Source organism: Pleurodeles waltl, chromosome 9 (assembly GCF_031143425.1).
Source record: "Pleurodeles waltl isolate 20211129_DDA chromosome 9, aPleWal1.hap1.20221129, whole genome shotgun sequence".
Taxonomy (NCBI): Eukaryota; Metazoa; Chordata; class Amphibia; order Caudata; family Salamandridae; genus Pleurodeles; species Pleurodeles waltl.
Genome location: NC_090448.1, coordinates 1154552605 through 1154796397, shown reverse-complemented (window position 1 = coordinate 1154796397; position 243793 = coordinate 1154552605). Strand labels below are relative to the sequence as shown.

The 243793-nt window shown below is 46.3% G+C and overlaps 1 protein-coding gene across 4 annotated transcripts; it reads right to left on the bottom strand.

The window, feature by feature from the left end:
- Positions 1-1712: 1712 nt before the first annotated feature.
- On the bottom strand, positions 1713-218883 carry RASGRP1 (RAS guanyl releasing protein 1). Of its 4 annotated transcripts, XM_069209005.1 has the most exons (18): positions 218437-218542; positions 172476-172606; positions 121338-121519; positions 58819-58924; positions 50362-50424; positions 42828-42959; positions 34820-34973; positions 30544-30717; positions 26735-26851; positions 22822-23097; positions 18123-18203; positions 15909-16013; positions 14234-14343; positions 12351-12495; positions 11487-11523; positions 9604-9756; positions 6226-6536; positions 5079-5356 (listed from the first exon to the last, which is right to left on the bottom strand). In XM_069209005.1, the coding sequence occupies exons 2-18, from the start codon at positions 172517-172519 to the stop codon at positions 5222-5224; spliced, it is 2325 nt and encodes a 774-aa protein (XP_069065106.1). In that variant the 5' UTR covers positions 172520-172606; positions 218437-218542; the 3' UTR covers positions 5079-5221. The 4 variants fall into 4 exon arrangements, with proteins under 4 accessions (XP_069065108.1, XP_069065106.1, XP_069065105.1 ...); XM_069209007.1 differs by lacking the exon at positions 172476-172606 and having other exon boundaries at positions 1713-5356; positions 218437-218883; XM_069209004.1 differs by lacking the exons at positions 172476-172606; positions 218437-218542 and having other exon boundaries at positions 121338-121720.
- Between the last annotated feature and the right edge of the window lie 24910 nt (positions 218884-243793).

Below are 243793 nucleotides of genomic sequence, written 5' to 3'. Positions count from 1 at the left end.
CATATATCCTCCACTGCACCAGCACTCCTCCCACTTATACCCTCCACTGCACCAGCACTGCTCCAATGTACCCTGCACCAGCACTGCTCCAATGTACCCTGCACCAGCACTGCTCTAATGTACCCTCCACTGCACCAGCACTGCTCCAACATACCCTCCACTGCACCAGCACTGCTCCAACGTATCCTCCACTGCACCAGCACTGCTCTAACGTACCCTCTGCTGCACCAGCACTGCTCTAATGTACCCTCCACTGCACCAGCACTGCTCCAATGTATCCTCCACTGCACCAGCACTCCTCCAACATATATCCTCCACTGCACCAGCACTGCTACAACATATACCCTCCACTGCACCAGCACTGCTCCAACATACCCTCCACTGCACCAGCACTGCTCTAACGTACCCTCCACTGCACCAGCACTGCCCCAACATACCCTCCACTGCACCAGCACTGCTCCAACATACCCTCCACTGCACCAGCACTGCTCCAACATACCCTCCACTGCACCAGCACTCCTCCAACTTATACCCTCCACTACACCAGCACTCCTCCCACTTATACCCTCCACTGCACCAGCACTGCTCCAATGTACCCTGCACCAGCACTGCTCTAATGTACCCTCCACTGCACCAGCACTGCTCCAACATACCCTCCACTGCACCAGCACTGCTCCAACGTATCCTCCACTGCACCAGCACTGCTCTAACGTACCCTCTGCTGCACCAGCACTGCTCTAATGTACCCTCCACTGCACCAGCACTGCTCCAATGTATCCCCCACTGCACCAGCACTGCTCCAACATATCCTAAGAAAAACCACTGCAAATGAAACCCCTTCGAAACTACCCGTTTACCAGCACTGTCCCCACGCAACTCAAATTGTACCAGCAGTGCTCCTACGTAACTTGCATTGCACCAGTACTGCCTCTTATTAACTTGCAATGCACCAGTAAGATTCCTTGATAAGACACATTGCACCAGCACTGTCCCTTCATAACTCGCATTGCACCAGCACAGTTCCTCAAGAAAACACATTCCACCAGTGCTGTCAATAACACACATTGTACCAGCACTTTCCCTTCATAACTCGTATTGCACCAGTACGGTTCCGTGATAAGACACAGTGCACCAGCTCTGTCCCTTCATAACTCGCATTGCACCAGCACTGTCCCTTCAACACACACACACTGCAGAAGCACTATTCCTTCTTAACTTGTATTGCACCAGTAAGGTTCCTTAATAAGACAGTGCACCAGCACTGTCCCTTTGTAACTCACATTGCACCAGTACGGTTCCTTGATAAGACACATTGAACCAGCACTGTCCCTTCATAACTTGCATTGCACCAGTACGGTTCCTTGATAAGACACATTGCACCAGCACTGTCCCTTTGTAACTCACATTGCACCAGTACGGTTCCTTGATAAGACACATTGCACCACCAATGTCCCTTCGTAACTCGCATTGCACCAGTACGATTCCTTGATAAGAAAACTTTGCACCAGCACTGTCCCTTCATAACCCAGATTGCACCAGCATGGTTCCCTAATAAGACGCATTGCACCAGCACGTCCATTCATAACTTGCATTGCACCAGTAAGGTTCCTTAATAAGACACATTGCACCAGCATTGTCCCTTCATAAAAGACTTTGCACCAGCACAGTTCCTTAACAAGATGTATTACACCAGTGCTGTCCATTCATAATTTGCATTGAACCTGTACATTTCCTTGATAAGACACAGTGCACCAGCTCTGTCCCTTCATAACTCATCTTGCACCAGTAGGGTTGCTTGATAAGACACATTGCACCAGCACTGTCCCTTCAAAACTTGCATCACACCAGTACGGTTCCTTGATAAGACACCTTGCACCAGCACTGTCCCTTCGTAACTCACATTGCACCAGTACGATTGCTTGATAAGACACATTGCACCAGCACTGTCCCTTCATAACTCGCATTGCACCAGCCCTGTCCCTTCAAACACACACTGCAGAAGCACTATTCCTTCTTAACTCGTATTGCACCAGTAAGGTTCCTTAATATGACAGTGCACCAGCACTGTCCCTTCAAACAAACACTGCAGAAGCACTATTCCTTCTTAACTCGTATTGCACCAGTAAGGTTCCTTGATAAGACACATTGAACCAGCACTGTCCCTTCGTAACTCACATTGACCAGCACAGTTCCTCGATAACATGCATTCCACCAGTGCGGTCTGTTCATAACACACATTGCACCAGCACGGTCCCTTCATAACTCGTATTGCACAATTACAGTTTTTTGATCAAATAATATGCACCAGGACTTTCTGTTCATAACTCGCATTGCACCTGCACGGTTCCTTAATAAGACTCATTGCACCAGTGATGTCTGTTCATAACACGCATTGCACCAGCGCTGTCTGTTCATAACATACATTGCACCAGCGCTGTCTGTTCATAACATACATTGCACCATCTCTGTCTGTTCGTAACTCGCATTGCACCAGCACTGTTCCTCAATAAGACTCATTACACCAGTGATGTCTGTTCATAACATGCATTGCACCAGCGCTGTCTGTTCATAACATACATTGCACCAGCGCTGTCTGTTCATAGCTCACATTGCACCAGCACTGTTCCTCAATAAGACTCATTACACCAGTGATGTCTGTTCATAAAATGCATTGCACCAGCGCTGTCTGTTCATAACATACATTGCACCAGCGCTGTCTGTTCATAGCTCACATTGCACCAGCACTGTTCCTCAATAAGACTCATTACACCAGTGATGTCTGTTCATAAAATGCATTGCACCAGCGCTGTCTGTTCATAACATACATTGCACCAGCGCTGTCTGTTCATAACATACATTGCACCAGCGCTGTCTGTTCATAGCTCGCATTGCACCAGCACTGTTCCTCAATAAGACTCATTACACCAGTGATGTCTGTTCATAACATGCATTGCACCAGCGCTGTCTGTTCATAACATACATTGCACCAGCGCTGTCTGTTCATAACATGCATTGCACCAGCGCTGTCTGTTCATAACTCGCATTGCACCAGCGCTGTCTGTTCATAACATACATTGCACCAGCGCTGTCTGTTCATAACATGCATTGCACCAGCGCTGTCTGTTCATAACATACATTGCACCAGCGCTGTCTGTTCATAACATGCATTGCACCAGCGCTGTCTGTTCATAACTCGCATTGCACCAGCGCTGTCTGTTCATAACTCGCATTGCACCAGCGCCGTCTGTTCATAACTCGCATTGCACCAGCACTGTTCCTCAATAAGACTCATTACACCAGCGGTGTCTGTTTATAACTTGCATTGCACCAGCGCTGTCTGTTCGTAACTCACATTGCACCAGCGCGGTTGCTTAATAAGTCTCATTGCACCAGCGCTGTCTGTTCATAACTCGCATTGCACCAGCGCCGTCTGTTCATAACTCGCATTGCACCAGCGCCGTCTGTTCATAACTCGCATTGCACCAGCGCTGTCTGTTCATAACTCGCATTGCACCAGCGCCGTCTGTTCATAACTCGCATTGCACCAGCACTGTTCCTCAATAAGACTCATTACACCAGCGGTGTCTGTTTATAACTTGCATTGCACCAGCGCTGTCTGTTCGTAACTCACATTGCACCAGCGCGGTTGCTTAATAAGTCTCATTGCACCAGCGCTATCTGTTCGTGACTCGCATTGCACAAGTATAGTTACTTGATAACATGCATTACACCAGCGCTGTCTGATCATAAAACACATTCTAATTGTTTTGCCCGTTCATAACACTCATTGCATCGGTTCCAACCCCATGGAACTTCTAATTGTATCAACACTGCCCTTTCTTAACCGTTACCCCATTGCTGCCTCTTCACAGAACCAACGACCAGCACTGCTTCTGCAGAACAGCGTCACACTAGCGCTGCTTCGTAGCACGCGTTGAACGAGGACTGCCTCTATAACACGCACTGTAGCAGCAGTACTCCTTGGTAACACCCACTTCATAGGCAGTGCATCTTAATACTTACTGCAGGAGTACTGCTTGTTGCACCAGTACTGCAGCTTCACAGACCCACAACACTAACACCGCACCATCCTAACCTTCGTTGCACCAGGACTGTCCCTTCAGTAGACCATGGACCCAACGCAGCCCCTTCACGACACAAACGCTTGCTACTCCTACCGGCAGCAGTTTGTAGCAGCACTGCCTCTCCCGAACACTACTGCACCATCACTTTCCCCTCATAGTATTCAGGGCACCAAGGGTACCCCTTGGCACTATTTATTTAAAACACCCTTCCTGAAGATTTGTTGCATTCGAACACCCACTGCACCGCACTGCCCCTTTACACGCCTATTGCACCCACGCTACTACTTTCACATCACCCCTTGTATAAGCAGCATTAGTAGCAATGGTTGCACCCAGGCTATTTTACGCATACAAGCAACACTAATAAAACACGTTGCACAAGTGTTGTTCCACTGACCATCCCTGTTGCACATCTGCTCTGTTGTCTCCTGACCTTCCCCTTCACAATATCTATTGCACTAGCATTACCCTTTCACAACATTCACTGCACCAGAACTGTCTGATGCACCCACTGCATCAGAGCTGTAACAACATCATGCACTGCAGTGACTCCACTGCTGTCACTGGTTGCACCAGGCTGGCACGAGTCACTGCATGGGTGCTCTTCTACAGATAACACTGATTGCACCTTATACACCAGAGACGTTTCTCACTGCTACAACCAGTGGCATCTGTGATTCCGTGAGTGTCATCCATTGCGCGTGAACTGCACCACAGTTGTGGCGTGGACCATTCATTGCACAATCGTTTCACCTTCATAGAAAATTCCGCCACAGTTTATTGCCCAGGCGCTGCCCCTGGCCGATGGATAGTCTGGTGTAAATTATTGCCTCTTGACTTGGCTGTATATTCCGCAGTCCCCACACTGTCCACTGCAATTTCCCACCTTTTCAGGAATTTACAGGTTTTCAATGTCTGTTTTATTGTACCTTCCCTGCAGATGGGTGAGCCACTAGATATTGATATTTTGGCAATCCACAGGCTGATGGATACTGAAAGTGCCTGGAGGACAGAAAACCATAAATGCACGCAGTAGCCAAGAGCCGCGTGTCCATTAGGATAGCTTAGATACAGCAGCGTGTGCTCTGGTGAATGTGAATGGCTTTGGACACCCATTGTTCTCTCCAGCTCTCAGGCTACGCGTCACCGGTGTGGTCCACCTTCTCCAGTGCCTGGCTTTTTCGCTCTGACTCTAGGACCTCAATTCTCCTCTGTGCCTCCAGCAGCTGGAGCTTCAAGACTTCATTCTGCGCCCTGAGAGTCTCTTGTTCCTAGGGATAAGGACATCACACTTTGGATTAGCTTTCATTTAATATGTCATAGGAGTTTTTAAGCTGCATATGGAATGGTGAAGATTATATGCTGGTGTGTGGGTGTGGATTTGGATCTGGACCAGCACCATGAACCAATCTCTGTGATGGTGGGTAAGGTTGCTATAGGGAGCAAGTGCATGGATGAGCTCATTAGGGGATGCTGCACACCCCCGACGAAAAACAGACTACGCTCAATTTAGCAGGATTGTGGGTGGTTTTGGCTCAGATATGGCCTTTCTGAGTTTTGATGTCTAGAGTGAGTAAGGCTCAGTTTAAAATACTTTTAAATAGGCTTACATATGAGAGCAGTTCAGGGGTCTGCCAGGGGTGATCCTACTATGTGCTAGATGCTAGAGCAAGTCTGCTGATTTGGCCAATGTTCAGGTTTACGATTGATGCGGTCTGCCAGCTCTATACAGAGTTATAATGATAATGATGGCCTGTGGGCCTAGCTGTCATTCCCCATGGTCTCTGAAAGGCTGGTAAGGAGAAGAAGAGTTGATCATGTCATGCACTCCCTGAAGTGATGGGTTCTCCTGAGCCCTACCAGACTTTCAGAGTTGCTGACCTCTCAGGAATTCTCTCTATTTTGCTAAATGTTTGCCAGAATGCATCCTTATGCATATTTATAATGTTTGCTTCCATCTCATGGACTTTTTTTTTTTAATCTACTCCAGGAAGTTTTGTGCTCAACCCCATGGCCAGGATGGCTCCCTTGAGTTCACAGAGACTTTGGCTACCCGTAGACAGATGAAACCATGTAATGCCCATTCCCATGCAAGCACACATTCCCCAAGTGGTGGCCAAAAAGCTTTAGTTTATGGTACCTGGTCCTCTTCCTGATGCGCTGGTGATGAGGCACCATCTTGGTTCCTTGCATTGCGAGTGGAGTTCTTGTTGTCCCATTTGGCATACGCTCGTCTGTGGTGAAGTACGTAGTGCCTGACTGGAGCATTGCAGCCGGCTACGCCATGCTCAGTCTGTGTACTTTTGTCCAGGGCTGCGAGGTTTATCGTCAGGGTGATCTTTGCTGCAGAGCTGCCCACCAGCATGATTGTATTGTCTTTGCATTCTTCTGTGGGTTCGGTGGAACTTGCTCTGTCCCCACCAGGGAATGTGAAGGATCCGTCCTCCGGTCCTGTGTGGTGCAGACAAAGAAAGGCTTGACAAGCAGCTCACAGAGGTTAAAGTCATGTCTATCTATTTTCTAGTAAACAACCTGAGCTGAGATACCTTGAGCTATATGTGCTACTTCAGTGTGCAACTTTAGAGCTCGACAGCTGGAGAGCTTCCAGTCACTCTGCAACAAAGACACTTAGCAGGAGTTCATGATGCGTTCATCGCATCCTTGTTCAATCGATACCCACAAGGGTACTAGTAACATTATTTCTGATTGGTTAAGGTAGGCCCTATTCCAATTAGCTACAGTAACATACATTCAGATTGGTTAAAACTAAAAAAAAAATTATATTCAGAAAAATTTCAGCTGTTTTCCCCTCCCAGTGGGAATTGCTGGTTCCATTTGTCTAGTGGGAAAAACTAAGGGGCTCATTTACAAGCCCTTGCGGCTTTGCAGCGTCATTGTTTTGATGCTACAGTGGCACAAAGAGTCCCTCGGGCAGCGCCGCTTTTACAAACGGGTGCAATGGGACCACTGTGCCAGTTTGTAAACCCTTGCACCACATTATAGCTGCACCAAGTATAATGTATGCAAGGCAGACGTTCACCCGCAAAAAGGCACGCAGAAATGGTGCTGTGATTCGGCACTATTCTGCGCCTTCACTGTATCATTTTCTTAACGCCTGCTCAAAGCAGGCATAAAAGTGACATTCTGCTGTTTACAACGGGGCCCCCATAGCATTACTGGACTAGCAGTCCAGCAATGCTAAGGTTTAGCGCCACAGCTCCATCAGAGTTTCTGACGCAGCTGTGGACACTGTGCCCCATGGAGCACTGTATTCTAAATACAGCACTACCATGGTGTCGTGCGGCACAAGAAAACCGACGCATAGGTCACTGTGCGCCAGTTTCTTGTAAATGAGGCCCTAGGAGTCTGTAAAATGTGGAGGTGGGACCGGTCACTGATGTAGGCAACAGTACATGCAACATCATTCCAGAAATCCATGCGTGACATTCTGTTGTACCTTCCCAACAGGTTCTACTGGACTGCAGCAGTGCCCTGCCCCTCCTGCCTAGAGTGCTCTAGCCCACAGTAGCTACCCTTCTGAAGGCTGGTGGGTCTGTGAGGCAACACACCTCAGAAACTGGGTAAAGAAGCAACAAGATGGACTTGGGACATTGGAAAAGATAGGATACAGAAATTGGGGGAGCAACACAGGCTGGCGAGTGACGTTTGGAGTGAGTTCTAGGGGTTATCATTCCCATGAACTCAGAGTTGCACAGCAGGAAATATGTAACGTCCCTTTGCACTCCTGGGTGGCAGAGGCTTGTGATGGCTTCCACACGTCTTTTGTTTAAAAGTGCAGAATGGGTCTCTCCCACAATGTAAATAATGCACATGCTAATCTGCCTGATAGGCTAGAGACACTAACCCAGACATTGTTCTAAGCTTGCACACAGAGCCAGACCGCGGGAGACACTTGGGTCTCATTAACAGACAGTGCGTAGACCTCCGAACACATAGGCGTGCAGCAGGAGATGCCTGCATCGCATTGGTAGACAATGTGTAGACCTCCAGGCACCTGGACATGCAGCAGGAGATGCCTGCATCGCACTGGTAGACAACGTGTAGACATCCAGGCACCTGGACATGCAGCAGGAGATGCCTGCATCGCACTGGTAGACAACGTGTAGACCTCCAGGCACCTGGACATACAGCAGGAGATTCCTGGGTTATATTCACAGATCGTGTTCTCACACCCAGACACAAGGACATACAGCAGGAGAGGCTTGGGTTATGTTGAGAGACTGCGTGAAGACAACCCGACACGTACTTGCAGCAAGAGATGCTTTGGTTTCACCTTGAGACACATGGACAGCATGAGATGCTTGGTTTGTATTGACGGCGTATAGACCTTCAGGCACATGGAGCTACAGAAGGGGATGCTTGTGTCACATTGCTAGACAATGGGCAGACCTCCGGACACATAGACATACAGCAGGAGATATTTGGGTTAAACTGACAGTGTGTAGACATCCGAACACATGGACATACAGCAGGAGATGCTAATGTCACATTGTTAGACAATGTGTTGGCCTCTGGACACAAACATACAGCAGGAGATGCTTGGGTTAAACTGACTGTGTAGACTTCCGAACACATAGACATACAGCAGGAGCTGGTGGGTGCTGCCACAATTCTTTGGAAGCCTTCTGTGTATTTATTTTGTGTGCATACAGCGGGATATGCGTTGAAACATAGCGTGAAGCCATTTAGGGCAGGGGCACGTGGCCAGACCTTTTTATAACCTTCAGGCCAATGGACAGTTACTTTGAGAAGCTTGAAGTAGGTGGACAGAAGGCATGATTAGCTGAACCACCATGGCTAAAGGGTGTAAGAAGCTGAGGGCATGGACTGACTGTCCGAGGAGCTTGAGAAACATGTATATACAAGAGGGGTTGGTGGTACTGGGACGGTTTTGAGGAGCTTGAGAAGATTATAGATACACAGGGTGCAAGTGGCACATTGATGGAGAGTTAAGGGATCTTGAGAAGCTCATTCATACAACTGGAGCCTTAGGATAGATGGAGTAAGGAGGTGGGAACAAATGAACATGCGGATTCTGGGACTTGAGACTTTCAGGCAGGCTGCGGAGCTGTGGGCACCTGGGCAGAGAGCAGAATCAGCCTGGGACATGGAAAGGTTGAGTAGCTCTAGATATGGACAGATCTCATTACGTGTGGCATGGCCTGGGGCACTTGGCACAGACCGCCTGGAGCTGATTCTGGCATGGAGTACTTTAGGCTCCTGCTCCATTATCCACCGGCTTTCCAAGCTCAAGTGCTTAGGGGCATGGAATGAAAAATACATTGCTAATTTTCTTAAAAACTTTCATGCTTGACACCTTGTCTACAACACTTCTTTTTAACAATAGTAAAATTCATCAAAGTAAATGAAATACACTAAATAAAACATGCTTGTCTTAAAAACTTTTGATGTTGCTTTTAATTTGCTGCGTATCACCAAATCCAAGATGGCAATGCAATGTTGTTCATCCCTCTTGTGCACTCTGTCTGACACTCACCGTTCATGAGCCCTTTCATGCCTGCCGGGCAGAGGACCGCTGCCGTGATGCCTGAATTGGGGCTGTTCTCCGGCGTTGCCGAGCCGTTGCACTGCTTCTTGCACTCGAACACCACCAGCTCCTTGCACTGCTTGTGACAGTTCATGCCGCAGTCTGCAGATAGGTAAATATGAGGGGGCACTGTCAGTATGGTGCGGAAATGTCCTGCAGTAGCAGCTGTCACTTGCCTTTTGTACCAGTGGACTGAGGCTCTAATCTGACTGATCTTTTTTTGTTTACTTCAGTTTGATGGGTGTGCCCGGACATGGGTCCTGTGCTCACTTTGCCACTGGAACTAAGCTGCAGTCTACTGAAGAGACACAATTTGAGTGAAACCGGTCTCGGGATGCTTGTGTTCCAGTTCAGAGAGAACCTGGCTTGGCAGGATCGAGGCTGATTTAAATATGGTGGGGTCTAATCTGAGGTGGCATTGTGGATAAAAAAAAATAACGGAGTGAGATGTGGCCACAAGTAAATACAAGAGTCTGTTGCATCTTCTATGATCTGAAGATGTGAAATAAGGTCCTTGGGTAGTCTAGCCGGGATGAGATTGAGTCTCAAAAGACTAGTTTAATTTCCTCTGGATGTAGAAAGAGACCAATCTTTCCCTGAATTTTGAAGATAAGAAAGCAGGGTAGTGCCTTTCTCTTAATACAAGGGGCAAAAGAGACCCTTCATTTCTTGATGATATTTACTAGTGTGGATGTCTCTCCAAAAGAAAATGGCCAAGAGATATCACCCCACACAGTGAGCAGAATGCCAGGAACTTCTATCTTGTTGGACTTTAGCTCAAGGCTACTTATTGACATTCAGGCAAATAGGGTAATCTCTCAGGCATGACATTTGGAAATATTGTCTTAGAAGCTTGGTGTAGCCGAATGATTAATTGGCTATCATAGGCTTAACTATAGCAAACAAATCAAAAAGATTGAGTGAGGGCAGTTGTGGCCGCCACATGTGCAAGTTTTGGAGACAAAGCAACTAAAGAAAAAAAAAGTTTCAGTGAAAAAGCTAAAGAATGAGTACGGTTAGAAAGAAGGACTAATCCATTCGAAGCTTCTGACCTTACTCCCATCCTGTGGAACCTTGAGCTGACTGTATGATGGTTGACAGTATCAAAGGCAGCGGGTAGATCTACGTGGATTAGTGTCATGACACCACCCATGCCCAGAACCGTACAAACATCTAGGGCTACCACAAGGACAGTTTCAGTTGCATGGTCGGGGAGGAAGCCCAAATGAGATACTTGCTCACGCTAATGTAAGACTTCTGCGATTAGAGCAATAAACTAGAGGGGCCTAGAGCTTAGTCTTGTGATCCTAGGTAAAACACCAGATGAGCCTGCTGCTCCTAGGCAGATGCACTTCGACTGGTCACTGCAGCTAGAAGAATGCACCAGGTTAAGATGTTGTTTAGCCTTTGGACCCTTGAAGGATACACTACTTTGGACTACAGCCTGAAGGTGAATGTAGTCTGGCTTTATGCTGCCCTTGTGGCATAAACAACTTACACAATGTCTCTTACTCAAAGGGATTCACAAGAGCAGCTTGGTGTTCCTGGAGAGGACATTACATTAGCATGGAACTCCTAGGTGGATGATGAAGAGTATCCTGGAATTCCTGGGGGACGTACTCAATTTGCAGAATGCTCTGAGCAGGATGTGCTAGATCAGCCTTGCACTCCTAGGGGATACTCTCAGTTCACTGGGCGGTCCTGGAGGAGATATGCTAGACTGACATCCTTCTACTAGGGTTCTTACACTAGACTGATATAGGGTCTGTCTTTTACCATTGCTTTCCAAATCTTGAATGTTGCTAGCTACAAATGTTACTGCATGAACGTACCTCTGCACCGGTATCCTTGTTTAATAACACCCCAGAGCTGAAAAACATAAACACATACATTTGTGTTAGGAAATAATTCATACTAGTGGTTATTGGCATCATCAGTATTTACAAGAGCTTAGAAGCAGTTCTTATGCAGGAGGAGCTCTACAGGTTCCATTTATTGTTGTTGTTTGAGGTAAATTTACAAAACTGCTTTTAGTATTGAATGCTGATAGTGAGAGGGAAAGCTCTTGTAATTAATGTCAGGTATAAGGTGAAATGCTGCCAAGTATCCAGAAAACTAGTATGGACAGGGGAAGCCTTGTTCCACTTCATATAAATGGGTTTCAGCGGCATACTGCGGTTTGATAGCTGGTGTCATACTTGTTTTGAGCCTTTGATTACAGGCTTGCTATCCTTTCTGAATGGCATGATTACAGGCACTGTACTGCTCATGAGGCAAAGATTACAGGAATAGCACCAGTGTGGGGGCATCGCTGCAGACCAAACGCACGTAACAGTGCAAGTATTGAAGGCGCGGGACCTGTGAGGGAACAATGATTACCAGTGGAGTAACTTTGATGGGAGGGGCATAAATAATGGTACACTATCTACTATAAATCCTTACAGACACACACTTCCACTGTGGGGCAATGATTACAGGAACAATAAATGATAAATTGCTCCTCCCTTGGAGACTTGAATACTGGCATACAACGTCAACTGTTGGCTTAGCCGGCACACAAAAAACAGTGAATGCTTGCTGCATGAACGGAAGAGACGGCGCAGGTTTGCATGATGGTGTTTAGCAATTTCTCCCAACCCCACTTACCGCATGGCTCAACCACCCCATTCCCATGGGAAACATCTGCTGGGACTTACAAATCCAGCACAGTTGTCACAAAATGTGGGCCGAAGGTAGGTGGTCTCCTGGAAGTTGTGCGGAAAGCCGAGACCCAGTTTGGAATAGATGGAGCTGGCCCTCATGAAGTAGGCAGTGATCTCATCCCGGCTGATCAGCCCTTCCCTGCAAAGAAGGAAAAACAGAGGAGCTTAATCCAATGAGGATGCAACAGCACAGAAGAGCAACAGGTGCTGAAGAACCTGAGAGAAGGAGATGGAACCAGGGAGGTGGCCATGGAACCTTAAGGAAGGTGGAACCCCGGAAGAGGGGACGGAAACAGGACGAGGACTATAGAGATGATGGAACTCGGAGAAGGAGAAGGGGCTTAGATGAGACAGAACTAGATGAAAAGATGGAAACAGAAAGCAGGAGACTGAAGCTCAGAGGAGGACATGAACTCCAGAGCTGTAGATGGAACCTGATTTTGAGAAGGAAGAACCACAGAGAAGGAGACTGAAGCAGAGAGAAAGAAATGGAACCAGAGGAGGTGATGACAGCAAAACAACTGGAGAGGTGATGGAAACAGGAAGTGAACTTCAGAGCAAAAGATGGAATTTCTGTAGAGGAGAGGAATTGCAGAGAGAGAGAGAAATGGAACCAGAGGCAATGGCAACGAAGGAATCTCAGAGGAGCTGGAAACAGTAAGCAGGAGATAGCACCGCTAAAGAGGAGTTGCAATTTTAAATAAGGAGGTGGAACCTCAGCAGAGGGGAGGGTCATCGAAGGAGGAGTTGGAAAAAGAAAGCAGGAGATAGAATCACAGAGGAGGTGGTGAACCTCACGGCAGGAGATCAAACCTTAGCTAAGAACAAGGAACCTCAGTAGGGCAGATGAAAGCAGAGAGCAGAAGATGGAAACAGAAGAGGCGATTGCAGTGAAGGAACCTCAGAAGACGAGATGGAAGTAGACAGCAGGAAACAGAAACTGAGTTAAGAGGTTGAAACTCAGGAGAGGGAAGCAACCACAGAGGAGGAAATGAAAACAGGGAATAGCCGACGGAGGTGATGGGACCTCATAAACAGAGAGTAAAGCAAAGAGCAGAAGATGGAAACAGAAGAGTTGATTGCAGTGGAGCAGATACAAGAGCAGAAGATGGAGGCTCAGGGGATGAGATGGTAACCAACAGGAGGGATGCAGATGAAGGAAACTCAAAGGAGAGAATGGAACCTCAGAAAGTGACATAAAACTTTTGGTGACGTAGCACTCCAGGGGAGGAGACGAATTGAAGAACAGGTGATGGATGCACAGACAGAAGGTGGAACCTGAGGGGGAGCATGTGGAAACAGGCTGTGAGAACTTGGAGGGAGTGGTGGAAAAGGAGAGAAAGTGGTGGTATCATTGGGGGAGCTGGAACCTCAGTAGAGCAGGTAGAACTGCAGAGGAGGCAGTGGAAACAGAGGAGGTGATGGAGCTTGTGTTTGGGGGTGGTACCACAGAGGTGGAGATGGATAGGTCCATCTGGTGGTGTTACTGGCTACTTGTCTCTGGCTCAAACAAAGTTGAATAAGACAAGGAGGGAATGTACTTGCTGCATTTTATTTTGCAGTATTGTGCACAAATCAATTCCCTTCAAAATGTCAAGGAATGTTCCTAAATCTCTTGTTTGGACCAGCTATATATAACATCCTGATTCAGACAGGTGTCTAGAGGCAGGGGAAGTGGAACATTTACTAAAATATGGAGGACTGCAAAGAAAAACTCAGAGATACAGGGGTGGATTAAGTCACAGGTCTGGCATGTGAGTGCCTCTGGGCCTGTGCCTTCCTCCTGCCCCAACCAGCCTTCAGGAAGGAATGACTTGTAGAGAGGATGGATCTTTCAAAAGACTAGTCTGTTCAGGAAGCATGCATCTTGGGCTTACCGGTCCTTGTCCATGACACAAAAGGAGAAAGGGAAACTGGCTGCGATCTTTTCAAATTCGTCCTGCGAAATATAACCATCCTGGTCATGGTCATAGTTCTTGAAGACAGACTGGGTGGAAATAATGAAACATAATGGCCTTTAGCAGACGGTTTCAAGAGCAGGTCTTATTTGCCAATAACAATTTATAATATATGCTTAATGGACTTAATTAGTTTGCTTTTCTCTGTCCACTGTATGTATGCTATTCACCCACCCTCAAGTATCTACGTGTCCTTTGAATGTGCTCATTCGTACTGTTAAAGGCCCCACGTACCATGTTTACAAGTCTACATAGCTACTCTAGTACTAAGGCTTCTGTTTTACTATTGCTGTGGGCACAGCACAAGCACTTCAGATACATTCTTTTTTTTTTTTTTTTTTACTTTCTTGAGATCTTCAACTCCATCTTGTTTCCTTGATAAGGTTATCTCTATTCGACGCCAGCTTTAATTGGTTACGCAGTGTCGGTCACCTTCTGACAGTAGATTTCACTGAAGTCCTTGTGTAATTTTATGCTTGGCCACAACAGTCTGAATTGTATTTATTTATGCTTCTGGTATCCAATAAAGTTCTTTTAGGGCACAGTCTGGCTCCTTGGTTTTTGTACTAACTAGTTACACCATAGCTCGAATTACTCGAGTGTAGTCGTTAGAAGGTATCAATGTCTGGTTAGTTCAACACAATGTTTAAACTTAAACAAATACATCTCGGTTGTTCCAAGCTAACTATATCACAAGGTCGACAAATGACCTGCACCTTAAGATATTTTAACCTCTATTAGGGCAATTGAGTACCTCTCATGTTCTAATCTTGGTATTTTTAGCACTGTTCAAAGGTGCTGTTCTCTCTGAGAATTTGTACTATTTGATTGTAAATCTAAAATTCCCAGAGGAATCCGCTACCATATAAACAGTTTAGAAATATTGAAACAAGAGGAAGATTTGACTTTTAGGGCCAGTATTTACATCTGTGGGTGCAAGGTTGTGTACACTTGTCTAATGTATGCAATCTGTTATTTTGTGAAAAGAAAGTTTATAAGGCAGCCCCTCAGAATGACTTACTGTGACTCTGAATACGTGGGCCTATTTGCTAAGACTCCAGCATCCCCCATGGACACGTCCTGTTTGCGTTGCTGAAGTGCATCGTTTCGCTTTGACTCTCCTGTACACTACAGTGACCTGTGCCACAACACTTTGCGACTAATATCACTCTCTCTGCTGTTGCACTAACTTCCTTTTGTTCAGATGGACTAACACGAGGAACTTGAGCATTTACTGCACAAATTAAGGTGACTAATCTTGCTAATAGTTTTGTGCAAGGAGAGATATCTGCAGCACTTTTGTAACTAGCTGAAACAAGTTTCCCTAATTAAGATACCTTGCTGCAGAAGTTTCAAAGCTTCAATACCAGGAAGTACAGATCATATGAAAACAAACTTTCTATAACATCAAAGTGCTAGAAACAAATATAGATAATGAAAAATGTAAATTCAAGGCTTACTTTAGATTAAGTTTGACCTGCCTACCAGATTTAGAAGGTGAGCTTGAGGATTTGTGGTCGACCTGGGAGATGACTATCGCTTTACAAAATCACTTATACATAATCCTGTGTTTCCGGATCGTCTTCATACTCACATCCACCATTCGCTGCACGTGCTTGCTGATGGTCTTGGGGTCCGGTTTCGGTGCGACTCCCGAAGCCCAATCTGCAACCACTGGTGGCTTGGAAGGCGTCAAGGGCTGAGTGTAGATAGACAGGAGACAATTATCAGAGATTACCTGGTTTGAAACACACCTTGCTCATCCTTTAGATTCCTGATGTCATTGCTAACCTGTAGAGGAACTTCTCTAGTGAATTGATTTTAAAGGGTTGAAGGTCAGGCCCCGGCACAAACTGGTTCTCATTCTTCCTTCCCGACAGCTCTGTAGCCTTTATCACCTTTTCAACACACACAATCATATCATTCAGTGCAAGTAAATGCTAGCTCTTTTCTTTAGCACTTAACCTAGCTATTTTATTTATTTACCTTTTCATTTTTAGGTCTGGTGTGACAGTGCAACTATCATACAGACCTATTGCTAACACTATACATAGAGGCATATGTAAGAGCCCTTAGCACCACTGAAGCGTCACTTTTCGTGATGGTCCTGTGGTGCTAACCACTGCTCCATATTTACAAGGAGGTGTAAAGCCACTTTTTGTGGTGTTACATCTTCTTGGCTGCTTGGCTGCTTAGAGCAGCATCAGGATTGGCTGGGAGAACTTAGCCAGGGCGCTCCCAGGGAAACTGGGAGCTTGTGCAGGCTCTCTCCAGCTTGGCAACAGCCTACTGTGCATGTGTGTTTGGCCGGCCCAAGACAGCTGGCCAAACACACGTGCTCTGAGGGGGAGTGCTGAGCACTTTTGGGAAAAGGTTTGCAGCAGCCACTGCTAAGGGGGTGCAATGCTCTTCCGCCCCTATGGAGGAGCCGCCCCTGCCTAAGTGTGAGATGAGGGATCAACATTGTGATGTCAATGGCTGTCAGAGGGTTTGTGATGTCATTTTCACATCCCCTGGTTTTTGGTGACCCAACGTGGATGTGGCTGGCGGGGCATGACTTTTGCAGGTCTGTGAGGCAACATGCACCCAAGTGACGCCTCATCCCACTTTGCAGGGCCATAACTTGTGATTTATAAATTGGTGCTAGGAAAACGTGTTTATTCAGAAGGATTAAAGTGGACAACAATCTCAACACACTGAATTACAGGACTAACGACAGGACCCAAGACATTTAAGTGCATGTGTGCTAGCCCATGTCAAAAAGGATTCGGATTACAAAATGTACGGCCCTCTACTGCATGATCACGGCTTAGACATACTTGTTGTACATGTGTGATGGCTCTTTGTCGTAAAGGACGCCAGCTACCCAACTGACAGGCCTTAGACGCATGGAGGGGGCACGGGGCAGCTGGGGTACAAGTGTGACGGTCTCTGCCATAGAAGGGCAATTACAAAATATCCACCACTGTTCATGAGCAGGGGGGGAAGCTACCTGGAGGGCATGTGTGTGAAAGCACTCTGCCATAAAGGATGCTGATTACAGATTATACAGCTGTGTGCATCAGGGCTGAGAGGTAACAGCTGACAGTGCGTGGCCAATGAGGGCAGTGATTACAACACATACAATACTGTACTGCATGAGGAGTACCCGGGGTATATGTATAGGGGGCACAGTCATAGAGGCCTTTCATTAAACAAAATGTATTCATGAACGAGTCAGGAGGTACCTACAGCTTCACGTATGATGGCGCTCTCTCGAAATGGACACTGATTAAACACTATAGGTGCTTTAGGGGCATGCATGGGGTCAGGAGGTACTTACAACTTTGCGTGTGATTCAGCTGGAATATGATAAAACAATATACATCCTTTTTGTGTATGGATGGGACTGGGAGGTACCTGCAGCCTCCTGTGTGATAGCGTTCAGTCATAAAGGACGCAGTTAAAAACTATACTCGCCTATGGTGCATGGATGGGGCGAGGAGATGCCTACAGCGTCATGTGTGACAAAGCTGTGTCACAAAGCACGCTGGTGAAACAACGCACATCACTTGGGTGCATGGACGAGAGGTGCTTACAGCGTCATGTGTGATAGGCTGTTTCATAAAGGACTCTGATTAAAGAGTGTACTGCCCTGAGACCCAAGCGCCAGCCAAGAGCGGCACAGGCTACATGTATGATACTCTACTGTCATAAGGGTAACCGATTACACAATGTACAACTCTACTGTGCCTGAGTGGCCAGAAGACCACTTGTTGGAAGATCAGTCATTAAAAACACATCAAACACTGAAGGAAATGATGCTCACCGGCACTCTGTGGTTCCGCGGTTCCCGGGCGTAAGAAAGCTCGTAGATCTCATCCTCGGTGTAGTACAGATCTAGCGAGAGCTGGAAGAGATACAGGAGTTGAACTCTGAGGATTCAGGATTCTGTTTGCAAGTGATACACTCAAATAGTCTATCGACTTGTTGATGTAAAATAAGTTGTAAATCTTCTAGAAAATCAGTATTAACATCCTTCAGTTATCAGACCGAGAAGTGAACCTCCACCACATGGTCTGTCGCCAATCCCACTTTAACCTTGAATAATATCATCTTCCTGCATTTCTTTCTTGTACAGCACCCTAATTACCACAAACTAATCTACAGAAGCAAAGAAAAGAAGACTGGCTGAGTCACAGCTCCAAAGCCTGCGATCTGGCTCTCGGCCACGCAATTCAACAGGAAATATTTCTGAAAACCCACAAAATTGCAAGTCCAAATGACAATAACTTTTCAGAATTAAAAGAAACAATTGAAAAACGACTCATTTTTGGAAACAATGTCCAGGTTATGTTAGTTTTACATCAAAATATATATATATATATATATATATATATATATATATATATATATATATATATACATACATACACACACACACATACATACACACACACACACACGCACACGCGCCTCCCTCAACCTGCGTGGTCAAAATCCAGATCCGCAGTTTGTGTAGGTGTAAATACCGACTGCGTAAAGGTCACAGCATGCTTGCTTTTCACCTGCAGCCATAGGTGACACCTGTAGATGGTGGCGAGATGGGCTCCAAAGGGGCTAAAAGCCGGGGTGGCCTTGCAAACAAGACATGGACACCCCAACTAAAGTCAAATCCTGATTCACAGATCGTGGTTTCGAAGACTTTCCATACCCTAGACCCTAATGCGACAGCCTACAATCTACCAGCACTGTGGATTTTCCCTGTTGTAACTGTAGGGTTAGTGGTGATCTCCTTGGTCCTTCCTGGGGAGGGGCCGAGGACTGCCATTTAGAACACAACAATATGAAACGTAGTAGGCATTCATGTATACCACCACCCTTACCACTCAACTGACCGATCCATGATGAGGAGGTCACAACATGACCACGGGTAGAGTCCCACGTTCCGGCGAGCGCGCTGCAGAACTCTAGGCAGCCAATTTCCACAACCTACCAAACTAGTCCAGCTCCCAATAGTCTATGGCGAGCCTGACGCGCGGACAACATTAACAAGGGCACCAGTCGCCATGGTAATGCTGCACCGCCATCTCTTTCTGATGGCAGCCTTCAGACAGAAGGCACGCACTGCTGGAAACTAGACCGCCTTTTAGCTTGTCTGGTTCTTAAATTACACCTGGGTACTTATTTCACAAATTTGTCTGAGATCATTTTCAGTGCATGATTATAAAAGTTTTTGTATATTTTGAACACAGTTCTCTTGGCTACAGGGAGTCGGTGCACCTGTTATTGATGGGTAGAGATGTGTTTGTTTAATCACAGCAAGCTCCTGGCTGCTATGCTGTGGCATCAACTGAAGCCATCGAGTGAAATTGATGGAGGGACCAAGATAAAGTGCGGAAATCAATGGGGGAATGAACAAATCCATCTGTAATATGAGGGAGAGGACAGGAAACGGCAGCCGGAAGAGGAAGGTGCAGGCCGTGGAAACAGGATTTGGTCACTCAGTCAGGGTTGGGATCAAGCAAGGTTTCTAAAGGAGGACCAGAAAACAAAGTTGTGGGAAAGAGATTTTTGGAAAAACAGTATATTTGTCTTTGAGGGACTCAGTTTTAAGAACTGTGGGTCAGATTTAGGAAACACTTGTTGCAAACTGACTGGTATTTTTGTGACCAGAGTGAAATTTAGCAAACCGACTCACATAACAATAGGTTGGTTCACAAACTTCTGAATCATAGTGGGTCACAAATTCTAACCTTTCTCATCAATATTCATGTGGCAGGTCGCAAAGTGGGACTCACTGCCATAGGTGGCCACCACAGGATGGCCTGATAGGGTCAGCAGGGCACCATTTCTATGATCACGTTTTAAGTACACTTTCTTTTTTTTTTTTTTATGCAGCCACTTTTCCTTAAAGGAAACGGGCCTGCTTGAAAAAAAAAAAAAAAAAGGTTTCATACTTTTTAAAAGTATATTTCATAGTAGATATTCTTCAACAAACTTTGTTTATATACACAAATGGGAAAGGGTCCTATGGAGACAGCTTCCCACTTACGGATGGCTTACCACCCCATGTTGGGAGTCTGTAAAATTAAAAAACATTGATGCATATCATATCAAATTGCTATTTAGAAGGGATGCCCTAAATACACCTCTTCTTAACAGTGTTTTTTTAAGGATTTCTCAACGCGTTTTGTGATTTGTTAACCTGAATTGCAAAATGGGTTCAGTACATTGTAAAAAGCATTTTTGAAGTTGCAAACTCCAAACCGGACCAAACCCATGAGGTAGCTGGTCCGGAGAGAGAACACACAGATAAGTGAGGAAGCATTTAGCTGGTCTGGTTCTCAGTTGAGGAGCCTTGAAGAGACCTTGCATTATCGATGGCACAGCCGCCACCGTTATGTTGCCCATCCCACTCTGCATCGTACAGTTCGTTTCGAAGCAGTCCGCGTGGAGTCTCGCGTGGGACAGCATTAGCACAGGTACAAACATAGTGCTAACACTTTTCCGCTGCGTGCTTCTGCAGATCCACCCCCCTCCTTACCCAGGGCACCCAGTGCAGAACACCCAACTATTTGTTTGTCTACTTCACAGTGTTTGTGGTCAGGGGCACCAGGGGAGTTTGTGTAATCTTTCCCTGCAAGGCCTCCACCATGCATGCCCTACTCAAATTAAAGCATTTTTAAAATCAATGAGGAAAACAGGGCATTTATGGATGATTCATATTGTGATATAAGGTGAAAACAAAATGCTGGAGCATCTGGATAGATGGGAGTGGAACCGTGGTATCAGTGAGCTACTGTGTGAGGTCTTGCGATGACTGATTTCTTTCTACTGCAAGAATTCACAAGCCTTTTTTAATCATAATTCACTCAGAATAGCTCAGTTGTGAGAGACTGCTTTTGAATAAACAACAGCCCAGAGGAAGGAGAACAGTCCAAAATGCATTAGGGATAACACGAAACTGAGTTCATGATGACATCAAAATGCCTATGAAAGTTGTGACGAGCAAACAGAATGTGTAGCATGTTGTGACTAACATGTTGAAGCAATAACAAATGAGGTTGCTTAATGATGCCAACATTGAATATTTGGGGCAGAGTGTCTGTGGGACTACGGGCCAGATTTAAGAAAAGTGGCGCTGCCACAATGCAGCGCCACTTTTCTTGTGCCCCTTAGCCCCCCCCTATTGCCACCATGTGTGCATGTATCTAAAATGCAGCGCACCATGGCAGTAATTAGGCATCTAGCGTCAAAATCTTTGACACTAGTTTGGAACTTTGCAGGATTAGCATCAAAAATGTTGACGCAAATCCTGCAAAGCCCATTAAGGCCCATTGTAACCAACGGTGTGCCTCCTTTTAACGCCTTCTGTAAGCAGGCATTAAAAGTGGCAAAAAAATGACGCTAAGAGATCTATTAGATTTCTTTGCACTATGTTTTTGGCTCCCCTAATTGGGGAACACTCCCTTTGCATACATTATGCATGGCGCATGCATGATGTAGTGCAGAGGGTTACAAAGTGGCGCAATGCATGCATTGCACCACGTTCTAAATCTGGCGCAGCACTTTTGGCCATCCAACGCCACATTAGTGTAAAAAAAATGACACTAGTGTGTCGTTAGATGGCACAAGGGACTCTTAAACCTGCTCCTACTTATGACAGCATGGACATCTGATAGTATAGAGGTCACATCGCAAAATTACAAGGAGGTCGTAAAAAGTTGTGAACAAATTACACCAACCATATGCCCCCTTCTCTCAGTACATGTGTCCCTTGCTTTGTAAAGTAGCATTCTTTATAATCTGCCTTGCTTTCTCTGTTTTCACAAATGTAGACACCACACACTTTTCAATTAAAAAACACAAAAAACATTTCTTGGTAAGTTACTGTGTGTAGATGACAATATGTTACCACATCATTGTTCAGTAGTATATTTATTAAAATTGAGTGTTTAAAGAAACTGAGAAACACTACTGCCCTGATTGCAATGTTGTTAGTAAACTAAAAGAAGTCCTAGGTTATGTGGGCTAGACCTCATGGGTACGTGGGCTAGATTCTTGTGATGCTTGCAGCAAACTTTAGTCTACCTAATCAAACAAAAGAGGTTTTTTTGTACTGCAGAAATGCTGAGCTCACATATTTGAAGGTGCAATCATATGCGAAAATTAAGGAAAAGGCAACTCTGTAAACTATTTGCCCAGGATCACACAATTTGAGACCCATTTACGGGTCAAGTACATTACAGTTAGGTTGAATAGATTATTTAAGTTACTCGACCTGCAGGTCTAGTAACATTTGTATGATTTTTCGAGGCCTGGATAGTTATGTGAGTTCTTTAATACTCTTCCTATGCTTTCTAGGATATGTCAAGGCGCAATTCACTCTGTTGGTTTTGGTTGTTTAAGAAAGGCTTTCAATAAAATATTTTAGTCCTAAAAAACATGCAATTGGTGTAGACTCGGCGTGAAGGGCCCAGAAGGCCTCGGAGACCTGTCCCTGTGGTCCCGCCCTGCCGACTCACCGTGAGTAGGTGCACCAGGTCCTTGTTGGCCTCCAGCGGCGGCGCCACCTGCTGCAGCTGCACCAGCTCGTTGATGTGGTTGTAGAGCGAGTGCAGCTTGGGCACGTTGATCTTGTGGTCCTCCAGGTAGTCCGGCATACCCTCGTGCAGCGAGATCAGGTCTTTCAGGTGCACGCCCAGAATGGGGATTTTGAACCCCGTGCACTCGCCATACGCCCGCCGGTAGTTGTCATAGTTGCGGCAGGAGGACAGGAGTTCTGTCATCTCATTCAGCACCTAGGAGGTTGAACGTTATGAGGAAAGCAACATGTGAGAAAACGGACCCTGTTGTGCACTAGAAAAAGAGGCATTTGATAGCCCCAAAGGCCTCTAGCTTGGGACCCCATTATGAGTGGCCAGGAATTCCGCCTGGTGGTGGTCACAGAATTATCTGCCAGAGAAAACTCCAGGGGAAAATGAGGAATTATTGGGGAAACTGGACCTGGAAATATTGATTTCCCAATAAATCTTCATTGCTTAGGGAATTCTCAGGGTTCCACCTGTAATCCCCATTTGGCAAACAGGGCCCCCTGATATTGTTAACTATGGGAATTAACATTAAAGTCAACAGAGTGGAACATATAATGAGACCCAGAGAGTTTTAGCCCCAAAAGAAAGCACACACACAAGACTCGAGCATGCAGAAAGTAACCCATTTTGTTTCAATTTGTTTAAAATAAGTACTGAAGCAATAATGTGTATACCCTACATTTTCTGGTGTGCTTGGACTCTTGAATGAAAATGTAAGGTAAAGCATTATTGGGAGCATAATAGGTGAATAAACAAATGATAACTTTATACATAAAAGCAAGGAAGAAGCAAATACAGAGGACTGTTGTTAGCGGACACAATATAATGTCAGCAGGACAATCTGAAACCCCTAAAATCCTTTTATTCGCAATACAGGTGTACATGTGGAAGGGGAAACAGTCTTCAAATGAGGAACGCAGAGGGCTCTGCAGGTGCATGTAAGGCACCAGCTTAAGAGCAGAGGCCTCTAAGGCAGAAGTGCCCCTTCATGAAACAATGGGGTTTGCACTTTGAGATTTACGATAGCAATTTAAGTAATTATATATTCTTCAGCCTCTTTAGGAGCAGTTTATGCACATGAGATAGAAACAGGTACAAAAACACAGAGTGCAATCAACATTAGTTATGGGTATTAAATGGGTTTTTGCAACCAATGTTGCAGGGGTAAATGATGGATAATTGAGTATACAGTTTATGCACCAAGGTTTCCCTTATTTTTACCCATTGCACACTGTCTGGTTCCCACAGGCAATAACCACCAGTGAAGAGGTGAAGGTAAGCAGCAAGCTGGGTGTGACAAACAGAGGCAACTGCAGTCTGTACTAAGCTCCCAATGGGCGGAAGTGCTAAAGCAAGAGCCAAAGCTATAGATTTGCTTGGGTTTCAAGCGCAAGGAGTGGGAGGAAGGGCTCCGAGGATGCAGTGCTAATAGCTCTCCATCAGCCGGCTTAGGAACACTTCTGTTGGCCCACATCCGGAAGTGGAAGTGCAGACACACACGGGTCACAGACCTATTTCACATTTAGGCTTCCAATTTCAGGTATTTCCGCTTTTTCTGGACCAGGGTCTCCAACTTTTTGAGTTGTAAGAGCAACTTATGTTCAGTGAAAGTCACTGTGAGTTACTAATATTAGTTTTGTGGTAGTAGCCACATCAAGCAAGATTACATCAGTGCCACCATATGCAAGATTACTAGCAGTGGTGTGATCACCTCAGTGCATCAGACAGGGGTGTCAGCAGTAAGGGAAAAAAGGCTTTGCCAAATTTAAATACTTCTACATGGGTAATTCAGAACAACTACAGCTGCAATGGCCCTTGCACAAATGTAATATTAGTAAGTCCACATGATAATCACTCAAAAACTGCTTTGAATATATCTTGGAAATGCAAGTCATTTTTCTACAAACATCAGCATATGAGTTCTGAAAATTGACACATTTTTGTCTTGAATACAGTTTTGGCATACATGCAATAATTTACCTAATCAAAAGTTTCTAATTTAATATGCTGGGATGCACGCAGGGGAGCTACTTACAACAGGCGGGACAGTTACCAGTAGCTCATGAGCTACTCGTTGGAGAAGCCTGTTCTAGACCCTTTAAGCCTAATCGGTTTTCCTGAAGCACTTTCTGTGGGACAAGCATTTCCTTTAAACCCTAAAATGAAAACCTTCATTCCACTATCCCGGGGTCTGTCTCAGCAAATGAACCACTGCAGCTTCCAAGGAGTCTTTCCATTATCTAAGCTTATTGTGGGGGTTCCAGGAATAAACTGGTTTTGGACTCAAGAGCTGTGAGTTTAAACCTGGCTCTCACACTGACATGTGTGTGATCTTGAGGACGCGGGCGGATCCCAGAGTGCTGCTTTCTGCTATGACGCCTGGAACAATGTACTTTTCTGATAAGTAAGTTCCTTCTGCTATCGTGTTTGACTTCCCACTTTTACCTGCTGATAGCACAGTGAAAATCACAGTTCCCTTTACACAATGCAAGTATCCTTTTCATGGTCATATAACTTGGTGGACTTTAGTCATATCTTTTGCTGTCACTGGAGAGTCAGTCAAAGCCTGGAGAATCCATGTGAACCCGTTCGGCGGAGTTAGGATAGGACTCCATGGTAATAGAATGAAACTTTTCAAACCTGATCCGTCCTTTCCCATATACCTGCTTTTGGGTGTGCAGCTCCAATAGGTTTACTTGTGAAAAAGCAAAACTACAAGTCCCAGAATGCACCGGTGTGGTAAGTGGAAACATAGGGTTGGAAAGATGGTTTCCTTGTGAAAGCTGAGCTGGGCTCAGTTGAAGAATTAAAGTGCTAGTGTGTGAACCACCTTCAGGGGGCTCTCAGACTGTCTGGTACTCTGGGTGAAAAAAGGACAGCTCATATAAAATGATCATGGCAGGGAGGCATCATCTTTCCAAGCCAGGTAGGGTGCGTTTGCGCCAAAAACAGGTAGGCTCCCGTAGAGATGTATGGATACTACAGTGTTATCTACGCCCAAACACACAAGCACACGCCATCCATTGCCCGGACACGGATACACTTCTCTCCCAGGCATAGCGATACTGGACTTCACAGAGTCAGAAGACTCAGGAAAGTGAATAGTCAAGGTTTGGTATTTAAGGAGAAAACATGAAACGTACATTTAAATGCCAACTGGGTTAGGAAATATGGCAAGGCTAGCTTCGCAGAGTACCTTGTGGCGCTTTAACTACCATTTGGTGGCATTGCCACCTTAGTGGCATTCATTTAACTCCCTCTAGTAAAATGAAAGATGGAGTCAGCCCAGCAGGATTATCATCTGTCACCGGCACACTGGACATAATCCACTTGGTTTATGTATTAACCAACAGGATATTCTGTGGACCCTTGCATTATTATTGTTAGCGTCTTATGTTGGTGTCTCAAGCATCAGGTGTCTTCCTTTGACCCTGAACCTTCATAATTGTGTTTCAATATACAGGTTCACGCTGGGTGTCAGTGGCATTCCTAGAGATTAATTTTACTGGGCCACAAATAAAATGGTGGGGTATATATCTTTGTATGTATATGTAGCTATATACACAACATAAATACAATGCCAGATTTAAACCTTTTAAGTAAACACTTCTTTGCAATGAAAGGTGGTTGGACAAATTAATGTGTGTGGCAGGGTGCCACATCCTGACACATTCAACATCTGTGGTGGCGGGGTCAGGTCAAATAGGGCTGTGGCACAGGCCCCACATGTCCCCTTTCCCTAGAGCTGCCAGTGCTAGGCGTGCATGCTCACAATTCATTGTGCCTCAGAAAGCTCAAACAAAGCATGAGGTGGACAGGAAAGAGGAAAGCTGGTGGCACTGACCTTGCTGACTTCATGAGGGACGTGGCAGTTAGTCTCCTTGAGCCTGGAGATGGCGCTGTGACAGAGCCCGCCAATCACGGCCATCAGGGTATTGAAGTTCTGCAGCTGGTGGAGCTTCTGCAGGAGAGAAGATTGAAGGATAAGTGTGAGTGAGAAGTGTCTGGAACAGGATAGAAAGGTGGCCAATTGTCCTGCTTTGGCCACTAAAGTTCACAAAACCTACCACCAGGAGAATAAATGAGGTGTTATTAATAAGGCAAAAATCTGGGCAGCTTCTCTTCCGACCATAAACAAATTCTAATGTTTGCCAGTCTTCCTAACAGAAGCATTAATGAGGTGTCAGTAACGAGACAAGAATGTAGCCAACTTCTCAAGAACTTCAGCACCAAAGTAGTCCTTCCAACACAAGAATGAATGATGCATCATAACTAAAATAGATATGTGGCTTACTGGTCCTTCTTCGGACCATAAATGGATACCATTTTGACCAATCCTACTGATGCAAGACCTAATGACGTGTAATCCATGAGACAGAAATGTGGCCAGCTTTTCATCTGACTATTGAGAATAAAATTTGCCAATACTACTAACATGATGGTCATTAACTAGATATTTATTTATAAGCAGTTTTAGTATCTAGCGCAGACACAACCGAGTGGGATACTTTACACAGATTCAGATGACAGGTTACAACCATAAGCACAGCATAAGGAATGTCACAAGGCACAAGAGGGCACACTTGAGAGGCATGTCCTGTATAATCAGTGAGATCACTATGTTGAATAATGCTTTGTTAAAGATAGGGGAACAGATTTGCATCACATATAAACATGTGTAAAATCACCAGTGTTATGCATAAAAATGTAGGTGATTGAATGTATCAGAGTAATGTGGATCAACCTAATGGACTAGGTTGCTTGTAATATCTTACAAACGGATATCGAGGGCTCAATAAAACTATACATTTATGTGAATAATTTAAAATGGGAAGTGCTAGCAGAATAACAGACACTCAAATGTATCAATATTGCCAGTGTGAGGATAGACATATGACATATCATCACATCAGGGTATCATCAATCTCACCTACTAAGGGTTCCAGACATGCCATGAATGTGACGTTAATGTGCCAAGTTATCCTTCTCCGAACATAAAAATACATTACAACTCGATGTGTCTCACCTACACGATTATCGGGAACATTTTCAATTAATTTTGCTTACTTGATCTGAGCATCGGTAAGGGCTAATTCACCCCACCTACTTAAGGGTTTCAGCTCTAGCATTATTGCGTGGTTATTCTGTGTTAATCTACCTTGCTGGCCACAATAGCTCAACAATCCAAGACAGTGGTTCCCAACCTTTTGACTCCTGAGGACCCCCACTGAATCACTACTGGAAGCCGGGGACCCCCAAGCAATTTGTAGGATTTAATTTCGAACAATAAAACAGTAATTCGCAAAAAATACACAAACAAGAACGCCCTATATAAATACTCAAACTACTAAAGATATAATTTCTTTATATTGAAAAAATATGCAAAAGTAAAAAAAATGTAATGGGAAGGTTGATGCTGCATCTCGCCGACTAACTTTTCAATGTTTGGTTTCATTTAGGAAAGCTGAATCCTCAGGTCAGATTCTACATTTCCGAAGTGATTTCTGTTTTTATTTTTTAGGTACATAAGGTCTGAGAAAGCTTTTTCACATGAATATGTGGTGGAAAAAGGAAGTAAATCCATAAGGGCCTCATCTTATTTATAATCTGATTATGTGTATATATCTAGATATGTGTATTTCTTTAAGAAATATGTATAGTTACTATTTTATAATAATAGAATATATACCTACTCTTGAAGTCTGTTCAACAAATGTTTATTTACTTACAGTAAATGTATATATGTGTGTGTGTGTATATATGTGTGCATTTATGTATATACAAGTATGTATACTGTGTGTGTATACATACATATGTGTATATTATTCTATGCTTAACAAATTCATAGGTCATTACATAGTCTATAAGTCGATACTTATGAATCTCTGTTCTCATTTTATCTATCACAATGAGCAAATTTTATCATAACTATTTATCTGCAAGCATTTCACTATTGAAATATTGAGGAAAGATCAAATAATGTGTGAAAAGTACACAAATAAACTAACCGCAAATATTGCAAATCTTAAGTTTGCATTTATGCAACAACTTTAAATCTCAAAATATTATATCCATTATTATATTCCTTACACATATATTCCCTTACTATGTATTTACATATCTATTTATTACTTTAGTCCGACTGTACAAGAGGGGAAAAAAAAGTACTATCTCGTAAGCTTTACTCAGTCGCCCCCATCACCCTATACCTCTATCAATCTGTCATTCATCCCCACTTGGAATCATCCCAAACCCATTCTCCTAGTATGATCTCCAAAATAACCCCTCCTAAGCTCTTACTGGATCGCTCGAACCTCCGTTTACTACTATGTGATCTCCCAAACAACCCTACTAAATTCTCCATCACTTATCTCACCTTTAACTTATTCAAAACCCCTTCTACTACTATGATCTCCTTAACCCCTTTCCACAGGCTCTTCCCTCCTCCATCTCTCCTTTACTCATCCCAAGCCGCATCCTATTACTTTAAACTCTCAATTAACACTTCTGGGTTCTTCCCTCCTCTATCCCTCCATTATTCTATTCTAACCTACTAACAATCTCACATATCCTCTGCTCAAATCAACTAATACTAATTATGTACTCATATTTCCCTATACTAGTTCAACACTAATCCTCTTGGGTTCCGGAGTAACGTGCTACTCGCCGAAAAGCACTTTGACGCCTCGTCAGGGGTAGTAAGCGCTATATAAATACTCTCCATAGCCTCTCTGTCACATGTGATGTATTTGTTCTATAGCACCTCTCATTACCAGTGTAGGGGGTCGGAGCACTTTACAAGGGACCACAAGGTGTAGGATTCACATGTCATCCACACTGGTAGGAATTTTCTAAGAGCGCTTGGTCTGGAGATGCACAGACTCAGGATTTAGAACATAACACAGTGATCAGAGCTGACTTTAATAATAACAATATATTTCAATTCAAGCAAATCTTTTTTAGTAGCATAAGGATAATTAAAAACTGGAAAAAACATAACTTTCTAATTTGTGCCATGTAGTTTGCATGCAGCTCTTTAATGGCAGTTCATTGCTCACTGTGCTAGATTACGATTGTAATTTATGAACTGCACAGTAACAAAAGAATCTCTGTGACAAAAGCAGTAACCCACTGTGCTATGCACATAAAACACTGTTCTTTGCATGATACACATTCTTTGCAGAAGGCATATTAACAATTTGCGCTACCCTAGATGAGTCAAAACTGCCACTAGACAAAACTCCCATCTCTTTCCAGTGGGTATATTAAGCACCCGAGTTATCTTGATGCTTTTATTTTTGCCTGAAAGCTGCTGGATGTATAAAGAACTTTGCAGTGCTTTTAAAACTGCTGCAGCAAGGAAGTAATACATATAAAAACATGCACATGTTTCTGTCAGAGGCACGAGCTGGAGAAGTGCCTTCCTGACGGCTCAGGCCTGCGGAGCCCCTGGGAATGTGTCATGAACCCCTGGTGGGCCTCGGACCACTGGTTGGGGACCACTGATCCAAGCTACATGGAGGGCACACGTGGCTCACTCCAAGATACCCATGTCTGGGGTAATCTCCAGATTTCCCTATAGATGACTCAATCTGTAGATGTGAGAAGACTGCGGAGAATTCACATTAATGCAGTAAAGCGTGTACATCCCACCTGGGCCACATGAATGAACTTGATGAGGACTTCAGCCCGGAGCTGCGGGGTGGGCCTACTGAGCACCATCAGCTGCACCCACTGGGAGATGCCGTTGCACAGCGCGACCGACCGCTCCATGGTGGGGCTCTCCTTCACACAGCTGTGCACAATGTAATTCTGGTAATCGGAGAACTAGAGGGGGCAAAAGAAACAAGGGAGAGCATTAGACCTGGAAACTATTCACAAAGGCATTTTGCAGTAAGTAAAGTACTACTCCTCAAAGGTATATAAATAAAATATAAATGGGAATATTTGGGGAATATTCATACACAACTACAACATGGAATGAGTTCTTTACTATATTCAGTTGTTAGTTGCATCTTATATGGCTTCTCATTTAAAAATGGTGAAATGGCAATAGATCCTCTTCAATACATTTCCAAATTAACAGCATATCATCGATAAGGTGGACTCGAAGGACCACACTTTGAAATTCACCATGGAGGACCTCATTCATGGTACGCTCCCTCGTGTACCAGCCAATGCAAATGTTGACGTCACAGGGAGCAAAGCCGCACTGGGAAGCACGCGTTGACTGTTTTTTGTCATATATGTTGTCAGGTTGAAAATGTGAGGTTAATGGATGCTTGGCATTTATAATTGTATTATAATCATATTAAGTTGATGTGTATTGTTCAAAGTGGATGTTTTGTTGAGACGGATGTAAATTTGAGTGCGCTTCACCAATAGAAATCAGTACTAATGTAAATATGAGATAGTCGGTTATCACGATTGAATGGCAGTTTGTGTGAACACATTCTGCGCACAACACAGAGGCAACTGTGTTTTCTTATACAGTTAGTATAAATAGAAGGGACTCTGGCCTCTTTGCACATTTGTCCATAGAGGGCTGGACGATCTGATGCTGATTCACGAAGGCGTGTAGGCATAGGTAAGAGAGCGCTACAAGAGTACCACTTTACACAATCCAAATGTCTGTGAACTGGCCCCATTTGTACACTTGGGCTCAGACTTGATGAGCACTGTGTTTGAGACACGCTGCATCCTGCGGCCTGTGTATACTGTACATTGGGTTGAGGCATGCTATGCGCTGGGAGTCAGGCATACTGTCCAATGGGTCTCGGCCACACTGTACATCAGGAGCGATGTCAGTCCTGGGCTTCCATTTTACAAACCCCTGTTTTCATGTGTGGTATTCCAATAGGTTCTGTTGAACTGGACCAAGACTACAAATCCCAGAATACAGTAAGTTGGAAAACAAAGTAGGACTGGGAGTTATCTTTAAGACCAGTTGAGGCATCTTTTGCAGAGATTGTAGAAGCTAGCTGGTTCCCATGGCTAAACCCAGGTCACATTGTTAATGTCAGAAAATTACTCCTTGTCACCAGGGTCACCATGTTCAAGTCCTGCTCTTAAATTTGAAACCATATGCATTGTGGGATTGTAGCCCTAATGGTTATACCACTGGTACACTGTGAATAAGGTTAAGGTATTATATTTGTAGGCAGAATAACTGTACCAAAAATATAGGGTCCCCAGTGGTATGCTAAGCATCTGATATGGTCATTGGTTGGGCATCCCCGCATTAACATGCCACAGGGCTACTATGTGTGGACCAGGATAGCAATCCGGGCATACTATGTGTGGACCAGGATAGCAATCTGGGCATAAGGTAGCAAAGGTGACCGACCACCTGCTCTCATAGTCAGGACACCACGGGGCAAATTTATGAAAAGTGGTGTATCAAATCACAATGTGCCACTTTTCTTGCGTTTCATTGCGCCCCCCCATAACACCACCATGTGTGTGCCATATTTATGATACAGAACACTATGGCGCATGTTAGAGAACTAGCATCAAAAACGTTGACACTAGTTTGTCGCTTTGCAGGATTAGTACCGAAAATATTGACGCTAATTCTGCAAAGTGAAAGGAGCCCCATTGAAAACAATAGGAGCATCATTTTAACACCAGTTTTAGGCAGGTATTAAAAATGACACTAGAAATGGCACAGTGGAATCTCTTGGATTCCACTGCGCCATTTTTCTGGGCCTCCTAACGCCAGAACACCCCCCTTGCATACATTATGCCTGGTGCAGGCATAATGTGGCACAAGGGTTCACAAAGTGGCGCAATGCGTACATTGCGCCACTTTGTATATATAGCGCAGCGTTTTTGCCGACCTAACGCCACAATAGCGTCAGAAAAATTATACTAAGGTGGCGCAAGGGGCTTCTTAAATCTGACACCATGTTTCTGGTTCTTGGTCATTCTATGGCATATAAGTTTCCCTGGCCCATGCTTTTCTTCTGTGCTTTGTAGTTTTGTCACCCTCCCTTCTTTTCTTTCTTACCTCCTTCTCTTTACTTTCTCTTTCTCTAGGTAATTTTCTTGCCCCTCTCTTTTCTCCCTTTCTTATATATTAGGATTTTTTGTTATTGGTACACGTATCGCAATCAACATTTGTATCCAGTGCTTAATTTGTAAATAAAAACATGCCGGGCCCAAATTCCTGCTCTGAAACTCGCGGCCGCTGCATTTAATGTGTGATCACGGAATACTGAGGCAGCGTAATCCTGAAGCCATCTCGGGCCTCTTCAATTCATTTACAGCCACTCCCTGCCCAGTCAACTCATTCTTGCAGCTTTCTGCTTTCTACCTTTGTGACACTTTTTCGTTTTTCTCTTCCTCCATCTTTCCCAAATGTGTCTTTTGCACGCAGCAAATGCTTGAGGTAGAAGAATAAGCGCTGGCCCTCAAAAATACGTGCCGGTGCTCAGCACCGGAAACAACAAGCACAAATTAAGCACTGTTTGTATCTCAATATGGGTTCATGTTGGATTTGCATGTCACTATATTTGCTGTTATTTTTAGTACTTAATTTATGTCAATAAAATAATTGCTGCACAAAAAAAATGTTTAGGACTAAAACCCGCAGAACACATTTAGTTGTTAAATAAAGCATAGTCCTTGATCTGATGTGTTCCCAATGGTCCAGCCACAGGGATTTGGCCCTGGGTTACCACCCAGGAGTAAAGCTGCATTAGGGGCGTCAGACATCCAGTGCCACCTCAAGCTATAATACCTGGCCTGGGCTGCCACCCAGGAGTAAGGCTGCCGTAGGGGCCTTGGACCTCCAGAGTTACCTCAAACTATAGGAACCAGCCCTGGACTGCCACCTAGGAGTAAAGCTGCCATAGGGGCCTTGGACTTCCAGTGCCTCTCCAGAAGAACCTGCCAGGTTGGTTAAACAAATCTCAAGCTATAAGACCAGGCCCTGGTCTGCCACCCAGGAGTAAAGTTGCCATAGGGGCCTTAGAATTCCAGTTCCACCTCAAGCTATACGACCTGGCCCTGGGCTTCCATCCAGGAGTAATGCTGCCATAGGGGCCTTGGACTTCCAGTGTCACCTCAAGCTATACGTCCTGGCCATGGGCTGCCACCTAGATGTAAAGCTGCCAGGGGGCCTTGCACTTCCAGTGCCACTTCAAGTCACAAGACTGGTCCCTGGGCTACTGCCCAGGAGTAAAGCTGCCATAAGGGCCTTTGATTTCCAGTGCCACCTCAAGCCAATACTCCTGGTCCTGGGCCACTGCGCAGGAGTAAAGCTGCCATAGGGGCCTTGGATTTCTAGTGCAACCTCAAGCCAATACTCCTGGCCCTGGGCTACAGCCCAGGAGTAAAGCTGCCATAAGGGCCTTTGATTTCCAGTGCCACCTCAAGCCATAACCCCTTGGCCTGGGCTACTGCGCAGGAGTAAAGCTGCCAAAGGGGCCTTGGATTTCCAGTGCAACCTCAAGCCAATACACCTGGCCCTGGGCTACTGCCCAGGAGTAAAGCTGCCATAAGGGCCTTTGATTTCCAGTGCCACCTCAAGCCATAACACCTGGCCCTGGGCTACTGCCCAGGAGTAAAGCTGGCATAGGGGCCTTGGATTTCCAGTGCCACCTCAAGCCATAACACCTGGCCCTGGGCTACTGCCCAGGAGTAAAGCTGCCATAAGGGCCTTTGATTTCCAGTGCCACCCCAAGCCAATACTCCTGGTCCTGGGCTACTGCCCAGGAGTAAAGCTGCTATAGGGGCCTCGGATTTCCAGAACTACCTCAAACTATAACCACTGGCTCTGTGCCACCACCAAGTAAAGCTGCCACAAGCCTTGGACTTCCAGTGTCTCTCGAGAAGAACCTGCTCGCCTAGTTCAAACCTCAAACCACAAGAACTGTCCCCGGGCTGCTGCCCAGGCACGAGGCCACCAAGGCGGCCATTCACTCACGGCAATCCTCCGGAAGGACTTGAACTCCAGGTAGGTGAGGTGCTCGGCCAGCTCCTCCGGCTCCAGGTGGTCGAAGAGCAGGGACACTTTGCGCTTCTTGCTGGTGTTCGACTTCACGCGCTGCGTCAGCTTCCACGGCCAATCCCGGGACGTGCTGCAAGAAAAGGGGCAGAACGGAGACATTGAGAAGGTTCCCATGGCAATAACCTGGAACATGGTCAGCAACATTCGTGAGTAGCACCTAGAGGCTCACTGCGGGTCTTAGTGCGCTATAGCGTCCTGTGAGGCACGAGTTATGGTCCAAGCACCAAACCTATCAGTAAAACGTTCAGGGCCGGATAAGTGAGTTTCTCATTATTAACAAAACAAAAAAAGTGATGAATGGAATGGATGAATGAACCCCAGTTACTGAGAATTACTTTGGCACACCTTCAAATCCATCTTTTTTTTTGCTCGCTGTGGCATGACTGACAGGAGCCAAACATATGTAAATCAGTTCTGGTCCCTTCCCATAGGAACAGTTCATCTCAAACCTACAGGCCCACGACCCCTCTCTACAGGGGACAGACGCACCTCAAGACATGTCTTGGCCTAGACGAGACCTCAGTGAGGTGCAGTTTGAGTCTTACGGCAGAGCTAAAGTACTCACACATGTGCACACCCAGGGCTCCTCATTGAGAAAAAAAAGAGATGAAAGAATGCTAAATTAATCTAATTCTGGGGGTCACTGAGTACCAATTGCGTCACTTGATTCGTTGCTCACTCTGGCACAGGCAGGGACGATGTTATGGCATGGCGCTATATGAATAGACAATTGTCGTTTTTAAATATGGTCGGTCCTAAAATGGCCATTGTGGTTGTGCACCAGATTGCAATTGTAGGGCGCAGAGTCACACTCTGGCTAGCCACTAGGTGTCACTGTTGCACCAGTGTTTTCTGCTGCCTCCGCTCGCGCTGTGAGGAGGATTTCAAGGCTCCACCGGGACGCCAGCCACTGCACTACATACCCCACTGCGGTGGTGCCGTAGGTATCTACCCGTGTCTTACAGAGTCTGACCGGTAGGACCAGGCGAGACCAATGCTGCCCAGCCCTCCATCCGCCATGGGGACTAGAGCCAGACAGCAGGGTACGGGGTACAACGTCATACCGGCAGTACTTATTACGGTGGTTTCCGGGGGAGGGCAGTTGTGTTCACCGGCACCTATTTTTGAGGCCGGCACTTATTTTCAGTATCAGGGACTTATTGCAAGCTAAAGCCACATATGGGAAAGACGGAGAAACAGAAAAAGCATCACAAAGGAGAAAGGAGAAAGCTGCAAAAATGAGCTGAAGGGGCAGGGAGCGGCTGTAAATGGATTAAAAGTCCCGAGGTGGCTGTAGAATTACGCAACCTCTCAACGTTTTGTGTTCGCACATTTAATTGCAGCAATCGCGTTTTTCAGAGGAGAGTTTGGAGCACCGGCACGTTTTTATTTACAAATAAGCACTGCATACTGGGTTTGGTCACCAGCTGGTTCATGTGCAACGGTGTGTGCACGCTCACTCGCAGGAAGCTGCGCACACCGTGCACTCTGTGCCCTGTGGCCCCAGCCCACCCTGCTGCAGCTGAGACTGTACGTTGTGACACTTAACATCCCTTCGCGGAGCGTTCACCGCAACCTCGGGCCTTTTCAAGAAACGCTTTCGAGAAGAAAGTTTGTTTAATTGACTTTTAGTTTACATAAGTTGGTTTAGCTGTCCAGATACCTAAGGCATACATATTTATATGAAGTCAACTAGTGTATTTCAATGTAGGGCATACATTGTGATGTCCTTTTAGTTTAGATATGTTCTGTTTCATATATTTCCTACATATATACACATGCACTGCAACATGCACAAACCTTGTTTTAAAAAGGTTGGGGCATTTTTTATCATTTCTACAAATTTGTGGGTTTTTTTCAACTGTGAAAAGTGACTAGCGTGTCCCTAGGCGTTTACCGTGTTCAATGCCACATGAACTAATATATACACTACATTTTGTTCAATTATATTTTAATAACGAAGACAGCATTAATTAGTTTCAATCTTTATAATGTCTTAGTGAGGTTTTTAGTAAGAATAAAGCCATTACAATATCCATTCCCCTTGATGTTTCTGTTGCTATACAAGATATTTTTGGGATATCTGTGTTTTGGCCAATTTGCTCAGTTTTGCAGGCCATCACCAGGACACTGAGGGTTGGGTTACTTCTAAGATTTTCATTTCATTTTAGGTGGAGCCAACCAGACAACGGGGCCCTATAATTATATTGCTTTACTAAAATGAATAGTATTTGGTTTTACAGCAACACATATGTAATGCGCTGAAAAATACGTATGAAAAATACGTATTTAAACCAACAGGAAGAAATATGCTTATTTGTATATTATTATCTATAATATATATGTTATATATAATATATTTATATATTATGCATTTTATATAATATATATCTATAAATATATATTATATAAAATATGCAGATTTTTATATTAGTTGTATTCTCACTTTTATTCTTACATGCCCGAGCTGTATTTTACTCTTGCACGTTAGTGCCTGTATTCAGCCTAATATGTAGCGCTTCTAGTGTGACAAAATGGATGACGGCACATGTGACTGCAGCGAGTTGCTAGAGCTGATATATCTTATGGTCCACTAGGGAGGTCGGGTCAAGAAATGAGGTCTCCTTAGACCCGTCTCCCTACATCCCCAGCGGTTCATTTTGTACACTGGAGGCCGATTTCGTCACCGACGAGCCCCGCCTCAAAGCACTATAGTATCAGATTAGATAGCGCTTGTGCTAAGATGTTACCCAAGAACACCTGGGGGCAGGCGAGGAAAATCGAAACAGGGTAAGGTTGACGAGCAATCTCCAGAGATGCTGGGAAAAACAAAGATATACACTATAAAGTTGACGGAAAAGGGCTTGTTTGCGCTTAACAGTCGGCTGTTATTTTGAGTGCTCCTCAGAGCTCGTTGGGCGCATAGAAACAGAGCGGAATGTGTAATGTCTCGTGGTTGGATGACACAGAGATCTCTCTTCTGCTTTCGCATTAAGAGCAAACTTAATTTTGAACATAACTTATAAAACCTAGAGATCTCCTGCAGCCTCCTGCCGACCTCAGGGCCTGGCAGGTCTCCTGCAGCCTCTTGCCGGCCGCCCTCGGGTCTCCAGCAGCCTCTTGCCGACCTCAGGCCCGGACAGGTCCCCTGCAGCCTCCTGCTGACCTCAGGCCCTGACAAGTCTCCTGCAGCCTCCTGGCGACCTCAGGCCCTGAGAGGTCTCCATCAGCTTCTTGCCGACCTCAGGCCCTGACAGGTCTCCAGCTGCCTCTTGCCGACCTCAGACCCCGACAGGTCTCCTGCAGCCTCTTGCCGACCTCAGGCCCGGACAGGTCTCCTGCAGCCTCTTGCCGACCTCAGGCCCGGACAGGTCTCTTGCAGCCTCTTGCCGACCTCAGACCCCGACAGGTCTCCTGCAGCCTCTTGCCGACCTCAGGCCTGGACAGGTCTCCTGCAGCCTCTTGCCGACCTCAGGCCCCGACAGGTCTCCTGCAGCCTCTTGCCGACCTCAGGCCCTGACTGGTCTCCTGCGCCCTTAGGCCCTGACAGGTCTCCAGCCTTACCCCAGTGTTCCTGTATTAGGCACCCGACTGTTTAGTATTTCTGTTTAACTCTTCTTGTTCTGGGGGAAGCCCCTTCCCTGCCTCTTGGGCAGTTCATTTTCCATCTCCAACCTTGTTGCGGTTCTCCCACCCTCACCCTCTCTTCTTCCTATCCCCGAACTCTCAGGTCTCTCTCTCCGTCTCCCTCTTTCCCCTCCCACTTATACGGGCTTCCTTTGTCTCCCTCTTTCTTTCTATTTAAATGATGTCCCTTCTTCCTGTGATTCCTGTTCCCTGCACAGGCTGTCTTCTCTCTTCATTAGGCCCTTTCTCCTTTCTTCTCTCCCCCATCTCCTCCTCTTGCCTGCACTTGCTTCCTGTCTCTCTCGCTTCTCCTATTCGCTTCTTCCGCCTCTCTCTTTCCCTGTCCCTCTTACTGGTTTCCCATCTCTTTTTCTCTCTCCTTCATTTCACCTCTGAAACAACTTCCCATGTCTCTTCTATTCCAATCTCCCTTCATAGGCGCCCCCTCTCTTCCCCAGACATGCAAGCACTCTCTCTCTTTCCATATCTTCCTATCTTGGGCTCCTCCCTGTCTCTCCCCCTCTCTCACTCCCATTCCCTCCTACACCAGTGAGCCCTCTTTCAAAGCCCTTACAATATTTATATTTCCTCATCTTCCATATCCTCACCTAGGATGGTTGACCCTCATCTCTCCTCTTCCTACCCCTCTGTGCACATGAAACAGAAATACCTACTTAGGCATCTAACTTTTTAGGTCTCACCTGCCAGAAAGCTTTAAGCTGTCCATAGGCAAAAGCTTATTGTGGGCTATGCCAAGAACCTACTTTGAGCTTAGTGCCCGCCCACTGCTTCCATTGGTTGGCTTTAACCTAATTTCAGCTTAGCGCCCGCCCACTGCTTCCATTGGTTGGCTTTACAGTCCACTCTGATTTGCTTGCTTCTCATCTAATGGCTTTCCTTCCTCTCGTGTTTGCCCTACCCCTGGAGCTCAGCCTTCTTACCATCTTTTAGATTGAGTGACTGGTTTCCTTCCACTTCTCATGCAGTTTTTTTTTTAATCACTCCCCGAGCTCTCCGGCTCTTTTAATGTTTTACACTTATTTACCGCGCCAAGTATGTTGATATCTTGGATTGGTAAATAAAATATTAAATAAAATAGCTTATGCGTATTTCAGTAGGTACACGCATGCATTGTGAAGAATGTGCATACACGTCGAGGTGATGCGTGTACCTACTGAGTGATGCGTCAAGGCATATTTTTGTCCTTTATTTCTTTTTTTGGTCAATGCTGCACAGCACCGGCTAAACACATTTTACTTTTTACTGATGCTGTACAGCATTGCCAAAAGTATTGTCCCAGCCTATTGGCTTTGTCAAAACTTATTTCTCTTGCTTTCCTTATGAAAAGGACTAGTTTAAAGGATGGCTGGGACCTGAATGATGTCAATGCCCTTGTGTTGCCTGTATACTCTGCTGCTGTGTGCAAGGCGTTGGTATGTCATATTGCATGGATGAGGTTGTATGTGGTATGTGATATTCAGGATCATATCACCCGGTCATTGCACTAGTGCATCGGTATCTGTGGGATCTCCCAGTCGAGTCATTAGACAAGTGACAAAGAGCACACACTTCATCGGTGGCCTGGTCTACAGATTAGGAGGCTCCTCAGACACATCACTCCAGCTTACAAATCGATCCATTGGGCGATTGATCGGGTCAACTTAGAGACCCTGTGCCTGGTGCACCAATCATTGCCTAGCTCCAGGAGACCTCTCGGACTCATTCCCTCCTCATTGTCCTCCCAGAAGCATACGCTTGGCCTAAATTAACAGTCTCGCACTGCTCCTGCCGAGGATCAAACTGTTTGAGGGAGTAACTCTGCAGGAAGAAGGCTCATCTCTGCAATGTACCCAATGTGGCTTCTGCTGAGCTGCACATCCACAGCACTGGAATAGGCTGTAGATTATTTGTGCAGTGCTTCACAGCACTAGGAGGTTGTCTCAGAGGAAAATTTATCTCTCACCTCACCCTATTGACTATTTTTGTAAATCGCTCGACCTCCTTTGAAGTGCTTGCACTTCAATGCAATAGGGGCTCTTAAGTGCTCTCCATCAAAAAGCATTGTTACTTTTTAGGTCATAGATAAATTGTATACAAAAAACTGTTTTTATTTTTTATTTTTACTGCAGAAGGCTGTTTTAATGTTCCAGCCAAGGCTCACAATGCAAAGCAAACATATTGCCTTGTGTCTGTGTGTGCTGTGTGTCATAAAAATCATTCTGAATAGACAGTGAACCAGAATTCCTGGTTCCTAGTGGTGGACCAACACATTACTAACTGTGCCTGCCTCTACTCTATGAAAGTTAGACCATCCCAAAGCAAGCTGGGTGGGCACAACACTGAGGTTGATCCCCCACAAACGGGTCCCTGTTAATGTATGTGAAATGCTTAAACAACCGCCAAAAGGCTTTCTGACCAAACACACAGCAAATAATTTGCAAAACAAAAAGAATCCCCCCCACACGTGAACATGCTTAACAAGCCCACCCCTCCTAAAACCCAACACCATCAGACCCCAAAAAACTGCTTAATCTCAACACCTTCAAACTTTGTCTTACTCCCAACAGAACCATCCCACTCCAGTATGACCATATAGAACACAGACTGGACACTAAAAGTTATGTTAATATATAATATGGTGGCTCTTTTATTATGTTGTAAGACCCATCTCTGCTGCTCCACCATGAGAACCAGGGTGGGCGCACCCAGAAGACAAGGTAGGCTTAGTGTCCAGCAGACACAGGATACTGCTAAAGTACACGAGAAAGACCAGAAGACGGTATTTCTATTCACATGCGGGGAGGTCCCCAGCAGCAAAGTTGTATTTTGCCTGGAGAGTCAAATGTTATTTTCAGAGGCGTAACAAAACTTGAGGGTGCCCGTGCAAAGTATATGGAGAGGCCCCCTCCGGATTCACTGAGGGGGTTTTCAGGCCAGGGCACTATGCTGAGGGAGCCCCCTGGAGCTCGAGGCTCCCCCCTCCCACCCAAAATGTGGGCTGCGGGGACCTTTGTTATGCTACTGATTCTTTTTTCATTCGAATTGAGAAAGAGTCCAATATAAAAGGATCACGTGATCTAATCTACTCAATGGTCTTTGCTTTTCTGTAGGCATTCTGCCCTTAACAACCACCCACCTATGCTATGTATACACCAGTACTATTCATGAACAGAAACACAAATTAGCAGCAAATTTCCAGTGAGCTTTTCTTTTCTTTGCAGTTTTATGTATTGCAAACTCGACCCGAAAGTACTGAAGCGCTTTACATGCGCACCAGTTCCATTACACAAGGACACATTAGGTTTTTTTTTTTTTTTTAATATCGCGGGAATGGAGTCATAACAATAAGAATCTCTCCAGCTCCACAGCAGTATGGGGTGCATTATTCATGAACTGAAGCCTGCAATTCTCACAAACTGTAGCTCCTCCCAGAATGTACAACATTTCGGCGGGCAGAGGCCTCCATGAACAAGACTCCTCCCTCTGGAAGTCCCGCCTCCTTCATTTCTCCTGGAAACACAACAACTTCCGGATGTTCACTGGAGGACCAGAAACTTTCCTGTTCTACTTGTTGTTCTCTGACTGGTCATCACACTCTGTGTGATGCAATGCATCGGGACCTAAAAGGCCAGATGGGGATTATTTGATTCTTGCACTAGGATTTTCAGAACCTCTTGAAAAAGGACATTTTATCTTACAGGGACTACTCTTATCCAAGCAAATAAACCATTTTATAGGCCAGTTGCTGCAGTCTGGCACTGCGACCCCTACTGGCGGTACTATAAGGCAGCTGCTTACAATGGCCTTAGAGGAGCCACCTAATGAATGTCGTCATATTTAGTCTCAAAACCAAAGCAGACATCATTGGACAAAGGAACTTTCTAGAAAACCTATTGTTGTTGCTAGTTAACAAGGCAGGGTTGGGTAAAGAACTGTTTATTTTCCGTCTACATTTGAGGGCCTCTTCAACGCAGAACCGGCCTTGTTCTGCCAGTTTCACCAACGCAAGCTACCTCCAATGATGGATAAATCATGCATGGCTATTCTTTCCCTCACAAGTGTGGCTCTCTATCATTAATTCCTACCATGCCCTCCCCCAGAAAGCACCTGGAAACTTTCTTAAAGAAATAAAATCATGATATAAAAAGAATAAATAAAAGAAAATAGTTCTGCATTTCCCTCCTGAAATCTCCCCTATGGGTCCCAGGAGTCAGATGTGAACCGAAGGCTGAATAAACTGCAACAGTAGCAGCGGGTGTGCTCGCCGCTTATATAAGGACCAATAAAATGAACTTACATTTGGGAGGTGTCGAGAAGGTGTTGGCTCATCTTCTCATCACGGGTCTTCACCAGGTCCCTGAATTTCTCCATCGTTTCTCTCAGAGCGGCGTCCATTTTGAACATGAGCCAAAACTCAGTCATCCAGTACCTGTTGGGAGATCACACCTTTTCATTAAACTAGTCATTCAAAAGACCAAGTAGAACACACAGCATTGGTCTCTTCTTTCAATTGCCCTGACTGCTGGCCTTGGCTAGAGATGCCCGACTACCCCAGTGACCCCACCTGGTGGGCATGACTAAACTATCACATGCTTAGATCCCTGACACCTCCACAAGAATCCAGTTTTACTATCAATGGTTCGTTTTTAGGTTTGACTTGTATGGTGCTTGCGGCATTCCAGTGCTTAATTTGTAAATACAAACGTGCTGGTGCCCGAAGCTCTCCTTTGAACCACGCTGTGCGAGCACGGAATACTGAAGCAGCTTAATCCTGAAGCCATCTCGGGCCTCTTCAATCCATTTACAGCCACTCCCTGCCCCTTCCGATCACTCTTGCAGCTTTCTGCTTTTCCCCTTTGTGACACTTTTTAGTTTTTTCTCTTCCTCTCTCTTTTCCATGTGTGTCTTTTACTCACAGTAAATGCTTGAGGCAGAAAAATAAGTACCGCCCCTCAAAAATAAGTGTTGGTGTCCCACCCCAGAAACCACGGGCTCAAATTAAGCACTGTGCCACTCATAGAAAACATATTTTATTCTATACTTACTTTAAGGGGCTTTGGGCAAGGCCTCTTTTCTTCTTGCCTTCTTTTGCTCTGGAGCCTACAGCTATTGGCTTGGAGCATTGTCAATCACATCCTAGATTAGTACGCTATAATATTTTAGCTTGATCGTTTTTCTATTGGCTGTGTGGTGTGTCCTTCCACCTCTGCTGGAATGCATGAGGGACTTTTGTCCAGCTGAAACAAGTCAGAAAGGTGTACGGTAGCACTCGGGAGCAAGCAGTCACAAAAGCATCTTCAATTGGATCCTCCAGCAAATAGATGCAACTATTTGTTCTGTGGCATCTATCTTTCAGATGACTCTGCGATTTGGCATGCAGCTTTGAAGTGTGTATGCAATTGTAACCTGAGCCTGATGGCATATAAAATTCAACTTTATGGATTTTGTCTGGGTTTGTTTTTTTGTTCTTTGCCATAAAATATTCTTGAGGCATCGATTTCACCAAAATTGCGACCATTTCCAATTCCAAATGAAAGGAAATGTACCCAGGAAGATGCTGACCCCCTTGTGCTTGCAGAGGAATGAGGGCTATGTTACCACCTTCACGAGGTAAGGGCCTGTCTTCTGATGGAGGATTGGACGAGGGGAACCAGAAACCTGTAAAGTAAAAGGACAGGTAAGAGGGGGGTGCCCAGAAAGGGTACCAGGGGATTCCCCACACCAGGAAGGATTGAGTCATCCCCAATGTGACCTTCAACAGCAGCCAAAACATCTGCATCACAGGAGGCGACTCAGTCCACTGCTTCTCTTCACAACAGGTAGAAAAAGAGGAAGGTGCCCGTCTAGTGGGAACCATAAGAAGAAGTGAAAGAAGCAACCACTGTCTGCCTAAGCTGAAGCCTGTGTAAGCTCAGCAAAGATCCCGTGTGTGCACCAGTGAGGACTTGGTTGTGTGGAAAGAAAATACAACGCTGAAGCCAAAGGCACGAGTTAGGCTTGTGATCGTCTGTGGGAGTCGATACTATGGTCGCACATACTGTTCACAATCAATCACTCAGTCCAGAGCCCACTGGCGCCTCCCTCCCTGGATAAACAAGCATTGGCAAAGCCAATAGGTGTCTTCTTTGAGACGTATTGGCTCCCTCAGTTCCTTCTGATGATGGTGCACATAACTGACTAAAATGGTTATGCTATTCATCATAAATAAAAGGGAAAATGTTCAACAGTGGCATTCTGCAGGCACCCGTGTGTGCCTTGATACATGTATGTGACACGTGTGCCGTTTTTCTTCCTTTAATGGCCAGAGATGGACAAGTAACTAAAAAAAAATAGATGAAAGTGAAATAGAGTGAAAGTGCCTTTCTTTTTAAAGGAGAAAGGTAGCATCAATTTGATCTTAGACCTATTTAAGTTCTGGGAAGCTGACAATAGATCTTTTGCAACCAGGCAGCTTGCATTGTCTGGCAGACATGACCTAAAAACGTTTACAGATAGACTGTGTGATGCAGCGTTGCCACATTCTTGGCTTAGCTAGGTCGTTAGGAGAGGCTTCAAAGGGAGAAGATAGGAAAGTTGACGTGGCACCTTCCAGAGCCACATCGGGAAAGGGAAGAGATATTTATGCAAGGATGCACAGCCATTGTGAAGGCATGCAACAGCTGTGCATTCAATGCAGTGAAAACGTTTAGTCGTCCACTAAACACCATCCTGATGCACCACCATCTGTGGCTTAGAGCCTCAGATCTCTCCCTGAAGTACAAATGCATGCTTCTCTTAAAGTTTCTCAAAGAAGACTTCTCTTTGGTCCAAAGGCTGGTGTGAATCAAGAGGAAAGCCTGGCAGCATCAATGGAGGGCTTGCAACAACACTGCCCGTATAACTGTGGGCCATGATGGAAATATCCAGCCACAGGGCAAAGACCACCGAGTGACAACAAGCACAGAAGTATCAAATGTGTGCCTCTTGAGTCAGTACTCAATGCCGAGTCAGAGGATCTCCAAGCTGAGGTTTCACCAGCACCAAGCAATCATTCCGTTACCCTTCCCCTTGATCACACAAGACCGGCCCTGGGAACTCTGAGGTTTTTCCCACATAAATGGGATGAAATAACCTCAGATAAGTGAGTGCTAACTACCATCAAGACGACAACAGGTTTAAGTTTGAGCAGAAAATGTGTAACCACCAACCATGGAAATTTAACACCAACCGCAATCACTTACCACGGCTCTTAGAGGAAGCCTCCTCGTTATCCTTCAATGCCACCGCTAAACAAGCGCAGAGACTAAATTTGCTCATTAAAAAGAAGATGGAACATTATTCAGATCTCAGGGTGCTCAGTAGACATGTTCAGATTGTATATAAAAAATAAAGGATGACATTCTAGGAGGCCATACCGCTACTGTAAGTGGAAGTCTTCATGCAACCCTTGACCTGCTAACGCATGCAGGGCATCAGCAGGAGCCCCCAGTTTGTGGTATGTGGCAACCATCATCAAATCACTCGGCTATCTATCGGGATCAAGTCAGTTCTCAGGGTGTTGGAACAATGTCTCTTCTTGGTGGCAGATCTCTTGCGTCTTCAAGCCTGAAGTGTGTATTCACTGGTGGACAACTCTCTAATAAAGGCAAAGACTTTTTTTTATCAATGTAAGACTCAGACCAAGTGAACCAAACCTTTGCCCTGAGGTCTAAACTAAAGATGCACCTGCAACAATAACAGGTATAAGGTAGTTTAGGAGAACCTGACTGTGGAAAGGGACACACCAGACCTGGCAGTCACTGACAGTGAGGAAGGTTATTTAACTCTTCGCGGTGATAGCCGTCTGCATGCCACTAGCGGTCCACGAGACCGCTTCAGGAGCGGCTCTCACTGCAATGGTTAGAAATGACTCAGGCTTGGTGGATCTAGAACTGGTATCGGGAAGAGTTCAGAACACACTGAATGAAAGAAACAATCACATGGCAAGCGGAAACTTTGCAGGCCCTTGTTCGCAGGTGACCATTGCAATACATGAATCTCACTTACAGTGGAGACGCTCACACGAATGTCCTCACTCCTAGACTCCACAGATGTTCTTCTAAGAAAGGTACGCACCAAGGATAGAGCTGTCACAAACACCACAAAATGCCCAAACTTCACCGCCAGGTACCCACAGCCTAGTCTGAGGGAATCTTCTATGGCAAATGGCCGCCAACATTGTGCGTTTGTCTCATTACTCCTTTCACACCTGGACTGGAACAATACGAGGCATGCCAATGTGAGTGATTTTCGATAGTTTTCTCATTTCATGGAAATGTCAGCGCATTATCACAGGAAATTAACCCTGTGCTTTAATTTGCAGAGCCAACAGGTGGGTGTTACAACCCAATTCTCACTCGCTCAATTTAGTGCTATGCCTGAAGTCATGGAGTTAGGACACCTAAACCTGATTCCAGAGTACATGACAATACTGAAATGTGATTATACTGGGCTGTTGCAAGCTAACAAACTGACACACTTCTACAGGACAAGGGAAATCCTGCAATCCACGGGGGCCAGGCATACCCATTTATTTCAAAGTAGCAGTGCTCCCTACGATCACAGTAATAATTAATATCAAAATGATATGATCACAATGATTGCAGAGCAAATGCCAGTGTCCAGCGGGGTGCGATGGCGTGCAGGTTGTTAACTTTCAAGTGTTTGGGAGGTGCCACCAAGTCACAGCAACGCAAGGATGCCAGCCCATGTCGGCTAAGTGGGAACCACCCGCTCCTGTAAGGCCTGTGGCATCAGGAGACCATGCCCTAGAAGATCTCTTGCGAATGTCAGGAGTTCAGGGAGCACTGTGTAGTCCATAGATACTCACAAACATTTTCCATGGGGCCACAAATTACGGTCTGTGGTGGCCCCGAGGGCCGCATTGTTGCCAGCAGGATGAGAGTGGGGCTTTGTGGGTGGTTAAATGGTGTAGGATACTTTTTTTGCTTTTTTTCCCCTTTACTCCAGTTAGCTTGTAAATAAAAGCTTCCCCATTTATTGAACATCTTTGTAAATGTTAGTGCTGTCGGAGGGGGCCGCATGTGAAGGTTAGGAGGGCCGCAGGTGGCCCCCGGGCCGTACCTTGAGTATCACTGGTGTAGTCGCTCTCTGCCCGCACGCCAGTTGAGAATTTGTTTGGCAGTATTAAACAGATGATCCGCATCAGTTACTTTAACAAAAACACTAAGCCTTACAGCCTGGCTTTGTCTGTGCATGTTTTAGGTCTTTTGATCCAAGAGGAAATTTGTTGATCCCAAAATTAGTAAAGCTGTGAGCTTTGGCGCGTGATGCTCTTGTACTGAAGATCTTCGGATTATGAATTCAGTGACTTGACACTGTACAGAATAGCATTTTTTCTTCACGCTCTTACTTGCCACACGCAGGTGCTATGTCAGCACAGCAGTTTAAAGAGCAAAATACTTGATTGACTTTTTATATGTTCCTCCCAAAGTCTAAATGTAAAATGCACTTATGCAGTTGCAGAAAACAATGTATTACATCATTTTAAATGTATTAAACAACACCTTGCACGCAGGGTGAGCAGGGTCCAAGGGTCTGCAATATTTCAGAAGGCCAAAGCTTAAAGATTGTGTGTTGCATTAAAAGCCGTCCGCCAGGTACAAGTGGTCAGTTACAATAAAGAGGGTCTGTCATATTACAGATGGTCTGTCGGTGGGGTAAAGTCTGCAGTTACAGATTGGTCTGCTTATTGCAGAGATCAGTATTGTTTGAGAAGAGCTGAGATGCCACAGAGGTCTGTGGAGTTCAAGGAGATTCCCCTGTTACAAAAGATCTGTGAAGGCACTCTGGTGCCACAGAGGAGGTGTGACGTCAGAGGGAATGTGGTGTCACAGAAGGCTTGTGGATTTAGGCTAAGATGCCACAGGGGGTCTAGGATGTTCTGCCTCTGGAGTTACAGATGGTGTGTGATATCATAAGGTGCGGTCTGTGACATTAGAGAAGGCATGTGGTGTCACAGACTGTGTGTGATGTCATACAAAGTCTGATGTTACAGAGGAACTGAGGTATCAAAGAGGGGGGTCTGCAAAGCTGAAAATGGACTGCAGAGTAGCAGATAGCCTGTGGTGTCTTACAGGGTCTGTGGTATTCCACACAGTATGTGTTACCACGAAAGATGTGCAATGGCCCTTTGGGGAATGTGATCTAACACATGGCCCGTGGGATTACATATGGCTGATGTCCTACAGCAGCTCAAGGCACATACGTGTCATGTTCACCATAATAAAAAGTGTTCAAACACATATATAATGGAGAAATATCCAGAGATACAGACATATAAAGAGAAATATCAAGAGATGCATACACATAAAGAGAGTAATATCAAAAGATCCACACAAAGAAATATCAAGTGATACACATGCATAACAAAGGGAAATATCAAGAGATACTCGCACAAGGAGAAATATCAATAGATACACACACATAACAAGAGCAATATCAAGAGATAATGCACACACATGACAAAGAGAAATATCAAGAGATACCCACACATAAAGAAATATCAAGAGATACACACACAAAGTGAAATATCAAGAGATAATGCACACACAAGGACAAATATCAAGAGATACCCACACATAAAACAAAGAGATATATTATGAAATACACACACAAAGATAAATATCAAGAGATCCCACACATAACAAGAGCAATATCAAGAGATACTCACACAACGAGAAATATCAATACACACACATAAGAGCAATATCAAGAGATAATGCACACACAAAGATAAATACCAAGAGATATCCAGACATTAAACAAAGAGCTATATCATGAAATACACTCACACAACGAGAAATATCAACAGATGCACAAGCATAACAAGAGTAATATCAAGAGAGAATACCCACACATAACAAGAGAAATATCAAGAGATACCCACACAAAACAAAGTAATATCAAGAGATAATATACACACATAAAGAGAAATATCAAGAGATACACACACAAAGACAAATCTGAAGAGATACGCACATAAAGAGAACTGTCAAGAGATACACACAAAGAAATGTTGGGAAATACACACACATAAAGAGAAATATCAAGAGATAATACACACATAACAAAAGCAACATCAAGAGATAATACACACCCAAACAAAGAGAAATATCAAGAGATGCACACATATAACAAAGAGAAATTTCAGGACATATACACACATAAATGGAAATATCAAGAGACACACACACAGAAAACTATTCAAGAGGTACACACATAGACTAAAGAGAAATATCAAGAGACACACAGAGAAATGTTCAAGAGGTACACACATAGACTAAAGAGAAATATCAAGAGATACACAAAGAGAAATATCAAGATAATCACACAGCTAAAGAGAAATTTCTAGAGATACACACAAAAATTTCAAGATACACATACATAAAGGGAAATATCAAGAGATACACAGAGATATCAAGACATCTACACACATAAGAGAAATATCACGAGATGATGCACCCATAACAAGAGAAATGTCAAAAGATATACACATACAGAAAGGAAAAATACTAGGGGATACACACACATAAGAGAAATATCAAGAGATACACACACATAAGAGAAATATCAAGAGATATACACACATAAGAGAAATATCAAGAGAAATACACACATAACTAGAGAAATATCAAGAGATAAGCACATAACTAGAGAGATATCAAGAGATACGCACATAACTAGAGAAATATAAAGATATTCACACACAAAGAAATGTAAAGAGGTATAGGCACATAAAAAGAGAATATCAAGAGTGATACACACAAAACAAAGAACAATAAAGGACATACCTAACGAAGTAGCATATCTTCAGGCAGCGGGAGGACAGCTTCTTCTCCGATGCCTCCTCGTATGTGCGGTGTCTGTTAAGGAAAGGGACAGCGAAGCCATGGCACACAGTGATGATGTCAGCTGTCCGGCCACACTGGGTATGGGCAGCTCCCGTTGCTGCCAGTATCCCCTCCGCTGATGAAGCTGGTTGGACTGCATGTGGTACCTAGAAACAAATCCCCTTGACTATCGAAGGGTCTCCTTTTCTGGGGCACCTACTTGTTGGTTTGTACTCTGCATCCTGTTGAAACACTTCATTTACAGTAAGAAAGAGATAGGTAGGAGGGTGTAAAAGAATGGATAAGGGGGTGCATCTAGTGTGGTTCCACATTTAAAAGTCCAAGCAGTGGACGCAGGTCTCAAAAACTGACTGTTCAGGAATACAGCTTCAATGACTTAAGAAGATGTGCCTATTTAAAAATTTAAGTATATGATTATATCCTTATCTTTCTACCTTACTAAAGCTAGGACAAAGCCTATAAATAAGCTGCCTATAGAAGAGAAGTGTAACAATATGTTTTTGACACAAACAAGAAACTAGCATTGACAAAGCCAATAGGTCCAACCTAGGCAAGCTGGTGTAATGGTTGCTTTTTATAGAAAATATAGCAAGCATGGGCCATAAAAAGGACAACAACAAAAATGTAGCACAACTTGACTGGATGACCTCTGTGTGATCCTTCGTGACAGTGGCTTCTGCTGTTTCACTGATCCTAAGTAAAGATGCATTGCAGTTGAATAAATACATATGATTTTTATACTATACGGTAAAGTAAGCAGTTTACCATTTATTTTATAATTTCTTTTCGGCAGTACAACTAATGCAAATAATGGAATGCACTATTAATTTGTTTGGAGGATCGGATATGATATTTACCAATCCACTTACGAAGTAACTGTACAGACTACTCCTTCAGGAGTCAATCTGTGTTTGTACACATTTGTAGCCAGTCTCCTGAGGGATCACTGGGTTGCCCTATGGTGTTGGACTGGAAGGGTAGAGTACATCATCACTGACAGGTGTCACTGCACCCTGTAGAAGGAAAGCTTCAGAAGTGCTGATGTAGCATCCGTGGTGCTGCTTCTCTGGAGGGACCTGAGGAGAGATGCCTGTTGCAGATATTTTAAAACACTGGCTCAGGTTTACTAAAGGTTTGCACTGGTGTTTGTGCTTCACGAATCTGAACTAAGCGGTGCAAACAGCAGCAGCATCAGCGACGGATCAACTTGCATACGGTAAAGCTATTTTTGTTAAACGCTAACCCTCGTGTTACTCCCAAACCGCTCTACGGCGGTTAATGTATGCAAGAGGCATGTCTAAGGCAGGCCAGCACAGAAACCTGAGGGTTTGATACAGAGCTAGATCTGTTAAATTAGCATGATCTAGCTTTGCACCAGATCCTAACATCAGGTGGGTGTAGGTGCAAGCAAGGAGTCCACGCCACATCGCCTGGTGCACCTGCTTGTGATGTGTGCTTTATGCTCACACACATATCTTACATGTCGGACCCTGTGCTGGTGTGTATGTGTAGGAATGTGTACTACATGGTGTACCTAGAGTAGGTATCCTAGGATAGACACTGCTGGCTTGGCTTTGCACAATGTATCGCCAACAGCTCTTGCTAAATCTAGGATGCGCTCTTTTCAGTTTTTTGCGTAACGCAGAGCTGCAAACTTTCATGCAGGGCTCCGTTTCATGAAGTCCATAAATCTGGGCCTTTACCCTCCTTATGCAGTGGCTTCTACTTCCTTTTGTGAGCTAAATCCAGAGTAGAAACATCATTCTGTGCTCCAGCTCCTGGGTTAGTTGAATACATTAAACAGAGAACAGCACTGAATGCTTTGACTCCCTGCCTGCCCTGTGATGTAAAACCCCACCCCAGTTAGTAGAAATTGCTAATGGATGAAGTTGGGATGAGTTAAATGCTAGCATGCATCTTTTCTGTGGGCTCAGATTTTGACTGGTGGCTTTTCTTTGACTGTGCTCTGGGGGGGGGGGGCTTGGGTTTGTTCTGTACAGCCCCAAAGCTAACCTTTGAGTAAATGTACACCTTTGAGTGCAGAAAGGGGACTCTAGCACAGATCTCATTCTATTGGAAGGCTACCTCGGGTGTTAATTTTGGGAGCCGCAGGAGTGCCATGATTTAATCCCTAATATAGTACTCTGCTCAATGCAAAACACCCACATAGCGTGTCTTGTTCAAATCATTTCCGATTTGTAAATGTGGGCCACTTTTTTAGCTCTTTTTAGCTAATTGGGGTCTGGGAGTCACTTTTATTTTGATGCCTGGGCCTGTTTTCTGTCTCAGTCCAACCCTGACCACTATACACAAAGGCTGTGTCAGAAGAACTATGTAGAAGGGACACTTGAAAGGAAAACTACCATAAACTGCTTCTACAGTTTCAGAAAGTGATCCACGTCTACGGTCTGCCTGTGGAGTGTAAAAGTGGGGCCCCAGTACCTTACTTGCTGTTCCAGTTTCAAGTCCTCTATGAGAGAAAGTTGCACAGGGCCAAAGGGCTGCTGTGCAGCTAGGGTTGGTGTCTGCCTAATATTCCATAGGTAAGAGAACAACCCCTGAAGCTTGCACCTCTTGCTCGAATAGCTATATACCTGTCCTGAAGCGCCTAGAAGCTTGTATGCCTCCTAAGACAGGGACCAGATTCTGCTTCCAACTTAAATGTTCAAAGGATATGAATAGAAGCAAGATGGAGAAAGCACAGGGAGTCTAGTCCTGGGACCGGAAGATGTTCATTAAATTTCCAGGAAGACCCGTCTGAAGCACAGGCAGGCGGCCAAACAACAATTTGATTGTAGTCATTATAAATACTTACTGCCAGCGGAAAATGTTCCGATGAATACAACATGTACCGTCTAGATTGCATTACCATTGTCTTCGTGTTCAAAGAAGTGCAGGGAAAGAATGTAGGGGGATGACGCAAGGGGGACTCTGGTCTCCAGCCATGCTTCTGAGAACCTCGGCATCGTGCCGTCAGGTGTATCGTCTCCTCAAGCCTGCTACGTCTCACCCAAGACTCTCTGGCCAGCTACACTGCATTGGATCACTCAACAAACCACAAAAGGAAGAAATACAGAGGAGTCAAAAGAAATACAGAGCAGGCAGGTCCATAGAAGGTCAAGACCTGAATTTGTGGACTATTCTGAACCCAAACTAGAGGGTAGAACTCCAATACTTGTACTTCAGAAGAATCCTAGAAACCTAACCAATCTGAATAGCCTTTGTCTAGACCATAGCATTGATGGTACAGAGCGTGGACTTTCTGATAAGAACCAAGATCTATAGATGATTTGATCTTTATTGGACAAGATTGTGCTTTTAATTCAACATGGCAAGACTCTGACATATCAGTGAAGAGATGCACAGTGCTAAATAAAACTCACAAATAAATAAAAGGTAAATGTACGTAGGTAAAAAAGATACTAATATGTATGTGTCAAAGTGAACAGCAGAAGACCAAAGCCAGGTAGGTCCAGATAGGTGTCGTTATAGGTGACATCTCTGTGCATAGCTTTAAACACCATCTGGTTGCTTGGTAACAAACACGTTTGTGCAGGCAGCACATCAACTATGTAGAAGAAGAGAAGTAAAACGCTGGCTTTAAGCCACAAAGAATACAGTTCTTCAATGAACCAATAAACAATAGGAAATCAAAAATACATCGTTTGGGCACAAGCAGCCAAAAAATTCAAGTAACTTCTTCCTGAGATTGAAAATGGGGGACTGATTCGAGAAAGCATTTATAAGCACAGCAAGTCGTACCACAGCAGGACTATTTTACATACTCTCACGTCTTTATGAATCAGCCCTGAAATGTCCTATTGCCTATTTGTATAACAGCAAAGAGGGGCATCATATTTTGTATTTGTACTAACTGTACATGGATATTCTGTGAATATTCCCATTTTGCTCCCATTTTAGATGTTTTGGGGTTTATTCACAAAGGCATGTATAGGGTATGTAAAAGACTACTACAGAAGTACTACTTTATGTACCCCAAAATAATTTTGTGACTAGGCCCCGATCATCCCAAAGTTACCATGGGTGGAGAGGATCAAAAGATGAAGAAAGACTTCATGGCAAATTAGACAGAGACCTAAGCACGACAAACTATGGGCATTAAAGACAAAGATCTGATGCTGCTTGTGTTTGCCTACTAAACATTGTGTCTTTGGAGAACATCTTCAAGATAAAGTGCATAATGTGGGATATGGGAATCTCAAACCTGTGGTGCTTCCAGTGGCCATCTTTAACATGCTGTGCTTGTGTTCCCCCTTCAAGATGATTTGCATCACAGGAGCATTAAAAAGCCGTGTGGGTTCATGCATCTTCAAGAGGTGCTGCTTCTGGTGTGCATAATCAAGCTAGAGTGCATTAGATGAGAATCCACATGATCTGGTGGTACAGATGAGCATCCTCAAGATGTGATGTTCTGGTGGCCATCTACAAGATGCACTCCATCAGTCAGAATGAAGATGGGGTGATTTGGGTGAGTATCACCAGAAGTACTTATGGGGACCATCTTCAAGATGTATTTTGTTAGATGTGTGTCTACACAAGGTGGTGGTGTTGGCAGGCCTCCTGAAGATGTGATATTTCTAGCCGACATCCTAGTGTGCGATGCACCAGTTTTTTGAAGATCTAGTTTTGTGGGTGGGCACCTTCAAGGTGTGGTGCTTTTGGGTGGGCATCTTTGAAGACACACAGCAGCAGAAGGGCAATATGAGGATGCAGAGCTTCAGTTGGGCATCCTTAAGATCTGATACTTCTGGTGTGCATTTTCATGAAGCAGCGCATCATACGGGCATCTAGAAGATGAGGTGCTTCAGGTGGCAATCTTCAAGAGGTGGTACCTCTCAAGGGCACATTTAACATGCATTCTATTAGAAGGGCATCTACACAAGATGGTGCACTGGGAGGCCAACCCAAGATGTGCTGCTTCTGGAGGGCACTGTCATCATAGTGTGCATCAGATAGACATTTCCAAGATACAGTCCATCTTCAAGATGTGGTGGTCCATCAAGAGGATATACCTGAGATGCTGAGTGGTCCTAACACATCACACAGAAGCATTCCTGAACACCCAAGGCCATATTTACAAGCAACTTGTGCTGCGGTGGGTCACTTTTTGTGTTGCAGTGCAGGCTGCAGACCCATTTCTACAAGGCCACGCAAAGCCACTTTGCGTGGCTTTTCATGGCCTTGTAGATATAGAGAAAGGCAACGTAGGGCAAGTTGCTGCATTGCCTTACTCTGTGTCAAAGAGACGTTCCATGGGTATTCCACACAACACCCACGGATTTTGATGCATTCCCTGACTTACAAGGATCAAAAGCCTACACCTGCCCGGGGGCGGTGTAACGAGGCAAATTAACTTTATTTCTCCCGGTTTTTCCTCTTTCTATGTGGGTTGCTATATATATATATATATATATATATATATATATATATATATATATATATATACACACACCACACACTCAAAGATAAACACTTGTTTTTTCTCTCTTCAAAACACAAACATGTTGTAGGCATGTTCCAACATTCACTTAAGTACTTTATAAATATATACGTACATTTATTTATATGTACATTCACACAGGTTTGCAGCGGTTTCCATGGCTCAATTCTATATAAAGCCTGTTTTTGCTCCCAGACTGTCAATAATACCTTGCAGCACTTGTTTACCGCAGAGAGGCGCGTGGCTCTGTTGGACGCACGTTGCGCGCTCTCACGCACTGTGACGCTCTTGTTCCGAAGAGGAGGACCCTTGAGCAGCACCGCCGCTCCTTTCAACTCGCTCCCCCGAGAGTTGTTTTGTTACCCATTTGCTGCAGTTATAAATGGTAGCACACCACTCGTCACGTGACGTCCTTCAATGGCAGATGCAGCCGCTTTCATGGTGCTGAAAAACTCCAGATGTGGCAGATTGTCACTCCTCCCCGGGCAGAGGTGATAATGCCCCCACAGTAGCGGGTGGGCAGTGTGCCCCTGAAATCCTCAGTCACAATTAGCAATGTTTTTAAAGAGGTATTTTAACAGCGACCGCTGTGAAAGCTCCTGGGCCCGAGGGAAAGGGAGGAAATGCACCCCAGCTGTTGTTTCAATTGTAAAGTACAGCAATAATCAGGGTTGGATGGGCCCCGGTGCCACTGCACCTGCTGCATCAGTGGAACCTCCACCCCGGATTAGGACCCCGAAAAGTGTGCAACCTTACTCAACACTTGTTCCATGCTACGATCGGGAGGATTTAATGAATATCCCAGATTTGAATTAACTGTTCCAAATATTTTAAAAACATTTCTGTCGAGTTCAAAGTTGTTTACTTCTTGTTTGTTCATTGTTGTCGTATTGTCATTTCATTAAACACTTAGGACCTGATTTAAGAAAAGGTAAGCTACATCCAGTGCAGCGCCACTTTTCTTGCGTCCCTTAGTGCCCCCTAACGCCACCATGTGTGCGCCGTATTTGAGATATGGTGCACCATAGCGGTATTTAGGGAACTAGTGTCAACATTTTTGACGCTACTTCTGAGCTTTGCAGGGAACGCCCCCTTTGCATACATTATGGCTGGCGCAGGCATAATGTAGTGCAAAGGGCTATAAAGTGGGGCAATGCATGCATTGCCCCACTTTGCAAATTTGGTGCCGTGATTTTGGCCTCGATGGGCCACATTGGTGTAAAAAAAAAAACAAAAAAAAACAATGATGCTTTGTGGCGCAAGGAGGCATTCGGGGTTCTTAAATCTGCCCCTCAGGGGCATATTTACAAGCCCCTAGTGCCGACAGAGCGTCACTTTTTCTGGTGCTCCGGTAGCGCTGTGCAGAGTGCCACATTTAGAAGGCGGTGCTAAGCCACTTTTTGTGCTGCCTTCTAAATATTGCCTCCCTCCTGCCCCCCTCCGGATGCAAGGGTGGTGTTAGCATGGTGCAACAAGGAGAAATACTTTAATTTCGCCTTGTTTTTGCTTTTGCTATGTGTGCTGCTTTGTGCAGCACACAGAACAAAAGGCCATTATTGATTGTCTATGTGCAGGAAGGTGTCCCTTCCTGCACTTAGACAATTATCACTGTAGTGCGTTGGCACTAGGCAGCTAAATTTAGCACCAGCGCTATGGGAAACACAGGGGTGCACTGTATTTTTGTAAATACGGTACATCCCTGAATTGACACAGCGCTGCTAATTTTGCACAGCGCCACGCGACTTCCTTGTAAATATGCCTCTCAGTACTAAAAAAAAAAAAAAACACCCAAAACAACTCTGACTTGATCCTTGCTCACTGCTCTTAAGAAAAGGGCTAAAACTTTGCTCTTCAGTCAGTAATATCTGCATTGTATTCTTTTTGGTGTGTGTACCTACTGTAGCACCAAGAAGCTTCAGCGTTAAAGCGCTATATATATCTGAAACGTAAAACAGTCTGCGTGTGCTCTGTACAAGTCCGTATTTACAGATCCACGCTGACAAGGTCAGCCGTATTTACGATCCACTATCCTAAAAGAGGGAGTTATCAGAGCAAGAGAACCTCGCAAAACTTCCAATAAATCTGTTTATTTGTATGTAAAACCTCTCCTAAGAGGAGAGACAACTAGATCTCCCTGCCTCCAGAAGCACTGTGTTAAAGCCCCAGGCCTTCGTCAAGGCACTACGGCAGTGAAACGCAATATAGCGACTGATTGTGTAAAATGTACCTTAAGTGGATATGCAAAGAGTCTGGAGTACACCCGGCTCTTATGATCCCATGCTAGATGGCCTTGCCTCAAGGATACCCAGACAGAGAAGATGGGTGGAGAATGCACGGAAGAGAGAGGAGCAGAGCATGTAGTGATAGCCTCGTAAGCAGCCTGAGGTAATAGTGAACCCCTCCGACCTGCAGAGATGGGGCAGTGGACGGGATTTTGGTAAATGTGGGTTTTCTGCCAGGGACATCTTAATGATTTTGGAGGCCCTGGACCAAACTTATTTTGGGGATCCCTGCCCCAAACGGATTTGAATTTATGATTCGATTTCAGCTCTTTCATGCCCTCTCTGGACAGGTCACTGACCGTGCACAGACACACTTCTCCCAATTCTACATGTGTTTACATCTAATATTCAGAGATAGTGACGTGTGTTTTCAATATTGTAGCACAGCTCTCAAATGTTACTACAAATAATCTCAGTAACAACCTCCCATTTCTCATCTAAGAGGTCCTACTGTGATCTAAAAGAAACTTTTTTTTATGGATGTTGCAGAAAACAAACACAACATTTATTTTTAGGAATTATACAAGGTCATCAGGGCAAGAATTTCTGCAGAACTCAGCTGGCTCTATCAGGGGCCCCATGAAAGGCTGGGGCCCAGGGCCAGAGCCCACATTGCCCATGCCTTAAAACATCTCTGGTTTCTGCAAAGGATATAGGGTGCTGACTCGAAGCATCAGGTCTGTGGATGGGACGAGGAAGCGGTGCATGGTTACGATAATCTGCAGCAGCGGCCCGCTCCGGCACAGGTTCCCCTCCGAGTCTGAAAGAGAAGACAGACAGTTACTTCATCGAAATGACTCCATCTTTGACCTCTGCTGTCGGATCTTCTCACGGCAATAGTAACAACAACCAATTATAACAAACACTGAAAACTGAAATACCACTTGACTCATAATCAAAGCATGCCATTACCTCACAGCTGTGGGTCCTCCGCTATGTCCGAGGAGAGCCACCCCTTCCCACCAGCAGCTGCAAAACTTGAAAAATAAAACAATAATAAACAATTGTTATTATTGTTTTATTTTTCAAGGGGGCAGGGCCATGGGGGATGACAGGCAGGGAGGAGGAGTGGTGGCACTGCTGTCAGTGCGCATGTGCGTTTGGCCAGCTGTCCCAGGACGGCCAAACCGACATGCGCACTGAGCTGTCTCCATCCCGAGCTGTGTTGCCGGGTTGGAGACAGCAGGCACAGGTTCCCAGTCTGCCTGGGAGTGCAAATTGAGGGTGCTCAGGCCAATCCCGATGCTACTCTTTTGCTGCCTGCAGGGAAGGCTGGAAGCCTGTGCCTGTGGGTGGAGCCTGAAGATGCGCCAGGTATGTTTTTTTTTTCCTTTCCGTTTTTGTTTTGTGTGCCCCACATCACTCATTACCCTCGCTACCACCGTCCTCGCCACCCCTGTCCCACCACCCTGCCCCGCACCAGCTGCAACTGTTACCTCCTATCTCCTGTTATCGATCCCAAAAGGGAAACAAGCACTGGCAAAGAGAACAGATCTCGCCTTTGTAAAGTATTGGCTTTGCCAGTAGTTTTTAGCCACGTTGAAGAGCAGTCACTATGTTATGCAGCAAAACAAAAAACAAAAAAAAAAAACTTTGACACAGCCACCCATGTCATTTTGTATGCAAGAGCAGCACGCGTATTCACACCTACAGAATGATGCAATTGCCTAAAGCAACACAGGGGTGGTTGGGGGAATGACAAAGTAACACAGGTGAGGTTTAAGGGTAAATACCGAATAATTCAAGTGGGGATGCAAAAGCAATGGGTGATGGTTGGAGTGGATGAAAAGGCAACAGTGGGGAGGGTAGCAGAGAGCAATATTGGGGTTGGAACAAAGCACCGTGGATGGGAAAGAAATGGGGAAAAACACATGGGCGAGGGAAAGAGGGAGAGACGGGGACAAGCAGTCGGGCAACAAACAGCCACACAGATTGTAGGGGGAGAGACCTGCCTACACAAGGGACACGACTCAAAAACATGCGTACCCTAATCATACAAAATAAAAAAAAGTAGCGGTTGAAAGAATCGATGCGAACCAACCAAAGAGAACGTAAAGAAGGTAATATTCCATAAGAGGGACAAATAAAAGATTCACATGCTAGGACACGAATAGGATGTTGGCAAAAGAGAGTGACAAGGAAAGTCAACCAATGTAAAGTAATGGGCGGGCTCCAAGCCCCCTCATATTGTTGGTAAGCCACAATATGCCTCACAACAGACATCCCAATACTCTGTTAAGTAGGCTTGACCTAAAAAGGCTTTGCCTGACCCACTAATATTGGAAGCTGAGAATTGTAAATTACTCACAGAGATCAACTGTGGGCATTTTTCATCTTTTTGCTCCCTAATTGACATTTTGAGGTCTGGTGCTAGCAAGTCCTTATGATTTTACCAAATGTATATGTATAATACATTTGTTTATAAGGGGTTCCTGCCAGCGCTCTTCATCCATTAGTCTCTTATGGTGTCATTCACATCTTTCTATCACCCATCACAGCATATAGCATGGGGCAATCAGCCAGCTCACTTCAGCCATTGGCCAACTTCACAGGAGTGACAGCATTCTGTCCTTTCCCAAGGACTACATCCACAGAGAAAGTAGTTCCCTTATGTGCCTATGATTAGTTTTGCACTGGGTGCTTTTTAAGACCAAAAAATATTTTAGTTTTTAGACATTTTGTTTAGATTGGTGAGGGCCAGGCAGCTTCCTTAACAATAAAGGTTTCCAAAGCCATAAGAAATCAAAACAAGCATTTTCAATGCAACAGGTCTCGCATTTGCTCGAGTTAGAGCTATTAGCGCTGAAAAGCAAAAAAAAACGCACCACGATCGCGCTATGTAAAATGCAGCGCGTTTGTGCTGCGTGGAAAATAAACAGATAAAGTAGTCCGGACTCCAGGCTGAACACATCGAGCCTCGTATGTTTTTGGTACTTTACCAGTGCTGTGTAGGTGGGCTAAACACCAGAAAAGGCATGACGTATGCATGCCTTTCACAAATGAAAGCAAGTGGATTTTAAAAGGCAAGCCCGCGAACCAATGTAAGTGACTGACGTGGCACGGGCGTGGTTTCAAGCCCAAGGAGAGATTACAGAATGGACGCAGCACTTTGTGCTCGCCCATAAAAAGTATTGACAAAGCAAAACGGCTGGCAGCCAACATAGATCCATTGTCTTTGTCAATCCTAGTTATGCTAGAGATTGAAGTGTTTAATTGAACAGAGAAGTATGGCTGGTTAAGTTTTGACTTCTCAATAGCGCTCTACAGATGGTGCAAACTGCTATCGGAATTGGTCATGGCTGGTAACGCCACCTTCAGCATTTTCACCGGTACTGGAAAGATCCAGGTAGGTTTATACAACTAGTTTCTCCTATTGGTAGAAGGTTGATTTTGCATTGAAACCTTCTTGCCTCAAGTTTGTACTGCTTCTGTCCTACTAGTTGTTTCTCACTAGTAACCAGCATGGAAAGACACAAAGATATCATAGCATCTATGTGTTACCTCCGCCTCCCTGTAGATTTTCCACAACCTGCAAGGAAATGGGAGTGACAGGGTGCTAGAACATACACAAGTAACCATCCTCCTGCCTTGTGAACTGTGTCAACATTTTAGAAACTTGCGTTGTTCCACTTTTGCCCATTTCTACCACCTTCTTTTCACAAAAAAGCCAAGAAATCATTAAAATATATATATTTTTTAAAACAGACCGCCTGTCGTAAAACTGATGCCCTGGGCATGGTCACTAGACATGTGGACAAGTTAGGGATACAGCTGGTCCAACGATTATGCTGGAGGGATGGCGGCTGGTTGCTGTGGGCATCCCAAGCCAAGTCCCGCTGGGGTACCAAACCTCAGAGGGCGTGGGGGATATCTCAAGACTGGCTTTGCAGTAAAGAATTACTGCTGGCAGAGGCACCCACTGCACCCGAAACCCTGTCTACTTTCAACTGGGTTTTACGGCCAGCCATCATCTTTAACTCTTAAGACCTATAACAATGGAATGGTAGGGATTAATACAACTGATCAAATGGTTCTTGCGTTAGACTGATAGCTCCAGTAACCTGGACACAGTGGGTGAATAAGAACACCCTTTGTTTGTTACCGGGTTTGAATTTGGGTAGGTAGGGCTATCCTGGGTTACTGAACAAATAGGATGGTGTAGGCTCATCACATTCAATGCCTGGATACCCTTGTGGGTGATTAGCTGTGCTCTATAAATCCTGTTTGATTGAATGATTAATTGATTGATTCCCAGCATGGATTGAGCCTCTGATGCTGCAATCACTTCTCTGGCTATTCTGGCCATCAGGGCTGCAAGGTAAACATGGCCTCCTAGTGTCTCTGCTCCTTGAGGTGTCCAACATGTAGGATTCAGTCAGCTGGATGTAGCTTGTTGTCCACTTGGTCGGAGGCCTCTTCTTTCCAGCCCTCTCAGTAGGTCCTTGTCAACTTCTTCCAAGTCTAGGTGTAGCAGCGTCTTTTCTGCAACCTAGACCTGGTCATGGACTGGATGAGAAACAGCCACCAACCAGATCTTGTCGCTGGCAAATTACCTCTCTTGGGTAGGAACACAGAGTCTCACTACAGTCCAGGTGAATGAAAACCTCATGTTTGAAAGGGGGCAGTATTTTATCCTACTTGATTCCACTTTGAGGATGCTGGCGGGAACCACAGCCAATCAAAGTGCAAGCTCTAGTCCCAATCCAAGCACAGCTCCAATCAGAAGGGATTGTCTTTCCTGGGATTTTGCATTACATTCTTGGACTTTCAGAGATGTGCATCCATAGACATCCTTGGCTAATATCTCCTGGTTGCTAGGTATAACTCAGCTCAATACAGGAAGCAAGAAGAGGATGTTTCAGATACAGTGGAGAATAACTGAGGCAGATATGTTTCTTCTGCAGCAGCCCAAAATAAAACTCCAATATCAGGGAACAAAGTGCATGCAATGTGCCACATCGACAGAAGAAGGAGGGCACTTGCAGGAAGACCACTTTTTGGTACAGACCTGCACTGAATGTGTTGCAGACACCACTGACCTTGTACACTTTCTCCTGATCCCACACAAACCAAATACAGGCAGTGCTTAATTTGAGCCAGTAGTTTCTGGTGCTCTGCACTGGCATCTAATTGTCAACACCAGCACTGATGACAGTCTGCCACATGGTGTCGCTGTCTGTCTAATTTAGAGATGAGCACAACCACAATTGTTCATTGATCCAATATACACTAAAACTGACTAATACCTGCCACCTAAGCCATTCTTGTAGCTTTGGGGGCCTGGAATAGTCTGAATTGTCCCACTTGCAGGAGTGTGATGGTTAGTAGTTGTGTTTTACTGGTGTAAACTGCATTAGTCTCCTGACAGGCACCCTGGCACCCTTTTTAAACAAGTTAACCATCAACCACAGGTAACGCAATGGACTATAATCCACAGATTTTAAATGGGGGAGCTGGTGCGCTGCTACCTCTGGTAATAAGGGCTGCACCCTTGAACAGCAACCGTCAGCTGATCCACAGCCTGGTATGAGTGAGCAGTACCCACCTCTATCTACAGGAGTGGGTACAGTTTGATTGACACCCTTTAGGGGAAAACCTAGACCCTACTGTGGAATGTCATAGCAGGAAGTGCAGCACCTAACGTCGACTCACAGATTGTTGTTAAACACTCACTGCTAACATCTGCTGTGTAGGGTACAGCTCAGGTTCAAATCCCTGCAATGCCAACTCGGAGCTCTAGCCTTCTAAAGTCAGAAAAATGAGTACCATTAAACTGGGTAACAGGAACATCTGTTATTTACATTCCCCAGAGACAGGCAAAACAATGGAATAAAGCACTATATAGAAAACTATTGTTGTGATTACTGATAATTAGGTATCACTTTCCACAACGTTCTCGTCAAGCTGTTTTAAAAGCATTTCAGCCTGCATGGCATGGCAACAAAATGAAGTGTAATGCTTGAGAAAAGAAACTATACTCATTCAGCAGATAGTAATCAAAATGTTATTCACCAACAAGTTCTGATTTCATCTTGCTTGTTAGGACAGGTCTGGCATTTTATTTACACTCTCCTTTCCACCTTTAGTAGTAAACTTGCTTTTTGCAAAGTATGCTATGCAGAACACACCTTGCCAATACAAATCTCTTGTAATAAATGTTGTGTCTATTTTATACTGGGCATCCTAATTACAAAATGTATTTTCTAGAGCCATATTTTAAGGTTAGTGAATGCATTCCAACACAAACACCCTCAAATATTTGGGTGACTCAGAAGGAATAGTTCTTAGCACTGTGTTTGGATTACATCTAACTTTTTTTGGTGCCTTGCCCTAGAATAAAGTAATTCACCCAATCAATTGGAGATGCAAACACTGTCCAGAGCATTTTAGTTTCCAAGGTCCGTGGTGAGTCCAGGATATTAGGTCTCGCCTGCCAGACAGCAAAATCTGTCTGGTAGCAAAATACCTTTTGTGGGCTTCGCAAAAACTTATAGTAGGCTTACAGCCGGCCCACTGCTTACCATTGGTCGGCTTTACTGTCACTCTCATTAACTTGCCTCTTATTTGATGGCCCGCATTCACCTTCATGTGTATGCTCCTCTGAAGCATAGTCTCTTTGCCATTAATTTGATTCACTGATTTGTATCCTTCCACTGCTCACTTTTAAGGAACAACTTTCTATTTTTGGTTAAGCACTCGATCACAGTGCATGTGTTTTCCAGCTCTATCCCTCATGTGCTTCTCTTCCTGCCAAATACCTCCCCCATACTCCATGTACTCTCCAGCTTCTCTGCCGCTCGCTCTCTGGCTTGTCTCCTGCTCCCCCACTCCTGTGCTTCTCTCCTGCCCCCTCACTCCATGTTGCTTTCTCCCTTGGGTGCTTCTCTTCCACCCCTTGTTGCTCTCATGCTAATTTTCTATTCTCGCCTATCAGGCTTTATTTTTATTTTATTCCACCCGCCCTCTTCCTGTTGCCCTCCACCTGCTCCTTTGTTACCACGGTGATCCTTTTTTAAATTTTTTGGGATGGGACGGCAGCAAATTGCTAATGGACGCTTTGTCTGACAAGCATTTTGGCGCCACACCAATCAGATGTCTTCTTCACCGATCCACCTTGGATGGGTAGATAACAAAATTAAGTGTGTATAATTTTTGGGCATGCTTTGGTGATACATTCACACACATATATTGTCACATGCGAGCACTTCCAAAATGACACGATCACTACAGCTGCACCTTTTACTTTTCTTTTTTTTTTCCCCCTTTTGACCGATGCCGGACGTATCTCTGTAGAGCATCACCAAAAAGCACCGGCAAGGCCAATAGTGCAGCCTACTGGCTTTACCAGTGCTCGTTAGCTTTGCATTTTGGGACTCTTAATGCTATTGTCAGAGCAAAAGGGTACTCAAAATCAAGAGAGCCCAAAATTTACCTCAAACAATCTTCACACATTTACTGCACTGGAGACAGCATTGAGCCTCAATTTCACAAGACAATGTGTCTCCACGTTAAGGCAACTCCCAAAACACCAAAATCAGGAAAAATACAAGTTTTTAAATCATTTCAATTTTAGAATAATTTGTCCACCTCAATAACGGAGATGTAGATACATGAAAACTTAAATCATTTTATTACAAAAAATAAAGTGATACCGAATCAATGCCATGAAGGTTCTGAAGGCGGAGTAACACAAATTATGAAAAAATCTGAAATTATTCTAAGTCCCAAATGGACAGCAAAATCAATAGAAAAATGGACAGCATCCCTAGAAAATTTCAGGAAAGCTCCCGGCTGACCGCCAAAACAAGGGTTTTTATACATTATTCTTGCATAAAACATCAACATTTCTGAAATTTCATCATGGTGTGAGCAAATGTATCATTTCTTCAGCAAATCAGAGCACATGAAAAATAAATGTCATATTTCCTTAACACCAAAGCACTAACCCACAGCAACATGAATAATTATTCATTACCCTCTATGAAAATGTCCCCCAGAGATACTCAAACAGAACTGGATACATTAACAATAGAATGTTATGTGAATGAATAAGTCTTGGTGAACAAGCAGAAGGAAATGAAACTTTGCAAATTACATCTGAAGTGGGGAAGGTTCAACAGGAGCAGAACAACAATAACAGTGGAAAATACCTAAATTCATTACAGCTTGACTGTTTTCTGTGGGGCTTGTGGGTACATGATGTGTGCCCGGGGGGACACACAGAATGAGAGACAATGATGACTTCCATCTTAGACAAGATGGTGTTTGCACAGAAATGTGACCTAGTTTACATACATTAGACAAAAACGCTCTTCTACGCATTATAGGAAGTTAGTTTTAAAGTCACTCACATAATAACAGTCTACATATGAAATTGTGTGTAAATACATGATTCACACTCTTAATGATACGAAACAATACAGACCCATAAAAAATATTTAAGACTATTTGCCTAGTTAAAAATAAAACGAGGACTACAAATCCCAGAATGAAAGGCAAATATTTGGATGAACTACCCTTGGGTGCACCACGAAAACTAGGCTTTCTGGAAAACTGCCACTTTAAAGACTGAAGACAGCAGTCAACAGGTGAATGGTGATAGGTTTTGGGGCCATCACTGCAGTCCGTGTGCAGTGTTTTAGTTACTTTTCATCAATTTCAGCTATAGCCAGTGCCCCTGGAACTATGCGGGTGTGAGGCAGTGTTGATCTTCACATAATTATAGTTTTGCTGCATTTGCCACACAATCCATCATCTGCAGGTTTTGACCAAAAAAATTGTTTCTGGCTGAAACTGTTCAAAAATTACTAAAATTGTGACATGTGTTGCCACACAGTGGAATGGCCTTAGCAAATCTGGAGTGGTCACCTTTCTGTTGCTTATTGCTATAATCGGGTGTTAAACTGGGGCCAGTGAGGTTGACCGTGGTCCCAGAGAGTTACAAGTTTAAAAATGCCAAAATAATGAAGTCAAACTATTGCAAAATGTGCTGCTTTATGCCACATAATTTGCCTTTTCTTGCCGCATAATTTACTCAATCCCGCCGCATAATTTGGCCCTCTCCTGCCGCATAATTCCAGTGACCATGGCTATAGCTAATTAACGTTGATGCCACAGATGTGCATAATGACAGTGGTGCTGCCTTTCAGCGTTGTCCTGCTTGTTTAGGTGACACCAGCAGGACTCCGCCTAAAATAATCTGAAAAGGAGCAAACAGAACTCAAAAGACAGATTGAACAATATCTCATAACTGCTTTTTAAATTTAGCATGGCAGGGAGGCGCTGATCGAATGAACACCACGGGGGGCGGGAAAGGAGGTGCAATTTGCAAGTTATTTTTGTGGTGAAATAAGAACGATAACAACTGCAAAACCTAACACACAGCTCTGAAAGCAATTTTCTTTTCGCCGTGTGTTATGCAAGCAGCTCATTACCGGGTGTGAAGAATGGAATAGAGCCTTGTGTAGGCTGCACACCGCGTTGTCTCGTGTCAGGGAAGAGAAGGCCTGCTGCTGATCAGTCACGACTGCATGTGTGCAGCCGGATGCCATTTCCACCCAGCCTTTTCCGTTGCCTCTGTCCTAGTGGTGAGTGGGGGACCAGAGTGTTCTAGAGGGAAGGCACCGGATTGCAAGTGATGCAGGATTGGACACAAGCACAGCAAGGATGCCAGGGGCCCTGGTGGAAGCAAGGAAAAGTCCCCCTTTGACTCCTGTTGCAGTGGACAGAGACAGCAATCATCAGGGTTCAATGGTCCAATCAGAGCTCTGGGCCCTGGTGCCACTGCACCTGCTGCGCCAACGGTATCTACGTCCTTGGTGCCCCTAAGAGTACTGTTTGGCAAAAATTAAGCTTCAGGGAGGTATTCCTGCACTTAAATCAAGTTATCATACGTTATTCCTCGTGGAAAGGAGAATAACTGTGAACACATCCCATTGTTCTGGGCAAAATTCTATTATCTATGTTTTTATTTTATGTTTGAATTTGTTAGCCATGTTTTAATAGAGCGCTTATCACCCATGACGGTATCCAGGTGCTCTGTGGCTGGTGTGTAAGGCCAGCCCTGGAGGGTTTACTCTGCAAGGAACTTCAAATTCTATGAGGATTAATTCTCATATCTGGCATCTGTTGTGAGCAGTCGGTAAATGTGAGCGGGGGAGGAGGGTGGGTTTCGTGGCAGTAGGCTGGGGCAGATGTGGTCTGGCTAAGGGAAACATTATTGCTGCCCTGTGCCATAGGAGGGGGCTGGACGGGAACAGGGCTGGGCTGCAAAGCTTGAAACAATAACACCTGGCCAGGAAAATTCAGTCTGGTGTTCCGGCACAAGGGGAATGTGGGCGTGGGAACACTGGGCCACTTACAGTTGGGTGAGGCAGTATCCCACCCAAGGACCTGGGTACCCTCTTTGGGTACCTGTTTATGCTCCACAAGTAGCTCTTCATTCACACCGCTCCATACAATCCACAATCTAGCTCTTAAAGGCTTAACATTGATACCCAGTGGAAGTTTTGTGTCCAGATCCATGGCAATAGCCTTCCAGGAGTAAGGGCACCTGTGTGGTTCAGGCTGCATATTGTAAAACAAGAGTAACAAGGGACCTAAAGAGAGAGGCGACAAGTTGGGGCACACAGAGCAATCAGGTCACTCTACTCAGATGGTCTTGCGCTTAATCCTCCTGTTCCCAACTTCAGCAAGCTTTGTGAAAGAATCTCCATAAATCTAAGGGCAGAGCATCTCTTTAATAATATATTTGAGCATCTAATCGAGCAGTGCCTGAACTTTACCAGTACGCCAAGATTGTTTTCCCCATGCAAACAGATATTGACACAGATATATCCATTCACACAAAAACAAAAGTTAAAGTGAAGTTATAGATCGCTTTATATATGTTTACAAAGAACTCCTAGATAGTCACTGAAAAAACATGACTAATATAGAGTTATGGTTGCAAATTAAAACCAAAATGTGCAAGTCATGGTTAGATAGACAATCCATAACTCATCCTGACAGGCAACTCACAACTCACACATCAGATTCAATGCTCTTAACTTCATCCTTGATGTAACAAATACAATTACAAAAGTAAATAATCTTACAGTGGAGGTTACATATCATACTACCTGTAACACCATGAAAGAGATAGTTATGAATGTACCATTACTTATGCATTTGAATATTTATTGCTGTTTCATTACTCTGTGCTTTTAGGTGTTGATACTTATTGGGATATCTTCAGGAACCACGGACCGGGGTAGGTTACCGCCTGGCCAGAGCACCTGTACCAAACGTCATTTAGCGCTGGACCATTGGTCTGTGTATTCCTAGGATGCTCGTCTTCAAGTTTAGGACGGGCACGAGTTAGGAACTATTGGTTCCATATTCATGTAAGTGATTGTTACTCCCCCAAGCTATTTGCTGGCCTATAGTAACTTGTATACCTTGTTTGGAAATATATGTGGCCCTTATTATTCAGGAGATACACATAGTCACATAAGGTCCTGATGAAGGATCACTGGATCCGTTTGGACCACCAGGATGCGAAACATGTTGACCCATGAGAGGGTAGACTTTGGAGAATTCCCAGACTCCTTTCTTTGATATATATTTTTTTCACTATAAGATTGATTAATCTTAAATTTCTTTATTCACTCTTCTGACTTTATTTTTAGCCTTGGCCCTGACCGTCCATCTGGTCCAATAAAATCTACTGTCTCAGTGGCGGTTTTGAGAGTCAATTTTAAACCATATTATTTTCTGATCTCCGTTGACACTTCAGTCACCTTTGGGGTCACGGCACCACCATATAAAAAGATCTCCGGCAAAGAGCCCCCCCACCAGGGTGCCGGTCTGACGAGGAGCAGTGCCTATGATGAAGCATGACACCCTATGGGTGTGTGAGGCCTCTTGCTCCTAGAATTTAGGACCCCGGTCACTACTTTCTGTTTTTGCATGGTTGGAACAGTGTATTACTAATTTTTGATGTAAACATTGGGTGGTCATAATCTTTGGGTTTGGTGTATGAATGAATTTGTGCCCAAAACTTGAACATTTCAGTGGTTTCTCAGATTTAATTCACAACCATAACTCCACTTTAACTGCGTTTGTTTCAGTGAATCGCTAAGGGTATTTAAACATGTGTTAATGTGTTATGGCTAAAGCCAACCATAACGTCACTTTTAGCTTTGAGTTTTTCAATTATTTTTTGGGACTTTTTGATAATATACAATGTGCCCAACCAGCCATAGGCAGCCAGCCAGCCCTGTGCATGGCCTTTGGATGTTCACAGTGGGAGCTGGCTACAAAGAGTGGGCTGTAGCCCGGCCCTACTCCCTACTCCCTCTGAGTGGCCAACCCCTGCTGTGCATGGACTGTTTTCATGTACAGTGTGGGTAGCTTGCAAAGCTTTGTGTTCGGACAGCAACGGGGTGCACAACCCTCTGCGGCAGGCCATGCCCTTCCTTCAGCTGTGCGCAGTGGGGGCTGGCCACAGACAGACCGGCCCTGCTCCCAAACTACAGTGGCAACCAAACCCTGCTGTGTAAGGGCTTCAGCTGTGCGCAGCATGGGTTGGCGCCAGTGTCCCGTCCTGTCACAGGTGACCAACCCCTCTGCCCGTGGACTTCAGCTGTGTGCAGCAAAGGTTGGCTGCAGTGTCCCTTCCTGTCACAGGTGACCAACCCCTCTGCCCGTGGACTTCAGCTGTGTGCAGCATGGGTTGGCTGCAGTGTCCCGTCCTGTCACAGGTGACCAACCCCTCTGCCCGTGGACTTCAGCTGTGTGCAGCATGGGTTGGCTGAAGTGCCCCATCCTGTCACCGGTGACCAACCCCTCTGCCCGTGGACTTCAGCTGTGTGCAGCGAAGGTTGGCTGCAGTGCCCCGTCCTGTCACAGGTGACCAACCCCTCTGCCCGTGGACTTCAGCTGTGTGCAGCAAAGGTTGGCTGCAGTGCCCCGTCCTGTCACAGGTGACCAACCCCTCTGCCCGTGGACTTCAGCTGTGTGCAGCATGGGTTGGCTGAAGTGCCCCATCCTGTCACAGGTGACCAACCCCTCTGCCTGTGGACTTCAGCTGTGTACAGCGAAGGTTGGCTGCAGTGCCCCGTCCTGTCACAGGTGACCAACCCCTCTGCCCGTGGACTTCAGCTGTGTGCAGCGAAGGTTGGCTGCAGTGCCCCGTCCTGTCACAGGTGACCAACCCCTCTGCCCGTGGACTTCAGCTGTGTGCAGCGAAGGTTGGCTGCAGTGCCCCGTCCTGTCACAGGTGACCAACCCCTCTGCCCGTGGACTTCAGCTGTGTGCAGCGAAGGTTGGCTGCAGTGCCCCGTCCTGTCACAGGTGACCAACCCCTCTGCCCGTGGACTTCAGCTGTGTGCAGCGAAGGTAGCTGCAGTGCCCCGTCCTGTCACAGGTGACCAACCCCTCTGCCCGTGGACTTCAGCTGTGTGCAGCATGGGTTGGCTGAAGTACCCCATCCTGTCACAGGTGACCAACCCCTCTGCCCGTGGACTTCAGCTGTGTGCAGCGAAGGTTGGCTGCAGTGCCCCATCCTGTCACAGGTGACCAACCCCTCTGCCTGTGGACTTCAGCTGTGTGCAGCATGGGTTGGCTGAAGTGCCCCATCCTGTCACAGGTGACCAACCCTCTGCCCGTGGACTTCAGCTGTGTGCAGCGAAGGTTGGCTGCAGTGCCCCGTCCTGTCTCAGGTGACCAACACCTCTGCCCGTGGACTTCAGCTGTGCGCAGCATGGGTTGGCTGCAGTGCCCCGTCCTGTCACAGGTGACCAACCCCTCTGCCCGTGGACTTCAGCTGTGTGCAGCATGGGTTGGCTGCAGTGTCCCGTCCTGTCACAGGTGACCAACCCCTCTGCCCGTGGACTTCAGCTGTGTGCAGCATGGGTTGGCTGCAGTGTCCCGTCCTGTCACAGGTGACCAACCCCTCTGCCCGTGGACTTCAGCTGTGTGCAGCATGGGTTGGCTGAAGTGCCCCATCCTGTCACAGGTGACCAACCCCTCTGCCCGTGGACTTCAGCTGTGTGCAGCAAAGGTTGGCTGCAGTGCCCCGTCCTGTCACAGGTGACCAACCCCTCTGCCCGTGGACTTCAGCTGTGTGCAGCATGGGTTGGCTGCAGTGTCCTGTCCTGTCACAGGTGACCAACCCCTCTGCCCGTGGACTTCAGCTGTGTGCAGCATGGGTTGGCTGCAGTGCCCCTTCCTGTCACAGGTGCCCAACCCCTCTGCCCGTGGACTTCAGCTGTGTGCAGCGAAGGTTGGAGGCAGGGACTGGAATAAAGCCAGACCCTGCTCTCAACCTGCTGCATGAATCCAAACTAAATGTGTGCCTGTTGGAGAAACACAATACTCCATAAAGTATTTGTTTTTCAAAATTATATTCCTGAATCTCGTAGCTCCAGGACTGTCTGCAGGACCCATTGGGGGTCCAGAATTTTCAAATCCAGCATAGGGTGTGCAAATGCCAAGATAAAAATAATTTTTGGAGTATTTATTTTATTGCCAAATAGGGGACCCCTTTCCTCTCCCATCACCATATTAAGGCAGTGGGACATGGGTAGGTTCACCAGGACTCTTATGCCCCGTTTCTCTTTTTTCCTTCAAAACAGTGCTCAATACACCATGTGGATCAAGGCGGTCACAAGAGAAGTTTTTCACTGACGGCCAGCCAGTCAGAGTGTGATGGATTCACAATTCTGGAACCGGATTTGTGAGTCTCTAATGGACGATGGGAGAAAATGTTCCCTAGTCCAATGCTGTGCCTTTATTGTTAAACTGGCCTCTGTTAGTTATGGTGGCAAACCAAAGAACAAAGCTATAAGCTAAATCTGTTTATTATGAAAAGTTACAATAAAGTTAGTAGGCCTCACTCATTTTTTGTGAAAAATATATTTAAAAGTCAATAGGCATTTAAGGGTAGATTTTATTACTCTATTAAACTCTTCAGAGAGGTATTTTATTACATGGATTTTCACAGTTTACTATAATAGACAAGGGTTTTGGTGCTGGTTATCCACTCTGACAAACCACGGGTATGGAAGGCATATACTGGGATAATAATGGTCAGGCGGTATTAGGAGACCTGCTATTTAGGTTTGCTCACTGAAATGTGAAATTTCTACTTCCGTAACTGTATGCCTGGTGGATACTTTGTTGGAAAGCTTACGCTTAATACAGTAGGCCTGAGTTGGATATGATGAAAAGCTAATGATGAAGGGCAGAGGCCTGACTGGTTCACTGGTAAAAATGATGTCCGAAACTACAGGTCTGATCTCTATTATAAAACCTTATAACCAAGGCGGTAGGCTTGGCTTTTTTATTGTGAAAAGCACTAGTTAAAGCCAATAGGACTTTATTGATGGATTGTTATCGCGCTGCAATATAGCCTGTGTTTTACATGAAATCTCACAGATTACCTTTGTAAACGAAGTTTTTGGTTTTTATCATCCCTTGTGAAAATCCCTGGGGGTATAAATTTTCATTGCGCTAATCCTTATTAGGCCCTTTTGAGTGGCCTAACAACAATACACAAAATACTTAATGTATACATAAAATAAATAAGGTATATAAAAAGTTATTTATGAATATGTACTTTTATTTATTTTCTCACAAGATCCTGTCAGGCTTTCCAAAGAAATTCTAGCAAGATGTATTCAGTGGAGTTCTTCTACTTCCTAGGGTTTTTGAGGGGGGGGGGAATGAACACCATAATAAAAAGAGGAGAAGAAAAGAAACAGATCAGAAAAGATGCTGTCGCTCACAGGGCAATACAGCCAATTCAACAGAACTAGTGGCTGAAGCATCCATGACAACATCCAGCGCGCGGCAATGGGTCGGGCACTTCAAGCATTGGCTCTATTGCCCCGAGTGACAGCATTTTTCTAATCACATGCGCATCCATCTGAAAATGAGCGCGCTTCAGTGCCTGGACTGGTGGGCCAGTCCTTCAGTTTCCCATTTTGCCCTCTCATTTCTTTGCCTCTATATCTTATATGCTCGTTATTTTAGAGCATACTACAGCTCCCTAGTCGGTGATAACAGGCTGCTCGCTTGCCACTCATTCCATACGCCATGTGACGCATCATGCGAGGCCCCAGCCTCTGGTCAAGGCCGCCTTCATCTGATGCTATTGCCCACAGTTTCACTGATTTGCTGTTCCAAGATGGCCAGCACATTGGTTCTAAACATGGCAGCAATGATGGTACCTCAAAACAATGAAACACTGTGTACAATACATTGCCAGACAGTCACCAGCTGCTATGTTTAACTATGTTATTGGTAGCATGTCTCTGCCATGCACAGGTGGAAGCATTTTTTTCTTTTGCCACTTTTAATTTGTCTTGCATATGTTGTTGAGTTTATGTGTCAGTTTATAGTGGTTGTGTGAATGGATGAATGCAAGAATAAGCAACTGGGTGGATGAATGGACACACTGGTTTAAGAAGAGTGACAGAGCATTTATGATGGCTTATTGAATGCCTAAAGCCATCATTGACTGATGAGACATCTGCATCTAAAATCCAGGCCTACTGGCGCTGCCAATGCTTGTTTTGTGAGGGAACAGCTTGATTAGATACTCTGTTTTTAAAAAGAATGGCTTAAGTATGTCCACTGTGTGCCTGATTCATGAAGATCAGCGTAAAAGTACGGGTGGGGTTATATTACTCCACGTGACGTAATGTTTTATACGTTTCACTATTGACAAAACAAGTTGTAATAAACACCTGGATATTCACACACCTCTCAGGTTTCCAGGTTGCATCTGGCATGTGACTCGTTAAGGCCGCCGATCTCCCCTGTGCGGAACAGCCAGTGTACAATTCCGCAACTAGGAGGCGCAGCCGAATGTGCCAAAGCGCGTTTTCCCTCCCTGGGGGGGGGAAACATTTTTCGTCCTGCATGAGTGATTGCCAAGTAGTCCCGTGACGGGAGCAAACACGGCTTTCAACGCCTGACTGTTAGGCAGCATAAATATGGGTTTAGAAATCACAACAGTTAAAATAATGTCGCCTAAAAGGTCAGTCAGAACTGCTTTAAAGTGTCACAGATAGCACGTGGTCCCCTGGCACACGATGCTCGTGGATATGTATCCGAGTCCCCTGAATTATATACATCCTGCACCCACATTTTTATGGGTGGCTTTTGATGGAAAAGCATGGTGTTGGATATTAGGTCCAAAGTGCCCAAATTCAGCAATGAGCGCCCAACCGGCCACTATCATGGCTGCCTCCGCCACCTTAGTGGTCTGCACGTGGACCCCACCACTGCCTCCCTCCGCGCCCCGGCTCCAAGAGGGGCCTGCTTACAAGCTCCTCTCGCCTCTGCCCTACTTAACAAACTTTATCTATTTCGGTGGCGCCCGAGACGCAAGTGCTCGAAAAACACAGGCAGGAGGTTTTTTTTTTGCAAGAACAGGGAGGTGCTAATTGGCAAGTAAATGCTTGTTTTTTTGTTCCCGCCATTGCTCGTCATTAGCGCCGGTTATTTCTGGAGGCGTTTGTTCCGCAAGGGTCTGCACTCCTGTTCTGCAGAGTTTCCAATTAGGCTCAGCCAGGGCTGCATTATGCGCTAATAACACTGATGATCGTGCAGGCGCACGTGCACTCACGCACGCGCACACGCACACGAGGGGTCAGTTTAAAACACTGTTTTTTTTTTTTTTTTAACCCAACCACCCCGTGTGGTGATTGGTCTAAAGCCCCTTCCAAATATGATGCAGGATTAAGAACAGGCGACTGTGACCCCTGCAGGACTTGGTAATGTATTTATGACTTAGTTTGACCTTCCTTGATACTGAGAGACTTAAATATGGCCAATTCACGTAAAAAACAAATCCAAATATATAGAAAAAAAAAAACCAATAAAAAAGGGTCACAAAAGATTCCAATTCCAACCAAAAGGAGTTCTACATCTGGGGCTACTTTGCAAACACAATTTCCAAACGTGAGCAGCGTCCCAGGCATCATGTACATTAGAGTAAATGGCCACTCACAGGGGCCAAACACTCCACGTCACACACGGGAGAACCAGTACACAACTCACCCGAAGAAGGAGAACACATCAGTAAGAGGAGAGACAACCACTTCACAACTCTCTTAAAGGCAATTCACTAAGAGGAGACAAACGGTCCACTACTCACCTAGAGGAGGGCAGGCATCATGACGGACCAATTAAAAGTCAGCTGAACAGGGGTGAGGTATTTACCACACCCAATAAATACTGTTCGCTCTGGGTGAGGTATTGATCACAGTAGTTAATACCTCATTGTCCCAGTTTTTTACTTGGAAATGAGACATAAGTAGGTATTTAAAGCACAGAAGTTCACATTTATTTCGCCTTTTTTCAGACATTTTTTACCAATACATTTGGTTACGATTGACCTGCCTGGGCGGGCGCACAAATGATCACACAACTTGGAATTCGGAACCCTGTGCGTACTCCTCAAGGACTGGAATTCAACCTCCATGTTGTAATCTGGCCTAAGAGTGGACGCCCACCCCACAATTCACCTATGTGACCTCCTTTATGTATGATGTGGCATTGTGGCCCCTTTAGAGATAGGTTATCCCCATTTAGGTGTGATATGAAGATGTTATCTTCTTGTATTGATGTGTTAACCGCTTTCAAGTGGATTGTGGCGTGATTGATGGTAAGTTGTATATTACCACGATAGGTGAGACACTGAGTGGTTGTTCCTTTCAGTGATGTGTTCTCTTTTAAGTAAATTGTGGAGTGGTCGCTGCTTGGTGATTTGTTGCCTCCTTTAGTTGAGACATGGAGTGGTTGTCCTTTCTTAGTTCTATTTTAGGTGAACAACTTGTGGAAATGTTGCTGCTTTTGATTTGTCCCTCCTTTAGGTGAAGCATCGAATGGCTGTCCAGTAGTGATGCGTTCTCCTCCTCAGTGAATTGCGGAGTGGTTGTTCCCTCCTAGTGATATTCTCATGTAGATACGAGATGGAGGGACAACGATTCCATGCCTCGTCCCACATATCCTTCAGATGCGGAGATAGGTTCACACTGAATTGCTTCAGGAAACGGGGCACCTGTCCTTTACAGCAATCATGTTCACTCTCAGTCTATGACAACCGACCTTTACAAGCAATTAATTTCATTTTTTCTTAAATGGCTAATTTTCTGGACAGTCTAAATTATGCAAAGGAGGAATGGAATGGTAGCATACCTCGGCGAACAACTGTGGGTCTAGGGCTTAATTTGAGCCAGTGGTTTACGGTGCTCGGCACCAGCACTTAATTGTCAACACAGGCATTTAAGACAGTCTGTCACATGGTGGCACTATCGGTCTAATTTAGGGATGAGCACAGCAGTTGTTTAATAATTAAATGTACATCAACATGTCTAATACCTGATGCTCAAGTCATTCCTACAGCTTTGGGGGCAAGAATAGCCTGACGTATCAGACTTGTAGGAGCGTGGTGGGCAGCAGTTGTGCTAGTTTGACATTGGCAGCAGTGGCAGGGGCAATGTGTGGTGCATGCTGCAGTGGCCACCTGGCAAGGCCCTTGACACGTTTCATGTAGAAATTAAGCAATGGGACCCGTACAAAGATCCCTGTGTAACATGAAGGGCCACAGGTTTGAATCTTGGAGAACTGGCACCATTGAGTTTGGCAATAATGACTCCTATTATTTAGATAGCAAGTGACAATTCATTTTGAGGTGTGCATAATAACAATAATAATAATATTAATAATAATAATGATGTTTTATTAAAGCACATTTTCCAAATGTTGTACATCTGCACCTATTATCTGATAGATAGAGGTAAAACTTGAAATTTTGGGGGCAAAACATTTATTGGCTTTCCTTAGATCAGAGATATACCAAAAGTTTTGAAAATGATTTCTTCTTCAAAAAGTGGGAGTTGAGAAACGGGTAGTTGTGCTGTGAAGGGCAGCTGCACACCGCCCACCCTGCTGGCCACCACAATAACTGGGGCAGATGTGGCTGGGCCGGTAAAGTAAGGCGAGAGATTTACCAAAAGGTCTGTGCATATAACAGAATGGTCTCAAAACAGATAATAGGTGCAGTTCTAACTCTTCTCCAGCTCTCTCCACCTTTCACAGGCACCAGATATATCTGGAGATCTTAGACTTTCCTCAAGGGCAACCCTGATGCTAACTTGGGAATAGTTTCTTTGGAAATCTAACTTGAGATTCCAAGCGCCTTAGGGGCATGTGAGGTTCCTTGGATCAAACACTGGAGGCTTGTTGCTAATGCTTTGAGTCCTGGTGATGCTGCTGCCTGGTACCTTTATGGGATTGGGGCAAAAACCTTTGCGGAGCCCCGTTTGGTTTTCAATGCAAGAAACATCTCTAAGTGTGGAAAACATTAGCTGGGAAAAGAGAATTTATTTGGGTGAACAATTGGTGCGGCTGTGTTACCTGCATCATGAAGGAATCGTTCAGGCCTGATGTTTTAAAATATTGTAATATATTTTGTAACAGGAGTCTGGGGCCCCAAAGCACAAAGTTGGAGCAAAGAGGCCTGGCTGCCCTCAGCTTGTGCTGACCCTGGCTGGTAAGTGTGTCTGCACATGTACATGCACACACATGACAAGAGTCTGAAATGGAGGTTATTCACATGCAGTATCATGATTTCTAAATCTCCCTTCTAGCCCATCACATACACAAAGAAGATAGGAGATACCAAGACTGACTCTGACCCTTCTCCATGAGCCCCTGAATGCTCCATGCATGAATAAGGAAACCTCTCAAGCTCAATATAGGTCAGCCTGACTCTGCTATGGTCTTTTTCAGACCCCCCCCGACATTTAAATTCCAATCTAGCCTTTCAGGAAAGCAAAGCCAAGCTGTGGAGATACCAATAAGAAAGCAGAAAAAGTGGTAATGTGTGAGATTTTAGGGAGGTGTGGTCTGTGGTCACATTAAATATTGTGGAAACAGCAGAAATACATTTAAAATCCATGGTGCTTAATGCCTTGTCCAAAATACGTGACGCAGGGCAGATTATTTTATATCTCTGAGACTAGGGTCCCTTCTCTAAGTAAACAGTGAGCGCTTAGGAACTGGTTCACCTCTTACAGGCAGGTAAACATGACAAACATTTGCAGAGCGACTCAGTCGGATTGTTGCAAGGCGTTACGTTTTGTTTATATTTCATGCTACTTTCTAAACATGGCAGCCATATATTTACAACAAAAGTGTTAAATAAAAAGAATGATGATAACCACATATAATTTTAATAGAATAGTATGGATGTTTCCAAGCACTGTTTTCAGGCAGGGTTTGCAGGCAGGTTTAAATTGACCAGGTTTAGAAACATACCATAGTTTTAATTAAAAAAAAAACATTGGCAAAGTCAAGCATTGGCCCAGTAATAAAGTGCACTTTGTTAGGCAGATGTAGACAAGTAATCAGACAAAACAGCGTTATTGGCAGTGCACACTAATAAACGGCTGAAGTAGTCGGACGCAGAACCAACGTGCTATGCAGTGCTGGGCAGAAGGAAAACGTAACTGCAGGTGAACAGACCAGTGGTTGAAGAGGGCTGCCCCAAAGCCTCTCTGTGTATTTACATATGTATGTATTTTTGATCTGTAATTTATTTTGTTATAAAAAGCTTGCAAAAAAGCTAAAGCGGTCTCTATGGCAGACCTAAAAACAATTATTTACATGTGCGTCTATTGACCTCACGAGATGTCAGAGTGACGTATGAAGCCAGGCCAAAACTGTGGACGATGGAGACAGCAAAACAGTGACAATTGTAAACCCAGCTACTGAACAAAGAAGCATAAAGGAGCATGAAAATGGCCGCTAAAGAAACAACTTCTGGGTTGCTGGCTTACCCAAATTGTGAAAAGTTTCTCAAAAGGCAGAATCTGACAACAGGAGAGAACAAATCTTTGCCGACCCGCTTCATGACGAGAGGAAGCACTACGTTGTGCACGGCTGCGCCGCAGGTCGCTCCTTTCCGTCTGTTCTACCATTTCCTTATCTTTTGTGGTATTGTTACACCTGGTTGCAAGTAAGTCTGTGGCAAAGACAAGTGAGCTGCTATGCCTCTGTGGCTAGCCTGAGTTACATGTAGCAGAAAAAGGTTGCTAAATGTAGAAACTGCTGTGCAGGGCTTGCACTTTTAGGTCTGCGGGATCAAGTCCTTATATTGCGAGTGCACATATATTTTTTCATTTTTATAAGTTGTTGTTAGAAATGGGGTCTCCAGTTGGCAGTCGGTTTGCACCCTGTCCAAGTAGGGACCCTCACTCTAGTCAGGATAAGGGAGATACCCGCTTAGATAACACCTGCTCGCCCCCTTGGTAGCTTGGCACGAGCAGTCAGGCTTATCTCAGAAGCAATGTGTAAAGCATTTGCACATAACACACAGTAATAAGTGAAAACACTACAAAAGGACACCACACCAGTTTTAGAAAAATAGCCATTATTTATCTATATAAAACAAGACCAAATACGATAAAAATCCAACATACAATAATAAAAATATGAATGCTACAAGTTTTACTTAACAATACAGTTCCTTGAAGTCGATAACTCCACCTGGGGCTATCACGGCGTTGTGAACAACAAAACCAAAAGTTCAGGCTGGCCTCGGCGTCGCGGGCCAGCTGCGGTGTCGGAAAGACCCACAAACAGTACCTTGGATTTGCAGGGCGTCGTGAGACTCGCAGTGAGCTACGGAGAGTGGCGTCGCCGGCGTCGGTTCCGGAGTCGGCGCAGGAGTCATCGGGCCCTTGAAGTCACGCACCTCGGGGATCGAACTCCAGGCTGATGAAATCAGGTGCGCTGGCGGGGATGGCGTTGGGGCTGCGGTGCGAAGCAGGACAATGCGACGTGCGGTGCCCACAGGTCACGGTGCAGGCAACGGCTCGGTGACGGCGTCCAGCGGCGTCGGTGAGACCAGGGCTGCGGTGTGAAGCGGGGCGGTGCAATGTGCGGTGTCCACAGGTCACGGTGCAGGCAGCGGCTGCGTCGTTGCGGAAGCGCTGTCGTCGGTAGGCCCAAGCCAGCGGTGCGGGATGGGACGGTGCTTCGTGACCCTCACGAGCGGTGTCCACAGGCCACGGTGCAGGCAAGGATGACTGGTGACGACACTGGAGCCGATGGTGCTGGCGTCGGTGGACCGGGGCTGCGGCGCGGGACGGGACAGTGCTTCGTGCTCCTCACGAGCGGTGTCCACAGGCCACTGTGCAGGCAGCGGCGCCGGTGTCAGCAGGAGCGACGTCGTCTGGGATGCCCAGGCTACAGTGTGAGCAGGTGACGCCGGAGTGTGGGGCCCTCAGGTCGCGGTGCGAGCAGCGGCTCGGTGAAGTCGTCCGATGACGGGGTCGGTGAGACGAGTGTCGCGTTGCGAAGTGGGGCAATGCGACTCCGTGCGGCATCGGCTGGTCACGGTGCAGGCCAGTGGCGTCATTGGCGGCGTCGCAGTGGTTTCTCCTCTTGAACAGCACAAAACACACTGTTCCCAGTGCTGCAGGGCAAGGAAACTGAAGTCTTTGGTGTCCTTGAGACTTCCAACAGGAGGCAAGCTCTACTCCAAGCCCTTGGAGAATTTTCTCAAGCAGGACACACAGCAAAGTTCACCCTTTGCACTCTTTTCAGGCAGAAGCAGCAACTGCAGGCCAGTCCAGCAAAGCAAAACAGCAAAGAGACAGTACCCCTCCTTCAGCTCTTCTCCTGGGCAGAGGTTCCTCTTGATTCCAGAAAGATTCTAAAAGTCTGGGGTTTTGGGTCTGCTTCTTATACCCAGCTCTGCCTTTGAAGTTGACAAACTTCGAAGGAAAGTCTCAAGTGTTTGCAAGATCCTTCCTTGTCCATGCCAGGCCCCAGACACTCACCAGGGGGTCGGAGATGGCATTGTGTGAGGGCAGGCAAAGTCCTTTCAGGTGTGAGTGACCACTCCTCCCCTCCAGCACAGATGGCTAATCAAGATATGCAGGCTACACCCCAGCCCCCTTTGTGTCACTGTCTAGAGGAGAGGTGTGAACAGCCCAACTGTCAAACTGACCCAGACAGGGAATCCACAAACAGGCAGAGTCACAGAATGGATTAAGCAAGAAAATGCCCACTTTCTAAAAGTGGCATTTTCAAACGCACAATCTTAAAATCAACTTTACTAAAAGATGTATTTTTAAATTGTGAGCTCAGAGACCCCAAACTCCACATGTCCATCCGCTCCCAAAGGGAATCTACACTTTAATCAGATTTAAAGGTAGCCCCCATGTTAACCTATGAGAGGGACAGGCCTTGCAACAGTGAAAAACGAATTTAGCAATATTTCACTGTCAGGACATATAAAACACATTACTATATGTCCTACCTTAACCATACACTGCACCCTGCCCTTGGGGCTACCTAGGGCCTACCTTAGGGGTGTCTTACGTGTAAGAAAAGGGAAGGTTTAGGCCTGGCAAGTGGGCACACTTGCCAAGTCGAATTTACAGATAAAACTGCACACACAGACACTGCAATGGCAGGCCTGAGACATGATTACAGAGCTACTTATGTGGGTGGCATAACCAGTGCTGCAGGCCCACTAGTAGTATTTTATTTATAGGCCCTGGGCACCTCTAGTGCACTTTACTAGGGACTTACTAGTAAATCAAATATGCCAATCATGGATAAACCAGTCCACAGTACAATTTATATGGGGAGCACTTGCACTTTAGCACTGATTAGCAGTGGTGAAGTGCGCAGAGACAGTAAACCAGCAAAAACAGAGTCCAAAACCAGGAGGTCAGAAGGCAAAAAGACAGGGGAGACACGCCAAAAAGCTGCCAGGTCTAACAGTTGTTAAACAACCAAACCATCAAGTGGGCTCACATATGGTGAGAGTGTTTTATTAAGGCCCTTTAATGTGGTTATTCTCTAGGCTAGTGCTCAGTGATTAACAAAAACTACATTAAGGTAGGGAAAACAGTGGCACCACTCCATCAGTACAGCACACTCAATACTGAAAATGGATGAATAAACAAAAAAAAAACAACAAAAAAGCATTGTCAAAGGCAATTGTTCTGGCCTTGCAAAGCCAGCTTTTCTTTGTAGGCATATGGAGTAGAAATCAAAAGTTTAAAAGTGTAACAAGAAACAAGCAATGGCAAACCCAATAGGTTTCACATATGCAAGATAAATTGGCTTTGTCAATGTTTGTTTACATGTTACATCGCAAGGCGAGCAACATTGCTTAAAGTAAAAACAAAAAGGGATATGATGCAGCCAGCACCGACTGTCAGTGTTTTTTTCCTTCCAACCGTGTTGTACAGCAACCCGCACTGCTGTTCAGTACATTTTAAAACAGCACTAGGGTTTTAGGGGTGTCAAGCATCACAAAGGTGTGGAACAAAGAAAGAACAGCGGGAGGAGGGTGGGGGAAAGAATACAGTGGAAAGATGGTGGGGTGGGCAGAAAGAATGAACAAAGGGAGTAGGGTGCGGTCTGGAAACAGAACAGACCACAGGAGGAGGGCGGGGGGGAGGAGAGGAGATGTGGGAAAAGAACTGCAGACATGGACAGTGGGAGGGGGCAGGAGTAAGGGAGAGTTACTGCAGACATATGCATTCTATAGGTGTGCATGTACAAAACTAAACAAAGTACCTGCATGCATCTGGGCTCAGTGAAAAGGACACAACGCAGACAGGAAGCTGTGCTTGGTCCATGTTCCATGGCATGGGCAAATACAAAGCCCCAGGAGGCAAGAAGGAGGCAATGACCAATAAGAAGCCAGGCAACCGGAGTGACTTGGAAGCCAACCAATGGCAAGTAATGGTAAGCAATGGCCTGACTCTGAGCCAATTTCAAGACTTTTTTGTTTACCAGACATTTCACAAACACAGCACAAGCAACGTGCAGGTAAAAACCCAAAATGCTGCAATTTAAAGGTGGCAGGCACAGGTTTTCAACAAACAAGTGAAAAGGGCACTCCTTTTTAGGCCCTTGTGTCCATGTGATAATGCAAAATGATGTCAATCACAGTGCAAGACAGACCAGAGTTAAAGTGGGCTGACCTGTTGCCCCGTGGTCTATGCTGTGGCGGCAGAAGCAAAATTTGAATCAACGGATGGATGAAGAGCTCTAAAGAAACCCCCTGTATATAAAATATATGCATTTTTCTCATTAATCTTTCTGAAAACGTGGGGCTGACAAGACAGCCGAAGTAGCATATTGGCCTGACCTAAAAATGCAGAAAAATGTAAGGCATAGGGCAATCTGTATCAAATATGACAGAGTTCTGCAATAAAAATATATCAAATTAAATTAGTGTTGGTCCCACTGTTTGCAAAGTCAAACGTTTTTTTTTAGAAAATGAGGGAAAGTCCTGTGAAGATTCAATTCCAGAGCCAAATTAATGAATTTCTTTCAAGACAATGTGTGATCTTATAAAAATCACTTCTTGCTGAGTAACAGAAAGGTGCAGACCAGTGGTTCCTAACCTGTGCTCCAGGGATCTCCTGGCGACCAGGACGCCTTCTTAGGGGTTTTGTGACTGCTTAGAAAATGAATGAATATTAACAATGTGTATATGAATAAAGAAGTAAAATATAAAATTGGAAAATGTTAAACGTTCTTTAAATGTGAAGGGATTTGAAATTGGAGACTAAAAATTAAGCTGCCATCCACATACTGATTTGTGGGAGCTGTGCACGTGCATCAAACAGAATATAATATGAATAATTTGTGGTCTGTTTAGAAAAGCGCCAACTTCCCATTAAAATTGAGATTTTGTTATTCTTATGAGTTAAATAAAATATGTAATCGTTTTTATATTTGTTTGATGAATGCTTGTTTCCTATTTTTGTGCATTGTTCTGAAATTCAAACCCTTGACATTGCTCTGGCTGGAGTTGAAGCCTTCCATTAATGATTAAGTGGGGGTTCACCACAGTCAGAAGTTTAAGAACCACTGGTGTAGACTAGAAAAGCAAAGTTTATTGATAGGAAGCACTTACTAAATAGTCACATCAGTTAAGACTGCACCAAATGTGCGCTTTTGGGGAAAACTGAGACAGTATTTAAGAAGGAAAAGCTGCAAACAGAGGAGTGAGGAAAAAACACACTCACTCCCACGGAATAAAAAAATTAAAAGCAAATGTAGCTCATAAATGCAAGCAACGTCAGCGGTGGAAGGATACAGGACAGCCAGATCAACAGTGTGAGGCGGAAACGCTCCTGGATACGACAAACACGAATAGGGAAGAAAACCATCAAATCAAGCGCAGTAAACTGAGATGGGCAACAAAACCCTCCAATCAGGAGCAGGGGGCCTACACCGTGTACATTGTAAACAATAGATTTGTCCCGCAGACAGCTAAACCTGTTTGTAGCCAAGACCTTAAAAGGACAAAGAATAGAAAGGAAAAACATTTTAAATGAAAAATATTGACCTTCCATCCATGGCACTGAAGTGCATTTTTATAGGCTGATATGCTCATGCGCATGTAATCAGGAAAATTCCATTACAGTGCAAGAGAGCCAATTGCTGAAGTGGGTTGGCCCAGGCCACCTTTACTGTATGCTGTGGTGGGCATAAGCAAAATGTGAATGACAGCTGAATATACAAGTGGATGAAGAGGGCTGGCCCAAAACCCCTGCATGTACGCACATGTGTACATATTTTTTCATTTATTCATTTTATTGATTACATGGGTCTGGAGAGACAGCTAAAGCAGTCTCTAGGTCTGATCTAAATAGAGTGAGATATGATTTGGGATGGGGAAAATCTGATACATGAAATTATTGTTTATTTGTCTAGCCAGTAGGCGCTTTACAAACTGACAAAGGAAGAGGATAGAATTAGAAAGCCACGAGGAAAAATAAGTTATAAAATACACAGAAGATTAAGCATTTGGATGACATTTAAAGTAGATTTATACATGAGATATGCCTGTTTTCATCTTTACACTATGAATATGTTGCTCTTAGACTAATATACAAGATAAATTCATGTGTCTCATTTTTTTTTTTAGATTCATTCAAATTTTTTAGGTTAATAAAATAGCTTAATTACCCTTACTTAATCATTTAACATTTCCATAGGCTCTGGAGATATGCGTGACAGTGATGGAAATTATAATTAGCCCTGGAAATTTTAATAGGTGTAACAACCAGGGGTGTAGCTTAGTCAGTCAGATTTGGGGGGTGTGAATCGTAAATTTCCCCCCTAAAAACAGTATGCTGAAGGACGGAGGGATGAGTAAGGTGTGGGATACAGGAGGAACTGGCTCACTATTGATTTGCATTAGGTGGGCTCCTGTCTAAGTACCTGATAAAAATAAAAATAACAAAGTTACAACCTTTTGGGCAAACAATAATGACGAGAAAAAACAACCAAGTCACAGAAGACCCGGACCCAACTCTCAAGCCAAGAATGCATTTAAGTGGGTGTCACACACACAAAACACTCTCCCTCCTGAAGCTACGCCCCTGGTCATGATGTTTGTAACAAAGTTGCAGTGGCAGCTGCCACTGAACGGGGGTGGCGGGATTGGGAGGGGGGGGGGTGTTAAAAAAAAAAAAGAGAGGCACGTTTGTCTCTTCTCCATCCTCGTCCTCTTCCCTGCAGCACACAGGCTCCCAGCCAATCATGACGAAGCGGTCACTAGCATGACAGCAGTCATAATTGGTCTGAGCGGCCTGGTTTGGCGCTCACACAGGGAGTGAAGGCCTGTGCAGTTTTTCCCCCCAGCTGTGCAATACAGCCGGGTGGAGAAAAGAAAAGTGTGCATTTCTGTTTGGCCGGCCCAACACGGCCAGGCAAACATACATGCGCACTTGTGGTGCACATACCCCTCCTCTGCCAGCCCTCCTCCGGCCAAGCCCTACCCCACCCCTCCTTAACTTGGCTCCCAGGAAAAGTAAAATGATAATATAGCGTTTTTATCATTTTATTTTTCCTTGTACTGAATGCAGTGGGGTGACGATCCTCCACCTTAGCGGAGGAGCTGCTGCTCCAAAGTTGCGAAGTTTGTGACCTTCACTAAACTTTGTCTTGCAAAAACTTTTTGGGTGGAGTTTTATATCCAACAGAATATTTTGGGAGTAAATTGTCAAACTAAATATGAGTTTTTCTGTGTGTGATCAGGTGAGAGGGAATATGAAAAAAAACAACCTTTTTATGACCATTCCATGGATTTGTGTCAGACCAATTCAACCTTCTTGGAAAATTACTAAGATTGCAAAGTTTATTAAAACCCTCATGAAGTTGTCAGAGGAAAACCTTTGCAGGTCCTCTCACCCATAATTATGGGCCCAGGACAGGCTTAGGTCTGCAGGGATATTCCTGAATATGCTGCAAAATAACTCAGTATGTCCTGGTCGTACATGTAAACCACAAACACAAATATATTGCATACAGCACACAGCATGTCAACCACAGCCCTCCACATCAATGCAGTATGTCATGGTTCCTTCCCTTGCACACAAACGATATCCTTGCTGATCAAAACTGAAATCAACATGTCCTGCCCCGAAAACAAAACCAACTGTTCAGCAGAGGAAAGCAGGCTGCCCCGGGCTCATGCAAACCAGTCTGAAGATGAGTTCTGCAGGACCAGGTGCCATGACTCAAACAAAGACCAGCAACTGTTTGCACACTGAAATGTGTGCACTAATTAGACCACACCACCCACTGTTGCTGGAATCCTGATTTTATCCAGTGCTCACATTTTATCGGTCTATACAAGGCCAATCTCAGGAAGTTATGTGTACCACCACCACGTTTTCTTCCAGGTACTCTCCCTCTACTGCGCACAGAAACTGCTGAAACTTCAGATGGTGCAAAACGTGGCCGTGTGTCTCATTCTCAACACTCTGAAATGCCTTTCAGTGAGAGAAGGCCTTCAATCAATCAATCAATCAATCAATCATAGCATTTGTAAAGTGCACTACTCACTCACTGCACTGGCTTCCAGTCGGAGGCGAGTGGTTTTTAAGATGCTTAGCATAGTCCACCTAGCTCTCCTTGGCAAGGGCTCGCTGGCCATCAGGTCATCCTTTCATCTGCACAGGCCGACCAGGCTCTTAAGATCAGATCCAAGCAGGAAAGTTATTCTTTCTAAATTTCGAAAGGCAACATGGGGAGCACGGTCCTTCTCTGTGGCAGCTGCCAAATTACGGAACGCACCCTGCCAAGCTACATCGCTGAGACCGACTATGTCATTTCTTTTGGAAAACTCTTAAAAACTTGGCTTTTTTCTTTCTAGTTTAGACCTCCCTGGTCCCTCAGATTAAAAGATCTTCCTCTCTTCTCCCTTTTCTAGCTGGGATTCCATTAGTTTTCTTTTCTCAATTTTCGCCCTGGGTCGGGCTTCCCCAGATGAGGGTTTTGAGATTTCTGGACACAGCGCCTTGATACCCTTGTGTTTAGGGCGCTTTATCAGTGTTACTTTAATTTTCATTTCGTTTGTGTAACGCAGAAGGTTACATAAATCTCACTGATTCAACAGAGTGCGCAACATCAACGTTAGCGCACCACATGCGCATAAGGCACCTCCAGAGACACAGCTGGAAACACGGTTTTCCACCATTGTACGTGCCCCTCATTTCTCCCACTCCCAGAAACAAAAACATTTTTTGGCAGCCTTCTGGCCCCTCATTTCACAACATGGTACCAGAGCACCCCCCACTGTCCTACACTAATGCTGACGGTAGACCAAACAGCATGAGCGTCACTAGACGAGGCTGGGCACACATCACAGCCAGGGTTACTGGAATTATGAGATTTCATAGCTGCTGCCTAAGGGGGAGTTTAGCCGGAGCTTCTCTTCAAGGAGAGGAGAGGGTACTGATGGCCACGGAGGAGGGAGACCATGCTGCCACAGCTAATGTGTTCTCAATGAAGCCTTCTGTAGAGTTCAACAAACAACAAGAGTGTTAAACCTTCAGAACAAATATGTCTGTGCTGCACACCAATATACTTGATAACCATGTTTAAATTACTTTAAAATGTTTGTGTGCGTGTGTATATATATATTTATATAGCTATCTTAGAAAAACACTCTGATACAGGAGAAATCCATGCACACTGCTGGTGAAAAAGTAGTTAGATTGTATTGAGGCAACACACTCAATGCATTTCAGGCATTTCATTAAGGCGGGCGGTCCCACTACAGGACCACCAAACTCACGGGGTGGACACCACCGCCATAGCGTGACCCCCTCCAGCCTATTACATTGTTCCCACTGGGCTGACCGTCAGGAACAGTGTTAGGATATTGGTCTTGTATCCTTTAAGGGACAGTGCAAGGGCCCCTCTGTGGTCCCCGCAACTGGCTTTCTGACAGGCGGCGGCGCCCTGGCTGGTTACAAGCCTGACTGTCGTCATGCCATCGGGATCCATGTTACCGGCGGGGATGGCGGTTCCTTGGCAGGTCCGCCCACCACGGTTGTAATTGGGCGGTCAGACCACCAAAGCTGCGGTTGTCCGACCTTCAACTCGAGTGTGGCGTTCCTTGGACTGCCACACTCGTAATGAGGCCCTAAGTGTCTTGATCACGATAAACAAAGGAGCACTCTGCCCACTGACACCATAATTGCTGCAGAAAAACATGAAAATTAAACAACCTGTTGGTAATTGCAACATCTTATAACTCAATGGGAGTGTGGAACGGACATATAAAAACTAGTGCTTGCAGCCCACTTATTCATAATGGCATTGAGAAAAACATCTTTATGTCCAAACGCGTCTGCCTATAAATAAACTGGATTTGTGTGAACCTGCAGAGGGCTCCTATTCCTTGTGGACGTTGGGTATAGATTTATCACATGCAGTCACTAGCACGTGTGGATGCACCCACGAAGAAAAGTGTTCAGCAAGTTTATAGTGACTTTTGTGCAGGATATATATTTTCACTGAAAAAAAAAACAGGTTACAGGGACATTATAGTAAGAAATATAATTTAAAAAAACATAGAAATTCACTTAAACAACAACGGTTTAGCCATGTGCGGCAGCTGTTGGCCGCAGAGCTTAGTTTGCAGCCAGGCCCTGTGGCCAACCCCTATAGCCAGCCAACCCTGTGTAGAGCACGCCCTTTGGCCGTGTGTAGCGGGGTTTGGCCGCAGGACCTGGCCTGCAGTCAGTACCTGTGGCCAACCACTATACCAACCAAACCCTACAAGGATCCCCTCCCAAGGCCGATCTCTGTTCTGGGGACCCCATCCTCCAAGCCCAAACATTTAACTTTTTGGGGGTGGCAGGCTGTGCAAACCCCTCCCCAGGCCAATCTCTGCCCCAGGGACCCAACCCCCTGGGGCCCGGCCTAAACATTCTATTATTTTTGTGAGGTGGGGGCACGCTGAACCCCTCCCCCGGCCGATCTTGGCTCTGGGTACTCCATCCCCCAGCACCTGGTCTAATTATTACTTTTTTTTTTTTGGAGGGGGCGAACGTGTCCCCCCACCCCCCAGGCCAGCCTTGGCCCCGGGTCTCCATTCGCTGGGGACTAGCCTAATTCTTTTTTTTTTTTGGAGGGGAGCCACATGGCCCCATCCCAATGGCCAATCTCAGCCCTGGAGACCCCATCCCTGGGGACCAGGCCATGTGACATGGGTGCCACCCAGGGTACCCAGTCACAATGTTGGGGACCGTGGGGGAGCCTGAAGGCCCCCATTGTCCCAGCTCACTCCCGACCTCCTATGGGAGCCAGCATTGCTGTCACAGAGAGGGAGCTACAAAAGCAGCTTCCTCTCTGTCAGAGCAATTGTTTCTTCCGCCTCCCTGCCTGTATCTCCGTCGGCAGGGAGACAGAGGAAACCTCTGCTCGCAGCGAGGAAGAGCTGTTTGGCAGCTGCCCCTCGCTGTCAGGAGAGTGTTTGCTGTGACTTGGTGGCAGCTGTCAAAGTGGCGGCCAAGCCACAGCAAACAGCTATGTCCGGGGGGTGGCCTCTCCGGGACATAGCAGGACTCAGCCCTGGGGGGTGGTGGTCCCCAGGGTCATCAGTGGCTCAATGAAAAGAGCCTCAGAGAGGTGGCGGTGGCTCCTGGAGCTTCAGGGGTCCAAAACGGACCCCTTTTCTATTTTTATGTGTTTGCCCCAGGGAGGTGGTGGTCTCTGGGGCTGCGGTCTGGGGTGGGGGTTCTGCCTCCCCACACAGAATTATATTGAAGCCCCGGGGAGGTGGTGGTCCCTCGGGGGGGTGTCAGGTGGCCCCCGCATTAACATTAAGAATGACCTCGGGACTTGGCCCACCTGGGGGCTTCAGAATTAGGAAGTGCTGCGCTTTGTTTGTTTTTTGTTTTTTTTGGTGGATCTGCTGTGACTTGCGGCAAAAAAAAAAGGTTTTGTAGCCCCGGGTGGGTCCCTCTGGGACCCCAGCATCAGAGCTAAGGGGTCATGCTGTCCGTACCCTAGTTAGTCCCTTTTTTTTTTTTTTTATACATTTTTTTAAGGGACTTGGCTGGAGCAGAGTCCCAAAATGGCTGCCAACACTTCCTTGATGAAGTGTTGGCAGCCAATTAGATCTCAGCACGATCTTCGCCTCTTTATATATACACATGTGGATTTTCTTTATTTTCTCAAAAACTACTGAACGGATTTACACCAAATTACAAAAATACCTCTTTCTGGACCAAGAGCTACCTTCCTGCCAAATTGGTGTAATTCCGTCCAATGGTTCATGCACTATCGCTGTTCAAAATCCCTATGGAAAAATGGAGAAAACGTGTTTTGGGACCTCCCCTCCCATTTTTCTTTGCCCCAGATTACTGATCACCCTGAAACTTTCCAGACTGCAGCTGAAGTGAACGTAAAAGTTTCTGGGAAAATGTTGTGAATATTCGTCAACCACAGCAAAGTTATTAGCAAAAACAAAAAACTCTTTTTTTCTATAGAAACTAGGTTCTAACTATAACTGCTTAGTGGTGACCGCTACAAGGTAATAAATAAATAAATAAATAAATATATAAAGATATATATACAGTGCTTTAAATGGAAAAATAGAAGTGCAGGTACTCTGTACTAGAGTACCTGCTTGTTTCTGAAAAGTGTTGGTACTCTCCAATTAAAAGTATTACGTTTTTCTTGAGATGTGCCGGTACTCTCCCTCTCTTAAAATAAAAAAGTGCCGGTACTCAGTACCGGAGAGTACCGGCCCATTTAAAGCACTGTATATATATATATATATATCTGTCCCATCATTTGCATTTCCTAGCTCGAAGTCCACCAGCTTGATAATACACTTTTGACCCTTTGGGAAGACACCAGAACCACATGGCACCAATGCTGGATGGGAATTTGGTGGTGGGTTTGACATCAAGGATCAGATATTCGGTTTTAGATCCATTTTGTGTCTGCGATCTGCTTGCCACACAAGATTCAGCAACAGGCCAGGAAGGTGTGCGGGTCACAGGACTGGTTTGCTTGTTGGTGATGTGCAGGTGGTGTTGTGTATCACCACATTTCGAACCAACCATGGCCTACAGTGCAGGCTAAGGGCACACGCGGAGTTTGCTTTAAAAGCACTCAACCATTCATGATTTTTAACCTACTGGCAGGTTCCCTGTAATTATGCGATTGCGACCCTGTTGCGATTTTCGTTTAGTTGTAGATTTGCTGTATTTTCCACATAATCCATCATCCACCGCATAATCTGCAGAACAAAACGTTTTTGTTTCGAGCTGAAACTGAAAATGCAGCGACATGTGTTGCGGCTTAGTGAAATGCCCTTTGCAAAGGTTGACAGGTCACCTTTCTGTAGCTTATAGCTATACTTAGGTGTTAAGATGGCACTAATGAGGTACAACTAATGCCCCAACAAGCTTAAAAATGCCAAAATAACGAACTAATACCATCACAAAATGTGCTGCATAATTTGTCTTCTCTTGGCGCATAATGTACTCATCCCTGCCGCCTAACTTGACCCACCTCTGCCGCATAATTTCAGTGGCCATGCCTACTGGCCACGCATTAGTTCTCTGGTGGCTACCAGGAGTCCGGGGACCCTGCAGATATTGGAGAGTGTTTTAAGCATGGTTAAAATACAGACTTTGGGGAGCTGAAGGGGTGTGTCAGTCTTCAGGACTTTTTTGAAGGAAAAAGTCATCTCTCTTAAGAAATGCAAATATAAAGCGATCTCATGAGGTTTCCGGGCCGCGCGCACAATGGGAGCCATTCATCGGGGTCTCCCTTTCATCTCGGCGGCGAACACACTTCAGCGTTCTTAAACGAGTCTAATGGAAGCGTTTATCCCCTGTCACTAAGTCTTTCCTAAAAAAAAATCATTGTATGGATGTCAGAAGATATCTCTTTGTGCCCCCTCCTGTTACCCCGCAGGTTCCGAGAACTGAGCGCCTTTTCGACGAAATAATTATTTCGCTGTTTTTCAGATGCACGTGCCAGGCTCAGCTGATGCCCCGACCCCCCCTTTCGCCCTCAATCTGCACCTTACATATGCAAACCCCAGTGCTTAATTTGTCAAAAAGGATTGCCAGGGCCCTTGTCAGGAGGGCACAACAGCTTGCACAATCGATTGCTCCCACCGACAGTGCCATCACTACTGGACATCCCTCATACAGAATGTGACAATTCAGACTTTAAATATACATTATACATGCAGCCCATCTGCTCTTATAGCTTTGAGTGGCAGGTGTTAGTGATTTTAATGTACATTTAATTATGATGCACAACTCTGTTGTGCTCCTCAAAAAAATAAGACAAACAGCGCCACCATGTGGCAGGCTGTCATAAGAGCCTGGGCTGACAATAACGTGCTGGTGCCGAGCACCGGAAGCCACCGGCTCAGATTAAGCACTGGCGCACCCTGAACATGTCAGGTCGCCCCCACTGTGAACAACATTCATTTTCACCATTGGGGATGGTTTTGTGCCGTGGCTCTACTCACCTTCGACTGAAATCTTACTAGCTGTATAGTTCATGGATCTGTTCCCGTTTCAATAATGAGAGCTACTTATGGCCATGAAAATTGCCCTGAGCTGCTAACAAATATCACCTTTATACTAGTGACTACATCATTCAAGGTGACAATACTGACCACCGAGGGGAAAATTGCCTGGAGTGGTCAGGTCAGTGCTTTAGGCAGGGCTACTAACTGTGATATCATCACACTCTATAACAATAGGAAACCACTTGTGAATAAATAAATCATTGAGTTTGCAGCAAGTGCCACCTGGAATCAAGGAAACAATGTCAGCAACAGGTCTCCTCACGGCAGCATGAATTAGATTTCACAAATCATTTAGTGAGGGGCAACAGCATTAGAGACCTGTGACTTGAAAATTATGTGGAAAAGGGAAAAGAAAGAAAACTAGAAACTGGCAGTAGCTGGAGTTTTTTCAGTGATCTGCCAGGGATGTTCAGTATGGAGAAAGCCCTAGTATTGAAGCCAAGAAGAAAACATGGAGGCAGAGTTCCCAAAACCTTCTTCCTCACACACAATTGCATTCTCAGTCAAGTTTCCCTCCACTGCTCTAACAATAAAACGATGATTCATCAGGTGGCCCCGCTCCACCCACCAATTACATAGATAATAAATGCCTGTTATTTGTGCAAGAAACTTTAAGACTTGAGGCCTGATTAAGAGTTTGGTGGATATAGTTACTCCTTCACAAACGTGATGGATATCTCGTCCACGTATTATGATCCAATTATATCCTATAGAAATCGTAAAATGGCGGTGGGGATATCCGTCACATTCGTGACAGAGTAAACCCATCCGCCAAATTCTAAATCATGCCCTTTGTCGGTCATGTGCTAGATCAGTGGTTCCCAACTTGTGGTCTGGGGACCCCTGGGGGTCCGTGAAGCCTCCTCAGGGGGTCCACGACTACTCCGAAAATTAAATAATATTATCAGATAAGGTCCCCAGCTTTCAATAATGATTCAGTGGGGCGGTTCCTGGATTCCAATAATGATTCAGTGGGGGTCCCCGGGTTCCAGTAATGATAAAGTGGGGGTCCACAGAAGTCAAAAGGTTGGGAACCACTGTGCTAGATTATAAAAAAAGTTAACATCATTAAAGCCTTGCTTGAATCTTTCGACTTCAAAGCCTGCCGGAACAAATCTGTTAAATACCAATGGACCAAGCTTTTGATGTCTGACCAAAGAAGCATGGGCTTTGAAAGGTACCTGGCGTACCGAGACGGCACAGCGGAAAGGCTGACATTTCACCGGTCAGTGCTTGTATCTGTCGATAGCTGCTGTACTGGGTGCTGGTCTAGAAAGAGGGTCCTCGATTTGCTGACAGGATGATACCTCTGAAAAGCAGCTAGGGCAGAGAGAAGGGTCAGCTGCCCATGCAAAGTTACCGCTTCCTAGACTAACACGGCATCCTCAGAAAAATAGAAACGAGCATTTGCAGTGCATAGGGTCTTGCATTTGCTCGAGTTAGAGCTATTAGCGTCGTAAGCTCCTAACCGGACTTTTCTTGCCACATAAATTGAAAATGAAAAGTAATACAGTTTCACATGAGCGAGCCGATTCAAAGTGCCACGGCATCAGCGTGAAGCAGCACACAAAGGGAAAAAGAAGTTCGCTCGCAGTGAAACGTATCGGCGAAAGTGCAATTAGCCATGTAACAGGGGCGATGTCCAAGGCGGTAACAAAACTGCCCCAAGGAAGGACAAAAAAAATAAATGATTTTTGAAGGGCAAGCCCACGAACGTGTGATAGTTATGGGCGTGCGGTGGGCATGGTTAAAAGCCCAGATACATACCAACGTGTTGGAAAAGCAGCACTTGCGCGCTGCTATGCTTGTCCTAAAAACTCTGCCACTGGCTCTATATGCAAACGTTACTGCGGGGTGCTGCACTGAACCCTGAAATGCACGCTTTCATTTTACCTTTTGAATATATTGTGGTATGGCTTCCTTATGCAGTGAGGCTGAATTCAGTGGATGGGAAACTTAGACCATGCCAAAAGTGGCAGATTCCCTGCTTGCACCTCAAGCGGCCGAACCACAATATTGAGTGTACCTAAATTGATGTACGCGCAGTGAGGCTGGGCACTACTCCCCCAGATATGCGGGCGGTGGAGCCACCCAATTTAGGACAGCTAGCCTGCCACCAAGTCTGGCAGAGTCAACTCTTTGTAGGACCACTGTGGGACTCTTGCTGCACTTTCAGGAAATGGTAAGTGTCAAGTCATTAACATGTAGGGAAATCCACCCAGGATGTTAGGGAGACCAGCATACTTCTGTAGGACAGGAGACACATCTTCCTTACAACACCCAGACCCAAGGAAACCCACCAAATAGCAGGCAGACGCCTGTACACTACAGGCAGGGCCACTGATTGGTGACTCCCTGGCCTTTTCCCAGAAGTTTTAAGATATGCATCTTAGATCACACAGAACAGGACCCTAAAACACCAATCTTTCAATAAATTCTTCATTCACACAGGTTAAGAATAACCCCTGCTTCTGTAAACCACACAAACCCTGTGCTTCTAAGTGGCCTGAGAATATGGATCATAACTTAAAGGGCATAGGGTTGGAGGAACAATTGAGAAATGTAAGCACTGTGATAAAGATTAACTTGTTGAATGAATAATGGATTTGTGTACAGATGCAGCTATTCCTAGGAGTGTCCAGGCGCTACGAGCTCACATCTCCCATCGAAGGGTCTTAAATCCAACTTTCCTGTACTTGAGCCTATGTTGACCATCATCGAGAGAGGAATTGCTATGGGAAAATTGGACAAAAGGCTCTAAACACTCAACAAACATATAGCATTGGAACACTGGGTTTATTCAGCCTGTGCTTCTACAAACAGTGATTAGAAGAGCAATTTGGAAAGTCACCTAGTTCATGGGGTAATGAACGACTGGCAGAAAAAGATAGGAAAGCAAGCCATTGCAGAAAGGCTGTGAAATGTCTCTACAAAATCAAAGCAATATAACTATATCATGAGTCAGAAAGCCAATGGGGCAAGACTGATTCAAACTAGTTCAGATAATGACACACCCAGTGCCTAATTTGTGAATAAAAACATACCGGTACTCAAAGCTCTCCTCTGAAACATGCAGCTGCTGCATTTAAATGTGCGAACACTGAATACTGAGGCAGCGTAATCTTGAAGCCATCTTGGGCCTCTTTAATCCATTTACAGTCACTCCCTGCCCCTCCAGCTCACTCTTGCCGCTTTCTGCTTTCTAACTTTTGACGCTTTTTCGTTTTTCTCTTCCTCCATCTTTTCCATGTGTGTCTTTTGCTCACAGTAAATGCTTGAGACCGAAAATTACGTGCCGGGCCTAAAAAATAAGTGCTGGTGCCCCGCACTGGAAACCTCCGGCTCAAATTAAGCACTGGTCACACCTCTAAACACATTTAAGTTATAAATTAAGGAACGTAATGTTATCTTAGCTTAAACGCCCTTAGAAATGAGTGGGTTCTAAATAAAGCTCTCAGTTTTCAGAATTTTCAGAATTTTACACATCAGTTAACACAGAAACCATTTTTTGTTGCAGTCTGTATTCATTTTTACAAATGGAATATACAGGAAGTTGTTTAAAGAGCGGCTCTAAAGTCTCAGTAATGCTGCTAGGCCAGTAGGTGTGCAGATTGGCAGCATGGAGAATTTAAAAAAAGGAAATGAGATTTGCTTAAATAACTGCAGATGTGTTCATGCGTTTGTGAAACCACTAGAATGTTGTGCGCATTGATGTATTAGTGTCAGCTCCTACAGACAGGGCACATTTACTGGTTAAACATATACACACATTTTGTTGTCACAAAACTAAACATAAATACAGGTAAATACGATTAAGATGAAAAGAGAAATAAGCTTTAATACAGACAGAGATGGCAGAAAATCATACCATAAAACTAGAAGCCCTAATTAGAACATCTTGCAACAATATTACGCCACCACAAACTGCTGCTATAAAATCAGGAATAAACAGCAGCGGCTCTTCTGCTATGGCGGAGGAGCACCTCCCTCCCCCGTCAGCAGCAGCAGTTGCATATTGAAAAATAATTCCATAATAAACATTGTTTATTATTGTTTTTTTTGTTCAAGGGCGGGGCTATGGGGGATGACCGTCAGGGAGTGGTGTGCACTCCCCTCAGTGATCATGTGTGTTTGGACGGCCGTCTCAGGACAGCCAAACACACATGCGCACTGAGCTCTCTCCAACTCGAGCTGTGTTGCCGGGTTGGAGACAGCAGGCACAGGCTCCCAGTCTGCCTGGGAGCACAAAGCCAGGGCACTCAGGCCAATCCTAACACAGCTCTCATGCTGCCAGCAGCATGAGAGCAGCATTAGGACTGGCCTCAGGGCGGGCTGGGAGCCTGTGTCTGCTGTGAGTGGAGCCAGTAGAGCAGCGAGGCCACGGGTCAGGTATTTTTTTTCTTCTAATTTTGTTGTCTTTGTTTTGTGCCCCCCAACCCTTTGCCCCGACAGGAGCCACTCCAGGGAATAAATCCATCAAAAAATCCTGGTCTATAATTTAATCATTCATTCCTCTGAGGTTCAAATGTAATTAACATAGTGAAGTGTGTTGCAAATCCCAAATCATTTAGGGTTTGGTGCAGCGACAGGACCACTGTATAGCAGCGGTCATGCCCCCAGCCATATCCTCCCAAACCTGCAGTTCACCTATCACATTTACATGTGTACTGATGTATACAAAAACTCATGGATGAAATGCTTACATTAAACTCAGCCACTGGTAATTACTCACTCCTCATCCCAGTCCATTGTTTTCTTCCCTACCATGCCACCTCAGTTTGGAGCCAGCCATATGCAAATCAGTCTTGACCCTGCTCTAATAGGAACAGTCCAGCCCAAACTTCGAGGCCTGGTCCTACCTGAACTGGAACAAAAGCAACTCAGGAACAGCTTTGCCCAGATTGGGGCTTGTCAGTTGGGTACAGCTTGATTCCGGTGGCACAGTGAGCATGGGACCCTCATCTGGCCATACCCTTGGTCATTAAAGGCATTACATGAATCACAAAGGGTGATGGAAGGAAGGCTTACAATAATGGCATTTGCTCAGGTATTACTCCAACCCATTGTTTTTTGCCAACCATGCCGCCTCAGATTAAACCCAGCCATATACCATTCAGTCTTGGTCCTACTTCAGTAGCAACAGTGCAGCCTGAACTGCCAAGCCAGGTACTCCCCAGCAACCCAGCACTGGCTTTATCCTTACTGAGGCTCATCTTTCAGGTATAGCTTGGTTCCAGTGGCACAGTTTGAATGGGACCCACGTCTGGAAAGACCTGTTCCACTTAGGGCGTCACACTGAATTATGCAAAAAAGTGATGAATGGAATGCTTGAATGTCAGTCACTGGTAATTACTCGGGCCGGATCCCAGTCCATCATTATTTTACACACCTTGCCACCTCAGTTTAGATCCAGCCATGTGCAGAACAGTCTTGACTATGCTCCAACAGGAACAATTCAGCCCCACCTGCCAAGCCCTCCCCGAACACAAGCAACCTAGGACCAGTTTTGTCCTTATTAGGGCTCATCAGTCGGATAGAGCTTGTTTCCAGTGGCACAGTGCGCACTGGGCCTAATGCCACAGGGCCACCGGGACATGATGGCAGTTGCCTCACACTAGTGAGGTCCAGCGACTGCTACTGATTTTTCCTAATCGTATCTGCCAGATGAAGAATGGAAGAAATAGAAAATTCGGAATGGTCCAATGGGCAGAAAACTCCCTGGATATCATGGTCAGTGATGCTTTTGCTTAGGGAACACAAACTCAAAATTTGGGACCTTGTAATCCCTAAATAAATAAAAAGTTTACTAAGTGGGCACTGTAAACAAGATGCCCACTCAGAAACCTTCAGTGCTTTGAAACGATCCGTAACTGCAACAGCCCCCTTGATGTAATATACGCTTATTAGTGCCCCCACCAGGCAGGTAGGGATGTTTAAAGCGGGCTGAGGGTTCTCTACCAGGGTGGTGGGAGCCATGGTTTAGGAGTCTGATATTATGTCCACTAGGGTCTAGTTGTTCTCCTGTGTTTTTCCTACATTAGGTATATAAAGCTGGTGTACTAACATTATCCCTGTCGACATAATGAAATTAGGGTTGGACTTTCTGATCCCGCCAAGCCACGTTCTCTTGACTTCTATATCATGAAATCAAAAGATACCTGCTCACTGTTTATCCATATCTGAAGAATCTTATAATACCAACTACAATTCAGCATTTGCAATTGGGGAGTTTAATGTCTAATTCACTGCAGGGTTCCACCAGGGTTATCTATAAAGGACACTAACCTTTTAAACAAGGATTTGCTTGGAAAACTTTCTGCCAAAAGTAGCTTGGGCCTTTAAATGTAAAGAAGTGACCTCTCAAACCTTCTGCATGAGAAGTGTGGCTCAATGGTTAGAGCGGCAGACCCCGATGCAGAGATCTGGCCCGGGACCAGGGTTCAATTCCCCCCTCGGCGGGTCTTTGGCTCAATTTCCTCGGACCTGATAATTCTCGCATCAGTGCCTAATCTAATTCATGGGTCCCACTCTGTAACTCTGGGCAATAGCTTGCTTAATCTCCACAACGGCCCCAACAGCGCTGGGATGCCTGGCTTCACCTTGGAGGTTGCCCAGGAGTGGGCACCTCACAGGGAAAAGCCAGGAGGGGTTCCACAGCGGTATGCGTACAGCGCCTTGAGACCCTAACGGGTGAGTAGTGCGCTATACAAGTACGAAGTTTACTGTCAACAAAGACCTCGCAGGAAGGGATTCAAATGGATGTCTTTATAACATGCACCAGCAGAGAACATGGAAGAAAGTAAAGGAATTGTGAGGCTGCCCTAAACCTGCAGACTGAAACCTCCTCTAAGTTTCATCGGTAAACACCGATGGCATATGCTACATCCCCCAGAAACAACTGGTGCACATAAATATATTTTTTCAACATCGTTGCACAGTGACACCAGCGATTGAAGGAAAACTTCGGAAACGTTATCAAAAGGATTAATGAACCATGATTTGTGGTTTGCTGGGTGTAGGAAGCTGGCTCTCTATATGGAGCACTACAAATAAGACAGAGGCAAAAGTAGATAATACTAATGCTCTCTTTTGTGGTTGTGTGGTCGAACAGTTAGGCTTATCAGAGGCCAGTGCAAAGCATTTGTTGTACTCACAGAGCCAAATTGGAGACCCATTTAGAAAAATAACACTTCTTAAATATGCTTTGAAACCAAGAACTCCATTAAAAAATAAGTACTGTTTTCAATATCAATTTTTACAGGTAAGCACAATGTGCAAACCTGTGCACCTTAACGCATAATACAATCCTAAGGAAGTGAAAGTCAATAATGAATAAAGGTAAGTACAGTCAGATTTAGGGGTTCACCTTCAGGGCCTGGAGTTGTAGAGGTCCAAGGTCTAAAGTACTACAAGCAGTTTGTCGGGAGACACTCAGGTTTAATCGGGAGGAGGGTGCTGGTGAGGTTGTAAATGGGCACACTACAATGAAGGGGGGCCCCACCTAGAAACAGGCTGTGCAGGGGACCTTGGTGATTAGTCTGAGAGCTCCCAAACAGGGTCTTGAGTCACAAGGGGTCTTGGAGCAGGGAATGCAGCCAGTTCTTCAAGGTCTGGGCCGGGCGGCTCGGATGCAGAGCGGATAGGGCGGCTGGGCCTGGTGCGCAAAGTTGCTCCTTGCAGTCGGGACTCATGAAGCAGGTCTCAGTGATGCTGACGTCCCTCGATGGGTGCTTAGTCCTGGTGTAGTGAGAACACCGACTGGGCTCTCGCTGTTCGTGCTTGGTGCAGGAGGTCCAGTACCCTTGGGATTGGTGCTCCAGTGGAGTCATCACACTCATGGGCAGACAGGCCTGGTCCTCCAGAGCAACTTCATGTAATGTAAGCACCTTAAGGGAATCATTCAGTGTAGAGGATATTAATTGTTCTCTTAACACAACAGTGCACCGCTGCCAGCAATAAGCTTTGCAGAATATTGCTTGGATTTTTAGATCTGTTGTGACACCATTCACTGGACGGCCTCTTAAAATATTTCAGGTATTCTGTAATTGTATAAAAATCTTTAGAGTAATCAGTACATGGTAAGTATTGTACTGTATTTCTTGAAAATGGGAGTATGCACACCAGATATTCTCAATATTATACCACTGGTGGTACATGTGAGCTGTTGTAATGGTTTGGGTACATAAGAAATCAGTTTATGATTAAGTGAAAGGAGTCATGGGACTGTAACAAGACAGCACAATGGTTTCGCGCATATTCACTCAATATGGAACCTCTCTTCAAACATTAGTTTGCAAATTGTTTCTCTTGGTGATGGGTACTCTGTGCATACTCCTGCCACCTAGTGTTGGGTCCAGAATATTACAAACTGCTTATCTCAAAGTCCTAGTTTGGCCTCATGCATGACTCAAAAGGCTCATCTCTAAGTCACTGAAACCTAAAGCCTTGAATACATGCTAACACAGACTGACACCTTAGGGTGTTGTCAACTATGCATTCTGGATACTCCCAGGTCAGAGGGAGAAGGACTTCAGGGTGCTCATGCAGAGGTGCAGGGATGGGGAGCAGACAAACATGTCAAGATTTCTACAGTGGGATGTCAGACCTTACCTGCACTGTGTAAAAAGGGGATTGGCTCAGAGCTGACAAATAAAGACATTACACAGAGAAGGTCTGAGTAAGTTGAAGCACAGAAACCTTAAGGATGAGCGAGGTGAAGTTAGGGAATGAGAGACTTTGAAGAACGTGCGTGAGCAAAGACGCGACATACCGGATGCTCCGAGACGTGGGAGGGAGATGTGCCACGCATGCTCTTGAACACTAGGGAGACATCTGTACTGGGCCCTGTGCTTTGGGCTCTGGGGTCACTGAGCAGTGCTTTTGTGACTAGTCCTTTGACTTTGTCAAAGGGGAGTAGAAGTGTTGGTGAGTTTAACCGGTTAGCCACTGCAGTAGTCCAAGGTAGTCAGAACTAGAGCGTTGATCGGTGACATGACAGTCTAGGTAGTTGATGTTAAGTACTCGGAACCTGGCTGAGGCTTTGGGCAGGTGAAGGACTCAAACATCACGGTAGAAGTGAATTGTAATTTTGAAGCTTTGGTGAACTCGCCCAAAGAATCATATTCTTTGAACCCCGACTCTTGGCTCTGTAGATGTCACTTGGCAAATCCACACAGTGTATAGCATCATGTGGACAACACGTCACTGCCCCTCAAGTGCTTGAGGAAGCTTCCATCCCTGTGCCTACTGCCCTCCTTCATCCTGTGGTCTTACAGGTTGATGGAGAAGGTAAACTAGTTACAATTACGGTGCGACGAGCTAAGGTAGAGACCGAAATGTCAGGCTACCTCAACCAACCCCTTTGTTGTTTATGCATTTTAGAATTTTAAGTGGTTCATTCTTCCTAATCAGCAAATCTAACCCATTAACTCATGCACATTACCTTTTGTTTCGTTTACATTACTAGAGTGCTCCCCGGAGTCTGCCAGCTTTGAACTTCCTAGTTCAGTAATTCCTGCCATTCTGTGCACAGGCCTCATCCAACCTGCTACACAGCAAAATGTCCCTTGTTTGTCCAGTGAGAGCACCTCTCGGATGAGAACAGGTGCCAACAACAAGCTGTGCCACTCACCTGGAATTACCCAGTAATTACCCAGCACCTGGAAACTTGTACATTAGGTTTTTAGGACGAAGAGGCTCTGACCTCAGAATCACTTCACAGGAAGTGACATCACAGGACTTTAATAAAAATTACTAAATGTGTAAGGGTAACCAAATAATAAAAACTAAGAAGGGTTGAAAATGTTATTTTAGTTACCAACTATATCTTAGCCGGGGTGCTGCCATGACACGTTATCAAAAGGTCAGCTATGGCCATGATATATTCAGGAGCAGTGACCATATCTCACATACTGGGACGACCAGCCGACTCCCAACAATCCTATGTAAGCGTTCCTGAGTGAGCGCATTGCGTGTCTTTCAAAACCATTTCACCTTAGGAAGAAAGGAGAATACAGAAGTGTGGGAAAGGAGAAAGTTTAGCAAGTTAAGAAGAGAGGAAACATCTCTAGGAAAAAACATGCCAAAAAACACTCTGAATGTACAATAAGGCCTGTCACTATATTTTTGGTAGCTTCTGGTGTCTAACAACGATCATTGGCATATCCAATAAGTCTGCCTTGCATTTTAAATCCTGAATTAACTATGGTTTTAAAAAGCCAGCTGAAGTAAAAAAGCAACGCAAAAAAAGTTTTGCCCTTCGTGTGCAAAACATCTGTTAGATACAACATTTCATGGCTGATGCTTCAGAGTACTATAAAGGTGTTAATGTGTCCTTCATGCACTGCAGTACTAGTGCTCCACCAGGAGGCGGCGTGATACATCAAAGAGTCAATAGCATGAGGTGAGAGTGATGTTTCTGTGGGGCAGACCCAAAGCTCAGTCTAATTACATGTTAAAGAATTGATAACAAATATCACTTCAGTCAGCTTTGTTGGCATTTTTAGGTTTGGCTTTCAAGAGAATGCAAGTACAGAAACTATGCAAGCAAAAATGTGCATTATCTGCTTGAAAGCATCCTTGGAAGATTGAACCCTGGTTTAGTACCAGGATCTTCAGGAAGGTGTGCATGGAACACCCCCTCGACACATTGTGACCTTCTTTGTAAGTGACATCAGCACTTCTTACCGCATGGCTTTTGGGTAAATGCACGATTTCAGGGGCGGCTCCTCCATAAGGGTGGAGGAGCGTCGCCCCCCTCACTTCCCGCCAGCAGCAGCAGCTGCAAAACCTTTCAAAGAAAAGGATAATACACTTGAAAGGGGTGGGGCCACAGGGGTGACATGCACTGATCCCTCACTGCGCATGTATGTTTGGCCGGCCGTCTCGGGCCGGCCAAACACACATGCGCACAGAGCTCTCTCCAGCCCAGCAACACAGTTGCCGGGCTGCAGAGAGCTTCCACAGGCTCCCAGTCTGCCTGGGAGCGCCCTGTCTGGGTGCTCCAAGTCAATCCTGATGCTGCTCTGAGCAGCGTCAGGATTGGCGCAGGGCAGACTGGGAGCCTGTGTATGGAGCGACAACGCGGGAGAGAGGAGCGGTGCGCGCTGGAGAAGGTTTTTTTTTTTATTTAACTTTAATAAATGTAAATATATTAATGACGCCCCATCCCCCGCGCGCTGCCCCACCCCCAGGAATCCCCGCAAGCTGCTACTGAATACAAGGAAACCAAACAAAGGGATGTGAATGCAGGTGTACTGTGATGCAATGGAAAGGTGCTGCACTTTGTTGAATGAGGTCAGGAGGTGCCTTCACCTGCGTTAATGACTGATGCAAAATGAAGTCTTTTCAATAGTCGGGCAGTGCAAAATCATTTTTTCCACCAGTCAGTTGCTGCAATTAATGGTGCAGAATTTTTCTAGGTTATTTTAGCAAATTTAACTTTTAATTTTTTCTAGATTTTTTTTTTTTTATAAATTCAATAATATCTCTGGTCTGAATTTTAGAACAAATGAATACATGTGAGGTGGAGGGTCTGTTCTTGAAAAACTATAATTGGCTTATATTAAGGATAAGCAGGGAATTAAATACCAAAAACAGATTTTACAAAACTCCTGCATGGCCAACTTTACATCAAGAGTGAAAAGGCAGCCGTTTTACGAGCACAAGCTTTCTCTGCTATGATTTCTCAAGTTTTTCACTTGGTGATTTCTTCTGGAAAGGGACATGAGCTGGTGTTCTGATGGCTTCTGAGGGAAAAAAGTATTAACTTAAAGGGCGTGGTCTGGACAGGGACAGCACAAGACGATTTTCTGTTGAACTCCGACTTGGGTTTTCTTCCGGGCCTCCGGGTGGTAAGCAGAGGGTCATGACAAGAGCTGGACTGGGTGAAGCAATACCTTTTATGATCAAAGGGGCAGCACCTGAGACCCGACTCCTGATGATGCAGAGCCAGAGGCTGGCAGCGATCACGGATCTCGACCGGACCATGCCGGAAGCAATCCAAGATGGCGTCCATCATGGGCAAGCAGTATTCTGCTGGGCTGCCTGAACTAATGACAGCACGACTATCTTCAGGACTGGGTTGGGGCACAAGGCCCTGGTCAGTGGGCTTCTAGCGACACCTGAGACCGTTCTACCCCCGTTACCCACATGGGGTGGAGAAGACAAGGCAGTAGTGGCCAAAGCTGGGGGTACAGCAGAGGAAGTGTGACGCCTGGAGCCGGCTCTCAAGTGGCCTTCTTCTGGTGTGGCCCTAGAAGAACTTGAGACTACAGCGCAGCTGTGTAGGTCCCTACACACCCACACGAGAACGGACACATGCAGTGGCAGATAGCAATATGTTAAGAAGTCAAGGCAGTACTCCCAGCACAGCTGGCCCCAGGCACATCCCCTTCCCACATCACGTGGTCCCTCGAGCCCATGGGGAGGTTAAAGTAACTCCAAGATCCCAGGCACCCACAATGGAAAAGAAAGGTCCACCTGGTGAGTGTGTCTTCCTCTGGGGCAAGTATCCAGCTTTAACTCCTGGATACTCAACCCAACCGCACCTTACATTATCCCGGGGCTTATTTATACAGCATACTCTGGTATGGCATAACAGAAGGGCAAACGAGGCAAAACGACTTTCATATGTGATTTTCTCCATAGTCAGAAATGCAACACAAGAGTCCTATCAGATAACTCAGGGGAAATGAAAACTCATGCCCCTGTGCTGGACAACAAGGCAGCCAGACACCTGGGCAAGGCCCTTCCTTTATTTCCAACCAGCCAGGAAAACTTCAACCACAGTGGGCCTCATTTTGACATTACAGTGTCAGATCCTGCTTGAATGTCAAATCCGGCTTGACAGGTCTCCTGAAGTTTTTTATATAACACTTGGGTGTTTTTCAAAGTGGAAAAGCAGGATGCTAAAACAATTATTTGTATTCACTGTCTGATTGCTGGAAAACTATGATTTGTTCTACCAGACTTCTGTCTCTGGGTTTATTATGGGTACGGTTACTGCCCCAAACTGGATTTTAGCGTTTTATGTGGGAAGACCCGAGGATTTCTATAATACACTTCCCACATATAGCCCCAGCTCTTAGAGCCCAAGTTTACTGTGGCCGAAGTCTTCTGCTATCTTCAAAATGCCCAAGTGGGTAGGGTTGGCCCAGGGAAGCTTTCCCCCATTGGTTAGGGCATGCCTAGGAATTATTCCCCCACCCACAAGCTCGTGACAGGAATAAATTGGCATCTCCAGGGACCAACGTAAGAGCACTTCTGGACCTTAGGAAGATGATAAGAGGAGTGAACCTACTATCTGTGAACTGAGAAGAGCTCTGAGAGATGGGAACTGCTCCCTCTTGTATTCAGGACAAAGAAGCCAACTCCAAGGGTCAAAAGGCTGACCTCTTGTTCAAGGAACACGGATACAGTAAGCTACAAGAGGTCTTTCCTGCAACTGCCCACCTGATCAGAGGCAACTGGACCTGGACTGGATCATGCTATGGCCTATGCCTGGCACCCTGTGGTCCCCTAGGTGCCCCCCCCCCCTTGGAGGTCCAGGGGCTTTAGAAGTGTACTCCTGTTTTGGAATGCAACTTAAAGGACTAATATCAGAAAGTAAAATCATTGACCAGGGTGAACGTGGTTGGTGTATTCAACTTGCGCTCCAGCATGGTCTGCGTCAAATTGTGTGTAGGTCGCGGTCTCCCGTAAGCATCGACTACCATTGGCATTTTATGCTTCCTGGTGCTATTGCTACTTAAACCTGTAATAATCATATGCGTGGTTCCCCTTATAGGAGTTTTGTCATTTTGGTGTCATTTAGTTCATTAAATTATACTCTTTTTTTCTAATTCGTTTTGGGAATTTTATTGTTTTGCATTTCAACTTTATTACCGTTTTGGCACTGGTAAATACTTTACACATTGCCCTTAAGTTAAGCCTGTATGCTCTGTGCCATAGCTACCAGAATGTTGAGCTCAGGTTATTTAGTGACTTTGAGGGTTCAACCTGGCAAGGGTTGTGGTTGTTCCTTGAGGTGGGTGTTCAACCACCCCAAATAATAATGGAGTTTCTTACACATTTCTAACCACAATTTGGAATTCCATGTTAAGGCTCTCTTTTGCTGCATCTTATCTGACGACTACATTGTGGAGCTCGAACTTGATAGAACCCACAGGATCTTCTCGTGTATCAGTTCCAGAATAAAGTATTGTCTGACACGTTCACAAGAGTTCTTTTTTTCCAAGTTGAAAGAGAAAATAATGGCAGGAGAGAGGGCCCTGAACAAGGCAGACTTCCGGAGGTAGTGTGGGAGATGGGGGGCAAGATTTTGTTATCTCAAGATGTAGCATCCATGATTGAGGCAAAGACTTCAGCTATGCCAAGGGTGCACTCCACCAGAAACTGATATCCTATTGGCATGGATAGCCGGCCTGCCTCCTCTTTACTCACAAAGGCAAAGCACAGGCAGTATATGATCCTGAGGAAGCAAGCATGTGTCTTGGCCTTGAAGGACCAATGGGTCCGGAAAGGGAAAGTGAGATGACGGGCAGCTACGGCCAGAAGGCTCGCGGGGATGGAGAAAACCTTTGATGGAAAGGGATGCAATGAAAGACTGAAGGTGAGACAGAGAGCTGAGAAGGAGCCACACCCAACTACCAAAGGCTAGGATTGAATTTATTAGCAATAATTGTCTCCCACAGGAGAAGCAACACTGAAAATCCTTGAGGATGCCAGAACCGGCTGAGACTATTACACTACCATTATGGGTGGACTTGGTGATCAGCCAAAGAGGTGCTCAATGAGCAGCCCTCCTCTTACAACAGCCTAACGCCTTTAAACTCTGGCACAAAACAAGCCTTTTTTAATGGGGACAGATCTAGGTCTTATGGGACAGATCTAGTGTAGGGGATCAGAGGCTACAAGGAAACTGGCTGGCGCCTCAAGGCATCCAAGTTGGAGATCTATTCCAGTTTCTGTGCTGGTAATTGCTTGGTTGTTTGTTTGCTAGGAATCTATTGTTTTGGGTATGTGAGGCGACAAGAGGTCACTGAGAAGTCATCAATCAGTTAACAATTTATTCCAGGAGGGCTGCCTCACTTGTTGCCGGGTGTGAATAAGGCCAAAATCCAAATGGGGGTCTACTTTAGCATAAAGAAGCGAGGCCTTCAGGTTAACAGTATGAAAGTCATGCCTAGAACAATGGCATCCTATGGAAAGTGATCTACAAATGGTCTCTCATCTTCCCAGGGATTAAATACACCTGTTAAACATCAAGCTGTATTGCAAGGGTTTTGGGGTTGCACTGTTACAGGAAACGCGTGAAACCCCCAAGATAAACGTTGATTGTAATCATACTGGTATGTGAGGCAATAACATTTCCACCCAGTAAATAAAAAGAAGGTAGTGGTTATCTTTTTGAGAAACTACCCCCTCTTTAGGCTTCATAACGTGACAAGGGATTGGGGGGTAGAATAGCTGGAATACAGAGCACACTACAACAGGGGTCTTCAAACTGGGGGGCCTCAAGTGAGCCCAGGCTCTAGCGAAAAGAAGTACTACACATATAACAGTGTTTTATTTTTAGCAGAAACATGTTATTGCATTTTTAAAAAGTAACAGTACTTAACTGCAATGTTTAAATACATCTAGACATATTTAAACATTGCCATCTTTATCAAATATTTGTGAAAAATTCTGAGGGGGGGCTAATGATTTTTTTTTCAACTGGGGAGGGCTCAGCATTAAAACGTTTGGAGACCACTGCACTACAAGGTCTTAAACTCAAAGTAATATCATATATGGGCTCATTGCAGGCAAGAAGTAATTCTGTATAGAAATATTCCTTGAAATGTAATGTTTTGTGTGTTGTCATCGGTTGATTGGGTGAGATTTCAAGATGGTGCTGGACGACTCATTCATCCGCTCTGCCTCTAGATCAGGATCTTATCCTGCACTAGAAGAGCTGGCAGCCGGAGATGAGGCACCGAGCCTCTTGGATGTTTGGTGCATTCAGCACCTAAACTAGAGGGACTCTTCCTTTTATCCTTGGTTTACAGAACTCACTCCAAGAATGACTTAACTCTAGCAAACAAACCAGCATTCAATATCACATTAAATTTCTCCACTGGGGGAAGATTATAGCATAATCACTCCCGCCTTAATTTCGATGTTTTGACTCTTGGTGTCAAGGCCTCCCGGCCTTCACACATGGAACTTCAATGAGGTGGCCTTTAGAGACATTACCCTGAGGAACATGACAGTAGATGCCCTACATCCTTATTTTGATGAAAATGAGATAGAAAACTATGGCTTTTGATGGTTTGGGCTGCAGTCAAGTCAATAACGTGAGGAAAGCTAATCTCACATACTTCAAAGTTCCAGAAATGTAATACAGATCGAAAGCAGGAATTGCAAATTGAATATTCACACAAGAACAGATGATAAAGCAAATAAGTAGCCTAGAATCTATGTGGTCTTGATTAAATCACAGGGGAAGTTGAAACATGTTTTAATAGTCTAAATCAGTGGTTCCCAAACTTTTGACTTCTGTGGACCCCCGCTTTATCATTACTGGAATATGGGGACCCCACTAAATCATTATTGGAATCTAGGGACTCCCCAGTGAGTCATTACTGAAAGCTGGGGACCTATTCTGTTAATATTATTTAATTATCTAAGCAGTTGCAGACCCCCTGAGGAGGCTTCACGGACCCCCAGGGGTCCCCAGACCACAGGTTGGGAACCACTGGTCTAATTCGTCAACAAATGCTCTACACAGGCCAACTGTATTGTGTCCAGGAAGCCAAGGTGGATCCCATTTTGGCCTATAAACTGCAGACAATACAAATTCACAACTATAGAAAAGCAATCTGCAGTGATGGGGGCCTGAGCTGCGCTCAACACAAGACATATTATGCACATTCCACACGATTAGTAGCGTGTCTTGTATCAGGGCCAAACACTAGGCTCTCCTATTGATGATACCTACCTGACACAATTTACTCATTTGATAGTACCCGCCAGAAACAACTCTAGACCTATCTTTGCTCATCACCCCCGTAGAGGTAAAGCTGGGAACAAGGCTCCAGGTGCGGATGACTTCTCATGACATTTTATAAGACGTTCCAGGATTTCTTGGTGGATCCACCAGCTAAATTACTCAAACATATTGGTGAAGTTGGCGGGTCACCTACTCCATGATGGAATCAACTATTATAGGCCTATAAAAGCCCTATCAAGACCCCAAATCCTGCAATTCTTACCACTATATAGTCCTCAACAATGAGACAAAATTCTTCCACAAGACTATTAGTAAAGAGATTATACTAGATATTTGTAACATTGACCACTCTACATCAATCTGGATTTTTTGGAGCATCACATGTGTGTGACTGTAGTAACTTGTAATAAATGTAATAGACCCGGCAAAGAAAAATAAAGCTCCAACGACCCTTCGTACGCTTGATGTGGCTTCAATACAGTGTACTAGCACTTTCTCTTCTGTGTGCTCACCAAGACTGACTTCTTATGACCAATTTTAAACACCCCGCTCCCTGAATGAAAATTAATGGAGAACTCTCCTAGTGGTTTTCTCTCTCCAGCTCGATGAGACAGGGTTGCTTATTTTCCCTACGAGTGTTTGCTCTGGCTACAGGATCCTTGGTACCAAGATCAACCAAGAATCAAAGGCTTTACAACAAAGAAGGGCACTTACAAGCTGGTCCTCTTTGCAGATGATGTTCTAGGTCCTATCCATTGATTTCTGTTCTTGCCTTAGTGGTAGAGACAAAGCCTTTCTGCGAGACATCTGGGTTCAAAATAAACTTTTCCAAGTTGGTGGGGTTGGGCACCACTGATCCCACTCACGGTTCACGTCCACAGCTACTGCGGGAAGGTCTCCACTAATTGATGGACCTCCTACAACACCTAGGAGTCAAGATTCCGTACAACGTCTTCTCACTGTCCCAATACTGTTGCAGTGAAAATGCTTTTTTAAGGATGTTTACAGCTGGGGGCGACAGGACCTGCAACAGTATCAAGCTGAACTTACTTCCCAGCCCTTTATATGTGACACAACCAGTCCTACTAAAATGCCCCAAAAACATGCTAAACGATACCCCATCTCGATTGCTAAATGTCACACTGGGGAATAAGGAACCCAGAGTTAAAAAATCAAGTCCTTTTAGAAGACCATTTGAGGAGGGGTCTAGGACTCCTCGACATTATAGGTCACGTGGTGGCACCGCAAATCCTTCCAGCAGATGAAATGAAGCCATGGCTGCTGGTTGAAGACTCCACCTTTCCCATCCGCTTGCATTGCCTATTATGGCTATCCCCGTGACGTAGGCGCCGACCTGAGACCCTTTTCTACTCAAGTGACAATGGAGTAACGAAACGAGTGCACTCTGCCGACTCTGGGCTGCGCCAGAAGTGCGACATGGTCGGTGGAAGGTGCAGGGAGCACCCGGCTCTTTGTGCTGAAAGGTGTGTTGGGGGTTGTTGTGGGGGGGGAGGTCCCTACACAGGCTGCCAGGCTCTGGAATGTCTTATATATGAGCAAGTGATCTGTGGGGGCTTCACAGACCAGCGGCGTAACGAAACTTGAGGGGAGGGGCCTACTACAAAAACAATACCCCCCCCCCCCCAACCCCCGCGCGTTCCAGGCCCAGCCTGGAGCTCTAAGACCAGGGGCCCGTGCACAGTGCGGGAGGGAGTCCCTCTGGAGCTTGCACATCCCTCCCCCCCCCACCGTAGGGGCTGCGGGGGGCTACTGCCACTGCCCACCGTGACGCTGCCATCTGTGCCCAGATCACACGGTGATGGGGGGGGATGGGCTGCAGAAAAGGCCGCATTTTGAGTTTGCTTACCAGTGAGATTTCCATGCTTTTGGTGCCCTCGTGTGACACTGATGCCCTTTGCGTGACATTGTGCGTGACAATCCGTCACGAGCAGAATAAAGCAACCATGGACATGTAATAAGCCAATTACCAGAGATGGCCTAGTTTTGTATAATGTGATATTTGTGAAATTATCATAAACAATCCAGAATGTAAAGTGATGTCTGGTAAAGAGCGAGGACTGGTCCCAGACATGCAAGACTCGGGCCACTTGACAACTACGTCGTGGCCTGGTCACTTCTTACGGTTACATTCACTTATCAGTAGGCATCATTTTATCTTGATGACATAATAATCCACTTGAAGTAAACAAAAATGACATTTTGCAGAATGCAATATCAGGTTAGATGAGTGCTGAGCACGCAGCCATCCTTTTCACAATGACGTCAGCAGGCAGTGCTTTATTAATAACATGAACTGCTATGCAAATGCTACAATACAGTAACAATGATATTCTCACGCTCAGATGGCTGAACGGCAGAATAGGTCCTGCCAGGATTTCATCCTCTGACCTCCAGATTAAGGACAGGTCTTGGCAGAAGTGGTTCAAGCTACTGAACTAGCTTGTCATTAACGGATCCATTATAACATCAGTCCAAACCTCTCTCAAGCAACAGGAATTTCAACCAATCTCGGTGACCGAGAGACTCGGATATTAACAGGTGGGGGACCGCAGCGAGACCAGTCATATCTCAACCAGACATACATTTACTCACTCAACATATGGCTGATTATGCAAACAAGACCCAATGCCAGCCAATTTCTTGCGTTAGAGAATAGAACATTCTCTGGTCATATTTATTACAATTCATAAACACAATAAATGTTTTGTTTTCCATATAAAATCACAATACGTACAGTACAGCATAGTGTTCGCATGGGCATTTCTAATACATAAAATTTCCTAGCAAATACTCCATAGCTAATACATGAATACATTAAAAGTCATAGCAAATGAGGAATCGTGACTGACCACCCCTCAGGCCCTTGTGACACTGACTGATTCAACTGACTTAATTGACTTGGACCCAGGATAACACCCTCCTGGTCCCTCCATAAGTTGTCTTCTACAAGGTGACCTCACCTGGCCCTTCAAGACAGAGGGAGCTTGGGCCAGCATAACAGCTGTACCCCCAAACCAATCAGAGCCACCCAATACAGGGATTCCCCCTGGCACCCATGGGGAGGTGGGCCTTGGACCCCCGGGCCATACGTCGGTTCCCACACCAGCCCACCATCCCCCGTATCCCCAGGGCCGTACAATGGAGTACCCCGGCTGGCTAAGGACAATCGCGGTAGCGGGCGGCCCAGCCTTCCAGCAGTGACCGCAACACCCCTGCCCCGGATTGAGCTAAATGCTTAAAATCGCCTACACATATCCTTGATGCCAAGGTTGTCTACCTGTTTGTGGCCAAACATGACTCATCCTCTGCTACCGGCCTGGGTGGTTTCCCGCCCAACCAGGCCTCCCCGCAGACTCTGTTCCTTAGTGTTGCGAGAATTGCCATGAAGCCTACGCCACCAAGGTCTTCATACAAGACTTGTTGCCAGCCAAGTTAAGCCAAGACAGATGGTGTATGTGTCACTGACGATCAAAACACAGGATGTGAAATATAAACCTTTCCTTCCTGTAACTTCTGAACGTTTTATTTTCTCAGTTAATAAAAAACTGTGCAATTCTAGAGTAAAACCGACATGCATTGACAGTTCATCAAGTTAAAAAGACGAGAAGAAAATGGAGCTCAAAATCATTTATAAGGTTTTTTTGTGCCACTAAATAAAGGTGCACAGATAGACCAGAGTTCCCAGAGGGGTAGGTTTCAGCAGAACAAGCTGGCAAAACCGGACATCCGCTTGGGAGACATTTGTCACTTGGGATCTTTGTGTAAGCGCCATGAGAAGGAAGAAGCCAACCTTTAAGAAGGAATGTCAGTATCATCTGAGGGGCAATTTAAAGTGCATTTCAGCAATTGACCAATGTTCCTACTTGAACTGAGTTTCAGATTTCCCAGACTGGTGAGCATTCGCTTTAAGGATTGTTCACCCTTGAGCTGCGTTACCTTGGATTGTCTAAATACTGCACAATGGAAGAATTTCTGCTCAACAGGTTTCTTGCCTTTGGTCCACTCCCAGCCACAGGCAGTTTTGGACAAATGTGCAACGTGATCTTTCCGGAGTCTTATTCACTCTCTTCCCAGTCCTCCCGGTTCCCTCTACCTTCGCCCGCCTGTGCCTCGTGCTCCTCACCCAGTGGCGTAGCTTCCATTAGTGCAGCAGGTGTAGTAGCACCGGGCCTAGGCTCGTCCTAAATCCTGATCATTGCTGTGTTTCATAACAGCAGCCAGGAACCCCATTTCCTCCCTTGCCCTTCGCCCCCATTCGTCCGAGGCTCTTCCCTCGCCCGTCCTTTCTGTGCTTCGACCCACCATCATGTTCCCCCAGCTCGGCCTCATGCCCCACAGTGCTGCTGGAGAAGGGGTGTTCTGACCCAGTGGTTAATTTGAGCCGGTGGTTTCCGTTGCGGGGCACCGGCACTTATTTTTCTGCCTCAATCATTTACTACGATCAAAAGACACATAGGGAAAGACGGAGAAAGAGAAGGACGGAAAAGCGTCACAAAGGGAGAAAGCAGAAAGCTGCAAGAGTGAGCTGAAGGGGCAGGGAGTGGCTGTAAATGGATTGAAGAGGCCCGAGATGGCTTCAGGATTACACTGCCTCAGTAGTATGTGCGCGCACTTTAAATAGCAGCAGCCGCGTGTTTCAGAGGAGAGCTTTGGGCACCGGTATTTTGTATTTACAAATTAAGCACTACCCAGTACACACCTTGATTTTAACACCTCTGCCCCTCTCCCCCGTTGCACCCCGACACCATACCATGCTGTTTGTCCTGGGGGAGGGGCAGCGCAATTCCTCCATCCCTTTGGCACCCTGTACCTCGTACCAGGGAGCTTTATTTCCAACAGTCCAGCCGCCGTGTTTGTTTTTAAAATGTAAAAATAAGCCCTTGGTTAGATAGTAAGAAATATAGCGTGCAGGGCGGAACTGCTTCTAGGCGCTGGTGTTGTAGTTGCATTATTTAAACACCCACCTGGATTCTTCTGAGACAGTGACCACTTCAAATGCTTTTCTAAAAACACACGGCCCCTCCACCCTCAATATGACAACTAGTGTGTGCGATAAGAGTCTCTAAGTTCAACAAACACAGGTGCCAGAATCTGGGCTGCTCTCCTCGAACTCTCTCTACGGGCCCTTGCATAGACGTTCCATTGAGCGCTATGAAATTGTACACACTGAGCGACCAAGCGCTAGATAAACACTAGTGTCACTTTACCATTGCGCAGCTCGGCCTACAATTGTGTTCCCCAACAATACATAGCCTATAATATCACAGCACAACGCGTTACCCCCTGCTGACATCCAGGCTAGCACAACGCCACGTCATCACCAGACAGCACCACCATACGACACGATTACAAAAATACAACCCCCCACAAAACAACAACTGACCAGTGCCCCCAGAGCACGCTAGGAAACAGGGCCCCTTAATCTCCCAGTTTGGTCATTAAACAGCTACTTATCGGGGTAAAGCTCCCTCGAAACTCTAGCCCCGGTGCCACTGAACCTGCTCCACTGTTGATAGATAGGACTCTGGCACTGATTGAGACGTTTCACCCGGCGTCTTACACTACACAAAGCTTTGAAGACACTCTTTGTAAAAAAGGCCCGCTCTGCAGTCCCCGCCCCTCGACTGGACTGGAGCACGTGCGCACATCGGGGCGCTAGAGGATCCGGAAGAACAAGTCAATAGCAACTACAACACACGGCAGACAGCTACGACAATAAAAAGACTTCTACTACTAATAATAATATCGCGGATGTTCCTTTGGGTTATCCTACTCTGAGAAGACCCCACATAAAAGGACGTTCGCCCCAGGATTGTTCAGGTCCTCACGTCAGAAGCCACAGAATCCCTCTCAGGGGCGGGAGACAGCCAGTCCTGTACTTGACTTCTGAAAGTGGTGTTTATAGGCCTGAAGATACACTGGAGAGACAGACACAAGGGGACGCGAGAGACATGGGGCAGACGAGGAGACAGGAGAGACACGAGACAGACCGGGAGACAAGACAGGAGAAAGGAGACAGGCAGTAAGAAAGAGATAGACAGGAGATAGCAGAGAAAGACAAGAAACTGACCGGGAAACAAGAGACAGAGAAGCGGAGACACGAGGGAGACATGGGGCAGGCGAGGAGACAAGAGAGACACGAGACAGGCCGGGAGACGAGAGACAGACCGGGAGACAAGAGACCGGCAGTAAGAACGAGATAGACAGGGGATACCAGAGAAAGACAAGAAACTGACCGGGAAACAAGAGACAGAGAAGCGGAGACACGAGGGAGACATGGGGCAGGCGATGAGAAGAGAGACAGGAGGCAAGAGACAGACAAGAGACAGAGAAGAAACAGACCGGGAATCAAGAGACCGATAGGAGACAAGAGACAGAGAAGAAACAGACCGGGAAACAAGAGACAGACCGGAGACAAGAGACAACAGAATGAGAGACAGGAAACAAGACACAGATCGGGACACATGGGACAGACGAAAAGACAAGGGACAGATCGGGAGACTAGAGACAGACACGAAGGAGACATAGGGCAGACAAGAAGAAAAGAGATAGGAGACAAGAGACCGACAAGAAATAAACCAGGAGACACGAGGGAGACATGGGTCAGACGATGAGAAAAGAGTCAGGAGACAAGAGACCGAATTGAGACAAAAAGAGAGAAGAAACAGACCGGGAAACAAGAGACAGACAGGAGACAAGACACACCAGAGAGAAAGAGACAAGAAACCGACCATGAAACAAGACACAGACCGGGAGACATAAGGGGTACATGGGACAGACGAGTAGCCAAGGGACAGACCGGGAGACACCAGAGAGCAGCAATAAATAAAACAGACACTCAAGTCAGAGGAAGAGACACTAGTGACACACACCAGGGAGAAACGAGGGCAGGAACGAGAGACTAGAGAAACACAGTACGCACTGGGAATCACAAGGATGAGAGACACAAGGGAACACGAGAGAGGCGAGGATACAGTAAACCGAGAAATACCAAAGAGAGACAAAGAAAAAGAGATATTAAAGTGAGAAAAGGAGACACTGGAGAGAAACACACCACGGAGACGAGAGGGGCAGGAGACCTGCATGTGAAAAGGCACTGGAGACACGGACTCAGGGAGACACTAGAGAGACACAAGGGTGGTGAAGAGAAGGACAGGAGGCACCACAGTTACACAGGGAGACACTAGAGACTCAGAAGGAGATACATGTGGAGAGAGGCACAGGAGATACAAGCACTGAGTGACACTAGTGAGACACAAGAAGACACAAGTGTGGTGAAGAGAAACTAGCAGGACACCAGGAGGCACCACAGTTACACACAGAGACACTAGAGACTCGGAGATACATGTGGAGAGAGACACAGGGGACACAAGAAACTGAGTGACACTAGTGAGACACAAGAAGACACAAGTGTGGTGAAGAGAAACTAGGAGGACACAAGGAGACACCACAGTTACACACAGAGACACTAGAGACTCAGAAGGAGATACATGTGGAGAGAGACACAGGAGATACAAGCACTGAGTGACACTAGTGAGACACAAGAAGAAACGAGGGTGGTGTAAAGAAACTAGCAGGACACAAGGAGACACCACAGTTACACACAGAGACACTAGAGACTCGGAGATACATGTGGAGAGAGGCACAGGAGATACAAGCCCTGAGTGACACTAGTGAGACACAAGAAGACACAAGTGTGGTGAAGAGAAACTAGCAGGACACCAGGAGGCACCACAGTTACACACAGAGACACTAGAGACTCAGAAGGAGATACATGTGGAGAGAGGCACAGGGGACACAAGAAACTGAGTGACACTAGTGAGACACAAGGGTGGTGAAGAGAAACTAGCAGGACACCAGGAGGCACCACAGTTACACAAAGACACTAGAGACTCAGAAAGAGATACATGTGGAGAGAGTCACAGGAGATACAAGCACTGGTGACACTAGTGGAGACAGGCACAGGAAGAAGAGCACAGGCATGTGGAGGCAGGCAGAGGACGGAGAGTGCAGGCATGGAGGCAGGCACAGGAAGGAGAGTGCAGGCCTGGAGGTAGGCACAGGAAGGAGAGTGCAGGCATATGGAGGCAGGCACAGGAAGGAGAACACAGGCATGGAGGCAGGCACGGGAAGGAGAGCACAGGCATGGAGGCAGGCACAGAAAGGAGAGCGCAGACATGTGGAGGCAGGCACAGGAAGGAGAGCGCAGGCAGGTGGAGGCAGGCACAGGAAGGAGAGCACAGGCAGGTGGAGGCAGGCACAGGAAGGAGAGTGCAGGCAGGTGGAGGCAGGCGCAGGAAGGAGAGCACAGGCATGGAGGCAGGCACAGGAAGGAGAACACAGGGATGTGGATGCAGGCACAGGAAGGAGAGCAGAGACATGTGGAGGCAGGCACAGGACGAGAGCGCAGGCATGGAGGCAGGCACAGGAAAGAGTACAGGGATGTGGAGGCAGGCACAGGAAAGAGTACAGGGATGTGGAGGCAGGCACAGGAAAGAGAGTACAGGGATGTGGAGGCAGGCACAGGAAGGAGAGCAGAGACGTGTTGAGGCAGGCACAGGACGAGAGCGCAGGCATGGAGGCAGGCACAGGAAAGAGCACATACATGTGGAGGCAGGCACAGGAAGGAGAACACAGACATGTGGAGGCAGGCACAAGAAGGAGAGCGCAGGCATGTGGAGGCAGGCACAGGAAGGAGAGCACAGGCATGTGCAGACAGGCACAGGAAGGAGAGCACAGGCATGGAGGCAGGCACAGGAAGGAGAGCGCAGGCATGTAAGGCAGGCACAGGAAGGAAAGCGCAGACATGTGCAGACAGGCACAGGAAGGAGAGCACAGACATGTGCAGACAGGCACAGGAAGGAGAGCACAGGCATGTGGAGGCAGGCACAGGAAGCAGAGCGCAGGCATGTGGAGGCAGGCACAGGAAGCAGAGCGCAGGCATGGAGGCAGGCACAGGAAGCAGAGCGCAGGCATGGAGGCAGGCACAGGAAGCAGAGCGCAGGCATGGAGGCAGGCACAGGAAGCAGAGCGCAGGCATGGAGGCAGGCACAGGAAGCAGAGCGCAGGCATGTGGAGGCAGGCACAGGACGGAGAGCGCAGGCATGTGGAGGCAGGCACAGGACGGAGAGCTCAGGTATGGAGGCAGGCACAGGAAGGAGAGCGCAGGCATGTTGAGGCAGGCACAGGAAGGAGAGCTCAGGCATGGAGGCAGGCACAGGAAGGAGAGCACGGGCATGTGGAGGCAGGCACAGGAAGGAGAGCGCGGGCGTGGAGGCAGACACAGGAAGGAGAGCGCGGGCGTGGAGGCAGGCACAGGAAGGACTCAGACACGTGGAGGCAGGCACAGGAGGAGAGCACAGGCATGTGGAGGCAGGCACAGGTAGGAGAGCGCAGGCATGTGGAGGCAGGCACAGGAAGGAGAGCGCAGGCATGTGGAGACAGGCACGTGGAGAAAGTGACGGACAGAGAGCCTTGAGAGACAGGAGGGCACGAGGAGGGGTCAGACAGAGGAAGCAGAGGCGCTAGGAGACATGGACACAGAGAGAGAGAGGGACACAGAGATGGACAGGCGGAGAGACAGGAGGACACGTGGAGGGGTCAGACTTGGAGGGGCAGGAAGACAGACGCCGAGAGTCTCAGACACAGGAGACACAGACATGGGGTGACACAGACAAGGGGTGACACAGGAGTGCACTAGCAGGACTCAAACACCTGTGAGACACAGCTGCGGGTACACAGAGTCGGGGAACAAGACACGGAGAGACAGGCAAAGGGAGACTCAGAAAAATGGAAACGGAAAGACAGGGAGGCACTGGTGGAGACAGAAGCATCAGGAACAGTCAGGGCTGAAACAGGGAGACAGACTCGAGAGAGCGACAGGGATGGACGGAAGGAGAGAGACACACGGACACTCGGGAGACGCAGAGGATACAGACAGGGAGACAGGGGCACGGGAGAGCGACAGGGTCCGATAGACAGACACGGGAGGGCACTCGGTGAAATCAAACAGGAGAAACATGCACGTGGAGAAATAGCACAAGAACACAAGGAGGGCAGCAGTAGGAGCCGGGCATGGGAGAACAGGAAACGGGGACACAGAACTTGGAGATACTCGGACAGGAAACCCCTCATCCAACCGGGAACATATGTCTCAGAAAACCCACAGTGCTATGAAACAATAGTGATGTTAGAAGAGCGCTATACGCACAAGTCACACAGCACCCTGGTCAGAGGAGGAAAGGTAATGGGACTCACCAAAGGAGTGGATGCAGGACTCCAGCAGTTCCTCCAGGCTGGCCCCCTTGGCCAGCTGGCCCAGCGGCGCGCCCATCTTGCAGGGAGTGACCTGCGGCAGCTTGGGGTGCGAGGCGCAGTGGATGATCTGTTTCAGCTCCAGGGCCAGCTTGGGTATGGTGCTGCAGCTGGTGGCGGGCCTCCTGTGGGAGAGAGAGAGAGAGACCCCGAGTGAGCTTCTAGGAGGGGGAGAGTCCGGGCAGGGAGGCCCAGCATGGCACAGGAGGGCCGGGGAGCGAGGAGAGGGGAGAGGGGAAAGGAAAATCATCCGCAGGAGAGATAAACCAGCTTCCCTAGGGGGAGAGATAACCCCCTCCTTCCCACTCAGCAAGAGAGGGAACAAACAAGACACACTCTGTTACAGTCATTTCGTATGCAAATGCAGACGTAGGAAAGCTTCACGGGCCCCGTGGCGATAGGGAGAGGCTTCTACAGCAGGGGGTGTCTGACGAGGGGTCTAGAGTAGGGGGTGTCTCGTGAGGTCTTGTCTAACAGGGGAGTGTCTGGTGAGGCTGCTATAGCAGGACGTGTCTGATGATGTCTCTAGAGCAGGAGGGTGTCTGATGAGGCCTCTAGAGCAGGTGTCTGATGAGGCCTCCAGAGCAGGAGGTATCTCATTAAGCCTCGTCTAGATCAGGGGGGTTGCTGATCAGGGGGTGTCTGAAGAAGCCGCTAGAGCAGGGGGATGTCTGATGAAGCATCTGGGATAGGAGATGTCTGCTGAGGCCTCTAAAGCAGGAGGTACCTGATCAGGGGGCGTCTGCTGAGGCCTCTAGAATATGGGGTATCTGAAGAAGCCGCTAGGAAAGGGGGTGTCTGATGAGTCCTCTAGAGCAGGTGAGTGTCTGATGAGGTTTCTAGAGAAGGAGGGTGTCTGGCGAGGCCTCTAGTGCAGGAAATGTCTTATGAGGCCTCTTAAGGTGGGGGGAGGTGGGTCTGAGAGGCCTCTAGAGAAGGTGTTTGGTGAGGCCTGTGGAGCAGGAAGTGTCAGATCAGGGGGTTTCTGGGGATGCCTTTAGAGATGGGGGTGCCTGATGAGGCCTAGCACATGGAGTGTGTGATGAGAGTTCCGGAGTAGGGGTGTCTGACAGGGCCTCTGGAGCAGGAGGTGTCCCATGAGCCCTCTTGAGCCTTGTAGGTGGCTGGTGAGGCCTCTAAAGCAGGTGGTGCCTCCTGAGGCCTCTAGAGAGGGGAAGTGTCTAATCAGGGGGTGTCTAATGAGGCCGCTAGAGCAAGTGGTATCTGATCCGGGGGTGCCTGTATCAATGCAAGAAGACTCCCTACCCATCAAGGTCATTTTTATAACTCGTATTTAAACCACAAACTGCGATGCAGAACTCGGGGGCACATCTGTCATCAACAGAGCGGGCCACATCTGGATTTTGATAGGAGTAACAGTTCCCTTGCTGCATTCCACCACCAAGACACCACCTCTTATTCCTGGTGCTTGGTTTGTTCCTAGGAACCGAAGACAAACTTTTCACTGCAAACTCTCTTCTGATTAATCTAAAAAAGAAAGAGGGGCGCTCACAGCCCATCCCTATTTGCAGGACCATCGGTAGTGTCGTTTGATATGAAAAGCGTTCAGAAATAGGTTCCAGATGACCCCACATCTGAATACTGGGGCACTCCAGGCTCAGCAGCCTTCAGGGAAAAGATCCTCCAGCCCCCCAAATTAGCCAAAATATTAACAAATGGGAAAGTATTTTTTTTATGGAAGCTTACTGAAAATACAACGAATTTGTAAAGAAAGTGTGTGCAATGATAGCAAATTAGTTAAGCATTGGGAAAGCTAGTACATCTGGCCTACACAAATTGACGCAATGGCTAATTTGTAATTTTTACATAATATATGCCTCGAAAAATGAAAATAAAAGACACAAAATGGCCGTCATCTAATTGTGGATGCTTTATACTTGGATTAAAGGTTTTAAATGTAAGGAACATCTATCATTAAGAACAGGCCTTTCAGTTGCATCAAAAATGTAATTAAAATTTGTGAAGGATTAGGAAAAAGATATTTAAGGAAACACAAATCTCAGAAAGCTACAATGTTACAACGTCACTTCAACATGTTATAACAAAATTAATAGTACAGCTCGCTTTGGAGCAGTTTTGCAACTGGGCACCAATCGCACCACTTTGGCGCTCGACCTTCAGGGAGGTGAATCTGGACAGTCCAAGGATCGTTCAGGGAAGGGGGTGTACAGGTTAATAAATCCATTTTTCAGGCAGTGCCGAGGTTTAAAAAGAGACAAGTATTGTACTAATGACACAACGCAGTACTGTGTGTATGTAACAGAGGGCGCCAGTGATCCATCTGTATTACCCTAATACTCCTAATGATGGCTGGGGAGACCTATTTCAGTATAACTCAATGATTTTTGGGGAGACCCTAGGGTCTTCCCATGGGACAACCTCCAATGGTACCCTAAGTGCAAACTGGCTTTAACATTCTATGTTTTTTTCCCAGGTTTTTGTAGGATGAACTGACCTTTGTCCCAAAGACCAGGCCATGTATTTAAAGTTCGCAAAAGTGTAGGGGCGCCGAGAGTCCCCTCAAAGCAGGGATGGTTGGGGGAAATCCCAGTATCTAAAACCCTTTTATAGTGACCCGAAGATAGGGCGTGCTTTTAGGTAATGTAAAAGCCTGTGATGGATGGGTATGGGGAGAGGATAGAAGCCAGCCTTAGCAGAGTGGCGGGTGGAAACACAAGAACGTGTCCAGCAGGACACTACTACATAAGAGACGAAAATTTAGACTTTCGACTATGTCAACAAAAGGCCACGGGAAAGTGTTATAGACTACGAGCGACTGTGTCACTAGTTATCAGTTTATGTGCTTGGTTACTGATCAGCCAGACGGTCGGGCCGAGAGGAAGGGCACGCCGTCACGTGACCGGAAACCACGCAAGGCCGCCTTTCACCTAGCAGGCCGACCCCAGATAACCACTTCCTGTTCTGTCTGTGTCTACCTGCAATACACATATGACCCGAGAGCTGCAGTCCTCACACCGGGTGTATCTGGCTGCACTAATCAGATTACACAAACGTCTGGCAACACCAGCAACAGAGCACTTAGTTTGAACTTTTTTCATTCCTGTTGAGAATTGGGAACATAGAGGAGAGAAAAGTATAAATATAGAGAGGAAAGGATTTTCACTATCGCATTGAATTGGAACATTTTATGAGAAAGAGAGAGAGAAAATAAAATTATAATGTGCTTTAAAAACCGCGAGGCTCCCACACAACTCGGTAGTTTGCCTTGTACCTGCACCCTCCTATGAGGCAAACTTTAGGAACAGCATGGGGGCGACAGGTTCTTTGGTCTCTGCCTTCTGTAAACACAATGCTATAATGCAAGGTTTTCTGCACTTTGCCCGGGTGATACCGGGCTCTGTGCTTCTGGCCCAGGGATTACCAGACCCGGTACTCAGGTCTGGTAATCCCAGGTCCAAATACGTCAAGGCACGTGTATTGTCCAGAGCTTTATCTCCTCAGGGTAGGAGTTATATACACTTCCCTTATCCCTGATACACGGTCAACAATGCAGTATCTACCAAATGCATGCTAAAATCAGAGTAGGTAGGGTGACCAGAATTCTAAAGTAAAAAACCCGGACATTTCATAAAAATAGAAAAGGAACTACCATGACAGCGTCATCAGCATAGAATTACAGAAGAGACACTAAGAACATAAATAAAATGCATTTTTTGAAGCCAGTATCCTGCCTGTTAATTAAATAGCTGCAAACTATCTCAGCTTTGGAGAACATAAAAAGACACCTCCCACAGTTTTCAGTCGACCCCCTCTAACAACCAGGACAGGATCTAAACTCTTTGAAATCTGCCCCAGCAGATGGAAATCCAGGACTGCCCCGGCAAATCCGGGCCACCTGGCCACCCTATAACAGTGCGGTGTCTTCACGGTGTGGCTATCAAGGCACAACCTGACACCAATAGTGGTGTGTTTACTGTAGTTTTGTCTACACTAAGCACAACACTAACAGTTGAATGTTTATATTGTGGTGTTTACTGCACACCTGATTACATAAAGCGTAACACTAATTGTGCAACATTTACGGTGCTTCGTTGCACAGCAGCCCTGGTGCTAACAGTGCAAGGCTGCTTGAGTGATGCCTCCACAGGCACATTCATAGCCAGTTCCACTGTGGTTTCGGCTTGTTCTTGCTTGTGATCTGTTATTGTTCAGTGAAACAAGCTAATCAGGTCGGTTTCCTGCTCGAATTCCAGGTGGCCATTTACAAATGGTTACTCTGGTTCCAGTGGGAACAGAAGGTTTTGCTATTTAAGTCCAAAGAAGCAAAAAAAGCACAATATTCTGTTTTAGTTGAAAAAGGAACAACTAAAATCAGCAAACACCCTTAAAGCTGGCATTTAGAACCCACTGGCATTTTATTCAAAGCAGTTCATTATTTGCCCAATTGTGAGAATTCATGCCCAGATGTTTGGACATCTATTGAACAGCTCTGGAGAAAAAGTCCAGTTTATTCCAGTTGCATCTTGGAGCTACAGGTGGCTGGTTATAAGGGCTGGGGGACTTCGGCCCCACCAATGATCTATGGTAAGAGCCCAAGAGTGTAGCCAGGGCCCCTCACACTGGGCACTGTCTGGACCGTGGCCAGGCTCGTGGGTTGCAGAGGCCTGCCTTCTGAAAGACATAGTACAACAGTGCCGCCAGCATTTCTAAAGGGACTAAGATGCGAGGTCAGAGACACATTAGGATGCATTTCAAAGCCATCTCTCAGATCGTTTGCACCCCAGCATTATAACTAGAGCTCACAGTTTTCAGTTTTTACTAATTTTTACGGAAAATTACAGACAGAAAACAATGTGTTCCTGTCTGCATTTATTTTTAAAACTGTAAAAATACAGAAAAATTGTGCTTCTTGGGAGTGTTTTTTCATGCTGTGGTTCATGAATTCCAGGCCAACAGATGGACAAATAGAATGGGGAGTTAAAAAACGGATGATATTTCCTTAACTACAGGCATACTTGGACATATATTTGTATGTAATGCTAATATTTAACTGTGGGTGTAGTGTTTTTCTGTATTGGCAGTTTAATCTGCTAAAAAGCAACAGGCATCACAGTATGAGAGCACGGTTTTCAGTTAAATAAATGTGGACGACTCCATTTGTTCTTAAAACACAACATAAATATAGATTAATGCCAATAGGATGGGTAAAAGAAATATGGATGAATACAGATGGAAACGTTAAAACACATAAATACCATAAGACCAGGAGCCCTAATTATAACCTTCAAGGCAGAACAGTTAGATCATTGTATGAGAAGCTGCACAAGCATGCATACTCATTCATAAGGTTAACTCCTCAATACATCAAAAACATGCATGAAACTTACAATAGGTGAAATAACGTTCTTTGTACAATTTATTTGGAATACTATTTTGTTTCTTTTTGATTTTTTTCAAATACATCTGAGATCCTTGCAAGTGATCAATAAAAATATGCACTGCAAACTGTATATTTGCTTACATGTATAATGGATACTTTTGTAACTCCTATATGACTGTAATAAGGGGGCTCTATAAAGTTGTGAGGGCCCTTCCAATGTTAACATGACTCGATGCATGTCGTCTATGCTAATTGTTCCCCACTTTTTTCTATGACTTGGTCCCTGTGTTCAGGGTTCAAGGGGTGTCAAGCATGGGTGTCCAACACTGGTTTGTTAGCACTAAACAAATTGGATAAATAAGTTGCTTATTTATTGTTCTAGAGCTAGGACGAGTTCTTTCATTTTCGGTCTTTTCCACAGATCATCCCGTCATCCTCAAGATGACATCATCAGTGTAGGAGGTTGGCCTGGTTTGTAGTGGGTACCACAGGTACTTACACCTTATGCCAGGTCCAGTTATCCCTTATTAGTGAAATGTAGTCAGTGTCTAGAAGCCAGGCTGTCTAGAGGTGGCTGTAGGCAGAGCAGCCAAGGCTGAGCTAGGAGACATGCAAAGCTCCTGCAATACCACTATAGTTGCACAGTACTTACACACAAGAAGAGACAATACTCAGTGTTACCAAAAATGAAGGTGCTTTATTTTAGTAACACAAGCCAAAAATACCTTAGAGGCTATACTCCCTTACGAGGTAAGTATTATACACAAAATATACACTAGTAACCAAAATCAGGTAAGTAAACAGTCATAAAATAGTGCAAATAGTGAAAATCACCATAGATCACAATGGGTCTAGGGGGAGCACAAACCATCAACTAAAATAGTGGAATGCAAGTGTCGGTTTCCCACCTGGGTAAGAGTAGGGTTTAGAGGGGCGCTGGGAGTGTAAGAAAAGACCAAAGGTAAGTAAAGTACCACACCCAGAGCCCAGGAAAACAGGAGTAAAGTACAGCAGGTTTCTTCAGAACATACTAGGGGTCGTGTTAAAGAATTATGCAAAAACCAAGCAAGACTGCAAGACACCTACGATGGATTCCTGGACCTGAAGACCTGTGGAGAGAGGGGACCAAGTCCAAGAACAGCTGAAGAGTCCAGGAAGAACAGGAGCCCCTGCTAACCCGGGTGAAGGTGCAAAAGTGAATTCTCCAGTTAGAAGAACAAGTCAGAGATGCACCAAAGAAGACATCTGTAGGTTCCTGCTTGGGGCAAGAGATGTCCCACGTCGAGTAGGAGAATGCAGGCTGGTTTTCGTTGTTGGATTCCACCAGCAAGCCTCGACTCACGCAAAAGATACGTTTGGTGGGGAAAGGCACTACCTGGGACCAGGAGGGACCTGGGGATCTCAACTCAGACTGAGGAGACAGAGGGAGCTCTGAGCACTTTAGAGAGCCCTCAGAAGACCAGGCAGCCCCCAAAGGAGTCACAAGGCATGGGGACAGAGGAGTTGCAAATCGCGGTCATCACAGCACTACACAAAGGGATCCCACGCCGCCGGAGAACAACTCCAGGAGCTGAGCGTCACAGGATAGAGTGCTGGGGACCTGGGCTACGCTGTCCACAAAGGATTCCTTGGAGAAGCGCACATAAGTCCTAGGAGCTGCAAACCACGCGGTGCACAGGGGTACTGTCTGGCTCAATGAGGCAAGCTCTTACCTCCACCAAATTTGATCAGCTGGACCTTTGGACAATCTTGGTCACTTCCGTCCACCACCTGTGTTCCAGGATCCACGCTCATGGTCAGGAGAGGGGACCCAAAGTACTGGTGGTCACTGCAGTGAGGTGCCAGCTGAAGCAGTGATGTGACTGTCACTCCACAGGAGATTCCTTTGATTCTTCTGGTGCAGGATGAAGACAGGCAGTCCTCAGAGCGTGCATGACCTGGAAACTGATGGCAGAAGCTGAAGTTACAGAGTTGCAGTAGTCTTCTTGGATACTTTGTTGCAGTTGTAGAGTTCCTAGAACAGTTCTGTGGTTGCAAAACCAAATCTGAGGAAACACTCAGAGGAGAGACCCTAAATAGCCCTGAGAGGGGGATTGGTCACCTAACCAGGTAAGCACCTATCAGGAGGGGTCTCTGACATCACCTGCTGGCACTGGCCACTAAGATGCTCCCAGAGTTCCCTGACCATCCTGAAAACAAGATGGCAGAACCCAGGGACACTCTGGAGGAGCTCTGGGCACCAACCCTGGGGTGGTGATGGACAGGCGGGTGGTCATTTCCCTTTCCTTTGTCCAGTTTCACGCCAGAGCAGGGACTGGGGGTCCCTGAACCGGTCCAGACTGGATTATGCAAGGAGGGCACTATTTGTGCCCTTCAAAGCACTTCCAGAGGTTCTGGGAGGATACCCCTCCCATGCCTGTAACACCTATTTCCAAACGGGGAGGGTGTAACACCCCTCACCTAAAGGAAATGCATTGTTCTGCCTTCCTGGGACTGAGCTGCTCAAGCCCCCCAGTAGGGCAGAAGCCTGTCTGTGGTCTATGGTGGAGCCCCCAGGCTGCACGTAATTGGCCCTCCAATACCAGAATCGGATTGGGGTACAATTTCTCAGTCCTAGACAACTCACATGGCATATTCAGGTTTACCATTGTGGAGCTACATACAGTTATTGACATATATGTAGTGCACACTTACAATGGTGTCCGTGCACTCATGAAGTCCAGGAAATTGTTCCTGGACAACCTGGAGGGCACCTCTGCTAGTGCAGGGGTGCCCTCACACACAGTAACTTTGTACCTAGCCTTCAGGGTCTGAAGGTTAGATGTATAGGTGACTTAAGTTACCTGGTGCGGTGAAAGTGGCTGTGAAATATTGCATACACTATTTCACTCAGGCTGCAATGGCAGTCCTGAAGAAGTGTTTGTATGAGCTCCTTAGGGGGTGGCAAAAGAAATGCTGCAGCCCATAAGGATCTCCTGGAACCCCAATGCCCCGGGTACCTAGGTACCATATGCTAGGGACTTATAAGGGGGGTCCAGTATGCCAATTTGGAGTGGAATACTGGGTTGCCAGTATGTAAGTACAAATTTGGAATCAGAGAGTGCATAAGCACTGGAGTTCTGGTTAGCAGGACTCTAGTGACACAGTCAAGCGTTCTGACAAAACAGTAAAACATACTGACATGTAGTCCACAAACTATGAGCACTGGGGTCCTGACTAGCAGGATCCCAGTGAGACAGTAAAACCACACTGACAAACACTGACAAACAGGCCAAAAATGGAGGTAACCATGCTACAAGAAAGCCACCTTCCTACAATCAGGACATCCTCAGAACTGCTCATATGTCCTGGGCCCCACCAATAATTTGCTGAGCCTGGCTCTTTTACTTGGAGTTCCTTATATGATGCCTACATCAATCAATAAATCAGCATTTGTATAGCGCAGCACTGCCACCCCTAGGGTATCTAGGCGCTGAGGGTGCCAAGTCTACGTCAAAAAGCCGTGAAGTCTTGAGTTCCTTTCTGCAATCTTACAGGGAGGGTGCTGTTTGCAGGTGGGGGTGGGGTTGGGGCAGGTTGTTCCAGGTTTGGGTGACGATGTAGAAGAAGAAGCAACCCCCACTGCGACGGATGAGGTGGGTATGCACGAGGGCAAGAGAGGAGGAGCACAGTTGTCTTGAGGGCAGATAGAAGTTCAGTGGACAGTTGATGTAGGACGATCCTTGATTGTATAAAGCTTTGTAGGCATGCGTCAGGATCGTAAACTGGCATCGCTTCTGTATTGGGAGCCTGTGGAGGTTTCTGAGGTGGGGGTGATGTGGGTCAGTTTGGGGAGCTCCATGATGAGTGTGTTGAAGATGATGCCTAGATTGCGTGCGTGGTCTGTGGGTCTGTTTTCTGCTGGCCACCATCTATAGTCCCAAGCGGATGTGCTCTTCATGAAGATCAGTACATTGGCAAAGTTTCCAGGTAAACAAAATATGTCAGGAAGACAGCTCTCCATTCCATCTCCTCTGTTTCTGGGAATGTCCTACTACTGGATAGACCAGCTGGGAAACTGTGAATTTAATTGAAAAGAAAACAGGAGTTTCACAGATTCCTAGCTCAGAATGTAAGACTCTGCTCAGCACATATACACACTATGTGATCTTGTACACATCACATTACCACATATGTACCTCACTTACAAACCAGTAAACTGGAAGCATGAGCACCTTCCTGTGTGCTGGCAGCTCCCCCTGTCCTCAGTGTCCCTTTCTGCTGTTACTCAGTGTGTACACGATAAATATACTACACAAAAACAACAATTGAGGTGTGCGTGAGTAACTTGTCGCCCACCTGACACACCATGGCTGACATGCTAATGGTATTCATGTTTCGCAGTGAGCCTGGGAACACTTCGCGCCTGCATTCCATTCCAAACAGGAAGTGAAACTGCTGCTCGTTCTAAAGACGACAGTAATAGCACATAATGCCTGGGTCGTGAAGGTAGCACGAGCCACAGGGGCACCAATCATACCCTCCTCACCGCCCACTGGCCTCCCTGATGCTTCGCGGTGCATCTCACCTAGGGACTCCTCACCCGGGAGCAAGACATACCTTGAAGGGTGAGCCTGTGCCTCAAACATTGCTATTAGTGCCATCCGAGAGGCGGAGTCAAGGCTTGAGAGATTCGAACCCGTGACCTGCAGCTGGTGTACCAGTGCTTAATTTGTAAATAAAAACGTGCTGGTGTCCAAAGCCCTCCTCGTAAACACGGGGCTGCTGCAATTAAATGTGGGAACACGGAATACTGAGGCCATCTCGAGCCTCTTCAATCCATCTACTGCCACTCCCTGCCCCTTCAGCTCACTCTTGCAGCTTTCTGCTTTCTCCCTTTGTGACGCTTTTTCGTTTTTTTCTTCCTCCGTCTTTCCCATATGTCTCTTTTGCTCACAGTAAATGCTTGCAGAAAAATAAGTGCTGTCACCCCAAAAATAAGGGCCGGTGCTCCACGCCGGAAACAACAAGCACAAATTAAGCACTATGGTGCAATCACCCACAGAGCTACCACAGCATCATGTAGTCACTTGAATGGCACACGCAGGTACATTTTTCATTGCAGGCACACGGCGCAATGCAACATATGTTCTACACCATAAACAAGACAATGTGTTCAAAACAAATATAAGATATTTTGATAGCACAACAGGTTAATGCTGGAGCTGCAGGCCAAGTTTCAAATCCTTGAAAAAAATGTTTTGTCTTCCACACTGTTGTGCTTAATAAAACCATCAACAATCACTTGTGACATGCGGACAAAGATCATTAAGAATACTGTTATTGGTAGAGCAAATAGCAGCGTATTGGTAACACATAATTCATAGGAATAATGCAACAAAAGTTCATTCTTGTTGCGTAATTCAAAGGATTAGCAGCATTTCTGTGATCACGGGTTTCAACAAAATGGAAGGCTAAAAATACATTACGACATATATAAGAAAAAATCTGCATCCAGTAATGTGCTTAACGGACCAATTCTGTTACACAGAATAAACCTAGCCAGGGTGTGAGCCCCCCTTCTGAAGTCCTAACCCCTTGTGATGAGCATTTCTGGGGGGTGTTCCACTCCTCACCCGACATGCTGCCTATTCCTACATTTAAGAAGAAAAGCATGGGCCGTATTGGCGTCTTCTTAGTCCTGGTTAGGTCTAGCTGGATAGTGCAGTTGTCAGGCTTGCTATCTACACTCTTCCCCCAAAAAATACAGAATCAGTAGATTTCAGTGCAGTAAACATTTCTCAGGTAATTTCTCGCCCAGTGCTTAATCTGAGCCAGTGGTTTCCGGTGCTCGGCACCGGCACTTAAATGTCAACACCAGCATTTGTGACAGTCTGCAAAAGGTGGCGCTGTTTAGCTAAATTAGAAATGACCACAAGAACAGTTAAATATTAATTCAATATACAATAAAAATGGCTATTACCTGCTTCCTAATCAATTCTTCTAGCTATTCTTCTAGCTATAGGGGCATGGAATATTCTGAATTTTTACACTTGTAGGACGGTGATCGTTAGTACTTGTGTTACTATTACTAGCAGCATGGCAGGGACAATGTCTGGTGCAAACTGCAGTGGCCTCCTGATGAGAGGCATGGCACTTTTGGCTGTTTCGTGTACCATTCCAGCTCATAGGAAGTGTTTCCATTGCAATGATAGTGCATTGTTTTCAGGTACGACAGTGGCTATTTTCATTGGATGACCGAATAACTCATTAAAAAGAATGCTTACCCTCTCATACATGCAAGACGTTCGGCAATACCTGCTTGAAGATGATCTAAAAGTGAAGTATATAAAACGCAGTATATTACGTGTTGTGTGCTTTTGGTGTCGCTGGTCATATGTGCCCATCTTAAATATACCACTTGTAAAGAGACAGTCCCCTCTTGTTTAGTAAAAAGTTTACAAATTATATTACAGTTCATTTGCAGTACTATTGTAAAACATATATATATATATATATATATATATATATATATATATATAGCTCTCTGCCAAAGCTGCTACTTTTCTAAGAAATAAACATACATTGGCCTTTGGAGCAGTAGATATCTGTTGCCTCGTGGTATTGAAAGTGTGGGGTATCATTCTACCCCCAAGAGAGTGCTTCCATTGCAAGGCATGAGGTGCATATTTTCAACATTCGCAGGGACTACCTGGAGACTGCAGAAGCCATCCTGAAAAGGAGGCTTCCGTCTCCAAATGCAACATCCATTACATTTTAAGCAGGCGCTAATGGGAGAATGATCTAAGCATTAAGTGTCTCGTTTAGAGTTTGGTGGGAACTGAAAAGCCACCAGTTTCTGGAGGAAAACCTAAACACGAAGTAGAACCCACTGGCTAAATTTCCACTATAATACTATCCATATGGTGGAAGAAATTCGGCTGCAGAATTGTCTTCTGTCTTTACAGGTTACTCCTGAAAGTGGAGGATTTAAATTTCCTTTCAAAGTCCAAATGAGCCCCTACGTATGGAAACACTGTCTATTAATTATGAGTTGTTTTAAAGAAAATTATTTTTGGTGTGAAAAAAACACTACATCAAATATTTTCCTTGTGTTGCTCACTTTCAGGATACCTACTAAAAGCCAGGGCACGCTTGTGCTGCTCATTTTTAGGACACGTAGCATTGGCAAAGCCAATAGGTCTGTCATTAATGTGCTGATGCACGTAAATAGGGTCTGTGCATGGATATGTTTTGACCTGCTGTCGTTGCTTGGTTTCACAGGTAGCGGTCTCCACTCCTCCACTCCAATCTGCTTTTAAGATTCTCCCCTGAGGAGTCCACCAGGCCCCACCCTTTTCAGTATTCACACTGTGCCTTTCCTCTCTCATCTGTGCCTTTGGCCTCAATTGTTTTGCTCTGCCAACTATGCCAATAATGCCCAGCTCTAAGTGAGCCAAGTTCTGTAGTGCCTCCTTGCAAGCTGCAATCAAGGATTTCTGTTCAACTACAAACTCACTTTCAGGCACAGACTCTAAGACACCCTTCTACATGTGTGCTGTACCTCATGACACTCAGAAAAATACTCCTCCTTCCATCCTTGACATCTCAGTGATGTCCATCATTTAGGTCACCATCATCAAGGTAGTCTTCATTGTCCATATAATGCAATTCAAGAGCTACTGCATAAACCACTGCACCATTCACAAGGCCAAGTGACTGAGGAGGGTCATAGTGACCAGACAACACATTCACTCTGAACCTGGTGTCTGTTCTGTCGGGCCCAGTGCTCTTCAGGTGGACACAGGAGACGGTACCTTCCGAACCAGGAAGTGAACGGGTCAGAAACATGCACTGAATTTACTAACAATGATTTCCGCTGTATGGTTATCAGATGCATTGGTATATTTTAAGTTGGGGTGTTTACATTACATGTTTATACTACATGTGTTGCTTATGTATGGTGTAAAATGATTTGCATAAATTGTAATACTTTATGGCATTGAATAGATGACACGTTGGAGTCTTTTAGGGGTTTGAAAGTATTGCTTACATTTCATAAGTTGAGCAATAGTTGTGTTGTCAAATTGTAATTACGGGTAGTGGGATATGCTTAAATGTTGCACTGCTCGACGGTCACTCGTAAAGGTGTCTAAAGAGGCACTGATCTTGGTTTTTGCAGTGAATTTAGTAACTGGCAACTCTTTAAAAGTTAAGTGTATCCAGAAAGCCAGTTGTCTTTTAGAGCAGAATTGAAACTTTCTACAGGTGAACGCTCACAGATTGCATAGTATTGCAACGATTCTCCACCTGCTATATTCCCTTAAAAATCCTGCATTAAAAATGTATCTTAACCCCTTCGCTGCCAGGCCTTTTACCCCTCCTGTGCCGAGCCTTTTTTTGGCTATTTGGGGCAGTTCGCGCTTGGGCCCTCATAACTTTTTGTTCACATAAGCTATCCACGCCAAATTTGCGTCCTTTTTTTTCAACATCCTAGGGATTCTAGAGGTACCCAGACTTGTTCCCCAGAAGGAGGCCAAGAAATTAGCCAAAATACAGTGAAAATTTAGTTTTTTTCAAAACAATGGGAAAAAGGGGCTGCAGAAGAAGGCTTGTGTTTTTTTCCCTGAAAATGGCATCAACAAAGGGTTTGCGGTGCTAAAATCACCAGCTTCCCAGCTTTCAGGAACAGGCAGACTTGAATCAGGAAACCCAATTTTTCAACACAATTTTGCCATTTTACTGGGACATACCCCATTTTTAGGATTTTTTGTGTCAGTGACAGAAATGGGCATAGAACCAATGCTGGATCCCAGAAACCGAAACATTTCTGAAAAGTAGACAAAATTCTGAATTCAGCAAGGGGTAATTGCTGTAGATCCTACAAGGGTTTCCTACTGAAAATAACAACTGAAAAATCTTTTTATTGAAATTGAGGTGACAAAATCTGCAATTTTTCTTTACGTTTTACTCTGTAACTTTTTCCTGCAATGTCAGATGTTTTAAAGCAATATACTGTTACGTCTGCTGGACTCTTCTGGTTGCGGGGATATATAGGGCTTGTAGGTTCATCAAGAGCTCTAGGTACCCATTGCCAATAAATGACCTGCACCCTGCCTTGGGTTTTCATTCTATACCGGGTATACAGCAATTCATTTGCTGAAATATAAAGAGTAGAAAATAGCTATAAAGAAAACCTTTATATTTCCAAAATGGGCACAAGATAAGATGTTGAGGAGCAGTGGTTATTTGCACATCTCTGTATTCCGGGGTGCCCATACTAGCATGTGACTTACAGGGCATTTCTCAAATAGACGTCTTTTTTATACACTCTCTTATATTTGGAAGGAAAAAATGTAGAGAAAGACAAGGGGCAATAACACGTGTTTTGCTATTCTATGTTACCCCAAGACTCCCGATAAAAATGATACCTCACTTGTGTGGGTAGGCCTAGCGCCCACGACAGGACATGCCCCAAAACACAAAATGGACACATGCCATTTTTGGACAGAAAACAGAGGTGTTTTTTGCAAAGTGCCTACCTGTTGATTTTGGTCTCTAGCTCAGCCGGCACCTAGGGAAACCTACCAAACCTGTGAATTTTTGAAAACTAGAGACCTAGGGGAATCCAAGATGGGGTGACTTGTGGGGCTCTGACCAGGTTCTGTTACCCAGAATCCTTTGCAACCTGACAGAAAGTTCTGGAATCTGAGAGGAGCCACTAATTTCCTTCCACCCAGCGTTCCCCCAAGTCTCCCGATAAAAATGGTACCTCACTTGTGTGGGTAGTCCTAGCGCCCACGAAACAAAATGGCCCAAAACACAACGTGGACACATACCATTTTTTTTTACAGAAAACAGAGGTGTTTTTTGCAAAGTGCCTACCTGTAGATTTTGGCCCCTAGCTCAGCCGGCACCTAGGGAAACCTACCAAACCTGTGCATTTTTGAAAACTAGAGATCTAGGGGAATCCAAGATGCGGTGACTTGTGGGGCTCTGAGCAGGTTCTGTTACCCAGAATCCTTTGCAAACCTCAAAATTTGGCTAAAAAAACACATTTTCCTCCCATTTCGGTGACAGAAAGTTCTTGATTCTGAGAGGAGCCACAAATGTCCTTCCACATAGCGTTCCCTCAAGTCTCCCGATCAAAACGTTACCTCACTTGTGTGGGTAGGCCTAGCACCCACGAAAAGAAATGGCCCAAAACACAACGTGGACACATCCCAATTTTTACAGAAAACAGAGGTGTTTTTGGCAAAGTACCTACCTGTAGATTTTGGCCCCTAGCTCAGCCAGCACCTAAGGAAACCTACCAAACCTGTGAATTTTTTAAAACTAGAGACCTAGGGGAATCCAAGATGGGGTGACTTGTGGGGCTCTGACCAGGTTCTGTTACCCAGAATCCTTTGCAAACCTCACAATTTGGCTAAGAAAACAAATTTTCCTCCCATTTCGGTGACAGAAAGTTCTGGATTCTGAGAGGAGCCACAAATGTCCTTCCACATAGCGTTCCCTCAAGTCTCCCGATCAAAACAGTACCTCACTTGTGTGGGTAGGCCTAGCACCCACGAAAAGAAATGGCCAAAAACACAACGTGGACACATCCCAATTTTTTTTACCGAAAGCAGAGGTGTTTTTGGCAAAGTACCTACCTGTAGATTTTGGCCCCTAGCTCAGCCAGCACCTAGGGAAACCTACCAAACCTGTGCATTTTTGAAAACTAGAGATCTAGGGGAATCCCAGATGCGGTGACTTATGGGGCTCTGACCAGGTTCTGTTACCCAGAATCCTTTGCAAACCTCAAAATTTGGCTAAAAAAACACATTTTCCTCACATTTCTGTGATAGAAAGTTCTGGAATCTGAGAGGAGCCACAAATTTCCTTCCACCCAGCGTTCCCCCAAGTCTCCCGATAAAAATGGTACCTCACTTGTGTGGGTAGGCCTAGCGCCCACAAAAGGAAATGGCCCAAAACACAACGTGGACACATCACATTTTTTCACAGAAAACAGGTGTTTTTTGCAAAGTGCCTACCTGTGGATTTTAGCCTCTAGCTCAGCCGGACCCAGGGGGGGCAGAAATGGCCTAAAATAAAGTTGCACCCCCGGGGAGCGACCCTTGCCTACGGGATCGCTCCCCTTGCGTGACGGCGCACAAAAAAAGATCCCCGGTGCCTAGTGGTTTATGCCCCCCTTGGAGGTTTCTGCCCCACTTGGGGGCAGATTCACCTAAAATCGGCTGATTTGCTCCCAAGGGGTGCAGAAATGGTCTAAATACAATTTGCCCCTCCAGGGGAGCGACCTTTGCCTAAGGGGTCGCTCCCCATCTCTAAAAAAGCAAACAAATAAAAAAAAAAAAACACAAGAAAAAATTAGCCCTGGCGCCTAGAGGTTTCTGCCCCTCCGGGGGCAGATCGCCTAATAACAATAGGCCAATCTGCCCCCAGGGGGGGCTGATATGGCCTAAATTAAATTTGCTCCCCCCCCACCGGGGAGCGACCCTTGCCTACAAGGTTGCTCCCCTTGCGTGACGGCGCAAAAAAAAAGATCCCTGGTGCCTAGTGGTTTCTGCCCTCCCTTGGGGGCAGATTGACCTAAAATCAGCCTATCTGCCCCCAAAGCAGGCAGAAGTGGCCTAAATAGAATTTGCTCCTCCAGGGGAGCGAACCTTGCCTAAGTGGTCGCTCCACATCTCTAAAAAAACAAACAAACAAAAACAAAAACACAAAAAACAAAATAGCCCTGGTGCCTAGAGGTTTCTGCCCCCCGGGGGCCAGATCGGCCTAATAACAATTAGCCGATCTGCCCCCAGGGAGGGCAGAAATGGCCTAAAATATATGTGCCCCCCACCCCCTCCAGGGAGCGACCCTTGTCTACGGGGTCACTCCCCTTGCCTGACGGTGCAAAAAAAAAGATCCCTGGTGCCTAGTGGTTTCTGCCCCCCTTGGGGGCAGATTGACCTAAAATCGGCCGATCTGCCCCCAAAGCGGGCAGAAATGGCCTAAATACAATTTGCCCCTCCAGTGACGCTTCCCCTTCCATCCCTCACTTGGGGGGGTGGTGGGGAACCCCACAGAGGGAGCGCTAGCACTCCCTCTGGGCTGTGTGCCCAGGACATAATGGTTACGTCCTGGGCACAGCAGCACTGTGCCGCAGGACGTAACCATTACGTCTGCGGCACAGAAGGGGTTAAATGAAACTTATTTTTTTAGGATCGAGCGTAAATCGCTCTGCCCCTGCTGTAATCACTCTATGGGTTTGTAACCATGCCCATGTCACGCCCATCAGTTTGGTTGGTTCGTGGGCTTGCCTTTTAAAATTTGCTTGATTTCATTAGTGAAAAGCACGCATACGTCATGCCTTTTTCGGTGTTTAGCCCGCCTCGAGTGCAACGGCCAACTACTGAAAACATACAAGGCTCCATGTTTTCTGTAAGGTTTCTGGACTACTTTTTCTTTTTATTTCGTAGGCAGTGCGATCTCGCTGGGCACTAGTTGAGCGCTTTGCATGACACTGACCCTGTTACATGGATAGATGCACTTTTGCAGGTTACATGGATAATTGCACTTTTGCGGATACGTTTCATTGCCAGCGCATTTCTGTTTCCACTTGTGTGTCTACTTTGCGCTCATGGAGGCCGTCGGCTCGCTTATGTCAAACTGTTTTACTTTTCATTTTCAATTTATGTGAAACAGTTTTACTTTTCATTTACAGTTTATGTAGCCAAAAAAGTCTGGTTAGAAGTTTAGAGTTAAAGCTATTAGCATTGTAAACGCAAGACCCATTGCATTGTAAATCCTTGTTCTCTTTATTTTGAATGTGCCTTTCCTCCCCTTCAATCGTATTTATGCCTTTTGTGTATATAGACTACACTAAATTTCAATCATGTTTGTCTTACTTTTTGTTTTGGAATTCAGATCCCTGCAACGTAACAGTCTCTATGAGTTCCAGCAATCATTTGTTTCTCGCAGCGGTCACACTTCAGTCATTAATGTACCACAAAGAAACTGGAGTAAATGCACGCAATAGTTTCCTTTAGCACGCAAGACTAACCAATGGATTCACCCTTATCTCTGGGGCTCCCATGTAGCGTGCTACTCGCTGTAAAGCGCTTCAAGGCCTCTTAAGGAGTAGTGAGTGCTATATAAATGCAAAATTCAATACGGTTTAAATTTGCTGCAAGTCACTGCAAAGGGCCTTCTTCAGCTGCTCTAAGCACAATCTTCTCACTCACCAATCCCCTCCTATTCGCAGGATCCATTTAAAAGGACACTACTTCTCTTCTCTGACAAATAAACTCTGGAACAACGGGCGTCTGAATCTTCTCAGTCAGTATAAACACAATGGGCCTCATCAACGACTTCGGCGGTCTTCATAGAAGACCGCCAAAGCCACTGCAGCCAGCATACGGCCACTGATGGTGGTATGCTGGCCACCCTATTAGGAGTTTTCCGCTGGGCCAGTGGGCGAAAACAACATTTCCGCCTGCTGGACCAGCGGAAAACTCACCACAACATTAATGCCAGCCCGTAATCGAGCAGGCGGCAATGTTGTGGTGCATCGGGTGCAATAGCATCCGATGCGCATTTCACTGCCAGTAATTCAGGCAGTGAAATGCGTGACAGGGTTGTCCATGGGGGCCCCTGCACTGCCCATGCCAAGTGCAAGGGCAGCACAGGGGCTCCCATGGGTCCCCCATTGCCCCCTTCCGCCAGCCTTTGCATGAGACCACCATGCAAAGGCTGGCTGAAAAGGGACTCGTAATCCCCTTGTGGATTGCGACCACCGAGACCACCAGGCTGTCAACAGGCAGCAACCTGGCAGTGCCGGCTGTCGGAACGTGGCCCATTTGCCACGGTCATAATAGGGCGGCCGGACCGCCCTGTCTTCGGTGGTCTGACCGCCATTGCGAGTGTGGTGGTCTTGAGACTGCCACACTCGTAATGAGGGCCAATATCTGTAAAAAACATCTCAAAACATGGCTGGTTGTGTCTCAACCGCAGGGATTCTCTGTGCCTTCGGCTGTTTGCTTTCCATTTTGTTACAGGACACCCTTCGAGGTTGTTGCAACACTTTACAAAGACTGAGGTCATGTTCTTTAAAGCCACAGAGCTATGATGCAATTTGCAAAGTCCTTCTTTTATCTACGCTAAGGGGTATTTTTGTCCTTATATTACATCGTGAACTTTCTTGCAACTCTCTTTTAAATTCTGGACAGGGAACAAAATTCAGCTAACTGGGCAATAAAAAGCTAATTCCTTCTTGGTTTAATTAAACCGAATGTGTAGTTCTGCTAAATGACCTACCTGCTAGCTCTAGTAATAGGCATTGTGATGTCGCACCTCAACTGTAATAAAGTGTTACGTAGCGAAGTAATCTAATTTTCTTATTACTAGTAAGAAGTACCATCACAAGTACATTGTAGTCAGGGCATTAAATACATGTATTATACATGCACTGCAAGGATCCATATATTATAGGACCACAATACATGCTTCCCACCATCTACTGCACATATGTAATATTGCTGAGAGTCAGGTATTAGTGAAGACGAACTTGGAATAACCCACATTTATAGAAGGGTCAGTGTATTGAGATGAGAGAGCTGTAGGGTTCACATGGACTAGACATTATGGATATGACTCAAGGTGTTCCTGTTTAAGGCAGCCAGTAATCCTGTAATTTGACTGCAGGTTGTGGAACTGCCCCTCCCTCGCAGCAGAGACATGCGTGGGCCAGGGTGGCTCTCCCTGTCTCCAGCTGAGTTAGGGAAAGGGAGTTTCACTGGGCTTTTCATATTTTAGAGGTTGCAAAAGGTGCATAACACAAAAAGATGCTCCCAACAAGCAAAATGTTGCGAGAGTCAACCAGCGCTTTGTGGGCCACAAGGTAAAACGTATTTGGTAGGCCTCCACGACTAATTTTAAGCAAAAATTTAAGAGGAAGAGCTCTTTAATTTTTTTTAAATGATTATTTTATCCATCAGTTTTTCCTTCGTCGAGAATAGTCCTCAAGCCTCCACCTTTCTCATAGCCCCTTTTACTGCACCACTCATATATGCCCTGGTCATATCCCAAGTACCTGTTCTCGGACACCCATCGACACACATCCTCCCTATCGATGTTTAATCAATATATCGCTTAGAGCAGCCCAGTCCAAGGTTTTCCAAAATGCCAAGCAAATTTATGTTTTGCCCTTTTGGTGCTCCATTTCCCCCTGGCAAAATATCCCATTTGTTGCAACATGTTGGCTTCTTGCTGCCATGTGCGGTGGCCCCATAAGGCAGCTGCCCGTATTTGCCATAGTGCATCATCAGAACTGGCCCACTCTGCCCAAGTGAGACACAGCTGGACTCACAAACTCACTGCACCCCAATCCCAACTTGTGGCACCAATGCTACCCCACACCTTGCACCCAAAGATAACTGGGCGGATGCACATTAATTCTAACCTACAAACTTCCTGGCCATTACTGTACCATCATCGAAATATTTCAGAAATTACTCGCCTGAAGTAATCCAGGTATTTCACTACTTGGATCCACACAGCCCTGGTGCCCACCAGTGCTGATGTACTTCATCTTTTAGAATTCAGTTTTACGCCCTACACATACCACTGCCGGTGAACCTACGTCCAACCTTGTAGGTAGCAGACGAGACATGCACGAAACAAGGGCCTCTGTAGTTATGCAACTGTGCGGTCACAGCGATTTTTACATATTTATAGATTTGCCGCATTTGCCACACAATGCATCATCTGCCGCATAATCTGAAGATTTTAACCCAGAATTTTTTTTTCTAGCTCAAACGGGTCTGAAGTTCCTAAAAAAGCAGCAACAGATGCTAAGAAGGCCCTTTGGAAAGGTTGACACCTTTCTGTTGCTTATTGATATATTTGGGTGTTAAACTGGTACCAATGAGGTGCAATCAATGCCCAGACTGTGTTAAGTTTAAAAATGACAAAATAATGAAGTAATACGATCACAAAGTGTGACGCGTTACCCCACTTAATTTGCCTTTTTTTTGCCATATACCCTGCCGCATAATTCCAATGGCCCTGCTCAAAACTCACATGAAACAGCAATGTAGGTCATTTCAGAGCTGATCTGTATTATTTAAATTATATAAGGATCTGTGTAAGTAACAAAAACAGCAAATGCAGCAAGGCACAATTTATATATTTGACCAAGAACACGTCAGAGGCTTCAGTTTAGCTCTGCAGGGAAGAGCCCCAAACTCTGTAAAACCTGCCTTTCATGGGACTTAAGTCACAGCATCTTTCAGGTCCCCTTTTGCTAGTTTCATTGGGAGCCTTACATCTCTGTTCAGATATTGCTGTAACCTGGAGATCTGTGCACCCCATCTGTGGGGGTCACCTGAAAAAATACCTTTAGCTGGTACACCATAAATCCATTCAAATAGTTCTGGCTGACGGAGGGCCAGAGGGGCGTCTGAGGGGTGTGGAAGCCATATGTGCCAACAACTTAGAGGGGGGTTAGAGGGAGAAAATAAATCCGTGGTGGGGGGCGGAGTAGCTTGCTTGAATGGCACTCATTTAAAGAGGGCGAAATTAATTTAAACAAATATAATACTGGCTAGAAAAACTGCGAAACTCCTGCGAGGGAGCATTGCCATATATGTTGAACACCCCTGCACAGAGGGGGCTCGAAGGGCCCACCTTATGCCCCCTGGTTAAAAGCTACCAGGTGGATGTTACCTTGTCACCAAGGGCGCAATGCCTCAGTCAGCCCTTTCATTTAATGAATGCATCTAGTTAAGTAGGCCAAGCTAGCAGATTGCACCAGTTTGTGGAAATAAAGTCCAAACCATGCATGGAGCCTACTTGAGACCTGAGGATAGATTTACATCCTTGGCTAAGGTTCACTTGGAAAAACCTTTCCCAGCGTCGGCGCAAGACAACTTAAGCGAGATCTCAAGGTAGAAGGAGGCCAGCCTACCTCTGCATTTGAGCTCGCCTCGCTTTGCATTCTGGTACTTGTAGTTCAAATGAACCATCCAACTGTGGGCTCCTGTGCACTATATTAGTTCTTACCCACTACACTGTCAGGTGGCAAAGGTCAATTGGGTGACCAGGACACCCATTCAAAGGCTTTTTCATGAAAGCTGGCATCGAAGCGGACTTTGTGATTCACAATCCTCCGTGCACCCATCCTCCAGTGTACTCAGATGCAGCAGAAACACAGCATGCAACACTACACGTACACAACATAAAAGGTGTGTTCCTGCTCTGGGGTCTCGTAGCTCAGGGACACGTGCTGTATTATCAGCATTTCATAGCACAGTTCTACCATGCCCATGGTGCCAGGTCGCTTAGTACATTGTGGGCAGAGATCTCTCATGACCTCATGGTCACATTTCAAATCCGAACAGATCCACTCTGCCTTTCAACCTTTCAAGATTGGTGAAATGAGTACTGATTGCAATAAATCACCAGTTATGTGTCAATAGCAGAAAAAGAACCCTTGGGGCGAACACGCGCACTATATCTTTCTTTATGCATGTACAAAATAACATGGAAAATGCCTGAACTTAACAGTGTTTTTACATAAGGTGCATTACAATAAAACATAGGTTACATAAGGTCCAAACTTACAAAATAGCCGATCATTACATAACCCTATTACATAAAGCCATTACATAAGGTCATCACATAGGGCACAGCTGTTTGAGATCGCTGGTAGTATAGATTGCACCAGATTGTCAACCGATTAAGTCTACTGTAATTGAGGTAGAGTAGTGAATCTCAGGTCAGTGGCCACTGTGGTGAGGCAGCAGTTCCCACCGAGAGGTTAGTAAAGTTGTCTTTAACTAAAATGCCTTTGCATGAAAGGCTTTGAGCTCCGTTTTGAAAATCGCCAGCAAGGTGATCGCGCGTAGGTCAGAGGTGGGTGGAATGTTTCATTCCACTTGTGGAACTGGTGGAATTTTGTGACTTTGCGTTACTCTTGTTACGCAGAGTTCCAGCCAAATTTTGACACTCAACGCGTGGCGGAACTTTTTTCCCGCGAGGCTCCAGAAATGCAAGCTGGTGGTGAGCGCGAATACGATCTGGCGGCCCCAGCATGATTTTCTAACGCAGGCGGTCGCAGTCACAGGGCCGCTTCCTGAGTAGATATGCCGCCGCCAAGTAGGTTTTCCACTCACGTGTCGGCAAAATCAACTCGAATGGCTGTGCACTCGCGCGCACTGCATGGTACCGTGTGTGCTGATTTTCCAGCGCTGCTCATGCTACTGACACGAAATTGCAGTGCAACGTGTATACTTTCCACCAGTTGGCAGAGTTGCGTCCACCCCTTTTGGGGTTCAAAGGAGGGAGTTCCATATTCTGGTCACATTTCCTGAGAAGGACAGAGTCACGAATCATTCTTTTTAAAGGTGGAATGTTGCAGGAACGTCTCTGCCCTAAACGCCTACGGTAACACAGGTGAGCTATCCACGTCGACCCCTTATAGATATTGACAATAAAGGTCATTAAAGGATATAATAGAAAAGAGTATAGTAGAATAGAAAATGGAGGTTTTGTAATATTTATAACAAGCCAATGTATACAGGTATCCGGCCATGTCCGCTGCACTGCAGAGACTACGGAAACAGGAATGGGACATCTACCTATTCTGGATGTACTAGGAGCTTGGACCAAAGTTCTCATGGAAGGAACACATTGTAGACTATATCAGTCTATAATTAACACTCACCCACATTTATTGTTTGAAATGTGACCTAAATACTTGGCATCTTTCATAGATATTAGATTGGATAATATGTTTTCTTGTTTTCCTAATGTCCTCAGGGAACAGACTGCACCTAATAAACAGAAATATTTGCATTTTTTTACAGAAATTGATAAATGTTTTATTCAGAACTGTATATGATATTAAAATTAAACATTGCAAATACTGATAGGTGATGATCTCAGGAAATGAACTTAATAGTGACTGACGGTCTCCACATTACACTTTTAGCAAAATAATCTCTTACAAGAAATTATATATACAGAATTGCATTGACGATCGTTCTTCAACAAATCACAGCTCATAAATATAACTTGTGGCGGATCACATGTGAAAATTACAAACCTACCACCAAATCTATAAGCGAGCCCTTTGGATGCCTTTCTCGTGTCTGTACCTATCCACTTTAGGGGAGCCCGAACCCGCTAAAGCCACTAGCTTTACAATTAAATCAACAGCCCCTGGCCAGAAACCTACACATACTTCTGGTAAAAGATGCAAACTGCTCTGAGCTAACAAACATGTCACGCAGTGCTTTAAGTATAATGAAAAAGGCGGGGTCTCCGAAGGGGGTGTGGCTGAAGTAGTATCAGTTAGAATCCTTTCCAAGAGGTGTGGCCCATGTATTTAAGGACGTGGCTTGAAACATATAAACAGATATCTTGTGCTTTACACAGCATGTCAGCTGACCGGCCTACGCGAGTTTTATATTGATCAATCAAGACATATCATACAACGGACTCACACCTAAAACAAGCCGGACCTATTGGATTTTGAAGTACTTCCTAACCATATCAAATAAATGAGTGAAAACAATGATTTTGTTGTGAAGATTTAGAACTAAAAATGTTTCTGCTCTGAAAATATGAGTCCGTGAAATAAACATTACTAAGGTCTGTGGAGGGGGGTAGAGGCCTTTGGAATGTCTCATACACTCAGCGCCTTATTTGTAAATAATAATGTGCCGGTGCTCATAGCCCTTCTCTTCAACGTGGCTGCTGCTGCAATTAAGTCTGCGAACACGGAATACTGAGGCAGCATAATCCCGATGCCATCTCTGACCTCTTTCATCCATTTACAGCCACTCCCTGCCCCTTCAGCTCACTCTTGCAGCTTTCTGCTTTTTCTCATTGTGACGCTTTTTCGTTTTTCTTTTCCTCCATCTTTCCCAAACGTGTCTTTTGCTCGCAGCAAGTGCTTGAGGCAGAAGACTAAGCGCTGGTCATAAAAGAACAAGTGCCGGTGCTCAGCACCGGAAACAACAAGCACAAATTAAGCACTGCATACACTCCGTTCTCCCCTTCACGCCACTTTCCTCTGCAGCCTCTGGTAGACATTTGTACCCTTTTTCTCCCTACATCTTTCTGAATATGCTTCATCTGCATAGCTTACACTTCATCTCCTTCCTCTTCAGCTCTCCTCTGCACATACTTTCTTTTATCTTCCCCCATTTCGCCACCCCCCACGCATACAACCCAGTGGCATAATTAAACTCGACGGGGCCACCCTGCAAAGAACATGGAGGAGGACCCACTCCGGACTCACTCAGGTCAGGTGCTGTGATGAGGAGGTCCCCTGGAGCTCGGGGCCCCCACACCATGGGGGCAGTGGGGGCCTTTGTTATGCCACTGATCCAACCCACCCACTCACCTGTAAGTGCTGCATTTTAGTTTTCCTTTGGCACGGTCTGGAACCAGACCGGCCTTTCAGTCCACCGGGCATTTCCCTGGTGGGCTGGCCACTTGAAGCCCGGATCTGAAAGCTGGGGACCACAGCTGGTCCCCCTGACACTTTCCCCAGCTCCTGAAGGAGAACTGCAGTACGCAGAAAGTGGGTGAGGGGGCTTCAAGAGGAAGACATAGATTGAGGGAAAGAGGCGGAGCGAAATAGATCAGGGGGGCCGAGAAGTGAAGGCTACAGGGAGAATGGATGGACAAAGAGAGGAAATAGAGGAAGGGAGGGGGGCACAAGTGAGCACTCTGCCTGGGATGCTTTTGTTTCCAGGTCTGGACTTTCAGCTGTGCACCTCTTGTATGCATTTTTCCAAAGAACCACAATTTCAAGTGGTATGTAAGGGAGCATCACTTTATGCTCTCTGCAGAGTGGCCAAGATCTGGATGTGCATATAGACTGAAAACCTTTATGACCCACTGATATCCACTGTGAGAAACTAACACTGCCTTCAGTTTCAGTGCTCTCAACCGTGCCCCGTCATAAACACCCACCGTCAACCTGAACTCACCCAGAGATATGGGCGTGACTCAGTTCACTCTATGCGCTATACAAGTCATAGGTTGCATGAAACAAATACAGAAACACAACATCTGTAAACACAAATAATTTTAGGGAATGCAAAAATGAAGGAAAGTCTGTGAACTCCAAAAAGGATTTCATCGCTGATAAGGATTACCCCAAGGGTTCTGTGGCCATTGTTGCCTGTAAAGTTACTGACACGAATACAGGACCCAACAGGGAGCCATTTCAAAGTCAGATTGTAATTACTGTCGGCTCTGAGACTGGATGACCTGACAGCTTAAAGCCAATGCCACACCTAAATTAAGGTCAGCACAACAGCGATTGACTCACCCATGGAAAAGTCCATAATATTTTCCAAGAGGGTGGTCTTTCTTAAAAATGGGTGAGGCTGAGTTAGTCCTTAACTTGTGACCCGTTGTCCCAGTCTGTCCTGCATTCCAGCATCACAAGTTGTTCTGAAGAGATCTCTCAATTTACCTACAGTTCATTCAACTTCCGAGTACAATCCCACTGGGCAGCGAGGATACTTCATTAGTAGTGAGAACGTCCTCTTGGTGAGAAGGTGCAAGGAAATAGGTGGAAACGTAGAACATGTTGGATGATGTCTTCTGTGACCCTAGTTTTTAAGTAAGAATTAGCTTGACCCATGGAGGCTACCTCTGCTTCTGCATACTTCATGGCTGATCTGAAGATGGATGGACATTTAAATGTCAAATAGCTCCTGGCCCAGGGCATAGTGGCTTCTCAACCTCAGCCACTAGGACCTCTTTTGTTGGTCCTTCACTTAGAGTGTCCAGAAAGATGTCTTGGATTTGCCCGGACAGTTCCAGGTATCCAAGAACAGTCCTGACGCCCCAGCACTTTTTTTTAGTATAAGTGAATACATTTCCAATTTTTTCAAAAGGACCGAGTGAGAGCAGTCATTAATTGGAGTTAAGTGCATGCTTACGTTTCCACCAGCCCTTTTCCCATCAGGGACATGCTGAATTTAAATGGCCTCCCGCTGTGGTCATTGAGATAGCACAGCAGTTTTCAAAGAGGGGTGAACCAGTGCCCAATGAGGCCTTAAGCCAAGGCTAAGCATGCCATGAGCCTCATCATGGCTTGGAGAAGAAGCCTTTTAATCCAGTCTTCAAATGTTTGCTCAAAATCTAAAGCTCAACTTGAAAAGGATCCATGAATATATTTTTCTTTATTCCCAGTTAAAATTTACAACGAGGCATAGGCATTCTTTTTCTTTTGATACTTGTAACATTATAAATACAGGACCACAAGCTCCAGAATGCAAAGCAAAGTGGATTATACGTTTCGTGTGTCATGTTAGATAACTTGAAATATTCACTCTCCCTCTTGGGCTAACCCAATCTTTATGAAATGGTAAGAAGTGCACATTCCCTTAAAAGTGTTGTATGTGTAGTCTTTTTTTAACAGGTTCAGTGGATGTGGTAGTATAGTCTTTTTTCTGTGTTGATGGGCTCTGTTATGCATGCCTTCATTATCCATGGTAGTCGTCAACAGACAGTCTTACTTCTATGTCTGTGGCTGTCCCAGTTTTTTGTTCAGAATATATGGTCAACCTATCCTGCACTACATCTTCCTTACCACCTTGTGACAGCACAGATTTGCTAAGGAACCCCCACCGGGGGATAACATCACTAGCTCCCCTGGCTTGCTCTTTTTGTATCACTCACACTTCCGCTATTAGTAGTGTTGGGAGCCCTGATGCTACTCCGAATGATGTCGCAGACACATAGTTGTGGTTATTATAACTTGCCCAGGGCACGTGCACCCAGTCTCTTATTTGCAGGGTCACCTGACTGGTGACACCTGTGATGGACGGGTGTGGGGTGAGCAGAGTGGCTGGTGAAAATGACTAGAATGTGTCCAGCAGGACACTACATCCCTCCCAAACTTTATTGACAATGGACAAATGAATCCAAACCGTTGGAAAGAAACAAACCAACAAAACACCACTGAGTCTCTTCAGGTTGTCTACAGGACAGAATGCGTGGATAGGTGCAGGTAGTGTCACCGGGCGTCACAGCACACCTTTGTAGTTTAACCAGACTGCTCTGGACATGAATGGCAGTGTTCATGAAGTCCAGATACCTCAATCTCCTGTCCATGGGGTTACAATGCACTCTGGCACTGTATGTCCTGTCCCACCATGGGCTCATGGTGTTGGAGTCTATTTACAAAGTTCGATGCGGGTGCATCAGGAGCAGTGGGAAGTCCACTTCAAGGATCTCTTGGAAGACATCCATGTTCCAGGGATAGCAAACCTCCAAAGACTGAGGGTGACCTGGAAGAAAAGGCGTCGTCCTTAAAGGCCTTGTTGCATACTAACGTCTGGTGGGAGAGAGGCTCAGGCTTCTCTCTCGTGCTAGAACTCCATTGCACAGGAGTCTCCTCGAGGCACTTTGCCAGGCTGCCACAGGACCGTGTGGACTGTGCAGAGCCTATCGCAGGCTGAGCGAAGGCGTCACTGAGGAACAGCCAACAGGACCCCATCCAAGTCACGCTTGGAGCCGCAAGGGTGGTTGTCACAGCGTCTGTGTGCTCTGGCCATCTGAACGCAGGTGCATTGGCCTTTTTGTAATGGTCTTTGGGTGACTAGTTTCCGTCCGTGATCTCAGTGCTTCCCGGTGCCTGTTGTGGAGCTGCCTCCGACACATCTCTCTTGCCATGATTCCCCTCTCACTGGAATTCCCTTGAGGCCCTTGCCCCTGGATTGCCACGGCACTGCGTGGGCTGTGCAGGCCTCTCGTAGGCCGTGCCGAAAGGATTGTTGCAGAACTCCCAACAGGGCCACGTCCAAGCCTTGTGCAACCCCAAGGGTGGATGGTCCAATGGTCGAGTGTGCTCTCTTCAGCAGGTCTCAGGTTCACAGGGGGCTCACAGCAGGTTTCTGGGTGGTCAGCCTCCCACGGTGCCAGTGATGCCTTGTCAACTTCTTGTCTTTCCACGGACATCGGCTACTCTCTGGTGGTGGAGTGCTCCTTAGGTCATTCAGGTGATACACCTGGTAAAGATGACGAACTTACCATCTATTTACGTCGATGAACATGCGGCAGTGTCTTTCTTGGAGAAGGGATGACTTGAAGGACTTTGTGGCCACCAGTGGTTCTTGCATGGCATGTACAGTTACCAGCAGCGATGCCATCTTTGTCAAGCAGCCGGTGACAGGTGGCCGGACAGTCGCACTGAGAAGCGTGGGGCCAGGGCGCAGTTCACGCATGCTGGCGGCTTACAGTTGGCCCATCCACAGAGCTGTCTCCAGTGATGTCTGTTCGCCCCGGTGGCTGGCATGTGGTGATGGATGCCCTTTCTTGTACTGGTATGAGTCCTCAGTCCTATTGCTCTTCTCCCGTTCTCTTGCGCACCTGTGGTGTCCCGGATCTTCTGTGTGGCTCTTCAGTCCTTCACATCGTGCCATTGTGCGATGTTCCTCTCTCCTCTCCATTTCCCTTCTTGATGTGCCGTTGCGCCACAGGCTGCATGTTGCGCCACATGGAGCTCTCACTGGCTTAGACTTGTCTGTAGGGCTTGATTACTTCTCCTCATGGACTTCTCATAGGTCCGGTCCCTTCCGGGATTTTCTAGGTGGTCCACTCCCAATCTGGAGGGTCACCTTTCCATTTTCTTGTCCCCAGGAGGGCACAGGACTTGCGCCTCGATATTGCGCAGTTGCAGAGTTTGCTCCTGCCTCCATCGAGATAGCTTGGCAGGGTTGGTCACTCCTTTTGGCCTACTCAACAATGGGTCAACGATGGCCATCTGGTGGTGCGGTGTTCTCAGCTGGTGTGGCCTCTTCCTCTCAAACATTTTGTCTCCATGAGGGCTCTTCCCTTTCACTCTGGCTCCTGCCCATCCCGTCAGGTTTGCCAGTGCGGCCCTGTGTGCACCTCTGACTTTGCACACTGACCTTCTTCCTGGGTGCCTTTTGCTGGTGCCTTGCGTGTGCATTTCTCCGGGCTTGCGGTCATGGCCGTTCACTGCTGAGTGCATGTGGGGCTATCTTCTCACGTGTGATGTTGGCAGATGGGTGCTCGGGGTGTGCGCGCAGCACACTGTGCTTCTTGTGGCATGATGTCTTTGTGGGCAGCCAGGCATGGCGGGGGCTGACTATTCACCTCTTGGTCAGCTGCCATGCTAGGCACTTGTCTTCTCCTCTCTTGCTGGCATGAAAAGGAGCCTGGTGCTGATGCCCCATTCTTTTTTTCCTATGGTGGGCACACAGAACTGTTCAGGGCCTGCTCTCTCTTTCTTGGAGTCGCCTGTGTTGGGCACACCGGGAGCCCTGCAGTTTGTAGTAGGTGGCGCCTCCCTGTGCTGCCTGCATGGTATTCACCATGTTTGGGGACATGAGGCAATGCCAACCATGGTGAGTGTGCCCTGCTTGTTCTAGGGGCTTCTTTATGGGCATCATTTGGCATTAATGCTGCCTTTGTGCAAGGATGTCTTCTATGTGGCACTGCTGCCACTCTTTTCAGTGCATTTGCAGCCTCACTAGTGATTCGGGTCCAGGTACTGAGACGCACGCAGAAAGGGTACTGACATGGTCCTCTCTCCTACCGGAGGGGTGCTCTGACCACAGCCTGCAGACAATTTGGGTGGGACCGCTCCGCGTTCCGCCACACCTTCACGCACAGCGTAGTGCACAGGTGACTGGGGACATTCAAAAGCAGTGCGGGCTTCTTTCAGTGTTCGTACCTCTGCTGTGGGGGTAGCACCAGGCTTCTTAGCACTATGGGTCACGTGCCCCTCACCTGTGAGTGGAGATGAGGCTGTAGCTGGCATCCAGTGCACCCAGCGGCAAGCCTTTCTCCTTCAGGCCGTGGCAGTCTCCCACTTCGGTCTGACCTGGGAAACAACTTCATAGGTGCTGAGGTTTGCACCATGCGGAGTGGCCTCGCGCTACTTTACAGCACTCTCTGTCTTTGCTGACCGGTGACAGTTGGCAGCGCTCCTCAGACCAGGCCTGTCCTAGTTTCCTTGTCCTCCTGCCGCGGACCTCCATGAGGTGTCCAAGGCTGGGTTTGCCAGTGCGGAGCCACACGATACTGGGGCAGATTGTCCCTCAATGACAACCGTCTTGTGTGGGCCTCCTCCCACAACTTCAGGTAGGCAGGACGGCCGCATTATCTGTAGAGGCCGCGGGAGCACTGCAGGCCTTACTCTCCTGTGGGCGCAATGATAACTGTAGATGCAGTAGGGCTGACCTGATGCTCCTCTCACCTATGGGCGGCGTCTCAGCAGGCAGTCGGCTTGCCTCTCACTATGCCGCTGATCTGGCGGTTACTTCAACCACAGCTACAGGTAGGCACTGTCCTGTGGCCGCACGCAGGCGTTGGTGCAGGGAGTCGCTTTTCATTCCTGCAGCACACCTCACCCCTCTTTCGGCTCTTGGGGGTGCCTTACAGATGGCAGGTGCACGGGCACCTCATGCATTCCCCCCTCACGGCGCGATAGAACTGCAACCGGCTCATGCATGTGGCAGACTGTTATAATGTGTAGCTTAGGTACATTAGAATGCTCGTATGTTGTTATAGGAACGTGGTTCCCTAGGAACGGTGACATTCCACTGGAGGTGATTATTTTCATCCTGGCTGTGGTGGAGGTCACACTTGTTTCGTGTTAACTAAATAAACACTTAATGAAGACATCCTTGGTGTGGAGTCCCCTTTACAACATAATTTTGGCGACGAGTTGGAGCGGCTAAGGATTAGTGTGACCTCTATGGACTATCGTGTAGAGATTCGGCGACTTCAAAGAGAGAAAGGACCTTGCCCGTCTTACTTTTCCCTGTGATGTTTTGTAAGTACTGGTATGAGCCAAGCCGTGGATGGTGTTCACTGTCATCGTTTGGTGGAAGAAGTCATCGGTGACAAAAGACCGGGTGCGCGCTGCGTGGAGTGCACTGATATTTGAAATTTATGTGTGCAGCGCGTGAGACGGGTGAAATCTACAATAAATATACACAGTGGATGGTGTCTAATGTTATCGGTTGGTGGAGGAAATCAACGGTGACAAAATAACAGGTGCGCGCTGCGTGGAGTGCACTGTATTGGGTATTTATTTGGTGAGACGGGAGAAACAAACGGTTATCGAACACCGCGCGTGTGCTGTGTGGAGCGCGGCGGTATCCAACATCTGTTTGTGCAGCACATGAGACTGGCTGTGTGGAACCCACTTGTACAGCCCGTCGGACTCACCTCGTTTCGAAGATTTTTCGTTTCGTCCAGCACAATGGCATGTCTGCTCCAGATTGACGGATAGGAGGAGGATCGGAGAGCTTTTCCGGCTCTACGACGGTGAAGGAGAGAGTGTTTCCGGCTACACGACGTTGAAGGAAAGGATCTTGGGTTCCGGTTTGAGGATTTTAGAAGAAGGGCCCTTAAGACATAAAAATCAGATAAACTGATTATAAGCTATCACTTGCAGCACAGTGGGAAGTTACCACTGTTAGGTGACATTGACTCAAGCCTGAGGTTTTTGAGTTTGATGTGTTGAATGCATACCAAATGCACACTGTTATTTACATATATTTAAGCATTTTTTTTTTTCTTTTTCTGTTCTTTCCTTGTTTTTACATTGTTTAACATTTAATTGTCTGTGTAACTGCAGTACGTGGTTGACCACTTCTTGTATAGACATTAATTTTCTTGAGCAGCTGTATCAGTATGGATTTGCATGCTATCACGCCACCATCGCCATTTTTATCCCAACCAGGTGAGCCATCGATGGAGTGGGAAGAATGGATTGATGCTTTTGATAATTATTTGGAAGCAATTGATGGGTGCAGTTTTTCTATTGGGAGGAAAAAGGCGATTTTATTGAATGCTTTGGGCAAGGAAGGGCAACACATCTTTAAATATCTACCGGCGTTGCCTATTCAAGAAGATCAACCTGATGTTGATGTTTAGGTTGATGCGCGTAAACGTTTAGAGATAAGATTTGCTAAGGGTAGTAATATTGTGATTAGACGACACAAATTTTATACTCAGCCACAACGTCCTGGTGAGTCGATCGATGATTTTGTCACCAGGTTAAGAGAGTTATCGATAAAATGTCAATTTGGGCCAATGACAGACGAGATGATACGCGATCAACTTATAGTACAGTGCAACAGTCGTAAGATACAGGAAAGGTTGTGGGCTGCTAAGAATCCGACTTTAAAAGATGCTATAGAGATAGCTAAGGTGATAGAAGAGTCGGAATATTGCATGAGGGTAATGGATAAGAGGGAGGAGAAAATTGGTGTGTCAGTCATTGGACAACACGCGGACTGTGAGGCCTTTAGTAACAAAAGTGGTGCGAGTACATACAGAATCAGTAAAGGTGGTCAAAATGGGAAAGCTCCTGGGAAAACATGCAGTAACTGTGGTAGTTACAATCATAGTACTGGAGCTAGGAATTGTTTCGCAAAGGGAAAGGATTGTAGGAAGTGTAATCAAAAAGGACATTTCGCCAGGATGTGCAGAAGTACCGCAAAGATGAGGGTAGCAGTGTTATCCGAAGGATCAGATAATAGTTTGAATGGATGCTTGGACAGGGTATTAATAGTGGAGGATGTATGCAATAGGAAACAAAGACCCACAGCTGAATTTCTTATAAAAGGACAGGCTATTCAGTTAATGGTTGACTCAGGGTCTCTGTATACCATTATACCAAAGGGTTTATTTAAATCCAAGTGGCCAGACGCTAAGCTTTTGCCGAAGGATATCAACCCTGGTGGGTATCAAGGGGAAAAAATTGATATCATAGGCTATATGTTAGCTGATATCACCTTTGGTGACAGGTTTACTCAAGGGAAGGTGTATGTTGCGGAAGCTGGTCCGCCGATCCTCGGGTGGGCTCATCAATTTGATTTGCATATCACTATAAATCCACGTGCCGAGAATCCTGTTATGGTTGTTCAAGAGGTGGCATTGGAAGACATTATCAGGGGTGCAGACTATGTGTTTCGTGAGGAAATGGGTGAACTTAAGGGGTACGTGCATAAGATTAAATTGAAACATGGGGCGATTCCAGTCCAACATAGAGTAAGAAGAGTACCTGTTTTGGTAAAAGAGGAAGTAAACAAATTACTAAATGACATGTTAGAAAGGGGAATAATTGAGCCTGTGGAGACATCTGAGTGGATTTCTCCAGTAGTAATTACACGCAAAGCTGATGGAAAATTGAGATTTTGTGTTGATTTGAGGAGCCTGAATCAATGCGTTGTTGCAGACAATTTTCCACTCCCCAATATCAACGAACTCTTGACTCTATTGAAGGGCGGAAAATTCTTCACGAAACTAGATCTGAAGCATGCATATCATCAGATCAAGTTGCACAATGACTCCAAATCTCTAACTTCATTTATAACCATGGAAGGAACGTTCCGATTTACACGCATGCCATTTGGACTATGTTCGGCAGCCAGTGTGTTTCAAAGAGTGATGACTGAAGTATTCCATGATATAGATAATGTACTATATTTCCAGGATGATATTTTAATTTTTGGAGATACAGTGGAGAGTCATAACTTCACTTTGAAACAGGTTCTGGATAGAATCTCGAATGCTGGACTGACTTTGAGGAAGGAGAAATGTGTGTTTTTGGTCAGAGAGATAGAATATCTTGGGCATACACTTTCGGGGGAAGGTATCAAGCCTAAAAATAACCTACTAGATTCCATTAAATTTGTCCCACCACCGCAGGACAAAGATCAATTGAGGTCTTTTTTAGGTATGATAGAGTATTACTCGAAATTCGTGAAGAACTTTGCCTCTAAGACGGAGATTCTGAGAATGCTGTTGAGGAAAGGGACAAGATTTGAGTGGTCCAGGGTGCAGCAAGAGTGTTTTGAGGCCATCAAGGAAGAGGTGTGCTGTGCTGGCATTTTGACTCCTTTTGACACTGGTAAAAGATCTGTAATCACGGTGGATGCGAGTGCATGTGGGATAGGGGCTGTGTTAGCGCAAATACACCCAACAGGTGAAAAGACCGTTGCGTTTGCTTCGCGTTCTCTTACGGATTCAGAGCGAAATTACTCGGTTATCGAGAGAGAGGCTTTGGCTGCAGCTTGGGGCATGGAATACTTTAGAGTTTACGTATGGGGAACGTGTGTGACGCTACGTTCTGACCACAAACCTTTGTTAAAGATTCTGTCTTCTGGTGGTGCTGGGAAGTGTTCAGCAAGATTGGCTCGACTAGCAGCAAGGTTACAGGAATATATGTATGTTCTTGAGTACATACCAGGGTGGAAGAATGTGCAGGCAGACTGTCTATCAAGGTTACCTTTAGATTGGGAGGTAGTTGATGGAGAGGGTGTGTTGAAGCATGAGAGAGAAGGTGCAGTTGCGAGTGTGTGATGTAGTTCATTGGACTCTTGGTGCGGTGAGTGAAGAAGAGTGGGAGCGAGCTTTGACACAGGATGAAGTGTTGAAGGGAGTGGTCAAAATGATAGTGGAAGGAGGAAGGAGAGAAAGCACATTACCCCCAGCTCTTAGGCCATACGGTAAGGTCTTGGACGAGTTGTCCATTTTGGGCAATGGAGTTTTGGTACGGGGAGAAAGGTTGATACCTCCGCTAGGGGTCAGGAAAAGGTTATTTGATATAGCCCATGAAGGTCACTTAGGACAGACAATGTCAAAGAAACGCCTCAGGGCTGAGTTTTGGTGGCCAGGCATGGATGATGATGTGGTAAACTGGGTGGAAAGGTGTTCTGAGTGCATAGAGAGTGAAAAAAGGCTGAAGGTGAGCAAACAAACTGTGTGTGGGACCATGCGGGATCCAGGCATAGCTTGGCATACGGTCTGTGGTGATTTTATTGGTCCTATGGCAGGTGTGGGTTACAGTCAGAGATTTGCGTTTGTTCTGGTTGATTTGAATACCAAATGGTTAGTTGTTAAGTTTATGACGGAGGTGACAACAGTTTCTACGATAAAGATTTTATCAGAAATTTTCAGTGAGGAGGGTTTTCCAGACTGTCTCGTCACTGATAATGGTACTCAACTTACCTCAGATCGCATGAAGCAGTTCTTAAACGAGTGTGGTGCAAAACATGCACGCACGTCTCTTTATAATCCCCAGGGAAATAGCACTGTAGAAAGGGCTAATAGGATGGTTAAGGGTGCCATTCAGCTTGCTTTGGCAAATAGACTGAGTGTAGGAAAAGTGGTGAGTGATTTGGTGTGGGCCTATCGCACTACAGCAAACAACACATCAGTATATTCGCCTTTCGAGTTGATGCGAGGCAGGAAGCCTAGTACCAAGCTGACTCCGTTCTGGATTAAAGCTCTTTTAGAAGGTAATGGAGTAGAGTGTGATAGTCAGGAGAGGGAAAGGAATATTGGGAAAATAATAATTCCCGGTGATTGGGTGAAGATAAAATCGGGAAGGTGTGTTGGAGGATTAAACAAATTTCGAGGGCCATTTCAAGTTAAGCATATCGGCAGGTGGCATGTTGTGTTGGAGAATGGTGAAAAGTGGAATTTTAGGAGAGTGGCTAGATTTGGTGCGCAGGACTCAAAGTTTGGCACACAGAGGGGTGAATGTGAGGGATCAGTTTTGGGTGAGAGTGAAGGAGAAATCTCGGAATACTTGAGTTCCACTAAAGAAGGTGGTTCTAATAAAGAGGTTGAGTGCCCGAGTTCTTCTAATCAGGTTGGGTCTAATCCTATAGTGTTTAATGTGGAAGTAGGTGGATCCAGGGGTGAGACGTCACAGGACATGAAGAAGGGCACTACATGTTGGTCAAGGGTTCTTGTAGAGGACAGTGTATCTTCTTCTCAATCATCAGGGGGTAAATCTCCTGACATAAATCCGGGTGGTGATGAGCGTTTGTCTACAAGAGAGCAGAGGCTGAGACACCCTCCTTCATACTTGCAAGATTATCTGAGATAACCGCATTTAATGTGGTAGAAGTTGTAAGTGACATTTAATATCGCTATCTGATGTTTATCCAATCTATGGTTTTTTTTGTGTTGTATTTACTGTTGTTATAAATCAAAAAGGGGGAATATATTTTTATGTAAAGGAGGAGGATATGTTATAATGTGTAGCTTAGGTACATTAGAATGCTCGTATGTTGTTATAGGAACGTGGTTCCCTAGGAACGGTGACATTCCACTGGAGGTGATTATTTTCATCCTGGCTGTGGTGGAGGTCACACTTGTTTCGTGTTAACTAAATAAACACTTAATGAAGACATCCTTGGTGTGGAGTCCCCTTTACAACACAGACCCACTCATCGCCATTGTAGTGTTGGGGGCCCTAGGCCCTCGTGCGACTTAGATTGATGACACAGACACATAGTTGTGGTTATTACAACTGGCCGAGGGCACGTGCGCCCGGGCCTCTTATTTACAGGGTCACCTGACTGGTGACGCCTGTGATGGACGGGTGTGGGGTGAGTGTGAAAACCAGCCCGCAGCAGAGTGGCTGTGGAAACACTAGAGTGTGTCCAGCTGGACACTACACTAGTCCTGGTGGCAGGCCCCGTTCCAGGAATTTATATCGGGATGGGCCAAGGGTGCGTTTGGATGGGCCAATGTGTGCCAATTCTAGAGGTAGCCTACAACCTGGGCTCCGGTGCCACTGCACCTGCTGCATCTTTGGCAGGTAAACCCCTGTCTCCTCTTCCCCATCACTCACCTCCCTCCTGCAGCTCGCCTCAGACATGCGCTAAGCTCGCAGACGGGCTGTTTTCTTTTTACAGGCATGCCTAGAGTTTTCTCTCAAACAGTGAAAACATAGGTAAAATCATCTAAAGGTGGGATTTTTCTCCCTACCAGTACACATGTAAAACAGCTATTATTAAAAGAGATGCACTATAAAATGTATTCTAGAGATTTCTCATTGACCTCTTACTGATAATTAAAGTAAACAAAAGTGAAACAAAAAAATCACATTTGCTGACATGGAGGAAGCACTTAACAGTGTGAAGGTGGCGCAGAACCCCTCTCACCACCCAACAGAATGACTCGATCACTATGTAAGTAACACGGGAACTGCCGGGTCAGCACCTCCAAATTTATTTAACACCTCGGGCTAACGCCCGCCCTTGCAGGGCAAAAAAGTGTAGTAGAGCCCGAGCGGCATGCTACATCCCTCCAAGGCTTTAATTAAAACAATGAAAAGAAATGAGTAGCAACTAGCCACGGGGAGGAAGAGGGAGGAAGGGAAGGAGAGAGAGGGGGAGAAAGGGGGAGAGAGAGAGATATAGAGAGAGAGAGAGAGAGAGAGAGAGAGAGAGAGAGAGAGAGAGAGAGAGAGAGAGAGAGAGAAAGAGGGAGAAAGAGAGAGAAAGAGAGAGCGCGCGCATGGGAGAGGGAAAAGGGGACAACCAAAGCAAATCAAAGACTTAACACAGAAGAGCTCTCCAGGTTGTCAGACCATCACATCAGGGCGTTTCCACATCACTCCCTGGTTATCCAGAGTCTGCTCATCCACTCGTCTCTTTTAGCAGGCTGGGTGCAGGATTGAGTCTGAGGTGATACCTCTCACTCCGACCACTCAACACCACGTCACTGACTTCGTCTGCTTGTGGCGTCGATGAAGGACATGACGCCTCTTGACTACCCAGTCTCTCCTCTGTTTCACACTCTTCTCCTCCGACAGCACCATCTTCTTCATCTCCAACCTCCTCGGACACACCCGCTCGTTTGAAATGTGATATGTTTCTTTTCACTTGCCTTTCTCCGTGGCAGGCTGTTACCATGGACCCTCTGACCCTCACAACCTTCAACACCTCAAGTTCGAATGGGGTCTGAAACTTCCCTCCAAGACGCCGGTTTCTCACAACTACCCGGTCGCCTACCTGAAGATCCACTGAGAGCCAGCCGGAATGCAGTCACGCGGAGCCACCTTGAACATCTGAGCAGCTGGTGCACACCCAGTGGTGCTGTGAGGCGTTGGTCGATATGCTCTCAAGAAGTGATGCACGCATCTTTCCACATCTTCGCCTCTTTCCACACCCATTCTCCAAGCTCGGTTAAGAGACTGCATGAATCCTTCTACATCGCCACTGGCCTGTGGCCAGTATGGTGTGATTTTGCAGTGGCGGACTGCAAAACCGCCGAGGTAGGTCTCGAAGTCCTGTCCTTGAAATGGTGGACAATTATCTGTTCGGATTTCATCAGGGAGCCCAAACATCACAAATGTCCTCTCCAGCACCGTTCTAATGCTCTCAAAGCAGGTGGCGGCCACTACTTCCACCATGGGAAATTTTGTGTAGGAGTCAATCAGAACTGCCGTTAGCCTCCTGTCGGGGAAACTTCCAAAGTCCATGCTTTAAAGCTTCGGTGACTACTGGGTTAGTGGGATGTGAATATGTAGGAGTGGCAGTTTCCCACAAGGGTGTCTACCTTTGAGTCCATACTTAGAAACCACACCTTAGCTCTGAGGCACACCTTTGTGTTGGCTGCTCCCTAATGGCCCTGATGGGCTCGCTCCATCACCCAGTCCCATAAGCCGTGTGGAATCACTATTTTTTTGTCCTCTCAGGAGGAGACCATTGCACACGACTGACAACTCATCTTTCACTTTCCACATTCCTTGCATGGCTGCCCTCTCTTCTGGGTCATAGGTCCTCACCCCATCTAGGAAGTGTTTCCACTGGCTTCTGCTCAGAACATCTTTAACAAGATTGATGACAGGGTCCTTTTCCAATGCATCTGCTATCTCTGCCACAGCTAGGGCCACAGGGCAGGCAGCCAGTACCACCATGTTGATGAAGCTCTCAACTCTCTCCTCTTCATCGTCTTGAGATGTGCCCGATGGTGTTGTCGGGGGATGCCTTGACAGGTAGTCTGCCGGATTATTCGCACCTGGGCGGTAGAGAACTTTAAAGTGGTATGGTTGGAGCAGGACAGCCCACCTTTCAATCCTTGGAGGAGCCAAGCGCATGGATCGGGCAAACAATGATACCGCAGGCTTGTGGTCTCTAACAACTTTAAATTCATGGCCACAGAGATACAGGTGGAAGTGTATGCACGCCCACCGAATCACCAGCACCTCTCGCTCTACCTGAGCGTATCAGTTCTCTACAGCAGATAGGGCCCTGCTGGCATACGCTACTGGAGCCCATTCTTGGTGATGCTGCTCCTGCAATAAAACCACTCACAGCCCCACGGGGCTAGCATCTACCACCACTTCTGTCCGCTTCTCGGGGTGGAAATACGCCATAGCAGTGCCCCTTTTATGTCATGGAAAGCTTTGTCTGCTTCGGGCTCCATTCCCACTTGCGATTTACTTTCATGAGCTGTCGAAGTGGTTCCGCCATTGTGGCTAGTTGGGGAATGAACCGGCTGCTGTATGTTGCCACTCCCTGGAAACTCCTGACTTCTGTCTCACTTCGAGGAGTCAGTGCCTGTCGAATGGCTTCTACCTTCTTTAAGTCTACTTGCAAACCATCCCTTGAGAAGATGTACCCAAAGAAGTTGATCGAGGTCTGCTAGAATGCACATTTTCTCCTGTGAAGGGTGAGGCCGCATCAGAGAACCTCTGCAGCGTGGCTCTCAAATGGCGATGTAGTTCCTCAGGAGTCTCTGAGAAGATCAGGATATAGTCGCTCGAGTTGATCACACCTGCCAGGCCTGAGAGCGTTTCTCCGATGGCATTTTGGAATACTTCTGCCGCTGAATACACCCCAAAACTCAGTTGTCTGTAGCGTCTCAACCCCACATGGGTAGAGAACGTGGTGATATTCCGACTATCAGGGTCCAACTCCAGCTGTTGGTACACTTTACAGGGAACGCGGACCCGGGTAGGTGGACCGACAATGGCGGCAGCATTTTGAAATTATTCACGCGCTCGACCAAGGGTCCGTGTGGTCCTAGGAAGCGCGTTTCCTTAATTGGGTTGGGCGACGGTTAATAGACCTTCTTACTAACGTAAGTGACTGGATACCTATATATTTTTTTTTTCTCCCTTTTTTTATCAAATTTTGGAGAATAGTTTTCCAGACCCCCATCATACCTAGGAGATATTTATAGTTGTTTTTTGGTCCTGACGAAGCATCAAGGGATCCGTACGGACCACCAGGATGCGAAACATGTTGACCCATGCTAGGATGGTTTGGAAGTTCCCCACCCTTATTTCGATTGTTCAGATTTAGAGCTTCACTCATTTGACTATTTTTAATCTTGGCCTTTTTCTTCACATTGGGTCCAATAAATTAGTTACCTGGTGTTGATTTTTGAGAGCCAATTTTAATCACTGCCTTTAATCTCCTTTAATACTTTTTCTCACATTATTGGGGTCACGGCTTCATTATCACAAAAGATCTCCGGCAAAGAGCCCCCCCTCTTGGGGTGGTGCCCGTCAGACACTGCAGCGCCGGTCTGACGAGGAGCAGCTCCGATGATGAAGCATGACATCCCTCGGGATGTGTGAGGTGTCTTGATCCTAAAATTTAGGACCCCCTCTACGGTATCCCACTCCTTTCTTTTTCTTTTGGAACAGTGTATCTTACGTTTCAGATTCATTACTTGGGAGGATATACACTGGACCACAATACCTCCATATCCCTCCATTTTGTTATGGTCCAGCTGTTGATAGCCCGAATTTAAGCCTAACTTTGAAAACCATTGGGCTCCATTCAGGTCCGCAATTATATCGTCCATTGTGGGTGTAATGTGTTGCTCTCTATCAATGGCACGATTTGGTAGACGCATGTCCACACAGAGGCGGATGGCCCTAGGTTGTTTTGGCTTGAGTGCGATTACCAGTGGGGAGACCCAGGGGGTGGGTCAGCCAACCTTTTCAATCACCCGTTGGTTTTCCAGCATCTGTAGTTCTTTCTCAACTGCTGGCCTCAGATGAAAAGGCACTCTCCGGTGTCGCAGCGCCACTGGTGTCACGTCCGCATCAATATGCAGTTTAACTTGTTTGTCTTGGAGCTTTCCCAATCCTGTGAACAACTGTGTGAACTCACTGAGGAGGGACTCCGTGTGCGATTTGTGCACCTGGCATGCAAAGAAAACAAGTTCAAGGTCTTCTGCAGTGTGGCACCTTAGCAGAGTGCCACGGTTTCCTTTGACCACATAGAACTTGGCTTTGGCGGTATGGTCTTTATTTGTAATGGACACTTCTATAGTGGCTTGCAGAGGAAGTGGATTGTGCCCTCCATATGTGTAGATTTTTGTGTTGCTGGGCAACAGACTTGGTTTGGGAGATAGTTGTTGGTACATTGTGTTGTCCATTACATTGACCGAAGCACCTGTGTCAATGAGAACGGTAGCAGGGGTGTTGTTTATCATGACTGTGCTTATGGGGGGTGGTTGCCACTTGTGCGGTCTCCATCCCGTGAATGATATAACAAACATGTCTTCTTCATCGTCCTCATCGTATGTTGTCATTTTTGTGTCCACTTGCTCTTGGGGTGTACAGTCCCCTTTTCCTATGTTCTTTACGGTGACCGCCTTCCCTTTAAACTCTCTTTGTCTTCCTCTTCCGATCTGGCACATCTTGGCAAAGTGGTTCCCTTTCAAACATTTGTTGCAGACTTTGCCTCTCGCAGGGCATCGACCCAGTAGCCCTAGCTGCCACATATCCCGTCTCCTTGTTTGGAGGTGCTCGGCTGCCGCACAGGGATCTGGCAGGCTTGGACGGCGTCAATCTGCTCCTATTTTACAGCCGGTTATCGAGGAGCCGTTGTCGCCGATATGGCTTGTCCCCTCATGGCAGCCATGGCATCCGGGCGGACAGCGGAGAGTTCATGGGATCACACCCGAATCAAGATTTTGTCGAGGGAGATACCAGGCTGCTGCATTATACGTTTACGAAGCATGTTTGAACGGCTTCCTTGGATGATTTGTGGACGTATTTCTTCGTGTTGGTTGAGGCCTACGCACATGCTGGCGAGTTTTCTCAGTTTGGCGTAGACCATGTCTACGGACTCTACCTCTGTCTGCTGGGCTTGACGCAGTTTTAACCGTTCATAATCAGGATTTAGCCGAGGGTCGAAGTGTTTATTTAGTGCTGCACTGCAGCGTCGAAATCTGCTGCGTCACCTGTGTGGGGGAGCGAGTCAAATAGCTCATGAAGTTCGTCGCCTCCCATGTGCAGCATCAGCGATCTGCGTACTGCGCCATCTGGTTCCCTGGTTGCGCAGGAATAGTTCCCTAGGCGGCCACGCCAAAGGCGCCATTGTGGTGCTGCTGTGGCAGGGTCTGTTAATTAGCTAAATGGGGGCAGCGCAGCCACGGACGAGTGAGCCCCTGCAGGGGCATGTGTGGGTTGCTGCTCCGGTCTTTGCTGCGGTGCGCTCATTTTCCCAGTGTCACTAGTCAATTCCTTTCAAATGAGTATGTTTTATACTATCTATAAGTCTCTTATTCTTATTTTCTTTTGTTTTCTTTGACAATTTCAGGGTGAGCCTTTCTTTTTTTTCTTCGTTTGCTTGTTTGTCCAGCACAGCATTTGTAGTCTATGTGTAATGGCTTCAATTTGTGTGGTGTTTTTTTACTCTTACTTGGTGTGTGCTACGTGGTTCTGGTACTGCAGTTCACTCTGCGGGGCTTGCTGGGCAGGCACCGCGATGGATGCCTTCTTGGGTCCTTGCGGCCGACCGGTTTGGGTTGATCAGCCGTACCACACGCCGCCTTTCGACCGCGGACTCCTGCACTCAGCCGGCACCACTCCGCACACGTGCCTCGCCCGACTTAGTGAGCGCGGTTTTCCAGGAACGGCGAGGGAGACACAGAGGTGGGCCCCTGCAGTCTTCGCCAGCTGCGCAGTGCGCGCACTTCTAGGATTGCGGGTTGTTGATAGGGTCAGCCGTGTGAGAGTTCGGTCAGAGCACTATCTGACTGTTTTTCCAAAATTTTTGATTTCAGCCTTGTCGCCAATGTAAAGGTGGCGCAGAACTCCCCTCACCACGCAACAGAATGACTCAATCACTATGTAGGCAACACAGAAACTGCCGGGTCAGCAGCCCCAACTTTATTTAACACCCTTGGCTAACGCCGCCCTCGAGGGCCACAAAGTATAGTAGAGCCCGAGTGGCTCTATACAACCAGGTGACTTTCTCTGTGTCCTCTTTTGCTGTTACTGGGAGGGCCAAAGGGCATGTTTGGGTGGGCCTGGCTCACCTGCTAGAACCGGGCCTCCTTGGTGGTCACGCGGGTTGAGGTGGTATTCTAAGCACCCTGCTTACTTTCTATAATTTCCACAGCTCTCCCTTACTCCAAGCCCCTAAGCAGCAAACATTGGGTTGCGGGGGTCAAAGGGTGAGACAAGGGATAACCTCTGTGACGCCACTGGGGGGGAGGTTCCAAGCATGTGGGTATCATTTCCGCTACCCCTAGCGCTTGACTAAACTATGTCCTGGGACCAAGTCTTGCTGTTTCCTTCAGCCTGGCAGTGCAGAATTAATTAACATCTCTTTCTAGACAATGTCCCGGCAGTATTTAGATTAAGGCTCCACCAAACCGCGAATAAACGGTGATGGCACCTGCCCAGTCCTGTGCCTCTTCCCATCAGCCCTGCCCTCGGTTTCCCATCAGCTCCCCGCCCTGTGCAGACAGTGTGGGAGGGGAGGGTGGCTGAGGTCCAGCAGGTGACCACCCCTGCGCGGGTGGTGCCGCGCGCCTGCCCTTTCTTCCCGCACGCTCCACCCAAACCAACGAGACGGGTTAGAATTCATTGCCATGTTGAATAGACGCGCATTGTGCAGCTACGCTGAGCACCAGAGGGTAAATACCATAATAGGTTGGGGGGGGGGGTGGCTCCTGCCTAAGATATTCTTTGCAGCCCCGCCCAAACGGCTTGGCCTGGTTAACAATGGTTGTGTAATGTGTACATTAAAATTTCTCCGCTTCCCCCACGTGCTCTCGAGATCAAACATGCGTGAGTCACATGGCACAAGCGTTGGAGATGAAACCTGTCGTAACAGAAGATATGGAAACTGTTGTGACCTGTTTGGTGGCTACGATGCTAGCCTAGGAGGCAAAGGTTGCTCCAAAAATACCGAAATGAAGCAGGAATCTGATGGTCCAATAAAGCGCTCCTGCATTTATTTGACTTTTTCTTTTAATAGGAAAAAGTGGCGTGGCTCTGTGCAAAGACTGGGCGCACCATTACCTAGACTCGGTGGAAGGACTTAGGGCTGTTTCCGGCTAGGCACAGTGCACACAGGCCCCAGTTCTAAGCTGAGTAAAGTGGGATACCATCTGCCCAGTTACAACTGGCCCAGTGTTCTCACAAATGGAACATCCCGGTTGCAGGAACACCGGACCTGATTTTACTGGCTGGAAATTGGATTGGAACGTGGGCTGTGACACCTGGTCCTAGTCCAACCCCCTTCCAAACCACACCCTCTTCTTCTTTAATTCTGTCAACCTGTCTACCCCTTTCCAATGTCCCTTATCAGTTGTATGTTGGAACCACACATGCATTTACCACGCTGCGCCTTAACAACCCGGTCCGAACCACAAATGCATCTTTACAATGCATTCCTTTGCCATTAATTGCCTTAAAGCGCTGGACTTTGGAACAGTATAAGTTACTATTTCAGCACCAGTCTGGCAGCAACAGGGAAAGTGTTGGACCTAAAGTGAGTCCAACAATTCTTCCTTAAGGCAAGTCGTTGTAGTGACGTGTGTTAAAGGAACACGTTGTAAAGACGCATTTGTGGTTCCGATCACGTTGTTAAGGCACAGCATGGTTCGAGCAGCTTTGTGAAGGGCGTTTCCCTCCCTTAACCAGCACTGTACCCCCACCATTCCAGTTTACCATCTTGTTCAAAGCAGGTAGATAGTGGGAGCCTTAAACCCCAGTGGAAAAAGGAATACCACGTGGGATTTCATCTGGAAAAAACAGGCCCTCATGGTTATTTCCAGTTCTTGGGTATTGACTTGATAGGTGAAGTTAAATTGGAGATACCGTCTGGAATCGTAAATTCCTACCAGCCGGTAACTGCATCTAATGTGTCCTACTTCTAATTGTGCCCAAATTCAATCTCTTTTTTACAAATGGATGGAATATGTGGTTTGAAGGACGCGTGAGGTAAAATGCCCTCGACCATATGGATAAAGGAGCTTTCAACCAAATTTGAAACCCTATGTTATGATAATGAAATTTGTAAGGCAGACATACGTTCACCAAATGGTTTCTTGGCTCTACACTAGTATGAGAAAGTTAAAACACAAGAAGTTTAAAGCTTGCTGAGAAAGCAGAGAATTGAGTGAGGTCTGAAGGACATCAAGTTAGATTAACCTTGATTTGCAGTGCAAAGGTTTCAGAGCTGTGGGGCACAAACTCAAAAACAATGGTCCCTGCTTTCTAGATTTGAAGGATTTTGGTACAGCCAACAGATTGCCAGAGAAGGAGCGAAGGATGTGACCTTAAATATACCTAGCAATTAGTTGGGAAACAAAAGAGGGAGCAAGCCCCTGAACACCTTGAGGATGATGCAGAGAGCCTTAAACTGAATAAAGAAGGCCAATGTAGTCTGTGGAGTAACAGAGGAGCATGCACAGTGCTAGGGGCAGTCTAGATCAGGAGGATGTTCAGCAAGGTGGACGGTACCCCAAGACAGAGCGAGTATGCATGGGCCAGTCTACAGCCAATGACTGAGGTCACAGCATTTCTTTTCTGGCCTTCCTTCAGAAATGTCAGCAGTTTCCAGAGAACTTTCAGGTGAAAAGACCACAGGGGAGATCGCATTAGCCATGGAGAGTACACGGATACATTTTACTTCATTGCTTTTCACAGAAGGAGATAGAATGGGGAACTACCTCATTTCTGTACTTGGAGATCACATTTACCAGGAATAATCGGAACTTCTTTTTTGTTTGCATTCAGTTTCAAACAAATACTGTACACCAATTTCCAAACAAATGACATTACTTGTTTAAATGCTGCATGACGAGAGGGCATACCATTTGCGAGTTGTCTGCATAAATGTATACATTGTGAAACCCAAGGTGGCTGAGGGCCTGATTTAGAGTTTGGCAAACCGGTTACTTCATCATATCCTGTTCGCCGTACTACAATTTCCATAAAATATAATGGTTTCATAATGCAGCAGACGGGCTAGCCATCATGTTTGAGACAGAGTAACTCCATCTGCCGAACTCTAAGTCTTTTGCAGGTGGGGGGAACAAATGTTGAACTAACAGGGGGATAAAGAATAGCCCTATGGTACCTTGAAGGGCACTGTAATTTTATGAGCATTAAAGTTGGCAAGTTTCACCGCTTGTGAGTGATCTTAAGAGCACTGACCCTAGTTGTGTGTGGACAATTGGTTTAGTAAAATGGTGTGGTCCACAGTATCGAAGGCTGCAGAGGTCCAGGTCTTAACCAATGACCTACTCCTGCCTGATTCCGTATTCTGACCCCGGCGAAAGCCAGCTTGAAAATAATAAAAAATGTGGTCTCCAGCAGATGTTTACATAGTATTTGCACCGCATGATCTTCCACGGTTTTAGTGCAGGGAGGAAGTAAAGAAAGCGGCTGGTAGCTGGGCCGGCAGTATCCTAACCTTGTGCGATTATCAGCTAATACGAATCAAACTGTAAGACAAGCTAGGAAGGAGTATAGAAGCAAGAACAAGGTTCAATAAAGCATGAAGATGTTTATGCATCTCCAATAAATTTAGTGTTTGAATTTGGTGCAGGGACTAAAGGCTAAACAAACATTCTGCTGCCAAGCGAGATGGCGGTTAATAAACCGTGGAGTGATAACTCGTTCAGAAGCAAGGGTTCTGGAAAATTACTAAAAAGGAACTATATAAGGTGTAATTGATGGTTAAACCCAATCAAGGCCTCTTCTATGGCAGAAATGTGATCAGTTCAGGACTAGTGACTGGACTAAGGACTTCCCCAGGGGGCACTATGGGCATGTGACTTCTTTTTGCACCTCCTGGCCCCTTCTATATCACACAAGGCCCAAGGATGCTTGTGCAACTCCTGCTGCAATGCCCATTCTATAGGTGCACATTTCCACCCATGCTGTGTCAAGAGGTTATAACCTCTTTTTTTGTGGACCATGGTAACATGATAGTCCAACTAAGGTGCCTTGGGGGCTGAGGAGGCGTGCTGCTTGAGCTATGTAGGCATGATGTGGAGCCGAGCCATACACAAGGGAAGGAACCATGAGTGCATAGTCAGGAATGGTTCAAGGATTTGTGGCACTTAAGGCAAAAAGTAATGGTAATATTGGAGTCATCTCTCTGTCCTAATTTGAGCAGCAGCTCCCACCAGCCCTGCCTCCATCTTCCACCAAGTACCTTGTTATCAGGGCTCACTTTGTAAATAAAAACATGCCGATACCTAAAGCTCTCCTCTGAAACATGCGGCTGCTGCAAATAAATGTGCGACCACAGAATACTGAGGCAGCGTAATCGTAAAGCTATCTTGGGCCTCTTTAATCCATTTACAGCCACTCCCTGCTCCTTCAGCTCACTCTTGCAGCTTTCTGCTTTCTCTCTTAGTGAAGCTTTTGCTTTTTTCTCTTCCTCTGTCTTTCTCATGTGTTTTTTGCTCACAGTAAATGCTTGAGGCTGAAAAATAAGTGCCGGCCCCAAAAACAAGTGCTTGTGCCCCGCCCCAGAAACCCCTAGCACAAAGTTAGCACTGCTCGTTATGGTATGTCATGTCAGTCAGTCTTACTTTACTTTACCAAAAGGAACAGAGCTGGGTTCGAGGAGAGGACTTTAAGAGGAGCATATTGTAACCTTGGGTTTCTTAGCCACTTAGACAACTGTAGCTTTGCTCTCAGTGTTCATATCTTTGTTGATGCTTCTCCTTGTGAAATTCTTTCTCCTCCTCTGGTCTTCCAGATCCTTCTAATAAAACCTGCCCCTTGTGCACACAGGTCTCCCACCGTTTCACCTTACATTCTGAACCTTGTGTCTTAAATCACACTCTTTCTGAGCCCCACAGCTTACCATCGTTTTCACACAAAAGTGGCTCTTGCCCTGGGGCAATTTGTACATTTAAAAACTCTCACTAAAAATAGCAACCTTGATGAAAGCTATAAGCGGTTCATTTTCAGTGACTCTTTGCAGCCACAAGAAACCACTCCCACTGCTCCACGGAGTCACACAGGTCAGCAGGTTGAACGCTGCTGCCAGGAGACTGTCCAGGAACCCTGCCATTACCATTTTCTTACTGTGCCATGGCAAACTGGACTGCCAGCTTCGCCCCAAGGTGTTGTTTGCCCTTGCGGTTTGGTCTGATGTGTCAAATGCCACCAGTGCCAAGCAGAGACCGATCAGTTGTCAAAAAACTAACCACTCCAGGACTTTAACAATAACACTAACAATACACTGTTACAGACCTATTGGCTTTAACATATGCATTTCCTAATAAATCAGAGGTCCTGTATTGGCTTTTCAGGACTACTGTCTTCAAACACAACCTTTCTCAAAAGGCAACCATCAGGTATACATTAATAAACTTATAAATACTTCATAGCTATCCAAACCAATACAAAATCCCATCTAAGAGGTTACAGTATGGATTATCTCAGTGCAGATCTTCTATCCCCTCAGGGTGTTCTGATGGGTCACCAACATCAAAACCCTTCCCGGCAATGGTAATCTGTGAGAGTCCATATAGCAAAGGCTTTTCCAACAAGTAGCTCGTGAGCTACCAACAGCTTTCCACCTACCTGCAAGTAGCTCTCCTGTATACAACCCAGCTTACCAAAATAGAAGCTTTTGTCTGGCTGAATTAATACAATACATACATAAAAACTGAAAAGAATGTATTCAAGAAGAAAATGTATGTATTTTCAGAACTCATAAGCTGATGTTTGGAGAGAAATGGTTGAATTTCTAATTGAATTTCCAATTCAACCATGCCAATCACGGAGGTGGACAGCAGTACACATATGCTATTTCTGCACCAACATACCCTGTAGGGTGCACAAGCACTTTACAAATCCGCATTATGGTATATTTAAAGCTAATATTAGGGTGATAAATCATGCAGCGTTGGGGAGACTTATTATTACCTTGGTGCCAGGGGCATTACACTATGGCTGTAATGTATTACCCATGTAGAGGGCCTGCACATTGATAAAGCCTTTGTCACACTACTGCTGGCAACCCTGCCTGATGCGATGAGGTGATCACTGCGGATAGTCTTGAATGGCTTGGCCACCAATGCAATCTGTCTAAAGTGGTCACTATTACAACATTAATAACATTGGTAACACAGGAAGATGTTCAGTGAACATAAGTAGCTCTTACTACAGAAAATATTGGAGACCCTGATGTAACACAACACCTCTCTAAAGGCTTTAACACAGTTTAGTAACAATACACCCTAAAAGCCTTTTTCCTTCGACAAATGCTCTTCACAATAAGTAAGTCAGGCCCAATGGCTTTGTCATAACTTTTCATAATAAACTGATAAACATCTATGGGATATGACCTAACTTTTTCCAATGAACGAATAAAGCCAATAGCCTTGTCCCCATAACCAAAACTGGTCTACAGAACTGCGCTTAAACTGGAAACCATCAGTCATAGGGTGAAAAAGTTACAAATAGGTACAAAAATACAGTTGGTAAACAATATACAACCCCTCGCCAAAAGGGCCAAACATGGATTATCATAGTGCTGATTTCTACCCATAATATAACAAAAATTGTTTTGGTCCCTCTGAGGGAAGGATATGAATTAACCTCCACAACAGTGGTTGTACCATAAAGAACTTAGGCAGTGCCAGAGGGGGACCAGCACCAAAACCCTTGCCTATTACATGAAATCTCACAGATTAATGTAACAAAATACCTGTCTACAGACTGTAACACAGTGTAATAACAATCCACCCTCATCCAGTGCTTGATTTGTGTCGGGGGTTGCAGGTGGGGGTCCTCTGGTACTCATTTATGGTGGCCAACGCTTCCTTATCCTCATCAAACCTAAAAAAATAGCATCAAAGGGAGAAAGCAGCTATGAAAAATAACCTGCAAGAGTGAAACAAAGGGGCTGGTATTATCTTACAAATTAGGCACTGACCTTAACAGCCTATTGGCTTTAACAAATGTTTTCCACAATCAAAAAGCCAGCCTTACTGCCTTTGTCATAACATTTCATAATAGAAAAATCACACCTAAGATATTAGACGAAACGTTTCCCAGTTAAACAATCAGGCCTTCAGCCTTATTCATTGCCTTGTCACCACACCCACCTCATGCCTACTGTATTGAGCATAAACTTGTACACAGGGTAACCATCAGGCAGACAGTCATAAAATTACAAATATATGAAAAATTACAGTTGGCAAAACAAAACACTTTCTCTCCTAAGAGTGCCAAACAAGGATTATTGCAGTGCAAATCTTCCATCACTAGAGTTTGTCAGGTGTGGGGGAGGTGTGCGTGTGTTTGTGGGGGATGGGAGTGGGTAACGAAAACCAAAGTCCTTTCTTACTATAGTAAGCTCTGAAATTCCATGTAAAAAATACCTCTCAGCAGGCTTTAATAGAGTGATAGCAAACCGCCCTTATTTGTGTGTTGACAATAACATACCCATTTCACAATAAATACAACAGGACTACTGCCTTTGTCATAGTTTTCCATCATGAACAGATCAGGTCTGTAACCTCGATCATTAGCATGTCCACATAACCAACAAAGTCCTACTGTATTGAGCAGAAGCTTTCACACAAGGCAAAAGGTTTAATACAAGCACTCTTTTGCAGTGGAAGCACACAATATCCCCTCAATCAAATGATGTTCTGAAGGCAATTAACATGTGGGTGGAGAAAAAGACGCTTTCTTGGTAGTGCTTTAGAAACCTCTTTTTACGTTGCTCAAGCTAGACCTAAAAATAGATAATTATTAGGGTACACAAATCAATTGACCATTTATTTTAGAGATGGTGACCCTGCATCTGTCTTTTTTTAAACATATTTATAATTACAGAAATCAGTTTGGATGAGTGCACATATTCCCTCGCAGCTAAATTATACTTACGCCCAAAAAGCAAAGTTCATTTTAACATAAGAGCAATAAACGTTTCACATAAAATGCAACAAAATAAAAGAATGAATTATTCACGAAAAATTTAAAATTGAACTATCAAAGTTTACCTTGGCCATGCAAACCAAAATTGGCACAGCAAATGCAATGCTCATGACAGACCTCACTACTGATGTGACAATTGAAATGAAGTTGTGTAGAATCTCACAGATTAGATTAATTATACATAACCCTTAACACCATGAAAGAGATGGCCATCAATTAAGTATTTTTATTGGTTTGAATATATATTTTTATTTTATTAGGTTGTGCTGTTAAGTGTTTTTACGTATTGACATACATATTTTGAGGTCAGAAACACTGTATTGTGTGTGTCAGTTTTGATTTACATGGCTTTTGTGTGAATTAAGGATTATGGACCTATTCATAGTCTCCAAATATCAGTGTTGTTCTGGGTGAAGGGCGAAAAAGCTACCTTGTCCATTCAGATTTGAATATCAAATATTCATAAATAAATTTGCCTGGTTGTGGATGCTGAGTTTCATACAGAGTTCGCAAAGAGTAAGTATGAAAGGTAAAAATAAATGAGGTGAAGGGCTCAAAAAAGGTAATGGTTCACTTTTGAACTGAGATAAGAATATTGGTTTTCCAATGCCAAACAAAACCCACTAGCTAGCAATGCATAAAATATAATAACAAGATTTATAAAGCACTTGGTTATCCAAACTAGAGTGTCCCAGCGCTACAGCGTACATAGTGAACCACCACAAGCAGTAGCCAAAAGACCCTCTATCATTGCCTAAAAAGCCACGTCTTGGGTTTCTTGTGGAAAGCACCTTCAACTCTCTCCTGTCTTAGATCAGCAGCCAAAGAATTCCAGAGTTTAAGGCCAGGAATCCAAAGGAACTTCCCCCAAGCGTGCTCTTTTAATCTTGGGAATAACTACTTGGGAAGCGAGAACTCTATTCCGGACATATCTTTTATTAAGGAATGTAAGTAACAAGAGTCTTTCCCATGTAGATTCCTGGGACAGTAACACAAAGCCTTAAACAAGATTCTCTTACTAATGGGAAGCCAATGTAACCTGCTTGAGCCGTCCTGGTAGATGCCCGCCTAGGAATGCTTAACAAAAGGTGGGCTGCAGCATTTTGCGTTCTCTGGAGTTTGGCCAGTCTCCCATGAGAAATACCAAGGTACAACACAACACAGTAGCCACGGCTTACGATGACTAAAGCCTGGCCCACTGATTTCCTGGATTCCATGAGCAGATAGCCCATAAGTTTACTCAGCATTTTCAGAATACCAGAACACTTTCCTGCCAAGCAGGAAATCTGGCTCTCAAAAGATAGACTGATATCAAACCAGACCCTGAGATTTCTCACTTTCAGCTGAGGCACGGGTAGTGGCCCTAGCACATCTGGCCACAAGCGGAGCACCAGATGGAAGGTTGGTTCCCAACCAGCAGTATTTCGGTTTTCCTACCATTAAGCTTGAGGCAACTCTGGGAAATCCATTCCGCAAGATTTACCAAACCCGCTTTGAACCGGGCGGCAGATTCTTCTTCATCCTGAAAAAGAGTAATAAGCTACGTGTCATCAGCGTATGATATGATATTAAATCCATGACACTCAATGACATCGGCACGGGGGCGCATATAACGATAGAACAATGTAGGGCTCAAAGCTGAGTCTTGCAGCACTCACTGCTGTAGCAGCACCGCTTCCGAAGTGTACGGCTGTTGTACCACCTGGAAGGTGCGGTTCTGGGGGAAGGAGGCTAGCCACCGCAAAGCTCCTTCCCTGACTCCGTTCTTCCACTAATGTTCCAATAATGCATTGTGGGAAACGGTGTCGAAGGCTGCATTTAACCCAAGAATCATCAACGCGGCTGTCTTCCCCCATCAGCTATCTGCCACAAAGATTCAGATGCTAACAACAGGGCCGATTAGGTGCTACGCTGTGGATGAAAGCCAGATTGGGTATCACGAAGCAATTCCTGAGCAGCAACAATGTCCATCAGCTGGTCATTCACATGCTTTTCGGCCACCTTAGCAAAGAAAGGGAGCAGAGATATAGGCCTCAGGTTTTCCGGTTTAGCGGGACCGAAAGAAGCCTTTTTTAACAACAGGACATACATAGCCTGTTTCCATCTCACTGGAACTTGTCCTGATGCAAAAGAGAGATTAAGGAGGCCACAAAGCCCAGGAGGAATTGCCTCCATTCCTTTCTCCGATATCATGGGAGAGGCAGGCTCGATAGGCGAACCTGACTTCACCATGCCCTGCAGAACACGTAATTGGGCAGGATTTAGAGCACTAAACTTCAATAATCCTGCCTTGGACTGCCTAGGTTTAAACCATACATCTAGGAAGGGACCTCATTCACCTCTGTAGGGAACAAATCAGACACTAACAATCTTATCCAAAAAAAAACCAAGCAATTGCGTTACAGCCCTCCTCGGTGAGGGTAGTAGTCAGAACAACGCGCTCCAGAGAAGACAACGTCTTTATGATGGAGAATACTTCTCTCGAAACATTCTTGGCTTCTTCAATTTTATTAGCATAAAACAGGCATCGTGATTTCCTAATCTGCTTGTAATAATCGTTGAGGGCAGTATAGATAGCGTCCTCCTGCTGGTCATAGTTATGGCACCATCGTCATGCAAGACGTTTGCAAGACTTTTTAAGTTAACAAAGTTCTTCACTAAACCAATCGGCTGAAGGTTTACGCCGATGAGACGTATGGTGCATCACTAGTGCAATATGATCCAGCTCCTCCTTGATCCATTTATCTAGCTGTAAATCTACCTCATCCACATTCTCGTCTGAAATTGGACGATTAAAACGAGCCTTTCTGTAAAAGCCACGGTGTAACCAATCTCCGAATACAAGAACATTCTGCCTACCAGAAGTTACTCTTGATGGAGAACAAGAGGGCGGGATCTGAAATGGTGTGACGTAATGATCAGACTAAATGAAGGGAATAAGAATGTCCACCCCCACCCAAGAAAAATGTGAGAAAATTGGGTCTAATGTATGGCCCATTTTATGTGTGGGGAGGTGTACCAAGTGGATACATTGAAAAGCTTGCAAGTCTCCCACTCCTAAACACTGACATTAAACAGGAACTTCATACAAGGATGTGTCTTTGCTTGCTTTGGTGTAAATCTGTTCAGTAGTTTGAGAAATTAGCATTACAAAAATGTGTTGGCCGACATGAAAGGGTTAAAAAGTTAGAGACAACAGAAAATATATTTTTTATTAGCCTTTAACCTTAGAGCAGTTTAATGACAAAATGTGGCGCATGTTCGGCATCTTCAGCGTACTCCTGGTATTTTTAACTCTGTGTAGGTGGGCACAGTATCAAGGGGAGGGCAACATTGTTTGTTTGTTAATAAATGTGGAATCATTTGACTGATCCACTTGAAATTTGGCAGACAGTCAGCATGTTTAGTCATCGATGTGTTTGGCAAAGTGTGCCACATTTATTAACTAATTAACACTTTGGAGACTCCCCGCCCCCCTGAACCACCTTATTTTTGCCTCCTACTTAATGGATCTGCACACATTTTAAAACATAAAGAGAACATGAAGTGTGATAATTGTTTACCAAATGTTGTGTTAGTTTGTCGAACAGTGTTAAAGTTATAGGCAAAACAAAAAGGTACCTTTTCACCAATCAAAACACCACTGAGATTTACCTCTTTCATGCCTGACTGACATTTTCCAAACCTCAAAAACTCATAATAAACAGAACCAACGTACATCATATCACGCAACCAAAAAAACTGCACTACTCTGACTAAAGTTCTACTTAAAAGCCAAATTTGGTGTAATTCTGTTCAGTTTTTTGCTGTAGTGGGCTGCAAAATTTCCTATGGATGCTAACATAGGAAATGTACCTCATTTTACTATAGTAAAATAACTAAAGTACACTCACTATTGCACTAGTAATCAATTCAACTTGCCTACATATACTAATGCACATTTAATCATATAAAAACTATATTAAAAGATTCACATTATGCCCTAATACAACAACTGCTATACAATACTGAGCAAGAAACAAAACACAGACACACACCCACTATCTTGTTGACACACATTTAGAATGACACAAAGAAAAAATTAAATAAACGATACAACGTCTATAAAAATTGAAACAAAAAAGCTACCATCATATATATATATATATATATATATATACACACACACACACACACAGTCATGTAACATAACCACAGAAGTAGGGCCATATGAGCAAACCACCCCTCGGTAGATAGAAACACTGGATCAAATATTGCTCACTCTGAAAAAGAACAATTATGAATAGATATGCAGCAATACAGCCTATCATCTTTTAAAGTAAAGTACCATATACACCACCATACAGACAAAAAGGTAGTTTCAGAAACCCCTACACAAACCTCAATATATAAACAAACAGTGTACCGCATACACCTATATAACCAATATATAGACATAGAATTACTGTTATTGAACAAGAAACCCATCATAATACTGCAAAACAACATACATATCATATACAGGTGTTCAGAACTGCTTCCAAAAATAATGAAACAAAAGAATTGCTTCTCCAAAACAGTTCATTACAAAAGAAATGTATCCATACTAAAGCTGTTAACAAAATCTTCATTTATATCTATAACAAAATCCAAAGAATACATACTACACTAATATGGATGATGTTATCAATTATGTGATTTGAACTCAATCTTCACTGAAAAAAATAAAAGGTTAAAGTGACAGCTATAGCTAGGTATTTTAAAAAAGCTTGAGAAATTCAGTGAAAAACCAAAAGGTTAAAGCGATGCTATATTAGGTGAAAAATGTCAGTTAAAACATACTGTTTTAAACTAACAAAACCACTGAAATTCACCAGCTATAGTTATCTGAAGGAAATGTAACTTTTTCCCTAACATAACTTGCATTGTCACCAGTGTTGTTATGTATGATGTAATTTCAGATGTTGCATTGATGTGATCAATGATGTCATAGAACGTGTCATGAGTGATGTAATACGTGAGGTAATTCACAGTGCACGTCAAGGGTGCGAGTTATAGTTACTTTAGGGCATGAGTTACACTTACTTGAGATAACTTTAACTGGTGAAATTCAGTGGTTTTGTTCACTTGAAACCGTATGTATTAACTGACATCTTCACCAACTATAAAGTCCCTTTAACCTTTGTTTTTCCAGTGAATTTCTAAATTGTTTTTTACATACTTAACTAGAACTGTCACTTTAACCTTTGTTTGTTTTTTCAATGAATTAGCTTTTTTGTTTTTAAGGTAAAGTAGGATGTCCATCGCCATGTGTGGTATGAGAGTGATGTGAAAGCGCCCTCCTGTGGCCTGGCTGTGCGCCCAACCCCCTGCCCACACATGGCTAACTATATCATGTAACAATATAAAAAGTGTATTTTTAGGAAAGCAGCCTACTGGCTTTGTCAAAGGCTAAAACAATGAATAATAGTGGCAGAGCCTATTGGCTTTATTTAAGCGGTCAGCACATTATCAAATATAAACCAGACCCTTTGGCTTTGTCAAAAGGTCACTAATAACCCAATTAAAATGTATATTACATTAATTCACACATTGAAAAGCTTAATAAAGCCCTTTTAAAAAGCATTAACATGTGTAATCTCACAACCTTTTCTCCCACGGGTGGGAAATACACCAGCTCTCCAGAATCCTTAGTTCGACAAGGTTTATTCTAACCCCATCCCCTCTCCCCCCCCCCCCCAACAACTCCCCTCAAACATTCTAAAGACTCTCTCTGACCCTAATAGCATGTCACGGCTTCTGTCAAATTCATGCAAATATCTCTCCTACAACTACTGGCTCCCTCCTCATGTGTGCAATTCCAGGTAGGCCATTTGGCAATTTATTTATGGTGGATGTCTATGAATAAGTGATGATCACACCCAGCAAGAGTTGATAGTCACCCTGATGTTAAAGCCGCAATGGCCACTTTCACCTGGCTGTCTTACTGGGAATTTGTCTAACACTATCTAATTTTCACTTAGTTAACCACAGCCAGCTGGTTCAAACTCCATAGTCACATTTCTAATTTAATTCTGGGGAACTGTGAACTCCAGCTCATGAATGGACCTCTAGTTCCAGACTTCTTTCTAACTGCACCAACAGGACATGGAAATTCGTGCAATTAATATTGGAAGGAAAGGAAACAGAAATGAATGTGGTGCATCCAGATGTTGGTGTTTATGAACAAAACTTGTCATTACTTCCGGTCACTCCTTTGCTGTGTGATCATCACAACCCTGTGCAGGAGTAAATCTATAATCAGGAAGTAGTTTTCAGCCACAAAGGATGTTTGGTTATGAGATAAAGCAGCCACTTCTCTTGCTGGTGTTTATCAGCGGTCCCTCTAGCAATGGATGTCCTCACGCACGTGACTGATTATCAGGCTTTGTTTCCACTGGTGAAACTGAGATTACATTCTTGAAGTTACTCATTTACTTATCCACTGCTAGCAAGAGCAACATGGAAGTTTATGAAGGGATTTAAGATGCACGAGTTATGACTTAACCACAAGGTTAAAGCCACATGGAATCTAGGGTAGAACTTCAACCAGAAAATACACTAGTATGATGTACATCTGAAAACTGAGAATTACTAAATGTATATCTTTCGAAATGACATAATTACTTCTGTGCACAATCTCAAATTACAAAATCTTGAATTACACTGGGAAATGCACCACAGCAGCCCTGCCAAGTTTCCTAGGGCCATGAGTGATGTGCTGCTCCAGTCCTGGGATTTTCCTGAGTCTTTGTTTATTCTGTTGTAGAATAATACTACAAGTCCCAGAATTCAAAGGAAAAAACATGGCCTGGATCAGCACATTACGCATGAACCTGGGAAACTTGGTAGTTATGCCACAGGCTGACTAATACTGGGGAGTTAGTGAAAATCTGGCAGCCTCAAGTATAGCATCAATGTACAGTGTTTGCAGACCTGCCACCTCATACGGTGCCACAGTGTGTCACACAGTATCGGCACTCATCACACTGTCACTCAGTGAGGAGCCTATATCACACGTGGCAGGAGAAACGAGCTAGAAACCACTGCAAAAAGTGGATTTCCAGCTCTTTTTGTTTTTGGAGGCCTTTAAAAGCCGACCTACATTATGAGGTGTGTAAACAACCCAGGACATGGGCACCAGCCCCAGCAGGCTTGCTTTTGGAGAAGGGATGTTAGTGTGGGAGGGCACAGAAGTGCCTCCTAGGTAGTTCTGGGAACAAGGCCCTGCCCCCCCCACCGCCCCAACAGTGATTTTTTAGGTCGCAAGTGCTTTGATGTGTTGTAATCTATCTGTGGGCTTTTAACCACGCCCACCGCACACCCATCACTATCACTCGTTCATGGGCTTGCCTTTCAAAAATCCTATACCATGATTGGTAAACGCTTTACGGTTATCTCTCCTTGGGGTGATTTTGTTAATGCCTTGTCCCTCGACCCGGTTACATGGATAATTGCACGTTTGCTGAATCATTTGACTACAAGCAAACTTCTTTTTCCTTTTGTCTCTCTCCTTTGCGCTCATGGCAGCCGTGGAACTTTGAAGTGGTTCCCTTATGTCAACTGTTTTACTTTTCATTTGCCATTTATGGCGAGGAAAGTCCAGTTAGGAATTTACAATGTTAATAGCTCTAACTCAAGCAAATGCGAGACCCATTGCATTGCAAATGCTAGTTTCTTAAGGTTGGCTGGGCTGTGTTTGTCTGTGATGATGTCAGAGGTCACGGTCTCCTTCAGCACTGGAGGGCTTATATCTCACTCTGGATCTCATTCAGTGAATGAAGTTGCATGCCGGAAGTCGCGTGGGCTCAGGGCTTACAATGGCTTTGTTATTTCTCAACTGCGCAGGTAGTTTTCCCCTGGCCTTGTCTTACGCACAGACACAGTCACACCAGACCTTGCTTTCAGAAGCGAACTGCATCACTCACCACCACACAGAGACTTTCAGCTGAGAGGCGGGCCATTCAGAAGAGGTCTCTGCGGTAGCTTTAAATCACTGTTTCAAGGTTATGAATGAATTCAGTCAGGGCCTGTGACGCCTTTAATGCCTCCTCCAATCCGCACGCAGCATCCACCCACGCGCTGCTACTCTGCAACAGGGAAACACATTTTGTTGAGAAAGTGTAACTTTTTAAATTCTGACGTATAGGCACCTGCAGCACGAGGATGGAACCATTCAAGGATCGCCTATCACTAGGTCTGGAAGGTGTGCACACACACACTTACCTCCAGCTCGGAGGTCCCAGGAGGGTTGGGACTGCTGCCTTCCCTCTCTGGCGGACCTTAGGTCAGCCAATGAGGGAAGGCAGCAGTCCCAGCCTCGTCACAGAGTGGGATGGGGTCAGTGAGACTGCTGACCCCACCCCACTCTGTGACAAGGTGTCACTGATTGACATTCGCCCTGGGCGCTTCAGGGCTTAAACCGGAAGCGCCCAGGTCGAAGTCAATCGTGATGCTTCCCCTCGCCACCGAGAGGAAGGGCCTCGAGTGACCTTTGCTGAGCTGAGGAGGTCACGGCCATAGGAGCTGTGACCTCTTCAGCCCAGCAAAGTTCAGCTCAGGCATCCAGGAGTCTGCGCAAATGGAGTCTGCGCAAATCGCGCATGTCTCGCTCCTGGCTGCCTGAGCTGAACATGAAGAGTGTCTGTCAGGCTGACCTTTGCTCAGCCTGACAGACACTCTTCATGAGGGGCAAAAGGTGGGGGGCGTGGCCCCTCCACCCTATTAAGGATGGGCCGCGGCTGATTAAAATACGTTATATGACAAGCAGGGCGCACCGGAGCGGCTTAACAGAGAGGAATGCAGATTGGTAGGGCTACTAAGTGAGAGAAAAGACAATATTTTGTACAATAACCAACATTTGTGAACACTTATAAAAACAGAGATGAGAGAGTGTGTGTGACTTTTTCTGTATACAATTATTTACCTGAAAATACATTTATTAGTGGGGTCTAACACTCCCAACACCCCCCTGACGCTACGCCCCTGCAGACAATGTCCCCTTGGACCATCCCTGGCACCTCTTTCTTGGCAGCCGTGGGAGGTCTGGCACTCTGCTGCACCCGAAGGTCCCACGCAAGACCATCATGGGGCAGACAATCACGGGAGGGAGGCAGAAGGTTTCTTTTACTAAGTTTCATGGCGATTCAATTGGAGAAAGAAAACAGGATCCGACTTCCTGAGATGTAAAATTTCCCAACTCCACCTGGCTATGCAGGTAATAATAAATCCAAGATTTGTAAAGCGTGGCAAATCACCCATGACGGTCTCAAGGCGCTGAAATATAGGGAGATTAGGTGATCTGCCCAGATTCACAGGATGTTGAGCCGACGCCGAGATTTGAACCTGGTTCCTCCAGCTCAAAAGTCGTCAGCGCAGGCCTTTACGCCACTCCCTCTACCCAGGCTTAATAAAAAAATACATTTACACAGATTTTTGTCCAGCCCTAACCTTATACAATACATTCACATAGATAAACGACTGGCTTTTTCTTATCTCTTTGATTTTTCCATGTGCGTGGACTTCCTCCTGACACCACAACAGTTCCAGCAAGTATGTACTCACTACTCACACTATCTCTATTCTGCAACAAACAAGGATGGAGAGCATCTAACACCCGCGTAAACATCCAAGATCTGGTATTACCCAATCACATGCACTGCCAGGGCCAGAGAAGTGAGACAAGCGTGACCTCAAACTCTGCCATCCATCCTGTTGACCACCCTCTCAACCTGCTGGAAAGAACAGATCAAATGGAATTTGCAAACCTCTCAAATGAGAGTCTGTGCACATCACTCATGGTTCTGAGTAAGTTCACTCTACAGCCTCCATTTCATGGTGAACACAACCTAGTGCCTTTTGGCCAGGACTGGACTAGCCATACGCAAACCCAGGAGAGGGTGCCGGCATGGATGGATAGCCCGCACTGGCCGCGATTCCCCGAAACCCACCCTGGGCTGGACTATGGGCTACTCACCTGTGGTTCTGAATGTCACTGAAGCCTGGAGCAGTCATGGACAAGCTACCTTTGTAAAGGGGAAGCCCTGTTGTGTGCGCTTACAACAGTGTCACTATGCACCGCGCCTTCGCTCACACTTGCGTTTGCGATGTAACGCAGCCCCAATCTGCAGCTGTCCACCTGCCCTCCTGCGCGCTCTTCTGTGGACCTAAACCAGGTGGCAAGTCACTGGGACTCCTTTGAGTTTCCAGTCTGATTGCCACCTTTCCTGCCCTGTGGCTCCACAGAGTGAGGGGCACTGGACACTGTATAGAGGAGCAGTATAGCACTGCAATGGGTCCTTATATACCGAGCACTGTAACGTGGAAATGGTCACGACAAGGCCTGCTTTATCTGCAGGGTAATAAGGAAACACGCCTGGCGGAACATGTTTTTGGAGACAATGTGAAAATGCATGGCAAGGGTGAGTCACTTACATGGCAGTTTGCAAATGGGCCTGGCAGTCGTTCTTTACAAGCAGGTCACTGTGGAAAAGCATATTTAACCGAGTTAGCTTGAGAGCATGCATGAGAGGGATGTTCTGTGTACAGAGAATCATACAAGCTCACACGGCAATGGTTTACGGCAGGACTATATATCATACAAGCTCACACGGCAATGGTTTACGGCAGGACTATATATCATACAAGCTCACACGGCAATGGTTTACGGCAGGACTATATATCATACAAGCTCACACGGCAATGGTTTACGGCAGGACTATATAGAAATACACATGGCAATGGTGCTTTACATACTGGGAATGTGGATACATGCATGGCAATGGTGCTTTACAGACTGGGAATGTGGATACATGCATGGCAATGGTGCTTTAGATACATGGCACTGTTGGAACATGCATGACATACTATAGTGCTTTACATCCAGACATTGTGAAAGTTTATATAGCATAGGTTTTTTACAGCCACTGCCGCTTTACATAAAGGACAATGTGGAAGCACATGGCAAATGTGTACACATGCATAGCAATAGTGCTTTATATGTGTGTGAATGTGTTAACTTGCATGGCAATAGTGCTTTATGTATGTCGTAATCATGTGTTAACATGTATGGTAATAGTGCTTTACATATGTGGTAATGTGTTAACATGCATGTCAACAGGGCTTTACATACGTGTTAAGGTGAATGGCAATTATGCTTTACATTCATGGTAATATGTTAAGGTGTATGGCACTGGTGCTTTGCATATGTGGTAATGTGTTGAGGTGTATGGCAATACTGCTTTACATATGTGGTAATGTGGAAACCCATATGGCTATGGTTCTTTGCATGCAGGGCAATGTTGCAATGCATGTGGACGTGATGATTTACATAAAAGTTGTAAAAGTTGATGTGCAAGCAGGCATGGCAGTAGTGCTTTACATACCAGGGCACTGTGAAAGTATGTATGGCCTAGGCTTTACATGCACTGCAATGCCAGTATATGCATGGAGTGTGCATGTGACATAAAGAACTCTCCTAGAAGAGACATGGCAGTGGTGCTTTACATACCAGGGCACTGTGAAAGTATGTATGGCCTAGGCTTTACGTGCATTGCAATGTCAGTATATGCATGGAGTGTGCATGTGACAAAGAACTGTCTGAGAAGAGACATGGCAGTGGTGCTTTACATACCAGGGCACTGTGAAGGTGTGCATGGCCTAGGCTTTACGTGCATTGCAATGTCAGTATGTGCATGGAGTGTGCATGTGACATAAAGAACTCTCCTAGAAGAGACATGGCAGTAGTGCTTTCCGTCCCACGGAATGTGAAAACATGGATTGAAATGTACACTTGACATTGAAGGGAATGAGGAAACACATCGCAGGTACTTAAACCGGGCACTGGGCCTCTCACTGCACTGGTGCTTTCCATACACGTTATTGAACCTTCCACGGGGTGGATGCTCAGAGAACAGGAATGTGTCGTTCACAGACAGTGGGACAATTTGTATAATTAGCGTTATATTTTTAGCAGCATCATTACATAACTGGCAGCAGCTGGATTATACAAGAGACAATCACATCTGAAATATGCAGGGAGCACCTGGGCCGAGGTGACATCGGTGCTCTCACGTTTTACTCTCTTACTAAAGAAGCGTGTTGGGCAGTATCTCAAACTGGTGTTATTGCCCCAGCACAGACATGTTGGAGTCAGGCACTGCTTCTCCCACGCCAGCTGTGCACCCAATGCCTCTTTTGGGCACATACTGCTTTTAGCTGCACGTTCATGGTTTGTTGCTGTAGAGAAATAACGAGTGAGCAGGAAATTCTGCCTAAACCTTTTTAAAAAAAAAAAAAATATTGTTCGACTTCATCTTCAGAAACAAGTGCAAAACCAACAGATTTTAGTCACTGTCTGAAAAACTGTGCTATAAGATAACTTAAGACTGAACAGAGTTAACTCTTGGCGCTTGTTACAAAGAACTCCGAAGCCCTGTGTATAGCATCAGTGTACAGTGTTAGTCTGCAATGAAGTCAGAGCCCACGTGACACAGCAGAAACAGTCACCCAGATCTCCATTTCAGAAGCAAGCTGTGTCAGTCAGGAGACAGAGACTTTCCAAGGAAAGGAGCATCATTCAGAAAAGTCAAAGTCTCTGCTGTGGCTTAAGCAAGGCCATATTTCAATGGTACGGATGAACTCACGGTCTGTGATGCTTATGCTGTGGTGCATGGTGACAGGTTGCACCTCCCCAAGGTGTGAGGGGCAAATTTATATCCGTGGCTCAAGAAGGTCACCATGAAACACGATGAAAGGACGGCTCAAAGAAAGGTTTTGATGACGCGGTCTGGAGGCACGGGTCACATTGAGAGTCACTGACTCTAATGTGTGTGTAAAGAAGGGGAGAAGAGGTCGAAATTTGGGGGGGGCGGGGAGGGGAGAGGAAATGTGGCGTGTCAGAATCTCCAGGATCCAGGCACCTAGGATTAAGGTCTGTTTGGACTTTATTGGGGCTTTTGCAGCTTTGCCCCGGTCAGAGCATCTTGCTGCTGTGTTTGTGGGTGTTCATTTAAAATGGTTGGTATTATTGTTTATGAATTCTACTTTGGAAACATTCAAGGTGCTAGAGGACGTATTTGCAAGGAAGGTTATACCCCTGTGCCTCATTACGGACAAAGGTACACAATTAGTCTCAGCAAAAACGAGAGCATTCTTTGGCAGTTTGGGAGTTAGGCGCATCAGCGCCTCTCTCTATAATCCCCACTCTAATGGCCAGGTGGAGAGGATGAATATAATGGTCAAAGGTGGGCAAGAGATGGCTGTGAGGAGCAGTCCCAAAGTTGATGATGTGATTAGAGGTCTGGTTTAGGTAGCTACTACTACTGTGAATGGCCATACACAAGTGTCTCTGTTTGTAAGGAAGGATGGCAGGTTCAAAATTAGTACTTTGTTGGCCATGTGTCATCTGGAGAAAGCATGGAGCAAAGCTCATATGACACAATTGGGAATGGGGACTGGGTAATGGTGAACCAATGTGGATTCACTATTAGTTTCTCAGGGGATTTTACAGAGTTAAAATGGTCACTGGCACATGGGTGAAATTGAGAGAATTGCCAAAAATGGTTTCCTGCAGGTCATTTTGTATCAGAGAGGCAGTACATGTCATGGGCTTGCTGATTATGAAGTGGTTTGGTGATGCTGACTGATCAGGAATCAAAAGGTCCGTCAGTGGGTGTTCAGCTGGTCTGAGATTCTAGATCAGGTAGTTGACATTCCAGTGGACCTGTACAGTATGGTGCCAGTTTGCCATTTGCGATTGTGGTAGCAGTAGTCTGCCAGTACATGCATGCAATGGGTCTTGCAGTATGGGGGACTGAGGTAGACCATGCAGGCCACTGGTGGCATTTAACAATAGGAGATGTGTTGTAGCTTTAAGTCAAGCAAGAATGTTCAATATTGGAATGTTTATATATGGTGTCCCTTTGGGGTTATGTATAGTCACCCTGTGGGGTTCTACTTCAGGCAGATAGTACCCAGCTGGCCTTCAGAAGACACCACTGGTTCACTTTACATTCCTGGTTTGTGTGAAGATTATTAAAATCCAAAGACAAAAGTACAGCTCACTCAGAGGAAACAACAGGTCTGTGCTCGCTTTCATACCATACAGCCCAGCAACTACAGTCCGCTTACCAAGAAGAAGCCACAGCCATCAATCAAATGAGGCAACAAATACAGCTCAAACAGACAAAGCACACACCACTCAGGAGAAAACCTCATTCAAAAAAGGCAATCTCTCCAAACCTTCCTCTGCCATGCCACTCAGAAAGCACAGTCAGTACAGTCCTCATATTCAGAAGGAAATCACAGCCATCAGATGAGGCAACTACTCCAGCTCTCACAGTCAGAAACACCCTTCACTCCAAGGAGACAATGTGCTTGCTTCCATATCACTGAGAATATAAGGATTGCAATCATCATCCTCAATGGAATGGGCACATCAAAGAGACAACTACTACATTGCTCACAGTCAGCATCTATTACTGAGAGGAGACAATATATTGAGTCCGCTCTGGCCAATCATGTAGAGAACCGCCACCAGATGGGACAACAACTACAGCTCTTACAGTCAGACACATCACTCCGAGGAGACAACCTCTCAGTGCTCGCGTCAATATAATTCAGAGAATACAACCACTACGGTCACCATAATCAGAAGAAAGGCCAAGCCATCAGATGAGGCAACAACTACAACTCCCACAGAAAGAAGTACTATTCACTCAGAGAAGACAATCTTTCCAACCTCCCTGTCAGTCACTCAGAGAATTCAACCACAACAGCACCCATCGTCATCATCATAACTAAGGCTTGAAGAGGCATGAAGATGCACAAAATTACACCTAGAAGGAATATTGATCAAATTTTTTTAAAAAAACAGTGTCTGAAGATAAAAAGAGTTCAAAATCAAAACGCAATACATACAATCCTCTCAACATGGCTAGTCAGTCACCAAACCACTGCCACGTTTACCTTCATCTAAGACGTCATAAAAGCACTCTGAAGAAAGATGATCACAGCACATCTGATCAGAAGAGAGTTGCTGGGCACACACAGGTGCTGGTCTACATTGTGTCACCTTTAAGGTGCGAAGTATTTCAAACAAGTACCGTTTCCTGAGGCTTTAAAAAATGTAGAAAAAAACAACATAGTGACGGTTGCTCTGGGAAGACTGGTTGTCACAACAACAGCATGAGCCACCCTCAGGAACAGCAACTAAAAAGTGTCCAAGATTCAGCCGAGTATGATAAAATATATGTTGCAAATTGATAATCCAATATCAATAGGATTCCATATTACCTAGAATCGATATAATCGTCAGTGCGCTCACTGAAGATCGTCGATATTCTCTCGAAAACAAGAGATTCCCATATTTTTTTAAATACAGATTATTTACAAAATCCTTGGTGAAGACCTTAATCTATTCAGTATTATTAAATAACTCAAAAACTGTTACTGACCTCGTGAAACTGGCCTCTTGCCTCAGCCATATTTAATACCCATAAACCAATGGGCGTAATTGTATTGTATCCTCTAAACAATGAATGAATTCCCAATTCATCACAACAGATGTAAGTGCATCAGTTTTGTCAAACAGCCAGTTTCTTTGCAGAAAGCGGTTTCAGTCTTTTGTAAGCTATTCATATCTGCATAATCCCATAGGCCAGCTCCATAGGTTGCTACAGATAAGCATTTGCTTTTATATACTGTAATCTTTTCCCGGGCAGGTTTCACACCAGGTTTGGGTGCAAACCTTAAGGCCTCTACAACTCTTTCAAACTGTTGCACCCTGACAGTACGTAAACACCTGCGACTAAAAGAAGAGCCCAAGGGTATCGCTAAGTAGGTAAACGACTGAACCCTTCCAACCAACATGCCACTAATATCATGGTGGTGCCTTTCCATGGCCTTGGTACCAGCGATCTTAGTAAAAGATTTATTTAAGTTTGTTTTCAGATCTAACTTGCCCATAAACAGAGTAAAGGCATCAAGTAATCTCTGCAGACCACTGGCTGTTCCAGCGGTCAGGACGGTGTTGTCCGCGTACCACGATATTGGTATTGGGCGAGCACCTCTCTGTGGTATGTCCTGTCCCTTTGCCAATAAAAAGGTCTCCAGGCCACTAATTTAAAGGGTGGCGAGAGAAGGTGCCAACACACGACCCTGGCACTTTCACCAGTTAATTATAAACAAACGAGTGCACTCGCCACTGCAGCCCCAAGGTTCAGAAAAGAGGCCCACCAGTCACTGAAAGGAGACCACAGCCCTCACAGTCAGAACACACTCCACAGAATGGGCAATGTTTCCAGTTCCTGCTTCCATGGCTCTCAGAGAAGACAGCCACTGAAGTCTCCATATTCAGAAAAAGACACAGCCATCAGATGGGACCGCTGCTACACCTCTCAGAGTCGGAGCACATAGCTCCTCGAGGAGACAACCTCCCAGTGCCCGCCTCCCTGTCGTTCAGAGAAGGCAACCACTGCAGTCTCCAGAAAGACACAACCATCAGATGAAACAACTGCTAACAGTAGGAGCACATAGCTCCTCGAGGAGACAACTCCCAGTGCCCGCCTGTCTCCATATTCAGAAAAAGAGACATCCATCAGATGGGACCGCTGCTACACCTCTCAGAGTCAGAGCACATATCACACGATATGCAGTCTCTCAGAGAATGCAACCACGACAGCTCCCATAATCAGATAAAAACACACAAATCAAATAATACAATGTGTCATAATCAGAAGCATACAACACTCTGAGGCAACAGTCTGCTCAATCTTCACAATTACACGTCCACCACATCACTCAAAGGAGAGATTCACAAAGGGATCTGCCTGGAGGGCATAAAATCACTCGTGGGAGTCAACCACTATGACTTCACATTTAGGAGATAACCACACACACCACACGATAAATGTTGCACAATCATCATAACGCAACCTGTAGGTAGAGATGCGTAGCTGAACACCACATCACTCCCAGAGATAGTATTTATACAGCACAAAGCTCAGAAGTAACACAGCACTGCAGATAGTCATACAAAGAACAACCACTCAATATTGAGAACAGTTTTACAGAGGGGTCTCTGCACAGAGGCGACAAGGATCTTGTGGTTTCTTATCAATATGGGGCAAGATGCTCTTTGGAGGGTGTTTGGCTTCTTTTTTTACTTGGAGGGGTTAAGAACTGGGCCTGACTTGTGCCAGGAAGTTACTCCAGATCATGGCTCGAGAGCTTGAGAAGGCTTCATTCCTGGCCTTTTCCTGGTTGCATCTCTTCATGGCCAGTCTGGTAGTGTCCAGACTTCTTGTGTGACACTGTCCACCTGCGATGTTTCTTTGGCAAGGCAGGGTGGCCTGTTAGTTTCTACTACCTTGAAGATGGTCCACCAGGTCTTGAAGATAAGCAGATGCACAGCGGAGACAAAGACATTTATCAGGGTCAGGTAACACTGTTGTATTTCTTTAGACACTGGATTACCGGCCTATTGGCTTTACTAAAGCTTGTTTTTTTGGCAACATGTGTACTTCAGCAGACAAAGGTCTATTTTGTTTAGCTGGCCAATTTTTCTACCACAAAACAGCACGTCCTTCTAATATTTTAAATTTTTACAGGGTGCGGACCGACTCTTGGGCACTTGAGCATTACCGAGGTAGTTCATTTAAACAAGCAGCTGCTTTTCTTTGGTTGTGTTGAGCTGGGATTAGCGGTGGGAGGCCCTATGGCTGGGGCAGCTAGGCGCTTCATTTTTTAATGATTATGTCGAAAGTTCACATATTAAATTACAAAGGAGTGAAGGTGATCACGCCTCGTATGAACTCTCTGCTGCCCTGATAATCAACCAAGCCTTGAGACCAGAGTCTTACCACCCAGCAATCCCTAGCTTAGGGCCAGAAGAGCGCCAGGACAACAACGAGTTTAAGCGCTATATACAAACTAACAAATATACGCAAAGAGACTGCAACACTTGAGGGCTGCGGGGTGTGGGGCCTGGAGGCGTGAGGGGTGTGTAACCCCCCTCTCTTTCTTAACGTGAGATGTGAGGAGGTTACTGTGCTAAAGTGTTCCGCAGGTCGCGTTATAGCGCCAAGCTGCTCAATACGCTCTGCATTGTAGGCGCTGCAGTGAAACGAGGCTGTTGTCTCGCCTGGGGACCGCAGGGTGTGAGGTGAGCACCCAGAACGAGTCGGGATACGTCCTAGCATTCCAGCCGGGAAGTGGAAAATACGCTTTAATCAGCTTTACAGAAAACTCCCAGGTGTGCAATTATCAAAATACGGCCGCACACCCTCTGGTGTTCCTGCTTCTCACCTGCAGGGCCTCTTTCTGCATGGAGAGACAGCGCGTGCGAACCCAGGCGCGCGCACCGGATCCCAAAAGACCTGTCATTTTAAATGACTGACATTACGGATCAGGCCCCCGTGCATGTCGCTACCACTACACGTGTATTGTGGGCATATTCATCGTTTCCCGTGTTTTGTTTTCTTATGTGCACTTATATAGCGCCCATTCTGTCATTAGATTGGCCTCGTAGCGCGGACAGTCGATTTGGTGAAAAGCCGTGGCGTTCCAAGGTTTCCCCCGCCGAGCGGGAGAGCTCCAGCGATGATGGGTTTAAGGTGCGAGGGTGCCCCGGAACGCACTTGAGCCCCACCATCACACAGGTGTTGAATGGTTGAATGTGCCAGGATGCTACTCAGAAAAAACACACACCTTTCACTGTTTTCTTAAAATGTATAAATCTGACTTTGTATGTGTGTACATATTTATAAATACATTTATAGTTCTATACATATATACGCTGTTAGAGGTATACACACATATATATATATATATATATATATATATATATATATATATATATATTATACATAAATACATATACATCCACACACACATATACCCCCCCCCCCCCCGTGGGGACGCCCTGCGGCTGGGGCAGCTAGGCGCTTTATACAACCAATAACATACACAATGATTAAAACAGCAGGTAGGGTGGTGCGTTGAGGACTGCCGCCACGTTGAAAGAAAGGCCTGGATCTGTAGGGGTGGTCATTGTATATCTTTGGGTTTGTGGGGGTGAGGGATGCCGACCAGCATGGCGCACTCCACCATCCCTCTGGCAGAGGACCAGGACCCGAGTGTCGTCCTGGCCAGAAGCCGGACTCAGACAGGTGTGCTGTGATTGCGCGGAGAAGGACGTGCGGGCTGAACCATATCGGTTCTGAAGGGGAGGTTTCCGTCGAAGATGTCTGGTTCCCCCATTGTACCACCTTGGCAGCTCCCCAGCAAGCTGAATGCGAAGGGCGGGGGTGTAGTTATTATTTGTGAAGCAGGTGCAGTGGTACCAGGACCCCAGTCCTGGGGAAGGGGCATTAAGCTCTGATAATTACTGCTTTATCACCCCAACAGCAGTCAAAGGTGCCATTTTCCTTGCTTGCGGCAGGGCCCATGGCATCCTCGCTGCTCCACTGGCTACGGGATGCTTTCAGAGCCCAGTGGGCAGCCAGAAGCCCAACAGGCCCGTGGCAGCATCGCACCCACAGCCTCATGCAGTTTGGGGCTGGTTTGAACATTTTTCCCAAGTCTAACTTGGCTTGGTGTCTGCGCAGCCTCTCACAATCTAGCATCTTTGGACTCGAGCTGGCTTGCAAGCTAGGTGTCTTGTGTTTTTTAAAGTACAGATCGAAGAACAGACGTGTGAATTAAAAACAAACACCATGTACCAGCAGAAGGTTGAGAAGAATGTGCTTTCGTGGACTGAGATCTGAAGAACATGACATGATTGGCCCAGATATTGTGAAGATACCTCCCCAGTCCACAGTCGCGAGGACACGAGGTCTCGCGAGTTCGGCTTTATTCTACCGGCCAGAACGTGCACACATTCTTAGAAGGTGGAGATAAAACACTGTGTTAGACTGTAACCATTCTTACTCCTAAAAAGGAAACAAAAACAACTCCACCCGGACTTAAACCCAGGCATTAGAACAATTCCTGCATGGTTGACCTGCAGCACCCTAAAACGGCTGCCCTTGCCAAGAAGTCACCCAACCCAGTCTTCAGGAATTAGAAAAAACAAGATTTTGGGGGGCTCTACACTGGGGGGGTTGGAATGAAAAGGGTGAAATGGGTACATGAGGTGTTCTTCTTGATTAGAGACTATCAGAGCATGTCTTTCAGTTAGCTGACAGAGATCACTACAATGACTGATGTTCTGAATAATAGCTATGTTGAGTATCCTTTTGTTTCGGCTTAACAATTTTGTGATTGGCTATTTTGTGACAGCTGCAGCTCAGACACCATTCTATGACTGGCTATTTTGTGAGAGCTGTAACTCTGGAGCAATTCTGTGATTGGCTATTTTGTGAGAGCTGCAACTATGGAGCAATTATGTGATTGGCTATTTTGTGAGAGCTGTAACTAGGGAGCTATTCTGTGATTGGCTTTTTATGAGAGCTGTAACTCAGGAGATATTCTACGGTTGACTATTTTGCGTGGGGTGCAACTCTGTAGGTATTTTGAGTGAGCTGTAGCTCAGGAGATCTTTTGTGTGACCTGCAACACAGTAGATGTTCCGGTGGGATGACATTCTTTACCTTTTTTCTGTAGAATGCCGATTTGTATCCAGTTTGTGAGTAAAGGCTTGATTTAGATGTGGTGGCGGGTTGCTCCATCACAAACATGATGGCTGTCCCGTCTACCTTATTACAAGTGCCATACAATATAATGCACTTGTTATAAGACCGTCAGGATATCTGCCATGTTCGTGTCAGAGTAACCTATTTACCACATTTAAATCAGGCTCTATGTATTTTGTGTGAGTTGTTTCTCAGTAATTATTTGTGTAATTTACTAGGTATTCCGTGATTGACTGTTTTGCTCGAGCTGTTCTGCAACTATTTTGTGTGATCCATTCTTTGACTGGCTACTTTGTGTGTGCCGTAATCTAAGCGTTGTTCTGTGATCAGTTATTTTGCATGAGAACAAACTAAGGAGCTATTCTGGGATTCTGTGAGCTGTAACTCAGCAGCCATTTTTTGACTGGATACATTGTGTAAAGTTTAACTGATTACCTACTTTGTGTAAGTTGCTACTTTGTAGCTGCTTTGTGTGAGCAGGACCTTGACAGCTACATTGTGCAAGCAGTAACTCAACAGCTATATTGCTTGAGATTAACTTTATTTGCTGTTTTGTGGTTGGCTATTTTGAGTGAGCTGTAGCCCAATGACTACTCACTAATGGGCATTTTTGTGTGAGCTGTAACTTAGTAGCTATGTTAGTATTATCAATTAACTCTGTCAGTTCTCCTCGTCCCAGTCACTAGTAAGTGAAGTGGCTTCGCTTTCACCCTCCACACATCCCCTCCCTTTTTCAGGCATTCCCTCCAGTGGTTTATTTGTAAATAAAAATGTGCTGGTGCCCAAATCTCTCCTCCAAAACACAATGCTGTTGCATTTAAATGTGTGAGGGCACATTACTGAGAGAAGTAATCATGAAACCATCTCAGGCTTACTGAATCCATTTACAGCCGCTCCCTGCCCCTTCAGCTCACTCTTGCAGCTTTCTCCCTTTGTGATGCTTTTCCATTTTTCTCTTCCTTCGTCTTTCCCATATGTGTCTTTTGCTCGCAGTAAATGCCTGATGCAGAAATCTAAGTGTCGGCCCTCAAAAATAAGTGCTGGTGCCCCACACCGGAAACCACCAGCTCAAATTAAGCACTGATGTCCATCTTTAAGTATTTTTTCCAATTCTTCTAAAGTATACGAACCCATCCTCCTTTCATGGCGATCTGCTGGTTTTCTGTCCCCGATGACTTTCGCACGCAGTCAGGTAGGTTTCATCCATATTATATGTTGCTTACGCGGCTGTGCTGTGCCAGGGGCGAGAGAGATGCAGAGATGGCAGATGCTCCCCCCACCTGCGCTGGCCTGAGGATGGGACCAGGCTCTGTGTCTATCGTCGCACCATGTGGAAGTCACTGACAGGCTGACATCTCTGGCTTTATGCAGCACTATCGTTTTTTTTTTCCCCCTTGGGGAGTTTTGTTGTTGCACTATCGGGATGCACATGTACACAATTTTGCCAGACACCAAGAGACTGTCAGCTGTAACTCTCATCTCACGAGAAGAGAGTTGGCTAGTAAAGGCTCTAAATAATCAAGCCATTTCAGTGAGAATAGCTTCTGTTGCAAGATGAAGTAGAGAAACAGCTCTGAATATGAACACTACAGAGCCAGATACTCACCTGGAGATTTAAGGAGTTTCTATATCAAAGGTAAGTTGGAGGCATTGCTAAATGAAGCAATTAATGCTGCCATGAAGGAACTACCTGAAAAGATGCAGAAATTGGACACTGACTTAGAAGAGGACATGGAGGAGGATGATGATGAAATAATATGTTCAAAGGATGTAATTTTAGGAAAGTTATCTCATATAGGGAAGTACTGAAATTCCCAGAGAATCCCAACAAGACGAGGAGACTTTTTTGCGAGGTATATTACATCACATACTGAAAGTCTTCCGCTCCATGAGGTTGTTAAGAACATAGTGTTCAAGCAGGTGAAGGATATTGATGTAAAAATTCCCAAGATTCCAAGCTATTTGAAGGATTTGAGGACGATTTCCAACAAACTCCTAAAGTAAACTTGATTTTGGCTATTATGGCTTCCACTTTCTCCCTAGCCTTGGAAGGAGCATCTATGCCTAATGCATTTTAAAGGAAAGTGGACGATGCCTTTAAATGGGCATTTACAGTATCAATTTGTTTCCTAAAGCATGTACATATGTAGTATATACTTTGCAAACCTTATTGAAAGGGCTTCAACTCTTGTCTGACTGAATACAAGATGGAAAGGACCCAGCATGTGTTCTTGTTGGACACCATGTGTGATTCACCCTGGGCAGCATCAACAGCTACAGAGGTTTCAGCTGCAGACAAAGGCTGGTAGGGTTCAAAAACTTTGGAAGATTGAACAAACTCACAGATATTTAATTCACCAACTTCTGTTGTTCTGGGGGCCAAAGCTCTTTCATACATGTTTGATTCACATGGTACAGAAATTGGCTGAGGAAAGAATGATGCTGCATTTCTTTAGAGCACATGCAGGAAGGAAGCTGTTTTTCTAGACAAAGCCAAGTCAATACACTTAGGAAGCAAAGCATTCCCATTCGAGGCAGGGCTCAGCGGACCTGCACTCTCCGTCAAAGCCCAGTCACAGACGAGCACTCCGCAAACTTCCAAATCCTGGCTATATGGATAGTGCAGTGGGAGGACAGATAGAAAAAAATCTACAATAGAAAGCACTAATAAGAGACAAATGGGTATTAAACATTGTAACAAAAGAAATGTATAGGCTGTGAGACTTTGCAATCCAGTTCACGGGGCACTGACTTATCGCAAACCCAACACCCGGATCAGAAGTCAAAAAGATAGCCATGATGGGTGGAATACAACATTTACTTCCAAAAAGAACAACAATTTCTATTCCATGCTCCTAAACAGGGTGTGGGGTTTATTCAATAATCTTTTTGGTAGCAAAACTGGGGGGGAAATACAGACTGGTAATAGACTTTACAAAACAATCAACAAATTTGCCATACAGCTCTCAGAATGGTAACCTTGCACACCATATTCCCAATGATATTAAGGTGGGAATTCTCGCAACTCTGGAGTTACATGATGCACACTTCCATAAACCGATTCAGCAGGAAAGTCAGCAGGAACTGTATCTTGGAGTAAAGAACCATCATTAACAGTTTAAAGCCCTAACAAACAGACGTACCTGCATCCTGCATGCCTGAATCAGTTGCTAAATTTGTACAATTACAGGAATTCAAAATTTTCCCTAACCCGATGATTTGCTTATAGCTTAGTCTTCTTTTTTTAAAGTCGGTATCCAGTGTAAACAAATATCAGGGGTCCGGCGAGTTAGGAGGAGTTAGAAACCATTTGGTATGCCTGTCAAATATTTGCATCCCTTGGACAGAAAGGCTGTTCTGATCAGGCCTGACAATCCGGTTGCAAAAAGTTATGTGAATGGGGAAGAGAGAACAAGGAAAAAAGCTGTAGCGACAATAGCAACAGCAATATTCTCTTAGGCTTAGTGCATTTCCACTTTCACTTTTATGATAACTGTAGTTCTTTCTTATAGCACCTTAAGAATTGTTCTATTCCCCCGACCAGGAAAGAGAATGCATTGCTGATTTCTAAAACCTGCAAGAAGAGGCAAGCCCCTGAGGCTCAGGGCATCCTCATTTTGTTTAATTACCATGGGGTGGGACATGCATGGGGACCCTTTTCAGAGATTACCTGCAGCCCAAGTGAGCCTATCCCCAGGGGCCGGACCGGTTTAGAAATGTCACAGGGACCCCATCTCTCCAGGACTGAAGGATTAAAAAGGAGGTTTCCAGGACACACGACGGGTGCTTTTCGTGCCCTAATTGGACCCATGTCTGAAGGTGGGCAGGCACTCTTGGACAGTAGTTCCCACCTATGCTCCATGCAGGTGGCAGGAGGAAGCACGCTGGCTCCCACACTGGCCTGAGGAAGACGGCTGGCCAGGCGGGAGCTAGCGGGAGCTAGCGGGGGCTACATACCCCAAGCAAGAAAAGACATGTGGTTTGCCTTTTTGGAACCCAGGCAGCCATAATATGACAGAAGTGTTCCATAGTTGCATGTTATTTGAAAAAAATGAAAGAAAACAAAGGCAGTTGAGAACCCTCTCATTTTGCATTCCCTGCCTATGGTGCTGGAAAAGGCATAGCAATTAACACATTTTTCTTCTGTCCTGCCCAGGAAGGGCATGGGCACCACCACCAACAAATGGAAAAAGATATTTAGGGCTGTAAGGGTTGCAGCAGCCCCCAGGAACATTTTTAGTAAAATTGCCATAAGACTACTTGACATCGGGAGAGGCTTTTCATGTTCTTAAGGGTTTGGAGTGCTGGAACCCCTATTTACTGGTCCTAAAACTTCAACAGCAGAATATTAAAAGGTAGAAATAAGACTCTAGGATCTATGATATTCAATAGAATGCTTTATTGACAATGTTTATGATTGACAATGCAAGGTTTTGTATTAGAATGAATTGTATTGACTGGTGGTATTGTCCCCACTCGTTGCAAAGGTGAATTATAGCATGCTTTCTGCTTTTTCTAATGTGGTGATGCCCAGTTATAGCCAGAAGCCCTGCCTCATTGATATTGACACCCCCTTATATTTTGATATTGTATTTCAATATAGGTGAGTGGGATTTTAACTGTGGTTTCAGGACTTGCTAGAGTGTAAACTGCTCTGGGGGTGTCCCTAAAGGCATTTCCATTAACCTGATAGAGATTGTGTGTGTGTGTATACATTCACACACATATATATGTAATTAATGTGTAGTATTTAGTAGTATGTGTGTAGCACTGTAATTATTCTTTTCAAATGAAAAAGCACTGACTGGACAATGATTTATTGTGTTGTTGTGTATCATTGAGTTGAGAATACTAACCCACACCACCTCCCCTGGGAAGGCCTTGGACTGTTGTGCTTCGCTACCCTGAGTGTGACAAGTGCTCAATGGAGTACTTGGTTTCCAGTAATGAGAAAGTTGTGAAATTACTACTAATGAAAGGACTCACATCCTTTTCAACTAATAACACAATTTCTTACAAACAGTCATTCCGTTCTTGGGTATTTTTTAGGAGTGGGCGAAGAATTCCACTCCACCGACGGAGTTTTCCCCACTCCGCGCGGAGTTCTGCAAAATTCCGCGAAGTATCGCAGAGCGGAGTTTTTTTCTCTTGCTCGCGCTCACCAATGTTAAGTTGGTGAGTGTGAGAGAACGAAATCGCTAATTTGGCAAGCATGAGCGAGAATTCTGAACGCGCGCGTGGTAGGCCATGACTGCTCACGATGAGAAAGCTGCCGCTCGCGTTCAGGAAGCTGCCGCTCAATTTACTTGAGCAGCAAAAACAAAGTTAGCGCCCTCTGGCACGCCGCGTGATGCAGTCTGCGCTGATTTTACAGTGCGTGAGAAATCCCCATGCTGAAAATCAGTGCGAACAGCATGCCTTACCCACTCACGAAACTCCGCACAGCACACCAGAGTTTTTCCGGCACTTCGCAGGGTTCCTCGTAGCAGAACTCCGCCCAGGCCTAGTATTTTGTGGGATTTGTTACAAAGTAACCGCTTTGTGTGAGCTGTAACTCAATAGTTATTTTGTTTGGAATAAAACTCAGTACATTTTTTGTGGTGGGGGTCAAAGTGGGCAGGATAGGAGGGGGTTGATGTGTCCATACTTTCTGATTTATGAGAAACTCGTCCTGGGACGGTTAATTCCGATAGGTTAAATGCTTCAGCTGAAGTGTCATTCAGTGAGTATCTTTTGCCGTGAAACTGAAGCTGGGCAGACACTAACAAGCCTTCCTGCCAGGGAGCCTGCTTGCCTGAAAGAAATGCAAATGTGTGCTATGGGTTAATCTGCAAATGTAAAGGGTAATCTCCAAGTGTAAAGGATGCTTGGGAGCCGGACTGGCTGTAATTGATCGACCACTGGAACTTTTGTGATGAGGAAGAGTTATTCTTTTTCAGTGGTAGCACAGAGTTAACAACTGAGCTGTGAAGTGTGTGCTTTTAATTGTAATTATATTTACATAGTGCTTACTACCGCTGACGAGGTGTTGGAGGGAGAGTTATGTAAAAAAAAATGCATTACGTACGGTCTGGGTATTACTAAAATCTATATTTTGGAAGCACCATTGTATCTTGAACCTTTTTGCCCATTTTGTAGCAGTCTATTTCATACTGTGTGTAATGCAAGTTTAAAATAATGACCTATTTATTCACAGTGCTTTCTGTTACAGGCTGTGACCTTGTAGCACTAAAAACACACAAGTCACTATTCTCTACTGCACCAAGATTTAATTTTGTGGCTCTCTGGTTACACGGAGACCTTTGCAGTGAATTAACTAATAGAGGTTCCATAATATATAGTACTGATTCTCCCACTGAGTAAAAACTCTTTTTTGCTGCACGTTGTTTTATATGTAACTAACTGGCAGTGAAAGACGTGCACAATATTTTGTTTTTTTTAGGCACATCTTTGAGTCCGCTTGCACGCTCAATGACCCCGCCCCCATTGCATGCAGTAGCACAGTTCCCATACTTTTTTTTAATACCTTTCGACCGCTGTTTTGTGGTTAAGTATTCTGTGTGAGCTACACCTCAGTAGTTCTTTTGTGATTGGCAGTACTTAATTTGATCTGGTGGTTTCCGGTGGGGGGGGCAGCGGCACTTATCTTTGAGGGCCAGCGCTTAGTTTTCAGCATCACTCATTTACTGTGGGCAAAAGACACATATGAGAAAGACGGAGGAAGTGAAAAACAAAAAAAAACATCACAAAGGGAGACAGCAAAAAGCTGCAAAAGTCAGCTGGAGGGACAGGGAGTGGCTGTAATGGCTTAAAGGGGCCCGAGATGGCTTCAGGATTACGCTGCCTCAGTATTCTGTGCTTGCACATTTAATTGCAGCAGCCGCGTGTTTAAGAGGAGGGCTTTGAGCTGTGGCACGTTTTTATTTACAAATGAAGCACTGGATTGGGTATTTTATGAGCGCTATAACTCAGTATCTCTTCAGAGTGGGAACCTTCGACACTGCAGCACTTGTGTGATCTTGCTAAAAACATTCGTATCTAACAAGGGTCTGTCAGTAATGCTCAGGTAACGCCCCCAGGAAGCGTAGACTTTGCTGATTGACAAATAGGGCTCACCTGCAAAACGCACCGAGCTTCCACAACAGGAGCACCAGAGGGAGTTGTGCAAAAATTAGAACAACAACTATTATTAAGAGATAATCCCCTTTTGGGCGGCGCGCGGTTTATCGTTCACGCTGTCGCTCACAGGCTGCTCTCGCATGACAGAGCCGGCTGTTTCCAGGCGCTAGGGGGCGCCCGGACCCCGGAAACAAGACACAGAGGAACCCAACTTTGTATACTTACACAGCAAGGCATTTATTTGAAGAAATAAATCGCGTCACATATAGAAGTTTAAAGGCCTGGGCAAAGTGGGCTCCGGCCCAGGGCCCCAGCCATTCAGGGGGGGCCCTGATACAGCCCCTATTAGAGCCAGCTCTGTTCTGCAGAGAGTCGTGTCCTGATGACTTTGAATAGTTTATAGATTGTTTTGTGTACCGTTTTCCTTTAATTTATTTTTAACGTGTGTGATGTGAGAGAGCGCCTATTACAGGCATTTCGCAGAGAAATGTGTTTATGTTTCATGCAACATTCATAAAACGTCTCTTTTAGATGACAACAGGACGTCACATATGAGAGCCAGGAGAGTGTCAGAGATTATTTACAATAACATTAGTGAGCTGCTGCTGTGTTACAACAGTGAAAACCCATGTCACTATACATGAATATTAGAAATAAATGCACTTAGAATTTGGAGGAGTGTGTCTGTCAGTGACCTGGCATAGAGGGCATGAAAACGGCGATATTGGACTTTTCGCCCAGGGCCCCCAAAATCCTTAAAATTACCCTGGGATAGCACCTCACAAACAGAGCAGCGCCTTTGCACACCTACCACATTTACAGAATGAAATGAGCTGGTTCCGGGTCTCCATCGCTTAGCTTGTAATTACAAATAGTTTGAGCTGTTCCATGCTGGACAGAATAGGCAAAAACAGATTGGCCGCAGGACAGCTACCTACAGATCTGGGGGGGAGCTCCTCTCCCACTTGCAGGGGGTCCTGCCCGAAACCACTCCAACCTCAAGAACCCAGGCCCAGGAGCACCTCGTGGGGCATTGTTGGGGCGGGGAAGAGCAGGGGGCGCGGGGATGGAGGGACGCACGAGGGGGCGAATTAATAAAAAATAAAAAACACCTGCTTGTCCATCGATGCTCGTCTCCCGTCGCTGCAGGTAGGTACAGGCTCCCACAGGCTGCCCTGCGGCCAATCCTGATGCTGCGCAAAGCAGCAGCAGGATTGGCTGGGAGCGCCCAGCCAGGGCACTCCTAGGTATACTGGGAGCCTGTGCCTGCTCTCTCCAGCCCGGCAACTTTGTTGCTGAACTGGAGAGAGCCTACTGCGCATGTTCAGAGACGGCCGGCCAAACATACGTGCACAGTAAGGGGAGTGCACAGTGCACTCCCCTCATCTCTTCTTCCCCAATGTCCGGCCCCTTTAACAAATAAAACAATAATAAATATTGTTTATTGTTGTTTAGTTTGTTAAAGGATTTGCAGCGGCTGCTGCTGGCGGGAGGGCGACGCTCCTCTGCTCTAGTGGAGGAGCCGCGACTGTCCAGGCCCCCATGTCTCAAGGACAAGCACCCTTCCGACTGTGATGCCGACATATTAGGGACTTTGCTGCCGTATGTGATTGCTGGAATTAGTTTGGCTTGCATGACCTCTAGTAGCGGCAGGTAGGTTAAAGAGCCAGTTGCTTTTTTAACGCACTCAAATGCAAGTGTGAGCGAGCTGGAGTTCCGGCTTAGGCATTTTAGGTGGGGCTTGAAGAAGTTGTTGCAGTCAAGAAAAATCTCTAGGAATTTATATTCTCACACTTTTTCAATGTTGTTGTTGCCCAGGTACCACTGGTGCCACGGCTGCGCAGTCGTCCTAAAGGGCATGATTTTTTATTTGTCCGGATTAATCAGAAGAGCATTTCCTTCTGAAAAATCGGATGTTGCATTGAGTAGCCTTTGCAGACCTATTCTGGTATGACTAAAGAGAATAAGATCGCCGTCATACATCAAGCATGCTATAGCAGTTTGCCTCAACCCTGGTGGGTGTGAATTCACCTTGTCTAGTGTCACCGGTAAATCAAGCACACATCCTTACCGCAGTTCCTGAGAGGTAGGAACTTTCCTGGAGAGGTGCATCTCATTGCCCAATCTAACCCTTAAGCAGGCGTCTGTGCGGAGGAGGGCCATTGCTTTCAACAGGTGGGCCGGAATGCCCCATTTCGCAAGCTTAGACCATAATTTGCTTCTGTCTACTTGATCAAACGCTGCTTTGTAGTCTATGAAGGAGAGGACAAGGGACTACTTGGCGCCCTGACGTTGGTCGAATAATTGTGCTACGGCCATTATGTTCGCAGTCATGCAGACCCCTTTAGAGAACCTGTTTAGTTGAAAGGGATTAAGTTATTGGTAGTAGCCCAGGTTTCTAACTCCTCTAAGAGAATCCCTGCAAAGATTTTGGACTCAGCATCTAAAAGTGCAATCAGTCGGTAGTTTTCTGGGTCATTAGTCATGCCTCCTTTGATGATAGGGGGGGGTGATTGAGCCTCTCCATGCTTGTGGAATGGTCTTTGTGGCGAGTATGCAGTTGTAAAGTGTCGAGAGGTGTTTTGTCCAAAAGTCTGGGTCCTCTTTGTACAAGGCGGCAGGGATACCATTAGGTCGTGGTGCTCCCTCGCTTTGACACTTAACGATTCTCTTCCTCGTTGTTTCTGAGGGAGTCAGAAAGCAGCTGAGTGAATGATTTGTAGAGCCAGACGTGAGCTTGAGCCATTTCCTGGGGCTGGCTTTCAAAATCTGGTCACCCAGAATCCCAAAATTCGGGAAATTTCGCAAAAATAAAAGAAAGACTACAATTTTATATCAACCGAGCGGCACAGAACGATAGCCCTCATCCACCTAGAATCACCGAAGAGGCACTATACAAAATTTTAATTCCATTGCTTTCTTACAATAGCTGCTAACTAGCCCTGCTATGTAACACACAAAATGATGCCTCCCTGCACTCTCTCCAAAAACAGGGACACAGCCAAATTTGCCAATAACTGCGGAGACAGCTGGTGAAAAACAGGGACTGTGCTGGCAAATGCGGGACGCCTGGTCACCCTGCCTGCAAAGTATGTGAGAGGGGTGGAGAAGAGCGATCATAGGCAAAGACAATAGGTCTTGCTTACAAGACCTACTGGCTTTCCTAATGTTTTTAGCCATGCTGCACAGCCTGGACGATGCTGTGCAGCATGGCTAAAAAACAACAACAAAAATGGGATGACACAATCACCGTTTCATCTTGTGTGCAAGCACTCAACACGCATGGGTATGCCTACAAAAATACTTTATTTTTTACTTATCTATTCAAGATTGATCGGTAAAAAAAAAAGTAGCATGAAAAGAGCTGTTTGAAAACGTAACACAAATGTGTTTGTTTTTTTAAACAGCTTACGCTGTCTGAGAGACTCGACCTAAAAATGGTGAAAGGAAAGGGGATGGGTGAGAGAGCGAGAAAGGAGAAAGACAAAGGAAGAAAGTGCGTTTCGTTGATACTAAGAGCTGTACATTAAGACAGGGGTCTTCAGAGTGGGGGGTCAGGACCCTCTAAGGGGGCTGCAAGTGATCCAGCTGGGTTAGGCTCTGGCCAAAAGAAGCATTATGCTGATAACAGGGCTTCATAGTGGGAAAAATGAGCAGCAGTAAAGCGCTCTGTAATGGGCCATCACCAGCAGGTTTTGTCATCTATATCCAAGCCGGGAGTATGTGTCAAAAGGGAAAGGACTCCAAATATTCTTCAAAACCACCCACTCCACCCCCACCTCTAATAATCACACTGTGGATACCTTTACACATTTGTAATGCCTGAATGACCAGAATAGTATGTTTGGCATCATGTACTTGATTGCATTTTATAAACGGTAACATGACTTAACTGCAATGTTTACATAGGTCTAGACATATTGCCAGTTTAATAGAATAATTGTGAAATTTTTTGAGGGAGGTGCCCCGATTATTATTATTTTTTCCACTGGGGTGGGGGGGAGGGGGAGTGGAATTAAAAGGTATGAAGACCGCTGCATTAGGATTTAGGCCTGAAACGTACTAGGACTTTAATCCAGCTGCTGCAGCAATCTACATGTGAACAACAGGCGGGTTGCTTCATCGAGACACTATCTATGGATGGTTATTTTAATGAAAGCATTTATTCATTCATTCATTCTGTGAAGAACAATGTCTGGTTTATCCCAAAATACAGCAACAAAGCTATCGTACTGAGGCATCAAGCGCTATATGAGAAGACAGTTACTTGACAATTGCTTTACCCACTCCCCAATCCTTCAGGCCCCAGAAGTTGTAACCACACTGTGGGTTTGAAGTGGGGGCAGGTTCCCGCATCTCACTATTCAAAATAGTGGCTCTCAAAATACGGACAGTGTGAGTTGTTTAGTGGGCACCCTCCAAATGCCCCCTCGACCACGGGATCCAACTTCACAAACTTATTAGTGAAGCTTGGAACACATAACCTAATTTTGTATAGACACTGGGAAGAATTGTTGGTAGGATAGGTGGGTGGGAGGGATTTTATCCACTTATGAAATGCAAGCAATTTTCAGGGGTTGTAGCTTGGTCACTAAGATTGGGGCAAGGGGGGCTTTAGATTTCCCAACAATCACTTTGGGATATTTTGTTAATACATTATAGAGAAGCAGGGCACGTGAGAGAGTGGTTTTAGGTGTAGTGCAAACGGAGGAGAATAAGGATTGTTGGGGATGCTAAGTGAGAGAAAATAGTTCAGTTAAATACCCAACATTTTTTAAGACTTTCAAAACAGGGAGAGGGAAAGAGTGTCTGTGCATTTTAGTTTGTGTGTATGGAAAAATACCTAGTGAAATCCGTCAGACATCACCAGACCCTACTGAGAACAGCTGTACCCAACTATTGAATAGAAAATACATTCATTAGAGGGTTGTAACACCCCAAACACCCCCCCCCCCCCAAAGCTACGTCTCTGGCAATTATATCACTTTTAAAAATGGACAATGCAGTTAACTTTGTTCCCAAATATCTATAACTGTGCTATCCGCGCACACACACACACACACTCTCTCTCTTTCTCTGCCCTTGTGCTCTTCCACTGCCCTGTTTGCTCCCTGCCACTTCTGTTCATGTGTGGTGCCGGCTGATCTTTGAAGACGGTAGGGGCTAATACTTGCCCCGGTTTAAGCAAGCGACCAGTGACATGAGGAAGACTTTTTCTAGCAGGGTCCAGGTAGTCCAATATTTACCTCTAGTAGGCCAGGCCAGCATGGGTGTCCCTTTTTACCAAGATTTCCATGCAATAAGCCAGTGCCAGAATGTTGCCATTGATGCCTGCCCATATACCATGGGTGCCCCCATATGTCAAACATCATCTCAGTATGCAACAGACAGCATTTTGCCAGTGGTGCCCCCATACCCTGGGACCCTCTCTTACGCCTCAGAGTACCTCCAGCGTGTCAGCATCCTCATTTTGAAATGGGAGTCCCTCTAAGCCATGAATTACCTCCAATATTCCAGATCTAGCAGCTCTTTAACATGCATAACACAAACCTGCTCTCACTTGCTACCCCACACGCATGTTCACACTCAAACGTACTCTCGCTCACATTTTCTTTATCACACACACATTTTGTGACATACTCATGTACACTTTCTCTCACACTCACACAACCATTTTCCAATCTGCTTGTGCCTGATAGAAAGGTTTGCTGAGCTGCCAGTCCTGCATTGTCTGTTAATGAAAATTAGTAATATATATCTCAATAATAATAATAATAATAATAATTAAAAAAAATAATCAAAACAAATGACATAGCCAGTGCTTGTTTTCATGCATGATGTGAATGAAATAGTGCTCTTCCATAAAACAGGTGAACAGGGTCAGGATTTGATTTCGCATAAGAATCAAGAAAGGGCAGCATTGGACATAGACCACGGCGTAAAATTATAAAACATTAAGTGAAAGTGGTCACGTGTGCAGCATGGAGCCTTCAGGCAACCCTGGCTTCCTAGCCAGAAACACGTTACAGGTCCTAGAACGCATCATTTTGGTTCCTCAAAAGCCTGGTCTGACCACAACGAAACACTTAGCAAACTAACAAGTTAAAAAAACCAGCTTTTGATTTGTGCCTCACAGCAGTGATTCCTGGAAGCAATCAAATCTTAATCAGTGAAGTGGTGAAAGGGGGGAGAGTGATTTCATGTGCATATGTTAGGACTTCATGGCTACAGAGCGGATATTCACACTGCTCTGAAACAATGGGGCTTGCTAAACACAGTTCTGCCCACCACAAGGAAAGCCTACAAGGGGTGGGGCCCCTTGTCATAGCAGCAGCACCGGCTGCCCTTCCTCTCCTAGAGTTGTACCAACACCAGCTACAGTTGAAGGCACCTGAACATGAGAAGATGGAAAAAAAAGACATCACTGGTGGTTACCCTGTGCCCATGCAGAGCCCAGGATCGGGACACCTATCACAAGCCCCTCAGCTGATATGCTGCTTGGATACCTTCTGAAATTGGCACCCATGCGCTTGACCTCACTCAAACCATTTTTTAAGTGGTGTTTTTGTTTTTAACTTCATATTAAAGTATACAAAAAGCTGACGGATGGCATGCTTGAATTAATCTCAGCCACTGGTTTTCACTCAGGCTGCATCCCAGTCCATTGTTAATTTGCACACCATGCCACCTCTGTTTGGACGCAGCTACATACAAATCAGTCTCGACCATGCTCCAATGGGAGCAGTCCAACTGGAATTACCAAGTCAGGTCCTCTCTGAACCGGAAAACAAGCAACCCAGGACAGGTTTTGCCCCAGTTATGGGCTCATCAGAAGGGTACGGCTTGTTTCCTGTGACACAGTGTGCACGGGACCCACATCTGGGCAGGCCCATCCCACTTAAGATGACACACTAAAGTATACAAAAAGTGATGGAGGGAATGCTTGAATTAATTTCAGCCACTGGTAAATACTTGAGCAGCACCCCAGCCCATTGTTATTTTCCACATTATTTCAGCTCGGTTTGGACTCAGTCATATGCAAATCATTTTTCACCCTGTTTCTCTGGGAACAGTCCAGCAGAACTGTCACTCCAGCAAGTACAGCCCAGCAGAACTGTCACTCCAGTGAGTACACTCCAGCAGAACTGCTTAGCCAGGTCTTCCCTGAATTAGAATACAAGCAACCGAGGACCAGTTTCTCCCTAGTTACGTCTCATCAGCCAGGTGTAGCTTGCTTCCAGTGACACAGTGTGCATGGGACCCACGTCTGAGTGTATCCCTCGCACCTGGGGCAACATCTTAAAGCATGTAAAAAGAGATAGATGGAATGCTTGAATTAATCTCAGCCACTAGAAATCACCCGTGCCCTTCTCAAAGAGACTCATGGGTGCTCCTGAGAAATACATAAACAATTACATACTATTCCCAACCTAGATACTGAACAAATCTCAACTAGCCATATGCCACCAAACAACCATGCAGAACAGATGGATGGAAATCACACAATCAAATGAAAAGGGCAGCCAGATTAAACAAGCACTGGCAATGCCAATAGGTCTGGCTTTAAAGGAATGCCGTAAGTTTATGTGAAGAATTACAAGAAAATAGCATGGGAATGTATGTGTTTTTGTTCAAAAACAAAGAACTGTAGAATAATATTGGTGTAGGTTAAAATGTCAGGTGACAGATGCACTTTCAAGCCAGACCTAAACATTCAAGTAGATTAATGGCTGCCCTCCTCTCTGTGCTGCTGCCAGAGAAAAGATACTTTAATAGTATTACAATGCCATGTGTGTGCCACTGAAAGTTCAAACTCAAGCAGATGGATAAAGCAACAAAATGATCAGGGCTGCGTGGAGGACAAGCACTTTTTTTGTGGAAGCACACAACGTCTCCCCAATCAAAACATGTATTCATGCTGAAAACATGTGGTGAGCCAAAGACCCTCAAGTGATGCTCACATAATTGTCTGTCGTCAGCTGTACTGTCAGGCCAGACCATAAAAGCGCTTTGGTGCCATTTTAATGGGAGAAGATACTATATACATAAAGAGAATGTAACAGGGGACAGTACGAAAGGTGTAGCAAGAGGCAAGTATAGGTAGAGTCCAACCAGATATGTTTCCTCAAAGATTTCACCACACTGGCCTCACAGTGCCTCGTCGCCAGGACGCTTCTGGAGGTGGGGACGATATGCTTTCGGACTGGTCTTCCAGGCACTCCAGTGTCTGGGGCCCTTGGTGCCCATTCACCTTTCTCCAGCCATGGGTAGAGTGCAGGTTGGCTCATCGGGGTTGCAGGCTGGGGTGCAGTGGGGAGACAGACTTACCTTCAGAGCTTTTTGAATATGACCCCTGACTCCACTGGTGTTTTTCAGGTTGATTTTCACATTATCATCTTGTTCATTAATATTGGGGAACCATGCTGGCGCAGGTTTTGTAGTCCTGGAAGTCTGTCTAAGAGCTTTCTTGGGATCCCGGCATTCACTATGTCACAGTAGTCCAGTCACGTCATATGTGGAGCCCTCGTCAGCACACTTTTTGGAGCCAAGTGTCCAGCCGCACCATCCCTGTGGCCCTGGTCAGCCTCACAGTCCAGTCCCCCATGGCTGGTACCCCACTGTACACTTTGTCACAGTAGTCCAGCTGCCCAGCTTCTCTGGCCTTCATCAGTCCAATGTGCATTATGTCACAGCAGTCCAGTCGCCCCATCTCTTGGCGCCCAGCGTACATTATTGAAATTGTAATTATAGCGGCGTTTATACAGTGCTTACTACCTCTGACGAGGCACTGAAGCGCTTTTGCAGCGAGCAGTACTCTAACCGTATAACCCAAGGTTGCTGGTAGTAGGTATTGTCAGTTTTACGAATAGAAGTAGGTTGATGGGGTTCAGGGATAAGTCATTAATGGGGAAAGGGCGAGGGGTGCCCATGTTGGTTGGTTGAGTACTCAGGTAGAGAGGAACTTAAGTGTACCTATGAGAGAGACCATGGAAGTCTGAAGGGAGGCGGGGGGAAAGTTACCCAGAGGGGAAGAAGGAGATGTGGGCTTAGAAACAGGAGTGCATGCAAAGGATTGCTATCAGATGAGAATGGCCAATTGTTGCAGTGAATAAAATCATTTTTTTGGGGGGGTATGTGTTTTTTTCTGGTGTAGAAGTGGTGGCTGGATGGAAAGCACAAGGTGTGGTGATGCGGTGTTAAGGAGGGGGGTCCTTGAAGGAGAAGAGGAGCGACGGAGGGGTCAGGAGCCTTACTAGAAGGTTCAGTAAGGGAGGAGTGAGATGTTATGGTTGTGAAGGGAGTAGGACATTGTTGGCAAGGGGTCTGCACTGAGTAGCAGCAGGCTGGCTCTCACCATCTCTGCCTAGGAGCCCTCGGCAGTGTACTCTGGGCTCCCAGCTCTTAGCTTGAGCTATGTGTCAGTAGCCCAGTCACACCTAGAGCCCTCGCCATCTCCACCTCTGGCTGGGAGCCCAGGGTACACTAGGCCTCAGTAGCCCAGTCACACCTGGAGCCCTCGCCATCTCCACCTCTGGCAGGGGCCCAGGGTACACTATGTGTCAGTAGCTCAGTCACACCTGGAGCCCTCGCCATCTCCACCTCTGGCAGGGGGCCCAGGGTACACTATGTGTCAGTAGCCCAGTCACACCTGGAGCCCTCGCCATCTCCACCTCTGGCTGGGAGCCCAGGGTACACTATGCGTCAGTAGCCCAGTCACACCTGGAGCCCTCGCCATCTCCACCACTGGCTGGGAGCCCAGAGTACACTATGTGTCAGTAGCCCAGTCACACCTGGAGCCCTCGCCATCTCCACCTCTGGCTGGGAGCCCAGGGTACACTAGTCCTCGGTACCCAGTCACACCTGGAGCCCTCGCCATCTCCACCTCTGGCTGGGAGCCCAGGGTACACTAGTCCTCAGTAGCCCAGTCACACCTGGAGCCCTCGCCATCTCCACCTCTGGCTGGGAACCCAGGGTACACTAGTCCTCGGTACCCAGTCACACCTGGAGCCATCTCCACCTCTGGCAGGGGGCCCAGGGTACACTATGTGTCAGTAGCCCAGTCACACCTGGAGCCCTCGCCATCTCCACCACTGGCTGGGGGCCCAGGGTACACTATGTGTCAGTACCCAGTCACACCTAGAGCCCTCGCCATCTCCACCACTGGCTGGGAGCCCAGGGTACACTAGGCCTCAGTAGCCCAGTCACACCTGGAGCTGGGGGCCCAGGGTACACTAGGCCTCAGTACCCAGTCACACCTGGAGCCCTCGCCATCTCACCCACTGGCTGGGAGCCCAGGGTACACTAGGCCTCAGTACCCAGTCACACCTGGAGCCCTCGCCATCTCCACCACTGGCTGGGGGCCCAGAGTACACTAGTCCTCGGTAGCCCAGTCACACCTGGAGCCCTCGCCATCTCCACCACTGGCTGGGAGCCCAAGGTACACTAGTCCTCAGTATCCAGTCACACCTGGAGCCCTCGCCATCTCCACCTCTGGCTGGGAGCCCAGAGTACACTATGTGTCAGTAGCCCAGTCACACCTGGAGCCCTCGCCATCTCCACCTCCGGCAGGGGGCTTAGGGTACACTAGGCCTCAGTAGCCCAGTCACACCTGGAGCCCTCCCCATCTCCACCTCTGGCTGGGAGCCCAGGGTACACTATGTGTCAGTAGCCCAGTCACACCTGGAGCCCTCGCCATCTCCACCTCTGGCTGGGAGCCCAGGGTACACTGTGTGTCAGTAGCCCAGTCACACCTGGAGCCCTCGCCATCTCCACCACTGGCTGGGAGCCCAGGGTACACTATGTGTCAGTACCCAGTCACACCTGGAGCCCTCGCCATCTCCACCTCTGGCTGGGAGCCCAGGGTACACTAGTCCTCAGTATCCCAGTCACACCTGGAGCCCTCGCCATCTCCACCACTGGCTGGGAGCCCAGTCACGCCTGGAGCCCTCGCCATCTCCACCACTGGCTGGGAGCCCAGGGTACACTAGTCCTCAGTAGCCCAGTCACACCAGGAGCCCTCGCCATCTCCACCACTGGCTGGGAGCCCAGGGTACACTATGTGTCAGTAGCCCAGTCACACCTGGAGCCCTCGCCATCTCCACCACTGGCTGGGAGCCCAGGGTACACTATGTGTCAGTACCCAGTCACACCTGGAGCCCTCGCCATCTCCACCTCTGGCAGGGGGCTTAGGGTACACTAGGCCTCAGTAGCCCAGTCACACCTGGAGCTCTCGCCATCTCCACCTCTGGCTGGGAGCCCAGGGTACCCTAGGCCTCAGTAGCCCAGTCACACCTGGAGCCCTCGCCATCTCCACCTCTGGCTGGGAACCCAGGGTACACTAGTCCTCAGTACCCAGTCACACCTGGAGCCCTCGCCATCTCCACCACTGGCTGGGGGGCCCAGGGTACACTAGGCCTCAGTAGCCCAGTCACGCCTGGAGCCCTCGCCATTTCCACCACTGGCTGGGGGGCCCAGGGTACACTAGGCCTCAGTAGCCCAGTCACACCTGGAGCCCTCGCCATCTCCACCTCTGGCTGGGAGCCCAGAGTACACTAGTCCTCAGTAGCCCAGTCACACCAGGAGCCCTCGCCATCTCCACCACTGGCTGGGAGCCCAGGGTACACTATGTGTCAGTAGCCCAGTCACACCTGGAGCCCTCGCCATCTCCACCACTGGCTGGGAGCCCAGAGTACACTATGTGTCAGTAGCCCAGTCACACCTGGAGCCCTCGCCATCTCCACCTCTGGCTGGGAGCCCAGAGTACACTATGTGTCAGTAGCCCAGTCACACCTGGAGCCCTCGCCATCTCCACCACTGGCTGGGAGCCCAGAGTACACTGTGTGTCAGTAGCCCAGTCACACCTGGAGCCCTCGCCATCTCCACCTCTGGCTGGGAGCCCAGGGTACACTATGTGTCAGTAGCCCAGTCACACCTGGAGCCCTCGCCATCTCCACCACTGGCTGGGAGCCCAGAGTACACTATGTGTCAGTAGCCCAGTCACACCTGGAGCCCTCGCCATCTCCACCTCTGGCTGGGAGCCCAGAGTACACTAGTCCTCAGTAGCCCAGTCACACCTGGAGCCCTCGCCATCTCCACCACTGGCTGGGAGCCCAGGGTACACTGTGTGTCAGTAGCCCAGTCACACCAGGAGCCCTCGCCATCTCCACCACTGGCTGGGAGCCCAGGGTACACTAGTCCTCAGTAGCCCAGTCACACCAGGAGCCCTCGCCATCTCCACCACTGGCTGGGAGCCCAGGGTACACTATGTGTCAGTAGCCCAGTCACACCTGGAGCCCTCGCCATCTCCACCTCTGGCTGAGGAGCCCAGGGTACACTATGTCAGTAGCCCAGTCACACCTGGAGCCCTCGCCATCTCCACCACTGGCTGGGGGCCCAGGGTACACTATGTGTCAGTACCCAGTCACACCTGGAGCCCTCGCCATCTCCACCTCTGGCAGGGGGCTTAGGGTACACTAGGCCTCAGTAGCCCAGTCACACCTGGAGCCCTCGCCATCTCCACCACTGGCTGGGAGCCCAGGGTACACTATGTGTCAGTAGCCCAGTCACACCTGGAGCCCTCGCCATCTCCACCACTGGCTGGGGGCCCAGGGTACACTAGGCCTCAGTAGCCCAGTCACACCTGGAGACCTTGCCATCTCCACCACTGGCTGGGGGCTCAGGGTACACTAGGCCTCAGTAGCCCAGTCACACCTGGAGCCCTCGCCATCTCCACCACTGGCTGGGGGCCCAGGGTACACTAGGCCTCAGTAGCCCAGTCACACCTGGAGCCCTCGCCATCTCCACCACTGGCTGGGGGCCCAGGGTACACTATGTGTCAGTAGCCCAGTCACACCTGGAGCCCCCGCCATCTCCACCTCTTGCTGGGGGCCCAGGGTACACTAGTCCTCAGTAGCCCAGTCACACCTGGAGCCCTCGCCATCTCCACCTCTGGCTGGGAGCCCAGGGTACACTAGTCCTCAGTAGCCCAGTCACACCTGGAGCCCTCGCCATCTCCACCTCTGGCTGGGGGCCCAGGGTACACTAGTCCTCAGTAGCCCAGTCACACCTGGAGCCCTCGCCATCTTCACCACTGGCTGGGAGCCCAGGGTACACTAGTCCTCAGTAGCCCAGTCACACCTGGAGCCCTCGCCATCTCCACCACTGGCTGGGAGCCCAGGGTACACTAGTCCTCAGTAGCCCAGTCACACCTGGAGCCCTCGCCATCTCCACCTCTGGCTGGGAGCCCAGGGTACACTAGGCCTCAGTACCCAGTCACACCTGGAGCCCTCGCCATCTCCACCTCTGGCTGGGAGCCCAGTCACGCCTGGAGCCCTCGCCATCTCCACCACTGGCTGGGGGGCCCAGGGTACACTAGGCCTCAGTAGCCCAGTCACACCTGGAGCCCTCGCCATCTCCACCACTGGCTGGGAGCCCAGGGTACACTAGTCCTCAGTAGCCCAGTCACACCTGGAGCCCTCGCCATCTCCACCACTGGCTGGGAGCCCAGGGTACACTAGTCCTCAGTAGCCCAGTCACACCTGGAGCCCTCGCCATCTCCACCACTGGCTGGGAGCCCAGGGTACACTAGTCCTCAGTATCCAGTCACACCTGGAGCCCTCGCCATCTCCACCACTGGCTGTGGGCCCAGAGTACACTAGTCCTCTGTAGCCCAGTCGGATGGTAGCCCAGAGTACACTATGTGTCAGTAGCCCAGTCACTCTGTCCCTGGGTCCCTCGTCATCTCCAGCCACTGGCTGGGGGCCCAGAGTACACTAGTCCTCGGTACCCAGTCACACCTGGAGCTGGGAGCCCAGGGTACACTATGTGTCAGTAGCCCAGTCACACCAGGAGCCCTCGCCATCTCCACCACTGGCTGAGAGCCCAGGGTACACTAGGCCTCAGTAGCCCAGAGCACACTGTGTGTCAGTAGCCCAGTCACTCTGTCCCTGGGCCCCTCGTTATCTCCGCCACTGTCTGGGGGCCCGGGGTACACTAGGCCTCAGTGGTCCAGCCGCCCCGTGTTTGGTGCCTCGCTGATCCGCAGGGGCGTGGCATGGTCACTTAGATGGGGGGAGGGTTGGGGGTGGGGGGGGAGCTTCAGATTTTCCGACAATCGGCCTATCATATAATCTTAAAAATGTTAAAACATATATGACAAGAAGGGCGTATGTGGGGGCTAAAGCGACAGAAGAAGATTGGTAGGGGTACTAAGTGAGGGAAAGTACAATATTTTGTAAAAATTACCAACCTTTTGAAGACTTTCAAAGGGGAGAGGAGAGACTGTGTGTGTGTTTTTGTCTGTGTGAGCAAAAATCCCTTGTGAAATCCGACAGACGAGTCACCACACGCGTCTGTAAGCACCTGTACACAACTATTTTCCAGAAAATACATTAGGGGGTGTGTAGCACTCCAACGCCCCCCACAACCCCTCCCCCCTCCGTTCCCCCATTAGTTGGTTCCCCTGATCAGAAAGCCTTCAGCACTGCCAGGTGCAAAACCACACTCATGTATTCGCAGCATTTCCACTGCCTCCTACCCTTGTGAGGCCGGGTGTGTAATAAACAGTATATTCCATGCAGTGCGTGGGGCGGGGGAGGGGATCTCACCGGCACTGCCGCCCAGGGAACCCAGACCGGCTTGTCTCCCTCCGAACAGCTTCCGGCTCTCCCGTGAAATGAGTGGGACAGGGCAGGTCTGTAAGCGGGGGGCTAGCTATCAGTGGTGCAGCAAGTACAGTGGCGCCGAGGCTGCCAGGGGGCCTCTGCACCTCAATTATAGGCGCTTTGCACTTCCCAACAGGGGTTCGTGGGCCCATCTTACATACTTGCATTAGCGACCCTTGCTACGCCACGGCCTGTAAGGGGGTCTGTGAGGCTCCCAACTGGAATGAATACAGCATGGCGGGTCTGTGAGCGGGACGGGTCTGTGAGCGGGATGGACTCTAGTTTCCCCATTGTAATGAATGGATCAGGGTGGGTCTGTGAGGGGTGGGTCTGTAAAGGACGGACTGAAGCTCCTCCATTAATCGAGGAAGACAGGCCTGTAAGTTGGAGGCGTCAGCCCCCCTCCCCCCCCCCCCCCCTTGAAATGTTCGGAGCACAAGAGGTCTGTACAAAGGACGAGGTTCAGCCCCGCGCTGAAATAAATGGACAGGACGGGTCTGAGGGACAGGTCTGTGTGTGTGGGGGGGGGGGGGGGGGGGGGGCTAGATTCCCGTTGTAATGTACTGGGCAGGACTGCTCTGTAAGGAGAGGATTGAGGGCAACTCCCCTATGAAATGCATTGGACAGGACTGGTCTGTAATAAGGATGGGTCTGCAAGAGAGGGAGGGCAGTTCCCCGATGAAATGCAATGGGCAGGACTGGTCTGTAAAAGAGATGGGTCTGTAAGAGCGGTGAAGGCATCTCCCCGTTGATATGCACTGGCCAGGGTAGGTCTATACGAGGGATGGGTCTGTATGAGGGGACAGAACGGGTATGTAAGAGGGCTTGGTCTGTAAGAGGGGATAGAACTGGTATGTGAGAGGGATGGGTCTGTAAGAGGGGGCAGAACTGGTATGTAATGGGGATGGGTCTGTAAGAGGGGATAGAACTGGTATGTAAGAGGGATGGGTCTGTAAGAGGGGACAGAACTGGTATGTAAGAGGGATGGGTCTGTAAGAGGGGACAGAACTGGTATGTAAGAGGGGAACAGAACAGGTATGTAAGAGAGAGAGAGGTCTGTAAGAGGGGACAGAACTGGCATGTAAGGGTGATAGGTCTGTAAGAAGGGACAGAACTGGTATATAAGAGGTCTGTAAGAGGGGATAGGACTGGTATGTAAGAGGGATGGGTCTGTAAGAGGGGACAGAACTGGTATGTAAGAGTGATGGGTCTGTAAGAGAGGACAGAACAGGTATGTAAGAGAGAGGTCTGTAAGAGGGGATATAACTGGTATGTAAGGGGGATAGGTCTGTAAGAAGGGACAGAACTGGTATATAAGAGAGAGAGGTCTGTAAGAGGGGACAGAACTGGTATGTAAGAGTGATGGATCTGCGAGAGGGGATAGAATTTGCAAGAGAGATGTGTCTGTGAGAGGGGACAGAATTGGTATGCAAGAGAGATGGGTCTGTAAAAGGGGACAAAACTGGTATGTAAGAGGGATGGGTCTGTAAGAAGGGACAGAACAGGTATGTAAGAGGGATGGGTCTGTAAGAAGGGACAGAACAAGCATGTAAAAGAGATGGGTCTGTAAGAGGGGACAGAACAGGTATGCAAGGGGGATGGGTCTGCAAGGGTGCAGGGCAGTTCCCCGATTAAATGCACTGGGCATGAGTGATCTGTAAGGGGGCGGGTGTGTAAAGGGGGCAGCTCCCCGTTGAAACGCGCTGGACAGGACCGGTCTGTAAGAGGGGTTTCGCAGCTCCCCGCTGAAACGCACGGACGGGGTCACAACAAGAAACATTGCCACAGTGCACTGAGACTGGACTTCTGAGGCTGTGAACACCCACTGTCCACCCCCTGCACAGGCCCCGCCCCTCCTTGCACGCACGTGTGTCTCACAGCCCCTCACCTGGACGCCACAAGCACCGGGAGGTGGGGGGTGCACCTGTTCGAATTAACTCAATTACTACCACACCAAGGAGCAGTTATGAAACAGATTATTTGTGTAATTTCACACGAGTCAGATAGGGCGACCCCTCGGTTTGTGGTCCCACCCTCATTTGGGAGTCCGGGTGCATTTTCCGGGGGGGGGGGGGGGGGGTAAGAGTGACTAAACATACTTTATAAAAGGCTCCGATTATAAAATACAGATCCTAGGCGCTACGGTGCGCCCCAAACAAGTGATTACAACACTATCACAACTCTGACATCACAAACACACAGCATGGTTTGAGGGAGTTCCTGTTCGTATAAAAAGTACAAAACACACAAGGGGTGGGGGGCTCTGGGGTAGGTAAGGGGTGTCACTCACTGCGGGTCCTTGCGTCTCCCTACGGTTCCCATGACCAGGCTGTCGGCGGCTCCTGCTGCGCCCTGCCGGTATCCCATGCTGAACAGCAGCCCGGGCGGGAGTGTGTGGACACCGGGAGCATCCCAAGCCTGGGGAGGGAGGACAGCCCCGCCCTGCGGAGAGAGAGGAAGGGAGCACCGGAGAGAGGGAGGCAGGGCCCGCCTAGCGCCGAGAGGCGGGGAGAGAGCGCACGGCCCCTCCTGGAGAGAGAGAGAGCGCGCACGGCCCCACCTAGCGCCCAGAAGGGGAGAGAGAGCGCACAGCCCCTCCCTGAGTGAGAGACACAAAGCACAGCTCTGTCCGGAAGAGAGGGCGAGAGAGCGCTCCGGTCCACCCCGTGGGGGAAAGGAGGGATGCGGCCCGCCCTGGGGAGAGAGTGCCACCTCAAGAAGCGGAGAGCGCCGGAGAGGAAGGACGAGCCCTCCCTCACTTCGAGAGAGTCAGTGCACTGAGGGCGCATCCGCCCACCCCACAGAGAGGGAGGTGTGAGCGAGAGGAAGAGAGGGAGGCTGTGTAACAGGGACAGAGAGCGGGGAGTATGTCTGAGAGAAAGTGTGCGTAAGTGTATGTGTGGAGGGCGTGCTAGAGCCAGGGTATGTGCGAGCGGGTGTGTGAAAGAGTGTACGTGAGTGTGTGTTAGAGTCAGTGTGTGCGCGCGCAGGTGTGTGAAAGAGTGTACCTGAGTGTGTGTGAGAGGGTGTGTTAGTGTGTGCGCGCGCGCAGGTGTGTGAAAGAGTGTACCTGAGTGTGTGTGAGAGAGGGTGTGTTAGTGTGTGTGCGCAGGTGTGTGAAAGACTACGTGTGTAAGTCAGTGTGTGTGCGCAGGTGCGTGAAAGACTGTACGTGTGTGTGATAGTGTGTGTGTAAGAGCCAGTGTGTGTGCGCGGGTGTGTAAAAGAGTGCACCTGAGTGTGTGTTAGTCAGTGTGTGTGTGTGTGTGTGCGCGCGCGCAGGTGTGTGAAAGAGTACATGTGTGCCAGAGGGTGTGTTAGAGTCAGTGTGTGTGCCCAGGTGTGTGAAAGATTACGTGTGTGTGAGAGTGTGTGTGTGTAAGAGTCAGTGTATGTGCGCAGGTGTGTGAAAGAGTGCACCTGAGTGTCTGTTAGAGTCAGTGTGTGTGCGCAGGTGTGTGAAAGAGTACATGTGTGTGAGAGGGTGTGTTAGAGTCAGTGTGTGTGCGCAGGTGAGTGAAAGTGTACGTGTGTGTGAGAGTGTGTGTAAGTCAGTGTGTGTGTGCAGGTGTGTGAAAGAGTGTGTGAGAGTGTGTGTAAGAGTCAGTGTGTGCGCGCAGGTGTGTGAAAGAGTGTACCTGAGTGTGTGTGAGAGGGTGTGTTAGAGTCAGTGTGTGTGCGCACAGGTGTGTGAAAGAGTGTACCTGAGTGTGTGTTAGAGTCAGTGTGTGTGCGCAGGTGTGTGAAAGATTGTACGTGTGTGTTAGTGTGTGTGTGTGCGCAGGTGTGTGAAAGTGTACCTGAGTCAGTGTGAGAGTGTGTGTTGGAGTCAGTTTGTGTGTGCGCGCGTGGGTGTGTGAAAGAGTGTACGCACGTGTGTGTGTTAGTGTGTGTGTGTGCGCACAGGTATGTGAAAGAGTGTAACTGACTGTGTGAGTGGGTGTGTTAGTCAGTGAGTGTGCGCGCAGGTTTGTGAAAGAGTGTACATGAGTGTGTGTGAGAGGATGTGTTATGTGCGTGCAGGTGTGGGAAAGAATGTAGCTGAGTGTGTGTGAGAGGGTGTGTTAGTGTGTGTGCGCGCAGGTGTGTGAAAGAGTACGTGTGTGTGAGAGGGTGTGTTGGTGTGCGCGCGCAGGTGTGTGAAAGAGTGTGCCTGAGTGTGTGAGAGAGGGTGTGTTGGAGTCGGTGTGTGTGCGTACAGGTGTGTGAAAGAGTGTACGCGAGTGTGTGTGTGAGAGGGTGTGTTAGTCAGTGTGTGCGCAAAGGTGTGTGAAAGAGTGTACCTGAGTGTGTGTGAGAGGGTGTGTTAGAGTCAGTGTGTGTGCGCACAGGTGTGTGAAAGAGTGTACCTGAGTGTGTGTAAGAGTCAGTGTGTGTGCGCAGGTGTGTGAAAGATTGTACGTGTGTGTTAGTGTGTGTGTGTGCGCAGGTGTGTGAAAGTGTACCTGAGTCAGTGTGAGAGTGTGTGTTGGAGTCAGTTTGTGTGTGCGCGCGTGGGTGTGTGAAAGAGTGTACGCACGTGTGTGTGTTAGTGTGTGTGCGCACAGGTATGTGAAAGAGTGTAACTGACTGTGTGAGTGGGTGTGTTAGTCAGTGAGTGTGCGCGCAGGTTTGTGAAAGAGTGTACATGAGTGTGTGTGTGAGAGGATGTTATGTGCGTGCAGGTGTGGGAAAGAATGTAGCTGAGTGTGTGTGAGAGGGTGTGTTAGTGTGTGTGCGCGCAGGTGTGTGAAAGAGTACGTGTGTGTGAGAGGGCGTGTTGGTGTGCGCGCGCAGGTGTGTGAAAGAGTGTGCCTGAGTGTGTGTGAGAGGGTGTGTTGGAGTCGGTGTGTGTGCGTACAGGTGTGTGAAAGAGTGTACGCGAGTGTGTGTGTGAGAGGGTGTGTTAGTCAGTGTGTGCGCAAAGGTGTGTGAAAGAGTGTACGTGAGTGTGTGAGAGAGTGTGTTGGAGTCAGTGTGTGAGAGGGTGTGTGAAAGTGTACGCGAGTGTGTGTGTGAGAGAGAGTGTGTTAGGGTCAGTGTGTGCGCGCACCAGTGTGAGGGAGGTGCGTTAGTTTTCGAGTGTGTGCGAGCGTGTAGATTCAGTGCATGTGCATGCACGTGTGTGAAAGGACGTGTGAGAGGGTTGCCCGGGGAAGGAGGCGCAGAGCGTTGGTGACCTCTGCTCCGTCTCCCCCCATCCTATCTCTTCCTCCCCCACCTTCCTCTCCCTTCTGCACTCCCACAGTCTGCCCTCCCCCTCTCAGCCAGAGCCCTTTCAAAGCGGGGCTAAAGCGGGACATTGCCCGGCCCCCCACTTTCAAAGGCCCCTAACTAACTCCCTAAGGCAGTGGTCTTCAAACTTATTAATGCCGCGCCCCCGTAAAAAATAAAAATATTGGGCCCCCCTTCAGAATTTTTCACAATTATTTTATAAAGATGGAAATGTTTAAATATGTTTAGACTTATTTAAACATTGCAGTTAAGTAATGTTACCTTTTAAAAATTGCAATAACATGCTTCTGCTTAAAACAAAGGCCCGTTATAGGTAGAATGCTTCTTTTGGGCAGAGTCTGGCGCCCCCCCTGGGATCACTTGAGGCCCCCCTAGGGGGCCCGCCCCCCAGTTTGAAGACCCTTGCCCTAAGGCCAATAACAAAGCAAAACTCACTCTCTACTTCCTCAATGTCTCTCCCTCTCAACCACTAGACTGTCTCTCACTAGCTGCCCCCCCACTCTCCACCTTTTAATCAACCACACTCTGTCTCTCCGCATCCTTTCTTTTCTTCCTTGCTCACTCCTCTCTTTCTACCTCTCTGTCTACCTCAATGTAGCCTCCTCTTACCCCTGCCTCTCCCTCTTTCTATTTTACCTTTCTCTACTTCATCTGTCTTGTGCACTTCATTTTTATCCTTTATCTCCTCTCTACGTCACCAGTCCTCCTCTTCGATTCCTGCCCTTCTCTTTAGCCCCCTCCTCCATTCAACCCTCTTCCTAGGTCTATGTTGGCGCGTTCTACCACCTTCTACTCGGTGCTTAATTTGTGCCGGTATCTGCAGGTGCTCGGCACCAGCACTTGTTTCTTAACACCGGCCCATATTTATGACAGTCCACCACATGGTGGCGCTGACAGTCTGTTCTTTAAAGAACGATGTGTAACAGTTGCCTGTGCTGGCATGAACTGTACGTAGGTGGTGAACGCTGCATTGGGCTCCTGAGAAATTCATGTGTCCAGGCACTTACTTGTTCACAAATTAAGCACTGCTCCTACTTCACCTCCCTCCACCACCCTCTACTGCTAATCTCTGCCTAAGCTATCTTTCTGTTTCACATCTGTCTCCTTACTCCCCCTCACCTCTTCTCCCACAGCTTCAGCTTTTTCCCCCTCTACATTTCCATGTACCTGTCCCATCTTTCTGTTCATAGTCTCTCTACCTCACCTCTGTCTACCTCACATCCCTTTCAGTACCACATTTCCATCCCAGAGTCTCTCACAACCTCACAGTTCTCTCGTCCACTTTCTATTTCTACATCTCTGCCTCTCAATGCTTTCTCCCCACCTCAACTCTCTCTGCCGCAACCCTCTCGACATCACAGGGGTTTGTTTCCATCTCACCACCCCATCTCTCTCCTCCATCCACTCACGATCTCTCATCCTCATCTCTCTTTACTTCACATCTGTCTCTCCAGGCCTCGCCTCTCTCTTAGCTTCACCACTCCCTCCCTGTCTCATTCTCTCTTTGCCATACACCTCTCTCACTATTTCCCCTCTACTCTACCACCCTCTCACTACCTCACCTCTCAATTTACCTCGACGGGAGAGGATGTGGCTTAACCGTCCGAGTCGCTGACACCAACTCCGAGTCTCGGCGTCGGCTCAACATCCTGCGATTCTGGGCAAACCACTTAATTTCCCCATGCCTACAACTCAGCGCCTTGACACCCGCACGGGTGATTTGCCACGCTTTACAAATCCTCTATTTATTGATTTATTTATTTATTAACTCCCCGCCTGTCCACCACCCCTCGCTCTCTTTTATGCCTATGTCCCTACCTTCTTCCTTTCTGGTCACCTCTAGATCGCTGACTTTACCTCTTTCTCTCTATCATTCTCTCTCTTTCGCTCTCTCATGTCCGTAGACGGATGTTTTTATTTCAGTGCGTACTCTCTACTTCACCTCTCTTTGTGTACATGTGAGCTCCTACCTCGCCCTCATTCCCTGCCTCTGTATCACCCTCATCTCTTTCTGTATCTCTTCTCCCTACGTCACCTCCATCTTTAAACCACATCTCTCTCTGCTCTTCACGCCTCTCTCTGCCACAACACTCGTTATGTGACCTGTATTTGTACACCTCACTTCTCATTGTGCTCTTCTCTCTATCCAACCACTCTCTCTTTACCTTTATCCCTCCATACTTCTCCCAATACCTCACTCGTCTACCTTGTGTAGGAACGTACCATCTTGCCTGGCATGTTACCCCCATTTTTCACTGTATATATGTTGTTTTAGTTGTATGTGTCACTGGGACCCTGGTAACCCAGGGCCCCAGTGCTCATAAGTGTGCCTGAATGTGTTACCTGTGTAGTGACTAACTGTCTCACTGAGGCTCTGCTAATCAGAACCTCAGTGGTTATGCTCTCTCATTTCTTTCCAAATTGTCACTGACAGGCTAGTGACCATTTTTACCAATTTATATTGGCTTACTGGAACACCCTTATAATTCCCTAGTATATGGTACTGAGGTACCCAGGGTATTGGGGTTCCAGGAGATCCCTATGGGCTGCAGCATTTCTTTTGCCACCCATAGGGAGCTCTGACAATTCTTACACAGGCCTGCCACTGCAGCCTGAGTGAAATAACGTCCACGTTATTTCACAGCCATTTACCACTGCACTTAAGTAACTTGTATATCACCTATATGTCTAACCTTTACCTGGTAAAGGTTGGGTGCTAAGTTACTTAGTGTGTGGGCACCCTGGCACTAGCCAAGGTGCCCCCACATTGTTCAGGGCCAATTCCCAGGACTTTGTGAGTGCGGGGACACCATTACACGCGTGCACTACATATAGGTCACTACCTATGTGTAGCTTCACAATGGTAACTCCGAATATGGCCATGTAACATGTCTAAGATCATGGAATTCCCCCCTCTATGCCATCCTGGCATTGTTGGTGCAATCCCATGATCCCACGGGTCTCTAGCACAGACCCTGGCACTGCCAAACTGCCTTTCCCGGGGTTTCACTGCAGCTGCTGCTGCTGCCAACCCCTCAGACAGGTTTCTGCCCTCCTGGGGTCCAGCCAGGCCTGGCCCAGGAAGGCAGAACAAAGGACTTCCTCAGAGAGAGGGTGTTACACCCTCTCCCTTTGGAAAATGGTGTTAGGGCTGGGGAGGAGTAGCCTCCCCCAGCCTCTGGAAATGCTTTCATGGGCACAGATGGTGCCCATTTCTGCAGAAGCCAGTCTACACCGGTTCAGGGATCCCCCAGCCCTGCTCTGGCGCGAAACTGGACAAAGGAAAGGGGAGTGACCACTCCCCTGACCTGCACCTCCCCTGGGAGGTGCCCAGAGCTCCTCCAGTGTGCTCCAGACCTCTGCCATCTTGGAAACAGAGGTGCTGCTGGCACACTGGACTGCTCTGAGTGGCCAGTGCCAGCAGGTGACATCAGAGACTCCTGATAGGCTCCTTCAGGTGTTGCTAGCCTATCCTCTCTCCTAAGTAGCCAAACCCTCTTTTCTGGCTATTTAGGGTCTCTGTCTTTGGGGATTCCTTAGATAACGAATGCAAGAGCTCATCCGAGTTCCTCTGCATCTCTCTCTTCACCTTCTGCCAAGGAATCGACTGCTGACCGCGCTGGAAGCCTGCAAAACTGCAACAAAGTAGCGTAGACGACTACTGCAACTCTGTAACGCTGATCCTGCCGCCTTCTCGACTGCTTTCCTGGTGGTGCATGCTGTGGGGGTAGTCTGCCTCCTCTCTGCACTAGAAGCTCTGAAGAAATCTCCCGTGGGTCGACGGAATCGTCCCCCTGCAACCGCAGGCACCAAAGAACTGCATCACCGGTACCCTGGGTCTCCTCTCAGCACGACGAGCGAGGTCCCTTGATTCCAGCAACTCTGTCCAAGTGACTCTCACAGTCCAGTGACTCTTCAGTCCAAGTTTGGTGGAGGTAAGTCCTTGCGTCCCCACGCCAGACTGCATTGCTGGGAACTGCGACTTTTGCAGCTACTCCGGCCTCTGTGCACTTCCGGCGGAAATCCTTTGTGCACAGCCAAGCCTGGGTCCACAGCACTCTAACCTGCATTGCACGACCTTCTAAGTTGTCCTCCGGCGACGTGGGACTCCTTTGTGCGACTTCGGGTGTGCACCGTTTCACTCCACTTCGTAGTGCCTGTTCTGGCACTTCTACGGGTGCTGCCTGCTTCTGAGAGGGCTCCTTGTCTTGCTCGATGCCCCCTCTGTCCCCAGACGCAATTGGCGACATCCTGGTCCCTCCTGGGCCACAGCAGCATCCAAAAACCCTAACCACACGACTTGCAGCTAGCAAGGCTTGTTTGCGGTCTTTCTTCAGGAAAACACTTCTGCACGACTCTCCACAGCGTGGGGCATCCATCCTCCAAAGGGGAAGTCTCTAGCCCTTGTCGTTCCCGCAGAATCTTCAGCTTCTACAGTCCAGTAGCAGCTTCTTTGCACCCACAGCTGGCATTCCTGGGCATCTGCCCATCTCTGACTTTTGGACTTGGTCCACTTGTTCCACAGGTACCCTCGTTTGGAAATCCATCGTTGTTGCATTGCTGATTTGTGTCTTTCCTGCAGAATTCCCCTATCACGACTTCTGTGCTCTTTGGGGAACTTTAGTGCACTTTGCCCTCACTTTTCAGGGTCTTGGGGTGGGCTATTTTTCTAACCCTAACTGTTTTCTTACAGTCCCAGCGACCCTCTACAAGGTCACATAGGTTTGGGGTCCATTCGTGGTTCGCATTCCACTTTTGGAGTATATGGTTTGTGTTGCCCCTATCCCTATGTGTCCCCATTGCATCCTATTGTAACTATACATTGTTTGGACTGTTTTCTAATACTATTACTGCATATTTTGGTATTGTGTACATATATCTTGTGTATATTTGCTATCCTCATATTGAGGGTACTCACTGAGATACTTTTGGCATATTGTCATAAAAATAAAGTACCTTTATTTTTAGTATATCTGTGTATTGTGTTTGCTTATGATATTGTGCATATGACACTAGTGGTACTGTAGGAGCTTCACTCGTCTCCTAGTTCAGCCTAAGCTGCTCTGCTAAGCTACCATTATCTATCAGCCTAAGCTGCTAGACACCCTATACACTAATAAGGGATACCTGGGCCTGGTGCAAGGTGTAAGTACCCCTTGGTACTCACTACAAGCCAGTCCAGCCTCCTACACCTTCATCCTCCTGTTTTTACCTCTGACTTAAATCTTTCTTCTTTACCTCTCTCCCTCAACCCCAGGTGCGCCTCACCACTCTTGCTTTCTCTTCAATTTTTCTCCCTGTGTCTTCCTTGCTTTAACATCTTCCTTACCTCACTACCTCATTCTCTAGCCCAGTAATACTCAAAGTACGGCAGAGGGGCTGTTTGCTGCTCCCCCACATCCTGAACTCATGTACTTCCGGTTCACTTAATGTGATCCTGAAGAAAAAGGAGGCAAAGTGAAAACTAAAACAAGTGCCTAGGGTCACACAGTTTGGTCAAGCGGGGAAGCCAGGATTGAGCCCAGGTTTTCTGGTTTCAAATTGTGCACTTCAGCCACTAGATGTACATGCTTTGCTTCCTGTACGCCCACCTCACACATCCCCTTCTCACATCCCGGCCCATCCCAGCCGCCACCCTCTGGCATTAGTGCGGCCCTCAGTCACACCACAGACCATACTTTGTGGCCCCTGGTGAAATGTTTGCGAGTGCCCATGATTGACCAGTTCTTCTTTTTCTCCCTTCACTTTATATCTTCACCTCACTCACCTATTCCTCTAACTTTACCTTTGTCTCCAATTCCCTTTCCATGGAATTCTCTAAATCTCCCTGTACCATTCTCTTTAACTCTGTCCCTCTCCTGTCTCCAGGCCCTCTCGTTTCCTTTACTCAGCAGAAGCAGGGATCACAGGCTAGCCAGAGAGGGGTACACATATAAAGATGAGTGGGGAGACCAGGGGAAGGGACTAGAGAAGCAAAATTGTTAGATTTCACCTGATGGAACAGGGAAAATCCTCTGATTAATTCTTTGATTTTCTCTTTTGCAGCAAGAATGCCAATTGTGAAGGGTGGTTTATTTGTGATTACAAATGTCTGCCAATTAAATACATAACACCAAGATCTAGGTGCAGGTGACTTATTTTAATATTAACCACATGCTTTCCAAAGATCCATCAAGCCACCCTTACCTTTCCAACGAGAGAAATACGGAATTACATGTAAAATATTAATATTGTAAGAAAAACTAGGTTCAAGCAGAAAGAAATAACTTCACCAATTCTAATTTAAACTTTGATGCTGTTTTGCTGGCAGACTGTGGAAAACTTGAGTCTCGTTTAGCTGAAAAGGGGTAATAAATGTCTATTTGTCCAACCCGGAGTCAAAAAGTATGTCTTTTCTGTGGTCCCAAAAACCTTAAAAATGCCCTCCCTCTATATATCGTGGTGCAGCCATGCACGCCTCGTCTCATTCTACACTGGTGCTGGAACAATTTTCCGAGAAGGCTGCTGCCATCAATGTTACATTACTGACGTCACTGGGGCTGTGAAAAATCAGAGAACAAGAACAGCAAATGAGCATCGCCCATTCCGGAAAAGAGTGGTGTGGTAGTTACAAGACATCGCTTTGGAGTATAGTTTTGCAAATATATGATTTAAGCAGGGTGTGGCAGTGCACTGTATTTTACAGACAATACATTTTCCATTGAAATGGGCACAAAATTCACGTTGAAATACAGTTTTACTGATAAAATATATAGTGTACAAATGATGTGTGTGGTAATCAGGTTTCAACAAATATTTATTATTTGTTCATCACCAAGTAAATTGTCTTAATTTGGTTTGATCATATTAAAAACTTTGTTTCCATCACACGTCAGAATTACAAAAATGCTCTTCATTTGTGCTTTCCTAATTGCTGGCATATATTTTGAAATAGTTGCACATTTCGTTTACAGGTATTTACATTTGTTGTGTGTTGAAAAAAAAAACTGACATCCTACAGCATTTCTCTTCACACTCCCTGTACCCAGGCAAGATTGTCAGATAGTCCATTTTACAAAATCCTCTAGCTTTGGAGTCAGAGAAAGAAAAGTACACACCAGTCTCCATGTTAAAATAATAAGCATTGATTTGACAGAAGATACAGTGACCTTTGACCCCTATCTTTAAACACACAGCTAGTGTGACACGATAAAAACAAAATTTAAAAGCATCCTTATTGCTCATTCTCCTTTGAGTGCTGCAGCATCCCCCCGCGTCCCTACTTTCAGCTCCTACGTCTCCCTGCGCCTGAGCTACCAATGAACAGCCTTCTCTCCCCCCTTCCTGTAACTTAAAGTGAGATTCCCAGCACCTCTCCTCGCCAACCACTTTATCTCTTTCCCTCTTTATTCATCATTGTGCATTCTTGCCTTTTTCTCATCCTCACACCCCCAAACAATTTCTAACTTATGAACTCATTTCATCAACCTCACATTGAGGAAAGGCTGAGTTTGCCCCTACATAAAGGTATCAGCAGCCAGCACATTAACCCACCAAGGTATCTTACAAGGGCCACTGAACCATGGGTGGCATGGTTTCATTTAAATAAGGAGTAGATACCATCGCTTGGGGGTGGTGGCTTGGGGCTCACCTGAGATATGCTTAGGTGAATTCATTTCTCCCTTCTCTGTACATACACAGACACACACACACGCTCACTCTGTTTTCCGAGTCAACCACTTGTAAAATATCTAAAGCTGTTTGTCATTGTCTTATCAGGGAGAGGATGTGGTTTAGTGGTTGAACTGCAGAGAACTCGGTTCTAATCCTGCAATTGACAAAGAAAACAAATGTGTATTTTGCATAGTTGTTTTACCTCTCTGTGTCTTGCATTGGAAGAACACAACTCCAATATACATCTGTGATGTAAAAAGTAACTCTACAGTGGGATCTCTAACCATGTCCCCTATTCCCAATCATGTCATGATTTTAGGTCTTGCTTACAGACAGCTTTCTGTTGCTTAAAAACTGTTGCATGTTTTATACTTAGAGGTGGGAGTTCAACTGGGAAAAGGCCTTTTCTACAGAGCAACGCGTAGTGTAGCCACTCAAGCATTCCCACGCTTGCCTGAACCACGCATGTGCCGGAACCACGCAAAGGCGTGGCTAAGGCACCGTGCATATGCGTGGTTCAGGCACACAGGAGGAACAGCCGGGAAAGGAACGCAGTGGCCAGGGAAGTGGGGCTGGGGTGGGGGGGGGTACTTTTAAGGACAGGCTGGGGTAGGTTTTAGAGTTCAGGGCGGTGGGGATCGAGGTCGTTTTTAGGACAGAGTGGGGTAGGTTTTAGGGTTCAGTTTTGGGGCGGGGGTTTACAGTAGTTTTTAGGACAGAGTGGGATAGGCTTTAGGGTCCAGGGCGGGTGAGGGTCAGAGTAGTTTTTAGGACAGTGCAGGGTAGTTTTTAGGTTAGGGTGGGGTTGGTTTTAGGGTTTAGGGAAGGGCGGGGTTCAGGGTAGTTTTTAGGACAGGGCAGGGTACTTTTTTTTTAGGGCTGGGCGTGGTCATTTTTAGGACAGGGTGGGGTAGGTTTTAGGGCGGGGTCGGGTAGTGTTTAGGACAGGACGGGTTAGGTTTTAGGGTTCAGGGCAGTTTTGAGGACAAGGTGGGGTAGTTTTTAAAACAGGGTAGGTTGTGGGGTTTAGGGCAGGCCGGGGGATTGGGTAGGTTTTCAGGACAGGGCGGAGTCAGTTTTAGGGTTCAGGGCGGAGACAGGGGATGGAGTAGTTTTTAGGACAGGGTAGGGTAGTTTTTAAAGTAGGGTAGGATTTGGGATTTAGGGCGGGGGATTGGGTAAGTTTTCAGGACAGGGCGGGTCGGTTTTAGGGTTCAGGGCGGAGGCAGGGGGTGGGGTAGTTTTTAGGATAGGGTGGGTAGGTTTTAGGACAGGGTAGGTTTTAGGGCTTAGGACGGGGTCGGGTCAGGTTTTAGGATTCAGGGCAGGGGGGTCAGGGTAGTTTTTAGGACAGGTTGGGGTCGTTTTTAAAACAGGGTAGGTTTTGGGGTTTAGGGCAGGGGATTGGGTAGGTTTTCAGGACAGGGTGGGGTCAGTTTTAGGGTTCAGGGCAGAGACAGGGGTAAGGTAGTTTTTAGGACAGGGTGGGGTAGTTTTTAAAACAGGCTAGGTTTTGGGGTTTAGGGCGGGGGATTGGGTAGGTTTTCAGGACAGAGTGGGTTCGGTTTTAGGGTTCAGGGCAGAGACGGGGTGGGGTAGTTTTTAGGACAGGGTGGGGTAGTTTGTAGGACAGGGTAGTTTTTACGACAGGGTAGGTTTTAGGGTTTAGGGCAGGGTGTGGGATCGGGTAGTTTTTAGGACAGGGTGGGTTCGGTTTTAGGGTTCAGGGCGGGGAAGGGGTGGGATAGTTTTTAGGATAGGGTTGGGTAGTTTATAGGACAGGGTAGGTTTTAAGGTTCAGGGCGGTGTGTTGGGCTAGGTTTTAGGACAGGGTGGTGTAGTTTTTAGGGCAGGGTAGGTTTTAGGATTTTGGGTGGGGAATTGGGTAGTTTTTAGGACAGGGCAGGGTTGGTTTTAGGGTTCAGGGTGGGGACGGGGTAAGGGTCGTTTTTAGGACAGGGCGGGGTCGTTTTTAGGACAGGGTAGGTTTTAGGATTCAGGCGGGGTGTTGAGGTAGTTTTTAGGACAGGGCAGGTTTTAGGGTTCAGGGTGGGGTCGGGGTAGTTTTTAGGACAGTGTGGGGTAGTGTTTAGGACAGGGTAGATTTTAGGGTTTAGGGCGGGGGGTCTGGGTAGTTTTTAGGACAGGGTGAGGTAGTTTTTAGAACAGGGTGGGGTCGTTTTTAAGACGGTGGGTTTTAGGGTTTAGGACAAGGGGTCGGGTAGTTTTTAGGACAGGATGGGGTAGGTTTTAGGACATTGTAGCATTTAGGGTTTAGGGCGGGGTCAGGGTAGTTTTTAAGACAGGGTAGGTTTTAGGGTTTATGGCAGGGGTCAGGGTAGTTTTTAAGACGTTAGGTTTTAGGGTTTAGGGCGGTGGCAGGGGGTCAGGGTAGTTTTTAGGACAGGGTGTGGTAGATTTTAGGACAGGGTAGGTTTTAGGGTGTAGGGCGGAGGTAGGGGTAGGTTTTAGGACAGGGTGGGGTAATTTTTAGGACAGGGTAGGTTTTAGGGTTTAGGGCAAGGGGGTTGGAGAGGTGTATCACACAAGCATGCATGGCGTTACCACATATACCTTTCTAAGCATGCTTTTACAACGAAATTCGCAAAGGCATGTGTGGTAAAGACGCAGTCGTGGTTCCAACCATGTAGGACAGGACAGGGCAGGGTAGTTTTTAAGACAGGGTGGGAAGCTTGGAGGACAGGGTAGGTTTTAGGGTGGATTCGGGGTAGTGTTTAGGACAGGGCGGGATAGGTTTTAGGGTTCAGGGCGAGGGATCGGGGTAGTTTTTAGGACAGGGTGGGGTTGTTTTTTGGACAGGGTAGATTTTAGGGTTTAGGGCAGGGCAGGGGATCGGGTAGTTTTTAGGATTGTGCGAGGTCCGGTTTAGGGTTCAGGGCGAGGACAGGGGAGTGGGGTACTTATTAGGGCAGGGTAGTTTTTAGGACAGGGTAGGTTTAGGGTTTAGGGCAGGGTGGGGGATTGAGTAGTTTTTAGGACAGGTTGGGGTCGGTTTTAGGGTTCATGGCGGGGATGGGGTGGGGTAGTTTTCAGGATAGGATGGGGTTATTTTTAGGACAGGGTAGGTTTTAGGGGCGAGGGTGGGGAGTTGGGGTCGTTTTTAAGACAGGGTAGGTTTTAGGGTTTAGCATGGGGGATCAGGTAATTTTTAGGGCAGGTTTGGGTTCAGAGAGGTGACAGGGTTGGGGTCGTTTTTAGGACAGGGTGGGGCAGTTTTTAGGACTGGGTAGGTTTTAGGGTTGGGGGGTTGAGGTAGTGGCCTAGAACAGGGCGGGGTAGGTTTTCGGTTTCAGGGTGGGAGTCGGGTAGTGTTTAGGACAGAGTGGGTAGTTTTTAGGACAGGGTAGATTTTAGGGTTCAGGGTGGGGGGGTCTGGGTAGTTTTTAGGACAGGGTAAGGTAGGTTTTAGGACAGGGTGGGGTCGTTTTTAAGACAGGGTAGGTTTTAGGGTTTAGGACAGGGGGTCAGGTAGTTTTTAGGACAGGGTGGGGTAGGTTTTAAGACAGGGTAGGTTTTAGGGTTTAGGGCAGTGGCAGGGGGTCAGGGTAGTTTTTAGGACAGGGTGGGGTAGTTTTTAGGACAGGGTAGGTTTTGGGGTTTAGGGCGAGGGGGTCGGGAGGGTGTATTACACAACCACGCATGGCGTTACCACATATACATTTACTAAGCATGCTTTTACAACAAAATTTGTTGTGGTTCCAACCGTATTGTTAAGCTGTGCGTGGTTCTGCCATGCATGGTTCTGTCATACAACCACAGTGGCTCCATGCACACCACGACCTGTCATCTTGCTTCCAGCCCAGAACCACGGACATACAAGTATTTTCAATTTATTGGTTCAAATTGTCAATACAGTATCGCAGAAATCATTACAAGATGGAAGGCCACTGTGTGAGCATGCATTTGCGACCATCAGAATGATTTTTGCTCTGCTTTGATTGACAGCTTTAGCTATATGTTGTTAAAGACCTATTGTATAAAATATACATGGAGTGTGCTCCGGGTCCGCCTCTTACTGCCAATTATTGTCTTGCTTGGCTCATTCCCAGAAATTCATTCAACAACTTTGCTGCCAGTTTCACATGTGGCCAGCTCAATGGAGCATTGCTTTCTTAGACACGTTTTCATTGGTTCCCAACACATATTACACACCTTAACTTGTGCCCCCCCAAGCTTTTTTTTTTGCTCTTTGTTACTTGACTTGCTAGTGAAAATGAACATGGCACAAAAATCCATGTTAATTTGAGCAACTGTACTAATAAATGCACATTTACACATTTATTAATACAGGGCACATGTCAAATTTCATTTGATCACAGTAGTATGAAAATTACATGAGAAAACTGTTGTTTACTGCCTCAGAGATTGCATGTTACAATTACTTTATAACCTCTTATAACCACGAGGCCTTTTCAGTTTAGGCCACGTCCCTAAATGTGGCTGCAACATTTCTCCTTATGTTATGGTAAGCCAATCCCGACACTTTATTTCCTCACTGGAGTCCCGCAGGACTAGATTTCATTTCTTTAAAATGGTTCAACAGGTTAAAGATCTCAGAAACAGAGGAAAGATCTAGCTTTCAGCCAAATTGGGTGTAATTCTGTTCAACCATTTTCTCTGTCTCGCTGTTCAAATTTCCCTGTGGGTATTCATGGGGAAAGTGGTTGGGGTCCCAACTTTTTCTAGTTTCCCGCTTGACAGATCACCTTTAAACTTTCCAGGAAGGAGCTAAGGTGGGTGTACGTTTGGGAAAGTTTCGAGAATATTTAACTCACAGCACTAAAATTATTAGCAAAAAAAAGACGCTCTTCCTATGGAAACTCACATATACCAAGACAGTGGTGGCCACCACTGTGCATAGTATTATTATTATATATATATATATATATATATATATATATATATATATATATAGCAAACACTCGAAGACTGAAGAATAAATCAAATGTAATGCATCAGTCCTCTTCCAACCCTGTAACTCGGAGAGATGCATTTCAGCTGTTCAGTAGCCTTTTTCAATCATACAGGGAGTGCAGAATTATTAGGCAAATGAGTATTTTGACCACATCATCCTCTTTATGCATGTTGTCTTACTCCAAGCTGTATAGGCTCGAAAGCCTACTACCAATTAAGCATATTAGGTGATGTGCATCACTGTAATGAGAAGGGGTGTGGTCTAATGACATCAACACCCTATATCAGGTGTGCATAATTATTAGGCAACTTCCTTTTCTTTGGCAAAATGGGTCAAAAGAAGGACTTGACAGGCTCAGAAAAGTCAAAAATAGTGAGATATCTTGCAGAGGGATGCAGCACTCTTAAAATTGCAAAGCTTCTGAAGCGTGATCATCGAACAATCAAGCGTTTCATTCAAAATAGTCAACAGGGTCGCAAGAAGCGTGTGGAAAAACCAAGGCGCAAAATAACTGCCCATGAACTGAGAAAAGTCAAGCGTGCAGCTGCCACAATGCCACTTGCCACCAGTTTGGCCATATTTCAGAGCTGCAACATCACTGGAGTGCCCAAAAGCACAAGGTGTGCAATACTCAGAGACATGGCCAAGGTAAGAAAGGCTGAAAGACGACCACCACTGAACAAGACACACAAGCTGAAACGTCAAGACTGGGCCAAGAAATATCTCAAGACTGATTTTTCTAAGGTTTTATGGACTGATGAAATGAGAGTGAGTCTTGATGGGCCAGATGGATGGGCCCGTGGCTGGATTGGTAAAGGGCAGAGAGCTCCAGTCCGACTCAGACGCCAGCAAGGTGGAGGTGGAGTACTGGTTTGGGCTGGTATCATCAAAGATGAGCTTGTGGGGCCTTTTCGGGTTGAGGATGGAGTCAAGCTCAACTCCCAGTCCTACTGCCAGTTCCTGGAAGACACCTTCTTCAAGCAGTGGTACAGGAAGAAGTCTGCATCCTTCAAGAAAAACATGATTTTCATGCAGGACAATGCTCCATCACACGCGTCCAAGTACTCCACAGCGTGGCTGGCAAGAAAGGGTATAAAAGAAGGAAATCTAATGACATGGCCTCCTTGTTCACCTGATCTGAACCCCATTGAGAACCTGTGGTCCATCATCAAATGTGAGATTTACAAGGAGGGAAAACAGTACACCTCTCTGAACAGTGTCTGGGAGGCTGTGGTTGCTGCTGCACGCAATGTTGATGGTGAACAGATCAAAACACTGACAGAATCCATGGATGGCAGGCTTTTGAGTGTCCTTGCAAAGAAAGGTGGCTATATTGGTCACTGATTTGTTTTTGTTTTGTTTTTGAATGTCAGAAATGTATATTTGTGAATGTTGAGATGTTATATTGGTTTCACTGGTAATAATAAATAATTGAAATGGGTATATATTTGTTTTTTGTTAAGTGGCCTAATAATTATGCACAGTAATAGTCACCTGCACACACAGATATCCCCCTAACATAGCTAAAACTAAAAACAAACTAAAAACTACTTCCAAAAATATTCAGCTTTGATATTAATGAGTTTTTTGGGTTCATTGAGAACATGGTTGTTGTTCAATAATAAAATTAATCCTCAAAAATACAACTTGCCTAATAATTCTGCACTCCCTGTATAGATAATATTTATACACATATGTATGTATAAAATATTCAGTTACAAACTTTTTTAAACAATTAAGAAAGTTAAAGTGAGGTAATAGTAAGGTAATACGATTTTAGCGTATGTTACAAAACACTGGAAATTCACTGAAAAAAAGTAGTTAAAGTGACATTATAATTAGGTGCTAAAGTAACGCAAAAACGAATGTTAAAAAAAAAAACAAAAAAACTGAAATTCACCATCACTATGACTTGCCCCAGTGCCATGGACTATTTATGACCTTACTTATTACATATCCCATGGCATGTTAAATGACGCCACTGATGACATCTCAAATGAAGTTAAAGTGGAGAGCAGGGAGGTGCCCAGCTTCCTGTGAACCATGGCCCCTCCCCTGACACAGATATATATGTAAAAATACACTTATAAGTACAAAGGTTTGTATGTGTGCCCCTTTGAGTGTAAATGATAGTTTTCATAAAACTCTTCAACTTTAGAACCTCAGCAAACGTATAGAATCCAGGCAAACTCCCGGACAAATTAAGGTTATGGGGAATTTAAGGGTGAAAGGGCCACAACACAAAACCAGAAAAGACAACAACTTCGCCAGTTAAGGTGTCACAGTAATCTTAAATCCCACCCCTCCTTACCGTTTTAACAATGTGCAACATGCTTTTACACAAACCATACTTAACTACAACGTATACAAGATCACTGAGGACATCAAAATCCATTACACATGGGCAGAATCCCATCTCTAAATGGCAAAGTGTGTAGTGCTACCCAAAAACCACCCAAGGTGCTATCATACACACGTACCACAACCATAGCAACGAATGTACTAACCTGGGCATTACCCGTGCACGTCAGCTCAAAGAACTGCACATTTACTACTGTCATTCAGGCCCTTTCCCACTGCTTTCTTGGATAATTGTACTCCATCTTTTATTACATTGATTTTGAATAATTAAACATTATTTACTATCAGTGTAATAAAAAAAAAAGAGAAAAAATAGAGTCGCGCTCAACCGATGGCAATAATAGGGCGAGCTGCCACTGTGTTCCTGGCACTGTCTTTGCCGCCTTTTGAGGCCAGGGGTCGCAGAGGCAGTGCCAGGGGTCGCAAGGGGAAGGCCAGAGGTCGCAGCTGCGACCCCTGGCGACCACTAAATGACGTATTTTTACCTGTATTGTACAAAGCACCTGGTGAACATCCAGGCAGTGACACGGCGAGTAACCTGTAATAATTGCAGTTTTAAAATAATTTACCTGGCGGTAAAGCGCTTGAAAATGCCGCCAGTATTATTATTAAGGAATCTGCACGTTTACGCAGCTTGCTAAATGGAATCGGAAGTGACATCACACGTCTACCGCCCCCCAGCGGCATCACAGGGGTTATCACTTGTCCTACCCCTTCATCCCGGTTCTGGTGAGTGGGAATGGGGGAAGGCAGTGTGGGGGAACTACAGAGAGTTTGTTGGGAGTCCAGGGCTCTTGAAGTTCCTTCCTTCGGTTGCCTTCTTGACCCCTGGGACCAAGGTAATCAAGGCACGGTTCCCGGTACCAAAGAGCCAGCTAGGGATGACATTTTCTATTTCTTGCTCTCCTCACTTCACATCCAAGTTGACAAGGATGTTTATTTTTGTTTATTTTTAATTCCTGCTGTTGCCTTTATGTGCCCTTAGACCAAGGGTAACAAGGACAGCGTCAGGAGTACGAAGGGTAAACACCAGGGTGGTAATCGCAAACCATGGCCGCCCCTAGCTGGCACCCACCATTCTGTGCAGCCCCCCATAATAACTCCAAGTCATGCCAGCCAGTATTGTATGGGAGCCGAGTAGATGTCTGTACCTGAGTGGTCCTTGTGGAACTCTTGGGCACTGCTGCTCAATTAACCTCACCCCGTCGTACTTTTCTTAAGTATGTTTTTAGACACTTTATATACAACAGCTCCTTTGTAGGTGTTCGGGTTCTATAGATTTAAAATGTAAATTTGCTACACCACACCGATACAACTCCTTAGAAAGTTCCTAAAATGTACACAACCCTAGTCCTTGGAGATCACCAAGGGCCATATGTACCAAAGCATTTTCCCATTGACACAGAATGGGTAAAACCGTTTGATACATCTGAGTTTAAAGGAGTGGTGTCCCCGATATATCTTATCCGCTCCATCGCTGTTCAATAACATATATAGACTATACTACACCGATCCGTATCCCACCTAGCAGTGCCAGGTGTACCCCCCTTAAATGTCACCCCTGGAGTCTACTACATTGACACAGTGAATACAAGGCTTGAGCTGATGGATGGTGTAAGATTTGGGGCCAGGCACTGGACATGATGTAAAGTCAGAGACCTGGCACACTCACAGATCCAGGTAGGCTAGAAAAGCGGGCTCATGAAAGGTACCAGACTCTGCTCGACTGCCTTGCAGGGCAACACACATGCTGCGCATTAGACCCTCATCCATAGCCCTCTGGCAGGACTTCTACCAGGAGGGATGTGGGCGGCTGCAGGGTGTAATACCACTGTACCCAGTTTCACTCATTGACCTGAAACAATACAGAGAGGGTAAGTAGCCCAGGATTTTTAACAGTGGTCTCAGGGTCCCCCACTGACCTTGTGTAGGAGGCTGGACTGGCTTGTAGTGAGTACCAAGGGGTACTTACACCTTGCACCAGGCCCAGTTATCCCTTATTAGTGTATAGGGTGTCTAGCAGCTTAGGCTGATAGATAATGGTAGCTTAGCAGAGCAGCTTAGGCTGAACTAGGAGACGAGTGAAGCTCCTACAGTACCACTAGTGTCATATGCACAATATCATAAGAAAACACAATACACAGATATACTAAAAATAAAGGTACTTTATTTTTATGACAATATGCCAAAAGTATCTCAGTGAGTACCCTCAGTACGAGGATAGCAAATATACACAAGATATATGTACACAATACCAAAATATGCAGTAATAGTCTTAGAAAACAGTGCAAACAATGTATAGTTACAATAGGATGCAATGGGGACACATAAGGATAGGGGCAACACAAACCATATACTCCAAAAGTGGAATGCGAACCACGAATGGACCCCAAACCTATGTGACCTTGTAGAGGGTCGCTGGGACTATTAGAAAATAGTGAGAGTTAGAAAAATAACCCTCCCCAAGACCCTGAAAAGTGAGTGCAAAGTGCACTAAAGTTCCCCTAAGGACAAAGAAGTCGTGTTAGAGGAATAATGCAGGAAAGACACAAACCAACAATGCAACAACTGTGGATTTCCAATCTAGGGTACCTGTGGAACAAGGGGACCAAGTCCAAAAGTCACAAGCAAGTCGGAGATGGGCAAATGCCCAGGAAATGCCAGCTGCAGGTGCAAAGAAGCTTCTACTGGACAGAAGAAGCTGTGGTTTCTGCAGGAACGAAAAGGGCTAGAGACTTCCCCTTTGGTGGACGGATCCCTCTCGCCGTGGAGAGTCGTGCAGAAGTGTTTTGCCGCCGAAAGAACGCCAACAAGCCTTGCTAGCTGCAAATCGTGCGGTTAGCGTTTTTGGACGCTGCTGTGGCCCTGGAGGGACCAGGAGGTCGCAAATTGGACCAGGAGAGAGAGGGGACGTCGAGCCAGACAAGGAGCCCTCTCAGCAGCAGGTAGCACCCGGAGAAGTGCCAGAAACAGGCACTACGAGGATGCGTGAAACGGTGCTCACCCGAAGTCGCACAAAGGAGTCCCACGTCGCCGGAGACCAACTTAGAAAGTCGTGCAATGCAGGTTAGAGTGCCATGGACCCAGGCTTGGCTGTGCACAAAGGATTTCCGCCGGAAGTGCACAGGGGCCGGAGTAGCTGCAAAAGTCGCGGTTCCCAGCAATGCAGCCCAGCGAGGTGAGGCAAGGACTTACCTCCACCAAACTTGGACTGAAGAGTCACTGGACTGTGGGGGTCACTTGGACAGAGTCGCTGGATTCGAGGGACCTCGCTCGTCGTGCTGAGAGGAGACCCAAGGGACCGGTAATGCAGCTTTTTGGTGCCTGCGGTTGCAGGGGGAAGATTCCGTCGACCCACGGGAGATTTCTTCGGAGCTTCTGGTGCAGAGAGGAGGCAGACTACCCCCACAGCATGCACAAGCAGGAAAACAGTCGAGAAGGCGGCAGGATCAGCGTTACAGAGTTGCAGTAGTCTTCTTTGCTACTATGTTGCAGTTTTGCAGGCTTCCAGCGCGGTCAGCAGTCGATTCCTTATCAGAAGGTGAAGAGAGAGATGCAGAGGAACTCGGCTGAGCTCATGCATTCGTTATCTAAAGTTTCCCCAGAGACAGAGACCCTAAATAGCCAGAAAAGAGGGTTTGGCTACCTAGGAGAGAGGATAGGCTAGCAACACCTGAAGGAGCCTATCACAAGGAGTCTCTGACGTCACCTGGTGGCACTGGCCACTCAGAGCAGTACAGTGTGCCAGCAGCACCTCTGTTCCAAGATGGCAGAGGTCTGGAGCACACTGGAGGAGCTCTGGACACCTCCCAGGGGAGGTGCAGGTCAGGGGAGTGGTCACTCCCCTTTCCTTTGTCCAGTTTCGCGCCAGAGCAGGGCTAAGGGGTCCCCTGAACCGGTGTAGACTGGCTTATGCAGAATTGGGCACCTCTGTGCCCAACAAAGCATTTCCAGAGGCTGGGGGAGGCTACTCCTCCCCTGCCTTCACACCATTTTCCAAAGGGAGAGGGTGTCACACCCTCTCTCAGAGGAAGTTCTTTGTTCTGCCATCCTGGGCCAGGCCTGGCTGGACCCCAGGAGGGCAGATGCCTGTCTGAGGGGTTGGCAGCAGCAGCAGCTGCAGTGAAACCCCAGGAAGGGCAGTTTGGCAGTACCAGGGTCTGTGCTACAGACCACTGGGATCATGGGATTGTGCCAACTCTGCCAGGATGGCATAGAGGGGGCAATTCCATGATCATAGACATGTTACATGGCCATATTCAGAGTTACCATTGTGAAGCTACATATAGGTAGTGACCTATATGTAGTGCACGCGTGTAATGGTGTCCCCGCACTCACAAAGTTCAGGGAATTGGCTCTGAACAATGTGGGGGCACCTTGGCTAGTGCCAGGGTGCCCTCACACTAAGTAACTTTGCACCTAACCTTTACCAGGTAAAGGTTAGACATATAGGTGACTTATAAGTTACTTAAGTGCAGTGTAAAATGGCTGTGAAATAACGTGGACGTTATTTCAATCAGGCTGCAGTGGCAGGCCTGTGTAAGAATTGTCAGAGCTCCCTATGGGTGGCAAAAGAAATGCTGCAGCCCATAGGGATCTCCTGGAACCCCAATACCCTGGGTACCTCAGTACCATATACTAGGGAATTATAAGGGTGTTCCAGTAAGCCAATGTAAATTGGTAAAAATGGTCACTAGCCTGTTAGTGACAATTTGGAAAGAAATGAGAGAGCATAACCACTGAGGTTCTGATTAGCAGAGCCTCAGTGAGACAGTTAGTCACTACACAGGTAACACATTCAGGCACACTTATGAGCACTGGGGCCCTGGGTTACCAGGGTCCCAGTGACACATACAACTAAAACAACATATATACAGTGAAAAATGGGGGTAACATGCCAGGCAAGATGGTACTTTCCTACACAACCCCCCTCCAAACGAAGGACAATAAGACTAGCCATGACCTGATGAGTCTTCATTGTCTAAGTGGAAATATCTGGAGAGTCCATCTGCATTGGAGTGGCTACTCCCAGGTCTATGTTCCACTGTATAGTCCATTCCCTGTAGGGATATGGACCACCTCAACAATTTTGGATTTTCACCTTTCATTTGTTTTAGCCAAAGTAGAGGTTTGTGGTCTGTCTGAACAATGAAGTGAGTGCCAAACAGGTATGGCCTCAACTTCTTCAGAGCCCAGACCACAGCAAAGGCCTCCCTCTCAATGGCAGACCAACGCTTTTCTCTAGGGGTCAACCTCCTACTAATAAAAGCAACAGGTTGATCCTGGCCCTCAGAATTAAGTTGTGATAGGACTGCCCCTACTCCTAATTCAGATGCATCAGTCTGGACATAGAATTTTTTAGAGTAACAAGGGCTTTTCAGGACAGGTGCAGAGCACATGGCCTGCTTCAGCTCCTCAAAAGCTTTCTGACAGTTTACTGTCCATAATACCTTTTTAGGCATTTTCTTGGATGTGAGGTCATTAAGAGGGGCTGCAATGGAGCCATAGTTCTTAATGAACCTCCTGTAATACCCAGTGAGGCCTAGGAAGGCTCTCACCTGAGTCTGAGTGGTAGGGGGAACCCAATCAATAATTGTGTGGATTTTCCCCTGAAGTGGTGCAATCTGTTCCCCACCAACAAGGTGTCCCAGATAAACCACCTTACCCTGCCCTATCTGGCACTTTGAAGCCTTGATAGTGAGGCCTGCCTTTTGCAGTGCCTCCAAAACTTTCCATAGGTGGACCAGGTGATCATCCCAGCTGGAGCTAAAGACAGCTATATCGTCCAAATATGCTGCACTGAAAGCTTCCAGCCCTTGCAGGACTGTGTTCACCAACCTCTGAAAAGTGGCAGGTGCATTTTTCAAACCAAAAGGCATTACAGTAAACTGGTAATGTCCTCCAATGGTTGAAAATGCAGTCTTAGGTTTAGCATCTTCTGACAATTTGATCTGCCAATACCCTGCAGTCAAGTCAAAAGTGCTTAGATACTTGGCAGATGCCAGTGTATCTATGAGCTCATCTGCCCTGGGTATAGGGTGAGCATCAGTTTTGGTTACCAAGTTGAGACCTCTATAGTCTACACAAAACCGCATTTCCTTCTTTCCATCTTTGGAATGGGGTTTTGGTACCAGTACCACAGGAGAAGCCCATGGACTGTCAGAGTGCTCAACTACTCCTAGTTCTAACATCTTCTGGACCTCTTGCTTTATGCAGTCCCTGACATGGTCAGGCTGCCTATAGATCTTACTTTTGACAGGTAAACTGTCTCCAGTATCTATAGTGTGCTCACACCAAGAAGTGGTACCTGGCACAGTAGAGAAGAGTTCAGAGAATTGATCTAGGAGGTTTATGCAATTGTCTTTCTGCTCAGCAGTAAGACAATCAGCCAAAACTACACCTTCCACCAGAGCATCTTGTTCTGTGGAAGAGAAGAGATCAGGTAGAGGATCACTGTCTTCTTCCTGTCCCTCATCTGTTGCCATGAGCAGGGTGAGATCAGCCCTGTCATAGTAGGGTTTCAGGCGGTTGACATGGAGCACCCTAAGGGGACTCCTGGCAGTGCCTAAGTCAACTAAATAGGTGACTTCTCCCTTCTTTTCAACAATTGTGTGGGGTCCACTCCATTTATCTTGGAGTGCTCTTGGGGCCACAGGCTCCAAGACCCACACTTTCTGCCCTGGTTGGTACTGAACCAAAACAGCCTTCTGATCATGCCATTGCTTCTGGAGCTCTTGGCTGGCCTGAAGGTTTTTGCTGGCCTTTTTCATGTACTTAGCCATCCTTGATCTGAGGCCAAGTACATAATCCACAATATCCTGCTTAGGAGCTTTTAAAGGTTGTTCCCAACCCTCCTTTACAAGTGTGAGTGGACCCCTAACAGGGTGTCCAAAAAGAAGTTCAAAGGGGCTGAAGCCCACTCCTTTCTGGGGTACCTCCCTGTAGGCAAAAAGGAGGCATGGTAGAAGGATATCCCATCTCCTGCGGAGTTTTTCAGGGAGACCCATAATCATGCCTTTGAGAGTTTTATTAAATCTCTCCACCAGTCCATTTGTTTGTGGATGATAGGGTGTTGTGAACTTGTACGTTACACCACACTCCTTCCACATGGCCTTTAAGTATGCAGACATGAAATTGCTTCCCCTGTCTGATACTACTTCCTTTGGGAAGCCCACCCTGGAAAATATTCCCAGGAGGGCCTTTGCCACTGCAGGTGCTGTAGTGGTCCTTAAAGGAATAGCTTCAGGATATCTTGTGGCATGGTCCACTACCACCAAGATAAATCTATTGCCTGAAGCAGTAGGAGGGTCAAGGGGGCCAACTATGTCAACCCCTACCCTTTCAAAGGGAACCCCAACCACAGGCAGTGGGATAAGGGGTGCCTTTGGGGTGACACCTGTCTTGCCACTGGCTTGACAGGTTTCACAGGACTTACAAAATTCTTTTGTGTCCTCAGACATTCTAGGCCAATGAAACAGGGGAA

Bases quoted from the DNA above. Each gene is read 5' to 3' on its own strand.
- RASGRP1 (XM_069209004.1), bottom strand. From the start codon at position 121,644: ATGATTTTCCTTTCCCCTCTCCCCTCTCCTCGCTCCCCGGCCCTCCTG. The intron at 18,204-22,821 runs GTGAGTCGGCAG...TATCTCTTCCAG, and splicing joins ACCTGGTGCACCTACTCACG to CTCTCGCTAGATCTGTACTA. The intron at 6,537-9,603 runs GTGAGTGTCAGA...TGCACCACACAG, and splicing joins CATGAAAGGGCTCATGAACG to GACCGGAGGACGGATCCTTC.